At 39.3% G+C, this 243,471-nt stretch overlaps 10 protein-coding genes and 2 pseudogenes across 15 annotated transcripts; 3 read left to right on the forward strand and 9 right to left on the reverse strand.

Moving 5' to 3' along the window:
• Positions 1 to 47,680: 47,680 nt before the first annotated feature.
• LOC127639328 (mid1-interacting protein 1-B) lies at positions 47,681 to 49,548 on the reverse strand. Of its 2 annotated transcripts, XM_052121258.1 has the most exons (3): positions 49,423 to 49,548; positions 48,896 to 49,053; positions 47,681 to 48,737 (listed from the first exon to the last, which is right to left on the reverse strand). In XM_052121258.1, the coding sequence occupies exon 3, from the start codon at positions 48,730 to 48,732 to the stop codon at positions 48,292 to 48,294; it is 441 nt and encodes a 146-aa protein (XP_051977218.1). In that variant the 5' UTR covers positions 48,733 to 48,737; positions 48,896 to 49,053; positions 49,423 to 49,548; the 3' UTR covers positions 47,681 to 48,291. The 2 variants fall into 2 exon arrangements, with proteins under 2 accessions (XP_051977218.1, XP_051977217.1); XM_052121257.1 differs by having other exon boundaries at positions 47,681 to 49,053.
• Positions 49,549 to 52,015: 2,467 nt separating this feature from the next.
• On the reverse strand, positions 52,016 to 91,979 carry LOC127639327 (tetraspanin-7-like). The gene is made up of 8 exons (XM_052121256.1): positions 91,855 to 91,979; positions 61,934 to 62,122; positions 61,770 to 61,844; positions 61,583 to 61,678; positions 59,038 to 59,193; positions 58,876 to 58,959; positions 55,580 to 55,662; positions 52,016 to 54,395 (listed from the first exon to the last, which is right to left on the reverse strand). The coding sequence occupies exons 1-7, from the start codon at positions 91,933 to 91,935 to the stop codon at positions 55,594 to 55,596; spliced, it is 750 nt and encodes a 249-aa protein (XP_051977216.1). The 5' UTR covers positions 91,936 to 91,979; the 3' UTR covers positions 52,016 to 54,395; positions 55,580 to 55,593.
• On the forward strand, positions 91,934 to 101,219 carry LOC127639496 (N-sulphoglucosamine sulphohydrolase-like; annotated as a pseudogene).
• A 1,031-nt stretch (positions 101,220 to 102,250) lies between these two features.
• Positions 102,251 to 103,428, forward strand: LOC127639571 (neuropeptide B-like). The gene is made up of 2 exons (XM_052121648.1): positions 102,251 to 102,556; positions 103,282 to 103,428. The coding sequence occupies exons 1-2, from the start codon at positions 102,278 to 102,280 to the stop codon at positions 103,408 to 103,410; spliced, it is 408 nt and encodes a 135-aa protein (XP_051977608.1). The 5' UTR covers positions 102,251 to 102,277; the 3' UTR covers positions 103,411 to 103,428.
• Positions 103,429 to 105,769: 2,341 nt separating this feature from the next.
• LOC127639569 (guanine nucleotide-binding protein G(o) subunit alpha-like) lies at positions 105,770 to 148,925 on the reverse strand. 3 transcript variants are annotated; one of them, XR_007969979.1, is made up of 11 exons: positions 148,699 to 148,925; positions 146,826 to 147,506; positions 143,970 to 144,061; positions 133,319 to 133,411; positions 131,000 to 131,160; positions 121,321 to 121,449; positions 111,564 to 111,693; positions 109,724 to 109,795; positions 108,207 to 108,294; positions 106,617 to 107,957; positions 105,831 to 106,538 (listed from the first exon to the last, which is right to left on the reverse strand). XR_007969979.1 is itself a non-coding variant. In XM_052121646.1 (10 exons), exons 2-10 carry the CDS (start codon positions 146,953 to 146,955, stop codon positions 105,779 to 105,781), a joined length of 1,086 nt encoding a protein of 361 aa, XP_051977606.1. In that variant the 5' UTR covers positions 146,956 to 147,506; positions 148,699 to 148,925; the 3' UTR covers positions 105,770 to 105,778. The 3 variants fall into 3 exon arrangements, 2 of the variants coding, with proteins under 2 accessions (XP_051977606.1, XP_051977607.1); XM_052121646.1 differs by lacking the exon at positions 106,617 to 107,957 and having other exon boundaries at positions 105,770 to 105,969; XM_052121647.1 differs by having other exon boundaries at positions 105,831 to 107,957.
• A 186-nt stretch (positions 148,926 to 149,111) lies between these two features.
• Positions 149,112 to 161,700, reverse strand: LOC127639568 (ethanolamine-phosphate cytidylyltransferase-like). Its single transcript, XM_052121645.1, has 13 exons — positions 161,449 to 161,700; positions 160,401 to 160,489; positions 160,101 to 160,262; positions 159,626 to 159,692; positions 159,440 to 159,524; positions 159,303 to 159,344; positions 158,682 to 158,820; positions 158,478 to 158,560; positions 152,574 to 152,651; positions 150,644 to 150,709; positions 150,440 to 150,505; positions 150,254 to 150,342; positions 149,112 to 150,120 (listed from the first exon to the last, which is right to left on the reverse strand). Exons 1-13 carry the CDS (start codon positions 161,577 to 161,579, stop codon positions 150,006 to 150,008), a joined length of 1,212 nt encoding a protein of 403 aa, XP_051977605.1. The 5' UTR covers positions 161,580 to 161,700; the 3' UTR covers positions 149,112 to 150,005.
• On the forward strand, positions 154,425 to 156,200 carry LOC127639567 (uncharacterized transmembrane protein DDB_G0289901-like). The gene is made up of 2 exons (XM_052121644.1): positions 154,425 to 154,807; positions 154,973 to 156,200. The coding sequence occupies exons 1-2, from the start codon at positions 154,425 to 154,427 to the stop codon at positions 156,198 to 156,200; spliced, it is 1,611 nt and encodes a 536-aa protein (XP_051977604.1).
• A 1,776-nt stretch (positions 161,701 to 163,476) lies between the features above and the next one.
• On the reverse strand, positions 163,477 to 168,856 carry LOC127639953 (pro-glucagon-like). 2 transcript variants are annotated; one of them, XM_052122303.1, is made up of 7 exons: positions 168,632 to 168,856; positions 168,362 to 168,502; positions 168,096 to 168,219; positions 167,177 to 167,332; positions 166,796 to 166,912; positions 164,465 to 164,608; positions 163,477 to 163,903 (listed from the first exon to the last, which is right to left on the reverse strand). In XM_052122303.1, exons 3-7 carry the CDS (start codon positions 168,206 to 168,208, stop codon positions 163,882 to 163,884), a joined length of 552 nt encoding a protein of 183 aa, XP_051978263.1. In that variant the 5' UTR covers positions 168,209 to 168,219; positions 168,362 to 168,502; positions 168,632 to 168,856; the 3' UTR covers positions 163,477 to 163,881. The 2 variants fall into 2 exon arrangements, with proteins under 2 accessions (XP_051978263.1, XP_051978264.1); XM_052122304.1 differs by lacking the exon at positions 168,632 to 168,856 and having other exon boundaries at positions 168,362 to 168,585.
• A 2,368-nt stretch (positions 168,857 to 171,224) lies between these two features.
• dpp4 (dipeptidyl-peptidase 4) lies at positions 171,225 to 187,432 on the reverse strand. Its single transcript, XM_052121886.1, has 26 exons — positions 187,147 to 187,432; positions 186,876 to 186,960; positions 186,361 to 186,453; positions 186,071 to 186,165; positions 184,581 to 184,655; positions 184,440 to 184,492; positions 184,205 to 184,274; positions 183,580 to 183,700; positions 183,238 to 183,392; positions 182,250 to 182,344; positions 182,033 to 182,165; positions 181,039 to 181,077; positions 180,846 to 180,944; positions 180,523 to 180,593; positions 177,644 to 177,697; positions 177,425 to 177,552; positions 176,307 to 176,354; positions 175,307 to 175,405; positions 175,116 to 175,185; positions 174,737 to 174,931; positions 174,508 to 174,562; positions 174,315 to 174,414; positions 174,170 to 174,228; positions 173,937 to 174,009; positions 172,596 to 172,669; positions 171,225 to 172,092 (listed from the first exon to the last, which is right to left on the reverse strand). Exons 1-26 carry the CDS (start codon positions 187,147 to 187,149, stop codon positions 172,000 to 172,002), a joined length of 2,235 nt encoding a protein of 744 aa, XP_051977846.1. The 5' UTR covers positions 187,150 to 187,432; the 3' UTR covers positions 171,225 to 171,999.
• Positions 187,433 to 192,857: 5,425 nt separating this feature from the next.
• mettl21a (methyltransferase 21A, HSPA lysine) lies at positions 192,858 to 197,872 on the reverse strand. The gene is made up of 3 exons (XM_052122175.1): positions 197,567 to 197,872; positions 194,671 to 194,782; positions 192,858 to 194,586 (listed from the first exon to the last, which is right to left on the reverse strand). Exons 1-3 carry the CDS (start codon positions 197,711 to 197,713, stop codon positions 194,189 to 194,191), a joined length of 657 nt encoding a protein of 218 aa, XP_051978135.1. The 5' UTR covers positions 197,714 to 197,872; the 3' UTR covers positions 192,858 to 194,188.
• Positions 197,873 to 199,985: 2,113 nt separating this feature from the next.
• On the reverse strand, positions 199,986 to 201,759 carry LOC127639821 (gamma-crystallin S-like; annotated as a pseudogene).
• Positions 201,760 to 203,590: 1,831 nt separating this feature from the next.
• Positions 203,591 to 224,866, reverse strand: LOC127639820 (keratin, type I cytoskeletal 20-like). Of its 2 annotated transcripts, XM_052122072.1 has the most exons (11): positions 224,481 to 224,866; positions 221,287 to 221,496; positions 220,964 to 221,172; positions 216,003 to 216,085; positions 211,680 to 211,833; positions 210,482 to 210,724; positions 207,646 to 207,750; positions 206,225 to 206,445; positions 205,763 to 205,944; positions 205,487 to 205,589; positions 203,591 to 204,958 (listed from the first exon to the last, which is right to left on the reverse strand). In XM_052122072.1, exons 3-11 carry the CDS (start codon positions 221,162 to 221,164, stop codon positions 204,745 to 204,747), a joined length of 1,506 nt encoding a protein of 501 aa, XP_051978032.1. In that variant the 5' UTR covers positions 221,165 to 221,172; positions 221,287 to 221,496; positions 224,481 to 224,866; the 3' UTR covers positions 203,591 to 204,744. The 2 variants fall into 2 exon arrangements, with proteins under 2 accessions (XP_051978032.1, XP_051978031.1); XM_052122071.1 differs by lacking the exon at positions 224,481 to 224,866 and having other exon boundaries at positions 221,287 to 221,960.
• Positions 224,867 to 243,471: the final 18,605 nt, after the last annotated feature.

Below are 243,471 nucleotides of genomic sequence, written 5' to 3' on the forward strand. Positions count from 1 at the left end.
TTTTGTGAATAAGGTACAATCTATAATTGGCCTAATTTACAAAAACAAAATGAGCTGAAAAGAATGACAATTAATTAAAAAATGCATTGGTCCAGTGCTATTCTCTCAGAGAACTTGATAGTCTGGAATAACATGAGTTAGAGATGATTCGTCAGCATTCTCACTCGAACCATCAGTACCTGCTGGAAGGCAATGGTGGCAGGGGAGAGGAGCTTATCCCTTACAGCTGGACGGGACCTAAACTGGTGGTGTTGGGGTGGCGGCGGGTGAAAGTATATGGCGTAACGAGCAATGAGACACAGCTGTGGGACTTTATAATACATAGGCTAGATCATGATTGGATGAGATGCCGGAATTGAATGAATTAATGAATGACATGATGCTACTACGAGTCCTACTGCGAGATTTATCGCTTAGGCTTCCATTACAAGTCACATTAACCTTTGCCCAGGAAAATTCCTTGGGCAAAATAGAGTTGTCTCAATGGGAATCCATGTAATCAGGAATTTCTCCTTTAGCAAAGACTTTTCACAAGTTTGGTGAACTTTGGACTGTTATTTGTGCCAGCCAAATAATGCTGACTTCTGTGAATAAGGTGCAGTCTATAATAGGCCTAATTTACTAAGAAAAGAGGCATGTTTGCTCTAAAAAGAATGATAATAAATGATATATACATTGGTCCAGTGCTATACCAGCACAGATAGCACCTGGTTTAAAAAGATTGAGGGTGGTGGTTTGTGAAGGAGATGCAGGATATCACATTTAAATACCCCAATCAAAAAGTGGCATGGTTTGTGTATTCACCTTAGAAGAGTCTTGAGCGGAGTTTCCCACATTCATTGAAATACTCTGCAGAGTATGAGCCATTCAGTGACTAATATCAGCCGGCATTTGATAAAACGAGCATGCAATTTGGCAGCTTTTTTACACCCCCCCCACACACACTCTTTCCCATCAAATTGGTGCGGAGCACGATATTGAGGCATTCCATTTGCGCAGGGTCTTTAATAGGTACGACAGCAGACACAGGCGCTAGAAGAAACCTGATGAAGAGAGAGAGGCAAGCGAGTGTGAGACAGAATTAAAGGAAACGTCAGATCTGGCAGAGACGAGCAAGTGAGCGGCGAGAGAGAGAGAAAATCAAATGGGTCTTGTCGACGGAAGAGCACCGTGACTCACAGGCATTGCGTGACTGTTTCCCAAAGCGGTGCGCTCATCTTACCTGCCAGTTACCTCAGACAGCACGTTTATTAAAGCTTTATGTCTGTCAACTGCTGATCTTGGAAAAGCTACTATAGACATCGTTCACTAGAATAGAAAATGAGTGCAGGAAATGTGTACGGGACACCCCAACAGTTATCACATATATGGATGAATGTTGGAAGCTTTCAAGTGAGGCTCTGTCCACTGCCATTGTATTGATAAGATGGCACAGTGTTCATTAAAACGTCTCCTTTTGTGTTCCACACACACAAAAAAGAAAATCATACAGATTTAAAATGTGTAGGGGAGTAATGCCAGAATGATGCCAGATGATGCTGGAATTTTAATTTTTGGTGAACTATCCCTTAAAAATATTTCTTATATGCCGCAAGACAGAAATACTGATTTGCGGTACTCTTATTGTAGCTGTAGTGGTGTGATGAACTAATTCCAGATCAGTCTCTATAAACTGTTTGTGGGAAGGACTGACTGTGACTCAGTGAGGAAAGGCAGAGAGTTCAGGTCAATAAACTTGAACTGGCCCATGGCCCTTGAGTCCCACAGCCACGGTCTTCCTCGGTCAGTTTTATTCCCTTGAGACCGCTGTGGAGAATTTGTGTCAAGCTGTGTTTTTCAGAGCATATAAAAGCCACACACACACACACACTGTTTAGTCTTGCATGGTGGGGGTCGCCGTCTGTGGATTGTGTGACGTCCAAGACTCGCCGTTTGCTGAACTCTTCAACACACACATTCTCTCTCTCTCCTTACATATGGACCTATACATCCTTTCTCAGGCTTCGTGTGTGTAGTGTGCAGCTTTGATCCCCAGCTGAAGGGTACTTACAGGCCAAATTACAGGAGAGTCTGTCCTCCAGCTGGAGAGAGAGAGAGAGAGAGAGAGAGAGAGAGAGAGAGAGAGATGAATTCTTATACTGCTCTGGGAATTGGGTCTCAGCAGCTGGAGCTATTAAGATATCGAACACTGCGGCCTCGAGAGAGAGATCGAAGGGAAGAAGAGTGACAGAGAGGTCGACAGATAGATATAGACAGCGACAGAAAGAGATAAACAGGCGTGGATGGATGGATGAATGGATGGATGAATGAATGGATGGGTGGATGGATGGATGATGGATGGGTGGATGAATGGATGGGTGGGTGGATGAATGGATGGATGGATGGATGGGTGAATGGATGGATGGATGATGAATGGATGGATGGATGGATGGATGAATGGATGGATGGACGGATGGACGGACAGACAGACAGAGACAGATAGATGGATGGAAAGCTGGTTAGATAGAGGGATAGAGAGACAGACAGATGACAGACAGATACAGTAAATAGATAGATGCCTGTGACTAAAAATTTAACTGACTGAGAGAGAGAGAGAGAGAGAGAGAGAGAGAGAGAGAGGTGTGGTGTGAGAGCCTGCGCAACTGTTTGTGTGTGTGTGTGTGTGAGAGAGTGTGTGTGTGTTTTGGTCATCAATGCGCAATTAAGAATATCGATCAGGCAGTTATTGACAAACACGTGTGTTACAGAAAGTGTGACCTGCTCTCTGACCCAGCACACAGCCCATCTTTCTCTCTCTCTCTCTCTCTCTCTCTCTCTCTCTCGCACGCTCTGATTCCAGGTCAGATTTTATCTCACTAGTAACGATTTCACACACAACCGCAGATCGTATCAGTTCTTGCATCAGCTACTGAGCTGCAGGAAATGCATCATCAATACAATTAGCATATCGCAGTTTATTATATTAATGTCAAATCGCCAAATCGAACCCAATTGAATTAAATCACATCTACTTGTTACAGGTGACGACAGACAAACCAAGTCAGTCATCACGCCGCGAATGGCGGGTGAGCGAGAGAGAGCGAGGGATTTGTCTCTTTATCTCTCCGGCGCTCTGCGCTGCTCAACGGCCAGTAAGCAGGATTAATGGGCCCATCTCAGCGTGAGCCAGGTACACACACACTCACACTCACTCACACACACACACAGAGCATGGCTGTAATCGCATGCAAACAGCACATGCTTGTCAGAGAGTCGTACGTGCGCACACACACATACACACACACTCGCACGCACACACATACTTGCATTTCAAAAGCGCAGGAAGCACCTGTTTTGCTCCCACAGAGCATTAAACACACACACACACATACATAACACAGGTCTCTTTGTCGCAGCTTAGCTCTTGTCGTGCTCTTGCAGTTAGGATTTCCCTGCTGCTCTTCAGAGGCCAGTGAAGCATGACGACAAGACGTCCCAGGAGAAGCCCCACAGCCCGCAGACAACTTCAGCTCTCTGGCTCTCTATGCAATCAGTTCTGTAACACAGAAAGCAGAAGTAAGACACTTCTGCAGGCGAGAAAGCCAAAAGTGCAAGAAGACGCTAAGATACACAAAAGTTGGATATAATCATAAATGTGACGGACATTGTAGGCAATAATTGTGAAATCAACAATTATTTGTTTGTGTGTGTGCGCTTTAAACGGCTCACCGTTCAGCATCCTTCAAACAACCTGATATGGATCTGACAACTGCTTCTTAATGCATCAAACTCTTCTCTCTCATTCATGTATTTTAGACAGCACAGCTAACACAGCTGAAAAAAGCACAAGTAATTCAGAAATCATAGCATAGCAAACACAGTTAACACAGGTAAATCAGAAGGCATTGCGCTGCTGACACAGTTCGCAAATGTACACGAGAACAGCACAGCTGGCACAGTTAACACAGGTAAATCTGATGGTATAGTGCCGATGACAAAGTTAACACAGGTAAACTCAGTGAATGACACAGTTAACAGGTAAATCAGAAGGCATAGTGCTGTTGAAACCATTAACACAGGCAAACTCATAGAACAGCACATCTGGCACAGTTAACACAGGTAAATCTGATGGCGTAGTGCAGATGACAAAGTTAACACAGGTAAACTCAGTGAATGACACAGTTAACAGGTAAATCAGAAGGCATAGTGCTGCTGAAACCATTAACACAGGCAAACTCATAGAACAGTACATCTGGCACAGTTAACACATGTAAATGTTATGACATAGTACCACTGACAAAGTTAACACAGGTAAACTCAGTGAATGACACAGTTAACCGGTAAATCAGAAGGCATTGCGCTGCTGACAAAGTTAACACAGGTAAATCTTATGGCGTAGTGCAGATGACAAAGTTAACACAGGTAAATCTTATGGCATAGTACCACTGACAAAGTTAACAAAGGTAAACTCATGAATGACACAGTTAACCGGTAAATCAGAAGGCATTGCGCTGCTGACAAAGTTAACACAGGTAAATCTTATGGCATAGTACCACTGACAAAGTTAACAAAGGTAAACTCATGAATGACACAGTTAACCGGTAAATCAGAAGGCATTGCGCTGCTGACACAGTTCGCAAATGTACACGAGAACAGCACAGTTAACACAGGTAAATCTGATGGCATAGTGCCGATGACAAAGTTAACACAGGTAAACTCAGTGAATGACACAGTTAACAGGTAAATCAGAAGGCATAGTGCTGCTGACACCATTAACACAGGCAAACTCATAGAACAGTACATCTGGCACAGTTAACACAGGTAAATCAGATGGCATAGTGCCACTCACAAAGTTAACACAGGTAAACTCAATTAATGACACAGATAACAGGTAAATCAGAAGGCATAGCTCCACTGACATAAGCTCCACTGACCCCCCCAATTTCTATATCGCCCCAGCTGCTCAACTGACAATGTCATATCCACCGCCCTTCATCTGGCCTCAACACCCCTGTAACAGAAAAACAGTCATGTCAGAATGCTGTTTATATTATGTAGCTCAGCATTCAATACGATCATCCCTCAGAACCTTACAGAGATACTGAGCACACTCAACCTCAGCACCTCCCTCTGTAACTAGATTCTGGACTTTCTGACTGGGAGACCTCAGGCAGTCCGGATAGGCACCAACCTGTCCAGCATCATCACACTGAGCAAGGGCGTTCCACAAGGCTGCGTGCTCAGCCCACTGCTGTTCACCCTGCTGACCCACGACTGTACTGCTAAACACAGCACAAACCACATCGTCAAATTCGCAGATGATACCATGGTTGTGGGCCTCATCAACAATGATGATGAATCACCATACAGAAACGAGGTGAAGTGCCTAGTGGTTTGGTGCAAGAACAACAACCTGTCTCTGAATGTTGAAAAAACAAAGGAGATAATCATTGACTTTGACAGGAAGTCATGCGCCAACCACCCCCACTGCTCACCAATGGGTCCGCTGTGGAGAGAGTAAGGAGCACTAAGTTTCTGGGTCTACACATCACAGACAATCTGACTTGGTCCTTCAGCACCTCTTCACTCACTAATAGTCCTTTGCCACCGAAACGGTGATGGTTCTCGTGCCGAGCCTGTGCTCTGCTGGTTCAAGGCCGGTGCAATCTGGAACCGCCAGTGCTTTTCCACTGACCTGAGAGCCAAACGGTGGCGTAATGGGTTACTGTCTACGTGGTAGTTACACGTGACTACCACAAACATAAACAAGGCATGTCACAGTGTGTTTGATTACAGCTTTCACTCTTGTTTTTGAGAACATGTTAAAACATACAGATTAATGCAATGCATTGTTATTAAATTGCACAACAAGATTGTCAGAGATGACATCTACGCTAAAGATGACAGGTAATGTAATTACATTATATTGTATGAACTATGGCTAAACATGCTAAGTTCTGTAAACTGTTACAGTGGAATCATTATTAACATTGGCGTAGCAGATGGTTATATTTGGATATATTCGGACAACAGCGTAAGAAAAGTTGGCAAATATAACAACTTATTGAGATCAGCTGATGCCGGTGATTCACAGTTTATCACGAGCGTTACTGGGTGAATTCAGTTCCCCAGTTAGTTAGCAGGATGGTCGGTGTCCGAGTCCAAAACATCGTCCACTCCATCCTACTGTTGTTGTTTGGGAAAACTTTACCATGGTGACGAAACATTATCCAGCCCTCCGTTCCCTGACTTAATCGGTTCCTGCGTAGAGTCCAGCAAGCTTTTGGGGCCGGTGCGGACCCAAACCATGTTGGTGGAAAAGGGCTATTAGAAAGCACAGTAGCATCTACACTTTCTACGGTGGCTAAAGAACGCAAACCTCCCCCCATCCGTTCTCACCACGTTCAACAAAGGAACCATTGAGAGCATTTTAACAACCTGCATCACCGTCTGGTTTGGAAACTTCAATGCTTCAGACCGCAAGGCCCTGCAACGCATTGTGAAAACAGCGGAAACAAATCATCAGATTCTCACTCCCATCCATAACAGACATTTACCAAAAACGGTGTCCGCACAAGGCCCACAGCATCATAGTGGGACCCCTCCCACAGACTCTTTGACCTGTTGCCCTCTCAAAAGAGATACCGTAGCATACTGGCCAAAACACAAAGACTCTGCAACAGCTTTTTCTCTCAGGCTGTCAGGCTCCTCAACACCCTGACACCTCCTACCACCTCCAGGACAAGAACTTAAACCTGACTGAAGGAAAAAAAGAAAAACGTTTGCACAACCTTCAGCTTTTTGCACAACACTTTACACTTTATTGTATATGATATACAGTACTGGCATATTTATCATATGCTGCTGCTGCTGCCACCACCAGTATTTGAGAGGTCACTCTGTGTTCCCACACTAATTTATTCATATTGTATACAGTGTATATTGTAGAGCAGAGGATGGCGGGGCCGGGCTGGAACGACGCACGCTCGGTCCCCAATCAGCTTGATGGGGCGCTCGAGTGATAAAGGCGGCCGGAGGCAACAGTTCGAGAGAGAGAGAGAGAATTACAGGCAGCTGCCCTGTGTGTTGTTAAGTTTGTGTGTTTTTGGTTAAGTTGATCATTAAAATATAATTTATTTTGTCAAGCCAGTTCTCGCCTCCTTTCCCTTTAACTGTGTTACACTGGTGCCGAAACCCGGGAAGGAGGAGGGATGCCCGTCGCAGAGTCCTCGACACCAGTGCCATCCTCTGGGGGACGGAGTAGCCTGACCACCCGGACTTGGGGAACGGCCGCCATCCACGAGGCGAGTGGGGACTGCACTCCCCGACTGCCTGGAGCGATGAAGCTGCTGCCAGGGGCGGAGGAGTGCCCTGCCGTCCCCCACAAACGCAGAGGGGTCGAGAGAAGACTGCCGTCCGCGACGGGAGGAGGGAAGCAACTCCCCGACCGCCTGGAGAGGTAGGGCCGCTGCCAGGGGTGGAGGAATGTCCACATAGGTCGCCGGGAACACAGAGGGGCGTTCGATCCGCTGGGGGTTATCCGCTCGAGGGATAAAGGCGGCCGGAGGCGACAGTTCGAGAGAGAGAGAATTACAGGCAGCTGCCCTGTGTGTTGTTAAGTTTGTGTGTTTTTGGTTAAGTTGATCATTCAAATATTATTTATATTGTCAAGCCGAATCTCGCCTCCTTTCCCTTTAACTGTGTTACATATACGTGCATATGTACATATAGATATATATTGCTCATAGTGTTTGTTTATTAAGATCTTTGTTACTGTATGTTTGTGAAGTTTGCCTTGTTTTGTCTGTAATTGTGCACAGCAGACCTGTTAAATCACCATTTCGTTCCACTGCATACTTGTATATTGGCTGGAATAACAATAAAACTTGAACTTGAGTTAGCACATGTTACTCACAGAGCATAGCGCAGCTGACACAGTTAACAATCAGAGACCAGCACAGTTGACAGTTTAACACAAGTAACTCTCAGAACATGGCACAATTGACACAGGTGATGCAGTAAAATCAGAGAGCAGCACAGTTTACACAATTAACAGGTAATTCAGAGCACAGCACAGCTGACATAGCACAGTTAAAATAGTCTAACACTGAATCAATGAATTTTATTGTGTTGTTGATTTTAAGAGGTGGTAATTTTTCTTTAGTATTATCAGATATAGATGCATTACTAGTATTTTAGGACAAAGCAACTGTAAATATTGAAACATTTGCCCAAAGGAATCGTGGATAAAGAGAGACCACAAACTGCACACCAGAAAAACAGCCACTTACTATGCTGACCTCATGACTTACAGGTCTCGGAAGAGATGCAATGAGGAAAATAGAGTGGCAAACCACACGCACACGCTCAAACTTTCTCTTCCTCTCTTTATTTTTAACTGTGTAGAAAAACAAGCATACCAACCGTGGCGTAAAATGAAATTCTTTCATCACAGGCAGAGCAGAGAGAGGCTTGCCAACGGATCGAGGAGACGCCTGGCACGCGATCAGCACACTGGCACTGAAAATGTCTCTGCATGCCCTCCGAGCGCAGACTATCTGCCGATCTGCCTCAACACCCTGTGCGTGTCTACATGTGAAAGAATGCTATTAAAATGATAAGTGAGAGCTTTAAATGACTACAGTAGTTCACCTTAAACTGTAAATTATGTCATCATTTACTCACCCTCATGTCGCCCCAAAACCATATGCCGTTATTTTCTCAGTGGAACACAAAAGTACTAGGGACGGTGAAGCTCCAAGAAGGACATTAAAACACAGTGAAAACACCAGGATGATGCTAAAGACAGGCGTAAACGGGTTTAAAACGTTTTGAGATTTGTCCACTTCATATTCGGAGGAGGTCGAAAACGCTTTTGAACACATTGCACTCGTAGTGTGAACGTTCATCCGTCCGAATGCTTTCGAACAGCATCATAGCACTACCCACTTACCTGTCAGTCAACCACTGGCTCATAAATAAAAAATAAATAAATAATCCTGTAGCTTTAATTTACGTCAACACCGTGAATCACGATTTGCATTTTGTTATGGTGCGTTCACATTCAACGCGAAAAATTTTTCGCCCCATATTGCTCGCGTGATTTAAATGCGTGTATAAACTTGCGTTTGCATGAGTAACACGAACCCACGAATATTCCCCATTCTCTTCCAGAAAGGGACAGGAGGAGGGGCTTCTACGACAACTTATCTTTCCGCCATCAACAATGGCCGATATTGCAACGACGTTGTGTCATACAATTCCGGGGGGCCCACACCCCGCTACAATCTTTTTCTCATCCATTTTTCCTGATTTCTTCGGCTATCTCAATGCTGATAGGCTTTCGCAAACGCGCCATGCGAATTTCTCGCTCGAGTTGAAAAATGTCAACTCACGCGAACATATGAAAGAAGCAATTTCGCATTTTCGCTTCGCGCCATTAGCTCCATTTGCGCCTCCCGCCGTGCATTCGCGTCTATTTTGCGTCTTTGCATTGACTTTGTATGTAATCGCACTGTGCGAAACACTCGATTCGCGTAAGTGAACGCACCATTAGTCACTGGCAGGTAAAAGGGGAGGGGCGTTCTAGACAGCATTTCATTGGACAAAAATCTGTGTAGTGCAAGATGACGTCATCAATATTTTTTAGCCGTTTTCCCGACAGACTGTACGTTTGAAATGCGTATATCTTCTAAAGGTTAATTTCGCCACCTTTTAGAGGTACACTAGCATATATCAAAGCTAATAGACATTGACTAAAAGACAAAAAAGTCACATTTTGATTTCACGGCGTCTATAAACTGGGATGTGAAGCGCTAAGCGGTTGCGTTTCCTCGTCACTCTTTCCTCCGCTGTCTCAACACTCTCTATCTCTCGTTACTCTCGTCATTAATCTCGTGGCAGCGCAGGAAACAGCCTTTCACAGGCAGCTGCAATTTCATCTCCTCCCTCGGTCTTTATTACTCTTCCACTAACACCCTCCCTCTCCTCTCGCTCCTCTCTCCGTTTATTACGGCGCTCTAATCACTCAAGCGCAGGTAACTGAACACTGCGCTGCCCACAATAAAGCCGGCCTTCAAAGCACCGCGAGGGGCCGTTCACACCAAACCTTTTTGCCCCCGTCCGGGCTGGTTGTCAGTTGTTTTTCGATGTAAACAAACGCTAGAAGGACTTCTTTGTCCGTTGCGTCAAGTTAAAAAGAACTTCAGATGTTAAAACGCGTCACGAAACACTTCCGTTCTGCTCTATTTGTGGCGCTGCGTGCCTGCCTCAAGCTTTTTTATTTTTTTAGACGTGTTCGAAGGGAACGGCCCCTTACGCACACACACAAACACAAGCCCGCGCTCATAAACTAACATACACACACTCTCTAAATCGCACATGCTGTGGATTCATCTCTCAGAAGGGCAGGGTAAGTGACGGGAGGGAGGAAGGGTGGCTCGGAATGATAAAGTGAGGAGAAGAGACGGAGATCGTGATTAGAGAGAGCGAGCGAGACGCGAGCGGAGGCGATACGGAGAACGGTGGTACAGCAGCCCCCCCTAGCGTATAATAACGTAACTGCACTCCTGTCAGCGTGATCGAGTCGCCTTTTCGACTCTATAATTCTCATGGTTAAAAAGCTTACATTGCCTAAGCATAAGTAACATGCATAGACCAGTGTCAGAAATGCATTTTTAATTGAGATATGCCCCCCATGAGATAGTGTTTTCTACTAATTTATACTAATTCTACAATATATGTCAACTTGTGGAATAACTTTTGAGACAGCAAGATGCTTTGTTGAATTATGCTTTTTCGAAATAACTACTTCAAAAGAAAAAAAGGTGCACCATTTACTGTTAATTTCAATGACATTAGGTATTATATGTGAGCCCACTTTGAACATTTGTCATTTAAAATCTACTTGCCATACTTAAAGGGATAGTTCACCCCAAAAATGTACTCACACTCATGCCATCCCACATGTATACAGCTTTCTTCTGCAGAACACAAATTAGCTCTGTAGGTCCATACAATGCAAGTGAATGGCGACCAAAACTTTGAAGCTCCAAAAAGCACATAAATGCAGCATAAAAGCAATCCATAAAACTCCAGCGTTTAAAAACGTTGAAGCTCTAAAAAGCACATAAATGCAGCATAAAAGCAATCCATAAAACTCCGGCGGTTAAAAACGTTGAAGCTCCAAAAAGCACATAAATGCAGCATAAAAGCAATCCATAAAACTCCGGCGGTTAAAAACTTTGAAGCTCCAAAAAGCACATAAATGCAGCATAAAAGCATTCCATAAAACTTGAGAGGTTAAAAACTTTGAAGCTCCAAAAAGCACAGAAAGGCAGCATAAAAGCAATCCATAAAACACCAGCGGTTAAATCCGTGTCTTCAGAAGTGACATGATAGGTGTGGGTGAGAAACAGATAAATGAAAGTACAACTCCTATCTACGTGAAACAGGAGAGTCAGTTGTTCAAGAATACAATCAAAGAACATATTTAATATCAGCAATTAAATTGGACAACTTTAGTGCTTCATTACACTTTTTTTTTTTTTAGGCTGATTTAGGTAATGCTCATGCGCTTTCTCAAGTTGACTATAACAGGTGATGTCTGTACCTAAAAGGTAATAGCAGTGGTCCATCTCTGCTAAACTGTCTCTGGCAGTATGTAGTACAATACTAAACACTGCCTGTGTATGTGTGCCATTGGCTAGCCATATCTGATTGACAGAAATGCTGTCCAATAATGCAATAATGAGTCCCAGAGCATGTGTTTACATTTAAATGTCAACTAGAGAGCAGCACCAGACAGTTCTCACACAGAAACACACATCAATGAGTCGGAAATCAAGGCACACTCATAAAACAGACTGAGAGGGGCAGTTGTGTGAATGCATACAGTGTGCAGGAATTAAATAGACCATGCTGCCCACAAGGGCAGAGCGATCACTACATCCCAAACTCATAATACACAAAGAATGTGGAAAGAGAGACTGAGAGAGAGTCCTCTGAACACAATATTTTTGCAGTTCCATTTGGTGACACAAGTGGTGCTTTAAAAATCAAAAGTGTTCTGATTGGTTGTAAATTTGTCACTTCACGTAAGCTTACGTTTTTAGTGAGGAGAGTTAAATTACACTTGAAAAATGTCACATCTTGCCTGGTTAGGACAGTGTGTGAATGTGAACCCTTTGAGTCCAGAGGCTGGGACACAATGAACCTGCTGCCCTGGTGCGCAGCTCGCTCACAGGGCTTCCTCTGTATTCCCGAGCCCTGCGCGGTCCTCTCAGCGGAGCTGCGCGAGGGGGCCCTGTCAGCCAGCATTTTAGCTGGAGGCCCAGACCGCACACAAACACAGTTTTGTGACAGTAGGCAGAGTGCTTGGCACTGCCAGCTGTCGGACGAGGGCAGGCCGGAATGTCAGCGGGCGGCAATGGCTGCCACGGCAACAGATCCATCAGTGTCTGTAGTGGAAGATTCCATTACCGTGGCGACGGGTTACATCATCCATCTCTGTTCCTGGTGACCAGTGAAGGGGCTGTTCATATCCTACTCTTAAAGAAAATGTGTGCATGTTCTGCTCTGAGACAAGAATATATAAACATAAACTGCGTAATATATACATACAGTATACAAACGGGATAAAAAGTCAAGAGGAATTAGGTTGGTGAGATCATCTGCCTGGCAAGCAAATCATTTAGGGCTACTTGGCGAACATCAGTTTACGTAATTAATATTCATGAGTCAAGCCTTTCAGCAAACCAGTTAGGCCTACTCGGTGAATGTCATGAAATTACATTTTAATATTAATGAGCAAAGCGTACTTTCAAATTCTGGTGGAAGAATAAGGGATAGAAAGAAATGTGGCATGAATGCAAGGTCGTATTAGAGTATTTAAAATATTTATAATATAAATAGTATTAATAGTACGAACGTAGTATTGTAGTTTTTGATTAATCAAGTTTTGATCCGTTCACTAGACAATCACATCATCTGGCTGCACAATTCACAAAACACATGTGTATCATGTCAGGGTGTGTAAGTCATAGTGTGCCAGAGTCTTTCTAGCAAGTCAGTCCACTGTCGGCCATCTTTGGAACGCTGTCGGGAGGCTATTTCCTGTCATGCCAGTCCAGCTCCTATATCTATGTGAATGGAGAAAGACCAAAATCTCAATAATGGTTGGTAAAGATTACGATCAAAGAACATATTTGAAATCAGCAATAAAATCTGACAATGCTGGTATCATAAATTGTGATTCTTTACCTCATATTATGTTAAAAATCACAATTTTCAGGGCTTGTATAGCTAATGCGCAGTAGATTTAGAGTAGTGTAGAGTTGATTGACAGGTGATGTCTGTATCTAAAAGGTGATTGGCTCTTTTAACTGTAAGGCGGGGCTTCCTTCTTACATCCGTTGACCGCTAGGTGCTCAGAGATTCTTGGTTGGGTGTTCCAATTTCTCCCATTCATTTAAATAGCAGTGGCCCGACTCTGCTAAATACTCTCTGATTGTACTCACTGATCTCTCATCTAAGGCCACATTGTGTTTTACAATTACAAAAGTAAAACACTTTCTCTCTATATCAGATTTAGAAATTGCGATTCATTCGCTAATAACATCAAGGTTAGAATTACTGCAACTCATTGTATACTGGACTGCTGCAAACTGCTTTGTCCCATTGGTTGGTCCAGAATGCGACCGCTAGGCTCCTTATAGGGTCTAGAAAGTTTGACCACATTACACCAGTATTAGCATCCCTACACTGCCTCCCCATAACATGGAGGATAGATTTGAAAATTCTGCTCTATGTATGTATATATAAAGCTCTATCTGGTCTCGCATCTCAATATCTCTGTGACCTTCTTGTCCCTTACTCTCCTACTAGAGGACTTAGGTCAGCTGACCAACGTCTACTGAAAGTTCCTCATTGCCGCTACAAATTGAAGGGAGATCGGGCATTTGCTATTATAGGCCCCAAACTCTGGAACAAGCTTCCACTTCATATCAGGACAGCTCCAACGCGCTGCCTTTTCAAATTATGTATTGTAAAGCCCTTTGGGTCAACTCCAGTTGTTATAAATGAGTTGAGATCACCGTTTTCCAAAATCATGCTGTAATGGAGAACATTTCGAAAAGCTCCATTTCCGGTGTAGAAAAAGACCTCCACCGACACTGATCTGTTTTCGTTTGAAATCGGCAATTTCAGTTTCCTAACGTCATAATTTTCCCAAAGTATGCGATAATGCCGAAGATTTCCAAAATCGTTCATTTTTGGATTTGGGGAATGTCTCCAACCAACAGGAATATATGCTCATTTGAAAACCCAACGCTCCATTTTTATAGTAGGAAAACGCCTCCACCGACACTCAGATTTCAGTAGAGGAAAACAGTGTGCTAGTGTGGATGAGAGGCGTAAACGTAGCAAAATCAATGCATTTTCCAACGAGAACGTATTAGTGTAGAATTACGTCCATCCAGAGGATGAAAAATCAAGCTACTAATCAAGCTACTGTGAAGTTTCCAGAATTTAGGGGAAGATCTACCTTGATTCTGAAATGTGCTTTTTTTTGATCAGTGATTTAAAAAAAAAAGATATGATAAATGGTCTGCACTTATATAGCTCCTTTTTAACCTTAGCGGAATTCAAAGCACTTTACACTGTGACTCATTCACCCATTCACACACACACATTCATACACCAATGACGGCAGAGCTGCTATGTAAGGCACTAGCCTGCCATTGGGAGCATCTTGGGGTTCAGTGTCTTGCCCAAGGACACTTCGGCATGTGGAGTCATGTGACCAACCCTCGCACCAACCCTGCGATTTGTGGCCGGCCCGCTCTACCAACTGAGCCACAGCCGCCCCCTAGATATTTTATGATCAATAGTATCAACAAGTTTCCTTCGATTATAACTTGGTGTCGCAATCATATGTACAATTAATTCCCACAGCATGAGAAAGAAAAGCATTGTCATGCTTAATAGCCGAGCCGGAGTGTGTGATGGTGAAGGGAGGTTGATGGATGTGTGTTTATGGGAAAAAGAGTGATGCAGAGGAGCTGACAGCCATGTATTATAGTCAGCAATGACAGCTGTATAATTTGGTTATTAAACACTCTTGAGACAGAGAGAGAGAGAGACAGCAGTGTGACCCTTTGATCTGATTGGACAACACTGTGTCATTACACGGGTCTGCGGTCAGGGCTAAAGATCTCAGTACACTCACAATCAAGTGATATTTCAGTGCCATGACCTCAAAACAATGGCCATGGGATTCTCTTCCTCATAAGATTCATGATTTCGTTTCCATACACACTGAATCCTACAATACTGATGCACTGAAGGCATCTGACATGTAATCATTTTTCCTATGAACATATTTAGAGACGTACATATGTTTTACGAATCATAATTAAATCCATGAAAACTGAATTTGATTGATTAAATTGTATTTAATTCAATGCCGTCACGTTTATCTAATTTCACATTTCTTGTACATATTTAACTCATTTCAAACCATTCTGAAAAAATTGGATTTTGCACATATTTTACCAAATAAATCCTACTTCATGGCATAATATTGATTAAAGTGTGTAAATTCAACTTAAACACGAATACGGTCAATTTTACTTAAAATTTGAAATACACCAGTTTCCATGAGTCCATAAAAATACATATTTTAATAAGCGGTTAAGTTACTCAAATTAGCAAATAAATATGACAAGGTTTTCTGCTTATTTACTTATAAGAGCATTAATTTGTACTTGATTTAAATGAGTAAATATTTAGAATTTACTCAAATTTTCAAGTTTACGCTTAAAGTCATTTATTCAATGTAGAAAGTACGTAATATTTTCTGCTATATTTACTAAACCACAAAAACACAGTTTTAGTTCAAGACTAATCTTTAAAACATTCAAATGAATGTAATAATTACTATATATTTACATTTTTATTTTGCTTGCTGTGGGACAAAAAAAGGAGTAAAAAAAGGCAAAAAAAAAAAACAAATAAACAAACAAACAAATGACCAGAAAATACACAAAAAAAGAACAATAAAACAATTGTTAAAATAATACATTTTAGTAGTGACAAAATAAAATATCATAATAATGTGAAAAATGTATATTTGTATTTAATAATCAGATATTTAATAATAATAATAATATTATGTTCAAATAAGGTGAATAAATGACACACGGCACATATGTTTTCATATCCTGTCATTCAAACAGTTTACACACCACGCACACGCATACACACACGCATGCACGCACACACACACCACGCACACACCACACACGCACAAACACACACACACACCTTCTGTTTCTCCTTTGTACTGACATCGCACATTCATCCAGCTCAGAGAAACCTCACCTTACACACACACTCCACCTTTGTCTTTCATTTTTACTGAAGTCACACACACACACAACTACCTCAGAGAAACCTCAAGCTCACCTTACACACATACACACATACACACATGCATAGCTCTCACATCTGTACAGATATCACACACGTTTGTGCTCTCACATCGCCTGTCTCATGCGTCTGATATTGCACAGATGTCTCTTTGATTGTTCTCTAGAGGCCTATATACACACACACACACACAAACACACACACAAACACACACACATATACACACACACATACACACACACACACACACACAGACACAAACACACACACATATACACACACACAGACACACAAACACACACACACATACACACACACACACACACACAGACACAAACACACACACATACACACACACAGACACAAACACACACACATATACACACACACAGACACACACATACACACACACAGACACACACACAGACACACAAACACACACACATACACACACACACACACACTGACTACATCTGAACCAAAGTATCTTGTGTTCTATCTTATTTTTTTATCATGGTGGTAATTTTCCATTGACTTCTGTTGTTTGTATATTAAACTAATTATCTTTGCTATGACTGAAACGCTGACCCCAACCACCAAATATAACCCTTACATTTTTAGATTTTTACAAGAAATATTATTTTGTCCCTTTATTAAAGAAATATAAACCTTTCTGTTCATCACACTAAGTTATCATATGGCTTCCAAAGACTTTATTCAACTTTTGTGTTGCTTTTTTGTCATTTTATAGCTTGACAGCCCCAGTCACCATTCACTTTAATTACATGGAAAAGCACAGCCAGGGTTTGTGTTCCAGTTTGTGTTCCACAGAAGAAAGATACTCATACGGGTTCAAAAAAGACAGTGAGTAAATACATTTTTTATTTTTAGGTGAACTGTTCCTTTAAGCCATTTTCCTTATAAGGGCAGTTGGGTTTTATTATCATTATGGGGCCCATTTTGTCACCAAAAACAAAAACAGTTCCTGGTGTAGCAAGAGTTTTGTCTGTTTAAATGTGTTACACATTTCCTGTGTTGTTAATTAGAGCTGCAGCAATATCCATTAATGTGTTACATCAACTTCAGACCAGTTCAATCACTGCCTGAGGTCAAAGGTTAACGGTTTGTGAACAATAACACTAAATCAGCATTTCGGAAAGGTTTAAAATGTACTTTGAATCAAACGGTGGTTTCCTGAAAGACTCCTCCAGCTATAATTCCTGTATCTCAGTCACATGGACTCTTTTTTCCTACCACAAAAGCATAAAAACTATTTTATGAATGATTCATTTTAAAGTTATAACAAAATAAAGCTGTCAATCTTTAAACCACATAACAGGTGTTAACCCTTTAAAGGGGCCATATTTCACACTTTTTGCATTTGTATTTTTTTCTCTCAAGTCCAATATTGTTAGTCAGCGTTTCATAATTTACATTATTTAACTACCTCCTTTACGTCTGGCTCGTCTCCACGTCCCGGAGTAGTTCACACTGTCGATGATCAGGTCGCTGAATACCAAATATGCATTGATATGTAAATTGCATGGTCACAGGGCCTCAAATGAACTTTTTGCCACACCTGCCAGTAAGCGAGTAAATAAAGACATCAAATTTGTATTGTTTCATTAAGAAATATATAGTCGTTTTGGGTGCTCGACACCAAGAATGTGACAACTTTTGTCCTATTAGCTCACGTCTGAAAGTGAAATCAGAAACAGTAGGTTGACTTTTCTTTAGCTGAAATCGGTCTATGCTTACCAAAATGTGAAACACTGCCCCCAGTGGCCAAAGCGGTAGGTGTTGTTGGGCGTACGGGCACGAGGAAGTTCCATTTTCCGAGTGAAATGTCCACAGAGGGGCGCCAAAAGCGAGTTGTGAAGCAAGTTGTGAAGATTTTATAAACTGAACCCCCAAACCTAAACATCAGTGGAGTAAAAATGTAATGTTCAAGGGAGAAATGTAACCCCTGAATCACACTCGTAACTGATTATAAGAAAGCGATTACTTCCTAGTTTCAACGCGGGATTCGAACCCGGGTCTCCGCACTTCTTGTTGTGCCACAGTAAAGAATACCAAGTAGAATCAAATTTCCCTTTATATGAACTTTAAAAATGTGTTACTTTTATGTCATTCTGGTCATTGAATGGTTAACACCTGACCTGTCTGTCACCTTCGACTCCATCTGTGAGTGTGTGTGTGTGTGTGTGTGTGTGTGTGTACATACTCTAGTGTGTCTAAACTGCTGACTCCACTGTATTTTAAGCACACAGGGCCTCTCTTAAAAAAGCACAGACAAGGGACACAGCAGATATAAACACAGAGAATGCATCAAATCAGTTTTGCACAACGAAACAGGAGTCAATATTATTAGCATTAGAAGTGATGTTTGATTCATGAATGAATTGTAGAAAAGATTCTTTCAAATGATTCGACTGAACCGATTCAACACACTTAAATGAATCACTAGACTTTTGATTAATTCGAAAGGCAGAACTTTCTTTTAGAGTAAAACTATAAACAACAAAACATTTGAGACAATCTATATAATCTCAAAATTAGTAATAAAACAATATTTAAATTGACATTTATTTTACTCCAAAAAATGAAATGTAAAATACTGCTCGGGACATCTGGAACACTTCTGAGAGATGACTAAATATGTGAATCATATTAAATAGGTTCATTTGCAATTAACTAAATTAACTAATTTGTTCAAATGACTCAAAGTTCCCAATTATAAGCAATTAATTATCATTAATAAATCATTATGACATTTATAACACAGATCATTAGTTCCTGTTCATTCTAAAAATAATAAATGTCATGCAATTTGATTTATATTCTAATGTACAAATATACTATTTAGAACTATTGATCTGTTAAATATAATGTAATGTTTGATTATAAAGGATAAATTAAAGTTATTATGAAGTGTTATTGTGATATAATGTGTTTTGATTTGGAGTACCAAACATGCAAATCTCAGGAGTCATGGAGGTCACCAGAAACTAGAGAAACTAGACAGTGTAACCTGAGCCCACCAGACAAAAGCGGCATGCAAACACAAACACACGCACACTCACACATGCATATGCACACTCTCTCACACACACACACACACATGCACACTCACACACACACGCACACACATACACGCACACACACATGCACACTCGCACACACACACACACACACGCATATGCACACTCACACACACACACACACAAACACACACGTGCACACACACACACATGCATATGCATACACACACGCACACATGCACACATGCATATGCACACTCTCTCACACACATATGCACACTCACACACACGCGCACACACACGCATATGCACACTCACACACACACACACACACACACGCACACATGCACACATGCATATGCACACTCTCTCACACACACACACACACACACATATGTACACTCACACACACGCGCACACACATACACGCACACACACACATGCACACTCGCACACACATACACGCACACACACATATGCACACTCACACACACACGTGCACACATGCATACACGCACACGCAAGCACACATGCACATGCACACACGCACACACACACGCACATGCATATTCACACACACACGCACGCATATGCGCGCACACACACACATATACGTGCACACATGCATATGCACACTCACACACACACACGTGCATATGCACACACACACACTCATGTGCACACATGCATACACGCACACACACACACACAGTCATATAATAAGACACTTATACTTATACACTTATATTAATATACGTATTAATGTACTGTATATAAACCTATATAGTGTATACTGCTTGTTACCATACATGCATATATACACACTCACACATATACAGTATATTAGCTATTTACAGTAGGCTTAAATATTAGCAACTGTTTTTTAGTTTTTCTTCAAAACTCATAGACAATTACATCATCACCTGCATTTTTACAGCAACATCAAAACATGTTTTCACTTGAAACGCTGACGTGCAACGCTGTCAAAATCTCACAATGTGTTCTTGAATTGTGAGAAAACCACAAGACAGGTGGTTCGTCTCGATGTCAACAAGTCCAGGCACATTCAGTGTGTCACAAAACAGTAAATGACTCAAGAGCAGGTACATTCCCAGTGAAAAGTTCACATTACTCTAACTCTGATATCTTCAGTTTATGGGCGAGAAATATCAAATGTTTAACAGATAATGTAATCTCCTGACACATAAAGTAAGTCATACACATGATGAGACGTGCGTCCTCAATATACTGAAATGTAACAGCCCTATAAATCTGTACTAAAGCAATAAGATACGACAATCCATGCAATTTTACCACAGTGAAAGGGATAGTTCAATGTCTAAGCCAATAGAAGTAATTGACTTATGGTTTATTTCATATTTATGAAGAATTGTACGACAAACTAAAGATTCTTTGAAACCCCAAATGGTGCACAGCTAATATGGTTCCTAAACAGCATGTGCTCGGCCAGTAATGTTAGCCTTGTTTCTGCACGGCTAATAACGTTGATGTGAATGTCGTCCCGAGATGATCACTCGCAGTACGCGTGCATATTCACGCACCGTCAGCACTCTACCAGACTCCTATATTTAGAGTCGTAAACTGAGAGCGACAGATCCATAAATCGCTAGCTCTCAAATAAGAGGACATTTGCAAGCTAATAAAGCACTAGCTTAGCCAGAAGCCACATTGGACTGGGCACACACACACACACATACTCATTTGTCAACACCACCTGTTGTATTCCTCCATGTCCGGGGGACATTACACGCTCTGGTTCTTCTTCTAAAAGAGGCTTTAAGTTCAGAGCGATACATAGATCTGACTCTTAAAAATATATGTGTGCAGCAACTTTACTCTCTTTCACACAAACAACTCTAAAAAGTGTCCAAATATAACACGTGCGTGTGGTTCCCCTATACTAAACTAATAAACAACAACCTTGGAAGAACAAACAGTATCAACTTTCAAAGTACAAACAACAACCTTGAAGAATAAACAAAATTTAAAGAAAAAAGTCAACAATATTTAGAGTACAAACAAAAACAACTTTCAAAATTCCAACAACAACAACAACAACATTTAAAGAACAAACAACAACAAAAACATTTATAAAATCAACTATTCAGAACAACAACAATATTTAGAGTACAAACAAAAACAACTTTCAAAATTCAAACAACAACAACAACATTTAAAGAACAAACAACAACAAAAACATTTATAAAATCAACTATTCAGAACAACAACAATATTTAGAGTACAAACAAAAACAACTTTCAAAATTCCAACAACAACAGCGTTTAAAGAACAAACAACAACATTTAAAGAAGAAACAACAACAAAAACATTTATAAAATCATCTATTCAGAACAACAACAATATTTAGAGTACAAACAAAAACAACTTTCAAAATTCAAACAACAACAACAACATTTAAAGAACAAACAACAACAAAAACATTTATAAAATCAACTATTCAGAACAACAACAATATTTAGAGTACAAACAAAAACAACTTTCAAAATTCCAACAACAACAGCGTTTAAAGAACAAATAACAACATTTAAAGAAGAAACAACAACAAAAACATTTATAAAATCATCTATTCAGAACAACAACAATATTTAGAGTACAAACAAAAACAACTTTCAAAATTCAAACAACAACAACAACAACACATTTAAGGAACAAACAACAACATTTAAAGAACAAACAACAAAAAAAACAACCATTCAGAACAACAACAATATTTAGAGTACAAACAAAAACAACTTTCAAAATTCAAACAACAACAACAACATTTAAAGAAGAAACAACAACAAAAACATTTATAAAATCATCTATTCAGAACAACAACAATATTTAGAGTACAAACAAAAACAACTTTCAAAATTCAAACAACAACAACAACAACAACAACACATTTAAGGAACAAACAACAACATTTAAAGAACAAACAACAACAAAAACATTTATAAAATCAACTATTCAGAACAACAACAATATTTAGAGTACAAACAAAAACAACTTTCAAAATTCAAACAACAACAACAACAACAACACCACATTTAAGGAACAAACAACAACATTTAAAGAACAAACAACAACAAAAACAACCATTCAGAACAACAACAGTATTTAGAGTACAAACAAAAACAACTTTCAAAATTCAAACAACAACAACGTTTAAGGAACAAACAACAACAAAAAAAATTATAAAATCAACCATTCAGAACAACAACAACGTTTAAGGAACAAACAACAACATTTAAAGAACAAACAACATCCTTCAAAAAAAGAAACAACAACTTTTATAGAACAAACAACAACAACCTTCATTTCAACTACATTTGAAGAAAAAAAAGGGAAATATGTATAAAATCAACCTTCAGAACAACATCAGCCTTGAAAAATCAACCAGCAGCAACATTTAAACAAAAACAAACACAACTTTCAAACAATTTCCCTTTTAACAGAAAGAAACAAAAACTAAAAAAAAAAATTATTAGTAAACAGCAACAACAATTGAAAATGTACCGTCGCATTTACACGTATATGTCTCACAAATTGTGTTTAACAATTTTCATTTTCACAGTAAAAAATAAATAAATCTATTATACATTGTCTTTCAAATGGGGATATCTCTACATTTGAACACACAAACACATCATTACACATCAACAACACATGCATATCTAAGTGATAAATCAGAGGTCGTCCCTTTAGTCAGATGCTGACTATAGCTCAACTCTGCGAGCATAACAACATAACAAGCACACACACAGATGCACACACTCTGCATGCCCTGTTCATGCTCTCTAAGGCTGCAGGCAAGTTCCAGTAACAGACATTCTAATGATAGTTTTGCTGGGTGTTTTCTAGCTAGCCTAAAACCTGATGCTAGTCATTGACCAAGTGTTTGAGTGCATACAAATAGTACCTTACACACAGATTCTGTATATATATATATATATATATATATATAGTGTTAATGACATATAGTGTTGTTTGCAGCAAAGCCCCTTTTCTATGACGATTGGAGTTCAGAAGTCAAACCTAGATAAACTAGTAAACATGATCAAAACTTTCTCGAAAATAACCTGCAATTACAAACATATGCACGGTAACTTGATGTCATTTCAGGATGTTTACAGGATGTTGATGACTCGGTCTGAATCTTGGGTTCAGTTTCATTCCTCCCCCTTCCTCTGTTCCCTAAGGTTTGTTTTTTACATTGCGCTATTTGGTTCTGAACTGTATTATGGCTTGGATATCAACTAGACCAGCTTAAACTAGCTTGGCCAGGCACAGAGATCATCTAGACCATCTTAAACCAGCTTAGCCAGGCTGGGAGACCAGTTAGATTAGCTAAAGTCTAGCTTGGCCAGGCTCGGATATCAGCCAGACCTTCTTAAACCAGCTTGGGAGACCAGTTAGACCAGCCAGACCAGCTTAATTCAGCTTTGCTATGCTTGGAGATCAGCTCGACCATTTTCAATTAGCTTGACCTGGCTTTGAGACCAGCAAGACTAGCTGAAAACTAGCTTGGTAATTTCTGAGATCAGCTAGACCAGCTTGGCCAGGCTGGGAGACCAGCTAGACAGTTATAAATGTGTTTGATTATTATATATACCAAGTTTAAATCTTTCTCCCATAATCTCTTGCTAAAAGTTAAAGCTTCATTCTCCAGACTCTGAATTAGCAGGGAGTAATACACTGATGCCTCATGGCCTTTTTCAAAAGCAGTAATCACCACTCCCAGAGTATCTGCCACTTTAGGGCTTGGATACTAGCAAGATCAGCTTAAACCAGCTGACCAGTTTAGTCTGGTTCAAGTTTGTTTGTTTGGCAGGGAAGGCCACAACTGCAAGAAAACAACAGTACAGGAGTGCTGTTGGATATATTTATACACCAAGAAAAAACTCTTTGTGAGTCAGAGAAATATCTGACAAAACACACACACACACACACACAAACACACAAACACGGAAAAGCCATTGAACTTCTCAACAGACTGTGACATCAGCTCACTCAGTCATGGACCAGTAGAGGTGGAGGAAAGTGATGGATCAAGGGGGAAAGGAAGTGCGGAGAGCTAGACTGCTGAGCGAGCGACACATTGCAAACCCAGAGGGAGAAAAGTACCAAGTCACCAAGTGCTGACTTGCTCTAATTGAGTTATCACACATGAGACTCACCCACTGCAGTACTTTATAAGAGAGAGAGGAATATGTATAGAACAGACAAGACAAAAATACTAGGACAGTATCATGGGATGGTGATGTATCAGATGGTAATACCATGAAACTTTGAGATAGGCAGAAAGACATATAAATAGATTTTAGGTTGTTAGGGTGTTCTGAGTGGTTCTAGCATGTTACCAAGTTGTTGCTAAGGTGTTCTGACTGGTTTTAGTATGTTGCTATGCAGTCGCTAAGGTGTTCTACGTGTTTTATTTTGGCATGTGTGCTGTTGCTAGGGTGTTCTGCGTGGATGTTAGCATATTACCATGTTGTTGCTAAGGTGTTCTGAGTGGTTGTTAGCATGTTGCTAGGAGATTACTAAGGTGTTTGTAGTGAGTTTTAGCATGTTGATATGCTTTGCTGGGGTTTTCTGTGTGATTTTTAGCACGTCTCTATACAGTTGGTAAGATTTTCTGACTGGTTTAAGCATGTTGTTTAGTTGATTTCTCGGGTGTTACATCTCATGTTATTATGAGATTGCTAAGGTGTTCTGAATGGATTTTAGCATATTGCTAAGCTGTTGTGTTTTTCGCATGCTGCTATGCAGTTGCTAACATTTTCAAAGTGGGTTTTAGCATGTTGATATGCTGTTGCTAAGGTGTTATGAGTGATTTTTAATCAGGTTGCTATGCTGTTGCTAAGGTGTTATGAGTGATTTTTAAACAGGTTGCTATGCTGTTGCTAGGGTGCTCTGAGAGTATTTCAGCATGCAGCTTTGTGGTTGCTAAGGGTTTCAGAGTGGGTTTTGCATGTTGCTTTGCAACCGCATAGGTTTTCTGAGTGTTTTTTTAGTTGCTATGCAGATACGAATGTTTTCAGCGCGGTTTTTAGCATGTTGCTATGAAGTTGTTAAGGTGCTCTGATGGGTGAAACCCATCCATGTAGAGCATGGTCATACAGTCACAACATTAAGCTCATTTGCATGTGAAAATAACAAGCAGCAAATTTGCAGTAGATTTGCCACAGGGGTTCTCTCGACTTCTGTAAGGGTGATCCTTACTCGTAAACTCGTTTTAACAGATTGTTGAAAAGACTTGGGGGATATTGCCAACACGGCTGATATATTTTTAAATGCTGTTGGTCAGTTTTGTGTTTCTGAAGTCGTAGACTTTTATCCTCAACATCCCTAAACAGCTGAACAGCAAAAGCCTCAGTCACACTGACCTTTATGTGCTTGATAAGGAAACAGGCAGCGGCCACACGTGTCCGATAAATGTCTGTATGAAATTAACCTTTGCACACATTTTAAGTAACACATTCACAGATAATAGCCATAAAATAAGACAGAGAGGGAGAGTGATTGCTGCACTGTTTTCGTAGAGAGATAATGAGCAGATGTGAAGTCCAGTGTCCAGTAATCAGGCCATTGACCTGAGCAGCAGTAAAATCGAATTTATTATTTTAGTACTGTTGTACTCCTGTTATTAATTCAGGTAAAGTTTAAGTCAGTGAAAGTTTCTCAAAAATACTGCTTGCTATTAGTGTTACTGTTGTTTTCTAGAAGCCTCAGCCACTCAAAAAGGCATGCGAGAACACCAGGACATTTGCAATGCTGTAAAAACACACACAAGCACAGTCTATGATGTAAACAAGGGATTTGCTCAGGGCAGACCGAACACAAACAGCATGTGTTGGCAGCATGCTATTCTAGCCATGTGTGTTTTGCATTATAGCCAACAACTTGTTTTGTACACTGCCTATGGCAGCTATATCTAAGTGTAGATAAAGTATGTGAGTCGTCTGTGTAAGGTACAAAGGCAAATAAACACATGTGGTGCTTTAATACACAGAAACTGAAATGTTGCATAAAGGGTTGCCATCTGTCCCGTAAAATACACGATTGTCCCGTATTTAAAGATAAAATGATGCATCCCATGTCGAATCAATACGGGACGTGATTTGTCCCGTGTTCAAGCAGGTCAGGTGGCGTAACGGTGAAATCATTCCAGATCGCTTATTATCTTATTAACATTGATGTAAGTTGGAAAATGTGCCTATGATGGGTAAAGGACTGTCCGAAAAGTCCACAAATGGTGCTAAAACTGTGGATTTTTTTTTCGATATAAATGTTCAATAAGATCAAACAGGTGAAGGAAGGAAAAAATACGTATAAACCAACCAAAATGTATACATAAATAAGATAAAGGAGACAAATATTTGAAAAGATACAAATAAATATGCTTTTAACTTATAAAATGTGTATTTTTTTTAATAAGTCAGGGGTGAGGAAAGTACTAATTTCAGGAAACAATTTGTATTAATTACGCATATTAACTCAACGCATTTATTGCTAAAACTGTGGGGAATGTGGTTAGGGGCCGTGATCCCCCCACCGTAATTTTGTACAACTATCATTAACTGAAATATGTTATTTCGTCGACAAAAATGATATGCCAAAATGACCAAATTTTTACTAAATTTAAAGTTGAAGTGTAGAACATTTTCACTGTTAAAACACTTTCATCTATCCCAGCTTAATATGCAGAGACAACTATAAGTAAGTCATTTGTAGGTTAATTTTAGGTCAACCAATGGCTTGAGTTTTAGGCGGGACTCAGCGGATGGGGCCGGATTTGAAAACAATATAGATTTTTGGAATTCCGTTCAGTGGCACAGAAATTACACACTTCAGCTTTAAAGGACATTATCGTCAAAAGACAAAAGTTTGACCAAAATAAAATAAATGTGTAAAAATTCACAATGCCTCAGATAAAATTTTTGAGTAATCTCATCGGTGATTCCATGTCGGGGCGATGCATGTCGATGCACATTACATTAACGTACCATTGGGGAAAGTTGGAGCGTAGTTGACAGTAATAGCAATGCCTCAACCTGAGCACACAAAGATGTGGGTGTGTATGGCACCATGACGACACACCCGTCAATTATCTCCAGAGAAACCGCAAGCAAGAAGGAGATACAACCGCAAGAAGAAAGAGCAAGAAAGATCTGGGTGATAATGGAATAGAATGTGTGAATGTGTTCTCATGATTGAGAAATTAATTCATTTTAAAAATCAATATTGATGTGAATCATTATCTTGATTATTATTATAAAGTTACACATAACTTTTACCTCGGTTTTTTCGAAATGACCCTATTTAAAGGAAGTGGATGCCACTCGCTAAATTAAGCAACGTAGTGAGGTCATATGACAACAATGTATACTATATACTGTGCATTTTAGTTGATTATAACGCAGGCATTATAATTTATCATGTTACATTTCTATGGAGTTTAAAGTCTTTGGTATATTTCGTTTTGTCTGCAAGCCGTTATCGCATGCACAGTTGAGCGCTTTAGCCTTTAGCGCTTTAGCTTTAGCATACACTTTGACCGCAAGCCCATATGGACACGTTCGACGCATGAGCTGCAATTGCTACAACATGCGCAAACAATGTGAACAGACACAGACTGTCTACGCATACTTTGCTGGTTGACAAAATTTGCATCACGTATGTTTCATGCTCAAAACATATTGCCACGAGGAAAACCGAAGTATACTGTAGCTCTAAGATAGAACAGCCATTTTGAGTTTCATAACAAACACAACACAACAGTTCTCCACTGAATAGAAACACAGAGGCTCACCAGCATGTGTGATGTTTTCATCTAGTGTGTGTGTATGCATGTGTGCGTGTTATCTTAGCCTACATTCTCTATTTTCTCACTATTGTTGAACCGTGTGAATGTTTGCATATGCTGTCATGGCGAGGGCTCTGTGTATGTGACCCAGATGCACAACGGGAGAAAAATGAAACAAAAGGAGCCGCACAATCATGACAAGCACACAACACATACTGAAGCTCATAGACACAACTGGTCTCACACTCACACACAACAGTCTCTAGAATATCAGAATGCTGTTCTGAGATGCGGGTTGGTGCTGTTTTGGCGGCACAAGGGGGACCTACACAATGTTAGGCAGGTGGTTTTAATGTTGTGGCTGATCATGTAAATACTGATTATTTTTATTTTTGGCTATCTTTTAATAAAATGACCAAGCATAAATGTTACTAATAAATCTGTCTCTCTTTTTTTTCTGTCTCTCGCTCTCACTGACTCTCTCTTTCTCTATGATTGGTGCCTGTCCAGGGAAAATGTTGGAAGAATCTGATCTAAATACACAGAGAGGCCAGATTATCAGACATTGCATTGTGTGTTATACCCTCAGATTAACACACCTACATCCTCCTTCAGCCAGCTGAACCATTACACACAAACACAAGTGGCCCTATGGGTCAATGAGGGTTCACCACCATCATTGTGGGTATAAAGCCGCTCACACACAGTTTCTGTTTATTTTTACAGTTTCCAAGCCATCACAAGGTGAATTATTAAGCCAATTTAGTGATTAAACTCAAAGCAGGAAGAAATTAGCCTTTCGCCTCTGTCAGTCAGTCAGTCAGTCAGTCAGCTGGTTAAAGCTCAGTGTGTGTGTGTGTGTGTGTGTCTGTGTGTGTGTGTGTGTGTGTGTGTGTCTGTGTGCATTTACATGTATGTCCTTGCCAGACGATTTAGCACAAGCTATGCAAGCCTGATCTCATGAAAACAATGGATGAGGTTCTTAAGATTAATGCTTTATCGAGTTCGAGTTAAATCAACAAAACCAACCTCCCTACCAAAAATGTAACCAATAGTGTCATAAAAAGCAAATGTGAAATGAAAAAAAGGAATTACTGAAGCAACCAAGTCATTTTGTGGTCCTTCTATGACACTTTCGGCTCACCTGTGGACTTTTGCTCTTTGGGACATGTACCCCAGCTCTATGAATTGCAAGTGCAATGCTCCTTCAGTTGAGTTACCGCACAATTCGTGCCTTAAATGTAAATGTTCTGCACTTATATAGTGGCTTTTTAACCTTATCGGTATTCAAAGGGATTGAATACCGCTATATTGCGTCTAATATTGCATCTCATTCACCCTTTTCACACTCAAATTCACACACCAATGACAGCAGAGCTGCTATGCAAGGTTCAGTGTCTTGCCCAAGGACACTTGGGCATGTTGAGTCATGTGGGCCGGGAATCAAACCGCCAACCCTGCGATTAGTGGCCGACCCGCTCTACCACCTGAACCACAGCCGCCCTAAATTATCCTAAATGAGTTTGTAAATGTAGTTGGTTATGTAATGCTAACATGTCAATCCATTGCCTGATAAGACGTGCTGTAGTAAAAGTCTGTAGATGTCATAAGATAGCATTGTGTGACGAACAGGGTGAAAAGTAAATGTATATGAACTGAGATTCAGCTGTCACACAAAAATATAATTTTGTTGCAACTTTATTTAATTTTGTTTTGTTTCAGACGTACTAACCAGGCACAGCATGATAAATTGTCAGGCAACAGGTGGAATCATTTTTAATGAGAGTTGGCGATTTGTTGGCCAAATGTGAAAAGATTAACTTTGGCTATTAGTTTCAATTTTCTTTTTGTTGCATTGGGTAGTCCCACTCACAGTATATTATTAAATTTGTTCTGATTGGAAGACCAAAAGGGTTAGTAAATAATGACGTACTTTTCATGGTTTTTTTTTACGTTTAAGTCGTAATGGAGCGTTGATGTGCTTTTGGCAAAATGAGCATTTCTTATCACAGTTTATTGTTTTGAAAACGAGTGATAAACGTGCCATCATACCATCAGATACTGAAAAATCAACATCAATATTTTGCATGTACACAGACATTTTCATGAAATACCGAACACATGCTGCTTTACAACAGGTGAAGGGTTAAGAACCTTTGAAAGATACTGAGAATGAGGGATTAGACTGAGAAAGCAACCTGATCAATGACACACACACACACACACACACACACACACACACACACACACACACACAGGTCAGAAGAACATGGCACTGTCCATTAACTCAAATTCTCTGCGGTATCGATGAGACACACACACACTCACACAATCAGGAGAAGGTCAGAGCTAACCGAATCACGGAATGTGTCAGAGAACCACAACAGATGGACTGATAGAGAGAGAGCGCAAGAGATAATGTAACTGATCATGAATCAACAGAATCCCTCCATTTCTTTTGTCTCCCTTTCTCTTCCTTTTATCTCCTTTTTCATTCTATCAGTTTCTATTTTCATCTCACCTCATCTCGATTCAACTCATCTTGTCTTATATCATCTCATCTTATCTAAATGTTCTATACCTGCTTATCTGACGAAGGGTCGCTGGGGGTGCTAGGGCCTATCCCAGCTAACATTTACACTCTGACTCACACCTACGACCAATTTAGAGATTCCAAGTCACCTAAATTGTATGGTGAGGAAACTCCACAGAAAGGTTGGGAGCCACTGTGATGCCCTCATCTCAACTCATCTCAGCCTCTCTCCACTTCCCTCCACCTCATCGCAACTTGTCTCATCTCATTTTAACTTATCTCTTCATCTTGTCACATCCATACTCATCGAATCTTCTCTCCTCTTCCTCCCACATCATCTCAACTCATCTTATTTAACCTCTTCTCATCTTATCCTCTCTACTTTCCCTCCCACCTCTTCTCAACTCGTCTCATCTCAGCTGATCTCAGTTTAACTCTTCTCATCTCAAATCGTCTCATCTCTACTCATTGTATCTTCCCTCCTCTTCCCCCCACATCAACACATCTCAGCTTGTCTCATCTCATTTAATCTCTTCTTGTCTTATCCTCTCCTCTTCCCCCACCTGATCTCATCTTAACTTGTCTCATCTCAACTCTACTCATTTTACAGTATCTTCTCTCCTCTTTCCCCTACCTCATCTCATCTCAGTTCATTGCATCTCAACTCGTCATCTCAGTTTGTCTCATCTCAACTAATTTAATCTCTATTTGTTTTATCTTCTCTAGTCATCCCTTATCTTCTCTCCTCTTCCCCGCCTCAGCTCAACTTATCTCATCTCATCACATCTCAACACCTCTCGACTCTCATCTCTTCTAGTTTAATCTTCTCTCCTCTTACCCCACCTAATCTCAACTCGTCTCGTCTCAACTAATCTTGTCTCATCTCTTCTTGTCTTATCTTCTCTTCCCTCCACCTTATCTCTTCTCAACTCATCTTCTTTTCCTTTCATATGATCTCAGCTCGTTTCATCTCAACTCATCCCATTTCAACTCCTATCATCTCACCTTAATGCAACTCAATTTGTCTCATCTCAACTCATTTAATCTCTTCTCATCTAACTTTTCTCTCGTCATACCCCAACTCATCACATCAACTCAACTCATTTTATCTTCTTCACCTCTTCTCATCTCAACTTGTCTTAACTCATCTCATTATATCTCAACTCTCATCTCTATTCTTCCCCCACGTAATCTCAATTCGTCTCATCTCAGTTAATCTAGTTTCATCTTTGCTTCCCTCTACCTCATCTCAACTCAACTTTTCTAGTCTTATCTTCTCTCCTCTTGCCCCCACCTCATCTCATCTTGTTTCATCTCAACTCAGCTCAGTTCAACTCATCACATCTCAACTCATCTCTTCTCGTCTTCTCTACTCTTTCCCCTCCTCTTCCCCAACCTCTTCTCATCTCAACCCTTCTCGACTCTCATCTCTTCTCTTCTTGTCTTCTCTCCTCTTTCCCCTCCTCTTCCCCAACCTCTTCTCATCTCAACCCTTCTTGACTCTCATCTCTTCTCTTCTCGTCTTCTCTACTCTTTCCCCTCCTCTTCCCCAACCTCTTCTCATCTCAACCCTTCTCGACTCTCATCTCTTCTCTTCTTGTCTTCTCTCCCCACCTAATCTCAATTCATCTCGTCTCAACTTATCTTGTCTAATCTCTTCTTGTCATCTTCACTTCCTTCCACATTATCTCATCTCAACTGAACTCACCTTTTCTAGTCTTATCTTCTTCATTTGCCCCCACTACTTCTCAACTCCTCTCATCAACACCTCCTCTCTTTTCTTCTCATCTTGTCTTTTCTTTTTCCCCCTCACTTCATCTTTTCTTATTTCTTCTCATTTATCTCATCTCATAGCCTTTTCTCTCATCTCATCACGACTCCTCTCATCTTGTCTTGCAGTATCTCCTCTTCTTTCGTCTCCTCTCATCCTCTGAATTGATTAGCATTCAGCCTGACATGCTGCTCTTCCCTGGAGAGCCGATGGCAGGCTGATAAATGTTTGGGGAGAGAGGGCGTCGCTCTCCAATGGACTCGCTGACATCCTGAATTAACCAATCAATAACCTGACATGGGGGAAAGGGGGAGGGGGAAGCCCAGTTCGTCCAGTTATTTGCATCGGCTCATCTGATATAAAGGAGATGGAAGAGAGAAAGGAATCAGTCGGAGAGGAGAGTTCGTGCAGCGGGCAAGGGCAGAATGCTGTCATAGACATTAAAGGGGAAAAAGGGTGAGAGAGAGTGGGAAGCCGCAAGGACAGTGGTTAATTTATCCCAGTAGTTCTTCATTTTAGCAACTATTCAGCAAGCGTATCTTTGTCTTATTGTCTTATCTTATTTTGAGCATATACAGTACAACCAAAAATATTTCTGCAAACCAAAAACAGGCCTTAATATATTACTCAAATTTGTTTATCAGGTGAAAGTATCTTGTTTAAAAGGCATATTCCAGGTTTAATACAGGTTAAGCTCAGTCTACAGCATTTGTGTCATACTGTTGATTACCACAAAAAGTTATTTCGACTCATCCCTCCTTTTCTTTAAAAATAGCAAAAAACAAGCTTACAGTAACACTAACATTGGAAGTGAATGGGGACATCTTAATGAGAGTTTAAAGGCAAAAAAGCCAATTATTTCATAAAAGCACACATTACTTATCATGTTAAAACTCATATATTGTTTTATCACACTAAATCATGTTAACATGCATATTATTTACGTATTTTGGCCATACATTCGGAACAGTGAGAATTTGTATGTTTACAGATTGGCCACATTTACATCTAAGCGCCTCACTGCAACATTGATTTTCAAGTCAAAATGTGTTTTTGTGCTAATCAACATTGTACAACAAATGCAGAATATTCCTTAAGTTATATTTAGATATGTTTACCAAAAACAAGACAGTTATACTCTGTAAGCCAATAAATGAAATGTAACACTAAAATGATTGTTATGGTATTCTTTGCAGTAAATCGGAATGCCATGTTAATACCACGGTACGTGAATTTATCTCCATGATCAATATCAAGATACCGTGGTATTGCCTTTTTTCAGACAGACAGATAGAAACGCACATACATCCGTTTGCATTCATTAACCAGTCTAGCATTATGAGCTCTCAGCATGTGTATGTTCTTTAAGCAAGGACGTCTAGAAAGGTCAGTTGTGCAGCATTACAGCACGGTGGTGGGTGGGTGGGTGGTTGTGTGTGTTTGTTTGTCGGCAAGCAAGGACGATCTCATTCATCTCTGCTTGCAGCTGCTAATGCTGCTGAAGAGAGAAACCTAACCTTATAAAACAAGTTAAAAAAAAAGCTCAGGGATCCAACAATCACACACACACAATACATCATTTAGTATGATTTATAAGCTGTTTTCCTCATGGGGACCGACAAAATGTCCCCACAAGGTCAAAGATTTCGGGTTTTACTATCCTTATGGGGACATTTGGTCCCCACAAAGTGATACATACACGCTGCTCTCTCTCTCTCTCTCTCTCTCTCTCTCTCTCTCTCTCTCTCTCACACACACACACACACACACACACACACACACCTCAACAATTAGGATTTTGTCATGCTGAATAAAAGAGGACAGAATTAAAAAATTTTGTGTGATATATCTCTTTAAATTTGCAAGACACAAAACACATTAAAAGGTAATAAAGTCAGATGGGCCACCCTTATTTTTGAGCTTAGCATTATGTTGAGTCTTCCCTCTTCATGTGTGTGTGTGCGTGTGTTTGTGAGTCAACGTGTGGCGGTAATCAGACTGTGCTGTGGAGTATTCCCCCGTCGGCGAGCTAAAGGGGTAATCAAAATTTAATTACGCAGAAAATGAAGGGCAGAACCCCACGATCCAAGACGACATGAGCAACCACTGATTGGTGGATGACGGATACAGGTTTGAAAGAGAGAGGAAGGGAAATTAAATTCAAAGATAGTAATCACCGTATTCTGTTCTTGTCCCAAGATGACTCACAGCAGGATCGCTTCACAGTTGAATGTGACTTTTTCCGTCAACCCTGTTGCTCTTAACACATTTCCCTTCTTAGAACTGTTACAAGAACAGCGCTCTATCTATGGCGAAGATGTGGATGCAAAATAAAAGCAGTCATTTAGCAAACATTTTTATCCAAAGCAACTTACAGTGCAATGTACAGGGACAACCCCCCTTGTTTAACTGGGGCTAAGTGCTCATTGACACAATGTCATCTCTTACAGGATATGAGATTAAATCTTAAATACTAGGATATAACACTCAGGTTCAGTTCATCTGGATCTTAAGTGTGCTAAATGAAATTATATTGATCGTGTTACAATTATTTATTAATTTATTTTTGGTTCCTGGGTAGTAAGTGTTATTTCCTAATTGCTTATGCCTCATAAGTATAGAAAATGGCTAGGACAGGACAGTGATATTTTGAAATGTACCTATTTTCCAGAGCATTCCAGATAGATTCAGTGCCGAGTAAACTTGGAGTAACTTCTAGAACTTTCCAGTAATATAAATAGTAGTATATATACAGGGGTCTTAAGCTCACCAGTTCAGTTTAGCTGCCTAAGTGGATACATATCTGCATTTTTCTGAGATGGCATCAAGAGGCTGCAAGCATCCGGCAGATGCATTTTGCCATGTCTGCAGCCAATTTATCAAGATAATAGTGAAATAGTCCTCCTTGGAAGCATCTGTTAAGATGTGTGAGGCCTACAAGGCATATTTCGGCATGCCTGTCGGGGATCAAGACAAACCCTGGGCACCTCGTTTCACCTGCGAGCACAGCAAAAAATCTCTGGAAAGTAAAATGGACAATTGTTGCTGGAATTTTATGTTATAAAATTTGTTAATTTGTAAAAAACTTTGGGACGCCTTTGGGACAGCAGGGACACCAAGGTGCACTACCACAGGCGGGACTGGCCACAGAAAACCGAATTCTCTGTGGAGAGGAACAACGTCAAGTGTGAGTGGTGGTGGTGTAGTGGTCTAAGCACATAACTGGTAATCTGGTAATCAGAAGGATGCTGGTTCAAGCCCCACAGCCACCACCATTGTGTCCTTGAGCAAGGCACTTGCTCACCAGGTTGCTCCAGGGGGATTGTCCCTGTAATAAGGACTCTGTAAGTCGCTTTGGACAAAAGCATCTGCCAAATGCATAAATGTAAATGTAAGTGGGAGCCACTGGTGGACCCCCGGAAGTGCTGATACTACCACTGCACATCAAATTGGGCCTTATGTATTGAGCTCTAGATTAGGAGTCGGCAGCCTTCGAGTACCTTCAAGACTTCTTCCCTAAGCTGTCTGAGGCAAAGGTCAAAGCCAGTGTCTTCGGAACATGGATAAAGAAGATCCTGGAGTGTAATGAATTCCCCAAGAAGCTCACTTGTAAGGTGAAAGAGGTTTGGTACAGCTTTGTCACAGTGGTTCAGGGCATCCTGGGCAAATCACAAGGCTGAAAACTATGTGGAGCTGGTTGAGACTCTGGTGAAAGACTATGGCACAATGGGCTGTAGGATGTCCCTCAAAGTGCATATCCTTGATGCTCATTTTGATAAATTGAAGGAGAACATGGGTGCATACTCAGAGGAGCAAGACGAATGCTTCCACCAAGATATATTGGACTTTGAACACCGCTGACTTTATGTGAACGAAAAGACACAAATTCGCCCGTTTTCTCATTGGAAATAGGTACATTTCAAAATATCACTCTCCTCGTCACAAAAGCAAAGTTTGTAGGGAATAATAGCCATTTTCTATAGTTTTGAGGCATAAGCAATTAGGAAATAACACTACCCAGGAACAAAAATTGTGTAACATAGTGATGAATCACACATATTGGGATTTTAACCTAATACAATGTGGTTGCCAGCCCAGGTCGCTAAGCACTGCATCACACTACCTAGGTTTAGTCCATCTGGAGTGACTTGAGGTTGAGAGTCTTGTTCAGATGGATTGAGTTAATGGATTAACCTTTGTTGGAGCCAACAACCTTGAGGCTAGTTGACTAGATGATTAACCACTTGACTATATCACTCAGCTTCAGTTCACTTGGAGTAACCTGAGGTTAATGGTCTTTAGTACACTAAACGCAGCAATGGTGACATTTAATGGATTAAACCTTGTGGGTTTGAACCTACAACATTTTGGTTACAAGTTCAGGTCTGTAACCACAATTTTACAACACCTTGGTTCAGTCCATGTGGAGTCACTTGAGATTATCCAGTATAAAATCTGTTGTATTTCTAATGCTCTTGTAGGGGGAAAATGTTTTTGTTGTTTTTGCCTTCAGATATTTCAAGAGATAACTTAACCCTAGACCAAAGATGTAACTTCACCACTCTTTATTTCATATGTGGCTCAAAAAAGATCCAGGTGAAAACTAGAGGCTTATTCTTTATAAAACGACTTATTTTTTCAAAGTTAATTAACTCTAATGATAATTTTATAAGTTATTTACATCTTTAAATAGTTTATATGTATTTTATTCAATTGTGAAGACTTTCAGATACATTGAAAATGAAGTACACACTTTTGGTTGAGAGTCTAAAAAAGCCTGTATATCAGAAATTTGGGCATTTTCGATTTTTGGTGGTAAAATGTCTCTACAACTCTACCCACACAATAGACTTTGATCAAATAATGTTTTGTACAAAAATAAATAATTATAAACGTGACACTAAAACACTAGATTTCTTTTTTGTATTATTTGTATGGCCTTTTGGCTTTAATGGGACAGGGAAAGTAGAGAGATGACTGGAAATGAGAGGGAGAAGAGTGGGAATGGGATCGGGACAGGACCTCACAAGCTGGGACTCAAACTTGGGTCACCCACGATGCATCAGCACCGCATGTCATTAGCGTAGCCAGCTAGCTAACGGCTCCAACAACACAATATTTCTGTATTATTCTACAATGAATCAATGTATTACAAAACTAATCCCAGTGTTAAATGCATTGAATGCCATAGGAATTACACATGGGTTATACATGACCAACATATGCATTGTAGGGGTTGTCATGGAAATTCTCTTATAATTTTAATATGCAAGTTCACATGACAGAAGACACTTTAACTGAGGAATACCTGTAGAGGCAGATCAAAAGACTCATTTTTGACACGCATACATTCTAGGGTTGAATCGTCATTTAAAACATTAAAAAACCCAATATTTCCATTAGAAACACCGTCCCAACTCACTAAAATGTCATTTATTTATTGTACAGTTATTTCAATTAAATGCATTGTTATTTTAATGAACGTTTCAAACTCTTATTGAATGTGCAATCATGATTATGTTCATGTTCATTATTAATAATAAGAGTGCAAAGATGTCAAGGGGCCCAACATCCTTACAGCATTCCTGCGATTACTACAATACTGCCACCAATGTTCAGTCCATCAGAAGTAACATGAAGGTATGTGTCTTGCTCAAGGACACAATGGTGATATTTTATGGATTGTACCATTGTGGGATTGTAACCTACAACATTTAGGCTACAAGATCTTTAACAACTAGGCTTCATCAGTCAGATTCAGACCACCTTGAATAATAAAGTTAAATGCACAGTCACAATTTCCTTTGCACAGCAATATTCTGCAGGTGAAATACAGTCATCTCAATGGGAATCTGCACGGTAGTGAGTTCCACATGATGGTGGTGAAGAATTTCCCCTCGCAGATTTTGCGTCAAGTTTGGTGAACCTTCACAGGTGAATTCGCTGTATTGACTAATAGGATGTTGTTTGGTTTGGCACTGACCTGTGTGTGGGCGGTGCTTGTACACAGCTACACTAAATATTTACAATGGAGATCATTTTAGTGGTGTGTTACTTTTTAAACTTAATTCTCAGGGTAAGAAATGCAGCATTGTGGCAATTCGTTTTCTGCTGGTTACACACGCGCTCAATGGTTCACCCACCCCTACTTTGCCCACCGAATTTCACTGTGCAAAAGTAAATGTGGCCTTAAAGGAATATTTCGGGTTCAATACAAGTTAAGCTCAATCGACAGCATTTGTGGCATAATATTGATTAGCACAAAAATATTTTTGGATTTGTCTGTCCCGTTTCTTTAAAAGAAAAAAAAAACAAAGAATATATCAAGGTTTCAGTGAGACATTTACAATGGAAGAGAAATGTGAAGCTTTGAAGCACTTTATTTTATAATTTGAGCTGTAAAGTTGGTTAAAAAATCATTTTTACAGTCTTTTTTTTGTTAGCGTTAGATTGTAATGGTAACCAAGTTGTAAAATTGGCAATATGTTCACACCAAAATGGTTAGCAAGCGATTTCATCACACTAAAATCATGTTAACATGCATATTGTTCACCTCTTGTGGAAATAATTTTGAAAAAGTGAGTATTTTAACATTTACGAATTGGCCCCATTTACTTCCTTTGTAAGTGCCTCACATTAGCCGATTTTTACTTATATATATATATATATATATATATATTTATAAATGTGATAAATCAACATTTTATGACACAAATGCTGTCGACTGAGCTTAACTTGTATTGAACCCGGAACGTTCCTTTAAATGTCTTACATTTTTCACAACATCTCCTTTCATACAGGTTTGACACAGTATATGGGTGAGCAAACAATGCCAGAATTTTATTTTTAGGTGAACTATCCCTTTAACCAACCTGGTCCACAAACCTTGTTTATGCGGTTTCTATTGAATCAAACCAAAACATACCATTCATCATGTCTGCGAAACCTAGAAGTTTTGTCATAATGTCCTGCCAGCTCATGATATCCACAGAGCTTAAGGGCACAACAAGGCCTCTCCTGACTTTCAACCCTCACTTATCGCCCGCCTGGGCATCTAACTCATTCTCGCAGCGCTGAGATCTCTGCTCATATCAACAGCTTCACTGACAGAGCACGAACACACCGGAGAATAACTGCCTCATACTGTCACCGACAGCACACAGATCGAAGACAGAGAAAGAGAGAGAGGAATAGCAGGGGAATTGTTGAGTGTGGCGGCCCCAACAACTTACAGATTTCGATGGCACTGAGAAATGTTGTCTCTCTCTTTGTCTCTCCAGTGTTTTCTGAACCACTATTCCATGGTGGCACCCCTACTACAACATAATCTACAGTAACAGCACTGCAGCAAAAAATTAGATTTGACCTGAGTTGTGAGTTTGTAGCCTCAGCTGAATATGATATAAACACAGCTTTCTATTGTATAGTCTTTGTAAGGATACACTACAAAAAACGAATACACTGCAATCATTATTTTTAATTATAATAAAAAAAACCATGAAACTATAAATTCAGTCTTTAAAACATTTTACAGGAGATTCACATGATGCAAAACCAGAATACTGTCAGAAATACGTCTCTCACTCCTCATTGTGCAGTCTCGTTGCAGAAGGCAATTATGATTTCCCGGTCTCCGCGGCCGCACAGCCCTGCCGTCTCGTATTTGCATTCCACTTTTTTACTCTTTCCTTCCCACATTACCCACTTTCCCCCTCTCCGCTGTGTGTCATGCAAATCAGCAACGCTTGCATGGAAAATTTATCGAACCATTAATAATTTTTGGTGAAATTCAAAAAAGGTGGTGAGGATGCTTGGAAGAAAAATGCAGGAAGAGAGAGAGGCCATTTTATTGGAAAGGAAGTAATCATGGCACACCATTCAGCGGCACTCTTTAGAATATTGCAAAACACTTTGACTGCTAAATGAAGGCTTCAACGTTTCAAATCACCAAGCTCTGCAGATGCTGCCCTTGAGCGCTGATCCAGGGTCAAGCATTCTGTATTAAAATGTTACATGCAAAGAGAACAAAATGGCAGCCATAATCACCATGCAGCTCTTGCCTGGTTGCCCACTAAAGCTAAGCAGGGTTGAGCCTGGCCAATAACTGGATGGGAGACCTCCTGGGGAAAACCAGGGTTTCTGCTGGAAGTGGTTTTAGGGAGACCAGCAGGGAGTGCTCACCCTACAGTCTGTGTGGGTCCTAATGCCCCAGTATTGTGACAGGGACACTATACTGTAAAAAATTACCATCTTTCGGATGAGACGTTAAACCGAGGTCCTGACTCTGTGTGGTCATTAAAAATCACACAACACTTCTCGTAAAGAGTAGGGGTGTAACCCTGGTGTCCTGGCTAAATTCCCCATTGGCCCACCATGGCCCATCCCTTAATTGTCTACATCACTCTACTCTCTCCTCTCCACCAATAGCTGGTGTGTGGTGAGCGTACTGGTGCAATATGGCTGCCATCGCATCATGCAGGTGGATGCTACACACTGGTGGTGGTTGAGGAGATTCCCAGTGACGTGCGGTGATGTCTTAAAGAGGCTAGGCACTGAGTTATGAAAGCCAGATTACCTGATTTATTGTTTAAGCTAATAATACGTAATAACAGTGAATGTTACGCACAAGCGCGGCATATCAAGAAATGTAAAAATCAGGATGAATTATTTGTCAATAAAATAAAATAAAAAAATAAAAAAAATCAGGATGTATATCGTGTACTCTCTCTCATCACAGACACACACACACACACACACACACACACACACACACACACACACACACAGAGTGAACGTTACGCACATGCGCGGCATATCAAGAAATGTATGTATTTTATATGTGTTATAATATATACGATTTTGTTAATATATCTTCATTAGATATTATTATACAAAATTCAGTAGTCAAAACACAGAACATATAACAGAACATAAGTTGTTTATTTTTACAACATTATGTGCTTATTTTTTTATGTGCAATCTTCATCTTTATAACAGAAGATACAATACAACAATCCTTTACCTTTTCATTGTGGTAGGTTATATACAGCTTCCTTTGCTCGTCAAGTGCAAGGTCGATCCGAGATTTTCCATAGGTTTTCAGTGTAATTTGACACTGGATGTGAGCTGACGACTTTTCATGCTTGGTTAAAGCTGCGGGCAGGTTGCTCAAATCACAATATCCCGCTGAAGTCCAAACAGTCTGACCGGTTGAAAAAAGCAGGCAGGGATAGCAGTACAGCCGCTGATTGTTAGCACAGCCACATAGCCAATCTTTTCTTACATACCAATCAGTTTGAAATGATCGGATACTTTTTGTGCCCTTTTGCTGTACTAGTCAATCTAAGGCTGGCGTAGACCTCCCTCTTGCAATTAACTCATATTTGGAATTAAAATCGAGCTTGGAAAAAATTCTTAATTCCGTGATGACGGCCGGTGCTGTCATTTTGATTTTGAATTTGGCGGGGATTAGGCATGTACGCTAGCTGTGGTATAATGACGTTAGCTACGCAAATGTCCAGGAATATCTTGATTTTAATTGGTCCATGTCTGATACGTAACGGAGATGATTACGGGCATAACATATTTACGTCAAAAGGCACGGCAGATTTGTGCTTTTTGCCGTACATGTTAAAGAATACAGGATCGAAGTGCGCATGCGCAACATGGGTTTTCCGCGTGTCGTCTGCAATGAATGGACCGTAAAAGCACTGATTATTCTACCATTTGTTTTTAGTTGATTATGCGTAACTGCTACATTTGTCATCATAACGTCTAAACAATTGGAATAACACACATATTGCATATATAAATCACAAGAATAAAAAGTAAAAATACAAATACAAGTTTATTATTTAATAAACATTTTATTTTTGAATTTTGGCAGGGTAGGCAGTGCCTAGTTTGCCTACCCAGACCACACGTCAGTGGAGATTCCCCCTTTACTATGTAAAGCACTTTGAGTCAGAGTCCTGCACGGGTCCATTTTTGGAGACCCGCCCCCGCCCGTACCCGCAAAGTTCAGCACCAGATCCTACCCGTCACCCGTGATAATATCAAAATTAAATCCACACCCGCCCAGACCCGTTAATATTTGACCCGTGCCCGCGATAACTCACACACACTAAAATCATTCCAATTAAAGTGATTTATTTTTTATCTCGCACCTCTCTCAACATCACAATAGCCTCATGAATGGGCAAATGAAACAGGCTAAAGTGCGCTTTGTTTTGCGCCATTCAAGTAGCCTACATCGGCACCTAAATAGGCTATGGAACCTGATAACGCAAATAGACCTATTAATAAAAAATGTAAAAAAAGAACAAGAAAAAAATTGTGTTATCGCCTCCTTGTCTTCCCCTCTTGGAGGTTTGTACCCTTTGGCAAAATACCTGTAGCACTGGAAACCCCTGCTGTGCTCCTGCAAGTCTCGACATGCTTCCTACGTGCCCAGCTTCCGGCTATCAAACGGCAAAACTTTATGGCATGTTTTGCAAGCCGCAAATCCGCTAATGATGTTATTTTCCTGATCACGTATTACACCACACTTTCTCCACACATCCGATTTTGCCTTTAAAGACTCGTTGTCAACAATTTTATATACTCCGCTCGCCAACTTTACTTTTACTTCATCCATAGCTACTCCTGCAACGCTCCAACTAGGCTACGATTAGCATCAACGAAAGTCGCACTGTCGCAGTGGTGACGTAATGGGTCCAAAGGTCATATCATTGTTGCGAATGTGTAATGGTAATTTAGACACAAATATTGCACATATTTTTCATCCGCTACTACCCGCCTGCAAGGAGTTCATTATCCACCCGCATCCCCACCCGTGAATTTTAGGAATGTCACAATCCACCCGTTTTAGACACTTTTATGCGGGTACCCGCGGGTACGCGACCCATTGCAGGACTCTGCTTTGAGTGCCTAGAAAAAATTTAATTAATAAAAATAAAAATGTAAGGAACAAAACCTGATCTTGGATCATCGCCAAATGGTGCTTGTGAGTGTGCTAATAACCAAATTCGCAATGAGGACAGAAATCTGACCCCTGGCTGTCTGCAGTCCTGACCAAATCATATTTTGATTTTTCAGGTAGATAAGAGACATTCACTGCGTCCCAATTCACTTAGTTAGTACAGACTGAATCTGATACCGGTAAAGTTAGTACAGACTAGAGGGCGACAGATAGTGGATTTTGCCGATACGATAACGAAGGTGGTGGGAAAGTCCAATAACCGATTAATCGGCAGGATGTTTAAAAAAAAATTTATTTTAAAAATGTCGAGAGAAAAAAAAAATCTTAATCTTTCCTTACTATGACGGGCACAGACAAAGTGTCCTAAATTAATAAAATTTGCAGTTTTTGTTCAACCAAAATACAACAAATAACCAGAAAAAATAAAATAATTATTTGGTGCAACGTGGGACTTTTAAGTAAAAACAAGCCCGAAATACACTGTGGAATCTTATTTTGTGTCAAAAACGAATGCTTCAGCAAATTCATTTTAAAGGGACTGGAGAGTTTTCAAACTTTTCAACAAACGTCTTGAGAGTGTTTAAACCTTTGGCTCTTTCCAGCGAGTCTATTTTATTACGTTCAGTACAAAATCCTTCTTTTAAATCAATCACATAACCGAATTACTCGCCGGCTCTGGAGGAATCTTGCCATCTTGTCTCCATAGTAACAACTTTGCAACACTGATTTTTGACCACTGGCTTGTGGTTCACTTTCAGCCATTGAGGATATGTTTATTAAACACACTGGTGGCAGCACTTGTACACAGCTTGTTATTGTCCCTGGAGTAGAATTTCCCACCCTGTGTTTGCATTCTGGAAAGTCTGCAACAGATGACCAGAAGTGAGACAGTTGAGGAATATGAGCAGCTGCCACTAATATAGCCCAGATAGAGATGATGAATACTCAGAAGAGACAGAGACACCAATAAGACAGGACTCAAACCTCTTCACAAGACAGCAGCATCTGTCCTTTATATTAACTTGTCCTCCTAGTTGGTAACTCACTTTTACAAACACCGTCTCCATCGCTCTGTTGCAAAACATAGTGAAATCACACTACTTGTTGAGCCAATGTTGCAGTGTCGGATTGGTTGGGACAGTCAAACAAACAGAGCAATTTTTGGAAGTTGAGATGACAAGTTGATGTCATGTGGTCTTACATGCTATACTCCATCTAAAACCATTTAAATCAGACTGACCTTGCTGCGTATTTTGCAACAGCATGCCGAAAGTTCTTCAGCTGAAATCGGTCTGTGCTTACCAAAGTTCAGACCACTGCCCCTGGTGGCCGAGGCTGGAAATGTTGTCGATCATATGGCACACGTGTGAGCTTCACGTTTTGGGTATAATGGCCAAAGAGTGGCACCAAAAGCAAGTTGTATTTAGTTGTTAATGATGTAAAAGAGTCAACAGTAATGCATATTTTATTGACCATACAACCTAATCCAAACCCCAACCCTAAAGGCCCAGGTATTATTTTTTCTGTGTTTTGGATTGGATCGCGCTGGTTGCACTTTGCCTTTCAATGTTTACTCCTTTGACTGCGTGCAAATACGAATGCGTTTAACGCATGTGCACTACAACTGCTTTGTGATACTATTTTAGTAGTCAACAACAGGCGCATGTGCCAAAGATGTTAGCAATGCGGACAACCGAATTTTGGCCTTAACCGTCAGTGGAGTAAAAATGCAATCTTATAAAATATACTAAATATATTTGTTGCACTGCAGGACCATTGAAAATGAACTAGTGATGGCAAAAGTGGACTAAAAATTGTGTCAAATTCAAAATAATAGCAATAGTGACCAGTCACAGCACCTAAAACATACACTTTCCATTACAGGTTCACATATTTTACCTACAGATTTGACGTTTATTTAAAAAGATCAATTCAAACCCTGAAATACTCATTTGCCCTTTTTTTTTTTGTCTTTGGCGTTTATGCACAATACACTTTTTGGCCTTGAATCCTTGCAAAGAGAAATTGTGTGTGTGCTTTTTGTCATTACTGAAGCCCGGTGGGTTGCACCTGCTCACATAGAGTACGAACCCCTTTCACTCCAAGAGGACACATTGCATCATACTTCCTATTTGTTCTTATCCTGGCTGGTTTATCGATGGTCTTACAGCTCCCCAAAACTCATACTGTGTGGAAATTTCAGCATGTCACACAATGGGCTTGTCTTACATCAGCTAGATGGCAGACAAACAGCCTTTCGGAGCTGGGTACCAGAAACACAGGTTCAGCTAAGCCCACTGATGGCGTTCTTTCCTGTAGATTTCTCGCAGAATCCATAATTAGCAAAGGGGAAGGAAGACGAGAACAAGAATGTCAACCTGGAAGGGTTTATATGAGTGTTGCGGGAAAAACACTGGAGAGAATTGTTGACAAGTGTGCGATACCCATCTCGAATCAGCTTTATCTAGTATGTCATGTTCGATCATAGCACACTGTTATAGATGCAGCGGTACTAAAGGTTAGTTTGTCTACTAGTCTGACAAGCACCAAGATACATGATGTTCAAAGAGCAAAATTTGACCTGGAGTGATGCCACTTGAAGAATAATGCAAAGCCTGTTAAAGCTGCATTAATAACCTACTGTGTATAAATAATAATTTATGACGTACTGTATGTTTTTACCATTTTGCATGGCTGTGTCTAAGGGGAGCGGGGGAGGAAAGGCAGGGCATTTCCCTTTAGATTTTCTATGTGCCCCCCTCAGAAACCTCTGCTTCAAGTGAGCATATACATTTGATATTTTTATGTTTTTTTTTTGCACATTTTGAAGATTTTATTCACATCTTAATGTTTCCATCCAGGATTTTGTATGCAATGTCCAAAAATTTGCATTAAAATATGTCTATAGAAACCCAGCTATTTTTTTGTAAGAAAAATTTGATGCTTCATGGTTAAGCAGTGCATAGTGAGCCATGTAGTCGAATGTAAATATACCTCTAAAAACTACCCATAATGCATTGCTTTGGCCCTTTTCTTTGGTCAACAAGTATTTCGCTCACTTCTATAATTAGAATGTCTTCAGATAGCACTGGACTATCATGTTATGGGTCATGAATATTTATGTATTAATTTATTATGTCCATTCCGACTAGGCAAGCAGCCTTTTCTGGGGTTCATAACTGCTAATCATTGTTATTAGAAAGTCTTAGAAAAGCAATATGCAAAATCATTGTACTACAACTATATGGTCTATACCTGGGCCGAAACACCATAGGCAATGTTCCCAATATTCTTAATAGCAGCCGATAAACAATTTAATACGTTTTCAATTACCAAATCTTAAACTTTGACACTGTTTTGGTTGTGTTGATTATTACATATGTTAAATAAATAGCAAGTGAACTGCATAATTTGGGCCCTGTCGAAAAAAAATTTAAATAGTATTTTCGGAATGTACCAAGTTCGATGGTTCGCTTTATAACTTACAGCATTAGCTAAGAGAGAATTTTGAGAGAAGAATTATAATGGAAATATACCAAAATGAATCATATCGAGAGTGTGTAAATTAAATCAGGAAATCTATATTGATACCGAGCACTGTGCTGTGCCTCTCAAAAATACAGTATTGCTGCCTGTGCTCGTTATCTACCTCAGAGTATTAAACCAACATGGGCAGCTTATATACACCCATCATTAAGTGCAGCTCAAGCAGTGAATCAGCAGTAAGATCTGAAAAATGCACTGCAGGTGCTAGGCTCTTTCAGATGTTGCCAGGTCTTAATATAACTGATCGTGCCTGATTGCCTTTGCAGATCTCAGCAGCAGCTGTGCTTTGCGTGCCAACACATGCTACTGTTCGCCGAGCAGGATGAGACAGTTGGCGAACTGTAGCTTAAACCGTACAAACTTCAGTTCCATATTTATAGAAGAGCATATGGACACTCAAGTTAAGCATTAAATGAGGGAAGTCTGATTCAACATAAGCATTATAACATCTGGTCATTTTCCAAGGACAAGCCACAAGCAAATGATACATTATTAATCACGGTTAATAATGGAGTTAGTTCATTCGATACTCAATCATTTACAGGAAAGAGTCACGTCAACGAACACTGCATTTACGAAATTTTTATTTTCCCACTATGACCCAACTTCATGTTACAAAAAATACATGACACAATCCTTTTTTCAAATCTTACACAATTACCAACCGTTATTGTGACAAAATCTCCTGGAATCAATCCACATTCTAAATAGAACAAATAGAATCTTCATGCGATTCCATCTCATCGATCATGACATCATAAAGATCCAACAGCTTGAAGAATTTCTTTAGACATGAGCGCGGAATTGTGCGTTTTAACACATAATTAGTCATTCGTAGTTTTTAACCATATAGCCACAAAACTTAACACTCTACATTAACAGAGCTCCTGAAAATATCATACTGCCCGTGAAATGTATATTGCATATCTTTTTTAAAGTTAGCTTGTTTGCATTTTTTAATAAACTGCATTTAATTTAGAATTACAGTATTCAGGTTGTGCAAACAATGTCAAGGGATGTTATCAAGGGAATTCAGGGTGCTTGTAAACTGCCGTCAAGTGCAAGTCTTTTTTTCGATCCGGTGAATTTTAGATGCGCGGAATCCACCGGAGGGGGCGCGTTTGGCTTCAACTCCCGGTTACATCCTCTTGTGAACTTTTCACAATTAAACGCAGACGCATTTCAATTTCCGCAACCACCGATTCCAATTTCCTGCTTGTACCTGTTCGTTAAAGTGTTCGCTTTGCGCGTGAGCTTCGCAAGTACCGTGTGCAATCCGCTTAGATGCAAGTGAAAGAGCTTTTCCAAGTTTTCATCGTCCGGTTCGATGCGGGACATCTCCAGAGCTGCTGTCACCCCGTGTTTTTCCTTGCGCCGCTCGTCGGCTTGAAGGACACCCCATTCAATCTCGTTCCTGATTGATTTTAGGCGCACATATGAGCCGTACATGTCTCCATCCTGGTAGGAGTTCACCTCCTTTTCCTCCTCCTGGTCCAACAGGACGTCCCTCAACAAGCTTGGCACCATAACCGTCTGGTCCATGTTATTCACAGCACCGATAAACCGGTTCATCGCATTGAAGAGGGAGTTTTTTTGGATGTATGAATCACAGATCTGCATCATCTTTGCTGTTGGAGAATGAATAGCTGCCCTTTAGGAAATTCTGACCAGGAGAGCTTGAACTATTGCAGAAACAAGCTTAAAGTCTCTAGGCTATATAGACATGTAGCAGAATAAAAGACCAGCAGTAGGCGTATTCAAGTTGTTTTTGGGATGGGCGGTCTACCTGCGATGATTTGTGTCCCGACAGTGCTCAAATCCTTTGTGCGGTTCAGTTGGGTGAGTTTCTGGAACCACAGGTGGATTTAAAGCAAAGGCGTGGCTTCCACACGTCACTCAAATGCTTCGTTGCAGCGTAACCAGGTCATAACCGGATAATGTGACCTGAGATAACACAGATAGGGGAATAGAGAGGATGCACACGACAATATATGATGAAATTAAATAGATAAATATTACTGTAAGAATGGAAAATAAGACCAGGAAAGCAGTCAAATAGAAGCTGCCATTTATCCCATAATACATTATAATATACACAAAAATGTATTTAAACAAGAACTGTTCAATTTTCTTAAACATTTAGTAAAAGTAAACTGGATCACGGTTAAATTTGTATTTAATTCCGTTTAACATACGAATGTGCATCCTTCCTACCACTCCTTCCACTGATTTCCTATAGCGAAAAAAGCTGACCGGCGAACTAAACCTCAATTTATCGAGGATAACAAATAAATGTTGGTTTGAAATACTAACCTTGGCAGATATTTCGCCTCCCTTGAGCATGAAAACGTCAAGCAAAGTCCAAAGAAATCGTGAACGGCGGAAAGAACACAGACTCATCGAGAAAGCCGACAGTGGGTGAGGCCGCATGGGGCGCTTGTGGAACTTATGAATATTCATGAGACAAAGCATCAGCCCATAACCGCTCAGCCGCTCTTGTCCAATCAGATTACTGTTACCTAATACATCTAGAAGGCTGACTCTTTGAAAGCAACCAATCAGAGTTCAGATAGTAAATCCGGCTGCTTGCCAATGGCGGCTGTTCATGGTCAAGGACAAGACAGTGGAATAATGGGTAAGTGTGCGTGAGGAAACTACCGGATGATATTACAGTTTGTTTTGTGTTAGATTCCATACCTACAGTGCCAAAAATATTTCTAAAATGTATTTATTCATCTTCTCTTGCAAGGGAAAACAGAACGTTAGCATAACATTAACCCTTTGATATAACTCAACAACCCATACATTACTTTAGGTGTACATTGACCCAAACAATGAAATACTTAATAATTTAGATATTTATTTTGTGTTTTGTATGGTGTATTCTGATTAATTAACAAATATGAATCCATATTTTTAGAAAAAAATCTTTTTAAGAAAATGCAACATATCCTTTGACTTATCCTATACAGTGTTGGGTAAGTTACTCTAAAAAGTAATTAATTACTAACTACTAATTATATTTACAGTGTAATTAGATTACTGTACTAATTACTCTTTCTGAAAAGTAATTGCATTACCTATTACTAATTTCTTTCTAAAACCCCAATCAACCTCGACCACATGAAAAATACAAGGATAGACATGAAACTGTTATTTTAATTCTTTAAAATAAATAATATAAAATAAAATACATTATTCATGAGACTAGCCAAATAATTTAAGGGGCCAGCATTAAATAAGAAAACATGTATTTTAACATTAGACTAATTTTCGTAATGACATCACAAGCAACTGTAATTAAATGATTGATAAATTAAGAGTAATCCCTTACTTTTTTCAATGAAAAAGTAATTTAATAACATTAATTAATTACTTAGTAATGCATTACATCCAACACTGACTATACTGTCTTAAATGTGCAAAGGAAATTCCTGACATGTGCTTGCAAACCCAGTGATGACCCTTGGAATTATGCAAATGCATTTAAACTTTAAATGCAAATATTTGCAAATAACGAGTCAAGGGGAATGCACGATGAATAAAACCAGATGCTGATCTACAGTGGACCTAAAAAGTGTTTTGAATTGTAATTGTATTATATCAAAATATCAAAGAGAGTGGAATTTATTTTAAAGATACCACACACACACACACACACACACACACAATTCACACAATGATGTCTGTTAGTTTGGAAATTATACATAAGTAATCATGACTGCTGTGTTAACTTTATATATTTGTAAACTATATTATGCCAAGAATAATACCATTAACCATGGTTTTAGTACAGTAATATTGTATTCAATTTAGTATTCTGTATATTCATTCTGTAGTATTCATATAGTAACCATGGGTTTACTTCAGTAGTTTTGTAGTTACCATGGTTAAGTTTGGATTACTAAGCTTTTTTCAAATGCCATTGTAAAATTAGGGTTACTGTAGTAAAACAATGTTTTTTCATAACCATGTTGTAAAACCATGCTTTTTATATTAGGAAACCTGTTGAAGTGGTTGTTACCAAATAGAGTATGTTTACTTTGGATTTGGCAGTATATTTTTCTCAGCATTGCAAGTACTGTAGCAAAACCGTGACCCTAATACCGTAATACAAACCGAACCGTGAGAAATTTCAACCGTTAACTAACACACCTAATTAGTAGGTACTATAATGTTTAATATGAAGACTAAAAGTATTTGGACACGTTTTGTTTGTCAAACGTTAGTTGAACATGCTACTTATAATTACAAATGGGCCTGGGTAGCTCAGTGATTAAAGACGCTGACTATCACCCCTGGAATCACGAGTTCCAATCCAGGGCGAGCTGAGTGACTCCAGCCAGGTCTCCTAAGCATCCAAATTGGCCCGGTTGCTAGGGAGGATAGAGTCACATGGGGTAACCACCTCTCTTTGGAGCGCGTGGTGAGTTGTGCGTGGATGCCGCGGAGAATAGCGTTAAGCCTCCACACGCTATATGTATCCACGGTAACATGCTCAACAAGCCACGTGATAAGATGCGCGGATTGACGGTATCAGACGTGGAGGGAACTGAGATTCTTCCTCCGCCACCCTGAATGAGGCGAGTCACTACGCCACCACGAGGACTTAAGAGTGCATTGGGTATTGGGCATTCCAAATTGGGGAGAAAAGCGGAGAAAAACAAAAACATAATTATGCAATACTAATTATTAATAATGTATTACTATATACAGTATCCATCAATTTTATCAGTCTATGTTTGTTGGCATACATTTTCTTTAGTCTGTCTTGGGTTTTAGATGTGTCATCTAACAGTATTTTGGTCATAATGCATTTTAATGTCGACATCATCCAAAGTCCTGTGAAATGTAGTTCAAACAACAAGAATTTGAATTAAAATAAAGACAAAACCAGAAATTGGCAACCACGAAGAACCATTTTATTCATAGAGAGCATGGTTGTTTACAATAACAACATATATTTTGTTGGCATGCTAGCTGGTGATGCATATTAAAAAGTTTGATTTTATTATACAAAGTATATAATAAGTCTACTCGTCAATCTTGAAATGTGTAATTCATCACGCATGTTCAGACTATGAATTCTTGACTCTAATACTTAATGATCTATCAACACAAGGGGCAGCTGCAGAAATGATTGTTTAAAATATTAATACAATAATTCTATAAGTCTACATGATAATAAAATTAATAAACAATGAGAATACATAAACAAAATAACACAACAAAAAACACATTAACTCATGTAAATATGGAATTGTCAGAATTCGTTAAAATAGTACCTCACAATTACATTAATGTCAGCAGAAAGCTAAAGACTGCAGTATTTCTAACACATATGTAAAATAAATTAATAATAAATAAAACAAATGGCAGAGCTCTCTGGCTCATGTGACTGAAATCAGGATTGCAAAACACTTCACAATTCAATGCAAGCCACTTAGTTTTCGTATCAGTTCTTAAATTCCTTTGACTCGGACCATCAAAAAATCTTTGATTTCTGTTGTTTACTCTTTATTAAGAACAGTAAATAAAGTATTTTATACCAAGGCATCTGATTCTTGGAGTCGTTACCCCCGTCTGCACAATCACTCTGCTGTGACAAATACGTTTTAATGATATTTTATGTGAGTTTTTCCATTTATCTATAATCCAGTTATGAATTTTTAGTGGGTAGTACATTTTACAATTTTAGAAATCTCTTTTACAGTCCAAATTTCAAATACGGTCTTTCAACCACCCACGTATCTTTAAGGCTGTTAAATGGCTTTGATAAAAGGATCTCTTTTTTAATATTTATACCATCCTTTCTTAGAAATATTATTTGGCATACCAAAATTCGTATTATCTTCTCATGCAAACATTCACCCACTTCTATATACTGAAATATAACTGAAAATAATGCCTGTAAAGTGTGAATACCATAAATGCTAAAAGAGACGCCCAGTGTAATTAGATTCTTACAATCAAACTCTACACAAAAGAGAAAATACAGTGTGTCAACAGTCCACGAGTGAGATACAAGGTGAAATTGTCATTATAACCCAAAGACTGAGAAATACAATTGCCCATTAAACAGTGTTAATTTAGTACTCTGAACTCTAGGCAAAAAATGTCCTCTAGTTTTAGGGCATATCTTAACACTTCAGTCTAAATGTTGACAAGTTCTGTACAGATATTTGTGTATGTGGAAGAAGGCTGCTAATTTTATACTTTCACGGACACGACAGAATTTACAGTTTTTGCGTGACTATACCGAGAGATGTTGAGATATTGAGAAGAAAACGAAATTAATGAAGACAATAAAGGCATTTTTACAGAAAAAAACCTTTGCCAAAGATTTGACAACAGCAACAACATCTTGTAATCTGTATTTTTGTTTTTGTTTTGTTCTTTCTTTAATTGATTTACTCCCGAAAATGCATTAGACGAGTAACTAACAAATGTGCATTGGTTTAAAATAATTAAAACTGTGTCCCAACCAGACGCGACCAAGTTTCATGTGTTTTTCAGTCCACATTTAAAGGTTGTGCGAAGCCACAAATATAACAGCCAATCAGAACTTTTGATGTGCAATATACAACTATAAGAAGCTGGATTTTAAGCCAATAAGATTTCACTGTGATTGGGGGTGCCCAATTCAATGCTACAAAAGTAGAACCCAAGCAATTGCGTATTGTTTATTGCTATCTCGGCTGGTTAGAACAAAAACTAATCTTTTGCGTCTTGAAAAAGCACGGGATACATAACGAATTAATACCGTGTCCTAACCAGGCGTGACAAGCTTTGTGCGTATAGTCATTTTTATTGCGCAATACAAAAAAATCACCACCAATCAGAAAATATCTGATGTTTAACATTCAGGTACCAATGATATTTCACTTGGCTACCCGCCAAGACACAACAAAAAATGGAAACTAAGCAGCCAACAAAATGTCACTTGTCGCATTCGCGGCTGGTTAGGACATAGAAATACTGTTGATTTCAGTTCTAGTCTATGGTGTGAGATGGTTTCTGCATGCAAGGCTTTGTACAGAGTAAAATACAGACAGAGAAGTGCGTCTAAAAACCATTTCCTTTTCGAAAAGGGAGGCTTCAGTCATGGCACAACTGCACGATTTAGGAATGATGCATTAAGAGCGATAGAAGCCAAGAAAGCCAGACTTAAAGATAAAGAAAAGTGGCAATAAAAAGAGAGGGGAAAGACAAAACGATAAAGAATGGAGTGTGCGAGCATTTGTTGGGATGCTTTCCCTTTCCAAGGTGTCGTACATCGTCTACGCCTGTAAAGGAGGGGAGAAAAAGGATTAGAAGTTGTGAGTGTATGTGTATGTGTATTTGATGTCACAAATTGAAAAGCTAATGCTGCCTTCACGTCCTCCCGCAGAAGTTTCAACTAGCAAGCTTCGAAATATATAGTGTACAGTGGAAGTTTCTGTATTTCTTTTTATTTTACTCATACGTTGAATACCGCTATTCTTAAAACATATTGCAAATTCCAGAGGGAACCCATGGCGAACTAGCCTTGCGGGTTGGACTAAAAATGTATGTCATAACTGAACAGCTTTATCCGAATTTGCTCAATTCGTCTTTGCTGAAAGTCTTAGCAACATTCCAAAGATTCACACTGGTACAGGTCACTACAATACTTTGGTGCTGGTTTATGTACACCTATCTTTTTTAAATAAAGACATTCTGACATGACCTGAAGGCAGCATTATATTCACACTCATTCATATATATGTGTGTGTGTGTGTGTGTGTGTGTGTTTCAGGCTGATAAATACATTTGTCTAAGGTGTTATGGAGACAGGAAGTCAGCTTGGCAATAACAGAGAGATTGTATTTGACGCAAACAGGTTTATTGTCACCCTCAGCAGTGCTGTCAAACACCAGTTTGATAATCATTGTGTGTGTATGTAAACTGGTAACCTTGGCTCTCAAACGTATTCAACGCAAGTACATGACTCAGGTTCATACATCTTTGTCTTCTGAAATGTCTCGGACTGCAATTTTCTATGTAACGCAAGTACGCTTTGCATTCTCAGCGTTGCCACAAGAGGTGCTATAGCGATCATTAGGGTAAACTGTCTTCTACTACGGTAACTTTTCTTCCAGATTTCTTTGAAGAGAATCTTGGGAAGAAATGACTGATACAATATAGTTCCATCTAATAAAATTGCATTTCATTGAATATCTGTGTGCAGTTTGTTTTTTTTGTGCTTCTTTGGAAACTGCGTCATTATCTTGGCAACATGACGACGTCAATCTCCATGATAATCAGTTGTGAGTGTTGGGTTCCTTGTATGCTTTAAGTGAGAAATGCTATTTTTGTTTTCATGTCAGTGACCATTAATTGAATTGCTACCCTTGAAGTGTTTCAAATGAGTCACTTATAAGTTTCAGTTTTGGTTAAATTGCTGCCTAGAAGGGAACTGCCTGAAACAGCTTGTGTTTATGTCGCTCACCTGTGCCCATGCTACTACACCATCTCGTACTGATTGGCAGTGATAAATCGTGACAGACAGCAGGCCAACAGCATCCCGATCAGCTGAAAAACATACAAACACACATCACTGTTACCATGGTAAAACTGTGTTTTGCAGACGAGCGCTTTTTCCTCTGGCAGTGTAATTGTATTAAATTAAATTGTGATAGTCATTAATGTTTGCTGCTCTCCCGAGTTCACCGTTCATTCTCCAAATTCTAGTTATAAGCATAATGAATGTTTGCTGATTCTCATTGCACATTTGAGCTGAAAGAAATGTAAAAAACGAGTGAGCTGCCAACCTAGACTGCCTTTTAAAGGAATAGTTCACCCAAAAGTGGAAATTCTGATTAATTTGTTCACGCGAGCACTTGTGTTGTATTTTGCCGTTAAACAATGCAAGTTCTTGCGTAAATGCGTGTCACTGTGCACTAGCTTTTCTCATAGCGCTCATAGATGCACAAAGGACATCAGGATTTTCACTGAAAAGTGACTTAAAGGAATATTAAGATAAGCTATTTTGACAACATTTCTGGCATAATGGTGATCACCACAAAAATTATTTAGACCCGTCTCTCCTTTTCTTTAAAAAAAGCTAACATCGAAGTTACAGTGGAAGTGAATTGGGGCCCATTTCTGGAGTGTTTAAAGGCAGAAATGTGAAGCTTATAAATAGATATGATGCTGCTGTAAATCATTAGGTTTAGGGTTTACAGTCTTTCATCATCATGATGAATCATCATCATAGTCATGTTAACACAATGTGGCGAGTGTCCGTCCAGGTAGAGGGGAAGCAGTAAAGATTCATCCCTGGGTGACAATTAAGTCTAACAGCTGTTTCTTGTTGCAGTAATTCAGGAAGAGCGATAAGAGGAGGCCACACCAGAGCCCAGGGTGAGAGAGAGAGAGAGCTACACAGCAGTGCCTGCGTTAAGGGGGGCATACATGGTGCGATTTTCGGCAGTCGTGTGAGCTCCCGACCGATTAAAAAAAAAATAATAATTCCAGTCGGGAAATCACGTGTAAATCGTTGGTGCTTGTGTGGTCGCGGCTTGCATCATGTGAGAAGAATTTAGAGCGGAGCCATGCGGCTTACGAGCAGCCCACGACCTCCCGGTAATTTTTAAACTGTCTAAAAAATGTGGCCACTGCCAGCTTGAATTCGTGAGATGTGTGCGATTGAACGAGCCGATCTGGCTCGAAATTTGACCAATCAGGAGAATAATTAATTATTACAAATACTGTCCGACATTTGACAGATTCAGATTTCGAAGGGAAGCTGTGATTTCATAACTGCATACATCAATCATAACGCTAGTACTGCATGATAATAAAGCACACAAAATGTATATATATATATATTTTAAATCGGCAGATGAGTTTTCTGCTAATTGCCATCGCCATGCCAGTCTTATTTTTATTTCTAAATCGCAAGATACATGAAAGCAATGTCATACAATGGCTTTATAAAAAGCACCAAAAATGAGTTCACCAGGTCGTTAAGTCCTGTCTTGTATGATCATCAGATAAACTTGACTCGTACCGCGTGCAAGGGCTTACGACCTCCAGAGTGTCAGAACTCGCACCGTGTATGCCCGGCTTTAGAGTGTGAACACGATTCCTTTGAGTGCTTATTTTGTTGAATAAAGACTTTAAATGTTACCTGAACCCCGCATCCTGATTCCCATTTCCCATTTTGATAAACGTCCAGACCTGCTACACACATCTGGTTTATGTCTTGTGGCTATACTTTTGAAACAGTGAGTATTTGTGAGCCCCCATTCACTTTCATTGTGCCTCACTCTCAAAGCCAAATTTTTGAAAAGGAGGAACGAGTCAAAATTAATTGAGTTTATATTTCAGGTTGTTTCTCACCAAAATCCATATGCCTTCAGAAGACATGACATTTGTCACACGACAAATGATACTTTTGGGTCCTTTTTTAAGCTTAAAAGCATAAGCTTTCAGATACTTCATTTCAAATTAACTCTAACGAAGCATCGGATGCATCATTCACAGAGAAGGCAATTCCAGAACGCACTGTAATGAGATAGGTGAAACAAATCCATCCGAGATGTGTGCGAAGTGAGAAACAAGAAATCTGTCTAAATTGCTAAAAATAATTAAATATGTGCTGTTTTGCCCAATATTTGTGTGTGCCGTGCATTTTACAGTTATTCGAATTCGGTGTTGTTAGCTTAGCAACATGCTAATGTCAAACTCTATTGGAATCAATTGAAAGTCTCTCGCTGTTTGTGTGGTGCGTGGTGTTGCGGCTGATGTGGAGGATTCAAATTCAGTAATTTTTGAGGTTCCATTTTAGTTTGGAAGTTACCTAAAGGACAAAGTATACTTTGGTTTTCTGAATGCCAGTATGTCTTGCGCACGGTGTCCACGATGCAAATATCATCATCAGCACAGTGCACGTGGACGTCCGTGTGCAGCCTAGTTTTTATGCGTTATGTGTCCATAAGGGCTCGCGGTCAAAAGAGTAAGCTTCGAAAGGCTAAGCGCTCGACTGTCCATGAGATGGAACGACACCCAGAAAAACAAAGTATACCCTAGCCTTTAGAAGGCATCTCCCTATGTAGACAGCAAGGCAGCACGCTGGGTTTTGAAACAGAACTATTGTGTGTTCTTCGGAGGGGTAAAAGTGTTCCTATCCATTAGACCCATTTGAACAGATAAAAAAAGAGATATGTATAATGTTCCCGAGGCAGAGAAGTGTATGTGTGTGTGTTCCGCTGAGTCTGCCGTGAGTGGCAAGGCGCATGATTGTGTTTGAAACAGTCACGTTCGCCAGAAAACCCCAGCTGTGCCACACACTCGGCTCCCGCGCCTTTAAGTGTGTGTGTGAGTGTTTACTAAATGAGGGCTGGGAAAACACAGACAGCCCAGGTCGCCTTTCACCGTGAGGTTGTCATGGCAGCGCAGCTCTCGTTTTAGCTTTCACACACAAATGCACACGCAGCGGTACAGTGTGAATCGTTTCTACGACATCCACCCGCTCTACCTGTGTTAGAAAACACCAGCCAGCTGTTCGGTCATCTCGGCGGTAAAAGGAAAACAGATTTGAGTAAATATTAGTTTGCAAACAATAACGTCAGAGGTGATTATGACACGTAAGCAGAGAAAAAGGAAGGGCTTAAAGGTCAGACAGAGGATGAAACTAAATTATTAGACATTTTTTGGTGCAAGAGATCCAGACTAACATTATAAGTGAAAGTGGGAAAATGTTACAGAGGTATAGAGCATTCAATAACTATTGTTTCCTACCTGCGAGAACGCAATTCCAAACGTTACTCCAGCGATAATGCCCATGTTAGTCTCAATAAAAGACGTCACTTGTTCATAGCAGCCCTGAGAAATGAGACAAAGTTAAATAGATGGAAATAAATAAAGCAAGCTTGTGTGTTTGTTTGTGTGAGTGTGTGTTACCTGTTGTTGGATTTTAGTGACTGCTATGGTGGCGTTCCTCAAGTCCGAGTTGTTGCAGTCGGACATGTTGGCACAGCAGCTGGGTGGAATTCCGTTCTCAGGGAAATAAACACTGGTGAACCAGCTAGTGTAGTTCAGAACGCCACAGCAATGCAACTAAGGACAAAGCGAGTAAGAACATTTACCCAATCAGAGGTGAATGAGTGGATCCGTTTGCTTTGGTTGTTTTTGCTACAGAAGGTCTGACAAGCTCTAATGAATGTTTTACCGAATGTGTCATAGAACTGAATTGGAGATTTCTGTGAACTACACGATTTTTGCTCTAAACCATGTTCTTGCTTTAACCCGAGTCACTACAGTAAGCCTATACTGATGATTTCCATTCAGAGCTGTAATGTTCAATTTGGGGGGGGGGGGATTGAAGGCTTCCATCCTTCGTACACTATGAAGGGTTTCTCGTTTAATTTTTTGTCAAAACAAACGTAACATTTTGTTCAAAATTGTGTTCTTGGCTTGCACCAAGTCACTACGGTAAGTCTAGAATAATAATGTACATTTAGAGCTGTAAGGTTCGATTTGGCGGGAAATTTAATGCTTCCGTCATTTGTAAACAATGAAGGTCCACTACGAAGGGTTACTCATTTCATTTTTGGTTAAAAAACAATGGGACTTTTTGTTTTAAACTGTTCTTGCCTTGCACCAAGTCACTACAGTAAGTCTATGATAAAGATTATACGTTTTGAGCTGTCTGGTTCAATTTGACGGGAAATTGAAGGCTTCCATCGTTCGTACAACATGGAGGAACACTACATAGGATTTCACATTTAAATGTTAGAAAACCTTGTCACTTGTTACATTACCTTAAGTCACTACGGTGAGCATACACTAATGATTTTACGTTCAGAGATGTTGGGTTCAATTTGGCAGGAAATGTTCAGCTTCCGTCATTTGTCCTGCGTGTTTACATCATGTCCGTAAACAAAGGAAAAAAGAACTGGCGACAGATTTGCTACTATGCAAAATGTTTCAGATTTTCATCTTTTAAGATTTCTTCTTACTAATAGTAGTAACGTTTCCATCCAAGTTAGGAATTTAATATATGCGCAAGACTGGAATATCGCAAACATTTGCTAATAAAGCAGCGTTTCATTCCATTGTGTTTAAGAGAACAAAAGCATCGCACAACCACATAGAAAGCACACCTGAGGTAAATTAAGCTTAATTTAAATGACAGCGTCTCAAACTCCTTTTGTTTATTTGATTTTAGCTTTTAATTTATACAAACGACGTCAGTACTCTGCTGGTTTGCAATGACTGGTGGGTAAATATCCCACTCCACGTCCTGTGAAGTGACGTATCGATGTACACTTATTCTCTATGCCTTTTGAAGTGCCCTTCCAACTTAGCATAAACGTTCCCTTCGGATTGGAATCTCCCTTAATATGGATGAATGCCGTGGAAAATCCACTTCGGAGGACCCTAACGGTCGACTGGAACGCACCTAAACTCTCAAATAAACAGTGTCAATAGTCTTTGTTAGTGTTCAGTAGAAGCGAAGCTCAATCGACAGCATTTGTGGCATAATATTGATTACCACAGAAAATAATTTCGACTTATCCCTCCTTAAAAAAAAAAAAAAAAAAAGCGAAAATCAATGTTACACTGATGCACTTACAATGGAAGTGAATGGGGCCAATTTTTGAGGGTTTAAAGGCAGAAATGTGAAACTTCTAAAGTTATAAAAGCACTTACATTCATTCTGTTAAAACTCATGCATTATTTGAGCTGAAAAGTTGTTTAAACTGTCCTTTTTGCAGGATAACGGGTATATGGCATTACGTCGTCATGGCAACGAATTTGTAAATTTGGATGTAACTTTATACAGAAAAGGTTAGTAAGTGATTTCATCACACTGAAATCATGTTTACATGCACATTTTGTGGCTATACTTTCGAAACAGTGAGTATTTTAATGTTTAAAAACTGCCCCCAGATTTTTGCTTCCTTTAAAGTAAAGAAGACACCATTTTTCACAATCCAATCAATGGAATCCAATCAAGTCCCACCCTACATTTCTCACTGAAACTCTGTCAGAGTGCTTTAGATACATTGCTTTAAATAGGGGTTTAAATTGGCCCGGTTGCTAGGGAGGGTAGGGTCACATGGGGTAACCTCCTTGTGGTCACGATTAGTGGTTCTCGCTCTCAATAGGGCATGTGGTAAGTTGTGCGTGGATCGCAGAGAGTAGCATGAGCCTCCACATGCTGTGAGTCTCCGCGGTGTCATACATAACGAGCCACGTGATAAGATAAGTGGATTGACAGTCTCAGAAGCTGGATTGAGGTGAGTAACCGCGCCACCGTGAGGACCTACTAAGTAGTGGGAATTGGGCATTCAAAAATTGGGGAGAAAAGGCGATAAAAATAAATAAATAGACTTCTGACTCTCTTGAAAACCACGTTCAGTCATTTTTAGTCAAATTTCAACGATTGATTTTCCAAACACTCCAAGCACACATATATATCTCTGCGGGCCTTTGAACTCACATTCCTCTGGACATTATCCACTGCAATGCTTTGCTCATCCTGAGCATTATAGTTCTGCACGGCCTCATTGTACGTCCTCAGAAAGGTGCCTTTGATCTGAAAGAACACACACTCCCCATCACACAATGCATGTTCTGCAACAGGTGCATAATGGGTCATCGCCTCAAATTCTATGTGCTTTTCTCACCTCATGACGGAATACAAAGCCTGAGACGCCAGCGATCAGTTCTGCCAGGAAAACCAGAGACAGGAACATGGCATACTGAAGAGACAGAGAGAGTTTAGATGTGGTGTCTAAAAAGTTTACAAATGTATGGGAAATCTTGCTATTCATATATTTGTCTCTCTAACCAGCTTGAGCATCCATGGACTCCCACGGCAAGTGGCGAAGCACCCGAACAGTCCGAACACGATGATGGTAGTTCCGGTCCCAATAAGAACAAATGGGGCATTGGTGGAGTTTTCAGCGATCAGAGAGATATACGGTCCTAGCATGAACTTGCCCCATAGTCCCACTGCCAACAGGATCGCCCCCGTGATCTAGAAAGACACAGAGGAAATATTGTAAAATGTACCAAACACACTTGTCAGCTGTCCTAGCAAGTCATTATTTGTCTTTGCTGCCACCTAGTGGACAACACATGAACATACTCAAACATTGCACTCACATAAGAGCATAAAAACATTACTTAAGGCAGTCTTTCCATAACATGAACTAAACGATTAATATAATATATGTAATACTAAACTATATCTCATACAACCTATATTAAAATATTTTTACTTGCATGTCTTTCACATATAATTTACGCATTATGTTATTCTGAGTACGGTTTAATTTCATTGCCTTCATTTTTAAGAGTTATGGCACCCATTTTGTTTGCTGTTTTGTGAATAATTTAAAATGCAATATACAGTGCATTTTTATCACAGTTAATACCGCAAATGAAACAGACACATCTTTCAAACTTTGGATTTCCACACAATTATAAATAAATAAAAGAATGACCAGTACATTAATGTTCTTTTCCTGTAAGAATATCCTCTAAACAAGATAAAGCAAAGCTGTGTGAGATTAGATATAATATCAATTATATATGTTTTATTATAATTATATTTAATCTTGTTCCACTGGCATATTTCCCTACTTTTGGCATTCATTTAATGTCTGTTGATCAATTTATTGAATTTTGTATCCTTTAATAATAATATTATTTACAATCTTTAATAAATTTTATTCTTTGATTTTGTATGTCTTAAATGTTATTTTTCTATTCCCTGTAATTGTGAAGCACTTTGAGCTGCATTTTATGTATGAAAGGTGCTATTCAGGTCAAATGTAGTATTATTATTATTATTACTATTACTTGTTCAAAGCGTAAATCTCACAAAATTATTTCTAGAAAATAAATAAATAACTATTACATTATTTCCCCCCCTTATTAATATAATTACAATGTGAAATACATTTATTTTGCAGCGCAGTTACATCTGTGTGTCCCAGGAAAATAAACACAAACAACAGAAGCGTCAGTTTGTAGTGTTGTCCAGCAGAGGGCGCTGGTGCATTATTTACCTGCATCACGAGAACGTTCTCTGAAACGTCCTTAGTGAAATGGCGGGAAGTCGCGCTCAACCCTTCTTGCGAAAAATAAATAAACGTACTACATTGTAAATAATTAGTAACAAGAACGCAAAATGCGTTCATTATGCAGTGCTATGAAGGTCTGAGGTACAACAACATTTGAAAATGGGAACAAAATAACCGAATTAGCCCACAATACACCAGAATTAAGACACAATATACATTAAATAGGCCAAAAACAGCAGTAATAAGTCATATTTGTCTTCATTTGAGAGCTAGACAGTTAAAAGTTACTTTTTTACAAAAACAATGCCATGGTATTATGTTTTTGGACATAGTACAATGCTAATACCCATTTTGTTTTGGACATAAACCATGGCAATATCACTTAAAGGCTACATATATTTTCTAACTACCATGGTATTAAAATCTGATACCATGACTGTACCATGGTTCTTCCGGAGTACTTTTTGCAGGGGTTTTGGATGGATCTCCCTTAATCAAATACTCATTAATTAAATATCGTACAAATAAGCACAAACCATCTAACAAAGACTTATCCTTTGAAAGCTCTGACTCTCAAGAGAGTTTGTGGGGCTGCAGGCATATGGGAAACTGGGTTAAATTAATTCAGTCCTCAGGCTTTAGCATTTCTCAGAGTGTTTATGACGTTTTTAATCATAAGTCTGGAGGACACAGTATGGCCTGTGGGCCTTTGGGCGCTTGTGTTGTACTAGTTTCCCTGGCAGGTGGACCGGTCACAGACTGAACATGATGGACTCGACACAGATCAAGCACGTACAATTGACGACACGACATTTCTACATGTTTTACTTATCCAACATTTGTCCAATTGAATAGATAATTCCATAGTGCATTTATAACATAGTATGCAGTTATGAAGAGCATTTCGAAATGCTCAGTATTTGGTGGAGGAGAAATGCTGTTCTAGAGTGTGTGGGAGGCATTAAGCAAATAAAATGCATAAGTGTACATGTGGCCTCGATTAAATGTGTCGTTGCATTCTTAAATGCGTCACACCTCATCATAGCCCAACACAAGTGTGGATACATTCTCGGCTTTGCCGTAAAGAGCGCAATAGGGTACATTAGCATAAATTATTTCTGTGTAAGTTTTCTCTTTCTGGTCGACTACTGTCACATAGTTAAAGTGGTGCTGATATTTCAAGGTACCCAGTTTTACAAATGTATGTTCTTAAAATGTTTTCCAAACATTACATTGTGGTTGTGGGCGTCGTTAAAAATGTATTTTTTCTCCCCTTTTTTGCCCCAATTTGGAATGCTCGATTTCCCAATGCATTCTAAGTCCTCGTGGTGGCATAGTGACTCATTTACATTTACGCATTTGGCAGATGCTAAACAAAGTTAAGTGCCTTGCTCAAGGACACAATGGTGGTGGCTGTGGGGATCGAACCAGCAACCTTCTGATTAACAGTTATGTGCTTTAGTCCACTACACGGAGTGGCAGAGGAGGAATCCCACGTCTGAGACCATCAAACCGCGCATCTTATCACGTGGCTTGTTGAGCGCTTTACCACGGAGACATAGTGCGTGTGGAGGCTTCACATCATCCACGCACATCTCACCATGCGCCCCACCAAGAGCGAACCCCATTGGAGGTTACCCCATGTGACTCTACCCTCCCTAGCAACCGGGCCTATTTGGTTCCTTAGAAGACCTGGCTGGAGTCATTCAGCACACCCTGGGATTCGAACTCACGACTCCAGGGGTGGTAGTCCGCATCGCTACTGTTGAGCTACCCAGGATAAAAAATACTTAGTCTATATAATTAATAGAAAAACATGACGTGTTAAATGTAAAAGAAAATGTACGCAACTAATCATTCCTTCATCCCATACGTACATTTCTTGATAAAAGTATATATTTTCCTATCAATGGAGCTATTCAAGCTTGAAGTACATTTACACAGTAACTTTGTGATTTTACGAGCTCGTCAGCAGGGGGCAATCAGCGTGTCTCAAAAAAAACTCACAAGCTGCGCAGCCACAGAATGAGTGAATCCTTTACATAACGTTAGCCAAAGTTTTTTATAACATTCTGTGATAAGTGGGTATCTTTATCGCCCCCTTGAGTACTGAGGTTTGTTAACGCCACAGTAATGCACACGTTAAGTATATTCAATGAGACTGCATGCTTTCAATGTGCCGGTCAAGTATTCGTGTCTACATTTGTGTAAAATGAGGTATGTTTCTAGCCTTGGACTAACATCTACGCAACCAAGATGAGTGATATTATGTAGTACGAGTGTGAATGTGCACACACTCATAAATACAATAATATCAATGTAAATTCAACAGCCCACTCAGAGCAGTACAGCATCACTTCTTTTTACATCCAATGATGCACCGTCAGTTTGCCACCTCTGAAAGACACATCTCTCTCAGGGATGTGTTAATGAAGGTGTGAGACAGAGAGAGAGAGAGAGAGAGAGAGAGAGAGAGAGAGAGAGAGAGAGAGAGTTTTCCACTCTACACTCAATGGTACCACCATGTTGTCATTCAGACCATGTCCACCATAGTATTGAGGACACAATGTCCCTTATCTCATGCTGAGAAAAAGAAAGAGACAGAGAGAGAAGGAGACAGAGTGTGCAGATGGTGTGACTCTTCAGAAATCCAGGAAAAAGAGAAAGGAACATTTCTAACTTTGAGGAACGAAAACATAAAGTGTTAAGTACTTTGAAATCCCGGGAGCATGAAGATGAAAGAAGATACGGACGTGAGGTTTCAGAGAGGTAGTGTAGAGGAAGTAATGCTTGCCTTTAAAAGACTTAAAGCTTGAGATGTTCTTGGAGGCATGGATAGGATAGTCAGGTTTCCATTCACAAATTTGTATGGGAACTTTGGGATCTTGCATAGAAAATGCTGGATGGAAACACCAAGATGCAAATAAAGTTTCTAAAATGTGCACCTAAAAGGCGTAGTAGCTCACTTGAGGTGGACGCATTTTTGATTTGGTAACAAGACGTGTGCATAAACTACAACAGAAACACATTTACAGAATAAATTCTTAGATGTGCAACAAAAACGTACCATTCCATGCATATTTAGCATTTGTGTGGTTTGGTTGTGGCATAGTGGGCTAAAGCACATAAACTGTTATCAGAAGGTTGCTGGTTCGATCCCCACAGCCACCACCATTGTATCCTTGAGTAAGGCACTTAACTCCAGGTTGCTCCGGGGGATTGTCCCTGTAATGGTGGCTGTGGGGATCGAACCAGCAACCTTCTGATTAACGGAGTGGTGGTGGCGTAGTGGGCTAAAGCACACAACTGTTAAGCAGAAGGTCGCTGGTTTGATCCCCACAGCCACCACCATTGTGTCCTTGAGCAAGGCACTTAACTCCAGGTTGCTCCGGGGGGATTGTCCCTGTAATAAGTGCACTGTAAGTCGCTTTGGATAAAAGCCTCTGCCAAATGCATAAATGTAAATGTAAATGCATTCCAAAAAAATTCATCAAAATTAAATTTTTGTATTATTTTGCATTAAATTCACAACTTGGATGGAAACTGACTATGGAACCTTTTCTCCCTTCTGGGTTTTAGAAAGCCGAGAAGTAAATGATTGCAGGGTAAACTTCATTATCTGTCAATGGGAGACCACAGCAAAATATAATTATCAATATTTTGCTTGATTTACGCCGCTATATAAGGCAGAAACACACCATTACAGTCTGTGTAAAGGGTCTATTGTCATTCTTTTCTGCACAACCCTTGAATGTTTTAATGTCCATCTGCACTGTTTTTTTTTAATTGTTTTTTAATGTTAACGTGCAAGATGGAGGTCTTTAACTGTTGTGCTGCATCTTGCTATTTTTTCAGCTTCTAATGGATGAGTGCTGCATTTTTAAGAAACTGTGTCAGTTTAAAGTCACTGATCTCTGCCTGCATCACCCTGGTCTAATGATCAATTAATCAATCAATCAATTAATTGGCAACAAAAGCCTTCATCAGCCAACTAACAAAGGACAATTGCATCTATGTGAACTTCTGCAGTTAATCAAGGATGAACTTCAAAGACATTAGTCATTAATCTTACAGTTCATAAAAAATCTCCATGACCTGCAATGCACATAAATAACTAATATTGGCCTTATATTCATGCTGGTTAGCCAGAGGGGGACTGGCCCCCACAGTGAGTCTGGTTTCTCCCAAGGTTATTTTTATCCATTATTCAACATCTTCTGGAGTTTTGTGTTCCTTGCCATAGTCTGGGGTTATATTTGTAATGCCAAAGTCCTTGTGGTGGCGTAGTGACTCGCCTCAATCCGGGTGGTGGAACAAATCTCATTTCCCTCCGCATCTGAGACAGTCAACATGCGCATCTTATCACGTGGCTTGTCGAGCACGTTACCACGGAGACATAGCTCGTGGAGGCTTCACGCCACCCGCTGTGGCATCCACGCACAACTCACCATGCGCCCCACCGAGACCGGCGTCTTCGTGTTGTAGTGCGGATTGTGAAAATGGAGATATCTGATAACAATGACCTATTTGTTGTCATGTGACACAGTCACGTCATCCATTCAACCAAAACAATCAAGATGGCGGCCTGTGATATAGTGGCACTGTTGTGCCTGATATTCACTTGTTAAAGATAAATGTTAAAAAAATACTTTCTACAACATTCACATTGTATTCCTTCGAAGGCGACATTAAATTTAGTCAGAATTGGTGTCCGGCAATGGAACACGAATTGCGTTTCAGACCATACATGCAACAGCGAATTTTCGCATGCTCAGTTTGGGGACTTAACCATTTTCATACGTTTCAGTGTGGACAAACAACTTTTGGAAATGGCAGTGTGGACGGAGAACATTTCAAAAATGCAAACGCCATTTTCAAATGTATCCCGATTAATGTAGACACAGCCTTAGATGGATAGAGACAACATGACTATAATAGAAAGAGTAGAACCAAAAGAGAGTGGGTTTTCATTTTGAGAATGATGGAAGAAATAAAAGAAGCAAATCTACACAAGAGGAACAGAACTTGTGTTTTTACAAAGATGCTGGAAGAAGAAAATGTTTTATTGAGCACAGAAGGATGTCAATTATTCAACAGTATGTCTGTCATACACTTTCTCCATCTCTGACTATAATAGCCAGGGTTCTGTAAATAAAGACATTGCTGCAAATCAAAAGATCTGTCACTTAACAAAACTCACATACTACTAGGACAGCACACTAAACTCAAAACTAGACTAGTACAATCACACAAGCACGTCTCAAGCAACTATGTTATAAGAATGCATTGGAGCGCTTGCTTGGTGGTTAGCACACATGATTTGACATATGTGCCCTGATGCTCGTGTAGGAAATGTGAGTTTGTATATGGCTTGCAACATATCTCAACCATCTCCTCTTTTTCACAAAAATGTCTTGTCCTCTTTCTACTATTCTATGAATAAAAATGGCAAGAAGGCTGTATGCATGGACACAATAATAGTAGTCCAATAAAGAGACAATATCAAACTTAATCTTAGTCACGTGTTTCTGAACATTTCAGTTTAGAACGGCTTTCTCTCCCCATGTCATCTGTATCTATCTGCTATGAATAATATATGAAATATTAATTTCTTCAAATGAATCACAAATTGATGTGGCTCGGCAACATGCATCTTCGATATTTCAGTGCCAACTCATGTATTACAGACAATCTAGAACTTAAAATAAAAATAAATAGAGGATATTTGAAGATTATACCTAACTTCATCGAGGATTCAATGACAGCAGCATATCAAGAATCAGGAAGCAATGCCTGGCATAAATTGCCAGATATCAATATCAATTCTAGAGCAAGTTAACTGAGCACGTTTTTGGTTAGTAGTCTTAAAGGATGTGCAATTACTACAGGATGAGGTATCCTGGGTTGTAAATACATTCGTTGTTGCAGGTACATTGTGGACTACCACTGTGTTTGTTTGGTTTCAACTTCCTGTTAATTTGTTGTTAACTTAACCTCCTTCTAGAGTATTTGATTACCAAGGAGACAAAAATATAAGTGAATAGCATGCTTGACATTATGCACAAAGTGTGAAGATATCATTTAACTGAATGTAAGAGCAGCGTAGTTCTAGCGGGAAGACTAGCAGCTGTACATCATCGCACCATTAGCTGGGTAACTCCCAGCCAATCATACGTAAGCCGTTGCTTTATAAGTCTGCCCACAATCTATCACATTGCTGTTTCAGTGTGCTAACACGGCAACCTCCACCACCCCACCACCACCTGTTGAGTCCCATCCTGCACGGGGGTAGGCTCCTCGCCCCTGCCTCCTATCTCCGGCAGGATATGACGGTTCCGAGAACAACATCTTCGGACTGCCAGACGGGGCCTACGCCAAAGAGAGACCTTACTTTTCTGTTTTATATCCATCAAATAAATGTCATCTTAAATCTCACTCAAGCCTGCGAGTCTTTCTGATAGAAATGTATTTAGGATACATAAAATGCTAGCTATAATATTATCCTTAACTAGAGGAGTTTACCATTTAATTCTTAAAATGTTCACAATATTACTTCCACCATAGAATGTTATCAAAAAGGAATGTGATGTAAAATTACATTTGCTGGTTCATAAAAATAACAATGCCACAGTGTCAAAAATTAGGCTACCGACATCTCCTGTGATGCTTTTATATCCATTGTGGATGGTGTTAGTTGATAAATAAATAAAACTAGTTACAGTGTGAAAACGTACCGTATTTTGGCCTTATTTTCATTCACACCAAACATTTTTTTGAGTCTGCTGTTTTCCATTGTTTTTCTATGTAAACATGCGCTAGACTGTTGCGCCACATCTTGCCAATTTTTCAGTGTCACGCACAGAAGCGACACATTTTTTAGATGCATCTAGTCTTGAATGCAAAAATGCATCTCAAGACACCTGCATTCTGTTACAGCTTTGGCCTGTTCATTGCGCTGTGTCTTGCTTTTTTTAAGAGTAAGAACATTTTTGGTCTTAACAGCCCCTCAACTGAAAAAAATCAAGAATCTTAAGGCCGTGACACACCAAGCCAATGGTCGGCCGCCGGCCAATGTCGGGCCATTGTTGAGTGTCTGTCGGCCTTGTTTTTTGCCCAGATGCAGGCAACATGAGGCGACACCACCGTCAGATTTTGTCGCCGCTAATTTTTTGATGTTGGTTTGGTGGGTCTGGGACTTCAGGCAACACTCGGTTAGATGGACTGCACAGCCCCTGCAGACACGAAGTGGCTGTTCTCCATTTTGCTGAGCACTCTGTGCATCTCAAGCAAGGGCGAAGAAAGAAAGAGACAAGAGAAACAAGGAGAGGGGTGCTTTGATGAAAAAGAGAAAGCAAGAGAAAACAAGAGAGGGCAAGAGATAAGTAATCCTGTTCTTTGCATTTCAAATGTCTGATCAAAGCCGGTGTTGTTCAGTGGCCTTGAATTCAACTAAAAGAGAACAATCCTGTGCGTGTGTGTCAAGCAGTGCTGCAAACAATTGTTGGCTCTGTATTCTATGTCTTCTGCCTGCAATAAAGTAGAACTAGTGAACTCACTGTCCCCAATCACTCATTTCAACTTTTTTAAATCATTGATCCTAAATGATGGGACTAAAATATTTGACATCACTGAGCCAAAACTATAAACCCAAACTGATGTAATCACTAACCCTAAATCATCAAAATCACTGACCCCAAATCACTGAAATCTCTGGCCTCAAAACATTGTCATCACTGAGCCCTAATAATTGAAATCACTGAAATCCCTGACCCCAAATCATTGTCATCAAAGAGCCCAAATCATTGAAATCACTGACCCCAAATCTTTAAAATTACAGACCAAAATCATTGAAATCACTGACCACAAATCTTTAAAATTACAGACCAAAATCATTTAAATCACTGACCCCAAATCTTTAAAATTACAGACCAAAATCACTGAAATAACTGACCCCAAATCTTTAAAAATACAGACCAAAATCATTGAAATAACTGACCACAAATCTTTAAAATTACAGACCAAAATCATTGAAATAACTGACCACAAATCTTTAAAATGACAAAAACTGTACTTTCCACCTAATGGAAACCCTGCTTTGCATTGTCTAGCATTTTTTTTATTGGTGTAAGCAGCCTCTAAAAATACGTCTGATTGGGGTCAGATGATTCCGAAGCAAGCTTCTTTCTGACCAATTAGTCGGCTTGTCAATTTTGAAAATATATAGTTATGCACATCCATCCATTTGTTCACCAACCACTCCATTCCAGCTAACTGCCAATGATACAGACAATTTAGTCTTGGACACGTGGTACTGATTAAACCTCCATTTCCTCGCCAGTTGACTTTCAGAATAATGAGACAGACCTTTCAGACATGTTAGCTTCTGCAAGGTGTTGTCATCTAGATCCAGAGTCTCCTCAGCCCACTCTTTCTCTGCCCCTTTTCTTGTGAACTTTGATGTAACGTTGGAAACAGTTTGAGAGAATCAGGTTTAACAGCCCCTGACAGCTGTAGATGGCCATTAAATGTATGGCTTGCCATCTAACAGCAGCTCTCAGGACAAACAGCACTTACCGCGAGCAACAGTGGATCACGATGATGAATGGCACTCTAATGGGCGAAAAAGAGAGAGAGAGAGCAATGAAGTGGAAGACAACGTAAAATTACTGACCCCAAATCTTTAAAATTACAGACCAAAATCATTGAAATCACTGACCACAAATCTTTAAAATTACAGACCAAAATCATTGAAATCACTAACCCCAAATCTTTAAAATTACAGACCAAAATCATTTAAATAACTGACCACAAATCTTTAAAATGACAGACCAAAATCATTGAAATAACTGACCCCAAATCTGTAAAATTACAGACCAAAATCATTTAAATAACTGACCCCAAATCTTTAAAATTACAGACCAAAATCATTGAAATAACTGACACTAAATCTTTAAAATTACAGACCAAAATCATTGAAATAACTGACCCCAAATCTTTAAAATTACAGACCAAAATCATTGAAATAACTGACCACAAATCTTTAAAATGACAGACCAAAATCATTGAAATAACTGACCCCAAATCTTAAAAATTACAGACCAAAATCATTGAAATAACTGACCCCAAATCTTTAAAATTACAGACCAAAATCATTGAAATAACTGACACTAAATCTTTAAAATTACAGACCAAAATCATTGAAATAACTGACACTAAATCTTTAAAATTACAGACCAAAATCATTGAAATAACTGACCACAAATCTTTAAAATGACAGACCAAAATCATTGAAATAACTGACCACAAATCTTTAAAATGACAGACCAAAATCATTGAAATAACTGACCCCAAATCTTTAAAATGACAGACAAAAATCATTGAAATAACTGACCCCAAATCTTAAAAATTACAGACCAAAATCATTGAAATAACTGACCCCAAATCTTTAAAATTACAGACCAAAATCATTGAAATAACTGACACTAAATCTTTAAAATTACAGACCAAAATCATTGAAATAACTGACCCCAAATCTTTAAAATTACAGACCAATATCATTGAAATAACTGACACTAAATCTTTAAAATTACAGACCAAAATCATTGAAATAACTGACACTAAATCTTTAAAATTACAGACCAAAATCATTGAAGTAACTGACCCCAAATCTTTAAAATTACAGACCAATATCATTGAAATAACTGACACTAAATCTTTAAAATTACAGACCAAAATCATTGAAATAACTGACACCAAATCTTTAAAATTACAGACCAATATCATTGAAATAACTGACACCAAATCTTTAAAATTACAGACCAAAATCATTGAAATCACTGACCCCAAATCTTTAAAATTACAGACCAAAATCATTGAAATCACTGACCCCAAATCTTTAAAATTACAGACCAATATCATTGAAATAACTGACACTAAATCTTTAAAATTACAGACCAAAATCATTGAAATAACTGACACCAAATCTTTAAAATTACAGACCAATATCATTGAAATAACTGACACCAAATCTTTAAAATTACAGACCAAAATCATTGAAATCACTGACCCCAAATCTTTAAAATTACAGACCAAAATCATTGAAATCACTGACCCCAAATCTTTAAAATTACAGTCCAAAATCATTGAAATAACTGACCCCAAATCTTTTAAATTACAGACCAAAATCAATGAAATCACTGACCCAAAATCTTTAAAATTACAGACCAAAATCATTGAAATAACTGACCACAAATCTTTAAAATTACATACCAAAATCATTGAAATTACTGACCCAAAATCATTGAAATTACTGACACAAAATCACTGTAATCCCAGCCTCAAATCAATGGTATCAATGACCCCAAATATTTTAAATGACAGAGCCCAAATCATAGTTATCACTGGCCCTAAATCACTGATATTGCTGATGCCAAATCATAGCATTCCTCCAAGTTGTTGAAATCTCTTACGTCAAATCATTGTCATTACTGACCTCAAATTAGGGATGTTAATAATGAATCGATAGTCTATATGGTCATCCGTCGCCATGGGGCCCTTGAGCGCTGCATGTCACATCTTCTACACACAGAAGGCGCATAGATGAAGATGAAGCAGGCTCAATGTAATTGGTGTTGGAGCATTTAAAAAAAAAACATTCTCCCAATTTGGCATGCCTAATTCCCAAAGTGCTTTTAAATCCTCGTGGTCACGTAGTGATTCGCCTCAATCCGGGTGGTGGAGGACGAATCTCAGTTGCCTCATTCTCCGCAACATCCACGCACAACTCACCACACGCCCCACCGAGAGCGAGAACCACATATTATAGTGACTACGAGGAGGTTATCCCATGTGACTCTACCCTCCCTAGCAACCAATCTGGTGGCTTAAGAGACCTGGCTGGAATCACTCAGCACGCCCTGGATTCAAACTCGCAACTTCAGGGGTCGTTTCGTGGTATTAACATTTAATTGCGATTAATTGATCGTAAATCTTCACGATGATAGATTATGAATATGTCTGAAATCACTGACCCAAAATATTTCAAATCTCTTTGCCCAAATCATTGAAATCACTGACTAAAAATCATTATTAGTGTCCTAAATAGTAAAAACTATTGACCCCCAATCACTAACACTAAAACCACACATTTGTATTGAGTTTTAAACTACACTAAAGACTAAGACTAATTTAGTTTAGTTGACCGAACCCCAACTGTCTTTGTTTCATAAACAACTCAAATCTGCAAGTCACATAATCCACTAAGAGCATTAAAATCCTACTGCCACATCCCTCATCTCTGCACAGTCCAAAAACAGGCCATGTGGCCGTGCACTCCAATGATGTCATCACCATAAAAATAGAAAAACATCAAAGGTAAGGGACTTTCACAAACAAGGATGTGTTTCACAGCAAATAAAAACCAGCCAAAACAAGTAATGCTATAAATTAGCCCAAATTTCAAATGTTACAGCTCATGTTATGTGCCCGTCCGTTGTACAACAGTAGGAGGAATCAGTATCCATGGCAACAGTAATCCCCAATACCCAAGGTAATCTCAATCCAACAAGCGACGGCAAAACATTCAGACCTTTCGTGTCTGGCTGTCATGAGTCCTGGCATAATTTAAGCAACATCTCTAAAAATGTGTTATTTTGAATGATTTTTTGCATCTTCAGTATGCAATACAATAATATGAAGGCACAGTAAATGGTGTGAACCACTGTGGATCTCTCTCTCTCTCTCTCTCTCTCTCTAGTTGTTTATGAATTCTGGATGTCTGGCTGATACGTGATGCTGTTCGACCTGCTGTCCGCAAGTAACAGCCTGTGTTAGATTAGACAACTGCGCACACATGCACACAAACACTCCCTGTACGACTCCCAAACAACAGGTGACACGACAAACATATTTGGTCTTTATCTGCCTCACTCAAACACACATATTTGCTCTTTTCTAAACACAGTTGGCAACTCACAGGGCAGCTGACTGTCAGAGTTTGCTGCTATGGCACTTTCTCTCTCATGTGGTCAAGCTGAGACAGGCATTTGGTCGTACAGGGGGCCCGGGACAACAAATGTGCAGAGAGTCATACATTACTGTTTTCAGCCAAAAAAGTCACTCTAGTTAGATTTAGTGAATCCACAATAAAACATTTCTCACAGCTAAAGTTTTGAGTCCAGTTTTATAAGCAAAACCTGAAAACGACAGTGTGCAACCAACCAGACAACACAACAACCTTTTATTCCTAACTATTTAATGCTTTTTAGTGCCGTTTGCTAAGGCAATTTACTCCTACTTAGGGATCTGAACAAACCCCTAACCCTAAGGTTTGGGTTTTAACATTTAAGACTTTTAATAATTTGCCACGTATCTCGTCCCATTTGTGCTACAGAAATAAATGATACCTCAAATCACGTGACTTATTGATAAGAGGTTTGCTGTTACTTTTCTAAGCGAACAGACTTGTGATTTTCATCTGGTGGAAAAGAAAATGGGCAATAGACTTCGGGTTGGGCTCTTACATAGTAGCGATGTTAATTGTGGTTGGTAAATTGCACTGATTTTTGTGAATAACAAGGCACAATTCTAAAGTCTAATGGTGATTTTTCGACCCCCAAAAATATGACAATCACATAATTTTAGTGCATGTAGTAGTTGAATCACAGGTTGATGGCAAATTTGTTGTTGTCACAATATGGTAGCACTTTTTGTGCGTAATAGTGGCACAATTTTTAGGGAGTTCCTTCCTGTAAATTTTCAGTGCATGAAAAAGTTTGACGCTAAATTTTAAACCCAGATGATGGCTAATCGGCATCACAGTAAGCGAAATAAAATAGTGGCAAGTTAAGCCTGGTTTATACTTTGGAAGAAGCCAAAATATTTTCTCCGGGACGAACTGAAGCACCCTAAGCGAATAAAGCTGGTGTTTACACTTCGCACAATGTCGTTTTAAAATTAGTTCATTTATGGTGATGTCACTGTGTTTAATGTACTGTTCCAGGAACAAGTAAAACCAATAATGCAGGTTTTTCTCTCGGTGGACCGCCGCTTTTAGTGATGTGTCGCTTCTTGGCTTTATTTAACTTGTCACGGCCCCTTCCACTTTTAAAAACTCCAATCTCTCTTTACTCATTTGTCACAGTCGCACTGTCTTTGTAGAGTTTTTGTTGCAAATAATGTAAAAAAGTAAACTTCCCTACAATCTCTGAGAGACAGGCTTCAAAGTTATCCATTTTAACGACAGTAACCTAGGTAACAACTCCTCAGCTGGCACACGCGTTTGTAAATAAAGCGTTACGTCCAAACCACACCCATGAATAATCATCAGCACTCTTCGACCAGCTGAGTTCTCCTGGGTCAAGTCTTTCAGAGATGTATGCGAACAGGAGAAATTTCACCAAATGAACACCTTGGCAGAACAAAAACTTCTCTGCATTTCATCATCATTTGTAGGCGAACCAAGCGACACCTGTTTGCCCAGTAAGTATATACAGCTTTATTTCTTTCTATACACAAGGGTGTTGTCGTCTCTAGAGTTGGCTCAGATTGAGCCAGTAATTTTACGTTGTCTTCCACTTCATTGCTCTCTCTCTCTCTTTTTCGCCCATTAGAGTGCCATTCATCATCGTGATCCACTGTTGCTCGCGGTAAGTGCTGTTTGTCCTGAGAGCTGCTGTTAGATGGCAAGCCATACATTTAATGGCCATCTACAGCTGTCAGGGACTGTTAAGCCTGATTCTCTCAAACTGTTTCCAACGTTACATCAAAGTTCACAAGAAAAGGGGCAGAGAAAGAGTGGGCTGACGAGACTCTGGATCTAGATGACAACACCTTGCAGAAGCTAACATGTCTGAAAGGTCTGTCTCATTATTCTGAAAGTCAACTGGCGAGGAAATGGAGGTTTAATCAGTACCACGTGTCCAAGACTAAATTGGCTGTATCATTGGCAGTTAACTGGAATGGATTGGTTGGTGAACAAATGGTCTCTCTTTGGTAAAATGGATGGATGTGCATAACTATATATTTTCAAAATTGACAAGCCGACTAATTGGTCAGAAAGAAGCCCTGAATAATTCATCTTGTTTCGGAGTCACCTGACCCCAATCAGACGTATTTTTAGAGGCCGCTTACACCGATAAAAAAAATGCTAGACAATGCAAAGCAGGGTTTCCGTTAGATGGAAAATACTGTTTTTTTTACCGTTAAAACGCCCCAATCTCAGACAAATTAAAAAATGGTCTGAGACCAATGTCCAATGAAATATTATCACCAAGCGTCACAGCCCCTATAGTTGATGCCACAAGTGTACAGTGAGACGCCATCCCAATGATTACAGTGCTTCACCGCCACGGAGGTTTACACTTTCACGATAGCTTGCAAAGTCCTAATCTGTGACAACAGCGTGTTATATACCGCAGACTGGCAAAAGCAGCATGCTTTATTCCCGTCTCGTATGCCGTGAGAAGCTTTACTCGTCAGGATCACATTAAAACAGCTTTTGGAAGAGAAACGCTGCACACATTTGACTTCACGTTGGCAGCAAAACACTTCTGTGCTATGTAAAATCAGAGGGAAATAGTCAAGAAATTAGCCAAGGTGTTTTTTTAAATTAGATGGTTATTATTAGATTACTGCTGTTTTTAAATGTAAATGCAGCTATAACGAACAAACGTTTACTGTTCATTTGACTTGATTGTGTCATTATCATACTGCATATTACGTATAGCCCATCGTGTTACAGCACAAAATATACACCAAAATGAGATGACCCGATTGGTTCCAATTTGTCCAGTAAACTTGGATATACGTTGGCCAGCTCTAAAATTTCTTTCCGGAAATTCTGGTGCAAAGAATTAAACACAACTATGCAGTTGTCTCGAGACACCTTTGTAAAAAGGAGCATTTATAAAGGTAAAGTTTAATAAAAAAATCTGACATTCCTTCGTGAGACACTGAAAATACAGCAGGAGGTGTTGCAATGGTCAAACATGTTCATTTAGTGCATGTTTACATATAAATAGGATTGCAAAACAATAAAGTGTGAACAGAGTTTAAATATGAATGGAACAGAATTCAGGGGTCTGATGCATTGAACTTTTATAACTGCTCAATCTTAAAAATGCAATGTTCATAGCAGAAGATTTAAAAAAAAAACTGCACAAGACTCGACAAAATGGCCAAAGATGTCCATCTCAATTGGTGTACTGTAGCAGTGGTCATTTAAAAAGGATGAATTTAAAGATGCAACTATTCCAAGCTTTTACTGTGCCAACTATAAGTTTAAATCTAATTTGCCTAATTAAAGCACAAAAGATCTCAAAACTATCCGAAAAAAAAATCTAGATAAACTAGTCCAACATTGTGACGCATCTCTGATGGAAGGGTGAACAGATGAGGAAACAGATGACAGAGACAAAGACAGAGAGGAGGAATGGTGAAAAATTAAAGAGGAAACAGTGCAGTGACTGACAATGACAAATAGCTTTTATCAAAAAATTTCATACAAGACGGTGATATGTGGCCCTTCTACTAGAGTGCCTTTCCCAAAATGCATCTGTGTTTAATAGTGCAGGAAATGAGATCGGTAATGCAAACGAGGAAGCCCTTCATTTCAGTCGCCATGTTATTAAAATACAAATATAAAGCTGAAGAGTGTAATTTTCAATGTTGAATTACTTGTCCAATGGCATGATACCTGTGTGAAAGGAGTCATTATTTTTGCATTTTCACAAAAGTGGTGCAGAAATTAGGCTGCACAATTAGGCTGCTTTTTTATTCAGTTCCTCTAGTTGATGCAATTAGACAAAGAGACTTTAACTCATAGTCCTGAGATGATTTGCTCATCAATGCTGAAAGTCTAACATGAGATGAATAAGTTGTCACAACATAAAGGCATCAACACATGATTATGGTCAGGTGATTAAAGATAAAAATCTCCCATATTTACACCAACAGTTATAAGATGACAGTTTGATAACATATGACATCTCTTCGAAAGACTGTAAGCTTCCCAAACCTGCACTACGTCCAAACCTGATGCTACGTGCTGCTAGCACATAACAAACATTTAGCATGCCTCTTCTCCCAGTGCATAGCTGCTAATCGCTAGTTCAAAACAAAACAAACACAAATATCTAGCACCACAGCTCAAGCTAGCAGCTAATAATAGCATCCCTTTCATTACCAGGCCTGTGTAAAACAGCCCAGAGTTTCAACTCAGAGACACGCTAGCAAAATATGACTCGTGGATTCAAATGTGACTCAGGACCTCGAGACAGGAATTCAAGTCACCTTTAAATTCCACAACCACAAACTGATTAGGAATATTTCAGGAATGTAAACTTATTGTAGGTCCCTTGACCTTTTTAACCTCAAAGTGTTGTTTCAACCATGCTAGTCACAGAAGCTTGGTACTAAGCGTGTGAGCCATACAAGGATAACCGCTTACAACTTAAAAGCTAGAAGTACTACTAATCGAATTCCTTGCAAAGCAACATTTAGACTTTGATTTCCCAAAACTTCATTGATTGATATACTGTAAGTGCTACCCTTCAGGAGAGACAAAATCAAGATTGGGATGTTTGGCTGCGGTAATCCTTAATCGCATTTCCTTGCCATTGAAGTGACCCAGAACTATTTCAAATAATTTTTTAGTTCGATGGTGTCGTTTTGTTTCCAAAGGGTCCTTCCTTACACAAGAGCGCCTGAATCAATACAGAAACACTGATAACTGCATTAAACAGACACTCCTTTATCTTTTGTTTTGTAGTGCCTCCTGTTTACAAAACCACAATGAGAGTTTGACGCAGATAATAGGAGGCAGGGATACTGTTTCCTTGGAGACACCAATTAAGTGCAAGTCCGGGGAATTAATGTGGAATACTGGAGATAAAACACATTTCTACTCCGGATGTTCAACAAACTAGATTCTGAAACAGGTCGACCAACACCTACTTTTCCGATTCAAGATTTTCACAACTGTTTGATTGATTTCCTTTTGATCAAAATGTACCTTTTCCCATTAGCCTCTTGCATTTCAAGAGTTACGGAGAAAACAGATATCATGTATTTAGATTTTTCATTGGACACATGTCCAAACACTTTCCTAATCTTCCCCACCTGTCTCCCAGGTATCATGGCTCAGCACCTGCTGAGCTCAGAGCTTGAGCGTGTCTTTAGAAGCTTGCTTTAAGAGGATTGTGGCATAGATAATACCAACACAGCCAGTTATGCCAAGTGTACCCTACAGGACTTAAGCTCATCTCCTTTGATGTTTTGAGTCGTGATTGGTCGGCGATTGGTCTGCGACGAAAAGTCTCAGATCTCACAACGAATGTGTGCGTCTTGTTGTATGCACACTCCTGCGACATGCCCTGACTCATCCCAGATGCCAAGATGGATTTCAAAACTTCATGAAATCCAGACGTCTTGTTGTCAAGTGTGAGCACTGTCCCGACAAGCGAGAGACCAGTAGTTAGCGAGAGCTCAAAAACAAGATACAACTTCAACAAAGTTGAACGCAATAAAAGGAGACACTTGTCGAGCCATGGTGGGACCATGTCCTGTCATGTATCTAGCTGAACGGTAGAATAACATAATATGAGAAATGCTGCTCAAAATGTGCTTGTATGCGGTAAACGTATTAAAGTGAAACACGACGCAGTACACGTTTGCAAACTTCGAGTTTCGTTCATGGAGACTCCTTTGCCGATATTGCTATGATACCATGCAAATGCATGCAGTCACCAGCATTCATACAACTGTATGAATGCAGAATGTAAAGATAACATTTTCTCTACCTCCAATTCCCTCTGGCTATGCAGAACTGATAGCCCTTGCTGCCCACGTGTTTCCAACCACAGTGTCATCCAGGTTTTTCAGCTCTTTTTCTTCTTTTTGCATACTGTGCATATAATCGCACAAACCAGTTCCTGCTCCATGCTGTTTAGAGACACTTTCGCATTGCTATAGACATGTTCGCGTTGCTATGACGGTGAATATTTCTCCATTAGATCATTTTGCCTAGGCATTCCGAGGGGAACAAAAACACAGAAGAGAACTGAAAGACTAAATCTTAACAAGCTTAAGAAGAAACAAACAGAGAACCAGTGATAAGCATCCACACCCTTACACATGCGCAGAGAGAATATACGTACATGTATCAACAGCCCTGCCGTACTTTACCCCCTCATTTCCACAATAAAACCAAAGGCCACGAGAAAACTGGACCAGGCAAGTCCTTATTTGTCTGCTTGTATTGAACAAGCTGCCCATCTGCCAGTTCTAATAGCATTGGCTTGAAGCAAAATAACTCAAGAAAAGGGCACCACAAGAATCTCAATATGGAACCAATTACATGCACCAATATTACTTGTCGGTACTCAAATAGATCCAAAAGCATCCATGAATTACTTGTGCTATGAATTGGCACTATAATAACTAAAGGTCACAATATAGTTAAACCTAAATCTAACAACTGCAATCGCAATGCCCTTCTCCGATACTGTTGTCGAAAGAGCATTATATCTTGAGCTTCAAGCATTCCAATGGTGACTCTTTGTAAATATTTTGGCAATGTTTTGAAATATTGCCACTGTGATATTCAGTTTTTCATTACACCAGTGGCAAGCAAATGTTTTATGATGTGCATAACTTTTGTATTATTTTAGTCTTTTTTTGAGAGCTAACCAAGTCTACGATTCTAAATTTTTGTCTGTTTCAATTACACCAATTCTGTTTGTATTTCTCTAGAATTTCAACTTGCTTTATCCTTATTAATGCATCCCTGGGTACTTTGATTCCCAGGAGAGTTTTTCTTGTCGGTGAGAATAAGATTTCCGTCGCTCGCTGTGATGTTTTCTAGTGAGCTATATTAAGATGCCAGGAACTCTGGCATGGCTGCTATAGACACATGCCATTCTAGGTGTGTATCAGTTACACAGACACATTGCAAAGTCATCCTGTCACATCCTGAGCCATGTTTTTTTCTGATATAAAGCTACAGAACCTTGTTTCACACTCAATCAATCGAAACGATTGCTCAATAAAAGGCCAGCTTGACTTTACCCAATATTCAGCGGTGCATACTTCAATGAAGAACTTCTATTTCGCCAAACTGAACTGCTTATATTTGAGCATTTTTTATTCCACTGCCTAAAAAAGTATTTTGCCTAGTGTTCCTGAAGAAATAAAGAAACAAAATACATTTACTTGAGAAGCAAAACTTTTCAGAGAATACCTCTTGAATGTGTCTTTGAAAAAACAAAACTTTGCCTGTTCAAAAAGTGTCTTCTAAGGGAATAAAGAAGGAAAAATGGCAGTCCAATCATCATGGTGTTTCCCAAGCAAACATACACAGGGCAAAGGTGGCATAAGGTATTGCCTTACATTCAAATGCTTTAGTAATGTCGACTGAGATGAAATATGAACCTACAGGATGTACTGGTGTCCTGACACTAATTTAAGCTCTAGAGTTTCACATCTCCTCATGCTCATGGGTAACATGTGGACATCAGAGCGTTCCCTCTGTATCTCTAGATTAAAACAGTGCTCAGATATCATTAAAACATCCTTAACGGCCCGTTTCCCAATGGGTGTTTATTATAAACGACTGTTTTTTACTTTTTTGCAATTGGTACATTAACCCATTTTCCTTTTTCCCCATTTCCAAAGTGGACTGGCTGTGTAATTTCTCCAACAAAGGCATAAAATAGTTCCTTTGCTAAAGTATTTGCAACAATATGGCAGTAAAAACAACACCTAAAACTATGCGTAACCAGGTACAACACAAGAAAGCGACAAACAATCAATCCGACATGATCACACGGCAAATCGACATGTTGCTTTCGAAAGTTAATGTATCCTGAAATCAACCCCAATCAACCGAATTACTGACAAGAGCCATCAGGCATTTTTGCATCAATTCAAATATTAACACATTTCTCTCTTAAAGGGGCACTGAGTTCTCTAGCTAGCATTAGCATCGCTCTTCTTCGTGTACTTTAAGTAACGATACAACAGTGGTTTTAGATGCTGTACTGCTATCAATCGACGTGGATCAGCATGATCGTCTCTGCTCTGGAATACCATTTGCATCTGTTGAGTTGAGGTCATTTCTAACGATATTTATTACTACTATATTATAATAGCTTTGCCTAAAAACAAACGTCAGGATTCAAGCAAATTGACCTCTACAGTTAAGGACAGTTTTTAATTGTCCCTCATATCAATAATCTTTGGAGACGGTCTACGATTCACGTTATTCCTAAAGACAGTTATTACCTTTATTAGAGAACTGCTTAGTGTAAAATAAACCTCAATTATCTAGTGATACAAAATGCAACGGTAAAGGAAAGATTAGAATTATTTTTGATGCATGTCCATGAATACTGTTTTTGGCGAGCTTGTTTTGTTTCCAAGCAAACAAAGTCATGATTTACACAAAATCCACAACAATCGTTGTGCTAAGCTACTTTGCACTAAACAAATGAAGACGAAATGCTGTCTTATAGAGGTGGAGGTAGATGTGCCCCCCTTACTATAGCTGTGATAACAAAGAACATAAAATTACTTTCTTACGTTGCTTTCCAGTTGCGTGGGCAGCGGCTGTTGCTCAGGTGGTAGAGCGGGTCGGCCACTATTCGCCGGAGTGGACGTTTTGATTCCCGGCCCAGAGCGCGTCAGCACTCGCAGGGTTGGCGGTTCGATTCCCAGCCCAGAGCGGGTCGGCCACTAATCGCAGGGTTGGCAGTTCGATTCCCGGCCCACAGGACTCCACATGCCGAAGTGTCCTCGGGCAAGACACTGAACCCCAAGTTGCTCCCAATGGCAGGCTAGCGCCTTGCATGGAAGATCTGCCGCCATTGGTGTATGAATGTGTGTGTGAATGGGTGAATGAGACGCAGTGTAAAGCGCTTTGAATACTGCTAGGTTAAAAAGGCGCCGTTGGGGATTCCACCAGCAGATTATATCAAAGAGCTATCAAGTACTTTTAATACTAGCCATGATTTGTTTGTCAGTAGATCAATATGATTAATAATAATAATGCATTTATTTTGTATCGCGTCTTTCCAGATGCTGTATAGAAATTAAACCTAAGACTAGGGCTTTCACGATTATGAAATTTGGCTGATGATTAATTGCCAAACAAATAATTGCGATTATGGCAATGAATTGTCTGTTTTAGGGCTATGACGATTAATTGCCATATAAATTGTCATATTTCTTAAGGTGCATGTGTGCTTCACACCGTAAGAAGTTATTTTTACATATGAACTTTAAATATATAAATTAAATATTAAAATAGGGGTATATGATTTCCTATTAAGGCTTTAAAAACGTATGAATGACATGAAAAATAACGAGCCATTGATGCATTTATATATTCGCTTAAAATTCCCTTATTTAGCCATTCAATTGTTATTGGAATTTGAAGTGCACATGAATTGCGGTTACCTCAAATAACCGCAACAGGCCTAAATATAACATTAAACAGAGAAACATGATACATTACAAAACAATGAACAATGGGACAGAAGCAAAGCATATTTCAAGCTGGCCAGACAGGGGTGAGCAGAACGAGAGCCAATGGTCCCAGAGAGGACTTACAACATACACATAGTCACATAGCAGGGGATGCATTGCATACAGCCCATTTACACTACCAAATTGTTATGAAAGGGATGTCTTCATTATATCAACGTTGCTTGACAGGGAAGGATAAAGTATGGACAGGGAATGGACTATATTATGTAATAGTATGCAAATGGTGCAATAACCGGAGAAGAACCTCAGAATCAGAAGTGCCAGTGGTGGCTCAGTGGTTGAGGTTCAGGGTTACTGACCAGAAGGTCGGGGGTTCAAGCCCCAGCACCACCAAGATGCCACTGTTGGGCCCTTGAGCAAGGCACTTAACTCCAGGTTGCTCCGGGGGGATTGTCCCTGTAATAAGTGCACTGTAAGTCGCTTTGGATAAAAGTGTCTGCCAAATGCATAAATGTAAATGTAGAATTAAATTGCACTTGACCCCCCCCATTAGCTCTTTATGCACACAATTTGCCAACCCACTTATGCCTAGACTACCCACTTAAGCAAAACAATTATCTGAACACAGAAATATGATAGGACACGGTGCCATCTAGTTGTCCTTAGTACATACAAGTTTTGGCGCTATGCGTAAATGTGAACTGAATAATCTAAACTGGCCAGCCATGATAGCAACCGGCTCAGTGTCATCTACTTCATTGTTACTCTGTCTTTTCTCATCCCTGCTGGTGTTTTCCTGTCTGCCTCTGGTAGAGAGAGGAGAGAGTGTAAATGTGTTTTGTATGGGCAGACAACAGTACGCTCCGTCTGCATACAGATAAACAGAATGAACAGAAAAGGTCCAGACCAGCTGATGGAAGGAATCATGAAATGAGTCTGTCTCTATGTTCACACCTTCCATCCCTCTGACATTTGTCGGTTCGCTGCGCTCACACTTTAGCAACACATTGTGACTTCAAAAGCTATTTTGTCATTTGCGCTTTGCATTTCCACCAACATATCTCAACCTGCCAGAGGACATTTTCTCCACTAGCAAAACAATAAGTAATAATTCAATTGTACAATTTGCAATCTATGTTCTCCCCGTGTCTGCGTGGGTTCTCTCCGGGTACTCCGGCTTCCTCCCACCATCCAAAAAGACATGCAGGCTAGGTTAATTGGTGTCTCCAAAAAAAATTGCCCTAGGTGTGGATGTGGATGTGGATGTGGAGGTGAGTGTGAGTGTATGTCTGTCTATGTGTGGCCCTGTGATGGACTGGCGACCTGTCCAGGGTGTCCCCCGCCTTTCGCCCTATGTTAGCTGGGATAGGCTCCAGCCCCCCGCGACCCTGTACACAGGATAAGCGGTTGACGATGGATGGATGGATGGATGAATTTGCAATCTAGTATTTGGAGGAATGCAACAATGCAGCTAAGAAGGGCCAGACAGCACAAGTTGATTGATAATGACATTTTGAATAGCTCATTACACAAACAGAGAATACACTAAGCCCTAATAGTTTAAATTATTAGTATAAAGTGTTGATTCATTGACGACAAATGGCACCATGAATCAGTCAACCAGCATGCTCATGGTTTGAACTAAAGGTGGGTCAGGATGTGTCGAATAGTCGATTAGAGAGATTGACTAGCTCATCTAGAATTTGTTTTCTTCTAATGTTTCGTTTTAGCCTGAATATGTTGTGCAGCAGAGCTTCAAAGGGAACGAAATTTGAGACGCAACTTCTCTGAGATGTTTTTCGGTAAGCCCTCTTGTTAAGAAGTTGCATCTCTAAATAGATTTTTAGGTTCATCATTCAACAGGGTTTTAATCAGTCTACTAGGAATCAAAGTCACGTTGATGAGTTTCCACTGTGCTACAAAAAGTGCTTCCAAAGAAGAAGAATTCCCCAACGTTTTCCAGGATAATAGCGCAGAAGCTTTGAAAGATATTCAGAATTTTCTTTGAGACACTTAAAAGTAAACTAAATATCTTTGAGCAATACTGTATGTAAGAAAAAATGTATTGCTAATTGTTAACTTTACATGCCAGTCAGAGAGTCTCTACCTGTCTATACTTGGATTTCCCACGTGCCGCTATGTCCTATGCACACTGCGTGAGACGCAATTGTTTTGCATTGACTGTGCAGTTTTGATTGCGATGAATGTACAAAAGCATATAACTAAACAGTCATAGTACAACCAGATGTTATTTTGTAGTATATTTGTTCCAGTGGCATAGCCAGAAACAAGTCTCTGAGTTTTATTAATGCCAGTAATATCAATGGTGTAGGTAGGCCTGTTAATGGTTTCAAATATTAGGCTTAATATTTGGTCATGAAATGCTCATGGTCATGATTTGGTAAATGAAATTATTATTTTGACATTTCATACAGATATCACCTGTCAATCATCTCTGGATCGTGCATGTGCATTAGCTATGCACAGGGTCATTTCAGACCATTCTGGCGCCCTAGGCGAGATCCCTATTGCTGCTCCCATTGGGGTTGGGGTTGGTATTGCGGCAACCTCCTCTTTGGCTGTAATGCCAAAAAACTGTATGCCAAAGAGTTGACAAGTTAATATGTTATTTGTATAGAATAACAAATATTCTTCTTCAAGTTTGGTTTGAAGTGCAGGCTTTTATCTTCAGTCTCACGAGCTCCGCGTGTAACCCGCACACACAAACACAAGACGAGACAGTCACAATGTTGGAGAAAACTGCTTTATTCCAACAAAGCAGGCAACAGTACAAAAACAGGGCAAATCCAGTGAAGAATGGTCAGGGTGAGCGTTAAATCGAAGCCGGGGAATCAAGATAGGGTAAAGGGGCAAATCCAGGAGAGAGTGGTCAACGAGAGCGTAGGGGGTCAAAGCCGGGGTAATCAGAATAAGAATAACAAGTGGGAGCAAAAGACAGGGGAACAAGGGGAGCTGGCAAGCTAAGAGGTGAACGAGAGGAGGTCAAAACTAGACGAGACTAGCGGGGGGCAAAGACACGGGAAACTAAATACAATAACCAACCACCGTGAGACGAAAGGGTAGTGATATATATAGGGGCGAGTGCAGGTGTAAACCATGACAGGTGATGAGACGAGTGCAGGTGAAACTAATGTGCAGGAGTGCAGATGACGCGAGTGCAGGTGGTCATAATGTTCTGGGGGATTGGAAACGCGTGAGAATCTCGAGGAAGGGAGATTGCCTACGAGCATGTGAGCGAGTAGGAGCAAAGTGGGCGTGAGGGCTCGAGCGAGCAAAAAGAGCGTGCAAGCTCGAGGGGGCGGAACGAGCGTGGAAGCTCGAGGGGGCGGAGCGAGGGAGCGGGGTTCGTGACACCGCGTCTGTTGCTCTTTGGATATTTATTATAAACAATAAAGCTATTCAGTTCCGTAAGGGATGTATACAATTTTCATTATCACATTTATGCATTTTTACACCCAAACAATATTAAGTACAAATATTTTATTTGGGTGTGAATGATGTTTTAGGTGACATTTGCACACACTGACACACTGTGGCTACGCCACTGATTTGTTTGGCTTCTTCAGCTATGATCCATGAATCATTGCATGTTCGTTACAGGTTTTATTAATGCTTATCATACAGGGAAGCCATGTCTTATGCCTGCTAAGGAATTTCATTTTAATGGATTAACATTGTCTGGAAAAACCAACAGCTAGGCCATGAGTTGGTTAAACTTGACGTTTTCATCTTAAAAACTTAGAAATATTATTAATATTTTAAGCAAGTTAGTTTATTGTTATAGACTTGTATTTTTGTTTCTTCATTACAAATACAACATAAAGAGTCAAGTCCACCAGTCATCATTTCATTAGGCCTAAATGTCAGCAGACTTACCATTAAACCCACAACATCCACAAACAGAAGAAAACAGCGTTTCCAAACATTCTTCAAATTTTTAAAGAAAACCAAAAATTCCACATAACAATTGGTGTAATAAATGACATTTTCAAAAAATAACAACCAATGTCAGAATTCAGCTAACACTTTCAACTGATTTCGTATCAGTCACCTTTAGACACCGCCTATTTCTTTGCCGTTGACTGTACAGTTTTGATTTAGTTGAATGTACATAAGCGTATAACTAAACAGTTGTGGTTAGCATGTGTCGAAAATGTCTGTTGTTCAAAAGAGTATACTTTGAAAGGTTGACCGTCCATGAGTCATAACAGCACGTGGAAAAACGAAGCGGACCCTAGCCTTAAGTCCTCAGTCTTTGACCAAAGAATTTATTTAAGTAAGGTCCACCATACGGGATGCAGGTTTGCTGGTGTTACAACAAGGCTTATTGACTAGCTTAACAAGTAAGACCTCCTTGGTTAACCAGCATTCCCAGAGAATTCCCAGTTGACCAGTACCAAACCAGCATGGATTGCATGTTGGTTAAGCTAGTCTTATCAGCAGGGATTTCTACAGGTGGATTGGTAAAACAGTGTTACGTCACTGTGGAAGAGCGCAAACTGGAATGGTGGTGGCGTAGTGGGCTAAAGCACTGAACTGGTAAGCAGAAGGTTGCTGGTTTGATCCCCACATCCACCACCATTGTGTCCTTGAGCAAGGCACATAACTCCAGGTTTATTGTCCCTGTAATAAGTGCTCTGTAAGTCGCTTTGGATAAACACGTCTTCCAAATGCGTAAATGTAAACTCCAAGCATCATTGCGTACACGTTCCATTGCTAAAAAAGCTAGATGCTGCAAAATGCATGTAACAGAAAGCAGGTGTCTCTAAATGTGTTTTTAAAAGTTTAAGTTCTTTTTACCTTGACACTGTAAAAACAAACGTGGCGCTCCTGCACAAGATGATGTTCAACTGTCAAAGACGTGCGTATTAATATACAGAGCAGACAGATGCACATTTTTTTTTTGATGTGAATGGCCCCTTAGACTGATGCTCATGGGAGCAGGATTTGAGTCAGAGACTGTATCACTGTGCCAAGAGTGGGATTAGAGCATGACAGAGAGAACTAAAGAGCCTCTGGAAGATACTGAATGTGTAATGCTGTTTATCTGAAGCTCCACTGAGCACAGAAGGAAATACGAAGATGAATCAGCACTACTGCGCTATAAGACGCAATGGTTGTCTACTAACACAGACTGGGAGTGTTGATGTCGAGAACCGTACGTGCATACGTTTGGGTCGGTTGGAACTTTTGTTCAATTAACATGCACAACACGGAGGGTTTTTCGCAGTTGCCACCGTCTCCATGTTTACAACGGCGTCTCCCGCTGAAGGCGTTTAGACAAGCTCCTCCTGCAAACGTCAATGAGGGAGAATGGGGTGGTGGACGCCACAAGAGGGGCCCCCGTGGCAGTTGTGGGCCCCTGGGCTTCAGCCCCTGCATTCATGTGCCCCTGCCTAACATCTCCAATGGTGTTTCACAGAAGAACGAATGTCATACTGGTTTGGAACAATATAAGGGAATCGCATTAAATGAAAGATCTGTTCAATTATTTGGCAAATTTGACCCATTTCTCCAGTTTAACTTTTTTAATAATTATTGATAAAATGGTGTCACAGAACAAGTAGCAAATTCTTTCTTCGGCTCTCAGTTTTTTTCAGTGTCTCGTGTAGGAGCGTCACATAGATGCCGTGTCAGAATATAAAGAACTTTAATAGTTCAAAACATTATATTCGATGCACTGCGTCTAGCTTTTAGAAGCGCATGAATGTGTTCAATCTGAACGCCCCTCAAGTCAGCGGTTCTTGGCTAGAATAAGCTGCAATGTGGACACACATTATGCCGTTAGACTAAAATCTGGCAATGCGAAACTTGGACATCTCTGGGAGTATTTACACTTGGCCACTTCATACGTTTTCACAGATCGGACAGCTATACGATCCTGAAAAGACCAGGTGTAAATGTCCTCCGAAACGCATTGCAATCCAAACGCTCAAACCACTTTAGGGGGTGGTTTAAGATGCATTCCAGACGAAACTGGTCATGTGTAAATGCATCCGTTTGTGCAAGACGCATTTGTAAACTTTACCCCGCCCAAACAGTGCTACGTCAGCATGGGGAAAACACGAAATATAACAGCTTCTATCGAGTAAGAAAGTAGTAAAGACAGGACTTTTTCTATTCATTGTATTTGATGCAGATCGCTGAAGGGACTGACACTAAATATTGGCAATGAGCGCAGCTGACGCGCATGACGCACCTTGACCTATGATGAGTTATACCAAAGTCTTTCTAGCAACTCAGTCCACTGCCGGCCATCTTTAGAACGCTCTTGGGAGGCTATTACCAGTCATTAGGCGCCACCTGCTGCCCAAACCACAACCTCCCCAGCAGGTGGCACCCTAGGTGACTGCCTAGTTCGCCTATGCCTCGAAACAGCCCTGGCTATATAGCAATAGCGATCTTGCCTAGGGCATCAGAATGGTCTAAAATGACCCTGTGTATAGCTAATGTGCATGCGCGTTCTAGAGTTGATTGATAGATGATGTATTGATCTAAAAGGTGATTGGCTCTTTTAACAGTAAGGCGGGACTTCCTTCTTTCATCCGTTGACCGTTGAGTGCTCAGAGCTCCTTGGTTGAGCTTTCCCATTTCTCCCATTAATTTTAATAGAAGTGGCTCATCTCTGCTAAATAATCTCTGTTTATACTATTTTTTAACATTTTTATTTCATTGTTTAAAATGTTATGCATTTATCTACATATGAACATTAATATTAAAATTCCCATTTACAATTTCCAGCAGCATATGTCCATATTTGTACATTAATAATGAGTCATTAAATATGTTGTGCACATGTCACGATTTGGACATTAATATTAAATTCATAATCATATATGTGAATCTGTCCATGTTCAGACATTAATATTAAAATTATAATGTGACGTTTTCTAATACAATGCACATCTAACTTGGCTCAAAACATGGATTTTTATGGATTTGTCGTCATTGTCTGTCAAATGCACATTGTTTATCTTATTCTTGAGTAGTAAATCATATACAGATGATTAGAATGGCCTCAGATGGGTCCAGCCCTGCCATAAGGGTACACTTGTTTTCCAGCGGCGCAATAACGCAATAAACGCCTAATAAACACATAAATCTATTTAAAATCCTCCTTAAACGCTTCGTAAACATTAACAACGCATAAACGCTATTCAGAAGGAGGCTCACTCACCCAGAACACGAAGGAATAGACGATAAGGAGTGTTTTGAGGCACGTTATCACTGGTTTGGTCTCCATTCTCCTTGGTGCCATGAGCGCAGTGTGTTCGTGCTGCTGTGATTCTCCGACTGCGGTCCCGTCACTCCAGATCCGTCTGGCCAATCACTGGACGAGATCAACAGAGCAGCTCCCTGCTGGCCAATCAGAGCAGGAGAGGAGAGCTGCGGCCCCGCCCATTAAAACAAACGCCCTCTGCTGGACGTCACATGACACTGACGACAGTAGCGCTAAAGGTGAGGCAGGTGCCTTTGCGTCAATGAAAAGTAGAGAGAAAAAAATTGTCCTTTATTGATTTTACTGTCCTTAAATCAAGGAAATGTATAAAAAATATAATTATATCATTATGTGATGTCTTTATCTTTATTTAGCCAAATTGATTTAATATATTGTACTGTTTCATTCGGTCTCTCTTGACTTTGCATACAATAACTTATAATGTATTTAAGTTTTAGTCCTATTGAAAACAAATGAAGCTACATTATATAATATTTTTATTTATATTTATTTTTTTATTTCTTTACAAAAATCTTGCAACAGCTGCAGAGACGAACATCTAAATAGATTATTTAATTTTTATTTACACTGTGAAACATTATGTCACATTCAAGTTGTGCAAATGTGTTGAGTCCAGGTATATTTAAATATATATTTGTTTATATATATATGTTTAGAATAAATATAAAAACACATACAAAGATAAAATATTTTTAATAAGATGGCAATATATTAGAATAATATTACAATATAAATATTTTAATATACAAAGATAAAATATCTTTAATAAGATCTAACAAGTATTTTATATATATATATATATATATATATATATATATATATATATATATATATATATATATATATATATATATATATATATATAAAGATAAAAATGTATTTAATAAGATCAGATATTAAGATATAATAATTATAATAAAATATAATAAGATATAATAATACAAATCACTTGTTCTCACTGGTTTTGGTTCAGATAAATAACTCCATCAGGCCTTCATCTAATCCAGTCTGTCTGATGGGAACTCGAAGGTTTTCACAACTTTCAAGACCATTTTCCAAGCGCTCTCTCTCTCTCTCTCTCACTCTCACTCTCACTCACTCACTCACTCATTCTCTCACTCTCTCTCTCTCACTATCTCACTCACTCACTCTCTCTCACTCACTCTCTCTCTCTCACTATCTCTCTCTCACTATCGCTCTCTCACTATCTCTCTCTCACTCACTCACTCTCTCACTCACTCACTCTCTCTCTCTCACTATCTCTCTCACTCACTCTCTCTCACTCTCACTCACTCATTCTCTCACTCTCTCTCTCTCACTATCTCTCTCTCACTCACTCTCTCACTCTCTCTCACTATCTCTTCTCTCACTCACTCACTCTCTCTCTCTCACTATCTCTCTCACTCACTCACTCACTCTCTCTCTCTCACTATCTCTCTCGCTCTCACTCACTCACTCTCTCTCTCTCACTATCTCTCTCGCTCTCACTCACTCACTCACTCACTCACTCTCGCTCTCACAAACTCACTCACTCACTCTCTCTCTCTCACTCTCTCTCTCTCACTATCTCTCTCGCTCTCACTCACTCACTCACTCTCGCTCTCACAAACTCACTCACTCACTCTCTCTCTCACTATCTCTCTCGCTCTCACTCACTCTCTCACTCTCTCTCTCTCTCACTCTCACTCTCTCGCTTTCACTCACTCACTCTCTCACTCTCACTATCTCTATCGCTCTCTCTCTCCCTCTTTCTCTCTCTCACTCACTCTCTCACTATTTTTCTCACTCACTCACAAACTCACTCACTCACTCTCTCGCTCTCTCACTATCTATATCTCTCTCTCTCTCTCACTATCTCTCTCGCTCTCACTCACTCACTCTCTCTCTCTCACTCACTCACTCACTCACTCACTCTCTCTCTCTATGAAACCTCATGTGATCCTTCATCTTGGTGTGAAATAGGTTAACAGTTCGGCTTCAGAATTAGCAAGCTGTCGTGCTATATTTGGCACTCCAAGTTTGCAACCTATAGAGAACCCATTGGAGCAAAGATCTGCTCTAAGCAATCACAGAAGACAAGCTACGACCAAAGCCCTGGTGTCACCTCCTTAGTATCTTCATCCAGTGTGCTTAAAGTTATTATGTGAATACTTGTGCTGGTTCACACTGAATATGTGGCATGACCCCACTATTAACAACAAAATGACCCTACTGTACGTACAATGCAAAACACCCACAGAACTCAAGATCATGCATTCAATTGCAATTGCCATGGGAATGTAATGCTACTGAGTGAGACAAATACATCCACAGATGAAAATACATTATGAGCATGTTTTCAGATGGTCAATGTCTTCACGCCCTGGAGGATTTGTAAAACAGACTGACAACTGTTTGTTCTAGGGCAAAAGATTCAGGTGTGACACTATTATAAATTAAAACCCCTGTTGGTTCTTTTGTGTGGCGCTGTGAGTCAGTTTTAAGGTCGAGAGCAAACATACAGCTATGGCATATACGGACACTTACTGAAGTTGCTATAGGTAACTATTAATTACAAATAGATACAGTATTTTCAAGGGCTTCATTTGGTTTGTGAGCACGTTTGTTTATAGCAAATCACTCCAATTGGATATTATGGTTTTGGACGAACCCAGATCTCTCAGTTTTAGGGAACTTTGACATTTAAAGTTCAGTTCATTTCAATCAATCTTCAGTAGACAACATGGGGGAAGTGTAAGGTATAGCCTGAGTGGAGCTCATTTGTTTTTGATAAACTTATAAAGCTTTTTGCATACTACTTCCTGGTAACCTCAGGACACTGTACATGTCAATAACAACACTTATTCAGTAGGCTAACCAAACCAGAGTTCAATCACTCCACCAACCCCAGTTTATTGTCAACAAGGACTACAGACGCCTTGATGCGCCCTCTACCGTTTGGAAGTGGTATGACCATCTCAGATTTATTTAGAAGAGGCTAATATTTAGTAATATTTTAATATGATATAAATGATCTTATAATTATCTTCAAATCGGATGACTGAACCAGTTGGTACAGTCGAGTGTTTACCACTGTGTAACATCACCATTTCTTCTAATAACACTTGCGAAGCATTTGGACACTGAACAGGGTTAGGGTGGGGTTAGTCAGAGGGGAACTGGCCCCTACAGTGAGTCTGGTTTAGGGTTAGGGTGGGGTTAGTCAGAGGGGAACTGGCCCCTACAGTGAGTCTGGTTTAGGGTTAGGGTGGGGTTATTCAGAGGGGAACTGGCCCCTACAGCGAGTCTGGTTTAGGGTTAGGGTGGGGTTAGTCAGAGGGGAACTGGCCCCCACAGTGAGTCTGGTTTAGGGTTAGGGTGGGGTTAGTCAGAGGGGAACTGGCCCCCACAGTGAGTCTGGTTTAGGGTTAGGGTGGGGTTAGTCAGAGGGAACTGGCCCCCACAGTGAGTCTGGTTTAGGGTTAGGGTGGGGTTAGTCAGAGGGGAACTGGCCCCTACAGTGTGTCTGGTTTAGGGTTAGGGTGGGGTTAGTCAGAGGGAACTGGCCCCCACAGTGAGACTGGTTTAGGGTTAGGGTGGGGTTAGTCAGAGGGAACTGGCCCCCACAGTGAGTCTGGTTTAGGGTTAGGGTGGGGTTATTCAGAGGGAACTGGCCCCCACAGTGAGTCTGGTTTAGGGTTAGGGTGGGGTTAGTCAGAGGGAACTGGCCCCCACAGTGAGTCTGGTTTAGGGTTAGGGTGGGGTTAGTCAGAGGGAACTGGCCCCTACAATGAGTCTGGTTTAGGGTTAGGGTGGGGTTAGTCAGAGGGAACTGGCCCCCACAGTGAGTCTGGTTTAGGGTTAGGTTAGTCAGAGGGGAACTGGCCCCCACAGTGAGTCTGGTTTAGGGTTAGGGTGGGGTTAGTCAGAGGGGAACTGGCCCCCACAGTGAGTCTGGTTTAGGGTTAGGGTGGGGTTAGTCAGAGGGGAACTGGCCCCCACAGTGAGTCTGGTTTCTCCCAAGGTTATTTTTCTCCATTAACCAACATCTTATGGAGTTTCGGCTTCGGCTTGCTCACTGGGGGTTATTAATACAATTATTATTTAATTCTTATTTTTAAACACGATTCAAACCACAATGATGACTCATAGACATTATAGATATTACAGTTTTATCTTCTGTTAATATCTGGTCTTCTATAAAGCTGCTTTGAAACGGTGTGTTGTGAAAGGCGCTATACAAATAAAATTTACTTGACTTGACTTCATTTGCTAAATAGCTGTGTATTAAGTAGGATAATGTACAGTCAGCTGGTCATTATAGCAAAATAACCCTTGCATTTTTATTTTTTAAACAGTAGCTTCAAGTTTTGGGTTTTGGTTTTAACTCCCATTTTAGAAATTCTCAAACCAAAAATGTTTTCAATATTCTGATGTGTAATTTGGGATATCATAGCACATCCAGCATTGTCATGCTTAGAGTATGTCTAAACACACATATTAATGGTTATAAACAGGAAAAGAGACCATATGATCAACGCAAAATGCATTGACTTGTGGTCACTCTCTAATAATTCATTATGATTTTCTAACCTGAGTTTTAGTGCTTACACTGAAGGCCTGATTCTTTCTAGAGTTAGAACTTAAATAAGTGTATGTTAATAAATCCACATAGTATACACATAGCTATAAATGTGATTGAGGGTTTAAGTAAATCACTGCCTTTTTGTGCAAAAACGTCATTTGGTTTCCTTTGGTCCACTGATCTTGGATATTTATATCAACGACTCTCTTCCTGAGTAGTGACTGGTCAAACAACAACTCATGTGACCAATCAGAGGGGTTGAGGTATTTAGGTGCTGATTGGCTCAAAGCCATGTGATCAGTTTCTGTTCTTGCAGGTAATTGGTTAGAGATGTTGGTCGTAACAGGGCCTCGTCTACACTGTCTGCGTGTCTGAAACCAGGGAGCTCAGCCATCAACAACACCTTTAATACAGACAACTAAAAGAGAGAGAGAGAAAGATCTTAACCGTAAAGTAACAAACTACTAAACGTTTCAACAACTGAAATGAAAACTCAAATTTAAAGCGCAATTATACAAAGAATACATTATTAATAGGTAGATATGAAGATATTAATGAAATATGAATAATGTGAAAATTATTTTAAATGATACATATAGGCTATCCATAATAGTGATGGTGGTGTAGTGGGCTATAGCACATAACTGGTAATCAGAAGGTTGCTGGTTCGATCTACAGTGCACTTATTTCAGGGACAATCCCCCGGAGCAACCTGGAGTTAAGTGCCTTGCTCAAGGACACAATGGTGGTGGCTGTGGGGATCGAACCAGCAACCTTCTGATTACCAGTTATGTGCTTTAGCCCACTACGCCACCACCACTCCACTAGGAGGATAAGATAGGATGATGAATGGAAAATAACAGTATCACTAATAAATAATTAATCATGAATTATTAAGATTACATTTAATATGCAATGCTTTGTTGCTTAATCTGACTTTTTCTTAAAAATGTATTATTATAGATATGATGTGCCATTATATATTGTATTACATAAATGTATTCATTTCTGTATATTCATCCTAATATATTACTCTCATTTTTAAGAGACTTTGGATAAAATATCCTAACTGACATTGAAAGATAAATCTAAATATATGAATAATCTATCCGAGGAAATTAACAGGTCCGAGGGCTATCAATAAAAATATGTTATTAAATAATCATTAAATAATTTGTAACACTTTTTGTAAAAATATTGTTTTTAAAATTTTTAACATGAAATACTTTATTGATTTATCTGACCTTTTTAATATTTAAATGTACTTTAATGTAGCATTATATATATTACTGTGCATTGCATTATATAAATGCAGATTTTTTAATGAAAAGTAAGTGTAATCATATAATATTTTATAATACATATTTAATTAACGTCCTATTTATTTAATTATTCCCATACATTTAACATGTTAACCTTGGCATCTCTAACTAATAATATCTCAAACATACATATAAGCTCTTGAGTGTAAACTTTACACAGAGTTTGAGCAGCTCTGTGAGTTCATGGACTACAGTGTAGTCTATACTGCTGACATGGGAACAGTCTAGAACCAGACAGTGCGCTGGAGACGCTGAGAGACATCATACAAGATTAAAACTCCAAGGTGTCAGCTGTGGGAAAACATGGACTGAATGTATACACTAAAAATGTGATACTGTGTGTGTGTGTGTGTACTTCGCTATAGTTTGGGGACAAAGCAAGCTGACAAAACCTCCCTTTGGCAACATTCAGGGATATGCTCATTTGGAAAAACAATGCATACGTAAATATAAATAGTTTGCTGAGGTGTTCCGTAACGGGGAAGTTCAGCCCACTGTCCAACTCCAAAACCACAACACCATGATCAGACACCTGAAAACACCCAAAGAGTGTCATCCCTTCAGATTTTCAATGAAGAATATTCAGTCATGTTTTTGCTAATTGTTGCATTTGGATCATTCTAGAATCAGGTCCATTTTCATATATTGCATTTGTGTTCGTTCTGTTGAGCTGTGTTGTACTTTATTGTTGTATTATACACTCACCTAAAGGATTATTAGGAACACCTGTTCAATTTCTCATTAATGCAATTATCTAATCAACCAATCACATGGCAGTTGCTTCAATGCATTTAGGGGTGTGGTCCTGGTCAAGACAATCTCCTGAACTCCAAACTGAATGTCAGAATGGGAAAGAAAAGTGATTTAAGCAATTTTGAGCGTGGCATGGTTGTTGGTGCCAGGCGGGCGGTCTGAGTATTTCACAATTTGCTCAGTTACTGGGATTTTCACGCACAACCATTTCTAGGGTTTACAAAGAATGGTGTGAAAAGGGAAAAACATCCAGTATGCGGCAGTCCTGTGGGCTGAAAATGCCTTGTTGATGCTAGAGGTCAGAGGAGAATGGGCCGACTGATTCAAGCTGATAGAAGAGCAACTTTGCCTGAAATAACCACTCGTTACAACCGAGGTATGCAGCAAAGCATTTGTGAAGCCACAACACGCACAACCTTGAGGCGGATGGGCTACAACAGCAGAAGACCCCACCGGGTACCCCTCATCTCCACTACAAATAGGAAAAAGAGGCTACAATTTGCTAGAGCTCACCAAAATTGGACAGTTGAAGACTGGAAAAATGTTGCCTGGTCTGATGAGTCTCGATTTCTGTTGAGACATTCAGATGGTAGAGTCAGAATTTGGCGTAAACAGAATGAGAACATGGATCCATCATGCCTTGTTACCACTGTGCAGGCTGGTGGTGGTGGTGGTGGTGTAATGGTGTGGGGGATGTTTTCTTGGCACACTTTAGGCCCCTTAGTGCCAATTGGGCATCGTTTAAATTCCACGGCCTACCTGAGCATTGTTTCTGACCATGTCCATCCCTTTATGGCCACCATGTACCCATCCTCTGACGGCTACTTCCAGCAGGATAATGCACCATGTCACGAAGCTCGAATCATTTCAAATTAGTTTCTTGAACATGACAATGAGTTCACTGCACTAAAATGGCCCCCACAGTCACCAGATCTCAACCCAATAGAGCATCTTTGGGATGTGGTGGAACGGGAGCTTCGTGCCCTGGATGTGCATCCCACAAATCTCCATCAACTGCAAGATGCTATCCTATCAATATGGGCCAACATTTCTAAAGAATGCTTTCAGCACCTTGTTGAATCAATGCCACGTAGAATTAAGGCAGTTCTGAAGGCGAAAGGGGGTCAAACACAGTATTAGTATGGTGTTCCTAATAATCCTTTAGGTGAGTGTATTGTATTGTAATGATGTTGTTTGTCTGTGTTTATGTTGTATCACACAGCTGATGATGCTGGGTTCGAGACGGATGTTTACAACAACACAGTTGTCCAGACTCCTCATCTACAAGCTCTTTCTCAGCACAGTGTGTTCTTCAAAAACGCCTTCACCTCTGTCAGCAGCTGCTCTCCAAGTTGCTCCACCATCCTAACCGGATTACCACAGGTGAACAGCACATTTAATCTCTCTTACTAGCCAAACTAGTAGATAAACATCCCATAATAATCTTTAGTTCGAATCGACAGCACCAGAATGAGATGTACGGTCTCCATCAGGGAGTTCATCACTTTAACTAATTTGATGGAGTGCAAAATCGTCCACTTCTGCTGAAACAAGCCAATAGACGTACAGGTAGTGCAAAACTTCATAACATTCCAGAAATACAGTCAAAATCTGTATATGTTATGTGATGGATGCAAGTTGGCAGAAGACTAATAATATACTGAGCAAACTAACTTAAGATATGTATAAAAAAGTTGACATATGGCATTAGATTGAAACTTGGAAAAGTTTGGGAATTTTACAGAATTCCAACATGATTGTTCTTCTTCTGAAAGGTATCATAGGGAAGAAGCATGTCGGTCCGGGCCCCGTCTACACATTCGACTTTGCCTACACAGAAGAGATCAATTCCATCTTGCAGGTGGGTGTCTTGTTTGCTGTCCAGGTTCCATACTTTATTCCGGATACTCCTGCTTCCAGGGTGGATATAGCAGCTCAGTACACAACAGTCAGCAGGCTGGACCGAGGTTAGAGCTTTAACTTCGTTTCAAACATTACGTTTTCAAAATAAGTCATATTTGCTTGTTTGCATCTTCTGGTTAAATGTATTGTGTATTTGCCAAACATCTGGAAAATCGGGGATTTAAAATCTAATTTAAACCTGGGAAAAAAATATTACTATCATTTTAAGACAAGCTGTTGAATGGATATGGGGAAATGTTTGGTGGCCTGTTATTGTAAGTGTTTTAACCACCAGGTGGAGTGGTAAGTCTAATTTTGACAGAGTACTGCACCGTTTTGTACTTGATACTGTTTAAGGCCTGATAATTGGAAAACTACCTTTCTACAACACAACAGATTTGTACCAGTGTAACACATCTGTATGAAAATTTATATTTGGCATCTCACAATTTTTCCCCAGATCTCACTGCCATATCCATCCTACAGATCTCTTCTCCCGGCCCTGAGCTCGGAGCCCTCCTGGGTCACTGAGTCTCCATGAGGTCACCATGTATTACCCCATGTGCTCCATCCACCAAGGCCCCTACCGGCTCCTCCACAATCTCCATTACCGTATGCCGTTCCCTATAGACCAGGAATTCTGTTTCCCCCACATTCCAGGATTTGTTAACCCAAACCCAAGCTGGACAACCCACAGGCTGGTTCAAGACTGTTAACGAGTGCTACTACAGGGAGTTGTGGCAGCTTTCTGACATCTGGACCGATCCGTCAGAGAGGCAGATTCTGGATGGAGATCCAGCTTATGCCACGGTTTTGGAGAGCTTGAGGGCTCAGCTGCTGAAGTGGCAGACGGATGATCCATGAGTGTGCTAGCCGGATGCGGATCTTGAGACAAAACTGGAACCGCAGTGCAGACCGGCAGGCACTAGAAGTGCCTGGACTTTACACTAGTTTGTATCTTGGAGATATTGGAGATGAGAATATATAAAATGCTACTTGCTCTTCTAATGCAATAATTTAGATGAATGTGTTTGCATATAAAAGCAAATATTGTTGAATATATAAGCATAATATATAGCCACTAGAAATGGACTGCAATTTACTAGTTTAATTTGAGACATTTTGACCATTTGAAGAACTGGAACACATATTTTATTTGTAATGTAACGTTACTATCTGGCTTATCATTTAAATGTTATTGCAGATACCTAAGAGAGAATGTAAAATGCATTTTCGCATTAAATCTGAGAAAGTATAGATATCTGCTTATCCAAACATGTGCAATTACAGGCAAGTCAATAATTCAATAGTCTAATACTTCATTAATGAGACATAATGTTCACATTTGTCAGTTTTTGCTTAGTCAAATTATATTAGCAGCTACATATAGAATGTAGATTTAAATATATGCTATAGACTTCTCTCAACCTGTAGAAATAAGTATTAATGGAGAAAAAAGCTCACCAACTGACGTCACTTGGACACTTATTTTGCAGTGCGTCTTTACGCACGGGATTTTCTCTTTTATAATTTGCGGTGTGACGCCAGAAAAACGTTTATTGATCACTATAGACAGGCCCAGTGACAGAGAAACGATATTAACCCATCACACATCACATCTGCTTGACGTTAAAGAGTCCCCGACCGTCTCCAAACGCGCAAAGGAACGTAGATCAACCCTATTGGCCGGAAATATGAATCATCTAGTGGGGGAATGACGACCGAGATCACGACTGAGGGCTCTATATAAACTCCAAAGGTGTAGACCACTCAGTCAAAAAGCTACGAGACATCACTTCATAACAGACGTTTAAGTCAAATGCGCGTAATGGAGAGGTCCGTCAGATCAGTGCTGGTGTTCGTGGCTGTTTCCATCCTCGTCTCCTGCCAACCTACAGACGCCTGGTACAAGCAGTCGACCGGTCCGAGCTATTATTCCGTCGGCAGAGCCTCGGGTTTGCTGTCCGGCATCCGGAGATCGCCATATGTGCGCAGATCCGAGACAGAATCAGCGCTGGACAGCAGCGAGACCCCCGGCGTCTCCAACAGCGTGATTCCCGACTTTACCAGCAGACAAACTCCAGTCCTTAAAAACATGGTAAAGGCAGTTTATTGGGGTGACATTAACAAACTTAAGGTTAAATAAAGAATAATTGTGTACGTTTAAACGACTTTCCTGTTATATATTGGTAACACTTTGCATTAATAAATCACTAACTAGCCTTATATAGTGCGTAACAGATCCATATATGACCTTTATTCATATATGAATCCGTTTCATGGCATTTTCGTAACTATTGTAATTTACATTGTCAATAAAAATCATTATAGGCTTTAATGTGTATCAACATAATATAGAGAATATGAAAATACATTTGAATGTACAGTTATGGTCTATTACGCATTATGTAATATCAAAAAGTTTGTTATTATGTTACTGAAAAGTGCCACCCAATATTTGTCCTAATGACAACTTTTATGATTTATACTTACATTATTGTGATTATTATGCTTATGGCACATGAAAAGATTTTAAAATATTAACTATTCTTTATTTTGGTTACACATGCGCATTGAGGAACACTCTATTTTATATATATATATATATATAGAAGAAAAATATATTAGAATTATCTTTATCTGTAAATTATGCTAATTGGTGCATCTGTTTCTCCATTTGTATTAACACTGATTAGAAGAATTCCTTAAAAGTCATTTATTAATTAATTATCTTAGCTAAATAAGACTTCAGACGTTTTTCTAGTCTTTCAGTGCAAATGTTGTGAATTTCCATTAATGTTGAGTCTGACGTGTTTCCTTCAGGCCATTTGCGTAAAGGACATTTCTCCGAACCTGCAAAGCTGTGAGTTGGTTCAGGGCGGCTCGAGCACGTTTCGGTGCAAAGCAGACGTGTTCCTCTCCCTGGATTCTCTGGACTGCTTCAGCTCCTGAACAGAAAGCATCTCTCTCCCTCCCCAACCCAAAGTCTCTTCCATTTCAGGAGTATTTACAGCCAAGGCAGTGAGGCGCACTGTTGACATTGAATGTTTACTTGATTTACACCAGGGATGTTAAGTCCTGATTACGGAGATCTACTTTTGTGCTAAATAAAGTTCCAAACCTGGGCTAATAATATTGTAGTGACGCGCCTATAGACAATACAAATACGAATAATCATTTTCGATATTGTAGATAATTTTTTTCAATTGCCGGTATTATAAATCGGTTTTGGTTCATAAAGTGGTTCATTAAAACTCCATTTCAGATTTGTATAATGCTTTGTGAACTCAATTAAAAATAAGAATGTACAGTAGAACATAGGGATAACGCATTAGTAGAGAGCTATTTTGGAAACGTGACAGTTTAGTTTTTATTTGAATTTGGAATATTATCGTTCTATAGTATCGACGTAATCGTACCGACGCTGATTTAAAAAACCGCGAATATTGTCAAATACCGATAAAGTGATTCACGCAATTCGCAAGCGACTTTATAAAACTAAAACACAACAGTTAAAATGAACCACGCTGTTTCCCTGCAAGGGAGCCATGTTCTCATCAAGTCCATTTCAAATGGAGTCATTCAGGGGCGTATAATCCAAGGGGGATGGGGGAGAGGTAACCCCCTTCAAAAGGTACAACTCCCCCCAATATTTATACCATGATCAATGGAAACATGTAAATGCTTACGTTGCAACCCCCTCAAAGTTCAAGCTAAATCTACGCCCATGACCGCATTACTTTGTGTCGACATGTTTTTATGATGTTATTTATTAGTTTCGGGTGTGTTGGATTAGCCTAATTCTGTGCGAAAGTAGATCTCCGTGAGTTGTAGCTATTGAACAACCTGGTTCACAAAAGTTTGCTGCTTTAAATTTGTAAAAGAAAAGGCATTACAACATCTGAAATCCACAAAAACAAAACCAAGAAGTATTTGCTGTTTTCTGTGGTATATTTTTGTCCCCTTGCGCCCACCAATTTCCTCTCTACCTACTTCCAAATGTCCATAAGAGTACTCTGTAACATGCAGAAACTTTGACAGATGTTTCCTTTATTTTATTAAACTTGACATATACAGTTCACCTCTTGTACGCTTGTTTTGCCTGTTGAGAAAAGTGTTTTTATTGTTCTTTTATAGGTGTGAATCTGTTTGCACAATCATGACAGAAAAAATATTCAAAACTATTTGTGTAAATCTCATGCACAGTGGTTTTCTTCGCATTTACAGAGCACAACTCAAGTTTGAAATGCCTTAAAAGTGAAAAGTGACATTTTAAACAGCAAAAGTACAAATTATCAACCAAGTCTCAATTAATATATGAGAAAAGACATTTGAAGCCAAACAAGGAGAATAAATCAATGCATGTACAATTTTTGATCTTTTCTTTTGTTGCATACACAATTTCGATAACTCTTTCTTTAAGGAGGATTATGTTTACACAGATAAGTGTACATGTGTTTGACAAATGGGCTCACATTGATACTTCGAAAACATTTAAGATCAAACAGCCACTAATGCAATCCAGATGTCAAGTCGATCAATGTGTGTCAGAGACAATGGACAAATAAAATAGTAATCCATACAGACTACAAGCTCTTGAACAACTTTCAAACAATGCATTGGATCACAAAAATGTAAACAAGCAATGATAATAATTCTGGTTATGTTATCATCTGGTTATGTTATCACATTGGTCCAAACCTGTAAGACAATGAAAGTGAATGGCGACTGAGACTTCCAAACATCGTGTTGCACAGAAGAAAGTCATACACGCTTGAAACGAGTAAATGATGACAAAATGTTCCTTTTTTGGTGAACTATCCATTTAAGGTTGTTCAACTGTGGATTTACACAAGGGAAATTGTATTTTTAAAGCAATGATTAACCATGGTAACATACAAACACAGGAAGAGGGGAATGCTCTTTGTCAGGTGGAGCATTATGGGATGCATGGCTGAGCAAGTAAACCACCCGTACAGACAGCACAATAGTCTTTTATATGTAGCTGTTGCATTTAAATCAGTATTACACACATTGTGTGATCTATGAAGGTTAATAATTGAACATTAAAGACAATTATTATATGTTTTGTCATTGGTTAGGTTGATTACGCAGCATCTGACAGAATTCAGTGGGGTTTATTGTTATTGCTTTATGCAAATGAATAAAACGGAATCCGTTCCGAGCATCATTTATAATAAATATCATAAGCATTATTAATTAGTCATTTAGATGACAGCTGTATTGTCCATCAGTCTTCATTAAGCTTTTTGGGTTCTGTTGGCGGAACAGTTCCGAGAGCAGTGGAACCTTTTAGAACTCAAAGCAAAGAAACGGCCTCCAGGTTCTCCTTGATGATGGTGTCCATGACGACCTGGAAAACAACCTGTACGTTGGAGGTGTCTGTTGCTGTGGTGAAGTGGTGGTAAATGAGCTTTCTGGGCGTGGCATTGAGGGACACGAACATGGTGGCGATGAACCGGGCGGCCGCGTCCACATCGCAATCTGCTCCTAAAAATACAGACAGAGGGAGGTTAAAAAATAATATGTCTTCGATGTCAGACTGTTCGAAAAACAAAACGGCAAAGCAGTTAAAAAAACAAAAAACAAACAAAAAAAAAAACTTAATGTTAATCTAATAATTAAACCGAAAACCCACTGTATCCCACACATCTGAGAGCTTAAGCTGGTAGCTGTGTTTTGGAATATGGTAGCTGGTTTAAGCTGGTTATAAACTGGCTGACGTGGGTCATGAGCTGGTCCAAGCTGGTCATGAGCTGGTCCAAGCAGTTTGTGAGCTGGTCCAAGCTGTTCATGAGCTGGTCCAAGCTGGTTTTTGGAATATGGTAGCTGGATTAAGCTGGTTATAAACTGGCTGAAGTGGGTCATGAGCTGGTCCAAACTGGTCCAAGCTGGTCATGAGCTGGTCCAAGCAGGTCATGAGCTGGTCCAAGCTGTTCATTAGCTGGTCCAAGCTGTTCATTAGCTGGTCCAAGCTGTTCATTAGCTGGTCCAAGCTGGTCATGAGCTGGTCCAAGCAGGTCATGAGCTGGTCCAAGCTGTTCATGAGCTGGTACAAGCTGGTTTTTGGAAGATGGTAGCTGTTCGACCAGCTTGGACCAGCTCATGACGGCTACCATCTTCCAAAACACAGCTACCTGGTTTTTCCACTAGGGAACGGACTGAAGTAAGAAATAATCGTTTTTTTACCCCCATTTTAAAGCAGGAAAAAATGAAGCGAGTGAGTCTATGCATATCTGAGAAGATCTGCTCAAAAACACTGGGTCTGATGAACCGAATCAATCTGGAAGACTTTGATGCTAAATTGATATTTGCATGATCTATGCATTTGAGTTATTGGGTGAAATATATTTGTGAAAAGGTTCTGGGTGGAAGGGGTTTTTTGAAATCTCCTATCCAGATGGGATTAAGTTTGTCATATACAGTCAGGGGGGATCATGAAGACATTCTCATGCGAGAAATTTCCAACCTCATCTGTCTTGACCTTTTCTTTACAAGGAAAAAACTACAGGATCCATTCCGGCTGATTAGACAACCAAACTACAAACCCAAATCGACTCTTAATGGAAGGACTGAGCTTCCGTTAGAAAGAAAAGAATAGAAAGAACGAGAATGAACAAACAAAAAATTAAAGACAATAAATCTAAAAGGACTAAATGAATGAAAATGAACAAAAGAAAGAGGCAAACAAACAAAAGCAACAAATGTACAAAAAAGTTAAAAAAATTACAAACCAAAGCAACAACAACAAAAAAAAAACAATAGAAATAAACAATAGACAATAAAAATAGAACAAACAACATGAAAGAATGAAAAAGAAAAAGGATGAACAAAATAAATGAAAGGAACAAACAAGCTACAAACAAAAAAGAGTGAACAAACCAAAGACAACAAACAAAAGAATAAACAAATGAACAAATGTGTACTAACAAAAGAATGTGCAAACAAGTGAGAACAACCAGAAAACTAACAAACCAAAGACAACAAACAAACAAATGAACGAAAGCTAGAGAACAAACAAATGGACTAAAAAACAAAAGCAAGCAAGAAAGAAAAATAAATAGAACAAAGCCAAAAACATATATGAATAAACAAAAAATGAAATAATGAACAAATGAAAGAAGAAACAAAAAATTATGATGAACAAAAAACAACAAAAGAGAATTAGAAAATGAATAAAAGAGAACAAAAAGAGAAATGTACAATCAAGACAACAAACAAAAGCAAAAAGGCTCCCTACCAACCAGGGTGGGGGTGCAAGGAGGAGGGCGGGGCCGGGCCGTGATGACGCACGCCCAGCCTCTAATCAGGCCGAACGAGAGGGATAAAGGCGGCCGGAGGTGGCAGTTCGGCAGAGAGAGAGAGCTACAGGCAGCTGCCCTGTATGCGTTTGTGTTGTATGACTTTTGCTTCAAGTCAATCATTCAATTATTATTTATATTGTCAAGCCGGTTCTCGCCGCCTCCTTTCCCAGTACTCTGATACACAGAACAAACAAATGGAGTAAAGAAAACAAGCAAAAAAAAACAAAAAAAAAAGAGACAGCATGAAACAAAACAAAAAACAGTGCTTTAACCACTAACTCAAAAACATGGAATAAGTAAACAAATAAAACCCTTGAATTTGATCAATGTGTCCTGATAAAATGAACACTACACAATACACACACTTCCCGAATTGTCTGCAAAGAAAATAAATGAATGTGCAAATCCGTTACAATCTCTCACCTCTGAACTGGGGAAGGTAGTGCCGCAAATGCCTCCCGGAGTGGAGAATTTTCTCTTGGAAAAGATCAATCTTGTTCATGAATAAGATCTGTCAAACAAGAGACACTCAGGGGCGTAGCAGTCATTTTAAAAGTGGGGGGGGGGACACAGCTGTCAGTAGGTGGCTCGCGCAGACCCAACACTTAAAGTGCAGTATTAATGTATTACAGTATATCTTAATAGAAAAGTGTGATATAAGTATTATATTAACCTATATGTATTATTTACCTTTAATATTTGTAGTATTTTATAGATTTTAGTATAAAAAAAAATGGCTAAATTAGTTGTTTTCAGAACAACACGTGATGTAATGAGGATAACACCACTATTAATCCTTGAGATTTCCAACCCAGCATACAGGTACACCCTCCTTAAACCATGTTCACACTCAAAATTGCATTCAACGATTAAAAGAGAAAACATAAAAATCTGAGTCTGAACTCCAAATCAGCATCTCTACATGTATGACAGCCATTCCATTCCAGTCTGTTGAATTCCTGCTTGAATTTTTGCGCCAGGAGTGGCATAAAGTCACCCGACAGTAATGTGAAAGACTTGTGGAAAGCGTGTATAATGGTAGCCAACTGGTAGGTAGCTGTGCAGTGTGCTAACCTCACTACCCTAGCCTCAAGGGGCGCACTAGCGTCTGTAGCCCTAAGTCTCCTTGTTAGCGCGCCCACCTCACAAACTGTAAACGCTGGTTTGAATCCTGTTCAGAGTGGGACAAGCAGGACCGGCTACAGTGGTGCTGTGACCCGGGAGGGAGTGAGGTTTAGGGGGTGAGCATAATGGTAGCCAGCTGGTAGGTAGCCGTCCAGTGTGTTAACCTCACTACCCTAGCCTCAAGGAGGACTAGCGACTGTAGCCTTTAGCCTCCTTGTTAGTGCGCTCGCCTCACACACTAAGACCCTGGTTCGAATCCCATTAAGAGCAAGTCGAGCAGGACCAGTTACATATGCAAAGACGAATGAAAGCTTTGAATGAAATATGAAATGAAATTTAATTTTCATGAAATTGGAATAATGTGCACCGATAAGAATGATAATAAGGTCAATTTTGAATCTAGAACGTAAAATCTGAAATATTAAATCATTCAAATTGGTTATGGGTACGAGTTAAGGCACAAATAACAGATAGTAAAGTTTAACGTTAAATGTAAAACGATAAAAATGACTGAAAACCAGGGCCTAGCCACCATAGAGGGAGGCCACTTGCCCCCTCCAATATTCAGATTAATGGTAGACTGTTATGCATTTTTCAATGGCCGATTCTTCAATTATTTTGGTTAACCCCAAACCTGAATAGAGTTACCCATAATTATTACATTACAAAATTCTTTGTAGAATAACATCTCTTGTGTATGTGCGCTCATATCCATTGAACAAACTGTTTTTGGTCTCATCTGTTGGCATCGTCTCTTGAGTGATGGGACGAGATTTGATTGGCGCTCTCTCATTGTTAATTGAGCGTTCTCTTACCATAGAGGTACATCTGAAGAAGACATTATTGCAGATTGATGAGAACAGCTTGAGGCTCTCCTTCAGTCGATTCTAAACAAGGACAAAATTAAAGACAAGTGCTTTCAGTCCCCCACATGATCCCATGATGCTCTGTTAATCTGTCATATATGCAAACTGCTGAACAGGCTGGGGTGGTGAAATGAGAAATTTGTGTAAACACTCCAGAATTAATTAACATTAATAGTTGATTTTGTGTTATTGAATATTAGTATTATAACAGTACTAAACTTTAAATCTATAAATGCTGTAATATGTTATAAAAGTTATTTTCAGCCATAAAAATGACAATTTACAGGAAATTAATTTTATAATAAAATAATAATGTTTGTATATATTTATTCATAATAATACATATTTTATTACTTTACAATAATTTCATTTGTTTAATTTAATTTTTTTTAACTGCCTGTAACTGTCCTTAATAATGGTATTAATTATATAATTAAATACATATTTATATTTATTCATATTTACTCATAATTATTATAAATATTATTTAAATAATTTAATTGTAGTCTACTTTAAAAATATGTAATTCTCTGGGGTCTGGGTAGCGAGTATTGACGCTGACTATCACCCCTGGAGTCACGAGCTCGAATCCGGGGTGTGCTGAGTGACTCCAGCCAGGTCTCCTAAGCAACCAAATTGGCCCGGTTGCTAGGGAGGGTAGAGTCACATGGGGTAACCTCCTCGTGGTTGTGATTAGTGGTTCTCGCTCTCAATGGGGCGTGTGGTGAGTTGTGCATGGATCGTGAGAGTAGTATGAGCCTCCACATGCTGTGAGTCTCCGCGGTGTCATGCACAGCGAGTCACGTGATAAGATGCGCTGATTGACGGTCTCAGAAACGGAGGCAACTGAGACTCGTCCTCCGCCACCCGGATTGAGGCGAGTAACCGCGCCACCACGAGGACCTACTAAGTAGTGGGAATTGGGCATTCCAAATTGGGAGAAAAGGGGATAAAAAATAAAATAGAATATGTAAATCTCTAGTATATATGTGTCATAATTACACATATTTTTGTTAATAATTATTACTAACATTTTATCATTTAAAATAAAGCAATTTGATGTTAGTTTAATTTAAATCTGTTCAATTGCTATTCAATGCCTTTACAAAAATGTATATTCAGTAATAATAATAATAATAATAATTGTATTAAATAATTCATATTGATTAATTATTATTTCTACGATTTTATTATTGTAAAATATTTACATTTACATTAATTGTGATTTATCTTCATTTAATTGTCATTGCAATGTTTTGTATTATTTGTATATTTATTTATATTAGTTATGAATGTTATGTATTTTAAAATAAATAACTTCATTGAAATGTTATTAAAATGTGTTTAATTGCCTTTAGCAGCTCTTACAGAAATATAGTTTTCATTAATAATATGTATTAATATGTATTCATAATAATTTATTATACATATTTTATCATTCAAAATAAAGCAACTTGATTTTAGTTTAATTTAGTTTCATTGCCTTTAACTGCCCAAACAATTTATTTTATTAATTAATGATATTAATTATATTTATTATGCCATTTAATTAGTTTAATTTAAATGTGTTTGATTGCCATTCACTATTGATTGTCTTTACAAAATGTAAAAAAAATCCTAAATCCTCTTGAATATGGAGTGTGTAATTGCATTTAGTGGCAACAAACAGAATTGCAAAAATAATGATTTTGTGGTTTCCAAACAGGTTTCCCAACACTACCACATTCAACCATTGGTCAGATAGTCCCGCCACTAGTTGAGTGGCAATGGAAAGCATGAATCTTCTCACCATGGATGGATCTTCCACTAGCGTCATGTCGTACCCACTCAGAGACACCACGAACAACACGGCCCTTACATCTTCAAAACAACTGATCCACTTCCTTCTCTCCGTCCTCTGACCCCCAACATCATACATTCTGTAGACAGAGAAACACAGTGGAAATGAAAACATGGATCTTTGCTTTCTGCTGATGTCAACAATCCCTCTTACTTTTCAAGCACTCTATATGACTATAGAGACCACTTTTCACAACCAAATCAATTCCCAGTGGACAAAAGCAGGTCTCGACCTAATTCAGGTTTTTTTTTTAGGTAGATTTACTTCCATTAACAACTAAGTCAAATTTTCCCATTCTCTGTTTTAGACCCCAATGCTAAAAAGATTCAGCATGCTTGCTAGCAGTTAGCGAAGAGACAACAACCACCATTAAACCTATAGTACGAGTGTTGTTGTAAACAGCAGAAAAACAGTGTTTGGGTGGATTTTAAATGGCTTTTTCAAACCTTCTTCATTAAAGGTTTCTTTTCTACATGTTTGTTCTCGAATCATATCTAGAAGAGCTGAGAAATCAGCAGAGAGATGATTTCTACAAAAGAGCTACAGCAATGAGCTCTGAATTACGTGGTCAGTCAAGCAGGTGTTTGTTCAATGGGAACATTTCTTGATCACATCTGACAATCATGTCAAAAGGGAGACGGCCGTGAACAGTCAATCTCTCTCACACACATCCAATCTCATATTTCCACTTCATTGTGTGCCATCTCATCACTTTATAAGTGAGAAGAATTCTTCCGCACGTTTGGAAGGTGGCCAGACGACAAGTAGGGCTTTGCAATCTTTTAAAACTATCAATACATGCACTTCAATCCTGATGGAAAAATAAATCTATATGTGCTTTATGGGAAACTAACACCTAACAGTGTTTCCTAAAAAAGTTAGTCAAAGGAATTCATGAGCTGATGTTGCACTAAAATCTGAGGGGAATTTTGACACCACAGTGACTTGTACATCAGATCAAGTTTCCTTTTGTACAACAAACAGCAGCTAAAATGCCAATGTAATAAGAAACAAACTAGGATGTTTGTAAATGTTATAAACATTAAAAAAATTGACATTGACAAACACAATATAATATAAGCAAAACAACCTATCTATACTTTAACATTATATAAAAAAATATAAATGGATAATACATAAAACCAAAAATTATTATATTGACACATCCATCAATAAAATAATAAAATACAATACTTAAAAAAACTATTATCCATCCATCCATCCATCATTACATCCATCCATCCATCCATTCATCATCCATCCATCCATCCATTCATCATCCATCCATCCATCATTACATCCATCCATCCATCCATTCATCATCCATCCATCCATCATTACATCCATCCATCCATCCATCATTACATCCATCCATCCATTCATCATCCATCCATCCATCCATTCATCATCCATCCATCCATACATTACATCCACCCATCCATCCATCCATCCATCCATCATTACATCCATCCATCCATCCATCCATCATTACATCCATCCATCCATTCATCATCCATCCATCCATCCATCCATCCATCCATTACATCCACCCATCCATCCATCCATCATTACATTCATCCATCCATCCATCATTCCATCCATTACATCCATCCATCCATCACATCCATACATCCATTACATCCATACATTACATCCATTATTACATCCATCCATCCATTCCATCCATCACATCCATCCATCCATCCCATCCATAACTACATTCATCCTCCATCCATCCATCCATCATTACATCCATCCATCTATTAAATCCATCCATCATTACATCCATCCATCATTACATCCATCCATCACATCCATTTCATCCATCACATACATCCATCCATCCATCGCTACATGCATCCATTCCATCCATCCATCCATCCATCCATTACATCCATTCATCCATCACATCCATTACATCCATCCATCCATCCATACATACATAAAATCCATCCATACATTCATTACATCCATCCATACGTCTATATATTATCTAACAAAAATCACAAGAAAAAAAAAATCTAACATCCATCCATCACATCCATTACATCCATCCGTCCATCCATCACATACATACATCCATCCATCCATCCCTACATGCATCCATACATCCATACATTACATCCATCATTACATCCATCCATCCATTCCATCCATTCCATCCATCCCATCCATCATTACATTCATCCATCCATCCATCCATCCATCCATCCATCCATTACATCTATTAAATCCATCCATCATTACATCCATCCATCACATCCATTACATCCACCCATCACATCCATTTCATCCATCATTACATCCATCCATCCATTACATCCATCCATGACATCCATCCATACATTACATCCATCATTACATCCATCCATACATTACATCCATCATTACATCCATCCATACATTACATCCATCATTACATCCGTCCATCACATCCATCCATCTATTACATCCATCCATTAAATCCATCCATACTTTACATCCATCATTACATCCATCCATCCATCCATCCATTACATCCATCCATTACATTACATCCATCCATTACATTACATCCATCACATCCATTACATCCATCCGTCCATCCATCACATACATCCATCCATCGCTACATGCATCCATTACATCCATCCATCCATCCATCCATTACATCCATCCATCCATCCATCCATTACATCCATCCATCCATCCATCCATCCATCACATCCATTACATCCATCCATCCATCCATACATACATAAAATCCATCCATACATTCATTACATCCATCCATACGTCCATATATTATCTAACAAAAATCACAAGAAAAAAAAAATCTAACCTAATTAATCTTTATCTTGTTTTTTTAATCTTTTTTTTTATCTGTCACATCTTTTTTTGCCTGCAGCGAGACTTAATAATGGCTTTGTTTGATTATGGGATATTCTGATGAGGGAAGAACGTGCTGAATAATCATTGCAGATGAGGTGACACGTATTAAAAATGCAAGTCCTTTCTCTCATCATTAGACTGCTAAGTACAGCTTCCATCTCAAGAATGACCCGAAACAACCTGATATTTAGATCTGGAGAGGATACTGGTGTTGATGGCGAGGGAATCGGTTTGGAGATGTAGTTGACTCACTGAAAAATGTAATATAATGGGAACCCAGGGGAAAAAAGGAGTGAAATCACTTCCTTTCAAAAGACTTGGAATATAGTGCACAGGTCGTATGAACTACTTCTATAATATATTTCTACTTTGTCCTTTTTTTGAGCTTGAAATCCCTTGGTCCCCATCCACATTCATTGTCTTAGAGCAGCTAAGACATTCTACTCTTTGGAGTTTCAGAATTCAGAGAATACATTTTTTTTGGGTGAACTATCCCTTTAAGACTCATGCTCGGAGCTGTCATTCGTAACGGCGATTTCACACATCCTCCGTGAGCGAGGTCTGAGCGGGGTGGTCGTGTTGGACATTCACATTGGCAGCGCCTCTGCGGAGAATATAAAGTTATCTATGGGGTCCTACGCTCAATTTTTTCTTTAATATAGTCGTAATAATCTGAGTTTATTGCTGCTTCAAGGACAACAGCGGGCAGTCACTTATACTTCATCGTTATCAGCACACTTGGTTGTGATTGGTTAATGTTGTGTCTACTGTACACCTATATACACAGAATGACAAAAGGTCTGGAAGTTTATTAATTCTCTTTACTTTATTGAGTTTACTTGCATGCAGACATATTAATTGTGGTGTACAACAGGTTTGGTTTGAATAATTTTGATTTGCTTTTGTGTCTTTTCAATAATCTACTGATAATTAATAAACTCCCGCACCTTTTGTAATTCTGTGTATATAGGTGTAAAGTAGGCACAACATGAACCTATCACAACCAAGTGTGCTGATAAAGATGAAGTGCAAGTGGCTGTTGTCCTTGAAACAGCAATAACCTCAGCTTATTACAAGCTTACTTAAGAAACAATTTGGCATAGGACCCCCATAGATAACTTTATTTTCTGCACAGAGGTAATGCTGTTTCTCGCAGGAGAGAGGCACGCGGCCAATGTGACCGCCCGCTCGCGCATTGCTCATGGAGGATGGGTGAACTAGGTGTAAGGTGTAAAATTCAATAGAATTGAGGGTGCAAAGATGTGTTAGGGGGCAGAGAGAGACAGATAGTCTGTTACCAAGAGTCCCAAACCTTTGAGCTTTGCTCCATCCGCTCTAAATTATTCAAATTAACTGCATTTTTAATTGTAATCGCTTTCTCCTTTACGTTGGCGAAAGCTGAAATTTCACTTATTTTGAATTATTTATATTAGGAACATTTGGCCACATGAATAACACATGTTAGAAAACACAATGGAACTAAACAATGCATTGGCAAGGACTAACAACGCAACATTAATATTTAAATCTATTGTATAACATTTACATATAGCCAGAAGAAACAGCATTGAGGATTATTTACAGCTGAAGCATGCCATATCTGTGATATTGTGGTCACCAAACGGAATTGCAAAAATTATTGTTTTCTTTTTTGATGTTCTCCCCTTTTTCTCCCCAATTTAGAATGCCCAATTCCCAATGCGCTCTAAGTCCTCGTGGTGGTGTAGTGACATCAATCAGGGTGGCGGAGGATGAATCTCAGTTGCCTCCATGTCTGAGACCATCAAGGCGCATCTTATAATGTGGCTTGTTGAGCACGTTACCACGGAGACCTAGTGTGTGTGGAGGCTTCACGCTATTCTCCACGGCATCCACGCACAACTCCCCACGTGCCCCACCGAGAGCGAGAACCACATTATAGCGACCACAAGGAGGTTACCCCATGTGACTCCACCCTCCCTAGCTACCGGGCCAATTTGGTTGCTTAGGAGACCTGGCTGGAGTCACTCAGCACACCCTGGATTCAAACTCGGGACTCCAGTGGTGGTAGTCAGCGTCTTTACTCGTTGAGCTACCCAGGCCCCAAAAAGTATCATTTTCTAACAGGTTGTCTTGAACACTCCCATGTCTGTCATTGGTTAAACAATCAGACAGACCCACCCCAAACTCACACCATTGGTTGGGTGCAAATGTTAGGGAATACAAAGAGAAGTAGAAAATCTCCCAAATTTGGGAGCTGGGATTCATTCATTTCAGTCAGTACAAAGACAAATCGACAATCTCGGATTTCCTATGAATAGAAGTATTGAGTTTAATCACAACGCACAGTAAATGCAATGAAAGCATTGAAATGCTGCAACCATGTGAATCCAGTGATACGATCTTAAAGATTCGGCACAGGACACGTTTGAAGTGCTGCGATAAGTCTGATCAGTCGAGCATGAAGAGAGGATTGACAATAAGTTGTCATTCTAGACCCCATCAATTAACTCAAGGAGAAATCTAAAGAGATTTCAAATAACCAAAAATAATTCTGTGGAACACAAAAGGAGATGTTAGTCTGTCACCATTTACTTTCATTGAGTAAAATAATGATAGAAATTTCATTTTTGCGTGAACTACCCCTTTAAACATTATCTCTTTAATCCATTGTGATTGCATTTATATTCAATTTGACTTGTGTCTTCAGATTATGTATGATCCAGTCCCCAGAGGCTTTCTTAGCATTCTCCCTCCTTCTTCATTTCCTGACGGGGATCAGTTAAATTACCGCTGGGTTTTATTCAGACAGATTTTGCAGATAGAGGGATCAGATTGTGTGTATGTTCGGAGAATGATTCTTCATGACAGACAGAGAATTATGATATACACTGAATTTGATGCAATTATGAGAATCGTTGCATACAATATTTTGAAGATCAAATCTTTGAACAACATTAAACAAAGAAGAATAAAATATTTTCTGAACAAAATATGAATGGTGCTTGAGGAAATCTTCATGTTGGTACAGTGGGTGGTTGCCAGGACATTGCTTTGCAGTTGCCATGCAGTCTCTTAGCTGTTTTGAATCTTTTTTTTCGAGTTGCCAGGGTGTTCTGGTAATAGTCCCTAATTCAATAATAAGGATTTCTTCTGCCATTGGCACAATTTAAGTTAGAAGTGCCACCTTGATGCAGTAGGGGGCAGTCAGCGTAACAGCTGTACAAGCAACACGCCCCCATCACACAATCAAGACTGCACTACACAGACACGCTTTTGTACTGAAAGACAAATAGCTGGACCGAGCACAAAACACAACAAGCTAGCAACGCCTAGCTACATGCTAAAACATGTTAGCAACGCCTAGCTACATGCTAAAACATGTTAGCAAAGCCTAGCTACATGCTAAAACATGTTAACAAAGACTAGCTACATGCTAAAACATGTTAGCAACGCCTTGCTACATGCTAAAACATGTTAACAATGCCTAGCTACATGCTAAAACATGTTAGCAACGCCTAGCTACATGCTAAAACATGTTAGCAACATGCTACCAATGCCAAGCTACATGCTAATACATGTTAGCAACATGCTACCAATGCCAAGCTACATGCTAACACTTATCAATCTGTAAAACCCAAAGTTTTTATACTTTCCAACCAAAGTGAAATGATAAAAAAGCATCCGTCTGGCGCATGAGAACATAGACTTACAAATAAAAATTTGGGCTGTCGATTTAATGCGTTAATTCAGTGCTATTAATCATAAAAAAAAAAATACAAATGATGTGTTAACACAAATTAAAGAAATTAATCACGGACCCCGGACCATAATAAGGAACATTCCTACAATCGGAGCAATTCAAGCTTGAAGTTCCACCTGTTTTCAGCAGGGGGCAGTAAGTGAAACTCCAGCTTTATAGGCAGTGCTCAGGTGAACAGAGAACAAACCACACTCGGCATGCTTGACACCAGCAATAGCACAAGATGAGAATGCATTCTTGCATTCAAACACAACGGGACGGAGCGCAATTCTATAATAAATATATCTCTGACAGATTGACAAATTCAATTGCAAAATGGGTTGCTGTGGACTGCAGGCCAATGATAGGCTTCTATACAATAACATTATATAAATATATTGCCTTCTAAAGCAACTTTTCTTGCCACAATAATGCATTTTAATTATCTGAATTATTATTTTTATAATATATATTTATTTAAATACATTTTTATAATTAACTGATCATTAAATATTAAATTATTGTTATTTGAGGGGCTTTATACTTTTAATAAAAAATGTAATCGATTGATAGCCCTAATAAAAATAGAGTAGAGGGAAGTTGGCCAATAAAAGGGTTCTGTTCAATTATATACTGTATATATATATATATATATATATATATATATATATATATATATATATATATATATATCTATATATATATATATACAGTACAAACAGTACACCATAATATATATCAGTTTTAAAGCCACTTTTTGTTTTGTCTAAATGCATTACTTGTCTATTGCCACAATATGAACAGTATTATTATTTTATATTAGTAATATAAAAAAAATAGAGACGTGCCAAGGATTATGAAAGATACAATATGTCTAAACACCTCCAACTGGGTATTTCAAACATTGACAAAAACAATGACCAATATTTTAAGTGAAGACATCTTGTTTGAAGATGTGCCTTTATGAATAACTGTCATGAAAGCCACAGACATTTGATTCATAATTATGCAAAGTAAAGCAATTTAAAACGCTATTGGAAAAGCACCTCAACGGAAGTCAATAAATGATCAGACTCTCTAGGCAGAAAGATTCGAAGAAAAGGTGAATGATAGAATTTAAAAAGACAGTTGCTTTCCACCAAATGCCACACAACGCTCATCTTTGTGTGCAATCTGAAAGAGTCTATGGCATCTCATAACTTCAAATGTCTCCATTAACATTCAAATGGCTGGTAAAAGCTGCCAAGCAGAAAATTACTCACATTTCTCATGAAACCATCCAATAGTTTTATTGGTTATCCTATGTTTGCATGTGATGAAACTCGAGAGGACAATGGGCATGCTGGGAAAAGTTCTTCGACAGTTTGAAGAACAAGTGTCATTTTGTACTGTAACTGTGCATAGTTATCCAAGTTAACAGACTGATCGTTCATATACAAACCTTTACTGGTAGTACATATGAACCTGTAATCAGATGTTTAACTAAACGTAGACTCCAATTACCACATACCTGCAGGTTAGCAGTTGTTTGTGTCTCTTGTTTCTACATATTTTAGTTTAGACTTAAGGCAAGACATCACAGCAAGCAACAAGCACTAAACTAATTATATGTATCAAAACAAGTCTTGCATCCAAATGAGTAGAAACAGTCAAAGCTGAACGCATGCTTGTTGCTGATAATGCCAGTTAAGATATTGATGTATGGAACGATGCTTCAGAACGTAATGCGAAGATGACGTTTCGTAAGATAGCCAGATGGAAAATGTCGCCCATTTTGACAAGGTCAGCATGAAGAATTGTTCATTTTATTGGGGAATCTGCCATTGCCAACCATCCATGATCAATTTCCCTGAGTGATGCCCTCGAGTTGTGGTTAAACGTGGCTCTTTTCATTTATGTAAAGAAGACACATGAGCCAATCCAGCTGGAAAGACCAGCTTAAACCAGCCTATATTCTGGAGTTTAAGTTGTTTTAAGCTGGTCTCCCAACCTAACTAGATGCCCCAAACCCCTCTAAAACCATCAAAACAGACCAGCCTAACCTGCTAACTAACATTAGGCTGCTTTAGATTAAAGAGTGATTGGGAGTGGTGGTGGCGTAGTGGCTAAAGCACCACCACCATTCTGTCCTTGAGCAAGGCACTTAACTCCAGGTTGTTCCGAGGGGATTGTCCCTGTAATAATTGCACTGTAAGTCGCTTTGGATAAAAGCGTCTGCCAAATGCATAAATGTAAATGTAAATGTAAGAGGAACTAAAACAAGCTTCTGATGTTTTGCTGGTCTTAGATGGTTTAAGCTGGTCTAGCTAGTCTCTCAGCCTGGGAAAACTGGTATTTAGCTTGTTTAGCCGGTCGGTGAGCAGCCTGACCAGCTGACAAGTGCCCAAAATCTGTCTAAAACCATAAAAACAGACCAGCCAAACCATTTTCTAGCCTAGAGTACAGATTACCACCTTCAGCTGATTTAGTGGAAAGAGGAGCTCAATGGGTAGTTTACTGGTCTTAGCCGGCTTAAGCTAAGCTCCCAGTTGGACCAGCTTCAAAGTGCCTAAAACCACCTAAAACCATCAAAACAGACCAGCCTAACCAGCAATGGAGACCAGCTAATTTACCTTATGTTGGTTTCAGAGAAAAGAGGAACTTAAACCAGCATCAGATGATTTGCTGGTCTTAGCTGATTTAAGATTGGCTCCCAGTCTGACCATGGATAAAGGATTAAGTGCTCAAAACCATCAAAACAGACCAGTCTAACCAGCCTGAGAGACCAGCTAACTATTTTAGCATTGTTTAGAGGAAAAAGGAACTTTAACCAGCTTTAACCAGCTAGCCCCTGCCAAGCTGGTGTTTAGCTGGTTCAGCGGGTCGTTTAGTAGGTCTCCGAGCCTTACCATCAAAACAGGCCAGCTTGACCATGCTGGGAAGCCAGCAAATCACGTTGAGTTTGTTAAAGCATTTTTTTGTAAGCAGGGACAAACATCTGTTTGACGATTCACAGAAGACTATAATGAGAACGGTTTACAGTCTACCTGCAACGACAATCGTAATATTTGCATGACTTAAAACTTTCTCCACGTCATACAACTGTGCAACAGTAACGATAAAGAGAATTTTTACCTGAAGACCAGGTGTTTCACTTTGAACTGAGTCTCGATCACACCTGTAGTCCTCAATCGGACTCTCAAAACATCCGTCTCTGTTGGCATGTAGTCAGGGGCAATGATCCGACCTATATTCTCGAAAAAACTGAGAGAAAGAGGGAAAAAGATATATAGAAGGTATAATAAATTATACAGTATTTTTCTGCAATTATAACCGGTCTACAAACAAATAGGCCGCAGCACTGTCTTTGTTTTGAGAATGTTTTTTTAACAGCCAAAGTAATTTGATCCAGTCTCTATATGCAATCACAAGATGTTCTGATGCAACGGTCAGAAATAATTGAAATGTATAATAAATAAACTTCAAAGCAATAAATTCACACATCCTGTATTTTAAATTCTTTTATTTTAGGCAGATGGTGAACAAAGTGGCAAGAGCTGCTGTGCAGCGAGCGACCTGGTCTCATAGAATAACGTTACTATACCTACATTTTTCGTGGTTCATGAAAATGAAACTGACCACTAGAGGCACTACAACAACAATACATTTTATACATTTTCACAAAAATCACAAGTAAATGGCAGAAAATCAGTTCATAAACACTTACTTTTCGCTGCTATGTTATGACATCACAACACTTTTACATTCATTTGCATTACATAACCAACTTAATTGACAAGCTTGCTCGAGAGCGATCAATTTGCACGGTAGCTCAACTGATAGAGCTTTGCACTTATAACGCAAAGGACCGGTGTACGAGTCTTGAAGAGCACGATAGTAACATAGAAGCACCAAAAATAACGTGCGACTCACATTTGCTTTTTCTGACAGTATCGGTTAGGTTTAGGTTTCAGGATTAGTGTAGGGAGGTCAGTTTTGTTCATTTAAATCTCAATAAAGCATTAACTTTAAAAACCTCATCTGTTTGAGAGAACATTTAACTTTTAGCATACAGTGGGACATTTCCCTTCTGAAAAGCGGTACAACTACGTCATATTATTTAGCAAAAATGTCACCAGTGTCACATAATTTTCATGAGATCAGGCTTGCAATACGACGTATGTATAGCAACACGATGTCGGTCAACTGAGCGGGCTACATATTGCTGCATCTACCGTTTCCAGTGTAGATTATTGTTATAATGGGGGCAATCTATTTTTGCACAACGTAGTTCTTTTGCACCACGTAGTTCTTTTGCACCTTGCCAAATGGAGTTTGTTGTTGATATTCTGAAAACCTTAACTGGTGTAAACGTTTTCGTGCATTCCGATCTCTGATGTTAGCGAACCTTGTTACAAGACCATCACATTTTAGGGACCGTTCCAGATCGGGTGCCGCCTCAGGACCTTGTCGTTGGAAACGGGGCTCGTGAACATGTCTCTTCACCTACTCTCCAGTAATAAGGTCTGTCCTTATGGGCCATCTTGCATTGTCTAGGTAAGCGGCTTTACCTCTGATTGCAGTTTATGGCTGCACTAGCGATAAGACTAGCCTTGGGGGAGCATGCGCCATATGCTAATTGCCCTCATGAATATAAAACAGTAGAGTTATTCAGTATAAGGCAATCTGTAGGGGAATGCGTTACAGAGAGGGATTATCCGGGAGAGTGCGCAGTACACGATATACACACCTCGCAGTGTTTGCCAAACACCCAGGAGAGAGAATTAGCCAAACACACATGCACAGAGTTTTGAAGCAATAAGTGTGTATGCCATCTTTTCTGAACTGATAACACCATTTTATCATTCCAATTGTACATTCACATTTTCAAAGGGTAGCGGTAATTAGTTAGTCCTTTGGCCTTACGCCCAAAACACTATGAAAGTGCGTAAATCGCTGATGCTTCTAGCTACGCAAGCTTGATATCAAACGTCATTGCACTCTGCAATGAATCACAAAGGGCGCTATAGAGGCCATATGCGTAAACTGATTTCTTGTACGGCCAGTTTTCTTTTTGAGGTCAAGTACAATCAAGACGGAGCAACAGTTTGAAGAGAATCTTGCTTAGTAAGGTAATGTTAGTTACTGTTGACATGCCAGTGGTAATGCTTATACTGTAGCTAGCTACCAGAGTAACATCACATCCAATTTTATGAAAGAGAGATTTGATGGGAACTATCGCCCCCTTGAGTACTGAGGTTGTTTTTGGTAAGGCAAGAACACACGGAATATTCATACAATGGTCAAACAGCCTAATTATAGTTTACTAAACGTTGGTGTTAAATTGGTGATATATTTCCTAATTGCGTGCATCCCTGAAATTCTTGACCTAGGAGATAAGATGATTGGTAAACCATGACATAACGTTCTTTATTTACAGTATTTATTTTCCTCAACCAACTTATTTTAAAACAATGTTGCGTATTGTTTACACTTCAAGCTACGCTACAGCCTGGATTGAGAAATGTAACATTAGGGGGGCAATAAACAACGACGCACTGGCATTGAGTGGTGGGGGTGCATTTGCGCAAGTGTGTCTTCCGTGCATGCCAGTGTTTCTGATGTTGTTGCATGAGTGTTTCTCCAGCACATTCGCATTAGGGTTGTGGATAGCGCCATGATGCCAAGATCTTCACTTGCACTTTGGGGGTGGGGGTATAGGGATAATTTTTGGGGGTTCAAATCCCACCCCAGCAACCCCCTAGATCCGGCCCTGCTAAGTTAAATAAAGTTAAATCATTGTGCTCCGAAACTTATCAAAGCGCACTCAAAATGCAATGCACATACATGTTGCTCCACTCCCACATACATGTACCTGTACATGTACATGTACATGTAGTGGGCTAAAGCACATAACTGGTAATGAGAAGGTTGCTGGTTCGATCCCCACAGCCACCACCATTGTGTCCTTGAGCAAGGCACTTAACTCCAGGTTGCTCCGGGGGGATTGTCCCTGTAATAAGTGCACTGTAAGTCGCTTTGGATAAAAGCTTCTGCCAAATGCGTAAATGTTGCCACAAGGGGCGCTATAGAGGCCATATGCGTAAACTGATTTATTGCATGGGCAGTTTTCTCTTTGAGGTCAAGTATAATCAAGGCAGAGCAAAAGTTTGAAGAGAATCTTGCTTAGAAAGCTAATGTCGACATGCCAGGGGGTCAAAATGCTTATAGCTAGCTATCAGAGTAATAACTAATCTGATTCAATGACAGAGACATTTGATGGGAACCATCACACCATTGAGGACTGAGGTTCGTTATTGGTAAGGCAAGAACGCAAAGAATATTCATACAATGGTACCACCACAAGAAAGCACGGTAAAGGCTCATTTATCTTTACTGGGCGAACCTCCTACTTTTAGGTTGCATAAAAGTTATGACAAAAGGTTTTTTTTTTTTCACCAAGTTGTTCATTTGGTGAGATATTTCCTATTTGCCACGTCCCTGAAATTCTTGACCAAGGAGAATTTGGCTAGACGAAAAGTGTTGATGATTGTTAAAACATGACGTGACGTTCTTTATTTTCCTCAACCAACTCATTTTAAAACGATGCCGCATGTTGTTTACGCTTTAGGCTTCATTTGCCGAGGATGCTTTAGTTCATTCAGGAGGTAAAAAAGGACTTTCTTTCAACGCTCATGTACGTACAATGGGATCACTTACTTGCAATGTGTTGGCCTAGAATTTGCACTGTGCTTGCGCACTTACATAAAGATTATTTCTGGATTTAGTGGCAATCATACTGACAGACAATATCACACTTTCTCTTCAGTGGCAATGCGATTCCTTGGCATTCCAGCCGAGTCTGAACTTGTAAACCCCCCAGGCCACGGTTCACACTCTGGGGGAGATACAAACACAGCACTGCAGGCACCTCAGACCGGATCGGAGACTTCCACGTGTGTGAGGTTTGTTTCTTTAAGCGTGTCTGGGTGCATATGACAGACATGCCGATACGTGCATCTAGATGCAACTTCCTGTCGCTATTGGCCTTCAAATCCCAGCAGGAACCAAAGGCCCTGTCGTTCTGAATCTGTCTAACTCTCTACCGCTTTCTAACACAGGAGGGGAGAAGCGAGGAGGGGGACCAGCCACCAGTACTAGGAAAGTTTCTCCAAAAAAGTAAATAGCTATTCGATTTTTATAGGACTTCTGTACTAATTTCAGGGTGAAATTGCCTTTTAGCATATAACATATAAGCAGGGTTTCATGGGATATACAGTATTGAAGTATTCACTTTGTGAAAACACCACTCTTACAATATTTCATATACGATCCTGAACACTGAATTTATAGTTTATTAACTCTTGGATTGATTTTGACACCAGTTTGACCTCTCAAAAGCATCCTTTCCACTGTATGCTCTTTTCTCGCTCTATTTCTGTTAGAAATGACATTTATGGTATGTTTTTTCCGCACAATTGAATTTAGAGAAAAGATGTGGGTCAGGCTTTTAGGGTCAGGGTTTCGTGAATTCATTTCAGTAGAGAGGAATCGCAAATGAAAATGGCGCTTCAGAGAGATGAACACAAAATAGATTTAGAGAGATGGGCATGAACAGGTGAGGAGCTCCCACCTGGTCTGCGAAGAGGAAATGCCATCTGATAAATCTGACCTTTAACAAGAGAATGTGTGTGTGTGTGTGTGTGTGTGTGTGTGGTTGATGGAGTCCTGCAGATACGTCATGAAAAACTCCATAGACCTTATTAAGTTTCTGGGTCTCCTCAGAAAGCTAGAAAAAAGGCAACCACATCTACATTTAGACTGGATTTACACGTTAACCTAATGCCGTTTATTCACTGATATCTGACACAGAACGAGTTGTGTTAAATCCTTCACGCAAATCCATATTTTTGCCATGTTGTCCACTGAGAAAATGGCCAAACATCCAGAGAATTGTGCATGATATATATTTAAGATATATTCTCTGAAACAACAAGTCTTGTGTCAAAAATACCAGATATTTTGCAGTGTAACTAAAGCCATACATTGTTTGTGCTTTTAGTACTTTTACCAATGAATATCTCTATTATGTGTTATGTATGTGTGCTTTTTTATTTTTAGTAAACGCTCATCTAAATGCAACCCGAATCAGCGTCATGGTGATAAGTTAGTTGCTCCAGGTGACAAGTGTGTTATTGACTATGTTATTGACTAAAGTGTTTGGAGGGGTCCCGTGGCCCCAGGGGCCATATGGGTGTAGGAAAACCTGTCACTGAAATTCACACAGACACACGCACACAGGTTTATACAGTCATTTATTTCGGTCTATTGCGATTGCTGATTGTGCGATTGTGTCACAAATGATAACGTTGACTGAGCGTTCTGACATTCTCTTATATAGAATTTATCATATATATATGTGTGTATGTATGTAGGTATATATGTGTGTATATGTGTGTGAATATATACACTCACCTAAAGGATTATTAGGAACACCTGTTCAATTTCTCATTAATGCAATTATCTAATCAACCAATCACATGGCAGTTGCTTCAATGCATTTAGGGGTGTGGTCCTGGTCAAGACAATCTCCTGAACTCCAAACTGAATGTCAGAATGGGAAAGAAAGGTGATTTAAGCAATTTTGAGCGTGGCATGGTTGTTGGTGCCAGACGGGCCGGTCTGAGTATTTCACGATCTGCTCAGTTACTGGGATTTTCACGCACAACCATTTCTAGGGTTTACAAAGAATGGTGTGAAAAGGGAAAAACATCCAGTATGCGGCAGTCCTGTGGGCTGAAAATGCCTTGTTGATGCTAGAGGTCAGAGGAGAATGGGCCGACTGATTCAAGCTGATAGAAGAGCAACTTTGCCTGAAATAACCACTCGTTACAACCGAGGTATGCAGCAAAGCATTTGTGAAGCCACAACACGCACAACCTTGAGGCGGATGGGCTACAACAGCAGAAGACCCCACCGGGTACCACTCATCTCCACTACAAATAGGAAAAAGAGGCTACAATTTGCAAGAGCTCACCAAAATTGGACAGTTGAAGACTGGAAAAATGTTGCCTGGTCTGATGAGTCTCGATTTCTGTTCAGACATTCAGATGGTAGAGTCAGAATTTGGCGTAAACAGAATGAGAACATGGATCCATCATGCCTTGTTACCACTGTGCAGTGGTGGTGGTGGTGTAATGGTGTGGGGGATGTTTTCTTGGCACACTTTAGGCCCCTTAGTGCCAATTGGGCATCGTTTAAATGCCACGGCCTACCTGAGCATTGTTTCTGACCATGTCCATCCCTTTATGGCCACCATGTACCCATCCTCTGATGGCTACTTCCAGCAGGATAATGCACCATGTCACAAAGCTCGAATCATTACAAATTGGTTTCTTGAACATGACAATGAGTTCACTGTACTAAAATGGCCCCCACAGTCACCAGATCTCAACCCAATAGAGCATCTTTGGGATGTGGTGGAACAGGAGCTTCGTGCCCTGGATGTGCATCCCACAAATCTCCATCAACTGCAAGATGCTATCCTAACAATATGGGCCAACATTTCTAAAGAATGCTTTCAGCACCTTGTTGAATCAATGCCACGTAGAATTAAGGCAGTTCTGAAGGCGAAAGGGGGTCAAACACAGTATTAGTATGGTGTTCCTAATAATCCTTTAGGTGAGTGTATATATATATATATGTGTGTATATGTGTATGTGTGTATATGCGTGGGAATATATATGTATATATGTGTGTATATATATAAATTTGTGTATATGTGTATATATATATATATATATATATACACATATACACAAATTATATATATATATATATATATATATATATATATATATATATATATATATGTGTGTGTGTATATATGTGTGAATATATATATATGTGTGTATATGTGTGTATGTGTGTATATGCGTGTGTATATATATGTATATATGTGTGTGTGTGTGTGTGTGTGTGTGTATATATGTATATATATATATATATGTGTGTATGTATGCATGTATATATGTGTTTATATGTGTGTATGCATATGTGTGTATATATGTGTGTGTGTATATGTGTGTGTATATGTATATGTACATGTGTATGTGGAGTGGTAGTGTAGAGGTTAGCGTGCTGCGCTACGAACCTGGCGACCAGAGTTCGATTCCCGCTCATGGCCAACACCAGTGATGATTATCTGAACCGGTCCTGGGCCTCCCTTAGGTCGACTCAGCCTAAAATGAGTACCTGATGCGGTGTGTAAAACATCGCCACTGGGGAGACAAAGGTGGTCGGGCGTGGTGCTGGCCACCCACCCCCTCTTGTACCGTTCCGGCCTTCATAGGTGCTCGCTAACAGCACTTGCCCCTACAGTCTGTTAAGGCTAAATGGGGGATCTTTGTCTTTGTGTGTGTGTATATATATCTATATATCTATATATATATATATTTCAGCAAGAAGTAAAGGGGTCATGATGTGCCTTTTTAAAATTATTTTAATGTGTTCCTTGAGATTCACAAAAAAAAAAAAAAAAAGGGCATATTTGAAAATAATTTTCCACCTTCATTCTGACCCCATGTCAGAAACACTTGGTTTTGGTGCCGCGTCTCTAAGACTTGACAATAAATGCTGATCAGATACAAATGTTGACCATAGTGTGACATCACAATGAAGAGGAAGATTGATTCCTCATGTCATGACCCCTTTAAAGGAAATTGTACATCACAAAGCAAGCATATGCATTACATTTTGAATGTTTTGCCTGGAAAAGAAAACAAAAGTTGCACACATCAATGGTTCAGCACGAAAAACAAGTTTAGGTTGAATTAAAGGAACTAGTACAGCCTTAATCAAAGCAAGCACTTGCAGTAATATGAGTGATTTAAAAATTCACGTCACCAATCATTTACATTGTACTTCTCTTCATGTGCTCAAAGGAAGAATGAAAGACCAAAAATGTTCAAGAACTTCGTCAGAGGCTAAGATTAAAATTAAGCATTCCAAAGCTGCAGATTTTGCACTACAAAGAAACTATAAAATGTATCGGAGATACTCACATTCGGCCTAATATCACTTTTTATGTTCCACAAAAGATTGAAAATCAAATTGGTTTGGAACTACATGATGACAATTTAAAGATGACAGTAATTTGATGTGTGTGGGAATTAAGTGGAGGTGCTATGTGTGGGCTTTAATGTCAAACGCATTCGGTATGGACAACTGAAATTGTATATAGTGCCACACATCTTTCTTGCTTCCATCGTTTTCTCATTATCGCCAACCTACTTTAGGTGACCTGCGTGCTAATCAAAGAGACATGTTATCATGTCAAACCTACATGTGCCTTCCTGTGTGGTGGGTGATGTCCCAGCATGCACTGTTGCAAACATAGCTGGCACTGGCTCCAGGCTTTGAGGTTTGACTGCTTTGTAATTGCCGTTTAAGAGTTACCACACACACACACACACACACACACACACACACACACACACACACACACACACACACACACACCTTGCTGCGGCATTTAAGGTTCATTCGCTGTGACACACACCACATGTCGGCGACACGGGTGACCCTCTCAGCTTCATTTAAATAATCACCCTCCTGGTGTTTTGGTTTTCCTTTGCACACACACACATAATTGCATGATTTTTTCATTTGAATATCTGGTTAATTAGCTATTATTCACAGTGGGAGTGTCGGACCGAGTCACAGATCAGTGGTCATTATGGCTCAAGATACGGAGAGCTGATGAGGCAGTTGCATATTAGTTCCTGTGCTCCCACATAGATACTAGAGAAACTGCAGGAAGGGCCATTTTTAAATATTTTGTGTCATAATTACAATTAAACTTCAGGATTGAGCCTTAAGGTGGTAAACAAGTTAATATGTACCCAAAAGTCTTAAAGGGGTAGTTCACCCAAAAATTTGAATTCAAAAGGGGACCAATCACCATCCACTTCCACTGTAAGAAAAGTGTGGTTCTTTGTTGTCATTGGTTTTAGAGTATGGGACTAAATCTAGTCAAATTTGGTTTCCAAATTTTCTGAAGAATGGCTGAAACTAGGTGATTCTGTTCTGGGCGAGTTATACGAGAAATTGAACGAGAAATTATACAAAAGCCCAAGTGAAATGTTCAACTATTGGTGATGCTAGAGAGTTTGAGAGACTGACTACAAAACTGGAATCAGAAAATATTTAGTTAAGTTCATGCAAATCTGAGAGCCATGTACGACAAACAAGCAATGGTTCCACTTAAGAGAGCGTGCAAAATTCCTCACTTAACGTGGAACGTTGACGGAATACTGGGAAAATTACGAAGGTCATCACCCATGCCAAATGACCAGTTAGAACAGAAAAAAATAAACATTCATGCCCACTTTTAGATCATGCTTGGCCAATTTTAAATTGGTTAAATTTATTCAAATGAGATGCAAAGCTTTCAGGGTGCCAATTAAGGGTAAAATTATAAATCACGACCAGTTGATCCACCACTTATCAGACATCACTCCAAAGACAATCATAAAAAAATGTAATTCATGAAGTCTAAAATGATTTGAGTCCTGGGAGCTGAAGTAAAAAACTTTGGTCTAATATTATAATATTAAGGACTTGAATTCAAGGAACTGATTTCTTGGTCTACAGTGTGTGTTCTTCATGGTGACAATTGCAGGTAAATTACAGACTACATTGAATAAAATAACGAAATAAATAAAACTGTAAATTACAACTGTGTTATGGACTAATTAATAATTAGAGATGGTGACTAATTAGCTATTAGAGAATAATTATAAATGTTACTCACTATAATGCAGAGTCATTGAGTTCGTATTCATATCCGCGTGCTGCTGCAGACCGCACCCCCTGATCCGCCCACAAACAACAGAGAGCGTGGCCAATAAACGGGAACAGCACCTGGTCTTCATCAAAGCAACGGCCACACGAGAGCACAGAGTGGGCGTGGACCTGGATAAACACCACACAATAATGCATAAATACATAATTTGTATATTAGCTGTTGGGTCTGGTCTAAGCAGTGAGGATTAGAGGAAGTTAGGGTTACAGGAAGTAGTGGAAGTTAGGGTTATATGAAGTATAGAAAGTAAGGGTTATGTGGATTACAGGAAGTTAGAAATTATAGGAAGTACAGGAAGTCAGTATTATGGGAAGTAGAAAAGCTTTTGGTTATGGGACAAAAGGAATTCAGGGTTGTGGAAAGTAGAGGAAGTTATGGTTATAGGAAGTATAGGAAGTAAGGGTAATGGAAAGTACAGAAAGTCAGGATTATGGGAATTACAGGCAGTTAGAGTGCAGGAATTTAGAGTTATGGAAAGTAGTGGAGGTTAGAGTAATGGGAAGTAAATTAAGTTATGGTCTTGGGAAGTAGAGGAAGTCAGGGTTATGGGAAATAAAGTATGTTAAGGTCATGGGAAGTGGAGGAAGTTAAGGTCATGGGAAGTAGAGGAAGTTATGGTCATGGGAAGTGGAGGAAGTTAAGGTTATGGGAAGTGGAGGAAGTTAAGGTTATGGGAAGTAGAGGAAGTTAAGGTTATGGGAAGTAGAGGAAGTTAAGGTTATGGGAAGTAGAGGAAGTCAGGGTAATGTGGAATAAAGGAAGTTATGGTTATGGGAAGTAGAGGAGGTTAGAGTAATGGGAAGTAAATTAAGTCAGGGTAATGGGAAGTAAAGGAAGTTATGGTCATGGGAAGTAGAGGAAGTTAAGGTTATGGGAAGTAGAGGAAGTTAAGGTTATGGGAAGTAGAGGAAGTCAAGGTTATGGGAAGTAGAGGAAGTCAGGGTAATGTGGAGTAAAGGAAGTTAATGTTATGGGAAGTGGAGGAAGTTAAGCTTATGGGAAGTAGAGGAAGTTAAGGTTATGGGAAGTAGAGGAAGTTAATGTTATGGGAAGTAGAGGAAGTTAAGGTTATGGGAAGTGGAGGAAGTTAAGGTTATGGGAAGTAGAGGAAGTTAAGGTTATGGGAAGTGGAGGAAGTCAGGGTAATGTGGAGTAAAGGAAGTTATGGTCATGGGAAGTAGAGGAAGTTAAGGTTATGGGAAGTGGAGGAATTTAAGGTTATGGGAAGTAGAGGAAGTTAAGGTTATGAGAAGTGGAGGAAGTTAAGGTTATGGGAAGTGGAGGAAGTTAAGGTTATGGGAAGTGGAGGAAGTCAGGGTAATTTGGAGTAAAGGAAGTTATGGTCATGGGAAGTGGAGGAAGTTAAGGTTATGGGAAGTAGAGGAAGTTAAGGTTATGGGAAGTGGAGGAAGTCAGGGTTATGGGAAATAAAGGAAGTTATGGTCATGGGAATTAGAGGAAGTCAGGGTAATGGAAAGTAAAATAAGTTAAGGTTATGGATAGCAGAGAAAGTTACAAGATTTAAAATATAAATTATGAAAAATATGATTATGGAAATATGATAAGATCAATAACTATCATGAAAATATGATAAGTATTATAAGGACATACATCAAACACAATTCTTAAACACAAACACACACACACACACACACAACCAAGAAAATGAACTACTAGGAAAATGGTCTGCTTGTATGACCCGCCGGATATGTCTCTAGCACTGTTATTAAAGAACAATCATCCTCTAAAATGTTGATTTCTCTAGTTATAGTACAAGAGTTTCGGTGCATTAATCACATGACCTGATATCATGTAGTTAAGAGGTAGCAGTAATGACGGTCTTTTTAATAATCAAAGCAGACAATCTTTATCATGACATTGGGTTCAGACAGAACAAGATAATGACTAAGACACTTTTGGAATATGTTGGATTTAAGGGTGGATTCTAACACACTAATGACAGGCAGGTTTTGTGTGTGTGTGCGTGTGTGTGAGTGTGTGCGTGTGTGTGTGTGTGTGTGTGTGTGTGCGCGTGCGCTTTCTTGCATGTCTTGCAAGTCCATGGATCTAAAAGGCTGCTGCCACCTAGTGGACAATAAAAGTGTTGCAATCAATCAAAATGTAATTTTGTTGCTGTACAGTTGGCACAAAATCACAAGACTGAACACTAGATTAATGCGGTAAAATTATTTCTTATCTATGATCTAGTTAAGATAGAGTTTAGATACACAAACAGATGGTCAATGAGAGTGAGACACAGGAACAGACCTTGTTCTTGCTGTTGGAAAGGTTGATTCTAAGGACGCCCATTCCATGTAGGACAAACTTCATGGAGGTCATGAGGTTATCCAACACTGCAGGCTGCAAAAAGAGAAGCTATATTATTTAAAGGTTAAAGAAATAATACAGGTTACAATGTACGTAAGAGGAAAAAAATCTATGATGCTCATATTCTAAGCTAGGTGTCTGCAACATTAGGCGCACTTAACATTTAATGCAATTTACTCATGCGTTGTCCCAACAAACAAATCTGCTCTAATGTTTAATACTTTTCAATTTGTCATTTGATTCAAATTGGCATTCAAAAAGCAGTGAAAACTTTAGTGAAACCAGTGTTTGTTGAAGTTTCTCTTGAGTGACTTGATCTGAGGAACGTCATCTTATTCATTGTTTTGTTTCAGATCTTTCTCTTTGTCCATCTGAAGTGCCAAAAACAAATCATTTCCTAATGATAAAAACATCAAAAAAATTCCTTGCATTCATTGTTGATAGAATATAATAAATCGTCTGTGTGTGTGTGTGTGTGTGTGTGTGTGTGCGCGTGTCTAACCAAATAAGTCCACTTCCTGTCATCGGTCTTTATCATTTATTTCTGCTTTGTTTGTCCATATTGTCTCATGTTCTGAGTGACAGGACGCGTCTGCACTCAGGCGGCATTATTGCGAATAATATGATCAAATGCTTGGTTGCAACTGAATGAGATTGTGCGGTTATGAATTACAGCGTGTTGATTGCTTCATGAGGCGGAATTGAAATAATTGAAATTTTGGGATTTCTTAAAAGGTACTGCTCCATATTTCTTTTACATACATGGTAAATGGTCTGCACTTATATAATGCTTTTTTAACCCTAACAGTTTTCAAAGCACTTTACAATGGGACTCATTCACCCATTCACACACACTCACACACCAATGACGGCTGAGCAGCCATGCAAGGTGCTAGCCTGACATTGGGAGCAACTTGGGGTTCAGCGTCTTGCCCAAGGACACTTCCGCATGTTGAGTCATGTGGGCTGGGAATCAAACCACCAACCCTGTGATTAATGGCCGACCCGCTCTACCACCTGAGCCACCCTGTGGAGGCGGAAACACTCTGTAGAGAATGGAACACAACATGGGGGAATGGTGGAATTACAAGAAATCTAAAGTTGCTGCAAATTTGCCACTCATTATTTTCACATGTAAATGAGCTTGTGATTCAACACAAATGTTAGCCAGATGTTTACAACTCTTCACCGGCATTGGTGAACCTGCAGCAAACCTTTGGACACAATGGACAATTTGTCGCAGAGCTCATTTGCATGTGAAAACGGTCAGTGTCAAATATGCGCCAAATTTGCCATTTTGTCGATTTTTGTAAAGATGGACATTGACCACGTTTACATGCACTTTAGAAAATGGTTTACTCCAGGGTTTTTGAAGAAAACAGCATTCTGAAATGTAAATGAAAACGTAGTTTTCCTGACGCTGCTTAAGGGATTAAGAGAATGCATTTTAACACACCTTGGTTTCCCGAAGAGCGCCACTTATGTGGCCATGCAAACGTGTAAGCGGCGAAGATGAGTGCGTATGCACGTGAACGGACCAGATAACAAACATCAAAGAATGGGCCCATTAACAATTCGACGCAGCAGAAAGAATTAATAATTTCTGGGAATACAGTGGGAAAAGCACTTACTCTATGAACTATACCAATTTATACAAACCGATGTAAAATATCGACTGTCCCTCAAGTTCGCATATATGCGTTGGAACATTGGGGGAACCCCAGAGTCTGACACAAGAGGGAAACCCCACTATTGCAGTGCAATTCTGCTGCAGGTCACAATAAAACATCAAGGACAAAATCCCAGCAACAACTCTAGAATATCTGGGAATCAAGCGAAGCAACAGAGTATAAAATTGCAAAGTCTTCCTCAGATGCCATATTGGTTATTTAGACAATTGTCACAGGGAAATTACATTGGTGTGGAAAAAGCTGCTTACTGAGTATACTTGAGTAAAGCGTATGCTGCTTATGCAGTGCCTGTAAACAGGAACGCCACTTTTTCACAATAAGTTGCTTTCTGTTGTCCATGTAAACATAGTCATTGCCTTTATTTCACTAAACCCGGGTGTCTGGGGTCAAAGTGTCTGACCGTTAGAGAAATCAGATGGGATTCACAAGGCAGAGACAAAGTACACCTCTGACCTTTCACCTTTACCACAGAAATATAAAATACACTTCAAAAATTCAGACCAAGCCTGCAATGCTAAAATCCTTCCTCTCTCAAACACTTTATGCCGCTTGTGCGCCTCTAAACAGGCTTAGTCGAGCACCGCTAAAATGCTACCCACTTTTCGCCGGCTCGATTCTCTCCCCAAAACAAACACATTCCTGCCCTTTATGAAAATCAATTGTTTGCTGGAGCGTAGACACCCGCATTCCAGGATCGAGCAGTAGAGCGAGCACAAAAAGCCTTTGTGTTGTTTTTAGGGGGTACAGGCCGAAAGTTCGGTGGCTCTGTTAGATTATGTACTTTTATTGATTTCCTGTGGTTGCAAACAAATGTACAAGTGCAGCAGAGCGTTGCAGGAGGAAACGTTTAGGAGAGAATCATACACTTTAGAACAATAAAGCTGTGTGTGAGTGGATCTGTTAGGGATAAATCCCAGAGTACACTTTGGTCAGACTCTAGCGCTAGGCGTCTGGGTACGGGACCCGTGATGCTATTTTGTCATCAGCAGACTGCTTGTGCACTGAACGCGTGCAGCCAGATTTTTCTAACCGTGCATACTCTGAACGTGTAGTACGTGCATGCACTTGGAATTATTTGCACTAATTAGTGCGTCCACAAGGTGGCGACACTCACAATTGAGCACAATTTGCTAGTTGACGATGTATGTAATACCTCTTGGCCTCCCTTAAAAGAAGAGGTTTCTAGGATTCCTGGCAACACCATCTTCTGAACGGTTGTCAAAGGACAACAAATAACAAACTCTATTTGGCTCAAGTCTAAATTCTAAACCACCTCGATAGGCAGTCAAAAGCCTCATGTCTCACTTGCAAGAAGAGAACATCAACTTAACACTACATCAAAAGAAACAAGAGTCATAGTAAGGTCAAGGAAATGCAAGAATGAAAGCCAGCTGTGTGTTATGTGAAGTCTTGCCAGAGAAAAATATCACCAGTAGAACACTGACAGTTTGACACAGATACTACTTATAAAGTAACACAAACCATTTACATTGATACCTCAATTGTGTGTGAACGTGTGTACATCTGTTGTATGTGCAATGATTGTTAATGCTTTGGCATTCACAGCAATAAAGCTGACATAAGTTAAATGGCCAGTGAAAAATAAGGTTGTCCAAAAAGGTGAAAAAAATGAGAAATTATTGTAAAAATGTGAGTCAAGATTGTAGAAATTGTATATTTGTGTCCATGTTTGTTTCATGAATTTCTGAAAAACATTTATAGAATTTTTTACCAAGAATTAATAAATTAATAAATGATTTAATTACTTGTAAACTGGTGTAACCATCAAGTAAAAAGGTATTAAAATACTAATTTAATAAAATAAATATTTTACGTATTAAAAATATTTGCTTCTTAATCATTCATTTCAAAAACATTTTCAAACATATTTTTCAATAAAATAAATAAAATGCTGTGATCCGGCCACAGGACGAGTGCTGTAGGTAATCACATCAGTGCTGATTTAGGGACATATAGCACGATTGCGAGTGTGATATTGCTTATATACAAAAGTTCAATGAACAAGTACATTACATTTTTTAGAGTACGGTCATAAAAACGCATTTGTGCATGGAACTACTTTCTTACGCGACTGATCAGAATCTGCCGTTGCTGGTACAAAATAAATGTTGCGTCCAAGTATTCATTAGTAATTCAAAAATTTCACTTCAATAGTATCACGGCTTGTACTGTTTCTACCAAGTTATTCCATAAACAAGGATAGACGTGAGTCTGTGTATGAGAGAGAGAGAGAGAGAGAGAGAGAGAGAGAGAGAGAGAGAGAGAGAGAGAGAGAGAGAGAGAGAGAGAGAGATTGAGAGAGGGTGAGTGTGTGATCACCTGTTGCCACACCCAAGCAGAGATGCTGTCAGCTTTCTCTCATTGGAAAAATAACCATCCTAGCGGGGGTAATTCTTCCTATATCGCGGTAGCCGGTGAAAGAGTATTTCACTATAGAAACCGCAATGTCCTCCGCCATTTTAAACAGTACTTTTTCTCCTTTGTGGAAACTCCAGTAAGAGTAATGAGTTGTGGAATTAAACAGTCTGTTGTGTCTCTCAGCTGTGATGAGCCGTAATGCTGAAGTTGTTCATTTAAAGGCGTTTAAAGCTATTTTCTAGCTGTTGTTGTGTAGTAGTAGTAATACGAGTGATGTTCTATGTAATCAATGACTAACGGATTCACTTCATGTCACCAACTGCTCATATTACATACAAAAATGATATTTTGCCACCACCTGCTGTCTAACATATATGTAATGTCAAAAATAAAAAATCCATGTAAGAGACACTTATACAGTAGCTCTTAACAGATCTGCACTGCTCTTACACTTTAGTTTAGAACAGCAGGAACACAAGCGGAGTGACACACACAGTGAAGCGAGTGCTGATGATTTTTTTTTGGTCACATGACCACAAATTGGCTACCTAAATATTGGTTAAACCACCAGACTTTGATTTGGTGGACTCATTTTTTAATTTTTTATTATTATTATTTGAATGCAAAATTATTTTGCTGCTTAATTTTATACAAATAAATTATAATAAAAGATTAATCCAAATTCCAGATGGTTACACCACATAAAATGTAAAACGACTTGTAACTCAGAAATGAATGTTTCTTATAGCGGAGGTGAATTCAAGTCAATTGCATTTTTAAATAACTTTCCGAGTAAACCCGAATATTCAAGGACAAAAAAGTAGGTTGGGATTTGATTTTGATTGTTTGGATCATTGAAATTGGTTGTTCCATAACAGAAAGAAATATGCCCTGAATGAGAGTTTGCCATTGAGTTTGGAGAACTACTTTATTACATTAACTGCCATTAATTACTGCATTGAATATTGTGATTGAATTTTTTATATTTCATTGCCGAAATAGCCTTCATTAACCAAATTACTTGTATGTCATACTATATGTGTCATGCGACTGGAAAATTAAAGTCGTTTCAGAGGCGGTTATTAATATTTGCCGAAAGATTACCAAGATAAATGTTTCTCTTTGGAATGACGTGCACTGATGTATCCGTACACAATGAGACCAGGAACATGTAAAGACAGAAGTATTAAGAAAATCAAATGTAAATTTTGACTTTATATGGACTTTGATGAGGAGTGTCAGCTTTTGGGGAGAAGAAAGACAAGAACAAATGAAGGAACAGGAAAGACAATACAACTTCCTGTGGATTAGAGAGATGAGGTGAGAGGTGGTTTAGGGCCGCTGTGAGTAAATCAGGAGAAGAAGAAAAAACATTAAGAAAAGGGACAAAAGGCACTCCAATGACAGTCTGGTTAGGATATGTCCCCATTCATCCCACATTTCATTTATGATTCACATACAGCGTACCACACCCTTCCCTGGCCTCATTCTGACATCAACGATCTAACCTTGTGGGACACAATGTCCAAGTCAACCAAGGCCAACCTGATTACAGACTGTGCATCTGTCTGCAAGCTAGTGAACAAAGTGAAACTAGCCATAATTATGGGTCTGTGCATGAGCATGCATACACGAGCGAGTACGTTTTCGGCCTAAAGAAAAAATGCACGTAGGCCAAAATTTAACTGAAAATGTTACTTTAAAATCCGATAACAGGAACATTGACATGGATAAATAGCAGTGTTTATGTGAAATTATTATTCTGGTTTAATTTCATTTAACTGAAAAAGTAGACTAATGATGAATGATCTATTGACAGTAACAAGGTCGCACTAGAAATGGAGAATTTGTTCTTTGTTGTGCATTCTCAAACACTATATTAGCACTTTGTAGGGTAAAGATGTGCTAATAATAGCCAAAAGTCCAATTTTACATATAGAGAGCTGTGCAATATAAAAATAAATAAATAAATAAATATCTAGTATTTTAAAAGTTTACATGTTTAAAAGAGTCTACATGTTATGGCAGTAATGCCAACTGAAGAACTAGAATAGACATGAAATATTATATGATTAAATGATACTGTATGTGATATATAATAACATTTGAAATTATTATTCCAAAAAAAGTCTCATTTAAAATAATAATTTTTGTTTTTGTAAAAAGAAAAGCACAAAAAGAGCATTTCCACAGTGGCTATTGCACATCTAACTTTACCGAGTACTGAGCCTTGGGGTATACCAAACTCCAGACATGATTTAACATGGCTTTTCTGCACATCCAAGCCATTTTAAAATCAAGCAAATCCTTCACTAGCTTCAGGGAACTCTTTATTATGTTTCTTGAACAATGGGAGATGTTAGCATACGGCAACTGACTGTAATCTTCTTCCTGTTCTGCAGACAGATCATGAAGTGCATAAAATATTTAGCCCATTAACCACTGTGAATCATTAACTAGCGTGGTGCAATAGACAAACATTGAGTCTCCAGTCACCAGTTTTATCCCAGGGCGGCTGACCACAAAATATGTAGTGTCATGGCTAATGAAACGTTCATCATCTATAGACCTTTGTTGGGTCACATAAAGGAGGTACCTTCATACACAAAACGCTGGCGTTATGTCATTGTCCACCATCGGTTTCAAACGTAACCATGATTTAATTCAATTCAATGCCTGCTGTGCTAAACAGAAGATGCAACTGTTATTGCAAACAGCTAGAAATTTTACTAGATAGCTCATTTAATTTACATTTATTAAGGTTAAAATTGTATATTACAAGCCTGACGTTAGAGACAATGTGCAACTGCATGCTTTGTTAAGCTTAAAATCTTTCAATTCGTTAAACTAACCACCTAACAAGAACGTCATCAACGTTGTTCATCAGTCCCTGGAGTTTTGTTTTTCCACAAAGCACCCCGAGGAGTTAATGAGCACAACTTTAGCTGTATGAAGGCAAAGGTTGCATATGCAGGTAGAATGAGATTTACCAAAGCCTAAGGCTCCGATTTGTGAATTTGATAGAAACAGCATGACAATGTGCAGTATCACATCATTCTACATGCACAAACATTCCCACATTTTCAAACACTGTTTTTATTTAAAAGATAACGTAAAGCCTGGTGATGCAAGATAGACCAGAATGACACAATAAATTCCATTTTGTTTTTAAAAAGGCATGTGCATTTAGGTGTGCGTTTGTTAGTTTAAAGGGTTTGTTCATGTTTTTCCATTGTGTGACGGCCATTGTTGTCATGAGGGTAACATACAGGGCAAAGATAAAGAAAGTCACATAATCAACAAACATCTGCCAACAGTTGGGATGTGCAAAACTACATATTTTCAAATTTGACTAGTCAGTTGGTTTTCTGAACAGAAACCCTGTATGATTAGGTTTAGGATTATATCCATCAGACATATTTGATATATATTACATATAAAAAACAAATGTAAACAAATATAAGCAATTAATAATAATTTTGGTGACACTTTACATTAAGGTTCCATTACAAACATATGTTAATGTTTTAGGTATCATGAACAAACAAATGAACAATATATATTTTTAAAGCATTTATTATTCTTCGTTAATTTTACTTAATAAAAAATACAGTTGTTCATTGTTAGTTTATGGTAGTTCATTTTGTATTAACTAATGTTAACAAATACAACTTTGGATTTAAAAAATATATTAGTATATGTTCAAATTAACATTAACCAAAGTTAACAAATGCTGTAAATTATTGATCATTTTTAGTTCATGTTTTTACAAATTTAACATTATTTTAAAGTGTTACGATTATTAGGGGCCAAGCAGTGAAGCTGATGGAACCCTTTTGTAATTGTACTGATCGTCTTTTTCTTATTCTTCTTTTTTTCTGCCCTAAAAGTGTCTGAGCATCAGAGACCATAAGTCGTGGAGACACCAAACTTGGCAGGATGGTCCCAAATTCCCCCCCCCCCCCACTCCTCAGTCGCACAAATGCACATCCATCTGACCCTAGGTGGCACAATAATAAACACTTATGTTTTGGCTCATATCTCTGTAACTGTAAGGGCTAGAATACAAATAATTTTTTCCTCTGATTCCTTGAATCCAGCCCTACAGACTGTATATCTCAGATTTCCTTTCCATCTATTATGTTTTCCAACATTTTTAATTTATTGAAAAAACTTTTTTTAAACTCCTACAAGACCTTTAGTCTGATCGGCACACAATTTGGTATACATCATCTACAGGCTCCCCTGAAAAAAATATATCAAAAGAATTTTGATATGTCTAATTAACTCCACCCCTAGAGGGCGCTACAATAAAAAAAACTGTGATAACTTCACAGCCGTTTGAGCAACAAAGTTAAAATTAAACATGCACCTTCTTTGGTTCAAATGCTAACATATTCTTAAAAATCGATTCGACAAATAAAAACAAAAATGGCCACCAATGGCCAATCAAATTTCAGCACCTTATAACTTGTATTGGGAATGGCAGAGGGTTATGCAAATTACAATACACAAGCAGGGTATCTACACAAAGCCGCATATTACATTTTGTGACAATCAGCCACACGGTGGTGCTATAATTAGCTAATTAGTATTTTTGCTAATATCTCCGTGACCGTTTAAGCTACAATAAAAATGTGTAGCTTCTCTGAATCCATCAGTGCCCCCAAATCATGTGGTCACTTAAAGTTACATTTACGCAAGAAACATTTTCAACAACTTCCTAGGCCGTTTGCTCGATTCTCACAAAACTTGGTATACGTCATTTACAGACCCTCCTTACAAAAAGTTATCAAAATAATTTTGATACATCCAATTGTTCCGAAGATATAAACAAATATGCTTCTAGGTGTGGCCTACTGGCCTATAATGACTAATTAGCCTGTATCTTGTGAGTGCAATTTTCAAACTTAAAATTTACCTACGATAAAACATGAATGACTTCGTAAAAGAACAGTGAATATGCCGTCAGCCCTCTGAAGGTGGTAAGGGTTTGAGTTAGGGTTCCTCGGGTTCTTTCCTGTCAAATCAGATATATTTTTTTTTCTTCATTTTTTCATATGTGCTTGGTCCCCAATAATTGCTGCTTGCAGCTATATTATTATTATTATTATTATTATTATTATTATTATTATTATTAGCGATACATCTTTTTATTATAAATATAAATAAAATAAAAAACAAAGGCCTATGAATAACTTTGGAAAGGAGATTAAAAGTCAGATTGCAAGCAATCATCTTGAAATTAATAGTTTAAGTTGGTGAATATTCCAAAAGCTAATTTATAAGTCTGTAGTTGCAGTGTTTTAACCTTCTCTGATAATATCTTAGCATGCTCACAATCTGTTCGCAAGTTGACTAGTTTAAGTCTTAAGTAGTTTTAGCAGAGGTGCAGTCTCTTAACATGCCAAAACCCTCTCAGAGAAGTTTCTAAATTTACGGTGTCTAAATTCATCCAATTCATAGCACTATTGCAAAAAAAACAATTTTGGCCCATCCGTAGCTAACAGTATTTGTGTTTGGCCAGGCCGGAGCCTCCAGAACTCCCTCAGGCACTTCAAAACACCATTTGCACATTCTTAGCCCATCATTTAGATTGAAGCTCACAGAGAAAAGAGTTGATAACACAACCAGACCCTGAGGGAAGATTAAATGAGGAGAGAGAACATGGCACACCGGGTCTTTCTTACTTAAAAAAAGCTAGCACACACATGGATCTACACCTGGCACTTCAGAGAGTTATGACGGACAACACATTTCTCTGTTCGTCTCTTGACAGAATCTGCCGAATTATAAAACAACTGGAGAAAGATTTGACAGGACAGGCTAATAAAATCCATGAAAGTGGCTTAGTTTTATTAACTGTGAGGGAAAGGAAATTAAATTGCTAAGAAAGTTTCTGTCAGTCAGCTTTCTCGCATGAAAACAAACAAAAAAAGGACAAGCCAGCGGGAGGGCTGGCGGATTGTAATGTAAAAATTTAGCAATACTGTTAATTCCGCGGTAGATATAGTTGCACAACTGTTAGTGGACAGGACTGTTTTACATTATTTATACATAAGAGTGACAAAATACATGGAGAAAATGTGAAAACGCAGTGTGGAAGGTGTCCCAAACAAGTCAAGATCAGGATGAACTTGAATTTAACACCATGTTCTAGGACGGTACGGTATTTCTTCTCTGTCTTGTCGACTTGCCCCTTCCTCTTTTCTCTTCCTAACAGAACAAAAAATATGCTGAGGCAAGATACAGTCTTCCATTTAACTGAGGTCTTGTTTCACAAGTGAACCACTGACCCCTTAAACCTGTAATAATCCCAAACACACACACACACACACACACACACACACACACACACACACACACACACACACACACACACACACACACACACACACACACACACACGCTTGTTTTCTCAGATGGCAATGGAAGTTCGGAGTGCAGGGACAAAATACAGTGCTGAACAAACATTAAACTATAGTTTGCAAATGAATCTTCAGAACTATTGTTGGTCTTACCTTAAAGCTGGCCAGCTCTTGTTTGGTGAAACCATGACTGTGAATTATCTTCATCTGTTTGACCAGTGTACTCTTCCCACTTTCTGCAGCACCTGTAGTTTTCCATCAAAATAGGCACAAAATCAAAGGCACTGACATGTTGACCCATAAAAACTGCATTTACTTTACCCCAAAATTAAAATTCTGTAATAATTCTGAACTTTCCCTTTAAGTTTGAACCTAACATCTTTCAGTAGCCTGGACAGATCTGCAGCTCTGAAACTCCACGTTTCAGTTTCAGCTCAGATCTGGGGATTCAAGCCTGCATATTTTCAGTTTCAACCATGATATATGGTTCTAATCCCAACTTTACATTTCAGATCTGGGCTCAAACCTACAACCTTTCGATTTCATCTCAGATCTGGGGTTCAAACCCGCAACCTTACCATTTCAACTCAGATCTGGGGTTCAAACCCGCAACCTTTCGATTTCATCTCAGATCTGGGGTTCAAACCCGCAACCTTTCGATTTCATCTCAGATCTGGGGTTCAAACCCGCAACCTTTCGATTTCATCTCAGATCTGGGGTTCAAACCCGCAACCTTTCGATTTCATCTCAGATCTGGGGTTCAAACCCGCAACCTTTCGATTTCATCTCAGATCTGGGGTTCAAACCCGCAACCTTTCGATTTCATCTCAGATCTGGGGTTCAAACCCGCAACCTTTCCATTTCAACTCAGATCTGGGGTTCAAACCCGCAACCTTTCGATTTCATCTCAGATCTGGGGTTCAAACCCGCAACCTTTCGATTTCATCTCAGATCTGGGGTTCAAACCCGCAACCTTTCGATTTCATCTCAGATCTGGGGTTCAAACCCGCAACCTTTCGATTTCATCTCAGATCTGGGGTTCAAACCCGCAACTTTTCCATTTCAACTCAGATCTGGGGTTCAAACCCGCAACCTTTCGATTTCATCTCAGATCTGGGGTTCAAACCCGCAACCTTTCGATTTCATCTCAGATCTGGGGTTCAAACCCGCAACCTTTCGATTTCATCTCAGATCTGGGGTTCAAACCCGCAACCTTTCAATATCAACTCAGATCTGGGGTTCAAACCCGCAACCTTTCCATTTCAACTCAGATCTGGGGTTTAAACCTGCAACCTTTCGATTTCAACTCAGATCTGGGCTCAAACCCGCAACCTTTCGATTTCAACTCAGATCTGGGGTTTAAACCCGCATCCTTTCGATTTCAACTCAGATATGTGGTTTAAACCTGCAACCTTTCGATTTCATCTCAGATCTGGGGTTTAAACCTGCAACCTTTCGATTTCATCTCAGATCTGGGGTTTAAACCCGCAACCTTTCCATTTCATCTCAGATCTGGGGTTCAAACCCGCAACCTTTCGATTTCAACTCAGATATGTGGTTCAAACCTGCAACCTTTCGATTTCAACTCAGATCTGGGGTTTGAACCTGCAACCTTTCCATTTCATCTCAGATATGGGGTTTGAACCATCAGTTTTGGGTGAACTTTACTTTTAAATCAACAATTTTTTAATTACATGCCCAGATAAAGGGTTCAAATCCACTATTTTTGAATTTCAACCAAGATCTATGGCCTAGTCCACACTAATACGTTCTCGTTTGAAAACGCATCTTTTTCTCTCCGTTTTGGCCTTCCGTCCGCACTGAGACTGTGTTTTTGTCTGCGAAAACTGAGCTTTTTGAAAACGCTCTCCAAAGTGGATACATTTGAAAATGCCGTTTTCACGTTGTAGTGTGGACTGTGAAAACGGATGGTTTGGAATACGATGACACATTTTTAGTCATGCGATCTATCCAACCAAAACAATCAAGATGGCGGCCTGCGTAATAGCGGCGCTGTTGTGCCGGATACTCACTTTGATAGCGTCGTTAAAAAATAAATGTCACTTTGTACAACCTTCACATTGCATTCCTTCAAAGGTGAAGGGAAGTTTATTCGGAATTGGTGTCCGCAACGGAACACGAGGACAATTGCGTTTCAGACCGTACATGCAGCAGGGATTTTATGCATGTGCAGTGACACGATTTAAGCATTTTCATACATTTCGGTGTGGACGAGCAACTTTTGGAAACCGCTTGAGATTGTTAGTGTGGACGGAGCGCGTTTTGAAACAAAATGTATCCGGATTAATGTAGACGTAGCCTAAGGATCTAACTCCCAACTTCATCGCAGATCTGGGGTTTGAACTCTCAACCTTTCACCTATGAGCCCAGATTTGGGGTTTGAACCTTCATCATACTTTAAGTGAACTATACATTTAAAGGTGCACCCTGTAACTTTGTGTCATATTGGACTTACACTGACACCTAGTGGTGTGGATGCAGCATCATTCAAATGAAAGGGTTTTCTGTTAATGATGCCATTGTAGAAATTAACTCATCAAAGTCTGCCATGATTAATTTAATCCATGAGTACAAGTGTCCAATAACAGGGCGGTTAATGAGATTAAGCCAGTAGTATTTTGCTGGTTACATGTTTCAAGCATGGCAGCCCACATGAGGGGACCCTCTCCATGTAGTGGAACAAAACAGTTTTATAAGGTATATTACAGATATGACTGGAGTCTTCATCTCATGTGAGCTATTATGATTTTATACATACGTTTCAGAATTACGATTCATTTCTTTAAGAGTAACACTTTCATATTGACTGCAACTTTATGTTTGAACCAACAATCTTTAAGTTACCTGCCCAAATGATTGTGTTCTAACCCACAACGTTTTACTAATGAGCCCAGATCTCCAGATAAGTTTGAAGCTACAATCTTTGAGTCACTCTTTGTATTTTTGTCTTATTTTCCAGTAAATGATCCAGGATCAGAGGTCTCTTACCCAGCATGAGTATCTTCACCACGTTCATCTCGCGCTTTGCGTTTTCATAGAGATCTCTGTCTATCTGTGCGCTGAGGATCTTCGCCTTCTTGTCTTCCTCCTTCACCTCTGAGCCCAGACACAGACCCATATCCAGAGTTCATGTCTTTCCCAAATAGAGCTATAGAACCAAGAGAAAGCCTGGGATCACCGATGGAGTAGAAGAGTCATTGTTAAAGTCGCGTAAAAACATCCCGGTTGCTTGGTGAACATGCGGGATCTCCGTGCGCTCTCCAAAGTTCCACCGGTAATGCGTAAAAATGACACCAAAGCATATATTGTTGAGATCGTACTCCAAGTGTTTTGACAAGAGCAATAGAAATAGATACAACAGAAAGGGCGGCAGGGATGGTCCCGACCGAACAAGAGGAAAATGAAAAATGTCAGTCCCTTTCTTCAGACTCGGCGCTAGAGTTCGTACTCCAAGTGTTTTGACAAGTGGTGAACTATCACTGTATAAACCGAGAATGAGTCTGAACACAAACGCTGCGCAAACATTCCTGATGCACAACGCTCCACCATCTGCTCGTTACAGGTACACTAATGGTCGATGCGCCTGTGTTTCTGAGATGTGTCCGCTCTCTTTAGGAAGGAAGTGACGTGAGGTTTGTGGAACTTTGTCACCTGAGATGGGTTTTGACTCTGTGAAAAGAGAAAGTGGAGATGTTCAGGGACTTCATTGAGAAGAAATTAAAATCAAATCAAGTATTGACAAGTCAAATAAATTCAAATGAACACAAATAATACATTAAATAAAGTAAAACAAAATTAAATTAGCAAACTAATAAAATGTTAAAAAAAATAATAAGTTAAAATAATGAACATAAAATAATACAATTAAGTGAAGTAAAAATACATAAATAAAATGAACATAAACAAAATAATAAAATGAAGTAAAACAAACACAAAAAATAAAATTTAGTAAAGTAAAAATAAATAAATAAAATGAGGTAAAAACAAAATAAAATGAACATAACCGAAAATTAAATAAAGTAAAAACTAAATACATTAAAAAATAATAGAGAAAACTAAAAGTAGAAAAAATAAAATTACAAAAAGTACAAAATAAAATTAACATAAAATACTAAAATGAAGTTAAGTAAAACAAGTAAAATAAATAAATAAGTTAAAAAAATGAACATAACCTAAAATCAAATAAAGTAAAAACAAAATAAATTAACATAAAAAATGTAATAAAGTAAAACTAAATAAAATGAACATAAATTAATATAACTAAGTAAAGTAAAAAAATTAAATGAAGTAAAAACTAAATAAAATGAACATAACCTAAAATTAAGTAAAGTAAAAACGAAATAAATTAACAAAAATAATAAAAGTAAAACAAAATAAAATGAACAATTAAAATTGCATAAACTAAAAGAGAATAAAATTAATATAAAATGATCAAATGAAATGTCTCAAAATCAGAATGAACATAAAATAATAAAATGAAGTAAAACAAAACAAATTAATTTTTTTTAATTATCTTTAATTAAAAAAAAATAGAAAAAAAACAGAAACTAACAAATTACTATTTTATTGAAATGCAACTTTATACATAAAGAAAAATAAATAAATAAAGTAAAACAAAATATTAACATAAAATAATACAATTAAATAAAACGAAATAAATTGAACAATAGTAAAACAAAACAGAATACAGAAAAAGAACACAACAAAATGAAATGAAGAAAAACGAAATAAAATGAACATAAAATGATAAACATGAAATAAGGTAAAACAAAACAAAACAAAATTAAATTATTTTTTTTTTGTTTAAACAAAAATCAGAATCAAGACAAAAGTACGGATTAAGAAAATAACTTGTTCTTACCTCATTGGCAAATACTTGTTTTTAGCTTAAAAAGGGGGTAAAGAATCAGCATCATAATGAGCTTTATTGCCAAGCGTTCTCATGTACACAAAGTGATGACAGGAGAAACAAGTGCACACAGAACATTACAGTGAGAATATAAAACAAGGTTAGAGTATAAATAGACATACAAATATAGGACATATAACAGGCATATGAACATGTGCAAGTGGTAATAATGTGCATATATCAACACTCAAATTATATTATTGATATTCTATATTATACATGAAATGAAATAAAGTAAAACTAAACAAAATATGATAAATCAAATATCAAATCAAATAGTATCAAGGATCATCTCAAAATAAACCTTTAAAAAACTATTATATAAAAAGAAGCATATACATTTGACATTTAAGCATAACCCTTGACATCAATGGGGTTTATAAGATCATTTAAATTCAGAAGCAAAGAGTATGTGCACAAGTGTCTCCACACTTTTAACTATTTCATCCACATCGCCTTCATCGGTACATAATCGTACAGATTTAATTCCACTTTCGCTTAAACAACAATGTCTTACTTAAAACAAAAGACATCAAATGGTTCTGAAACTTTTTATTGTGAAAATCGCAATCTAGTTTGCAATTATTTGATGTGTTTTGATTATTTACAGTATGATTTCTGGTTTCTGATGGGATTAAATCGATTAAAGATTGTCTGAGGACATTGACAACACACCAACATTCAGCATCTAACAGGAACATTCAGAATTGGTCACTCGACATTTCTACAATGCAGAGATATTTCATTAGTGTTACATACATTTTCTCAGCAGTGTACTCTGAATGTGCAGTAAATAACACATGCTACTATTGCAAGGTGCCTTGACATTCATTACAAAGCATGAAATATGTCAAACTGCATCAAACATTTCTCGATGGATCACGAGTAAAAGAAAACAGCATTGAAATGACACAATCTTCCCATTACATTCATAAACAACACAAATCAATGGCTGCATGTTTCTCTCTCATTCCGAAAGAACGTCTACGTCAACCCATTGTACCATAAAAGCTCTCTCCGCACAACAAAGTGCTTTTGTCGTCAAATAAGAGTCGTACGATTTATAAAACTAGTCCTTGTTGCACCGTCATCTTCATTTAAAAGCGCAGTTGGTTTAGACATCTAAAAAACATTAAAAGAGTGCTTAAGTCTTAAGTCAAGCTTTGGAGTGGGCCAAACGTTTTTTAACAGTCCTGGGGTCGTTTATTTGGTTCTAAGATGAAGCCCTCGATTTGTACGGTTCGGACAGTTCAGTACGGTTAATTATTCGTCTGAGTTCCTCCGGTCTTCACCGAATCTTCTTTATGCTTCATAGCCTCGATAACAGCCATCTCCTTAGCTTCTTTCTTCTGGTTTCTGGCCTCAAATAGCAGCCTAGAGGACAAAAATAGAGAGTGATCGCAAATATAAGTCAAACATGTGAACAACATTTTAGGCCGTTTTCACTCAAAGGACAAAACAATCGAACCTCTAACATTGTCTGCTAAATCAATTAAACTGTATTTACCTGTTCTCAATGATTCTCTGCACAATGTCGTCAGTGGTGAGACTGTTACCGCTGTCCAGAGCACGGAAGATACCTCGATTCTTCGGTTCCTGACAAGACAGCAAACAAGTAGGTGATTAAAATAATGACTAGTGTTACTAGACTAGTAATAGAAGAAGCGTAAGAAGACAAGCGGCCTCTACTCACTGCATACGGGTCTGTCCCGTCTCTGTCGGAAAACACCTTCGTCTTTCCATGGCACACCAGATCCACCTACAAGCAGATGGTATAGACGTTTCCAGTTGTTTTAACTTATTGTGTTATTGTGTCTGGAAGGGGTTTACATCGGTTTACTGTACTTCAAATGATAGTTTAAAATTCCCTACAAGTTTATTCAGTTTAGTACCTTACCTTAAAATGATCCAGGAGGTCTTTGCCTACTGTGTATGGGGCACCGATCACAACCTCTGAAACATACTACAGGAGAGATAATGAAAACAAGTTATTCACAGAACAAAATAACGAAGTTCTAATGTTCAAGGTTCTCGACAAACTTAGTCCTAAACCTCTAAGTTCTAAGATTTAAAGTTCCAATTTCTATGTTCTACATTAGTAATATCTGACATTCTAAAGTTCCAAATTCTCTACGGAGTTCTAATGTTCTTAGTTTTAAAGTTTGTGATGAGGAGGAGGGCATGGCCGGGCTGTGAGGATGCATGCCTGGCACTGAGTTGCCCCAATCATTAGGAGAGAGAGAGATAAGGAGGAGCCGGAGACACCAGATTGAGAGAGACACAGAGCTGTGTCTGTGTCTGCATATGAATTGTGTTCTGCTAAAAAGCAAAGTTTCATGTTTTAAGTTGAACATTAAAGCCTGCGTGTATCGTTCACAAACACGAAGTTCCCGTTAGTAGGGAAGGCAGAGGCTTGTCTGCCACAGTGGTGCCGAAACCCAGGATTGGAGGATGAAGCGCCATGAGAAAGCCCTGGCCGTTGATGGAGAATCGCGACACCGAGGATACACGATCCCATGGTACTGGAGCATTTCGCCAGGAGGCGGAGGAGTCCACTGCCGGTCGCCAGTTGTCATTTCTGAAGTTCAAAGTTCTAACGTTCAAGGTTCTCTATGAACTTAGTTCCAAACTTCTAATGTTCTAAGTTGTAAAGTTCTCTAAATTTGAAAGTTCAAATTCCTTTGTTCTACATTAATATTCTCTAAACTTCAAAAAGTTCAAGGTTCTCTACGAACTTATTTTTGAAGTTTAAATTCTAAAGTTCTAAGTTCTCCAAGTAATAACGGTTTAGCTTCTAAAGTTCTATTTTCTAAGTTCTGCAGTAGACATTTCTGAAGTTCAAAGTTCGAAAGTCCCAAATTCCTTAAGTAATAACGTCTGTATATTAGGTTAACTTTTAACGTTCTGCAGTTATTTATATTGATTTGTTATTTCAAACTGAAGATAATATGACAAGGTCTGTAGGTTCAAAGTTTCTATGCTTTTTTAAAGCAATAACTCTTAAAATTCCACGTTCTAAAGTTCTAAATGTTCTTAGTTCTCTCAGTTCTAAGTTTTATACATGTTCTAACTTCTTAAATTAATTTCTAAAGGCTCCCAAATCAGAACCACCAAATGAAGTTCTTAAATTCCAAAGGCAAAAGGAAACTGATGAGGATTATTAAACTCTGGTAGTTTATTGGAGATGCATGCGATTGTGGTTTTCGTCTATATTTCAGTGTGAGGGAGGTCTGGGGTTTCACTACATGTTTCTGATACCTACAGCTCAATGTGGGTTCTGTCTGAATGCTACGTCATGCTTTAGGTATGCTGTATTGTGTCAGAGCCGTGAGAGACTGTGTGCTTTGGATGGATGAGAGGGTTTGTGAACAGGATATGGTTTGGATTAGCTCAAGGCACTGAGAATGTTGGTTGGATTTGATTTTTAATAGACATTTGGAATATAAAAACAAAAAATCAAAGACTACTCTCAATCTCTGATGTCTGCTCTCTTGACCTTGAAATATTTCTGTTTTAGTAAAGATTTTTCTCCTTGCCCTCCCTCTCGCTATCTTTCTTCTTTTCGAAATCTCTCCCTCTCTCTCTCTCTCTCTCTCTCTCTCTCTCTCTCTCGCTCTCTCTCAGAGAACAGTGGTGTATTGTTTTGTGACAATACTGTTAAGAATATCAAGGCACACTGTAATAAAATGGGATTGGAACAGGCAGTAATGTATGCACAATGCTGTGATTTGATTGGAGGAGGCAGAAAGTATTCCTTTAGAGAGAGAGAGTGTGTGTGTGTGTGTGTGTGTGTGTGTGTGTGTGTGTGTGTGCGTGTGTGCACTCACTCGGCAGGCCAGCACACTCAAAGTTCTCTCATGAACATTCATGATGGGGTAGTTCTTCCCTTTGTAGCGGTTCACTTCCTATAAAACATTTAAACAATTACTAAACATCAGAAACCAGCATGGTGTTATGCTTGAGTAACGAGGCAGATGAGGAGATGCGGATCCAAACGCAGCTTGAACTTTATTTGATAAACAAACACAAAGTAACAACCCACGATGGGGAAAAGAAACATAAACTAGTTAAGCTAACCACGATATAAACAAGCAGGGGACTAGTGAGGGAAGCACACACCAGGCTAACATCAAACAACGATCGACAAAGACTGAACAACGACACGGGGTATAAATACACAAACATGGGAAAAGGGGCCAATGAAAGAACAGAACTCAAACAAGATAACAAGGTGATTAACAGAAACCAAAGGCAAATTAACAAGGGCAGGTGCAAACAATGAACAGGGAACACGAACGCTAACAGAGGACTATGGAGTTACATAAGGGACTAAAGTGAAAACTAAGAAGTGCAAAAGTGACAAGATGGAAAACAAGAGGGCAACAGTGAAACAAGACAGGGTAACCGTTACATAGCCCCCCCCTCAAGGATCGGATACCAGACGATCCTTGACAACAAACAACAAAAGACAAAACTCCACAAGAACAACATGAGGGCACCAGGGGCAAACAGACAGTACAAGTGGGCACATGGGCAGACAGGCAGACCAGGGGGGCACACTGGGCAGGCAGGAAGTCCGGGGGGCACAGAGGGCAAGACAGGCAGGTCCGGGAGGTGCCAGGGGCAGATGGGAAGTCCGGGGGGGAAATGAGACAGTCCACGAGGGCACGAATGAATGTGAGACAGTCCACGGGGGCACAAGTGGAGATGAGGGTGAGGGGCCCAGGGAGGTATCGACCGGGCAGGGACAGGTTTTGATGGTCTGGGAGCTGGCCACCGGGCAAGGACAGGTTTGGGGAACCTGGGAGGAGGCCACTGGACGGGGACTGGGTCAGGAGGCCAGGAGGGAGGACTCAGGACGGGAACAGGGTCAGGAGGCCTGGGTGGAGGCCACAGGACAGGGACTGGATCAGGGGGCCTGGGAAGAGGCCACGGGACTGGGGCTGGGTCAGGAGGTCTGGGGAGAAGCCACAGGACAGGGACAGGGTCAGGGGACCTGGGAAGAGGCCACAGGACGGGAACAGGGTCAGAAGCCCTGGGAGGAGGCCACAAGACAGGGACCGGGTCAGGAGGCCTGGGAGGAGGCCACAGGACAGAGGCCGGTTTTGGTGGCCTAGGAGGTGGAGTGGCCACAGGGGAGGCCAGCGGAGCCGCGTGAGGCGGAGCCAAGGAGTACCTCTGAGGCGGAGCCGAGGGAGGTGATGGCTCAGAAGGCCCAGAAGGCGGAGCTGAGGGAGGCTCAGGAGGTGGAACCGAAGGAGGCTCAGGAGGCGGAGCCGGGGTAGGCGGCGCCGTGGGAGGCTCTGGGAGCGGAGACCAGGAAGACTCTGGAGTCTCTGGAGGCAGAGACGTAGGAGGCTCTGAGGGCAGAGCCGTCGAAGGCTTGAGTGGCTCGAGCGGCGGAGCCGTAGGAGGCTCGGGAGGCTCAGAGGGCTGTGCCGTCGAAGGCTTGAGTGGCTCGAGAAGCGGAGCCGTGGGAGGCTCGGGAGGCTCTGAGGGCGGAGCCGTCGAAGGCTTGAGTGGATCTAAAGGCGGAGCCGGAGGAGTCTCGGGAGGCGGAGTCATAGGAGGCTCGGGAGGCTCTGAGGGCGGAGCCATCAAAGGCTTGAGTGGCTCGAGAGGCGGAGCCGTAGGAGGCTCAAGAGGCTCTGGGGCGGAGCCGTCAAAGGCTTGAGTGGATGGAGAGGCGGAGCAATAGGAGGCTCTGGAGGTGGAGCCGTAGGAAGCTCTGGGGGCGGAGCCGCAGGAGGCCACGTAGGCGGAGCTGCAGGAGGCTCGAGGGGCTCTGGGGGCGGAGCCGTAGGAGGCTCAAGAGGCTCTGGGGGCGGAGCCGTAGGAGACTCGGGGGGCGGAGCCCTGGAAGGCTCGAGAGGCGGAGCCCTGGAAGGCTCGAGAGTTTCAGGAGGCGGAGCCCTGGAAGGCTCAAGAGGTTCGAGAGGCAGAGCCCTGGGGGGCTCGAGAGGCTTGAGGGGTGGAGCCCTGGCAGGCTCGAGAGGCTTGAGGGGCGGAGCCCTGGCAGGCTCGAGAGGCTTGAGGGGTGGAGCCCTGGCAGGCTCGAGAGGTTCGAGAGGCAGAGCCCTGGGGGGCTCGAGAGGCTTGAGGGGTGGAGCCCTGGCAGGCTCGAGAGGCTTGAGGGGCGGAGCCCTGGCAGGCTCGAGAGGCTTGAGGGGCGGAGCCCTGGCAGGCTCGAGAGGCTTGAGGGGCGGAGCCCTGGCAGGCTCGAGAGGCTTGAGGGGCGGAGCCCTGGAAGGCTTGAGAGGCGGAGCTCTGGGAAGCTCAGGGGGCGGAGCTCTGGAAAGCTTGGGAGGCTTGAGAGACGGGGCCCTGGAAGACTCGAGAGACTTGAGGGGCGGAGCCCTGGAAGACTCGAGAGGTGGAGCCCTGGAAGGCTAGAGGGGCTTGAGGGGCGGAGCCCTGGTAGGCTCGAGAGGGTTGAGAGGCGGGGCCCTGGAAGGCTCGAGAGGCTTGAGAGGCGGAGCTCTGGGAAGCTCGGAGGGCGGAGCTCTGGAAAGCTTGGGAGGCTTGAGAGACGGGGCCCTGGAAGACTCGAGAGACTTGAGGGGCGGAGCCCTGGAAGACTCGAGAGGTGGAGCCCTGGAAGGCTAGAGGGGCTTGAGGGGCGGAGCCCTGGTAGGCTCGAGAGGGTTGAGAGGCGGGGCCCTGGAAGGCTCGAGAGGCTTGAGAGGCGGAGCTCTGGGAAGCTCGGAGGGCGGAGCTCTGGAAAGCTTGGGAGGCTTGAGAGGCGGAGCCCTGGAAGACTCGAGAGGCTTGAGAGGCGGAGCCCTGGAAGGCTCGAGGGGCTTGAGGGGCGGAGCCCTGGTAGGCTCGAGAGGCTTGGGAGGCGGAGCCCTAGAAGGCTCGAGAGGCTTGAGAGGTGGAGCTCTGGGAAGCTCGGAGGGCGGAGCTCTGGAAAGCTCGGGAAATTCGGACGGCGGAGCTCTGGAAGGCTCGGGAAACTCGGATGGCGGAGCTCTGGAAAGCTCGGGAAACTCGAAAGGCGGAGCTCTGGAAAGCTCGGGAAACTCGGATGGCGGAGCTCTGGAAAGCTCGGGAAACTCGGAAGGCGGGGCTCTGGAAAGCTCGGGAAACTAGGATGGCGGAGCTCTGGAAAGCTCGGGAAACTCGGATGGCGGAGCTCTGGAAAGCTCGGGAAACTCGGATGGGGGAGCTCTGGAAAGCTCGGGAAACTCGGATGGCGGAGCTCTGGAACGCTCGGGAAACTCGGAGGGTGGAGCTCTGGAAAGCTCGGGAAACTCGGATGGCGGAGCTCTGGAAAGCTCGGGAAACTCGGAGGGTGGAGCTCTGGAAAGCTCGGGAAACTCGGATGGCGGAGCTCTGGAAAGCTCGGGAGGAGGAGCCCTGGAAGACTCGAGAGACTTGAGAGACTTGGGAGGCGGAGCCCTGGTAGGCTCGAGAGGAGGAGCCCTGGAAGGCTCGGGAGGTGCTGGCTCTAGGATGGGCACGACCACTGGCGCTGGCTCTTGGACGGTCACGGTTACTGGCACTGGCTCTTTGACGGTCATGGCTACTGGCACTGGCTCTTGGACGGTCATGGCTTCAGGCTCTGGCTCTTGGACGATCATGGCTTCAGGCTCTGGCTCTTGGACGATCGAGGCTTCTGGTACTGGCTCTTGGACGGTCACGGCTACTGGCACTGGCTCTTGGACGGTCATGGCTACTGGCACTGGCTCTTGGACGGTCATGGCTTTAGGCACTGGCTCTTGACGGTCGAGGCGCAGGCGCTGGCTCAGGGACGGTCGAGGCCAGGCGCTGGCTCAGGGACGGTCGAGGCTACAGGCGCTGGCTCAGGGACGGTCGAGGCTACAGGCGCTGGCTCAGGGACGGTCGAGGCTACAGGCGCTGGCTCAGGGACGGTCGAGGCTACAGGCGCTGGCTCAGGGACGGTCGAGGCTACAGGCACTGGCTCATTGACGTTTGAGGCTATCGGCACTGGCTCATTGACGTTTGAGGCTAACGGCACTGGCTCACTGACGTCTGAGGCTAACGGCACTGGCTCACTGACGTCTGAGGCTACAGGCTCTGGCTGGGTTACCGTGGTATGTGCCGGCTTAGGTTCGCCGGGCGCTGAGGGCAGAGTCAAGGGGGGTTTAGGGCATGGGGCTGCGGCAGGCGGAGGCTGGAGCACAGAGACCACTCCCTTTCTCCTCTTCCTCCGGGCTGATGCGACTGGCGAGGCTGGGATGCTGTTCCTGGTCAGCGTGGGTTCAGGCTCGCTGGCCGTGGTTGATGACGACTCAGGCTTGCTGATGGTAGAGGCCGTAGGCGCTGGTTCGCTCACTGTGACATACGTGGCCGCTGGCTCGCTCACTGTGACATGCGTGGCCGCTGGCTCGCTCACTGTGACATGCGTGGCTTCTGGCTCGCTCACCGTGACATGCGTGGCCGCTGGCTCGCTCACTGTGACAGGCGTGGGCCCTGGCTTGCAGACCGGGGCAGGCGTGGGTTCTGGCTCGCAGACCGGGGCAGGCGTGGGCTCTGGCTTGCAGACCGGGGTAGGTGTGACAGGGGGGGCCCCGGACAGCTGAAGGGTCTCCACAGTGGGTGGAGGGGTAGGGTCCTCCTCCACGACACCCACGGTGAGCTGTGAGCCGCAAACTAGTAGGGTCGCCTCCAGGAAGTCGCAGAGCGTCCAGCCGTGCGTTGCCTGTGGCAACCGCTCCCTCAGCGCCGCGTTCAGATTGCCCCTAAAGAAGGCCACCAAGGCTGAGTCCGGGAAGTCTGAGACACTCGCCAGGTTCAGGAAATCGTGGATGTGGTCTTCAATGGGGCGGTCCTCTTGCTTTAAGCAGAGCAGATGGTAGTTCGCACGTTGGACTGCTGGATCCATGGGTGGGTCGATCGTTCTGTTATGCTTGAGTAACGAGGCAGATGAGGAGATGCGGATCCAAACGCAGCTTGAACTTTATTTGATAAACAAACACAAAGTAACAACCCACGATGGGGAAAAGAAACATAAACTAGTTAAGCTAACCACGATATAAACAAGCAGGGGACTAGTGAGGGAAGCACACACCAGGCTAACATCAAACAACGATCGACGAAGACTGAACAACGACACGGGGTATAAATACACAAACATGGGAAAAGGGGCCAATGAAAGAACAGAACTCAAACAAGATAACAAGGTGATTAACAGAAACCAAAGGCAAATTAACAAGGGCAGGTGCAAACAATGAACAGGGAACACGAACGCTAACAGAGGACTATGGAGTTACATAAGGGACTAAAGTGAAAACTAAGAAGTGCAAAAGTGACAAGATGGAAAACAAGAGGGCAACAGTGAAACAAGACAGGGTAACCGTTACACACGGAGACAGCACTTGTAATTTGGCGATTTTAAAACTATGCACACATTTAGGTAAGCAAATAACAACATTAAAAGTAATGAAAATAACAAATATCGTATAAAATCTGGTAAGCAGATTTCATTATCAGGACAAAAAAAAAAAAAAAAAAAAAAAAAAAGCAAAATCACATAATGAACATCCTGACACCAGGATTTTAAAGAACTCTGTAAAGCGTGTGTTGTCATGTTAAAGCATTGAATTTAAACTTACATTTTTCCTGGTCCACATGATGTTTTGTATTATCAAAGTAAACATATATTTGTTGCAAACTTTAAAAACAGCAAGCAAACTTTGCAGCAAAGTTTCTTCAAAGAGAAACATAATGGCAAAGCTGTTCAAGGTGCGCGTGTATTTGTAACACACCTGGTCAAAATGCAATCCGACAATGATGTAAGGCTTCTTTGCTTGTTTGTGAACGGTCTCTAGGAAATCCACATGGCCAATGTCTTTATGGTACAAACAGTAAAGGCTAAAACCAAAACACCCATAAATACACACAGACACAACAAGAACTCCCTTCTTGATAGAGACAGTGAGGGTGTGTAAATGACAGATTTATAAGGATACGGAAGAGGTCAAAAGCGCCGGCCACATATATGATTGTGTCTCCTGGCTCTGGCTCTTTTCCTGAGGCAAACTGGATGATTTTTTGAGATGTTTGAAGGAACTGAGAGACGCCAGTCCAAGGACTATGACCTTTAGGGCCCTAAAGAGATAAATGAGAAAAATGTTTCACATTAAAAAGCATTCAAGTTTTTTAATACATACCACAGATTAAATCATAAATATCAATTATGCACAGTACAGTATGTTCTACTTTTGCACCTCTAATGTGACCTAACAGTAAAGGTTTGATGTTTTATGCATTTTATTGACAGTTCATTTCATTTTACTCCACCCACATGCCCTTAGTTTTATAGAGAAGTTGCATCTGATTGATAAAATGTTTATGAAAGCTAATGAAAACAAACTTTTTTTTTTTTTTAGAAAAACATTCACTCATGAATCATGCACAATAACAACATACATTTCTTTATTTAAGAAAGAAAAGAAAATAATTTGTGATTTAATGTTGACTTTCAGATGCATCCTGACCTCTAATATGAGTATGACAACAGAATAAAACATGTTCTACTACTTAATAACATTGTGGATCTGAATGTAAGCTGTGTGAAAACATCAACTCACCTTCCCAAAGTTATCCGTGTGCAGTTGGTAAGCTGCGTTATCCTGAGAGAGAGAGAGAGAGGAAAATTCTGGATTAGGCATTGTTGGAATGAAACCTAATTTTGTAATGCATATCCACACACATAAAGTATACTCACAATGTTACTGTGGTGCGCTTTTGTCAACAAGAGCATACGACCCACCAGGTCTGTCGTTGACACTCCCTGTGTGCGTTTGCACTCCCTGTGGACGCACACAATCCATAAGACAACCAAAACACCTACTTTTGTCTTCAAGTTCAGTGGTGTACCACAAGTGTCTGTTTTAGGGCCTCTTTTGTTTACCTGTATCTGCCCATTCTCTTCACCTCGTCATAAGTATCCTTTCCATCCACGGTTAAAGTGATGTCATCTACCAAAATAAATGAAATAATGTTATATTCAACTCAAATTCAGTATTATTTTGATACAGTTGCGTTTTAAAGGGGACATATCATGAAAAACTGTTTTTTGTTGCTCTTTTAAAATATACATATTTGATGTACTATTTAGACATATTTTAACATCCATAATGCACATCTCTCGAAAGTCAGTGTGAACTACCCAAGAATCTAGAGGCTAGCCAATCATAACAGAGGTCATTTAGAAGTCTTAAAAGATATAGTAGCATTATAAACCTGTTTAATTTCTAAGGGTCTAAGAGAAAGTGGAAAATGTTAACATAATATGTGAACCTAAAGGAATAAAAAGCTACAATGGCCCCTTAAAAATGATAGAGTGATTATGCTGTGGCTCTAGGTGTCTATAAGTGGCCCCTCACCTCCATGCACACAGAAATCACAGTTGTATTTGTCCAGCGTTGCCAGCGTGGTGACATACGGTGCCCCCTCTACGATTTCATCCACCCATTTTATCGCCCGGATCATTTTATAACGTTCAGCCTGCATGAACACCGGAGGACCCTTGTGCTTGGCTATTTCCTCTGAACGGGAGAGAAAGAATATTTTAGGTTTCACTCAAGTGTCCAAATACTTTGGGGGCCACTTTACGGGCAGTGCAAAGCATTTGTATGTGTTATCAAAGACTGAGTCATGTCTATAATGTGTCTTGTGAAACATACCATCCGTGTGAACTCCCACTACGAGATAATCTCCCATGGCTTTGGCCTGCCGCAATTGGTTAGAATGACCATAGTGCACCATGTCATAGCTGTTGATGAAAACAGAACTGGACTTAGTACTCAATAACATGAATTGACTCGGCACACTTGAACGGTAACCTGAAATGTTGTGTGCGCGAGTGTGTTATCAAAGCGAGGCCTTTGCCCCACTTAGATCATTAGCCAGACGATGGGATTACTTGAGGACATCCGACACGCATCAGATGATGTGTTAGTTATTTATAACTTTAGATTCATCACCCTCTTATGTACTAAAGCGATTCTGAGAGAGATGCAAGAGTAGTTTTGGTAAATTTTGGTGAAATATTTGGATATACAACTATGATATTCTCAGAAGTACATTGGAGTCCGATGTAAATACCATGGTACATGAATTTCAGAACAACGATATATGTCTCATAGTACCACCACAGTACTAACTTTGAAGGGTATGCACTATTTTGGACATGGTACCATGGAAACCCCATGGACATTTGAACATGCACCATGGTAACAAATAGTTTTGTAACAAGCAATTCCACATAGATGCTGTATTTTTGGGGCATGTGCCTTGGTAATAACATGTTTTTGAACATGGTACCACTTTTAATGGATTTTTGTTTCATAGTAATTTTTAAATACCATTTCAGTACCATTATATTCACAGTACCATGTTAATAGCATAGACTTTTGGACTTATGGTAATAATTAAGAACCATTAGTACCATGGTATTACCAAAGTTTTCTGTGGTAGTGCCATGGTATTCTTTGAAGTACCTTGGAGTACTTTGTAAATACCATAACATGTGAATATGGTAATAATACTAAATTATAGTGCATATAAAAACTCCATAGTATTACCAGGACTGTACAATAGTACTTTTTACACAATTCATATACATTAAATTTGCATGCTGTTGCAATGCATTCCTGCTTTGTGAATGAATGTAATTCCAAAAGTAACTATATATGACTTTATACTCCGATCTACCACTGTGATCGCACTCACCAGCCGTCACACCACACCCGGATCACCCTCTTCCTCTTCTCCGCGCTGCAGGCTGACCCGTCCCGGCAAGAGGAACTGCTCTCTGCTCTGTCTTCTTCCTCCTCCGCCGCATGGTTTCCGTTTCTGATCATGTTTTATGCGTATAAACTCTCAGATCAGCTGTAAAACACCGATATATCCGGAAACTGGTAAATTCGCCTTCCCAGATGGCAAGAGAATGTGCGCAATGTTGATGACGCAAAACCAACACGCTACTATGGAACGCCCCTGCTCTAGGCCCATCCCTCCTCCCGTGACGTCACAATCGTTTTGTTACGTTTGGATTCAAAACAATTATATTCACAAAGATACATGTATTTATTTTTTGTCAAGAAAACTTGCTTTATAGTTTTTGAAAGTGGATAGAACATTATATTCACTGAATTCGTATATCTCTGAAACAAAGACCAATTAAAACTGTAACAAATGTGCTATTTCTTTAATATATTCATGTAGATATGCACTATAATACATTACCCCTAATGTAAAACTACTGTATTACATTACTGGTTTTGAAAGCATGTGTTACTTGTGAAACTGATAAAAAAAATAAAAAAATGTGAAATGAAAACATGGGCTGTGTCCACTGAGATCAGTGGCAGTGTCTCGTTTTGAAGGCCGCGTCCTCCAGAGGGCGCATTTGTCGGCCGCATACATCATCATCGTCATCTCGATACATCATTATAACTCTCCTAAAATCTACCTTATACGTTCCCTTCCAGGTGGACTTTGTTCCCTTCTCACTCAAAACGCTTGCGCTTGTTAAAGAGTGGCGTGTTGTCATGGCAACCATGTTCCGTTCCGTTTCCGTTTGTCCTATGAAGGCCGTCTTGTTTAAACGAGATTTGTTTATAAGAGGACGCTCGGTATCCTGCAGCCTTCAAAGGATGCGCCCTACCTAACATGCAGCCTTCCAAATGAGACAGCCTTAGAGCCTCTTGACATAATATAAATGAAAACGATAAATTCATAGTATTTAATACAATTTGTGTCTATTTTAAGATGTGCCCAAATCTATCTGTCTGTCTGTCCGTCCGTCCGTCCGTCCGTCCTTCTGTCTGTCTGTCTGTCTATCTGTCTGTCTGTCTGTCTGTCTGTCTGTGCCTGCCTGCCTGTCTGTCTGTCTGTGTGTGTGTGTGTCTATCTGTCTGTCTGTCTCTGTCGGTGCCTGCCTGCCTGTCTGTGTGTGTGTGTCTATCTGTCTGTCTGTCTCTGTCTGTGTGTGTGTGTCTGTCTGTCCATCCATGTCTGTCTGTCTGTCGTGTGTGTGTCTGTCTGTCTGTCCGTCCCTCCGTCTATCCATCCATCCATCTCTGTCTGTCTGTCTATCTATCTATGTCTGTGTGTGTGTGTGTGTGTCTGTCTGTCTATTTTTTTAATCTGCTGGTAGATACTTACTGACCAAAAATGGAATAAAATTATAGACAAAATAATGTAACTCGCATCGCTTGATTTGTCTTTTTTAAGATTAAAAAATCATTCAAATTAAGTGCCAACATTTTGCTTCAAAACATTCGCTCAACCAGGCGACTGATTTGATTTAGAAAGGAAAGTAACTGGAAATAATTCATAGATGGTTTTAATGAAGAAATGTGTTTTCTTCATGTTATTTTATATACACAAACTTTCCATGCATAGATAATATTATAGATAATATAATGTAATGGCATTATGATGTAAAATCATGATATATGCTTTAAAAGTGGTGTAATTAACAAAAACAAATAAATAAAAAAAAAGATTTATGATTTTATTAGTGGAAAAGAAAATATTAGAAAGCGCATTTGCATATTATCAGCATATTATAGCATCTTTGCTATAACAACATTTTTGCATATAATAAAAATGTCACTTTATTATTTGTTTAAACCTTAATTTCACACTTTTCTTCATAGGTATACTTCATGCATCTTTCCAGATGATGCAGGTCCATCCAGTAGATGGTACTATATACATATGCATACATAAGAAGGACACTACAGGCTCGGGTCGAATATGAAAATGTTTATTTTGCAGGGCAGGACACCATCACACACCACAGTTTGATACAGCGGTGACACAAGTAAAAGAAAATGTTTACCTGAGTATTTAGTGCATTAACCTGAGATTATGTTCCTTCAATATCGCACACATAGAAAATGATTCAAAACTGTAGAAAAATATTTCAATTTTCCTTATTACGTACACAATGTTCTTTAACTCTTGGGAAAATAAATAACGATGACTACAGTGCTCAAATGTCTACAAAAATAAAATAAAAATAGGACTATGGCTTTAGATTTCCAGAGTTGAATCAGTTTTGGCTTTAAGCAATATGGCTTCCATTCTTTGATGACTGGAGGCCCTTCAGGATCCATATTTAAGCTCTTCTAGGGAAACCAAATAGGCTCTTCATTAATTCCCACTTTGTTTGCCACTGAAAAAGAAAATAAGAAACAGGAAGTTTTAGACATTGCATCTCAATTAAACCAAAATAAACTCATTTATTGCTTTTGAACTAATTATACCCAATACTCACTTATTTTAAACACAACTTTTTCAATGTGCGAATTATATGACTGTCAGGAATTAAATTTTTTTAACAGAATTTCTGCTTTTTAAAGGCATCTTAAACATCTAAAATGATTCATAAAGGTAATTTTAGGCACGCAAACTGTTGGTACGTCTCGCGTGAAGCAAGTTGTCAGTTGGCGCCATTAGCACAGTTAGCTAAACGTCAATTGTTGTATCTTTAAGACCTTTTAAACAAAATGTTACAGTTTTGTGATATATTTGTGATATATTTATCTATAATAAAGTGATACTGACAGCACTTCTCATGTTGTTTTGTTGTAAGCAGCATATAGCCCACTGTTGTTATGGTTAAGTCTGGGGCTTTTTGGCGGCAATATGTAGGCCTAACTGAACTTTTATCTTGAAACCTCAAATAAGTTTACATTTATTTGTTTCGACTCATAAGTTCCTAGGAGGACATTACCTTGTCCCCGATGTTTTAGAGTTCATCAACCATTGTAAGTACTCCTTGGCAGCCATGCTGTCCAAAACCTTGTTGACGTCACTGGTGAAACTGCCATCTACATGCCTCCTACGGGGCAGATCTGCACCTCTGTTGCCTGCAACACTGCACATATGATAATCAATGAGCATTTGTATACGACACACAATACTTATTATTGAACATTTGCATCAGTGAATTATAGATTGCAGTCAAGCTGAGGTCTACACCAAGTTTTTACACTGTGTTGCTTTAGTTTACGCTGTTGTGTTCCCTTGTTGGTCACCTTTTTTTAGTCCTTAGCATGGATGCTAGCATGTATGTGTACCAATCAGCAAGACTACTTGGTAAACTAGCTTTATCAGAAAGATCATGTTGGTTGACCAGCATCACCAACTAAGTTTCGCATAGCTATGCTGGTTCCCCGGTTAGGCCAAACTAGCATTAGCCAGCCTGGACCAGCATTCAAAAATTCATGCTGGTCTAACGGGAGCCAGCTGGTACGTGATAGCTGTGCAGTATGTGTAAACCTCACTTATCTGGCCTCAAGAGGCACACTAGCGACTGACGCTAGAGGCTGTAGCCTTCAGCCTCCTTGTTAGTGCACCCGCCTCCCATTGAACAGGACTGGTTACAGTGGTGCTGTGACCCGGATGGGAGTGAGATTTAGGGGGGTGAGTGTAACGGGAGCCAGCTGCTGCATGATAGCTGTGCGGAAATCCTCACTCCCCTGGCGTCAAGAGGCACACTAGCAACTGACGCTAGAGGCTGTAGCCTTCAGCCTTATCGTTAGTGCGCCCGCCTCCCATGCTGGCTGATGCCGGTTCGAATCCCACTCAGAGTGGGTTGAACAGGACCGGTTACAGTGGTGCCGTGACCCGGATGGGAGTGAGATTTAGGGGGGGTGAGTGTAACGGAAGCCAGCTGGTACGTGATAGCTGTGCGGTAAACCTCACTTATCTGGCCTCAAGAGGCACACTAGCAACTGACGCTAGAGGCTGTAGCCTTCAGCCTCCTTGTTAGTGCACCCGCCTCCCATTGAACAGGACTGGTTACAGTGGTGCCGTGACCCGGATGGGAGTGAGATTTAGGGGGGGTGAGTGTAACGGAAGCCAGCTGGTACGTGATAGCTGTGCGGTAAACCTCACTCCCCTGGCCTCAAGAGGCACACTAGCGACTGACGCTAGAGGCTGTAGCCTTTAGCCTCCTCGTTAATGCGCCCGCCTCCCATGCTGGCTGACACCGGATCGAATCCTGTTCGGAGAGGGTTGAGCTGGATCAGTTACACCTAAAGCCACGTCCACACTAATTCGTTATTGTTTAAAAACTCAGTTTTTAGATTTCTTAACGTCATTGTTTTTCATAGTAAGCAGTAATAGACCATATTCACAGCTGCACCATCTTTGATTTTTTTTTTTTATTAAACCTTTATTTAACCAGGAAGAGACTCCTTGAGATTAAAAATCTCTTTTACAAGAGTGTCCTGGCCACGATTTTTGATTGGAATGACAAAAACAACAGGCAATACTGCCATTTAAAGTGTTCTTGGGTCATCCCACGGACAAAACATTGAAACATTCAGTAGACGAACAACTCCAGACAACATGAGTTGTGGAGAATCATATGTGATCTAGGAGCTTTATCCAGCTTTAAACGTTCATACCATTGAAGAAACGGCAAGTTTATCGCTCGCTTTTTCAATCCCCTTAAAAATCAAAGATGGCGCAATGGTGAATAAGGTCTACAGAAAGCATTTTCGAAAGTCTTCGTTTTCGGTTGAGGAAAATGTTCTAGGGTGGTTGAAAGGTGTAAACGTAGCGTAATCAAGGCATTTTCAAACGGAAATGTATTTGTGTGACCATGGTCTACAGTAGGATCATCTATCTTGGAAATCAGTTTCTTGGAAAGAGATGGTCTGTTAGCATCAATTAGTCATGTGATCTTTGAAATATTATACGTTTTTGTGTTCTGTAGGTGTTTGCTTGATTAGCTAAGAAGAATTTGATTGGATTAGTGTACCAGAAACAGAAGATGCATTGCATTTGAGTGAAATAAGCTCCCCAAAGCCAAACAAACAATCTTAAGCATGGAAAGATAACCAGACAGCTGGTTTCAGCTGGATTTATTAGCATTAGCTCTATGCCGTAGGGTTGGACAGGATGCATTAGAAAAGAGACAGCTGTCAAAGAAGAGTAAAAGTTATTAAGCAATCAGTTCAGTGATTATTCTCTCTAACACTTTATCTCGTTCTTTATTTCCATCACTTGCACACTCTATAAGGCACTGGAGGCGTAATGAAGCGAGGAAGCCTACTCTTGTTTGGGCTGTCCAGATTTTAGCCAGGCGACAAAGTTCTGGGCCGCTTGGTCTTGCAGGTAGGAGCTGATGTCGCTGGTGTAGGTTCCTTCAGCATGACGCCTGGCTGGACCACTGGGGGTGGAAAAAGAGTTCATGTGAGGAAATGACAGATTAAACGATTGAATTATAGTTAGCTGAGAAATAATGCCAACCTAGTTGGGATAGTGAATGGTTTTCAATGGAGTCAGTGTTAAGGCTAGGTTAGTGTAGTGTCATGGTTAGGTCTTAAATTTTTCTTTTACTCTGTTGAATAATTTTTGGTAGTTTCTTATAAGACATACTTTTAACAATGATACTGTATTACACAATAAAATCTCATATTGTAATTACACCAACCCGTTTCTCTTTGAATTCATGAGCCATTGAACAAAGTCCTGCGCCCTCCTGGTCTCCAAGTATTTGCTGTAGTCGTTTGAGAACGTCCCCTCAGAATGCCTCTTTACCGTTGTGAAATCTTGACCCCTCGGTAGAAGACTTTCTACTGTCTCTGTGCTACAGGATGAGAAGTTGTACATTGACTATGAAGTTACATATAATTGTGTACACCTTCCAAATGATGGCAAAATCTCCAAATATAGAAGCTTTAAACAGTAAAACAAATATAAGGATTGTGAAACTATTACAGTGTTTTACCACTCAAATAGAAAAATAGCAGTACATTATCTTCAAATTATTTCATACGAAAAGTTAAAATACCATTGTATTATTTTCCTAAAATAATTACGCACATTTGTGCAAACAGACATGTATAGCTTTTTATAGATTTAGCTATTATTAAACTATTATACGGTTTTAGTCTTTTTATCAAATTTTACACATTTATACTAGTAAATTGTCTTCGTACAAAAGTTCAAACACTATACTAAGTGCTTCCGGTTTTTATAATCTACTATTTTAGTGGAGTGGTGGTGGCGTAGTGGGCGAAAGCACATAACTGGTAATCAGAAGGTTGCTGGTTCGATCCCCACAGCCACCACCATTGTGTCCTTGAGCAAGGCACTTAACTCCAGGTTGCTCCGGGGGGATTGTCCCTGTAATAAGTGCACTGTAAGTCACTTTGGATAAAAGTATCTTCTATTTTTATAAAGAAATGAATCACACAGAAATAGATTCATTGGTGCACAAAAGATAAACTGGACTTCAAGTCTCTTCAAACCATTTAATAATAACTAAGTTTCTATTTTGTCTGACAATTAACCCAGCTAAATAGACGTTCATGTAATTATTACACAAAAACATTGGGCATTTCACTTACCTTGTGTTTTCTGCTTGCAAAGGGGCACACATGCTGTTTTGAACGAAAAGGGAAAGTAGAAGACCAGCAAGAAATTGGACGCCTTTCATTTTGATAGCTTCTGTAGAGTTCATATACACACGTCCTGTAAAAATCATATAGTACATAAAGAGGTTATCATATAACCCAGAAAACCAATCAATCCAAGAAGGGTTTGTATGTTAAAACCACAAGTTCTGAGGGGATGTACAACGAGCCCCATCATAAGCAAGAGACCCTAAACTTACCAATGGATGTATTGTATTGATAGGTAGATGAACAGAAGTTTGCTTCTCAACGCGACTGCTCTTCTGGTTCTTCTGCTGCTGGTTTCGTGGCCTCTTCTCAAACTTCAGGGTCTTTTATAGGCGAATCAGGTGGGCAGGCCTCTGTTAACAACCCACACACGTGCGTACCTCTGCGTTAAGCTCATCCATTAGTGTCAGTCCATTTACCCGGTATGGATGAAACTGAGCTCATGTTTGTTTATAGAGAGAGAGATGTGCCAAAGTACTCACAGATAAGAGCTGTCTTTGAGGTGTGAGAAAGCAGGATGAAGGTATCGCAAATAAATGAAGAGAAAAATAACCTCTGAAGTGCTGCTGTAGGGGAAAATGCAGAGAGAAACGGATATACTGTTAGAATGATTGGGTGAATCAGGTCTGAGTTTTTGGAGAACGTGCCAAATGGATATTTCCTTCATGTTTTAGTTTATCACATTTACATGATGAGTTCTTAGTTGTGTTTCCAAGGATGCTCTGCACAATCAATCTACGTGATATAAGTCATTTGATGCACTATAAAGAAATAAATGAAAAGCTAATGTAGTGTTTTGGAAAGATATATAATCTTTGAAATATCTTTGATAACTTTGTAAACAAGATGATTACTACATTAATTGGTTAAAAATGACCAGAAATCATCTCCACATTGTTCTCCAAAAAGCTGGTAGTAACAACCTTTATGAAATATATTATAACAACTATAACAACACATATATTTATAGATGATATATAACACATATTATATAGGTTTTAATTTATTTTTATAATATATAATTGCTATTTCTTTGTTTTTTTACCCAGAAGGCAATAATGGCAGTAATTGGGTTAGGTTAGGTCAGGGTTAGGGTTAGGTTTAGGTTAGGTTAATTTAGGTTACGGTTAGGTTTAGGTTAGGTTAAAGTTAGGATTTGGTTAGTTTAGTTTAGTTTAGTTTAGTTTAGTTTAGTTTAGTTTAGTTTAGTGTTAGGGTTTGGTTAGGTTAGTTTAGGTTAGGGTTAGGTTTAGGTTAGGTTAAAGTTAGGATTTGGTTAGTTTAGTTTAGTTTAGTTTAGTTTAGTTTAGTTTAGGGTTAGGGTTAGGGTTTGGTTAGGTTAGGTTAGGTTAGGTTAGGTTAGGTTAGGTTAGTTTAGGTTAGGTTAGGTTAGGTTAGGGTTAGGTTAGGTTAGGGTTAGGTTAGGGTTAGGTTAGGTTAGGTTAGGGTTAAGTTAGGGTTAGGTTAGGTTAGGTTATGTTAGGTTAAGGTTAGGTTAGTTTAGGTTAGGGTTAGGTTAGGTTAGGTTAGTTTAGGGTTAGGGTTAGGTTAGGTTAGGTTAGGGTTAGGTTAGGTTAGGGTTAGGTTTGGTTAGGGTTAGGTTAGTTTAGGTTAGGTTAGGTTAGGGTTAGGTTAGGTTAGTTTAGGATAGGGTTAGGTTAGGTTAGTTTAGGGTTAGGTTAGGTTAGGTTAGTTTAGGTTAGGTTAGGTTAGGGTTAGGTTAGGGTTTGGTTAGTTTAGGTTAGGGTTCGGTTAGTTTAGGTTAGGTTTAGGTTAGGGTTAGGGTTTGGTTAGTTTAGATTAGTTAGGGTTAGGTTTAGGTTAGGGTTTGGTTTGGTTAGTTTAGGTTAGGGTTAGGTTAGGTTAGGGTTAGGGTTCGGGTTTGGTTAGTTTAGATTAGGTTAGGGTTAGTTTAGGTTAGGGTTAGATTAGGGTTAGGTCAGGGTTAGGATAAGGTTAGGGTTAGGTTTAGGTTAGGTTAGTTTAGGTAAGGGTTTGGTTAGTTTAGATTAGGGCTAGGGTTAGGGTTAGGTTAGGTTAGGTTAGGTTAGGTTAGGTTAGGTTAGGTTAGGTTAGGTTAGGTTAGGGTTTGGTTAGTTTAGGTTAGGGTTAGGGTTAGGTTTAGGTTAGGGTTAGGGTTTGGTTAGTTTAGATTAGGTTAGGGTTAGATTAGATTAGGGTTAGGTCAGGGTTAGGATAGGTTAGGGTTAGGGTTAGGGTTTGGGTTTGGTTAGTTTAGATTAGGTTAGGGTTAGTTTAGGTTAGGGTTAGATTAGATTAGATTAGGGTTAGGTCAGGGTTAGGATAAGGTTAGGGTTAGGTTAGGTTTAGGTTAGTTTAGGTTAGGGTTTGGTTAGTTTAGATTAGGGTTAGGTTAGTTTAGGTTAGGGTTAGGTTTAGGTTATGGTTAGGGTTTTGTTAGTTTAGATTAGGTTAGGTTAGGTCAGGATAGGTTAGGGTTAGGTTAGAGTTAGGTTAGTGTTAGTTTAGGGTTAGGTTTATGTTAGGTGAGGTTAGGTTAGGTTAGTTTAGGGTTGGGATAGTTTAGTTTAGTTTAGGTTAGTTTAGGATAGGTTAGTTTAGGGTTAGTATAGTTTAGTTTAGGTTAGGTTAGGTTAGTTTAGTTTAGTTTAGATTAGGTTAGTTTAGGATAGGTTAGTTTAGGGTTAGGTTAGGTTAAATTTAGGTTAGGTTTAGAAATTATAAAATTATGAACAATTTGTTGTTTATTTTTGTTGATTTTCCTAAATTAAATTAGACAAACATAAAAAGTTATCATAATCAGGGTGAAAAGATATGTTATAAAAATACATATTTTTACATATTTATTTTCTTTTACACAACAATTATGGCAGTAATTAAAAAAAATTATTATGAAAAATGGAAGGTTTCTGTAACATTGTTACCTGAATGTTCAATGTAACAATTTTATGGTTTCATATCAGTTTTTTTTTCTATTCTTTTTCAATTTCATGTTGTCATTTAATAGGTTAGGGTTAGGGTTAGGCCATGTAAACGTATAAATAAGTCACAAACATTTAAGTACATTTGTAAATTTATTACAGATGTAAAATATTTCTGATATTTACAGTATCATATCTTGGCTTATAATATGTTAAAAATAGATTGAAAATATCTTTGTATCATACATATGATATGTTAAAAATAATGGCACAATAAATATTTTCACAAACCTCACTTAAGATTACTTAACCCCAAGATTTCATGACAATTCACTGGACAAATTTTGAACATCTTCAAAACAATTTTCTTTACATATAATCACATGAAATTAACAACCAGCAACAAACTTGTCATTAAAAGTACACAATATTGCTCTCCTCAGTTCTTTGGAAATTACAAAAGTACTCAATGCAAAATAAATTATTGAATCTCAAAGGATTAATCTAAATATTTGTCCCTTAAAAAGTTTTGTTCACATAGAAGATTTAATACACAAGTTGTGTATCTGGCTCATCAAGTTTTGTTTATCCTAGTCAATTTTCATTTATAATACAAGTCCAAAGCAATATTCACTCTTGTGGTGATCAAATGCAAACTTTTACATTTTCTTTTTCATTTTTTGTTGTTGTTGGTGGTGAGGTTGTAGTGCAGATACATGACTCAGTTGTTCAGAATGTACATTTGAAATATGTCCATTATGAAATGTGTCCATTATTGCATCATAATACAGTTCGAGTCACAGATCCTTGTGGATTCAGTGGCTGGTCCTCGCCGATAGTACATGCTTGACACGTTCAAGTGCGGGACGTGAATTGGAAGTAACATTGATTCAGCGCTGTACTGTAGGTTCTGTGTGCTTGATGTCTAGTGGAAAGGTTTCACAACTTCAAGCAAAGCAGTTTTTCAGAAAGTGGCTCATGTGAGTGTACACGTGCTGATTGGCCGACCCGCCGAGACCGTGGTCTTTATCGGTGTACCACTGAACACCAGATGGAGTGGGAGGGAGAGAAAGAACAGAGAATATGTAACTATCTGACATGAAATACTTTCGGAAAGTTGCCCTGTGGCGTGAGCTGCTGAGCTCCATCTAAAGCTGATAATGCTGATACCTTTAGAATCATTTAAAGAGCAGCTTTGACCATCCTATTGAGAGACTACTAGACATATTTGGGCATATAAATGATGGAAAACATGAAAGAAATGGTGACTGGATACAGCACTTAAAATATACACTTTCCCTTGTATATTCATGTAAATCTTAACTTAAAACCTGGATTAAAAGTGATTTAGAAAATAGTAATAACAAAAGCCCATGGACACTAAGATATTAATGTAATATTTTTACTGATGAGACTCAGTTTATTTGATATACAGTAACTGCTAGAAATTATTTAAAAAAGCAATTTTTGATGATTCAAGTAAAATATCTTTGATTGAAAGACAATTTTGCATGAATAGAGCTTAATTTTGCTGCTGTCTTACCATTGTATCAAAGTCCACTTGCTCATCAACAAGGGCTTTAGAGATCTGAGCAGCTTGCTGGAAATGAACGTTATCTGGAAACAGAAGATAAAAATATGTGTCATTTTATTTTCCCCCTTTGTAGTCAAGTGGGCTATTTTACAGACATTTGCAGAATTACAAAAACAAAGAAATAAGCTAAAACACTTAAGATGTTTATTTATGTTTCATAAAAAATAGTGTTTATTGTAGGGTTGTTTACTACGAATTTAGGGACCACTCACCCAGAAAGCGCATTTGCGTCCGTCCTAGTTTTAAATTGTTTTCCGATGTGAACATGCACTAGACGGACATCATTGATGCTTGCGCTGCACTGTTTTTTATAATGTTTTGCGTACGGGAGCCACGTATTTTAAACGCTGTGTTAAGTAAAACAAACTTCAGCTGTTAAAAATGTGCCTCTAGACACCTACGTTCTGTTCTATCCAACCTTTACTCGATTCATAATTGAAGCCTGATTTCGTTTTTCAGTCTCCAGTGATTTTAGCGGATAATGTGATGCTTAGTGAATTAAATTGCCAAATAAAAAAACCCACATGGCTCCATAGTCCCAATACTTTACAGAGTCACGATGACCGTCTTTTTTCAGTGCCTTAACAGTGTGCTTACCAACAGATATTGGTGGAGAGGAGAGAATAGAGTGATACAGCCAATTAATGGATGGGGATTATTAGGAGGCCATGACTGAGAAGGGCCTATGGGGGAAATATGTCCAGGACACCTGGGTTACACCCTTCCCTTTACTCTATACGAGAAGTGTCCTGGGATTTTTAATGACCACAGAGAGTCAGGACCTCGGTTTAACGTCTCATCCGAAAGACGTATAGTGTCCCCGTCACTATACTGGGGCATTAGGACCCACACACACGATGACCGTCTTTTTTCAGTGCCTTAACAGTGTGGGTAGATAACATGAAGTTATGTAACGTTGGCATCATTGACCACTTTGAGCTGTTATGACAGGAAACAGCATCAGAAGTTGAGTATGCACTCATTTTTAACACTTAAAATAGAAGTTGTTGTCCAGCTGGATCACTCATTTCGGTAGTTTATACATTGCTTCTAATAGAGAACCAGAAAACAGTCCAGCGGCAATCAGAAACATCATGGTGCAGTCTAGTGATTGCTCAGGAAAACTGTGGATTCATTGCGCTGCGTCATGCTTATTTAGCTCACAAATGCACCATCTGAATGGCCCCTTAGTATGTTTGACATTGCTCAGTTGCAAAGAGGTAGACAGAGAGAGAGAGAGACAGAGAGAGAGAGAGAGAGAGAGAGAGTGGTTTAAAGGTTGTTACTCACCGTCAGCAGTGCCGTGCACCAGGAGGTACTGGACAGATTTAAAATTCTTGGCTCTTCCCATCACTGTGGAATTCTGCAAGAATCATAACACCCCATAAACGCTCAGTGACGTAGCGCTTGTACTTTCCTCTCATGAGTTGTTTTACAACTGACTCACGTTTCTTCATGACGTCATTTTGGAAAACCAATGAGTATTTTCAGACAGGAAAAAAAAAACATTTTTGTCAACTTACGTCATAAAAGTCCTGATTCTCGGCTGGCGTTAGCATGTATCTCTCGGTGTAAATAGAATCTGTTGGAAATTAAGAGTTTAATCACATTAAATAAATGACTTTTGAGGATACAGTCGAAATATCTTCATAAAAACAATAACATTACCATAATATTCCCATTTAGACACTGGAGCAACAGCCATGCCACACTTAAAAACTCCACTACCAGCTCCCAGAACCATTGAAGTGACGTAACCACCATAAGACTGAATTAGAAACATACAGCAATTGATAAAACATACAGTCTCCTTTAAAACTATTAGGACACTTAAGTCATACTTTCTGGTGATTAAACTTACCCATCCCCAGATGGCAACCCTCTCTTTATCTATGAAGCCCATATCGATAAACTGCCTTAAAAGCAAGAGTAATAAAGATGTGTATGTCATTTGGAATTAAATAATTGTTTCCGGTCAATTATATGGTTTAGTCGCCATTACACAGGAATATTTGGCCACAGAATGCCATGATCAACCATTGACACTTGTGTATCTCTGAGGGTTGTGTCATAAGGATGCATATATTTACCTAGCAGCAGTTATCTGATCCTCGACCTCATAGGTACCCAGACGTTTATAGATCGAATGCATGATTTTGTCTCCTTGGTAACCACTTCCTCTGCCATCAAAGCTGGCCACAATCACGTTCTCAGTGCTGGCCAAATATGTGGACCAGCCCACCCTGAACCGGAAATCCGACTTCTGACTGCAGGGGCCCGCATATCTAGAGAATATTAAAGAATCAAGAAGGACTGTTTGTCTCACGAAACTCAGATGTTATTGGAAATAATCGTGCGTATAGGACAATTACATGTCTGTAAATAAGGCACATGATGTTCTGAGGAAGAAGTTAGTGTTTGAATTTTCCCTTTAGCCGGAAATCACACAAAAATATGTAGCTAGCTTACACATCAATAAGCAGAGGATATTTTTTGGATTTGTCGAACTTGGGAGGCAAGATCATCTGATACCAGAGGTCTGTGAAAACAAATACGATTAGGATTGGTATGTCTTTGGAATGAAATCATGAAAACATCTTTTGTTTCTGCCTGTTGGCCGTTTAATATGAATCTCCAGTGTGCTGCACATTCAGCCTTACCAAACTCTCCGATCTTCAGCTTGCCATATGTAACTGACGGCATTGCGATTTCATTCAGCACACCTTCCACATCTTTGTTTTCTTCAAGAACTCTCACCTCTAAGAAGATTATTTGAGGATGATTCATTAAGTCATATATATGTACAAAATTATTAAACAAAATATTTATATTTGCATTGTAATAATACACATATAATGTATTATATGTGTATTATATTTGCATTGTAATAATACACATATAATACATTATAAATGATTCTAATGCATACTTAATGCCTTAAAATACAGTTTAGAATAGATGACTTGTGTATTCTTGTGAATAATATATCTCATCATAGTATTGGTTTAAACATATTGTAATGCATGATTAAAGGATCCATTTAAAGGGTTGTAATGCATTATGCTGCATAATGTTCGATTTTAAACCCAATTTATTGGGTTATATAAGTGTTATCATGTGTTTTATTGCATTATATTCTTCAAAAATTTAACCTTGACATAAGTATTACAATAACAGTTGTAACAACTATTATGTAAAGATACAGTATAATGCATTACAAGCATTATAAGGCATTATGAATACATTAAAAGTGTGTTACTAACTAGAATGTGTTTAATTTTCTTTTTGTGACTCAGTAACGCTTAACAATGAGGTTTGTTTTTAAGATTAGTAAATTAGTTACATGAACTAACAATGTTGAGCAATGTTACAGTCTTGTGTATCTTGCATCTTGGTTAATGTTAATTGTAAATACTGTTGTTCATGCTTAGTATGTGTTAGTTCATAATGCATTAATGGACAGTAGATATCCAACTTTTAATTTAATTTAAAAACGTATTTGTATATGTTGAAATGAACATGAACCAAGATTAACAAGTGCTCAAAATATTTTTTATCACGTTAACTAACATAGTTAAGTAATGTAAAAACAAATGCAGTACTAGTACCAAGTAGTTAAAAGTCTTTTTTAATTACTATTAATTTTATAAACAGCGCTACCTGATCCATCTCGGCCATTTCTTAACGTATACAGAGGAAGTCCAGGTCCTTTGAAAGCAAACAAATAACTGAACATCACAGTTTGACAACATTTCATTGATTTTGCATACTTTTGTGTATTATGCAATTAAGGTTGTGTTAATAATAATAATAATAATAATTCCTTATATGTATATAGTGCTTTTCTAGGCACTCAAAGCACTTTACATATTATAGGGGGGATCTCCTCAACCACCACCAGTGTGCAGCATCCACATGGATGATGCAACGGCAGCCATATTGCACCAGTACACTCACCACACACCAGCTATTGGTGGAGAGGAGAGAGTAGAGTGATACAGCCAATTTATAGGAGGCCATGATGGGCCCAATGGGGGAAATTTGGCCAGGACACAGGGTTACACCCCTACTCTTTACATGAAGTGTCTGGGATTTTTAATGACCACAGAGAGTCAGGACTTCGGTTTAACGTCTCATCCGAAAGACGGTGCCTTTTTACAGTATAGTGTCCCCGTCACTATACTAGGGCATTAGGACCCACACAGACCACAGTGTGAGCACCCCCTGCTGGCCTCCCTAATACCTCTTCCAGTAGCAACCTTAGTTTTCCCCAGGAGGTCTCCCATCCAACAGAGGTACATTTTAAGGGTTGGATGAAATTCCCAGTGGTGTAAATATATCTGAATGCGGGGTCTTTGTAGCTCAGCGAGTAAAGACGCTGACTACCACTCATGGAGTCATGAGTTCCAATCCAGGGGGACCAACCAAATTGGTCCGGTTGCTGGGGAGGGTAGAGTCACATGGAGTAACCTCCTCGTGGTCACTATAATGTGGTTTGTTCTCGGTGGGGCGTTTGGTGAGTCGTGCGCGGATGCCGCGGAGAATAGCGTGAAGTCTCCACAAGCGCTATGTCTCCGTGGTAACACACTCAACAAGCCACGTGATAAGATGCGCGGATTGATGGTCTCAGACGCGGAGGCAACTGAGATTCGTCCTCCGCCACCTGGATTGAGGTGAGTCACTACGCCACCACTTAGAGCGCATTGGGAATTGGGCGTTCCAAATTGGGGAGAAAAGCAGAGAAAATAAATAAATAAATCTGAATGCACAGGACTTACCGGAACAGTCCATGCGATAGTACGTTCCTTCCTCACTGACAAGGGCCGAATTATATTTACACCTGTCCTCGTTGAGAGTACAGGTGAGACACTCGCGCTCAGAGTGAGAAGCGCCGTTTATAGTGATTCTGTAGGGGTTTCAAAACAGCACATTTAATGCTATTTTGTGACTATGAACACTTCTATAGCAGTGAACTGATTAATGTTTGTGAGACTCACTTGTACACGTTCCTTTGGCCTGGATTGCCATTGTGTTCGTTACTGACGTAGTATCTGTCGCAATTAGAGAAAAAACATATAAGGTGACCCTTAAAATGCACTTCTGTTGGTGTAGTCAAGCTGAATCAGTCATATTCAATTATATATTTGACTCAAAACCATAAATAAAACCAAATTTATTTCGATTTTTTAGGTTATTTGACAAATACATTTTTTTTCACAGAGTGCAGAAATTAATTAAACATATTTTTCACAGTATTTACTCATTTTGTTTATTGAATTAATTAATATATTAATGCAAACAATGGAAAGCTAACACTACTATTAATCATCTAAATCAACGGTCCCCAACCCCCGGGCCACGGACCGGTACCGGTCCGTGGGACATTTGGTACCGGGCCGCACAGAAAGATTAAATAACTCACATTATTTCCAAAAAAAAAAAATATTTAATTATTTTTAATTTATTTTATTTATTATCTGAGTCTGAACTATGTTTTATTTTGAAAAATAATACATTTTAAAATAATAATATCTCTCCGTTACATCCGTCTATGACTCACTCTTGGAGCATAGCAACGCTTGTCTCGGTCACGTGATACGGTACCGCTAAAAATAAACCCACAATCTAGCAAAATGAGTAAAAAACAAACGTCTCTGGAAAGTTTCTTGCGAAGGGGAAACGGCCCAGTGAGGAGACTGAAGAAGAGCCTATGACTTCCAAGAAAAAGAAAGCTGCATTTAACAGACATTACCAGGAGTCCTACTTGAAATATGGATTTATCGCAACAGGTGATTTACACGCACCAAGCCAGCTCTGCATAATATGTGGCAACCAGCTCTCTAATGAGGCAATGAAGCCTTCAAAACTGCTTCGCCACTTGGAGACCAAGCACCCCGCATTAAAAGACAAGCCTTTTGAGTATTTTGAACGAAAAAAGTTTGAACAAGAAGGCCAGAAGCAATTGCTGAGGGCCACCACATCAATAAATGCGAGTGCACTGAGAGCATCATACTTGGTGGCTTACCGTATTGCTAAGGCTAAGAAACCATTCACTATTGGTGAAGAATTGATCCTTCCCGCCAAAAAAGACATTTGCCGTGAACTTCTAGGAGACGCTGCGGTTAAAAAGATAGCACAGGTGCCTCTTTCGGCTAACACCGTCACTCGGCGCATTGACGAAATAGCAGAGGACATTGAAACACAATTGTTGGAGAGGATAAATACATCACCGTGGTACGCACTCCAGGTTGACGAGTCTACAGATATTGACAACAAGGCAATACTACTTGTTTATGTACGATATCTTTATCAGGAGGATGTGCATGAGGATATGTTATGTGCACTATCGTTGCCAACCAAAACCACAGCCGCAGAACTATTCAAGTCGCTGGATGACTATATATCAGGAAAACTGAAATGGTCCTTTTGTGTTGGCATATGCACAGACGGAGCTGCTGCCATGACTGGACGGCTGTCTGGTTTAACTGCTCGGATTAAAGAGGTTGCACCTGAATGTGAGTCTACGCATTGTGTCATTCACAGGGAAATGCTGGCTAGCCGAAAAATGCCACCGGAACTTAACAGTGTATTGAATGATGTTGTTAAAGTTATTAACCACATCAAAGCACACGCCCTTAACTCGCGTCTGTTCGAGCAGCTTTGTGAGGAGATGGACGCGGAGAACAGGCGCCTTCTCTTATACACAGAAATAAGATGGTTATCCCGAGGGAGATCGCTGGCCAGAGTGTTTGAATTACGAGAGCCGCTGCAGAGATTTCTCTCAGAAAAAAAGTCACCGCTGGCAGCACATTTCAGTGACGAGGAATGGGTCATAAAACTTGCTTACTTATGCGACATATTCAACCTGCTCAATGAACTCAATCTGTCACTTCAGGGGAAAATGACAACAGTCTTCAAGTTGGCAGATAAAGTAGCTGCATTTAAAGCCAAACTGGATTTGTGGGGACGGCGCGTGAACAGAGGTATATTTGACATGTTTCCAACATTGGCGGGGATTTTAGAAGACACTGAGCCCGAGCCTTCATTCTCCCAGCTGGTGCACGATCACCTGTCTTTGCTTTTAAAAGAGTTTTGAGGGCTACTTCCCAACCACAAAAGACCCACAAATTGCCAAGGAATGGATTCGCGACCCATTTGTCAACAGACCAGGTGAATCCAGCATATCTGTGCAAGATGAAGATCAACTGCTGGAGATCGCAAGTGACGGTGGCCTTAAAAGTGTGTTCGAGACAACAACTCTGCCGGAGTTCTGGATAAAAGTCATGGCAGAATACCCTGAGATCGCCACAACAGCACTGAAAACCCTGTTGCCATTTCCGACATCCTATCTGTGTGAAGCGGGGTTTTCGGCAGTGACAGCAACCAAAACAAAACTACGGAGTAGACTGGACATAAGCAACACACTTCGGGTGTCCTTGTCTCCCATTAGCCCTAGATGGGACCGTCTCATTACAGAGAAACAGGCTCAGGGCTCCCACTGATTGAGCGCCCTTTATATTTGTTTTTGTGGTGTATCTTATTTTGAAGGCATGTTTAAATGTTACCATAGCGACCAGAGTGCGTTAGGGGCAGAGAGGATGTTATTCATGTTATGTTGTTGGCGCGATGTTACGAAGACGCTGCTAATAAAGTTGCGAGTATCTACACATTGGATTCACGTTTATTATTATATTTAAATAATACCCCAGTTTTTATGCTGATCGTATCATTTTAGTTTGTTGTATTTATCCACCACACCTTAAACGCCGGTCCGTGAAAAAATTGTCTGATATTAAACCGGTCCGCGGCGCAAAAAAGGTTGGGGGCCGCTGATCTAAATGACTATATATCTGATGTTTCTTGTAAAATAACTTACATTGCATCTTTTGTGACCTTAAGTATGCTGATGACCTCCCAGTTTCCTCTGGTCACAAATGTCCGGTCTGCCTAGGAAACAATATTGAACAATATTAAATATTGAAAATATTTCAACATTGCCAAATAGAAGGCAATAATAACCACTGTTTTCAAACAGATTTCCCAAACACCCGTCCCCATCCCCCAACGTCTACCATTGACCTACAGTACGAATGACTTACTTTGTATTTGCATATTATGATGGGATAGGAGAAAGTATTTTAAAATCTGAGAAATTGACACGTTAATGCATTTTGTAGTTTGTAAACCAATCATACTCACTCCATTGAAATGAATGAGATGTTTAAAACCATCGCTGTCACTGAAAATATAATAACAACTGCTGCCATCTGGCCGAAAGACTGGTTCATCTGGAGAGAACTGAGAAAACAATGCAAACCAACAAATATTATCATGGCTCAACATTGCATTAAGAATCAATTGATAATTTATAGTAAGAGAGAGTGGTTCATACCCGGCCAACCCAACCCGTTATGCTTTTCATGATCTGGCTCTGTTTGGAAAAAAAAATCAATAAAAAATATTTTATTACAGTCAATATCTTAAAGGGGACATATTCTAAACTTGTGTGAAATTTTGGGAAAAGTTCTGATAATTTCACAGACATAACAAAGAAGAATATGTTATTGTGACACGGTGGAGGGTGGGGCGATTCTACACACCCGGCCCCTTATCAGGCTAATCAAGCCTCCGAGACGGAAAAAGGCCGACTGCGGATGGTGGTGCGACAGAGAGAGAGCATATACGGGTAGCTGTCTGACACCTTTGTGTGTTTGTGTCTTTCGTTTAAAGGGTAACTAAACCCTAAACCAACTTTTTTTAGTTAATGATCTGTAAGAATGGGGCTTTATTAGTACTGGTCATTGATTCAAGTAATTTTTTTGACATTTGTGTATAAAGTGTTTTAATTCTACAATATATGGTGTAAAAACGTCTGAGTGCTGCCCTCTTCAGGTTGAACGGTGGCTACTGCAGTTGAATTTTCCTATTGGCTGTTGCGGTACTCGTGACGTAAGCGGTGACAGCTGACGTAAGCAGGTTCCAGCTCACCACGCCAGATTCATGTACATGTCGTCTTGCGACCGTTTGAGGAATAATAATAACATAGAGTCTGACAGCAGCTGTCAATTAATCCGTGACTCACGAGTCTCAGGTGCACCCCACCGCCCCCACCGCCCCGCTCAGCCCCGCGACTCGGTTCGTTCCCTCTATCCCGCCGGGTCTGCCCACTTTTCCTGCATTTTCAAATATTTCTAGTGGGTGGAGTCAGACTCTGAACAGGTGTTTAGTTGCCCTTTAAGTTCCTTATTAAAAATATTATTTATATTGTCAGGCCGGTTCTCACCTCCTCCTTCCCATTAATCCCTTTACACTTATGTATAGCCAGTTCAAATGTTACAAAATACTTCAATCAACCTCAAAATAAAATATCAGATTTTATGACGTACCAGAGAACTTTCGTCCCATGTGCCACCATTGAAGTCATAGCCCTTCAAAACCACATAGTTTTGAGTTCTCTGCTGCCATTGCACGGCAATTCGCTCATCAGTTGCCCAGGTAACAGTGCTCAAGTAATGCTCTCTGTAATGACACACCTTGTTTCAGGTAAAACCATTTATACACTTGTCTGAAGAACCCATGTTTACACAGAGAAGGTTGTATTACCCTGCACCAACATCACTGGGGACCAGGACTTCATTAATGTTGGTAGTGTTTGTATCAAAGACAAACAACTTAACAGTTGGGTTTGGGGTTCCAGGCTGGGAAATAATAAATACAAAAAAATTATTAGGTGTCAGAAACATGTTGGCATATTTGTTAGAATGTTGGATATTTTAACATCACATTTCGGTGTTTTGCACTAAATTCAATAGCAGTTGCAATCTTATGCCCATGGAAAACCTTCTTGTGCATAAAAACCAAACTTTCCACAGAATTCAAGTGTGTACGCACGTAAATTTGTTTGCATGTGTGGCCAGATCTTCAGCCAGAAGTGTACGATTGGTTTCAGATGGTTTAAAACTTGATTGTAAATAGTTTTTTTCATTGTAAAAAGTGCTAACTATCTAATGAATATGAATTTCTGTGTGAATCCGTTTACACACATTTTATGCACAAATAAATGCAAAAACATGGTTAGTTAACAAGACCCAGTACGTCTTCTGTGGAACCTATTGTCTTTTAAAAATAAAGTTTTCTCTCTGGAACAACTGAAAGGGATTTTGTTCCTGTTTTTGGTTATGTTCAGCAAATAAACAGGAATTTTAATTTCTTGAACCATTTTTAGTTCCTGTGTTTATAGATCCAGTGCGTCTTTCATGGACCTTGATCACTTTTACAAAATAACGTTGTCTTTACTCAAAAGTAACAATGTCTTTTAAAAATAAAGTTTTCACTCCGGAACAACTGAAAGGGATTTCGTTCCTGTTTTCAGTTATGTTCAGCAAAAAAACATATACTTTCATTTCTTGAACCATTTTTAACAATGAGCAAAAGTAACAATGTCTTTTAAAAAAAACATTTGACTCCAGAACAACTGAAAGGGATCTTGTTTACAGTAAAATTCTGCCAAAATGTTTTATTTGTTTTGGTTTCCGCTTTCGTTTCTTGTTTGAGACCCAGTGTGTTTCCTGTGGAACTTGATGTCTTTTACCTTCGGGTATGGAATGAAGACCGTTTCTGGGTACTGGCCTTCGCCATACAATGAGTACTCGATGTTGTGGACATTTGAGTCGTTAAATTCAGCATACGCCACAAACCTGCCACCTGGTGACCACCACAGAGCAAAGTTTGTGGAGAACATCTCCTCTACAGAAGAAACAAATATGCAAAATTGTCACAAAAGTGAAAATAACAGATTTAATCAAGATGTTCTGAATGATATTTACCATGTGGTTATGCAGTTGCTAGGCTGTTTCGTTTTATGCAACTGTACCTTTAAGTCTTCGATATGTAGATGACCTCTGCTATGATTGGCTAACATCTAGCAACTTACCCTCATAGACCCAGTCAGGAACGCCATTAAGGATCAGGTTGGGGGCTCCATTGTTGGTAACCTGATACGAGGGTGAGCTGGGAGTTTCCTTCACATAGACGTTATATTCCCAAACATAAGCCTGCAGGGATTTCAGAGGAAGATTACATACTATAAAAAATAGTTTTGTTTTGGGAATTGTATCTGCCAAGATGTTTAAAACCATTTATTCATCATTTTGCAGTCAACTATTTTTGCTAAACGTCCGCTAAACTGTATTATTGACCGTTGTTCCAGGCAAAAGATTAGTTTCACATCTCTTGTATAACTCCATGATCTCTTTCTTCTCACATAATAAAATAATTTAAATACAAATTAATATTTCAGGTCAATGTATTTATTTATTTGCTAAGTAGCCATGCAATAAGTGGGATAATGTACAATCAGCCACTGTCACTATGACGGTTATTTTGTGATAATTATCCCTTACATGTTATGACTGCTTTGAGTCAAGTGCCAGGAGATTTGCAAGGCACACATTAGCTTTTCAGGTTCCTCATTAACTGGCTTCGCAAACTCTAAAAATGTTGTCAAACGATGTCAGCACAGATTACTTTTTTCTACATGATGTCATGATGGTACTCACCAGTTTGTGGCCTGTTGGCGACCAAGCTAGGTGCTGTATTTCATGTGGGATATCTGTATTTATAAAATCCCTGAAATAAAGAACCATCGTAATTTCAAAAACACTGCAGTATTACAACTGAACATCTTATTGCAGTTGAAGAAATTCATAGCATTCATTTTGCTAGCATAAACCTAGCATAGACCATTTGTTTTATGTAAAGAAAAACAACAAACAAAAACACTAGTAAACATACTCGTTTTCCAGGTCATAGATGGAATATGATGCCATGTAGGAGTGTCTCCATATCTGAGATAAGTAAAACAAAATGAAACACCTTGAGATCAATATCAGATGATTAATGATTAAAGACACATCAATGGGGTTGGTTGATTACCTTTGTGTAGTTACTCAGGAAACAGACGTATTTTCGATCGGCTGACACCATGTAATCAGAAGCTGCCACACGAGCCTGATAACATCAAAGAAACATGTTTATGAGTAGAAATGCTCTTATGCATTTAAAGCTGAAGTTTGTGATTTCACCTTCACTAGCTCCCTCAAACGCAAATGCAAAAACAACTACTGGTAGGTAAAGCTGAAAAGACAAACTTTGATTTTGGCTTGACAAAGCCTTGTCTGAAAGTCTGGAGTTTAATTGATGGATGGATGGATAGACAGACGTCTACATAGATAGACAGACAGACAGACAGACAGACAGATGGACGGACGGACAGACAGGCACATAGAAATGTTGATGGATGGATGGATAGACAGACACCTACATAGATAGACAGACAGACAGATAGAAAGATAGACAGACAAATAGATAGACAGACAGACAGACAGATAGATAGACAGACAGACAGACATACACATGGACGGATGGATGGATAAATAGACAGACAGACACATAGATACACAGACAGATGGACAGACAGACAGACACATAGAAATGTTGATGGATGGATGGATGGATGGATGGATGGAAACACAGATAGACAAATAGATAGACAGACATACAGACATACGCATGGACAGATGGATGGATAAATCGACAGATAGACACATAGACAGACAGACAGACTGACTGACTGACTGACAGGATGGATGGATAGATAGACAAGAAATAAAGAGCAGCATGAAAGAGCAAGAGACAGTTAAAGGAAATTAAAGGCATTGTGTGGGTTTGTTTACATTTGAATTTATTATTTCTTTTACAGTTGGAGTTTGAATAGTCTTGGCCCGTTTTAACATTCTGTCAGTGTAAATCCACGGGATTTGAGAGATTTTTAAACATCTGCTACGTGAAACCTGTAATTCCAATCAGTTAGAAAAGTTATAGCAACAAGAGTAAGAACAGCCTGAAGGTCTGTGCCAAGTTTGGTGGCTGTAGCTTGAAAGCTTTTAGGCCAAATTACAGTCAGAAACTTTGGTCTTGGTTTTGGGATTTTGAAAAAGCCTTCAAACATGTATGTAGAATAATCAGAATATTAGCTTCGTCGAGCCAAAATAAATGTTGTTTTTCAAAAAACTTTCCAGATCACTCCCACCGTCTCCCATTGGTTGAACAAAAAGCTAGTCCCGCCCCAAACTCACTCCATTGGTTGAGCCAGAAGTTGAACGGGGTACTCAACCTACGAATGGCTTACTTATAAATGTCCTGCATATTAAATTGGGATATTAGAAAGTAGTTTTACATAAAAACTAAATTAGACACTTCACCTTTAAATCTGCAGTTGTTCACATGTTTATAAGAAGTTTCCCATTTTGGTGTGACAAACTGTGCAGTGACAGACTAGCAATGTGAACCGACCAACACAATTCAAAACACTTTTGGCTGATTTCTTAAAAAGAATATACGTGAATATATGTGACATTTCTTACAAAGGTCTGTTGGTTGAGAAACTCTTTTCCGTTTCCTGTGGTTGCGTTGATCAGAAGAACTGACCCATTTCCTGTCTTATGAAGATATTCATCATCTACGAGAAAACAGTTATACTGTTATCTCAGAGGTACCCTGGAGTACCACATACATACCATGCTATTGTTCACTGTACTTTATTTTAGTAAGGGTTATTTAATCATTAAAGGGATTATTTTTGTAACTAAATGTATGCAAATGTTAAACAATTAAGCCACGCCTCTATAACTTTTCCCAACAAATCTCACAGTACCTGAAACCCAGCGCAAGTTGTATGACTTGGTTCTTGCAGTGCCATTAAAGTAGTCTTCAAGGGTGAACGTTTTCTGGGGATTTGTTTTATCCTCTGAGACAGACAGACAGACAGATAGACAGACAGACAGACAGACAGACAGACAGACAGATAGTTAGTTAGGTACAAACATACAACAGTGTGTTGTATAACACACATGTACATGCACTCGCACATACATCTGTGTGCATTATAAAACCAGGCCTGTCTGAGTAAAATCATCATCCTTTACAAAATTCAGATCCAGGACAAGATAATAGCCCAGATAAGAGCTGCAAATGTGAAACCACTGGTGTAATCAGCTGTGACACCCAAAAACTATAACATTACTTCACTGAGAGCAGGAGTAGATTTTATAAACCCATAAAACATATATGACCAATAGAGAAATTATAATGTAAACATCAAGGCATAACAATGAATCGGAAAGTTTGATTATAAGACAAATAAACATTTAGACATATAAAAGCACCTACCAGAAAGAAATATGGCTGTTGGTACAGCTATTAAGACAACGACCACTATGAGACCAAATACTGCAAGGATCCATTTTCCAATCTCCTATAACATGTCAAAAATATTCAAATGAAATAAAACCCAAACATAGATAAGTCATTTCATTCAAAACCTCGCCGCTTTGTTGTGCGCAAATTCCAAATGCGCTTTTACGCACAAGCCTCCAAAAGATTACAGCAAACTTCAACAAGCTGTGCACATAATATTTGCAGGATTGTTGCACTTACTGACCATTTTAGACAGAAATATGGCAGTATCGGTTCAAAATTCCGTTATTCTCCAGCGCAATTGCCTTCCTGTGTTGGGCACTGACAATGCTGCTGACAGTGAGAGGACGAGCGTTAAATATTACCTCAACTTTGCTCGTAAACGGAACAATAAAATCGCGACAGATTAAAGTTCGCATTCCTGTACAACGTGCCCCCGTCCAGTGAAGCGACTGCAATGCCAAAACCACTAATAAATAAGCGGTAATGAAGTTGTGCAGGATATGCACACACACACACACACACACACAAACAAACACAACCAAGTTTCCTCGAATTTGACCCATTTTCAAACACACGTCATCATAACATTGATCAAATCCCTGTTTCCTCTAACTGTCAGCTAAAGTACAGCTATAGCTGCACATTCAGTGATCATAATGTCAAAACGTGCATTATCAAACGCTATATTTGCATGATCAGGTAAGCCATGTGGGGATCATACAGGTGTGTATTCTGATAACCGTTCAGTGATGTCCAAATGTTCATTTGAATCGTTTCATTTTTAATGTGAATCATAACCATAAATCACTGGAGAGTAAAGGACGTTTTTGTTCTGGAGTCAGTGGTGGTTCTAGAGGGGGGTCCTCCTGACAGAAGCCTGGCCCCCCTGTGTGCCCCGCCCCACCCATGTCGGACAACACTCCACTAGTGCAGCAACACCCCAAAAAACACAAGACTTGCATCCCCCCTGAGGGACACCTCCTAAATAAAAATAAAAACACTGATAAACACAGAGCCGCAACTGCTTCCGGGTCCTTGAATAATGTATAACGTGTGAGTAAGGGCAGCCGGTGGACTATCTGGTGCCCTCCTAGGGTAAGATGTGCCCTCCTAGGGTAAGATGGTGCCCGCCTAGGGAGCTGGTGCCCTACGCAGACTGCATAGTCTGCTTATAGGGAGCGACGGAACTGGATAAACATTGTGCGATTCTTCTACAAAAATGAAATGTAAGGGGACCGTGCATTGGGTTTTTTAACCTGTTTACTGAAGAACGAATTGATTCACAAAAATGAATCGGACTTCGCTATCAGGCAAGAAAAAAATGCAATAGGACAATGTTGGAAAATAAGCAACATTTGATGCAATCTATATAAACAAATTGTGAAAACTCAGCGATACGCAGCAATTTTACTACAAATAATTAATCACAAAATACCAAGGAGACTCGGTTATAAATGAGTCCCAACGCACATAATGATCTATTAAGAAAATGCAATAATATGTTTCACCTGTCATGAGGCATCAGTGTATTACTCCCTGCTAATTCAGAGTCTGGGGAACAGAACTTCAACTTCTCAAGAGATTATGGGAGAAAGATTAAACTTGATATTGGAGGAGGAAGTGTGAGATAGGATTAAAAAAAAAACATCAAGTCTGTATCTAGAGACGCAAGGGTTCACCTTATGCAATTCAAGATTTTACGCAGATTCCATTGGTCCCCCTCTAGATTGTATAGGCTTGGTCTTAAAGACACACCCACCTGATGGACATGCCAATCAGTAGATGGAGACACAACCCATGCTTTTTGTGGGTCTGTTACGATCCAAGAGTTTTGGTTGAAGGTTCAGAGTGTCATATGTAACAGTTTGGGCTCTCGAATTTCGTTTTGCCCCAGACTCTGCATTCTGGGCGATGGGGCGGTCATACATTTGGGGGACAAACACATATAAAATTGGGTCATGACCAGTATTATGATGGGGCTCCCTCATTTCCAGAGTGGCTCAGGTGGTAGAGCGAGTTGTCCACTGATCGCAGGGTTGGTGGTTCGATTCCCGGCCCACACGACTCCGAACCCCAAGTTGCTCCCTGGTGTATGAGTGTGTGTGTGCGAATGGGTGAATGAGATGCAGTGTAAAGCGCTTTGAATACCACTAAGGTTAAAAAGGCGCTATATAACTGCAGATCATTTCTTAGACTTCAACAAGAGATGAAAAGAAAACTCCAGTGAGTCAACAGTCAATAAGACCCAAATGATTCCCAGAATAGGATAAATGAATAGCATGATGCATTATCAAGAGGAATATAAAATAACATCCTTATCGGATAGATAATACCTCATGTAAATAAAAATAAGCATTTAGTTGTCTCATATGATCTTTATGTAACCTTATGGAAAGCCAGCATTCCCTTGCACATAACAGCCTGGTTCATCATTTTTACTACAGGGCTCACGGACCATAAAACGTTTGATGGTCATTTATAAAGCAAATAATAAATAATGTTTGAAGTGACATAGGCGCACTTCCTCAAGCTGTTTCAAAGCCGACAAAGCCCTTCCACTCCTGATAATAAAGTTAATTAGTGCATTTGTGCGAGTAAGCCTTACTCATGCCCCATGGTGTTATGTAAAAACATCAGACCTGGAAATCATTACAAATCTCAGATTCCACAAGGAGCTGACCCCTAAATAAAACCTTATATATATATATTTATAAAGGTTTTATTTAGGGTTCAGGAGGAAATCCTTTGGGAGTTTCAGTTATTCAAGTATTTTGCAACTGTTATTTCCCTATTTATGAAAAGTGACCATAATTAGTCACATAATTATTCAGATAAACACCACTGAATGATATTATCTCTAAGTCACTGCTTGGTTGATATGGAAATCTTCCAACTTTAGACATTCATTTCCAAAAATTCTGTTTCAGAGATGTGGGGAACAAACAGAGTTGATTTTTTGGCATGAAAAATGATATATTGTTCCCATTTTCCATTCCTCGATGGTTTCTGTTTTAAACATGTGTAAGAGTGTGTATTTATTTGTTTTGGGGTCCAAGCGAATGTGGCAAGTTTACTTTGGGTGTGGTGTTTTCCTTTGGGTACTGGTATTTCATAACTGTGGATTATAGTTGTACAGTTGTGGTTTGTTGGAAACGACTCTGTTTATGAATTGCTTCTCCATTTAAAGCCACAGTGTAGAGAACAACTGTTGGACACTCAGCCAAATAGCTGCGCAGAAATCTAATGACTGATTTTTTTTCACCATTGGCCTCCAATTTTTCTATTTAAAGGGCTATGCATATATTATTTTGCATACTTATTAATTAGGAGGTAGGCAGATCATTCTCGTCAACTCTGACCACTTGAGTCAATATACCTCAAAAAGATAGCGTAGTTTTGTACAAATACTGCTACCAAAAATGCTGATATATTGATTAGACCGATTCATTGGCCGTGTTGAGAATATTGGCATTGGTAAGGATAACTCTTCCCATTTGACGAATTAACATAAGAGATAAAATGGTTAAAAAAATTATGTTTATGAATGTATCACTGGCAACCATTAAATTGCAATTTAGATATATCACTATTACATCGACCACTTAAAAGCACTTTACAGTCAACCACTAATCAAATGAGATTAGACAAGGCCACAAGGACTGAAATGAAGTGGTACCTTCATACTGTACTCCATGCTGCAAGATAATACAGAACATATGATCATTACTAAAGGGCAATGTGCTCTTTCCCTCCATAAAGGGTTGTAAAGTCCGACAGATTAGAAATTTCGTGAGCGATTTTTATCGCAAATGTGTGAAAGCTCACATCCACACACTCATGACAAAGGTTTGCTGTAATTATGATTCTACTTTGCAGTTAGTGAGTCTCCATATCTGGTTTCGACCAATCAATGCCAAACTTTCTGATGTCACTGACGTTAGAGAATGATCCTTTCTGACGCCTTCACTTTTAATGATGTGACGTCACAAGAAACAGTAGGAAATTGTAAAAGATGATCCGCATTAATTCAAGTCTGTCTGTTTGTCTATCGTTTACGGGCTATGTTGACGATACAATTTGTGAGACAATTACAGTCTTGTATAAATGTAAATATATTAAAAACTTTACTTATGTTCAATAATATAAAACTATCATATGGGACACAAAAATCAAATATAATTGTTTGTGCAGAAATGTTGATTCTCAAGTGCAGTCTTTGACAATCATTGCTCAGTGGGCGACATGGATTTAAAAGCCTGTTAAAAGCTCAACAAACATCATTGTGTCTTTTTTATTGACTCAGCTCAGGTGGAAATATCGGTCGCATCTGCCAAAAGTGGACTTCCTCTGCAAGCAAACACACACACACACACAGGTGCAGCTATCCTTATGAGGACTCTCCATAGACATAATGATTTTTATACTGTACGAACTAAAGATTCTAATCTCTAAACTTTCCCCTAAACCTAACCCTCAAAAAACAAAGTTTAGTATGCTTTTTAAGCTATTTGAATTATGGGTACACTAGAAATGTCATCATAAACCACATTTATAGCATAATACCCTTGTAATTACCAGTTTGTCACCTAAAAAAACGTCCTCGTAAACCACTCAAACCCGCACACACACACACACACACACTAGCTAAATAGTCAGACAGACTGTCAGATATAAACAGACAAATAATCAGATAAATTGAGAAAGAGACAGAGAAAGAGCAACTTTAAGCAGAGGCATTTGGTGGGTTTGTTGACATTTGAATTTTTTGTAATAGTTAGATTTTGAATTAATGAGCATTCCGTCGGCTCATTTGAACATTCCGTCAATGTAGGTCCATGTGATTTTTCAAATTCTTGAACATCCATTATGTGAAAATGGTAAGTCATTGACTGGAGAAGACACCTCAGAACAGTCTGAAGGTCTGTGCTAAGTTTGGTGGATGTAGCTTGAACAGGGCCGTGCAGGTTTTCAGGGCCAGTGGCTCAAACTAAGATTACTACAAACACAAAGTTATTGTATTAGTATTGTCTATATATAAATATGCTAATCACACTCTCATGTCAAATAATTTATATAACTAATTTTTTTTTAAAATCTGTAAACAATATATTACATTTGGTTTTACTTAAATTGTGCTTTACTTGCAAACACAAACTTATACATAACTTCCTGCCAAAGCAAATGATTTTGAGGAAAAATAGTTTCATGGAGACACACTGTGCAGGATCTTTTGTTATATATTTTCATCACTTGATTCACCTGCTTGCTTGGTGTTTTGAATCCAGCTTTGCGAAGAAACACTCCCTATAGCAGCCTCCATCCACTCTTTCTCTTTCTTTAATACTTTACTTTAATACACTGTAAATTGTAGAAAATAGCTTTCTTCTTATATTCAGTTCAGCAACATTTTAAAGGCTTTCAATTTAACTTAATAATTCTTTATCAATTATATTATAACTTTATGATTTAGCTGTGCAGCAATTGTAGTAATTGGACAGACCACTTTTGTTTTTTTTACTTAAAAGGAAATAAATGTATAATTTAATGTTTTTAGTGCAGTTCACATGCATTGTGAATGTGATGTACTGCTGGTTTAAGTATTCATGCAAATCCAAACATTAGTAACCACGGAACAGTAAAGGAGAGTTTGACAGCAGTTCACAAGCTGCGAAAATCATAACTGTCAAACAAACATTGCACTTCCCATTTCATAATACAAGCTCCTGGTGAAAGTGAAATACACACGACTGCATGCAGTGTCAAAATAAACCCCCAGTTTAGGGTGAAGTATGACAGAAATATATTAATAAGGGCTGTCCATCAATTAAAAATATTATCAAATTATTATTCCAATTAATTCATTGCATATCAATTACATATATATATATATATATATATATATATATATATGAGTTAATCATTGATAAGACAATACAAAAAGTGGCTTTAGAATCCACTGTATTGTTTATTTGCATATTATTGAACACAAGCCAATCATTGCCTTCCAGTTCACAGCAATTCATTTTGCAATTGAATTTGTCAGTTAGTCCGAGATTTATTATGAGGGCTTTTCTAAGGATGCGTCAATGTACACCTGCTTCAGATTGATGCTTTGGGTCTCACCTTGGTTGCGTCACATCATAAACATATCATTTTTAGGTCACTGTGTCAAGTTAAACGTAGTTTAATACTTAGAAAAACACGTCTTGAGATTCTTAGGTTCGGATTTGTGCTATATCAAGCTGTGTTTTGAATAAAATAACGCATGCTCATGTTGTGCTGTCTGCCGTCAGTGAGTGTGGTTTGTTCTGTTTGAGCTGCAGATTCGCTTACTGCCCCCTGAAGAAAAGAGGTGGTAATCCCACTGAATTAACGTGTTAAATCTTAAATTCATCTTTAACTAATCTTATCATGAAAATAACAATAATTAAGCATTATATAATAATAATAAACTTGACTGGGTTCCACAGTAATACTTTAGTACGATGTAATATTTATCTTGTTTCCAAGAAAATAAGTAATTTTTGCACCTTGTTCATTCACAAAGAAATTTTGTTTTAGTAAAAATATATGAAGGTAGAAGGCCTGGGTAGCTCAGCGAGTATTGCCACTGACTACCACCCCTGGAGTCATGAGTTCAAATCCAGGGAGTGCTGAGTGACTCCAGCCAGGTCTCCGGAGCAAACAAATTGGCCCGGTTGCTAGGGAGGGTAGTCACATAGGGTAACCTCCTCACTCTCAATGGGGAGCATGGTAAATTGTGCAAGGATAGCAGAGAGTAGCATGAGCCTCCACATAATGCGAGTGATAAGATGCATGGATCTTAGAAGTGGAGATAGCCACCCGGATTGATGTGAGTAACCGCGCCACCCAGAGGACCTACTAGGTAGTGGAAATTGGGCATTCCAAAATTGTGGAGAAAAAATAAAATAATATATATATATAGTGTCTCAAGCCATATAGTGTAAAACTGGTGACATTTGTATAAAAGGGAAACTGATTTTTAAAAAGTGATATTATATATTTGATTATTTATTACTCTTTCATGTTTCACTAATCATACATCCGATTCAAAACCAATCCATTTAGTTCGTAACCCAAGCACTCGCTTTTAAAAATAACTGGAAGTAATGAAAATACATAGGAGGAGGCAAGTACAAGAAAAACAGCATGTAAACAACCCTTTTGAGGCCACTTTTAGTGTTTTAGTCCATGACTTCAGTTCATATTATAAAGCTTAAAATGGTTTGAATTACAAAAAGGAATGTCCACTCTATGGTTCTTTACAGTTCAGTTTTGGTCGTGATCTTCACAGCTCTATAAATATGAATGTCCCTTTGAGAGTCATAATGGACCTCTTCCACTGAGAACTTCTGCCGTAGCTCCATCAGGAACCTTTCATCTCGCTCGTAACGAATCCGACAGGACAACACCACCACTGTGTTCTCCGAGCTCAGGTGCTCTAGAGTCTTTAAGAGAGCAGGGAACGTGTCTTCCAGGTAAACAATGTCAGCTCCCAGGACCAGGTCATAGCTGCCGGAAGGGTAGAGTTCTAGATTCTCCCCCCAGGTGAGCTCGGATATGCGCACTGCCCCCTGCTGGCTGGGAGGAATGTTCTCGTGCACGTTAGCTGAAAGAAATTCCAAAGCAGCTTCTCGATCTGTAATTGTCACATTGGCTCCTGAAAAGAGAAAGAACATGCAAGCATTGCGAATACTGTTTACAATACTTCATAAAATAGAGAATTTCAGTGAGGGTATCTTACCAAGCAGAGCAGCTACAATGCCAACCAAACCTGTGCCCGCCCCTAGCTCAATAACACTCTTGCCCTTTAGATCAACGTTTCCCATCTCCAGGAACATGCACAGCACCACCGCCTATAATAAGGAAAAGAGGAATGGGGTTGTTATCTAGCAAAAAGAAAGTGGAACTTTATGCAACTTTTTTTTTTATCCGATCTTTAGGACAGACTGTCCACACAGCTCTTTTGGAAGTGATGAAATTGGATCTATTTGTTTGGAAAGTATAATTCATTTTTGAGTAAATAACTATGCCATAGCTGTCAATGTAAGAATGTTAAAATAATTTATTTTACAACAATTGAGAGCAGCAAGCAGTTGGGCAAAAAAGAGAGGGAGGAAAACTAAAAATTCAGTGCTGATGTTAAATAAAATGTCACACCTTCTGTCCTGAATGATGGAACAAATCTGCTTAAAGGTGCACTCACTAATATTTTTCCCCCGTTAAAACAGTTTTACTCCTAAAGAAATTAATTGTAATTTTGAAACATATGTATAAAATCATGACCACTCACATGAAATGAGGAATCTAGTCATATCAGTAACATAATAAAAGCTGTTTTATTCTACATGAGGCGGGGGCGTCCACATGGAAGATGCCATTTTAGAAATCACATGACCAGCTGAACACTACTCTCTTAAACTAACCAGAATAACCATCTTGATATTGGACACTTTCACGCTTCGATTAAATTAATCATGGCTGATTGTGAATAGTGAATTTCTACAATGGCATCTGAAAACTATTGATTTTGAATGATGCTGCATCCACACCACTAGGTGTCACTGTAAGTCCAAGATGACACAAACAAAAAGTTACTGACAGCCCTTTTCCACCGACATGTTTCTGGGGTGGGTTCCTGGGCTGGTGCAAATTCTTGAACTGTTCTGCACAGGGCGGGATAATGTTTCGTCACCAGGTAAAGTTTTCCCAAACAACAACAGTAGCTACCGTCTGCAGCAAAGTGTACTTCTTCACACTATAAAAACAATAAAAAGCCCACAAAACTATCAGTCATCAAAAGCGTTCAGGTAATGCGGATGAAATGAGCGCTCTACTTGTGATATGGTCTTTACGGAGATCTGAGATTAACTACAGAGATCGCAAAGGGGAAAAATTGTCTAAGAGAAGATAAAGCACGAAATGATGCACACCGGCTTCAATCAGTCAATTCAGCAAATCATAAAGAAATTGAAAAACACTTAAAACCGTACAGGGACCATAAGAAGAACCTAAAGAAAAGTGGCAGTGGACAGAGCAACAATGTTTTGGACTCATTAACCGGGACATTAAATTCAGCCAGTCATGCTTGAGATAAACACCGAATCGCTGGTGTCTTCTACAGCTGATCTCTGTAAGCGGTTATATTTGCCAACTTTAGCTTTCCTTACACTGTTGTGCTCTTATTTTGTGCATTGATTTGTTCTAAAAGGGGATTTTTGAGCAACTACTCACTAACTTCGGAAGATCGCGGCTATCTGTTAAGTAAACTTAGGGATTCTCAATCAAGACGTAAACATAATATTATATGCTATGGCAAAATTCCAAATACAACCATCTGCTATGCCAATGTTAATAATGATTCCACTTTAAGTTTACAGAATTTAGCCATAGTTCTTACAATATAATTACATTACCTGTCATATTTAGCGTAGATGTCATCCCTGACAATCTTGGTTAAGCAATGTAATAATGTTGGGTTGGATTGCATTACACCGTATATTTAAAACCTAAAATACAATAGTAAAAGCTGTACACAAACACACTGTGACACACCATGCTTGCTTATGGTCAGGTAAAGTAGTCGCGTAACCCATTACGTCACCGTTCGGTTTCTGAAGTCAGTGGAAAAGCGCAGCCAGCTTATGAAAGGCTTATGAACAACTAACTGTTGTCCAATGTCTGTGTTTCTTTGCCCACTCAAACCTCTTCTTTTTGATTTTCGGTTTCAAAAGTGGCTTTTTCTTTGCAATTCTTCCCATAAGGCCTGCACCCCTGAGTCTTCTCTTTGCTGTTGTACATGAAACTGGTGTTGAGCGGGTAGAATTCAATGAAGCTGTCAGCGGAGGACATGTGAGGCGTCTATTTCTCAAACTAGAGACTCTGATGTACTTATCCTCTTGTTTAGTTGTACATCTGGCCTTCCACATCTCTTTCTGTCCTTGTTAGAGCCAGTTGTTCTTTGTCTTTGAAGACTGTAGTGTACACCTTTGTATGCGTTAAATTTCAAGCATTGTATAGCCTTTTTTGCCATTTTTGGTCTAATATTGACCTTAAGACATGTCAGTCTATTGCATTCTGTGGCAACTCAAAAACAAACACACAGACAATGTTAAGCTTCATTTAAAGAACCAAATATCTTTCAACTGTGTTTGATATAATAGCAAGTGACTTTCTATTATCAAATTACCAGTTTAGCATGATTACTCGTGGATAAGGTGTTGGAGTAATGGCTGCTGGAAATGGGGCCTGTCTAGATTTGATCAGAAATTACTTGGTGCTGGTTTTACATCAGTAATGTCCTGACTAGACTTTGTGATCATCTGAATGCCACTTTGGTTAATAAAGTACCAATTTCCTTCTGAGACAGCAAAATCTGTCCATTATTCGAAACCTTTGGCCGCCAGTGTATTCTCTCATGCTCTGGGTGGGCCTGGGTCTAATTGGCCCATCCTTGGCTACACCATCGGTCCACACAACAGTACACGTTTTACAGGTTCACTACACGTGGAGTTTGTGGTGATATTTCATCGAGCAACCCTTCTGGGATTCAAACCTGCCAACTTTCAGTCATCAGCCCAAAAATCTCTGATCACTACGCCACAGCCCCATTCAGTTACAACAATGAAAAGTAAACTTACTGCGTCCCAAACCACAGCAGCGACGCCTAATCGATTCCAGTCCTGGCTGAGTCTGATCCTGTGATTGGCCAGATTAAATTCTGCTGAATTTTGGTGCAATTTTGACAGAGCATGCAGTACATTCTCATCATATGGCACCAAAGCCATCCTTAGATGTGATAGTGTCTGAAAATAGCCTAAAAAACTACGAATATAAAGCGAGGGATAAAAAGATGGTTTTGCTCTATTAAGTAATTTTAACAGGAAATATAGCGAAAATATAGTTGAGTATTGAAAAACCAAATCAAATCGACTGATCTCTTATTCGGCTGCTGTAACTGCTGCTGTTAGTCGTTGCTCAACTGCGCCATCTATTGTTTAGGAGTACTGCAGCCTGGAGTGGTGACGTCAAAACCAACGCCAAGTTAAACGGTGTAAACGAATATTTATCAGTCGATCCAAACAGATCGATAAAACTGAACGTAAATGCTTCATGCTGCATGGATCAAGACCCTGTCATGGCCTGCCCAATCTCCAGAACTGAACCCCATTGAAAACCTCAGGCCAAGATGCATGAAAGCTGTGACTGAAAATCAGGGTTATTCCACCAAATATTGAATTCTGAACTCTTTCTAAGCTAAAAAAATTAGTATTGTGTTGTTTAAAAATTAATATGAACTTGTTTTCTTAGCATTATTTGAAGTTTTGAAAACACTGCATTTTTTTAGTTATTTTGACCAGTTGCCATTTTCTTCAAATAAATGCTCTAAATGACAATACTTTTATTTGTAATTTGGGAGAAATGTTGTCAGTACTTTATAGAATAAAACAAAAATGTACATTTTACTCAAACACACACCTATAAATAGTAAATCCAGAGCAACTGATCATTTTGCAGTGGTCCCTTAATTTTTCCCATGGAGGACAAGTGTATATCATTCATATCCTCAGGTATATTGCATCATATCCAGAAGAACCTCAATATGTGTCCTTGAATGAGACCATATCTTTTCTAAAATGAATCTCAAGCATGTCTTTGTTTGCTCTTGTAGAAATTAGCTTCATTCTAATCACAAATGAACTAAAATGATAATATTTTAAGTTAACATTTTATTTTTTGATGTCATTGGTTTCAATTTAGAATTCATTTCAGTATCTCACGTCACACAGCTGCTAGAATGTCCTGATAAACTCCATTTGTACGCTAGAGGGCAGACGTGAAGTGAAAAAGAAAATACGAGCACGTGACTCAGCAGTCTGTGCTGAGCCTTCACAGCGATTTGGCGCGAAACGCCATTTTCAATGAGAGTTGGCGGTTTGAGGTGGTATGACTATTTATTTACCTCTTTTCATTTCTATGGTATGTTATAGTAAATACCAGGGACTAAAACGGTTCAGGGAACACAATAAGGAAAACAAAATTTTTAGCAGAACTTTAGTAACTGAAAACCAGAACAAAGTGTTTTTCAATTGTTCCGGATTAATTTTGTTTCAATAATTTTTTCATGAAACTTAAGGCCAAAGGGTTTATCACTGTACATTTTTGGAATTACACCACTTCATGCTCAGAAGAACCGAAATAGATAAACATTTAGTTGGTAGTCCCTGGTAGTTACTACTTTGGATGTGATGTGGGCGTGTCTAGCAGTGTGAGGAGAAGTTGAGAAAGCTTTCATTTTGCCCCACCATTGGGAGCACAAGGAAACTCCTGTGAAATACTGTATTGGGTGCCTCTGCAATACGTCTCTCTACAGTGTAAACTTATGGATAGTTCAGCAAAAATTTCAAATTTTGTTATCTTTTATTCATCCTCACCTTGTTCCAAATTCTTATGACTTACTTTCTACTGTGTATGAGATTTAAGGCTGTATGTTAGTCTCGGTCTCCATTCACTTTCATCACATATTTATTTCCGTACAATGGAAATGAATGGTGACTGAAGCTAATATTCTGCCTAAAATCTCCTTTCGTGTTCAGACATGTAAGTGAACGATCCTTCTAACAACATGTCAGGCTGAATTGGTAAATGTGCAGTTTTGTTAATGTATAAACAGCAGAAGTGTGATTTACCATACTACACACATTCGGCCATATGCTGTATTAGGTTTGTCTTGTAGTTTGAGGTTTCTAAATCCCTCTTGAATTTTGATTTTGGTTGTATTTGGTTTTAAGCATGTGGCAGCCAATTATTCACTATACAGAACACATTGTGGTTTATTTTCATTTCAAGTGATCCTGTATTTAGGCTGAATTGTCTTTTACCTTGCATAGCTTTGCTTATTGTTCTTCGATAATGAGGATGTGTAATGCAACATCTAATTCGGCTAGCTGCTACCATTGACGATAAAATACAGTAGAGATTGATTGTCCACAACAAAAGAAACAGTTAAATGTGTAATGATCAGACACCCACAAAAGCTAAACAACCAGGCAATATTTGCAACAACACATTTATTTACTCAGCACATGTGTATTGGTGCTGTTGTGGTTGGGCAGTTTGATGGATGTCACTTCGTCAGACGTTTTGAAGGACTGGACCGTGGGGCTAACGGCACCCCATTCCACGGGCTTATGATGTTCCCCCTTCTCCAGTAGGTACTGGCGCCCCCCTATAGTTTGGTTGCTCGTAGAAGATCCAGGTCCCATCCAGTATCTTACAAGAGTGGACCTCGCATGTACAGAAGTCCTCGGTCGTCTCGTACACCTGGCTAGCGAAATCTCCCTTGTTGTAGAGCTGGATTTTATACTCCGAACCGCTTACCTGGAGAGGGAGGGTGATTAGTCTAAAATGGAGCACAGGTAGACAACGAAGTAGGGGGTCATTTCTAAGATTCAGTAAATTTTTGTGTCCTCTTCTTCATATATGTCGGTATATTGGATATACAATGTGAAATTAGCAATTTGTAAAGATGGAAATCATATTTTTTTTCTTTAATCACAAAAATTCAGAGAACATTTCAGTCTCACTTCCTTTGTGGCAAGTCCAGAAAAACATGTCAACGGGTTTGCATTCCGCGTTGAAACCAGGAAGTAATCGTATATGCATAATTAGTGACGAGTGCTATTCCCACTCTAACATTACATTTTTACTTTTTTATTTTTACTCTACTGACGGTTAGGTTTTGTGTTGGGAGGTACAGTTCACAAAATGTGCATTCCTCTTCACCGTTTTACATTCTGTAAAGCTGCAAACAACTCCCTTCACTACTTGCTTTGGCGCCCCTCCTTGGACATTTCACCTGGAAAATGGAGCTCACACCGTGGCTATCATTGGTTATCAGTTTATGTTTTCCCATATGTCCTCAATATGAATTTCCATCCTATTAGTTTAGGGGTTCTTACAAAAGACTACAAAAGTCACTTTCTTTAAAGACATCAGCAACAGCATAAATGTATAATTAGTAGCAATGTTATCATGCTGGATAGAATTGCAGAAATTGATTATATAAAAATTTCAAAACATAGTTAAAATATGAAAATTATCTTCAAGTTGACTCCCTTATGGATGCCTACACTGAGCAATTACTAACTTTGGCTCTTTGTTACCATCCCGTATGGCATCCTGTTAATTTTCCTGCCATTGTATAAATAATGAGGTTCTAATGAATAAAATGTATGTGCCGGAACTTGCCCAGAGCTTGTTTCTGAAAGTATATTCATTTTCTCAAAGTTAAAGTTGGTGAATATACAATATGTGTGACTTACAAAATGAATCATCTTGCAGGAGCAAAGGCGATCATTGAGACCCATCCAGCGTTGGTAATCGGCATACTCGCCCCGGGTTAGAACATACTGGTAGCTCATGAAGTTGGCCCTCTCATACACCACCCAGGCCCAACTCTCCACACGGATGGAGTTACTCGAAAGTCTGTGCAGTTGCTGTCACACTGTTACCGTCGGCCCTGGAAGTTCTTGTCCTCGTAGAAAATGATCTAAATGAATGAGACGGTGGAATTTGATTTCATCCTTGGATGCGTCACGAAGTTGCTCATTTGATTAGTGACCTACAAATAGTACTGAATTATTCTTATATCTTTCTTAAAGCTTTGTTTATTTTCAGGTTTTAATCTCCAATTTAAAAATAAATTGCCAATTATTTGTCCAGGCCTTATATACGAGTCTGTTGCTTATTACAGTCGTCACAAAGTGCAGTCATCAAATTATTAACAATGGGAGCAGAGTGTCCTGATCACCTTTGTACTCACCCGGCCCATTCTGCAGAGGTTTGGCTGCTACTGGTGCCCGTGTAGAGGGGTAAATTGTTTTTAGCTGTGCTTGTTCAGGCCGTCCCACTCCGGTTCTTTTATAGCCACACATCTCTCTGTACATAGGACATTCTCTTTGTCATGAAAACCAGGTCCAAAAATGGAGTCAGTTCTTTCTAGAAAAAGACTGGTAGGATTATGGGGTATAGAGACAACACAGTGCATGGTGGTCTGTTTGTGTGTGTGTGTGTGTGTGTGTGTGTGTGTGTGTGTGTGTGTGTGTGTACATGCAGAGCTATATTATGAGAACAAAATTATCCTCAAAAGTGAGCTAAATCTGACCAGGACATCCTCAATAGGAAAAAAACAATCCTTACATAAAATGGACCCACTTTATATTAGGTGGCCCTAACTACTATGTACTTAACCATTTGATACAATGTACTTATTATGTGCATACATGTTGTTGAATTGTAATTCAATTTAAAGTACTTTCTTTGAATTACATTTGTAGTTACACTGTTAACTTTACCCCTTTTCTTTTTTGGATGAATTATTACTTTTAAGGAGAGATTCTGTCCAAAGTTGGATACTTGAATCAATTAAGTAATTACCACAATAAAAAGAGGAGAAAAAAATGTATGTGTGACCTGCATTTTCATACATGACCACTAGATTGCAGCATTCCGTGTATTCCGAGTATGTACTGTATTAACAAGCTGTTCGGGACATTTGTCATGGGCTGCATCCCAATATGCATACAAATTTTTGACCTTTATATTATTTAAAGCACAGTATTGGGACATGCAACAATACCATAATACTGTGTCTTGATACCACAGACCCCTTTGTTGCATACAGATTGTGTTTGCAAGCAATAGCATCTAGCTAAATTCATCACCTAAAAAAGCATTAATACTTGAAGTAGTAATCTTAACTACATAACTTATTTTACCCATACATCCAAAACTGCCATTATAAAAACCAACATGTTGGAAATTCTCAAGGGGGATTTGCTCATTAAAATGTTAATTGTCTTCCAGCATTTAGGAATACAAACTAATCAGCTATATGGGCTGGAGGCATAGCCCACAAAGCATTCATGAATGCACATTTAGAAAATCCAATAGTTGAAGAATAGTAGATTGTGTACACCATCCGAGCACCTCTGGCATGCTATTCCTAATCTTGCACACTATATAGTATAGCACTACAAGGACTCTATAGTTTAGTTAATTATATGTGTTGGTCTCCCAACTTAATGGGTTCATTGCTGCTATATGTGTAATGTCTACCAAGGCTTGTGCAACATATTTGCATTTTATTTTATTTTATTTTTGTGCACACCATTATCTCTGTATGAGACCTGAATACATTTACTGCAATTTGGCATCTTTGTTCTGTAACAGTCTGGCCCACGTTTAACTTGGACATCTGTGTTGTTTGCTAGTTTTTTTAGGCGCTGTGATCTTAAAACTAAATCACTCAGCAGGCAAGAGCTTCAGTATGCATGTAATACAGATAAAAAAAAAAAAGATCACTAAGGAGATGTTTTGTTGAGGATCCTTGAAACTGCATGTCAAATGGGTAAAGGCTACAGATTTGTTCATCCTGTTTTGTTTTTTTAACCAGTTTAAAATATGATTTCTATATAAGTTTGCATTTCTTAAAAGTGCTTCTTCAGTTAGAAGAGATAACATTAAAATGTTATCATACTGTATATGACACCAGACTATGCAATACATAAGAAACTAAAGAGCCATCTATACCAGAAACACTTCATGAGGTGACATCATTCATACTTCAGAGATATAGATTCATTCGAGATAAAATTCTTTGTTGCGTCGGGAAGAACCCCTTTTATTTACAATACAACAAGCATCAGAGGTAGTACATAATGGGTACATAAATCATCGATTTCATTTTTTTATATATGTAGATCAGAAATTCTTAGATTTCTTTCTGTTTTGGAGTATGTTATTTCAAGTTTTCTGAATAATCCTGCATCATTTTAGAATGGAAGACACAGTATTTGCACCTTAAATAAAGCGTAAACTATGCATCTGTAAAGCAAAGCAATGTAACTTTTAAAGACAGTTAAACTGAATGCAAAGGGGTTTTTTTTATGTGGTAGACTGATTCGTCAACTTTTCACGTTTAGCATCACATTCTTTCTGCAGTGATAGGCTGAGGACTTTTACCGTTACTCATATAGTAAACGTTAGTGCTGGCAATATTGTGACGACAGTTCAACTGTGTTGCTGTAAATCATCTGTTTTGGTTACCCATGCAATTTTGCAACATTTTGTTCTAGCTCACGCTAGATTTTCTTGCTGAACAAGAGCTAGACACTCTCTCTGTGTTCTCTGGAGTGTGAAGTTAGAGTTCCAGAAGCATTTGTCAGAAAAAACAAGGCATCTATCGATACACTGTACTTAGTGAGAAATTCTTGGCCACAACCGCATTGATATTTTCATTACCGTAAGACTTGGTCGGGCCTATTGATGTTTAAACTGAACACATTTTTACAAATAATACTTTTCACTGTTTAGAATAATATAATATGCTTATAATCAGGAATAATGTGGCAGTAGAGCTTATGTGGAAAACATCATCAAGCTCTAAAGTCACAATTTATGAAACGTGAAACACTGCAACACGTATATACTCTCAACCGATTTTTAAAAGCATTAAAGTTTGAAGATAAAATAAATCATAAATCAATCAATTACAATTAATATGACTTGATTTTTTTTTTCTGAAAGTAGCTTTATATGCAATAATTCTTTACAATCTTAAGAGCAATTTGAGTTTTGTTTTCGAATGCTTAATTGATGATGTGTTGCTAATTATTCATTGTACATGGCAAAAGTTCTCGATGTCAGTAAATCGGTGTCGGTTGCTTTTTGTTGCCATGACTATTGACTGTAGAACATTGCCACAGCAACACCACTACTGAATTGTGATAGAAGCTTTTGTGATGTCACAATTACATCACTGAGCAAAAGTGGGTATGCTGCGGGACCGCTTCATGACCAGTCGGACTTCCACGTTTGGGAGACTATCCTGTTTTATCTGGCCACAGCCTTCGTCTGCTACAGCCATGTGAAGGTTGAAACGCAGAGAAACAGATTTCTTCCTCAACTTTGGATTTCCTTGAAAGAACGACCCTTCCCATTGCCTGATCACCTTGTCAATCTTTTCTGTCCTGCAGCACAAAAAAAGTAAAGCATTATACACAAAAAAATATGTCTACGAAGGATTATACCAAGTTTGCAAGGAAGTATACAAAATATAATGATGCCAGTTTTAACATTAATTTCACACCATAATTGTTATTATATTCGCAACCACATGCAAGACAAAACATGTTAAAGTCTGTGTTTTCATTTTGAATTTGTGAAATGCATATGGAATGGTTCTCAGGGAAGCAAAGCACTATATGACCTCCGTTAGGCTAGAAACCCTGTGTTTAGAGGGGTTTTGGAAGCTTCTCAGCTGTTCAGGCTGGGAGACCAGCTTAAACTTGCTAAGACAACCTTAAACCAGCTAAAACTGATTGGTCAGGCTGTTTAGTTGGCTTGTTTAGAGGTGTTTTGGGTGATTTTCAGCTGGTCAGTTAAGTACTAGCTTTGGCCTGCTGGTAGAACAGCTTAAACTAGCTATGACCAGCCAACCAGCTTAGGGTGGTTTGAAGTGTTTATTTCACCCGGGAAATAAGTCTATGTAAACTCACTCCACACTTCCGTGACCTTCGGCGCTCTCCCTCACTACATTTCCCTCCAGAATCTCCTGAGTCTTCACAGTACAGATCTCCCCATCTTTGCTCCCGATTGGTTCTGTGTAAAAACACCACACAAACAAAGAGACAACGCCATAAGACCTGGGCATTTTCTGTCTCACAGTTTTATAATGAACTAGTTGTGAGAATTAATTTGGAAGTCTGAAACAAGGAGCCTTTCAGTGCCAGTTTTATGTTCAGTGATGAAGTTGTTAGGCATTTTGGCCTGACCTGTCAAAATGACAAGACTCCTTTGTCGATGAAGGACTGGGCTTCTATTGGGAGTTCTTTCAGTGGAAGTGGCCTGAGTGATTTCCTCGTCAGATTCATTGGCCAGTCCGTTCTGCTCTGGATCAGGAACTGAACCTTTCCACTCCTTCAGTTTGAGAGACTGACCATCAGATATCAGAAACCTGTAGGTCAGGAACAAATGAAGAACTCATTTCTACACATATTGGTTTAGGTCCACGCTCATGCTCTTTTAAACCCTATAACCCTAAACGTTTGGATGATTGACTGCTCGTAAAATCGAGGACACTTTGCCAATACCTCAAAATTGTCAAGGTTCCAATGGATAACTTTGTAATTGCACAAAAGACAAAACAGACCTCAGTTGTTTGGCAGCATGTAAGTTTGGGCATGTGCTAACAATTTTTATTGCTTAAACCTTAGTAAATCCACCCCTCCCCTGACCTGCCCTCCTCGTGTTCCAAGAGTTTTCTGTAGGTGGCGATCTCTCTCTCCAGTCTCATCTTTGTGTTGAGGAGCTGGCTGTGGTTCTGCCTCTGGACCCCCAGACCGTCTCTGACTGTTTCCAACTCTGACTCCAGACTCCTCATGGACCTGGAGAGGTCCTTGAGCTGCACAGAGTACTGGAGCTGAGTGTGGCGTAGGGAGCTTTGAAGACTCTTCTCCTGATAGAACAGAACAGAATCAGATCATTATGTCTGGTGGAGTGGAACGGAATGGGGTCTATATCTAGGCTAGTAACCAGAAGGTTGTTGGTTTAAGCCCTGTAAGGGAGGATCCATGACCACCATAAATTAGCTTGAGTAAGGCACTGAACAACAGGCTACTCAAGTGGGATTTTACCTGAAGCAAGTGTGCAATTTGCTTTGGTTAAAAGCATTCACTTAATGAAACAAGTTGCCACAGATTTCACATGATGTTGCCAGAGATGTCACCATGAGCTTATTACAGGGGCAATCCCCCTGAAGCAACAAGTTAATGTTCTTAAAACATTTCCCAAATGTTACATTGTGGTTGCAGGAACTTGAAAATGTCCTGTTTTTTAACAATGTGAGAAATGTTATTAAGTATACTAATAACGGCTGTTCTAGTAAAATTTGTTCCTTACCTTTACATAACATTAGCCAAAGTTTTTGGAACATTCCCTGTTAGGTGGGCTGTGGCTGGGGAACTTACTCAAGGGCACAATGGTTATGGAGCATACCGTCTGGAGATTATTCTAGCAACCATCTGGTTAGAGACCATACCCCTGTATCAACATGAGCAATTCTTTTTAGGACAATTCCCCTGGAGCAACCTATTAAGTAGGCACCTTGATCAAGGGCACAATGGTGATGGCTCATGGATTACACCTTATGGAGACTGAACTTTCTGGTTAGTGACAGTGCCCCCCTGGAGAAACCTACGGTTGAGCACCTAGTTCGAAGGCAAAATGGTCATGAATCATACCTTGTGGCAAATAAAACCAGTGAACTTCTGGTGATCAAGTTTTAACCTCTATACCAAACTGCAATGCATATGTACAGTATGTGCAGGTTTGTAGTTAGTTATTAGTGATTAACCTTAGCTGACATCTTTTTTTGAAACTTGAAACATTCAAAGGAACTTAATGTTCCATGAGAAGGTTAAGTGGTATAGCCCGTCATTAGCAATGAAGTCACTTTGGCTATGGGTTAAATTCCCAGATGACTGGCATTAATTGGCATGGTGCTAGAAACACCAAGACCATGGGTTTGATGGTCACGAGGAACACAAATACGGATGTGTATCTTGAATTTATAACAACTGTAAGTTGTTGCCAAATGAATAAATATCTGTATACATTTAAATGTCTGTGGGAATATGTGTGGGAGTTTAATACACACCAGTGCATGTAGCGATTCGATCTCCACCTGCAGACGGTGCCATTGCTTTCGGGCTTCTGTGAGTTCGGCTCGTGCTTCTTTCAAGACCTTATCACCTGCCCTCACCTACACACACACAAAAACACACCACACTCTGTGTATACATAAACATACAAGAAAGCTGTGCCAATGAAAGACAGACATCAAACCTTGATGCATTCTCAAGCATTTCAAAACTTTAAATTCTGACTGGACGCCTGCACATTTGAAACCGTTTTAAAAGAGCCGATATGCACTGATCAGCAACAACATTAAAACCACTGTGAATAACATTTATTATCCCATTACAATGGCACCTGTCAAGAGGTGGGATATATTAGGCAGCAAGTGAACAGTCAGTTGTTGAATTTAATGTGTTGGAAGCAAGGAAAATGGGCAAGCGTAAGGATCTGTGTGACTTTGACAAGGGCCAAATTGTAATGGCAAGACGAGTGGGTCAGAGCATCTTCAATACCGGTTTCCGGTATGCAGGGATTAGTATCTACCAAAAGTGTTCCAAGGAAGTACAACCGGTAAACCGGTGACAGGGTCATGGGCGCCCAAGGCTCATTGATGTGCTTGGGGAGCAAAGGCTAGCCCATCTGGTCCGATCTCACAGAAGAGCTTCTGTAGCACAAATGGCTGAAAAAGTTTTATGCTGGCCATGATAGAAAGGTGTCAGAACACACAGTGCATCGCAGCTTGCTGCGTATGGGGCTGCGTAGCCGCAGACCTGTCAGAGTGCCCATACTGACCCCTGTCCACCGCTGAAAGCGCCTACAATGAGCAAGTGAGCATCAGAACTGGACCATGGAGCAATGGAAGAAGGTGGCCTGGTCTGATGAATCACATTTTCTTTTAGATCACATGGACAGCCGGGTGCATGTGCATCATTTACCTGGGGAAGAAATGGCAGCTGGATGCACCATAGGAAGAAGGCAGGCTGGCGGAGGCAGTGTGATGATCTGGGCAATGTTCTGCTGGAAAACCTTAGGTCCTGGCATTCATGTGGATGTTACTTTGACACGTACCACCTACCTAAAGATTGTTGCAGACCACGTAACACCCATCCATGGCAACAGTATTCCCTTATGGCAGTGGCCTCTTTCAACAGGATAATGAGCCCTGCCACACTACAAAAATTGTTCAGGAACGGTTTGAGGAATATGTAAAAGAGTTCAAGGTGTTGACAGGGGTAGGTTGCACCAGCTATACGTATGTTACAACTTAGCCTAGTTGTGGCATAAATGGGCAGTAAGTCACAATTTACGCACTACTAAATATTTGAGCATGCACCATTAAACTTAGGTAGGTCGTAACCCTATGTATAAACTAAATATTTATGGAAGCCTCTGACCAAGAGTAACGGATGGAATAAAAAAGCAGACTGATATTTAATGACATCAATGAGCTCATGTTTAGCGTGACAGGCTTCAGTCCTTTTGACATATATGATGGTGTTGGCATTTACACTCGTTTATATTTACGGGAGAAAACATTATGTAAAAAACGTACTACTTCAGCATGAATCTTACGGTGCACTTCCTATGTACGGTGTCAAGTTTGAACATATACAATATATGAATAAAGTGTGAACTTTACCTCCCAACTTATGTAAAACCTAAAGCACAGCTAGTGCAACCCTACCCAGATCTCAATCTGATTGAGCATCTGTGGAATGTGCTGGACCAACAAGTCCGATCCATGGAGGCCCCACCTCGCAACTTACAGGACTTAAAGGATCTGATGCTAATGGCTTGGTACCATATACCACAGGACACCTTCAGAGGTCTTGTGGAGTCCATGCCTCGATGGGTCAGAGCTGTTTTTGTGGCATGAGGGTGAAATACACCATATTAGGCAGGAGGTTTTAATGTTGTGGCTGATCGATGTATGCACACTTGTGACAATACATTGAATTCTGTGACATTGCAAACCATAAACAGCCGAGTGTTAATAAATGTACTATTTATTGGACATTTGTGTTTTTTATAATATTGCTGTTGCCACAGCTTGAAGTCATGCATTCGTCAAACATTCCTTACCTGTCTAAAATCATTTTAACGCTCTGCCTTGAGTAGCTTTTTGCTTTATTCGTCCATCAATTACGTATTTTATGCTAAATTGGGACATCAGTCAGATTACAGAGTGCTGGTAATGCAACATGAATTTTTTTTTTATTGCATCTTGTTGTTTGTTAGATATCACAGTTTAAGAATCAAATCTGTCTACAATCTGATAAGAATGACAACACTGTTAAGAGAGGGGAAATTACAGATTTTTTTCTAACATTCTTGTTCCAAAAGCATGTAAGCAAGTATTATCATGTACCATGATAATAACATGTTTTTTTTGGAAATCATACCATGTTAGTACCATGTTATTTACTCATGTACCATGGAAACACCATGATATTTATTCTTTAATGTTTCTTCAATTACCATATCAAAGCCATGGTGCATAAAAATGGTAATCATTCAGCACAATGGCATTTCCATCATATACCCCACTGTCCTGCCAAAGTACTTTTTTGTAAGGGCAAGCTGCTGCATTGTTTTCCAAGGAGAATTACAAGACAGGCGGATGTTTTTGTGCAAGGGCATAAATTCTGCTCTGACACAGTATGACAGATTACGATCACCTACTGTTGGAGGCAGTAAAAGACAATGATAATACTCAGTGGGACAGACATATGTAATTGTAATTTGAATATTAACAGTATTGCAAGCAATCCATTCACCCACACCCACATGTACACACTAGGACTGCTCTGCAGTGCCCTGGGCAGTAGACCCGAGAGAGTATTTTGGACTCGTACCTGTGGCAGAAATACTGCAGTTGGGCTAGTTGCATCCTTTCGGGGCCTTGTCTGTTGAACTGGGCCAGGGACTGGATTTGTCGGCGTGGCTGAGTCAGTGCTGCTCTGAGCTGGGCTGGAGTAGTCGCACTGGGTGCTGGTCCAGGAGAGATCCATTCCTCTGCCATCCTCCCCTGCAGCAACCTGCGCTAGCACCCTATCACAGTCCTCCACTGCCTTCTGCTGGTGCTGATCCAGCTCTCTCTGTCAGCACACGAGAGAGAGAGAGAGAGAGAGAGAGAGAGAGAGAGAGAGTGAGGCAGAAGAGATTCTGAAGACCGTTAGGAGAGTGTGTAAAGCATGTAGTGAGACACAGTGAGCCGAGAGGATGTGTCAGCAAGATTGAATGTGGTAAGGTGCATCAGGCTAATCAGAGAGAAAGATGAATCCAAGGTCCAAGAGTAACATTTTGCAACACCCATCAACAGCAAGTTAATTGCGAAAATGTACCAGCCGTAAACACTTCTTGCTGGTAATTTTATGAAAAGGATAGACCACCCCTCATATAGTTCCAACCCCGTATGAGGGAAAACATGAGAACTTGTATTGTTTTTAGTGCTAAATAATGCAAGTTCTTGCTTAAACACTTGGCACATTGAACGCGCTTCTCTCATAGCGCTCATTAACGTGCAAGATTTTTACTGAAAATGTACTTAAATTTGGGGTAGTGCCTTCAGAAGTCTTGAAATTTGACGGATGAGTTGCGTGAACTACTTTTGTGATGCTTTTGGATCCTTTTTTACCTTTAAAGTGAGGCACTATCCAACGCCATTGTATTAAGAAGACAGACCATGACGAAAACATCTTCGTTTGTGTTCCGCACAAGAAGACAATTTTTTGTGTGTGTATGTAAAGTGTGACATGGACATGGTTTCGTGAGATTCACATTTTCAATCCATCCAACTAAAGGGTACACAAAAGCAAAGATTTTCTCAAGAAACACTCCCCCGTTCCCTATAACACACTCACACACACACACCCTTTCCCCAAGGCAAACCGCAGCTTGGCATGAAAACAGAATGGAACGACTTCAACAAGCATCTTCACTAAAGACAGACGTCAGTATTTCTTTCCTTAAATGCTTAATATGACTAACAGGACTTCACACTCAATTGTTCAGACACACACACACGCACGCACGGATACACAATTTCTTCACCTCTTGTTCTTCTAGAATTTGCTGTAACTGTAGTCTGGTTTGAGAAAGCTGTTTTTGCAGGAATGTGTTGGTCAGCTCCACCTCTTCCTTCTTCATCTTCAGCTGTGACACCTGCTGCTCCTGCAGGAGACAGAGATTCTCCTCCGTCTCACACCTAAACACCAACACACACACAGCATATCATAGACTTCTTGTTTTTATATAAATCTAATTATAATGACTACAGACTTCTAGAAAACTTTCCCACACTTTTTTATTTGTTTACTAACAATGTCCAACAGTGTATGTACATGTGTCACAGGCAGGGCCGTAACCACCGTAGACATTGAGGGGGACATGTTCCCCCCAATATTCATAACAGTGGTCTACTTATATGGGTTTTTTTCCATGGTTGATTATTAAATTATTACATTTGATCTCGCAAGAGAAACAAGCAACATGGTCTGGAAAAATAAGCTAAAAAAAGCCACAAAAGCCACCAGACCCAAATCTGTATTAAACTGGTTTTCAAACGTGCCTAATTTTGTTCTAAAGGTCTCATACGATAGATTTACATGCATCCAAGGTCAAAAAACACTTTAATTTGCTCATAATTTAAATTGCAACATTAGCTTTTTGTCCCAGTGTCAAAAAGAACTTGTTCAATGATCCGTTATAAAGCGTTCATTCTAAACTCCTCCTTTCAGAGAGCCTCCTCTGCTCTGATTGGTCAGATGTACAGGTCTGTTGTGATTGGTCTATCGCTTTGTGTAGTGTTTGAGGGTGGGTCAAAGCTGTTCGCGAGCAGCCGATGAAGATCAGAGGCGGGGTTTTTGTTACCAAATTAGGTAGGTTAGTACAGGAATTAAGTCTGGAATTACTAAAGACTCGTTTCAGGTGTTCAGAATCGGTTCTTTCTTTTGGGAGTTAATAACTCCATTTGTCGTGCACTTCGATTTTTGAAACTTTACAGACTTTTTTTACATTCACAAACAAGTATATAACACACTAATATTTAAAAACCATAATAGGTGCTCTTTAATACAACATATCTAACAATAATTCAGTGAAGACTTGGTAACAAATGAGAAAAGTACTTTTTTACCTCTAATAATATTGTCCTTGTATCTGGATTAGCCGTTCTGTATACTGTAGTATTTATACATAGTTAATAAAAAGGTCTTCATTTACAGAATGCTTAATCCACAACAGACACTTGGGTAAAGAAATGTGTGATGCATGGTCAAAATTGTTTGGGGTGGTGGAAATGACTAAATGAACTCATTTCCAAATAATACATATAATTTTTTTTTTCATTTCCATTTCCATTTCATTGTTTTTTTTTTTTTTTTAAAGATTATCATAGTTTTAAACAAGTATTAAATACTATTTTATAATGGATTTTCATAGTTTAATTTTGCAAGTCGAGGACAAGGCTAAAACAGTCAAATCTATATACATAAACGGCCTTTTAAAAGTACCAAAAATCAGATTTAATGAGACTTTCATTAAAAAAAATCAGAAATCTGTTTATTTTAATACAAATCAACAGAGACCGATTACCTATAAACAACCCTCTCAACAATTTTTGAGCATGAACAACAAACATCCCCCGATGAAGGGGGGCTCTTGGAGATAATTGTCCCCAGGGCCTTTTCAAGTGATAACCCGTCCCTGCAAATCAACCCCTAGGATGTGAAAGTAGCTGAAATCGTAGAAACACCCTACTTTTGTATATACATCAAGTTAATTATAATTAATAGAGACAAACACTAATCCCCCCGCGACCCTGTACACAGGATAAGCGGTTGACGATGGATGGATGGATGAAACACTAATCCTGCTTTGAATAGAGACCTTTTGCATTTTCTGAAATATAAAATTTCACATAGAACTAGTTTTTTTCAATGAGGACTTTAAATTAAATTCTTAATTTAGTTAGTTCGAGTTAAATACGAGTTAAGCTTTGTCATACCACAGTTTATGTTAAACTTGTTAACAGAAATAGAATGAAAGTCTATGGGGCAACCAGACAGCGATCCACTGTAAACACATTTTTCTGTTTATTTAAAAACAATCTGAGGTCTTCATCTAAAATGATTTTCTGTTGTCATCAACAGCATACCACTGCTGCTGTTCATAGTGTGGGAAACAACACAAGCTGGTTTCAAAAAACATATCTGAGCATGTGCAATACCCACAAGGCCATGTATTCCACAGAGCTGCCACATTAAATTCATATGAACAGTCTTTGAGAGTGCATGTGGGGATAATTTTTCTGACATCAATGTATGCCCATTAACTTTTTAAACGATTACTTTAAAATGCAGTTAGACAATCAAGTCTAACAAACAAAGCAGTGATTTTCGGAGGAAGTTAGCATGAATATGGCTGATGTCATCTCAAGAAAATGATATGCGTTGTAATTGTTTATTTATTTATTTTGCTTAGTTGATTAACATGCATTTTAATCATTTTAAGCTGAGTTATATAAAGTAGCACTTGTTTCCAACCACAAGAGGGTGATCAGATGTCCAAATCAAGAGACTGAACTTCTTTGAAATTTCCATTGGTATGTTGGCATGTTTTTGAAAGGAATGCAGTTTTAATACTGTGCATGTTTTGCAATTGTTCTGTAGTATGTATGGAATACTGGAATGATCTACTTAATTTGCATATATGTGTAGTTTGATAAGTATGTGCAGTGTACTGAACAGAAGGTGCACATTTGTTTCATTGGTTACATCAGGTTTCAGAAGTGGTTTTCTCCCAGGGCGCCAAACAAGCTAGAACCAATACTGGGCTATATATACAGTAAATGTACACTGGTGGCCAAAAGTTTGGAATAATGTACAGATTTTGCTGTTTCCGAAGGAAACTAGTACTTCAATTCACCAAAGTGGCATTCAGATGATCACAAACTCTAGTCAGGACATTACTGATGTAATAAACAGCACCATCATTATTTGAAAAAAGTAATTTTTGATCAAATCTAGAAAGGTCCTATTTCCAGCAGCCATCACTCCAACACCTTATCCTTGAGTAATCATGATAAATTACTAATTTGGTACTAGAAAATCACTTGCCATTATATCAAACACAGTTGAAAACTATTTGGTTCGTTAAATGAACCTTAGCATTGTCTATATGTTCATTTTTGAGTTGCCACAGTACGCAGTAGACTCAATTTTAGGTCAAAAATGTCAAAAAAGAAACTGCTTTCTCTAGAAACTCGTCAGCCAATCATTGTTTTGAGGAACGAAGGCTATACGATGCTTGAAATTGCCAAAAAACCAAAAAACCTGAAGATTTCATATAAAGTTGCACACTACAGTCTTCAAAGACAAAGCACAACTGGCTCTAACAAGGACAGAAAGAGATGTGGAAGACCAGATGTGCAACTAAACAAGAGGATAAGTACATCAGAGTCTCTAGTTTGAGAAATAGACGCCTCACATGTCCTCCGCTGACAGCTTCATTGAATTCTACCCGCTCAACACCAGTTTCATGTACAACAGTAAAGAGAAGACTCAGGAGGCCTTATGGGACAAATTACAAATAAAAAAGCCACTTTTGAAACAGAAAATCTAAAATAAAAGGTTCAAGTGATCAAAGAGAAACAGACATTGGACAACAGATAATTGGAAAAGAGTGTTACGGATCTTAACCCCATTGAGCTTTTGTGGGATCAGCTAGACTGTAAGGTGCGCGAGAAGTGCCCGACAAGATAAGACACATCTATGGCAAGTGCTACAGGAAGTGTGGGGTGAAAGGTCACCTGAGTATCTGGACAAACTGACAGCTAGAATGTCAAGCATCTGCAAAGCTGTCATAGCTGTAGGTGGATGTTTTGATGAGAACTCTTTGAAGTAGTTTAAGAAGTTCTGAAAATGTTTTTCAAATTGTAATAGTAATTCTTCACGTTATTAATGCCCTGAGTATACTTTGTGATCAATTGAATGCCACATTGGTGAATAAAAATACCAGTTTCTTAGAAGAGCAAATCTGTCCATTATTACTTATTTTTTATTTACACAAATAAAAAATTAAATAAGGTGTAAAAAAAAAAAATTGCACAGTTGCTAGATTTATTGCAGAGAGTATAAGCAAACACCTCTTGCTAATGCAGTGTAGGAGGTCACGTGACATCAATGTAGCAAACTACAGTTTAAAATGGTTATTTTTGTACACTGCATACTGTATTGTGTACGATTAAAAAAAATACTACATATGTAGTATGCATTACGCTGTGCATTAGTATTCCACTCTAAACACATCCCATGTAAACTTGGTGAATTTACTGTAGCTCATTTTTTATATTTTATGTATTAAATTTGCTCTAACCTGGTCTGTAAACTTGAGGCTTTGAGTTTTACAGCATCGCATTGTAACAAAGTCTCTGTATTTTGCATTAGCATCTTGGTAACCTGTCAATATAAACACAGAAGAGACAGAATTAGAGATATAAAATGTAGGCATACAATCAAAACAGACCATTTAATTGAATATGGGTCTAAATAATGGTTACATTTAAGAAAGGTACATTATTTGGTTTATTTATGACTGCTAGAAGTAAAACACCCTCAAACACACTTCTAATCATGGTAACATAAAATAATTAGTAAATTCTCGCTGTGAAAAGATCAGGGTGTATGTAGAAGTGCTTCTGTGGTTTTTCTGGCTGTTTATGCATTGACAGACTTTAAATTAAAATACCACAGCTAAAGGAAGTTATGCAGACTTAAACGCTGCCAGGAATTTTAAAGATTGTATAAAGTGCACATGGCTTTGACATCTCGATTGATTTATTGATAGTTTGCTATCCTTGCACATACTCTGAAAAACCTGTGTAATTTATGCACCACTGGCGTCGCCAAATGAAATGGACAGAATGTTTTTGAACAGGTTTCCCAACACTTTCCCTGTCTGCCATTGGTCAGACAAAAAGCTAGTCCCGCCCCAAACTCATTCTTACTTACAATTGTCTCTGCATACTAAGTTGAGATACCTAAGATTTAAAGTGTCTGGTTTAACCCTGTTTTCTCGTTTTCTGCATTTTCTGCATGTCTTTAAGCAGGTTGTTCTGTTAGAGTCAAAGGTCAAACAAGATGTAAAAGCAGCCCCTAAGGTCCGACAGGATTGGCCATATTTTTCAGGGTCAATATAGCCATGGGCACAGGAAGGGTTTTAGGAAGCACAGGTGTTAATTTAAGTGCCTGGTTCACTTAAATATGCTAACATGTCAACAGTCGTCTGTCGTCCCATGGAATTTAAAACAAAAGCCTGCAAACACATGTTTTAAAGGCTTTAGCTTTGTTCGAAATAGCATAGTACCTCTATACAGTTTAGTATGTGCAGAGCATATGCACATTTTGGTATTAAAATAAGGTTACATTAGTTAGCATGCATTTATTAATCTTGGTTCATGTTATTTTCAACATTTACTGTCACATTTTTTAAATCAAAGTTGTATACACTCAGGAAAGACAACTCTTTATCTGAACTTTATTCAATCACAGACATTGGTTCCACGTGTAATGAAAATAACTCAAATGAAACTCGGTGATATGCTAGCTAGTGACAGGAAATGTTAGCATGCTAAACACATGCTGGTGGGAAGCACTACTGAGTGCAACTTGGTTACTATGCTACGTACTGTACAGTTAGCATAGAAATTGTTCAATGGAAAAAGCAATATGTAGAAAACAGAGATGGGCGTATTGATACTTCAGAGTTTTTTAACAAGTGATCTTATTATTTAGATTACATGAATATTAATGCATCTCGTAACCTTCAAAGTAGGGATTATATTAGCCAGGGCTGGACTGGTAATCTGGCATACCAGGCATTTTCTCAGTGGGCCAACGCACTTTGGGGCCGATCAGGGGCGGACTGGCCATCAGGAGAACCGGGTGGGCTGGTGGGCCGGCCGCGAAACGGGCCGCGATAAGCTGAAATGAGTTGCCGCGTTATGCAGAATGGGTCACAAAATGGCGCCACAATATGCCGAAGGGGGCAGCGTCACCCAATTTGGAATGCCCAATTCCCACTACTTTGTATAGGTCCTCGTGGTGGCGCGATTACTTGCCTCAATCCGGGTGTCGGAGGACAAGTCCCAGTTGCCTCTGCTTCTGAGACCGTCAATCCGTGAATCTTATCACGTGACACATTGTGCATGACACTGCGGAGACTCACAGCATGTGGAGGCTCATGCTACTCTCACGATCCACGCACAATTTACAACGTGCCCCATTGAGAGCGAGAACCACTAATCACGACCACTGGGAGGTTACCCCATGTGACTCGACCCTCCCTAGCAACCGGGCCAATTTGGTTGCTTAGGAGACCTGGCTGGAGTCACTCAGCACACCCTGGATTCGAACTCAGGACTCAGCATTAATACTCACTAAGCTACCCAAAATGTGCGTAATACATTCAAGAGCACACAATGTAATGCACCTTTTAATGCAATTACAAACATTTTACTCAAACATGGATTTTTGCACATTGCATACTTTTTCCACATATAGTTTTTTTAATAGTTTGCAGTAAACAGTATTCATGAAGCCCTATGATGGGATTCCATTTCAAACATACTGTAGTCTTTATCAACACAGTCACTCCTAAAGTGGCTTTCTAAAGGCTGATGGAAGGATGTTATTCAGCAATATTGGCTTAACTCATATTAATTGGCTGTTTGCCGTTTTGAACATTCTTGAGCTGTTATGACATCATGAATGATTCATTGTCTCTGAAAATCGCCCTCATATATAAAGCATTTTAAAGTCACAATAAATTATTAAGGACCATATTTCTGGCCTATGCATGCAAGTATTTCAAAATACTAATGTGTTTGTTTGTACAGCGAATGATAATGCAAACCTGTGCATCTCATTTGCATAAGTAATTTCACACTAGTCATACTATATTTACATATAGTCATACAATGCTAAACTGTTGTATGCTACATTGTTTTCATATGACCACGCCACTTTGCATAATTAATTCGGCGATCAGTTATCAAATTAGAAATAAATGTGAATATTTTGTATTTTTTCCAACTTTGTGTAAAAATGTCAACGTTTGGCACTCAAATTATGAGTCAAGAAAGAGATTGCATTTGGTTTCACTTCCATTGAACCGGCCATCCAATTAATGCATGCATAATGACAATTTGCAGAGTAGTTTTGTAGTACGATACTTCAAACATATCCGTAGTCTCAAATAAAGCAGTCACACTAATGCTATTTCTCAATCAGGCTCCTGGGGGCTTCAAGCACTTAACATTATAGATAGTGTTTAACATTTTGTCCCGTATCGAATACACATAATTACATTCATCATCTCATTAGTCAGTTCACACCTCAACTGGGAGAGTCAGATAATCGAGACACCTAAAATGTGCAGTTCTGTGAGGCCCCCAGGGGCCAGATTGAGAAATGATATTCAAGAGGATGAATTTTCAAATAAGCATTAAAGCCTTAACTACTCAAGATTACCCAAGAGCCAGTTTGAGGAGTTTTTCAGAATCAGCTGATCAAAGATAATTAAATAATATGAATATTGAGCATGGCCACTATAGTGTGCCTCGGGTGCCAATGCATCAATGTAATAAGACAGGTAAGAGACAGATATCAGGGCAGGTAATAAGTGACTGCAGCAAGTTTGGATTGAGTGTTTATGTATAAAGAACAAGTCTGAAGTAAGGGTGCGCAGTACAACCAAAATCTTTTATCACTGTACTAATATCACACAAGCAATAGTGCTGTTGCACAGAATATCAGATATTCAGTACAATGCCACGACCGATAGTGTGATATTGCAAAATGCAAAACCCAGCACTGTTTACCTGGTGTAATTAATGTCGCAATTTTACCGCCCGTGGAAAGCAGTTGGTAAACATTTCGTTTTTTTAATGCACATTTATCTATTGATCGCGGCATACAAATTGCATTCAGCAAAGATTTTGTAGGGGCAGATTTTGATTTTGTGCCACTGTCTGATTTGCGGAATTAATTTAGTGAATTAGGCGCAAAAGCAGCAAAGATAGCGCTTGCAAATAAATGGCGCATTCAGTTGGCGTATTTAATTCTTAAGTGAATTCCCCACCTTGCGTTGTACACACTAAAGTAAAACGGAAAGTCTCAGCTTTCTAGTGATATAATTATTATGGTTTTACTCCAAACTGCTGCCGATATACGTATAATATCGCAACTGGTGATTCCGTCACAATTACTAAATCAGACCATCGAGCGCTGATTGAAAATCCAAAAACGAATATAATTTTGTAATTATATTGTATATATATATATATATATATATATATACACTGTATATTATATAACATATTATATATATATATAATATTATATTATTTTCAACATTTTGTTTATTATATGCACATTTTTAAACATTTTATTTAAAAAAAATTAGGATTGTGATTTAATTTATTCCTACCTGTAATACTTTCTTCTATCCCAGTTTATTGCTCAAAACAATGTTCAAAATTAGTTTTTAGTCCAATATCGCATTTGTCCATAAACCGCCTATTGCGACTCAAAATGGTTGGTAGCATAAATTTACAGTTTTACTTTAAATGTACTTTTTTTTTCGGCAATTCATTTTTTTTTTTATTAAAATTCGACACTTTGTTACACATCTTATTTATTCGTAATTTTTTTCTGTTAAATTACATAAAGACGCTGTCAAATTTACCTTCTTACACTAAAATTCTGCCACTCACCGCTAAAATTATATGCTTGTCCATTGTGTATATTCAGTGTATATGTGTACGATTGGGCAATGGGCGAATCCGGCAGTCAAAGTTCACCAAACTTGAACTCAACGCGAAATCCGCAAAGGGAAATTCTTTACCACCGGTAGTCCATCGCACGAAATTCACGATTTCGCAGATTTCGTCATGCAAAGGTAAATGTGACCGCAACTTAAAACACATAAAATGCAAATAAATAGATTTTGGCCTAATATCACATTTCTCCATTAATCTGCCCATTGCGACTTGCGAAAATGTTCATGTCACAATTACTAATCAGACCATCCAACATTAATTTAAGATACGAAAACTAAAGTAACTTTAGCTATATATCAATTTAATTTTCATTCATATTGTAGCTAACATTTACAGTTTCACTTTAGGTAATTTTTCACAAATTTGCTGTGTTTTTTTCCCATTTACGTCAATCTTTGCTACTTTTTTTTGGTCTTTGTTACAGTTTTAGTTAACTCTTATATCCTTACATGAACCATTATACCACCCTGCCCTAGTGTGAACGTCACAAACCAACCTGATCTCGAAGTTCCTGTGCCAGCGCTTCCTTGTCACTCCAGTCCCGTGGGGCAGTTATGGCGTTCCTCCTTCCCCATTCCAAAATCTGTTCCTCAAGCTTACAATTGACCTGATCCAACTGTTTCACGTGCTCCAGAAATCCCTTCAGCCTCTCGTTCAGGTCCCTCAGGGCCCATTTGGGCTCCTCTAGTTCCTCCATGGGGGCCCCTGCACAGACAGAACCCAAACAGAAATCTACAAGAGCTCGATTTGTCTTAATAGCCCCCCACACCACAGGTAATTGGGTGTTTTACCAAGTAAATATTTATTCAGAATACCAACCGTTGATGTGGCTCCAACAGACACTGCAGTTACGGTATTGTCATGCTCTTCTATGCGAGGAGGAAAGGGTCAGCACTGGGGCTGTAGAGCAGGAGAAAGGGGCCCACAGGGTCCCACCGGCCGCATATGTGGAGGTGAAATAGTCTACCGCAGCAAAGCCACGGGCCACAATTAGTGTCACGAGTTCTGGAGTCTTTGTACTTGCTGATCCTGGATTATGGTCACAATTCACATATAAACAAGAGCCTGCTTACACACACACACCCTGCAATAACCGCACAGGTCAAAGTCTTATTTATCTTGTTGGGTTTTACACTTTTTAAGGTTGTGTGTTTTTATTTGTGCTTGCTTTACATAATTTTGCATGCATATGTGTGTAAATGTTTTTGTATGCGGTTTGTTCGTATTGCCGTAGGCTGTGTGCATGCATGTGTTTTTGTATTGAAACATTTCATGTTAAACCATCAGTTCTTTTACATAATAGTTTCTCTGTCATGGTGAACTTCAGGTAAAGAACAGGGATGCTGGGACATGTCTTAGTCCTTAGGGCTTGCTTACAAAATACAAATAGCTTTACAAAATAAATCTGGCATTCCATGAAAACTGTTGCATGGATTAAGGAAAATTAGTTGTTTGTACTAACATGGATTATATTTTTTGATTTAAGATTTTAAGATAAGTCATGTTCTATCCTTACAATAAATACATTGAATAATACACTTAATGCTTAATTTTGTTTATAGAGTAAAAATGTTCATTTCAAAATATATAAACTGTATTTTTTTAAACGGTTTAAACCTTTTCTACATTTAAACCGTTAAACGTTAGGCAGCTACTACAGTAGATAGAGTACACAACTATATAACTATTACCCCCAAAAAGTAAACAATGTGACTCCGTAGCACTATCATAACATTGTTTGTTTGAGCATCTCGACCTGCCCAACACAGAAACATTGGTTCAAACAATGGCGTGAGTTTAGAGCGGGACTATCTGTTTGATCAGCCAATGGCAGAAGGAGGTTGTGTTAAAAGGTTTTTTTTGGTGTTCCTGAAGCTAAACTGGTCTTGGGGGGCCGCTTAGTTCTCAAACTATTTTATGTCTTTCCCATGTGTTTTCTGTTCATTAACCACATTGTGCAACTCCATTATGAATTTAATAAATCTGTATATTAATTTGCTTTGAGCACTTGTGGATCCATGCACGTTCTAGCATTATCAAGGGCTGCTGAAGTCGCGTGCTCCATATTTGGGCAGATTCACGAATTGCGCCAGTTGCCTGTTGTATTCACAACCTTTCATTTCAGTGTTGATCAGATTAATCATGTTAATAACATTTTAACCCACTAGGCCGACGCACTTTGAGGCCAATCAGGGGCGGACTGGCCATCGGGAGAACCGGGTCGGCTGGTGGGCCAGCTGCGAAACGGGCCGAATGGGCGGTGAAAAGCTAAAATGGGCCGCTTTGTTATGCAGAACGGACCACAAAATGGCACCGCAATATGCAGAAAAGTTCAACAACTTTTGGGCCAGTTCCCATGTAAAATCCCGGGCCGATTTCTCTTCCCAGCCCAGCCCTGCTCACAGTGACTCATTAGAGACTCTTTACACGCAGAAAAATGCAAACAGATGTACAGTACATATGAGCAAAAATACATAAGGATTATTTTAGAAATGTGTAACCCAAGTAATGTACTTAAAAGTAATTACCTGAACTGAAAGCCAGTAACTTTAATCTGATTTCATGGATTTATAATGTTATGTGTTAAACTAAGTGATTACTTCGTAATTATATGGAATATGGAGTGCATACACTAATTTTAGCAATGACAAATGTGTGCCCCCTCAGAAATGTTAAATGCCCCCTTACATGTTTCATCCTGTGGCAGAACGTTGCACTAGCAACACAAAGGTCGTGGGTTTGAATCCCATTTTTATTTGTACAATATTCGTTGGGAAGTTAGAGTATTTTCAACCTTGTCTTTTAGAGTGAATGGTACTATAACAATATTTTTGCAAACTGAGTTTTACGTGTCGCGTTCTACGTTTCGCTGCATTTTTCTGCCGAAATGAACACTAGAGGGGCTACAACAACTGTGCGTTTTATTTACTTTCACACATATCACGACTACAACGGCTGATTAGGACTTTAGTAACACTTCTAAACGACTGTGGCTCAGGTGGTAGAGCGGGTCGTCCACTAATCGCAGGCTAGGCGGTTTGATTCCTGGCCCACATGACTCCACATGCCGAAGTGTCCTTGGGCAAGACGCAAAACCCCAAGACTTTTCATGTCGCATTTCCTTTTAGGACATTATCGGTTAGGTTTAGGGGAAAGGATGCCTGTTTGTTCAACTCTCATTTGCTTTAAGGACACTGGTTGCACGTTATTTTACAGTACGTGTAATTTCAGTATAATTACCCAAGAAAGTACTGAGAAATATTAAGTCTTAATATAACTTAATATGAGATAAGGTTAGAGTTTGGGATTAGGTTTAGGGTTAGTACCTAGTAATTACTGTAGTTGTTGTAATTATATAGTGCGTAAATGTAGAACAGTACTGTAAAATAAAGTGCTACCAGGACAATATTGGTTAGGTTTAGGTTAAGAAGTTATGTTTTACTTTATGTTTTATGTTTTAATGATAAAATCTCTAACATGCTCCTTTTGAAACCTCGTCTGATTACAACACTATTTCACTCGCTTTTATCGCCCCCTGCTGGACATTTCACTGAGAAACTGCAGCAAAACGTACTGAAGCACGTAATATTGTTTTAGAAAAATGTTGCTAGTGTAACTTAATTTTCAGGCTATCAGTATTTTAATGTAAAAAATTAAATTACACATCGTCAAAAACAGAAATAGTGGTGAAATTTGTGTAAAACAAGACATTTGAAAGAAAAAGGCAACTAAATGTTATGACAGACCCACATGACAATACTAGTTAATGACTAGAATTCTCGTTTATGCATGAAAAGACCCTAAACTACTTGGTGTTTAACGTATAGTAAAAGCCAACTGTCAAGCACATTTTTGGGTGAGCTATCCCTTTAAAAACATAAATACAGGTAGTTAAACCAACAATGACAAGTTTCTTTCCGTTTGATCTTCTGAACCTCTATGGAGTTGAAACTTCAGAGGGCATGATGCAATGAAAGATCATCAGAAGAAATCAAAACAACATCTTCACTTACAAACACGCCTTTGTTCCGTTCCACCCCTTTTGTCTTTTTCCCGCCTCTGTCCTTTCCCCAGTAATGTCTCTTCAGGTCAGAGTCACTTAAGTGTGGCAGTTCTCAGTAGGGCAACAGTCCGTCTAGCTTTGCTGGGTCCCAAACTTGCACATCTGGTTCTTGGGTGTCGAGGCATCTGGACGCCTAACAATCTCAGCTATCACAGGACCGGGAATGCCGCCCGACCTGTTCTGGCGCTGAGATGCATTATAAAACTGTGGTCTTATGACAGTCTCCTAAAATGGGAGTGCAGGTAATTAAAGGAAGGAAATAGCAGTAAGTATGCGGCTACCTGTCCAACAGTGAAATTACAAGGTCGCCAGTTTACAAAACAGGTGTCAGCTCGAACAAATGTGAACTTTCGGAAGACACATTTTGTCTTTTAACAAGGCCTGGAACAACGTCATTCCCACCTGTTTGCATCACCGAGTCAAGCATGATTGTAGTGTGCTTGTGATTCACGTTAGTTAAGGAAAAGTTTAACAGGGCCATAATTATTTAGGCTGTGATAATGACAAATGTATATGATTAGAATGTATTTGTGATGTCATCTAATGTATGTAGGCCCTTGACATCCAATACTTCATCTCAAATACAGTATTTTAAACTTTTCGGCAATAATACATCTAAAACTACTTTAAACAGCATTTTCTACTTCTTATATGCTCAAAAAATATTTTTTGCCTTTTTTAAGATTTACACATTTTAATTTGATAAATGAATTACATCAAATTGAATTGTGTAATCTTTAACAAAATTCAATTAATTAAATGTACTTTAATTAAAGTTTTATTCATTGAATTTTGTTAAATATTACGCAATTCAATTTGATGTAATTTGTGAATGAAATTAAAATATGTAAATCATAAAAAATGAGCTAAAATATTTGTTTTGAGTGTATACTTTATAAATGCATGCCGTTTTTTTTTTTACCTGGTATTAATTGAGAGACTACATAGAAAATGTGTACTTTTAAAAAATTATGTCAAGACACAGACATAGACAAAACATAGAAAAAATATAGATATTTTATTATTTATTTTTATATTTGTTAAATTGCTCGACTAAATTTAATTATAGATGTAGCTCTGTCTTTATACATCCTCTGCTTTGGCAATATTGTACTGTTTACATTCATGCCAATAAAGCCCCTTGAATTGAACTGAATTGACAAAATATAGATATAGACAAAGACAAGACATAGACAGACAAAACATAGACAAGACACAGACATAGACATAGACAAGACAACACATAGACAAGACACAGACATAGACAAGACATAGACATAGACAAGACTTAGATATAGACAAGACACAGACATAGACAAGACATAGACATAGACAAAACATAGACAAGGCACAGACATAGACATAGACAAGACAACACATAGACAAGACATAGACATAGACAAGACAACACATAGACAAGACATAGACATAGACAAGACAACACATAGACAAGACATAGACATAGACAAGACATAGACATAGACAAGACTTAGATATAGACAAGACATAGACATAGACAAGACATAGACATAGACAAGACTTAGATATAGACAAGACATAGACATAGACAAGACACAGACATAGACAAGACATAGACACAGACAAGACATAGACATAGACAAGACAACACATAGACAAGACATAGACACAGACAAGACTTAGATATAGACAAGACATAGACAAGACATAGACATAGACAAGACATAGACATAGACAAGACTTAGATATAGACAAGACATAGACACAGACAAGACATAGACATAGACAAGACTTAGATATAGACAAGACATAGACATAGACAAGACATAGACATAGACAAGACTTAGATATAGACAAGACATAGACATAGACAAGACACAGACATAGACAAGACTTAGATATAGACAAGACATAGACACAGACAAGACATAGACATAGACAAGACAACACATAGTCAAGACATAGACACAGACAAGACTTAGATATAGTCAAGACATAGACATAGACAAGACTTAGATATAGACAAGACATAGACATAGACAAGACATAGACATAGACAAGACTTAGATATAGACAAGACATAGACATAGACATAGACAAGACATAGACATAGACAAGACTTAGATATAGACAAGACATAGACATAGACAAGACATAGACATAGACAAGACTTAGATATAGACAAGACATAGACATAGACAAGACTTAGATATAGACAAGACATAGACACAGACAAGACATAGACATAGACAAGACAACACATAGACAAGACATAGACACAGACAAGACTTAGATATAGACAAGACATAGACATAGACAAGACATAGACATAGACAAGACTTAGATATAGACAAGACATAGACATAGACAAGACATAGACATAGACAAGACTTAGATATAGACAAGACATAGACACAGACAAGACATAGACATAGACAAAACAACACATAGACAAGACATAGACATAGACAAGACTTAGATATAGACAAGACACAGACATAGACAAGACATAGACATAGACAAAACATAGACAAGGCACAGACATAGACAAGACATAGACATAGACAAGACATAGACATAGACAAGACTTAGATATAGACAAGACATAGACATAGACAAGACTTAGATATAGACAAGACACAGACATAGACAAGACTTAGATATAGACAAGACATAGACATAGACAAGACAACACATAGACAAGACATATTTAAACACTGTGGTCTTCAGCAGTTCTGAACCTGTTTTATATTTATTTTTATTATTTATTTTTATATGTGTTAAATTTGTTAAACTAAATGTATAGATTAAGATGTAGTTCTGCTTTGGCAATATTGTATTGTTTACATTCATGCCAATAAAGCCCCTTTGAATTGAATTGAATTGAATTGAATTGAAGTGACAAGACACAGACATAGACAAGACTTAGATATAGACAAAACATAGACAACACACAGACAAAACATAGACATAGACACCACACAGACATAGACAAGACATAGACAAGACACAGACATAGACAAAACATAGACAAGACAACACATAGAAAAAACATAGACAAGACAACACATAGACAAGACATAGACAAGACTTAGATATAGACAAGACACAGACATATACAAAACATAGACAAGACAACACATAGAAAAAACATAGACAAGACAACACATAGACAAGACATAGACAAGACTTAGATATAGACAAGACACAGACATATACAAAACATAGACAAGACAACACATAGAAAAAACATAGACAAGACAAGACATAGACAAGACTTAGATATAGACAACACACAGACATAGACAAGACATAGACAAGACAACAAATAGACAAAACATAGACAAGACATAGACAAGACATAGACATAGACAAAACATAGACAAGACACAGACATAGACAAGACATAGACATAGACAAGACAACACATAGCCAAGACTTAGATATAGACAAAACATAGACATAGACAAAACATAGACAAGACACATACATAGACAAGACAACACATAGACAAGACTTAGATATAGACAAAACATAGACAACACACAGACATAGACAAGACACAGACATAGACAAAACATAGACATAGACAAGACAACACATAGACAAAACATAGACAAGACACAGACATAGACATAGACAACACATAGACAAGACTGAGATATAGACAAAACAAGATGTTTTGTGAGAGAGAGAGAGAGAGAGAGTGAGCAGCCACTCTAAATATGAGCTCCTGAACAATTAAGAAAGATTAAACCAAAAAAGTGAGACAGAGAGAAAAATTATTATAGCAAACAAGAAAAAACAATAGAGGAACATTTGAAGATATATTTTTACCAAGAAAAATATATATTTTTTACTACAAAGAAGATAAAAACATCGGGATTAGCATCTGGCTACCGAACATCACTATATGAGCTACCTGCATTTTCCCTCCAAAACCTGAAAGGACTAATTAAATCGACTACTGCTAAAAAAAACATCCTACAACAGAGATCTCCAAATGAAAAACAGACAGGTGAGCTTTAATTGGCATACAACAACAATAAAACTATAAATTTGAACTATATCTATCAAAATATCCCATCGTTGTAAGCTAAGGCTAAAGCTAAAGTAAACGGCAGTTTGGCAGTTCTGGCACAGTTGCCAGAGTGATCACCATGACGACTAAAGGCCAATCAGAGTGCAGGGAGGTGATCTACCCTGAGAAGTGTAAAAGTGTGCAGGCAAGGAAAAAGCACAAAGAGAAAACACTGAAAGAAAATCCTGATATTCTTTATGCAGACTACATTCAACTGAATGGGAAAAGAATAAAAAATAATTTCATTTTTTACACTGCACTGATTACTGGATGGAAATCTGCCATCTGTGATCATTTTAAGCATATTTTTAAAGAAGGAATTGGCAGAGGTGGGAGATTAACTGTATGTGAAGATGAAATGCTGGACACAGATAACCCCATTCTCACCATTACTTACTACACTAAAGGCACTATTCTTCTGCAAGGCAATGAGGCAAGCTTAAACTCATTCGAGGAAATATTTACTATGTTGAAAGTCAGAGTAGATAAGGAGAGAGACCAGACCACTGCAAACTGCTCCGACTCTGAGGAGGAGAGTGTAGAAAAACCCCACCATCACCGTCTGAGCGTCAGCTGAGAGACAGTCTGGCCCTGCTGGAACTGGACTTTATTGAGTTCAGAGAACACATTCAAAACAGACAGTCAGACACACACAACACAAACATCTGCATCCAACAGCTCAAAGATGAACTCCAGCAGCTGAAGAAAGAGAGCAACACCTCCATCACTAATCTCACAGCAGCTCTTAAAGAACTAAAAGAAGAAAATCACACTCTCCGTGCACAGATTGAAAAATTAACAGAATACACAGAGAGTAATGAAAAAAACTTCACCAGAAAGTTGAAAGAGCTAAGAGATCAACAGGAGAATAGCAGAGATAGTACACCTCACTGCAGCACTACAATGCCTGTAACCCCCAAAAACAACACTTACGCAGACACACAGTCTGCATCTAACACACAGACACCAGTGAAAACACAGGCCTCATCACCCCAGCCTCCTCACTGTAACCCATCAGATCCTGGTCCAGATGTTTTCATTCTGATGGACTCTAATGGGAAGTTCCTGGACCCACAGAAGCTCTTCCCACATCATAAAGTTTCAGCGAAACGATGCAGCACAACAGGCCACGCCCACCAGCTCCTTAGAGACTTCTCTGGAAACCCCTCATGTGTGATTATTCACACGGGGACTAATGACCTTCACACACTGCGCAACCATACTGCTGATGCTGTGAAGAAAGTCGCAGAAATCACCAGCAAAAAGTTCCCAGAGACCCGTATTGTGATCTCCACACTCCTGCCGCGACGTGACACACCACCTCATGTCATCAACAACATCAATGCTGAAATCACACGAGGATGTTCCACGCTCCCTAATGTGCATCTGGCCCACCACCACCATATCGGCCTCCACCACCTCTATGATGGAATTCACCTACACAAAGACGGAGTGCGTGTTTTTGCAAAAAACCTAAAGGATGCTGCCCTGGGCCGCAATCCAACATCACTGAGCCCCTTTCCAACGACACCAGGACACTACCGGCCCATCCACCCCTACATGCCCAGATATGCCCCTTTGACCCCGGTGAGGAGAGACAGCAACTTACGTCGTCCAATACCCCCAACACACCTACCTGAGGCTCCCTACACACCTGTAAACCCACACATACCTGCCCCACATCCACCTGCTGGTCATCAACCCCCTACAAGGAAAAGGAAACAAAAACTGCCCCAAACCAGGAGAGACCCCACAGCAGAGAGCACAGAGCTATGCTGAAGCTGTGGCCCGGCCCCCTGCCACACCCACACTCACGACAACCAGCGAGCTGGGGCACATTAAAGAGATGCTACAAACACTGTGCAACCAGCTGTTACAGAGATAAGAACACTATTCAAACACATGCACACACACTTACACACTCACACATTCACTCTCACACAGACTCACACTCACACATTCACTCTCACACAGACACTCACACTTTCACTCTCACACAGACACACACACACACACACTCACTCACACAGACACACACACATTTACACACTCACACATTCACTCTCACACAGACACATTCACTCACAGAGACACACACACATACACACTCACTCACACATTCACTCTCACACAGACACACACACACATTCACACACACACACTCACTCACTCATTCACTCACTCACTCACACATTCACTCTCACACAGACACACACAAATTCACACACACACTCACTCATTCACACACTCACTCACACAGACACACACACATTTACACACTCACACATTCACTCTCACACAGACACATTCACTCACAGAGACACACACACATACACACTCACTCACACATTCACTCTCACACAGACACACACACACATTCACACACACACACTCACTCACTCATTCACTCACACATTCACTCTCACACAGACACACACTCACTCACTCACACATTCACTCTCACACAGACACACACAAATTCACACACACACTCACTCATTCACACATTCACTCTCACACAGACACACACACACACACACTCATTCACTCACACAGACTCACACTCACACATTCACTCTCACACAGACACACACATTCACACACACACTCACTCACTCACACACACTCACTCAGCAATATGAAATAAATAAATAATAACAATAATTCACTAATGTAAATTGTTTGCCATGTATGTGTTTATATATGCAATATATTGTACATGTTTTCCCTCTGTCTTACCAAATAGGTTTATCTTTATTAATGTCAATGCGTTCATTACTAATAAGTTGTTGGAACATTCAGGGTCTTCATTCTTCCACATTTGGCTTTAAAAGCACAGACCCAGAATTTGTAAAAAATATCACAGATGTGGACATTATTGTTCTCACTGAGACCTGGTGTCGACAAGATGTGCTTACCCACTGTCCCTCAGGCTACTGTGAAATAATTGTGCCCTCGGTTAAATTAAGTACAGTCCATCGCGGTCGAGACTCGGGAGGGATTTTGGTGTGGTACAGGGAGGATCTGGCCAAACACATCTCTACCATTACACTAGGAAAATTCCACTGTTGGCTAAAATTAAACAATGAAATTGGCATTGGTACCACAGACACATATCTCTGTGCCATCTACAATCCTCCAGCAGAATCCCCTTACCATGATGAGGAATATCTGAACAACATCCACACAGAGATCAGCCGTTTCCAGGCCCAGGGAAATGTGCTGCTGTGTGGAGACTTTAACGCAAGAACTGGAACTGAACCGGATAATATTGACCCAAAGGGCAATAAACATGTGTTTGGCCAGAGCCCCCTGAGCCTCACGAAAAACCTCCCAGCACGGAACAATCTCGACCATACTGTAAATAAAAATGGTACAGAATTAGTGCACCTCTGCCAAGCCTCAGGCCTGTACATACTTAATGGCAGGATCAGAGGGACTCATTAGGGAGGTTCACGTGTTATTCAGGTCTTGGAGCTAGTGTAGTTGACTATGCCATCACTGACATGGACCCCTCCTCCTTCAGTGCATTCACTGTCAGACAGCAAACTCCGCTTTCTGACCATAACCAAACTAATATATATATTAAAAGACACCACACAGCAAAACGTAGAAGAATGGAGAACTGTCAAATGTATCCAGTCCAGCAGAGATACAGATGGACTCCAGACAGCAAGGACAAATATATCCAGGCCCTCAATTCTGAAGAACTGAAAAACCTAATCACTACATTTATGCACAAACTATTTGGAATAAACAAGGATGGTGTAAATTTGGCTACAAATGAAATCATTAATATATTTAAAAAAGCAGCCTGTAAAACTGAGTTGAAAAAGAAAGGCAAAAAACATCCTAAAAAAACAACCAAAACGGAAAAGTGGTTTGACACAGACTGCAAAACATTAAGAAAACAACTCAGAAAATTATCAAATCAGAAACATAATGAACCAAACAATACAGACATAAGAATTGACTACTGTTCCAAATTACAACAATACAAACAAACAATTCGAGTAAAAAGCATCACCATCTAACCAAAAGCTTACACGAAATTGAACAATCAATAAATCAAAATCAGTTCTGGGATTTGTGGAATAATTTGAGCACAACAAAACAACAAGATTTGCCAATCCAAAATGGAGAAATCTGGAAAAAACATTTTGAAAACTTATATAAAGAAATCCCACCAAAACAACTAAATGAGAATTATAATCAGGTCAAACAAAAACTACAAATATATGAAAACACAATAAAAAATAACCAGAATCCACTGGACTTTCCAATCACACATGATGAATTAATCCAAAAACTGAAAAACCAAAAATGCAAAAAATCTTGTGGTGCTGACAACATCTTCGGTGAAATGCTGAAACACAGCACACCTGACCTGCAGACGGCTGTGCTCAAATTATTCAACCTTGTACTTAGTTCGGGCTGTTTCCCTGACATCTGGAGCCAAGGACTTATTACCCCAATTCACAAGAGTGGGGACAAACTGGACCCGAATAATTTCAGAGGCATTTGTGTGAGCAGTAATCTGGGGAAGTTATTTAGCAGTATTTTAAATAATAGAATTGTAGACTTCCTTAACGAACACAATGTCCTGAGCAAGAGTCAGATTGGCTTCCTTCCAAAATATAGAACTACGGACCACATTTACACCCTACACACCCTAATCAATAAACACGTACACCAGACCAAACAAGGGAAAATATTTGCATGCTTTGTTGATTTCAAAAAAGCATTTGATTCTATTTGGCATGACGGACTATATTACAAACTATTACAAAGTGGTGTAGGGGGTAAAGTTTACGACATCATTAAATCGATGTATTCGGACAACAAATGTGCAATAAGAATTGGCAACAAACATACAGAATTCTTCACCCAGAAAAGAGGAGTGCGGCAGGGCTGTAGTCTGAGTCCAACACTCTTCAACATTTACATTAATGAACTAGCGGTGCAGTTGGAACAGTCTACAGGCCCTGGACTCACTCTGCAAGACAAAGACATCAAGTTTTTGCTCTATGCAGATGACCTGGTGCTGCTGTCACCCACCCCACAGGGACTACAGCAACATCTGGACCTACTGGAGAACTACTGCCAGAACTGGGCCCTGGCAGTCAACCTGAAGAAGACAAACATTATGATCTTTCAGAAAAAGCCCAGATGTCAGGAACACAGACACCAGTTCTCTCTAGGCAGCACCGCACTAGAGCACACTATGCAGTACACTTACCTTGGGCTGATTATCACTGCATCAGGGAGCTTCAGTAAGGCAGTGAATGCACTTAAAGCTAAAGCTAGAAGAGCTCTATACGCTATTAAGAAAAAGTTCTATAATACTGAATTACCAATTCCAATCTGGTGTAAGATCTTTGATAGTGTCGTACAGCCCATAGCGCTGTATGGAAGTGAGGTATGGGGTCCACTCAGTGATCAGAACTACACTAGATGGGACAGACATCCAACAGAAGCCCTACACACAGAATTCTGCAAAATGATTTTGAAATTACAAAGGAAAACACCCAATAATGCATGCAGGGCAGAATTAGGACGATTCCCATTGATCATTAACATACAAAAAAGATCTCTAAATTTTTGGATGCATTTAAAATCAAGTCCCACAGAGTCGCTTCATTATAAAGCGCTACAAACCCAAGAACTGAACCCTGAAAACAGTCCCTCAGTCAGCTGGTTCTGAGACTCACTAACCCGGTTAACAGTACTAACAGTAACCAGCCTCAGACCAGCACTGCTTTACAACCAAACATCAGAATAAATCAGATCATCAAACAATCTCAAATCACCTATCTGGAACATTGGGATCAAGAAACTAAAACACAAAGCAAATTACAATTCTATCGGACTCTAAAATCAAAGTATGAATTGGAAGAGTATCTCCTGACTGTCAGAGATACAAAGCAGAGACAGATCCTGAGCAAGTACAGGCTCAGTGAGCACAGTCTCGCCATCGAGAGAGGCAGACACAGACAAACATGGTTACCCAGAGAAGAAAGGGTGTGTGCTCACTGTACGACAGGTGAGGTTGAGACAGAGGTGCACTTTCTCCTTCACTGCCCAAAATTTAAAAATACAAGGGACATTTATATGCATAAATTAACACACAGCATAGACAAATTTATAACCATGACAGAACAAGAACAAATGAACATAATACTTGGAGAGGGACACACAGCAGCACTGGCTGCAAGATACGTTTTAACGTGTCACAGCCTGAGAGACAGTGGGTGAATCTGTGTTATGTGTTTTACCCCCGTGTGTCACCCCAATGTTCACCACAGTGACCCTCAGTGTATGTGTGTATATTCATTTATGTGTCAGTATATGTGAGTTCTCTTCAGTTATTTAAACACTGTGGTCTTCAGCAGTTCTGAACCTGTTCTGTATTTATTTTTATATGTGTTAAATTTGTTAAACTAAATGTATAGATTAAGATGTAGTTCTGCTTTGGCAATATTGTATTGTTTACATTCATGCCAATAAAGCCCCTTTGAATTGAATTGAATTGAATTGAATTATAGACAAAACATAGACATAGACAAGACTTAGATATAGACAAGACATAGACATAGACAAGACTTAGATATAGACAAGACATAGACATAGACAAGACTTAGATATAGACAAGACATAGACAAGACATAGACACAGACAAGACATAGACATAGACAAGACAACACATAGACAAGACTTAGATATAGACAAAACATAGACAAGAACATAGACAAGACATAGACATAGACAAGACATAGACAAGACTTAGATATAGACAAGACATAGTCTATGAATTTGAATTCATAGACAAAACTTAGATATAGACAAGACACAGACATAGACAACACATAGACAAGACATGGACTGGACTTAGATATAGACAAGACACAGACAAAACAACACATAGACAAGACAACACATAGACAAGACATAGACATAGACAAGACATAGACATAGACAAGACTTAGATATAGACAAGACATAGACATAGACAAGACTTAGATATAGACAAGACATAGACATAGACAAGACTTAGATATAGACAAGACATAGACAAGACATAGACATAGACAAGACACAGACATAGACAAGACAACACATAGACAAGACTTAGATATAGACAAAACATAGACAACACACAGACAAAACATAGACAATACACAGACATAGACAACACATAGACAAGACATATACATAGACAAGACATAGACAAAACTTAGATATAGACAAGACATAGTCTATGAATTTGAATTCATAGACAAAACTTAGATATAGACAAGACACAGACATAGACAACACATAGACAAGACATAGACTAGACTTAGATATAGACAACACACAGACAAAACATAGACATAGACAAAACTTAGATATAGACAAGACACAGACATAGACAAAACATAGACAAGACATAGACAAGACATAGACAAAACATAGACAAGACATAGACATAGACAAGACATAGACAAGACATAGACAAGACATAGACATAGACAAGACATAGACAAGACATAGACAAGACATAGACAAGACACAGACATAGACAAGACATAGACAAGACATAGACATAGACAAGACATAGACTTGGTGAACTTTTATTAATATTAGTACCAGTTGTGGCATCTAAAATATAGGCCTACCTTATATATAAAAAATGATATATAATATATATATACAAAATATTATAATTTCATTAATTAATATAAACATATTCAAATCAACTTTCAATATCAACCTTTTTAAAGTTAAAAAATATTGAGGACCAGTTATGGCATCCTATATACATGTAATGTATAAACTATATACAATATGTATATAAAATATTATATTATATGAATTCATATAAATATATATTCCTAACAATTTTAACCTTAAATAAAATTAATTGTTAGCTAAAATGTCTAAAAATAAATAGTTAAATAGTTCATATTAACCATTGTATTTATGTTAACGAATACAACCTTATTGTAAAGTGTTACCAATAAGCCAGTGTTACCAATCCTCACATTTTTCAAAACATGCCCAACTATTTGTTATTTGCCAACTGTCCATGTCAAGCTTTCACCAAAAATGATATGCGAGAGTGATAATTGTGGGTTATATTTCAGATTATATTTCTTCATCTGACATGTTATGTCTCTCTCAATACGTTTTTTGACAAAAGGATGTCTCGGTTACAATATTTAAAAAACCTTGAGCAATACACCAAGTGGTGTATTATTATACATCCTCGCAATTACATCTGCTTAAGTCTTAAAACAACATTTCTTTTGTCGCAAGCTGATGGGAACTTTTGAACTTTCAGCAAAAATCCATCACCATCATGTCTGTGTAAATAAAAATGATCATTGTGCAACTTTTCAAACAGTGTATTGGGATGCAATCCTGATAAAACATGTTTACCGTAGTTTTTTAAGTATGCATCTTGCTATTATGGTAGCACTACATGTGTTGGTTTCTCCCTCTGTGTTATTGTTATTGTATTATTCTCATTAGTCACTATGGATAAAGGTGTAAGTTAATGCTGAGTATATTCATGGAAATGTAAGTGTCCTAAAGTAAACTCAATCTTGATGCAATTCATTTCTGATTCACCACTTCACTTTCACTGACTCTATTCAACTAAGCTGACATAATGTTTATATGATTCACTTAAACTTCCTTAACTGAGCTGTCTTAAACCTGCACTAACATTTTAATTGTCTGTAACGTTGCATGAGCTTAATGTCTTTTTTTGTTCACAGGATCATAATCATTTGTCTAATCACTGTGACAGACGATGGGTGTACCGTACCTGGACACACCTGCGCATTAAAAGCATAACCAGCGTAGGTATGCATTGCAGCAACGCACAGGCATGTCTGCGGGGATACCAGGGATACTACGCATAACTACGTGTTCTCAGTGTTCAAACAACCACTGCAGATAAAGACACAGATAATTTACTTGCATGTGTCTGTCTGTGAGAAAAGTATTAATGATGATTATGGTTGGTAATTATGTTTGACAAATGTCCTAGATTTGGGACAATGTGTAACTTTTATTTCAAATGTAATTATTGTCTTGACAGGCTGTTAATGCTAGCTGATACTTTAATCCAAACACACTTAAAGGAGTAGTTCACCCAAACATTAAAATTATTTCAATATTTACTCATGACATTGCAAACCTGTTAGTTATTTTTCCCGAACAAAAAAGTCAATTTTTTTTTATCTATAAGCAACCCTTCCATAGTGACACCTTCAATCAAAAAAACACCAAAAAGCATCATTAAAGTAGTCCACATGACTTGTGCACTTCCAAGACATCTTGATGTTCAGTCACTACACATGTAAGAACCAATGCCATTTTGGCGTTAATAACGTTGACGCGTCGTTTTTGAACGTGGACAGAAATGGCTAAAAACGTTCTTTGGCGCAGGGGAAGAATATCAGTGAACAACTTCATAGGTCTGGCAAATTTTGATGATGGCTTGACAAAGCCTCGTCTGAAACTTTAAACTAGTATTTAAAAAAAAGCTTTGGATGGATGGATGGAAAAAAGAAAGAAAAAGCCAGTTAAAGCACTGTAGATGTCTTGTGTGCATTTGTTTACTTTTACATTTTGGACAGTTGGAGTTTGAATTCATGGACATTCTGTTGGTTCATTTAAACATTCCGTCAACGTAAGTCTATGGGATTTTGTGGACATTGGATTGTCCTCTTCAGGAAAACCATAAGTCTGATCAAGTAAAAAAAAACATAGCAAAGTGAGTCAGAACAGCTTGAAGGTCTGTGCCACATTTGGTGGTTGTACCTGAAAAGCTCTACGAGGAGTTACAATCAGAAGTTTTGGTCTTGGTTTAGGGATTTTTAAAAATACACAAAACCAGGGGGCCTGACTACCAAACCTGGAGTCGTGAGTTTGAATCCAGTGCGTGCTGAGTGACTCCAGCCAGGTCTCCTAAGCAACCAAATTGGCCCGGTTGCTAGGGAGGATAGAGTCACATGTGGTAACCCCCTCGTGGTCGCTATAATATGGTTCTCGCTCTTGGTGGGGCACGTGGTGAGTTGTGCGTGGATGCCGCGGAGAGTAGTAGAGTGAAGCCTCCACACGTGCTATGTCTCCGTGGTAACGCGCTCAACAAGCCACGTGATAAGATGCGTGGATTGACGGTCTCAGACGCGGAGGCAACTGAGATTCGTCCTCCGCCACCTGGTTTGAGGCAAGTCACTACGCCACCACGAGGACTAAAAGCGCATTGGGAAATGGCCATTCCAAATTGGGAAGAAACATTTTTTTATACACAAAACCAAATGTGTGTTTGTTTACATTTGAATTTTTTGACATCTGCTGATGCATTCGTACATTCCTTCAATGTACAGTAAATCTATGAGATTTTGTGGCTATTTATGGCTACATGAGTCTGATCAGTTAAAAAAGACATAGCAATGGACATCAGTACAGTCTGAAGCTATGTAGCAGGTTTGGTGGATGTAGCTTAAAAGCTCTAGGAGAAGCAATCAGATGTGTTGGTCTTGGTTTTGGGATTTTGAAAAAACCTAAACCATGTCCAGACTAACAGTGTGTTGGCTTAGTCAAGCCAACATAATGTCTTCCATTTTGGTCTATTCAAAACAGAACATCTTCTATCTCATGAGTTCAGAAGACTTTTGGTGCACAAGTCGTATGGACTACTTTAATTATACTTTTATGGTGCTTGTGTTTTGAGCTTGACAGATGTGGTCCTGACCTGTCGTTGTATGGCAAGAGCTCTGTAAAGATTTTTTAGCAGGTTTGGCATAACAGAAGGGTGAATCAAAGTGCAGAATTGGAATTGTTGGATGAACTAGTCCTTTAATGTCAATTTTAAGTTGTTGTTTTCAGAGCACATCAAAAGATCATCAAAGAAGACCTTCAATTGAGAAAGAATTGTTAGGTAAGATATTTTCCCCAGACAAATGAAAAACAAAAACCAGACAAAAACGGTCAACTGCGTTTTGGCATTAAATGACACATTAAGTTAGTTGGCTATGTTTGACTAAACATCAATCAAAAGAATGTTTTTGTTTCCTGGAGAAAACCGCCACATTGTTCAGCAAACATAAAACATGATCCCATTCGTCTGCTGCATTATTGGTGTTGTTATTGTGACCACACTAACCACACATACAAAGACATAAAAAAAAAGTGAAAAGGCAATATCACAATGGCCACATCAAAAGGCAGATTTAACAAAATAAGGCCAAAAATCTTGCATTGTCATTGAAAGTAAATAATTGAAAGGGTGTTATCAGTTTTAATGCCACCAAAGAGATACATGCATACTGGAAATAGACATTTATGGGTGTAGAAATGTAGCAGTCAGAGATAGTGTTTCATTGTTGAAAAGTTCAAGATTATTTGAGAATAATCAACCAAAAAAAGGGAAATCTGCATGCATGCACACACACACACACACACACACACACACACACACACACAAACACATGCAATCACAATTTAAATTTATCCGCTTTAGATTTAGAAGTAAACTTCTAAAAGATTGGTGACCTCATCCATAAATAGGCATTTAAAGCTTGATATCATCTTCTTCAACATCTTTGAGGATTTGGAGTATTATGTCAGCATCTGAAACGTGACTGATCATGTTAAGTGGTCCTTTTGTGAGTTAAAAGTTAAACCACAAAGAAGTGTCATTTGAGAAACCCAGAACATTTAAACCAATAAAAGTCCTGTATGTAAACGGTTTAAGTTACAAAATTGTGCAGAAACCCTTCACAAAAGAATCTTTAATTTGATTCGACACAGGTTGATAATCGCCCCGGGCGTGAAAAGAGACTCCAAGTCTCAGAAAATAATTATGTAGGAGCGTCTTTGATGATTAAACACCAAAACAAGGATGGGCACAAAGCTCGACACTGAAGACTCGTCAAACAGGTCGGGTGCTGAAATGAACCGTTGGTTTTTGGCTTAGTTTAGTGTTATGATGACCTTTGCAATCTGGTGGCTTGTAATCCCTGTAGGTATCTAAACAGTTACAAAACTGTAGGTATTTGTTAAATAATCTTTCCCAAAAGTACATTTAGCAATTTAGTTTGGATCTTATCTGAGAAGTAGCAACATGTTTTATAATTCGGACCATAAATTAAGCAGCCTGATCTCACAGTGAAATTGAAAAGAGTAGGCCAACTTTTCTCCAGCAAAAATTGGTATATGCTGACCGAAATTTAAAACACTGCCCCCAGTGGCCAAAGTGTAATGTGTTGAAGGGCTTATAGGCATGTGTGAGCTCCGCATATGTCGAGAAGAACTCGCCAAAAGCTAGTTTTGAAGCTAGTTCTTTTCAGCTGTTTAGCATACCAGATAGCACACACACGTCCCTGTGACGTCTGTTATACATATTTTTATCTGGAAAGCATCACAATCTAATAAACATCTGTTAAACATCTTAAAAAGGTCAGATTTACAAACACTCTATACCATAAAAGTCTCAAATATATCTACTGAATGTCTAATAGACATCTGAGAGGAAACGGATACAATACATCTAATAGATGTATTGAAGATGAGCGAACAACGTAAAATAGGCTTCTTCCAGATCAAAACACACACATCTAATAGACGTCTGGGAGATGTACGTGTGCTATTAGGGATGTTATACAGTGCACAGGAATGCATGTTTTATAGACTATAGGGTGGGGCCGGGTCGTGATTCGGGTGATGCAGAGACCCGGGAAGGAGGAGGGATGCACCATAGTAGAGTCCTCGCCGCTACTATGCACCCCAAAGGAGCAGCCGCAGCCTTCCTAAGGAGGATGGAGGAGCCCGGCCACCTGGAAGCGGTTACCGCTGCCAGGGGCGGGGAGACCCCTACCGTCCACCAAAAAACATTTTGACTGCCAGCCATAGGACTGCCACCGATCCACCAGGGGAGGCACGGCTGTCATCCATTAGAGGGTGGAGGAGTGGCCGAGGACCAAGCTATGGCGTATCGGAAAACCAGGGAGAAAAAACGTTTGATGGGCCGCAAGGCACGCCCCCTCCCAGGCCTGAGAGAACGGGGGATGAATGTGGCAGGGCGGAGGGTGGGGCCTGGATCGTGATTCCACACACCCGGCACCTAATTGGGCTGATTAACCCAAGAGGGATAAGACCCAACTGCGACAGAGAGAGTTTTACGGGCAGCTGTCCGACACCTGTGTGTGTGTTTATCTTTGGTTCAGTTCTGTATTAAATATTATTTATATTGTTAAGCCAGTTCTCGCCTCCTCCTTTCCATTAATCCCTTTACAGTGGAGTAAAAATGATATGTTAGGGGGGAAAGTGCAATCTCCGAATTGTGCTCGTCACTGATTATGCAAACTCGATTACTTCCTGGTTTTGAATGTGGATACATACCCAGATCTCTGATGCTGCTGACCCAACGTGCTACCAGTAGAACCTTGTGGGAAGGTAAAAATACTGAAACTTTTTGTATGGTGGGAAATGCTGCATTGCAGTTTGTCTGATTACTTAAGTCAACACCATGGCAAATTTCTGTGTGATCATGTTGCATTAAGCAGCAAGATAACTTCCAAATCCTTTAAATGGTAAATGGTCTGCACTTATATAGCACTTTTTTAACCTTAGAGGTTACCAAAGCACTTTACACTGTGTCTCAATCACCCATTCACACACACACTCATACACCAATGGCCTGCAAGGCACTGGGAGCAACTTGGGGTTCAGGCCCAAGAACACTTCGGCATGTGGAGTCGTGTGGACCGGGAATCGAACCGCCAACCCTGTGATTAGCAGCCGACCCGCTCTACCACCTGAGCCACAGACGCCACTGTCACCTTTAACATACGTAGAACGGGAAGTTACTGGAAGTTACGAAGTTATGTTTTTACGGTAAAGTATTGTTGACGTCAGAGCATTTTAGTCTCATTTATATAGTTAACTGTTCTATTGTTTATGCTTTGTCCGAAAAGTAGCACCAATTTGTATCATTCAGACCATTATGAAACCTTCCAAATCATTTAAATTCATACAACAGTGTTTTGAACTAAACAGGTTTTAAAGTTACGGTAAGCTATGAAGTTACGATTTTATTGGCGTTTACAAAGATTCACTAGGCTAATGTTGAGCTTTTTAATCTTATATTTATAGTAAACACTTTTTTGTTGTTTATTCTTTGAGAAAAATGCAGTCCCGTAGAGCTGCTGACGAAAATATTTGTTATTTGACTATGATTCACTCCTACCAGCATCATACCTGAAACCACAGCCCTGCTTCAGCACTACGTCAGAATGCTGCAAGGACTTCTCCATCCATTACTCATTGGAAATACTCATTCGAAGGTCATTAGATTGTCAGAGGGTCAACACTAAAGACAAAAACAAATATGAAGTATTATCTTCATATGTATGCACACAAAAAGGTTGCACACACCTAGCCTATATTCTTAATAATTGTAGTGATCAAAACAGGCATTACACAAATGGAAGTATGGGAAGGACACACAGATTGGTGTGCCCAAAATGTGTTTGTTTATAATTATATAATTATATAATTAATTATAATGCTTATTAACCATTATGCTGTCTGCTCCAAGGAAAAAAAGTCACTCAAATGGTTAAAAACAACAAAAACGAGAGTGTTTTAAAGGGAGCGGTTGAACGCACGTGAAAGTGCGTGTAATGTGGGATGAAAACCTGTATCGCCGCTAGCAAACTTAAAGCTTAAAGGTTACATGAGACATGGATTTGGTCTGGATATATTGAGGTATGCATGCAAGAGTGGGAAGATAATGCGGAGGCAGCGACACACCCTCAATAGTGCATGCGAACGCAAAGGGTGCGCCTGGCTCTTTAGAGCTCACTACAAGTAATGACGGATT

This window comes from Xyrauchen texanus, chromosome 48 (genome assembly GCF_025860055.1).
Source record: "Xyrauchen texanus isolate HMW12.3.18 chromosome 48, RBS_HiC_50CHRs, whole genome shotgun sequence".
Classification (NCBI taxonomy): domain Eukaryota; kingdom Metazoa; phylum Chordata; class Actinopteri; order Cypriniformes; family Catostomidae; genus Xyrauchen; species Xyrauchen texanus.

What these genes read in the sequence shown, in the direction of transcription:
- LOC127639328 (XM_052121258.1), bottom strand. Translation starts at nt 48,732, where the DNA reads ATGATGCAGATCTGTGATTCATACATCCAAAAAAACTCCCTCTTCAAT.
- LOC127639327 (XM_052121256.1), bottom strand. Translation starts at nt 91,935, where the DNA reads ATGGCACCAAGGAGAATGGAGACCAAACCAGTGATAACGTGCCTCAAA. An exon ending in TCTATTCCTTCGTGTTCTGG is followed by an intron (nt 62,123 to 91,854) that starts GTGAGTGAGCCT and finishes GTGTCTTTCTAG; the next exon opens with ATCACGGGGGCGATCCTGTT. An exon ending in TTGGAATTGCGTTCTCGCAG is followed by an intron (nt 55,663 to 58,875) that starts GTAGGAAACAAT and finishes TATGTTTTTCAG; the next exon opens with CTGATCGGGATGCTGTTGGC.
- LOC127639571 (XM_052121648.1), top strand. Translation starts at nt 102,278, where the DNA reads ATGCGCGTAATGGAGAGGTCCGTCAGATCAGTGCTGGTGTTCGTGGCT. An exon ending in CTCCAGTCCTTAAAAACATG is followed by an intron (nt 102,557 to 103,281) that starts GTAAAGGCAGTT and finishes TGTTTCCTTCAG; the next exon opens with GCCATTTGCGTAAAGGACAT.
- LOC127639569 (XM_052121646.1), bottom strand. Translation starts at nt 146,955, where the DNA reads ATGGGTCTGTGTCTGGGCTCAGAGGTGAAGGAGGAAGACAAGAAGGCG. An exon ending in GTGAAACACCTGGTCTTCAG is followed by an intron (nt 111,694 to 121,320) that starts GTAAAAATTCTC and finishes CTCTGTCTACAG; the next exon opens with AATGTATGATGTTGGGGGTC. An exon ending in CTACCTTCCCCAGTTCAGAG is followed by an intron (nt 105,970 to 108,206) that starts GTGAGAGATTGT and finishes CTGTATTTTTAG; the next exon opens with GAGCAGATTGCGATGTGGAC.
- LOC127639567 (XM_052121644.1), top strand. Translation starts at nt 154,425, where the DNA reads ATGGAGAGGCGGAGCAATAGGAGGCTCTGGAGGTGGAGCCGTAGGAAG. An exon ending in AGCCCTGGCAGGCTCGAGAG is followed by an intron (nt 154,808 to 154,972) that starts GTTCGAGAGGCA and finishes CAGGCTCGAGAG; the next exon opens with GCTTGAGGGGCGGAGCCCTG.
- LOC127639568 (XM_052121645.1), bottom strand. Translation starts at nt 161,579, where the DNA reads ATGATCAGAAACGGAAACCATGCGGCGGAGGAGGAAGAAGACAGAGCA. An exon ending in CGGGTGTGGTGTGACGGCTG is followed by an intron (nt 160,490 to 161,448) that starts GTGAGTGCGATC and finishes TTTCATCAACAG; the next exon opens with CTATGACATGGTGCACTATG. An exon ending in ACGGGACAGACCCGTATGCA is followed by an intron (nt 150,343 to 150,439) that starts GTGAGTAGAGGC and finishes CTGTCTTGTCAG; the next exon opens with GAACCGAAGAATCGAGGTAT.
- LOC127639953 (XM_052122303.1), bottom strand. Translation starts at nt 168,208, where the DNA reads ATGAACTCTACAGAAGCTATCAAAATGAAAGGCGTCCAATTTCTTGCT. An exon ending in TCTGGACAGCCCAAACAAGA is followed by an intron (nt 164,609 to 166,795) that starts GTAGGCTTCCTC and finishes TCATATGTGCAG; the next exon opens with TGTTGCAGGCAACAGAGGTG. An exon ending in TCTAAAACATCGGGGACAAG is followed by an intron (nt 163,904 to 164,464) that starts GTAATGTCCTCC and finishes TTTCTTTTTCAG; the next exon opens with TGGCAAACAAAGTGGGAATT.
- dpp4 (XM_052121886.1), bottom strand. An exon ending in AAATGGCCGAGATGGATCAG is followed by an intron (nt 175,406 to 176,306) that starts GTAGCGCTGTTT and finishes TAATCTTCTTAG; the next exon opens with AGGTGAGAGTTCTTGAAGAA. An exon ending in GCTGAAGATCGGAGAGTTTG is followed by an intron (nt 175,186 to 175,306) that starts GTAAGGCTGAAT and finishes TTGTTTTCACAG; the next exon opens with ACCTCTGGTATCAGATGATC.
- mettl21a (XM_052122175.1), bottom strand. Translation starts at nt 197,713, where the DNA reads ATGGCTTTGGTGCCATATGATGAGAATGTACTGCATGCTCTGTCAAAA. An exon ending in CTGCTGTGGTTTGGGACGCA is followed by an intron (nt 194,783 to 197,566) that starts GTAAGTTTACTT and finishes TCCTTATTATAG; the next exon opens with GCGGTGGTGCTGTGCATGTT. An exon ending in CATTGTAGCTGCTCTGCTTG is followed by an intron (nt 194,587 to 194,670) that starts GTAAGATACCCT and finishes TTCTCTTTTCAG; the next exon opens with GAGCCAATGTGACAATTACA.
- LOC127639820 (XM_052122072.1), bottom strand. Translation starts at nt 221,164, where the DNA reads ATGGAGGAACTAGAGGAGCCCAAATGGGCCCTGAGGGACCTGAACGAG. An exon ending in TCGAATCGCTACATGCACTG is followed by an intron (nt 206,446 to 207,645) that starts GTGTGTATTAAA and finishes CTGTTCTATCAG; the next exon opens with GAGAAGAGTCTTCAAAGCTC. An exon ending in TTGGAACACGAGGAGGGCAG is followed by an intron (nt 205,945 to 206,224) that starts GTCAGGGGAGGG and finishes CCTGACCTACAG; the next exon opens with GTTTCTGATATCTGATGGTC.